This window comes from Orbicella faveolata, unplaced genomic scaffold (assembly GCF_042242905.1).
Source record: "Orbicella faveolata isolate gen_17 unplaced genomic scaffold, um_ofav_v1 contig_36, whole genome shotgun sequence".
NCBI classification, from domain to species: domain Eukaryota; kingdom Metazoa; phylum Cnidaria; class Anthozoa; order Scleractinia; family Merulinidae; genus Orbicella; species Orbicella faveolata.
This window is the reverse complement of record NW_028301565.1, coordinates 2,008,172-2,253,799: the sequence shown is the minus strand read 5'-3', so window position 1 is coordinate 2,253,799 and position 245,628 is coordinate 2,008,172. Positions and strand designations below refer to the sequence as shown.

At 38.1% G+C, this 245,628-nt stretch overlaps 19 protein-coding genes, 5 long non-coding RNA genes and 8 pseudogenes across 32 annotated transcripts; 15 read left to right on the top strand and 17 right to left on the bottom strand.

Moving 5' to 3' along the window:
• Positions 1-2,970: 2,970 nt before the first annotated feature.
• On the bottom strand, positions 2,971-10,562 carry LOC110044825 (melatonin receptor type 1B-B-like). Its single transcript, XM_089275575.1, has 4 exons — positions 9,720-10,562; positions 4,325-7,031; positions 4,090-4,163; positions 2,971-3,309 (listed from the first exon to the last, which is right to left on the bottom strand). The coding sequence occupies exons 1-2, from the start codon at positions 10,560-10,562 to the stop codon at positions 6,798-6,800; spliced, it is 1,077 nt and encodes a 358-aa protein (XP_089131701.1). The 3' UTR covers positions 2,971-3,309; positions 4,090-4,163; positions 4,325-6,797.
• A 4,870-nt stretch (positions 10,563-15,432) lies between these two features.
• LOC110044826 (angiopoietin-related protein 7-like) lies at positions 15,433-16,589 on the bottom strand (annotated as a pseudogene).
• A 2,901-nt stretch (positions 16,590-19,490) lies between these two features.
• On the bottom strand, positions 19,491-34,873 carry LOC110044792 (protein GPR107-like). Its single transcript, XM_020750379.2, has 20 exons — positions 34,744-34,873; positions 34,535-34,645; positions 34,321-34,371; positions 33,083-33,192; positions 30,959-31,508; positions 30,189-30,293; positions 29,577-29,624; positions 28,636-28,721; positions 28,346-28,421; positions 27,811-27,884; positions 27,317-27,434; positions 26,880-26,948; positions 26,543-26,604; positions 25,810-25,853; positions 25,296-25,345; positions 24,254-24,301; positions 23,256-23,291; positions 23,121-23,164; positions 22,139-22,222; positions 19,491-21,573 (listed from the first exon to the last, which is right to left on the bottom strand). The coding sequence occupies exons 1-20, from the start codon at positions 34,840-34,842 to the stop codon at positions 21,492-21,494; spliced, it is 1,947 nt and encodes a 648-aa protein (XP_020606038.1). The 5' UTR covers positions 34,843-34,873; the 3' UTR covers positions 19,491-21,491.
• Positions 34,874-34,916: 43 nt separating this feature from the next.
• LOC149101975 (uncharacterized) lies at positions 34,917-37,333 on the top strand. Its single transcript, XR_016202606.1, has 2 exons — positions 34,917-35,056; positions 36,930-37,333. It is a non-coding gene; the product is annotated as an uncharacterized LOC149101975 (long non-coding RNA).
• A 4,365-nt stretch (positions 37,334-41,698) lies between these two features.
• Positions 41,699-55,292, top strand: LOC110044932 (uncharacterized). Its single transcript, XM_089275555.1, has 2 exons — positions 41,699-51,594; positions 52,375-55,292. The coding sequence occupies exon 1, from the start codon at positions 42,293-42,295 to the stop codon at positions 51,566-51,568; it is 9,276 nt and encodes a 3,091-aa protein (XP_089131681.1). The 5' UTR covers positions 41,699-42,292; the 3' UTR covers positions 51,569-51,594; positions 52,375-55,292.
• Positions 55,293-58,914: 3,622 nt separating this feature from the next.
• LOC110044933 (apical junction component 1 homolog) lies at positions 58,915-60,232 on the bottom strand. The gene has a single exon (XM_020750509.2). The coding sequence runs from the start codon at positions 60,215-60,217 to the stop codon at positions 59,033-59,035; it is 1,185 nt and encodes a 394-aa protein (XP_020606168.2). The 5' UTR covers positions 60,218-60,232; the 3' UTR covers positions 58,915-59,032.
• Positions 60,233-62,296: 2,064 nt separating this feature from the next.
• Positions 62,297-90,846, top strand: LOC110044713 (protein sidekick-2-like). Of its 2 annotated transcripts, none has more exons than XM_020750287.2 (19): positions 62,297-62,640; positions 63,236-63,517; positions 69,106-69,414; positions 70,000-70,284; positions 72,532-72,819; positions 73,154-73,420; positions 73,982-74,263; positions 75,263-75,529; positions 75,883-76,131; positions 76,669-76,953; positions 77,847-78,152; positions 78,797-78,867; positions 79,253-79,481; positions 79,574-79,870; positions 80,443-80,718; positions 81,300-81,524; positions 82,427-82,487; positions 84,435-85,262; positions 88,716-90,846. In XM_020750287.2, exons 1-19 carry the CDS (start codon positions 62,562-62,564, stop codon positions 89,383-89,385), a joined length of 5,556 nt encoding a protein of 1,851 aa, XP_020605946.2. In that variant the 5' UTR covers positions 62,297-62,561; the 3' UTR covers positions 89,386-90,846. The 2 variants fall into 2 exon arrangements, with proteins under 2 accessions (XP_020605946.2, XP_020605944.2); XM_020750285.2 differs by having other exon boundaries at positions 82,421-82,487.
• LOC149101974 (uncharacterized) lies at positions 66,557-67,440 on the bottom strand (annotated as a pseudogene).
• On the bottom strand, positions 90,730-95,449 carry LOC110044714 (substance-P receptor-like). 3 transcript variants are annotated; one of them, XM_020750288.2, is made up of 3 exons: positions 95,105-95,449; positions 92,728-92,786; positions 90,730-92,111 (listed from the first exon to the last, which is right to left on the bottom strand). In XM_020750288.2, the coding sequence occupies exons 2-3, from the start codon at positions 92,768-92,770 to the stop codon at positions 91,153-91,155; spliced, it is 1,002 nt and encodes a 333-aa protein (XP_020605947.2). In that variant the 5' UTR covers positions 92,771-92,786; positions 95,105-95,449; the 3' UTR covers positions 90,730-91,152. The 3 variants fall into 3 exon arrangements, with proteins under 3 accessions (XP_020605947.2, XP_020605948.2, XP_089130782.1); XM_020750289.2 differs by lacking the exon at positions 95,105-95,449 and adding an exon at positions 94,881-95,085; XM_089274656.1 differs by lacking the exon at positions 95,105-95,449 and having other exon boundaries at positions 92,728-93,722.
• Positions 95,450-98,257: 2,808 nt separating this feature from the next.
• Positions 98,258-103,110, bottom strand: LOC110044896 (substance-P receptor-like; annotated as a pseudogene). The gene is made up of 2 exons (XR_016202561.1): positions 102,968-103,110; positions 98,258-100,657 (listed from the first exon to the last, which is right to left on the bottom strand). The product of XR_016202561.1 is annotated as a substance-P receptor-like (transcript).
• Positions 103,111-106,957: 3,847 nt separating this feature from the next.
• On the top strand, positions 106,958-108,492 carry LOC149101973 (substance-P receptor-like). Its single transcript, XM_089275533.1, has one exon. The coding sequence runs from the start codon at positions 107,176-107,178 to the stop codon at positions 108,127-108,129; it is 954 nt and encodes a 317-aa protein (XP_089131659.1). The 5' UTR covers positions 106,958-107,175; the 3' UTR covers positions 108,130-108,492.
• Positions 108,493-112,134: 3,642 nt separating this feature from the next.
• LOC149101972 (substance-P receptor-like) lies at positions 112,135-113,467 on the top strand (annotated as a pseudogene).
• A 3,400-nt stretch (positions 113,468-116,867) lies between these two features.
• On the top strand, positions 116,868-121,137 carry LOC110044708 (substance-P receptor-like). The gene is made up of 2 exons (XM_020750280.2): positions 116,868-116,982; positions 119,031-121,137. Exons 1-2 carry the CDS (start codon positions 116,904-116,906, stop codon positions 120,017-120,019), a joined length of 1,068 nt encoding a protein of 355 aa, XP_020605939.2. The 5' UTR covers positions 116,868-116,903; the 3' UTR covers positions 120,020-121,137.
• Positions 121,138-122,902: 1,765 nt separating this feature from the next.
• Positions 122,903-124,997, top strand: LOC149101971 (substance-P receptor-like). The gene has a single exon (XM_089275192.1). The coding sequence runs from the start codon at positions 123,026-123,028 to the stop codon at positions 123,974-123,976; it is 951 nt and encodes a 316-aa protein (XP_089131318.1). The 5' UTR covers positions 122,903-123,025; the 3' UTR covers positions 123,977-124,997.
• Positions 124,998-129,198: 4,201 nt separating this feature from the next.
• LOC149101970 (substance-P receptor-like) lies at positions 129,199-131,293 on the top strand. Its single transcript, XM_089275193.1, has one exon. The coding sequence runs from the start codon at positions 129,322-129,324 to the stop codon at positions 130,270-130,272; it is 951 nt and encodes a 316-aa protein (XP_089131319.1). The 5' UTR covers positions 129,199-129,321; the 3' UTR covers positions 130,273-131,293.
• Positions 131,294-135,494: 4,201 nt separating this feature from the next.
• Positions 135,495-137,222, top strand: LOC149101969 (substance-P receptor-like). The gene has a single exon (XM_089275202.1). The coding sequence runs from the start codon at positions 135,618-135,620 to the stop codon at positions 136,566-136,568; it is 951 nt and encodes a 316-aa protein (XP_089131328.1). The 5' UTR covers positions 135,495-135,617; the 3' UTR covers positions 136,569-137,222.
• Positions 137,223-139,425: 2,203 nt separating this feature from the next.
• On the top strand, positions 139,426-141,972 carry LOC149101968 (substance-P receptor-like; annotated as a pseudogene). The gene is made up of 2 exons (XR_016202552.1): positions 139,426-139,849; positions 139,990-141,972. The product of XR_016202552.1 is annotated as a substance-P receptor-like (transcript).
• A 2,290-nt stretch (positions 141,973-144,262) lies between these two features.
• On the top strand, positions 144,263-146,415 carry LOC149101967 (substance-P receptor-like). Its single transcript, XM_089275330.1, has 2 exons — positions 144,263-144,481; positions 144,860-146,415. Exons 1-2 carry the CDS (start codon positions 144,400-144,402, stop codon positions 145,846-145,848), a joined length of 1,071 nt encoding a protein of 356 aa, XP_089131456.1. The 5' UTR covers positions 144,263-144,399; the 3' UTR covers positions 145,849-146,415.
• Positions 146,416-148,317: 1,902 nt separating this feature from the next.
• On the top strand, positions 148,318-150,129 carry LOC149101966 (neuromedin-K receptor-like). Its single transcript, XM_089274502.1, has 2 exons — positions 148,318-148,399; positions 149,189-150,129. Exons 1-2 carry the CDS (start codon positions 148,318-148,320, stop codon positions 150,127-150,129), a joined length of 1,023 nt encoding a protein of 340 aa, XP_089130628.1.
• A 6,166-nt stretch (positions 150,130-156,295) lies between these two features.
• LOC149101965 (substance-P receptor-like) lies at positions 156,296-157,186 on the top strand. The gene has a single exon (XM_089275595.1). The coding sequence runs from the start codon at positions 156,296-156,298 to the stop codon at positions 157,106-157,108; it is 813 nt and encodes a 270-aa protein (XP_089131721.1). The 3' UTR covers positions 157,109-157,186.
• Positions 157,187-160,552: 3,366 nt separating this feature from the next.
• Positions 160,553-161,595, top strand: LOC149101964 (uncharacterized). Its single transcript, XR_016202547.1, has 3 exons — positions 160,553-160,704; positions 160,820-160,888; positions 161,335-161,595. It is a non-coding gene; the product is annotated as an uncharacterized LOC149101964 (long non-coding RNA).
• Positions 161,596-170,901: 9,306 nt separating this feature from the next.
• On the bottom strand, positions 170,902-175,903 carry LOC110044902 (substance-P receptor-like). Its single transcript, XM_020750476.2, has 4 exons — positions 175,812-175,903; positions 175,601-175,651; positions 173,516-173,589; positions 170,902-172,999 (listed from the first exon to the last, which is right to left on the bottom strand). Exons 3-4 carry the CDS (start codon positions 173,565-173,567, stop codon positions 172,023-172,025), a joined length of 1,029 nt encoding a protein of 342 aa, XP_020606135.2. The 5' UTR covers positions 173,568-173,589; positions 175,601-175,651; positions 175,812-175,903; the 3' UTR covers positions 170,902-172,022.
• A 1,569-nt stretch (positions 175,904-177,472) lies between these two features.
• Positions 177,473-189,074, bottom strand: LOC110044828 (uncharacterized). Its single transcript, XR_016202523.1, has 4 exons — positions 188,927-189,074; positions 187,807-187,879; positions 179,428-179,510; positions 177,473-179,331 (listed from the first exon to the last, which is right to left on the bottom strand). It is a non-coding gene; the product is annotated as an uncharacterized LOC110044828 (long non-coding RNA).
• LOC110044724 (substance-P receptor-like) lies at positions 181,176-183,410 on the bottom strand. The gene has a single exon (XM_020750298.2). The coding sequence runs from the start codon at positions 183,120-183,122 to the stop codon at positions 182,163-182,165; it is 960 nt and encodes a 319-aa protein (XP_020605957.1). The 5' UTR covers positions 183,123-183,410; the 3' UTR covers positions 181,176-182,162.
• LOC149101963 (substance-P receptor-like) lies at positions 184,155-186,257 on the bottom strand (the record flags this gene model as incomplete). Its single annotated transcript, XM_089275237.1, has 1 exon — positions 184,155-186,257. A coding segment is annotated over one exon (999 nt), but the record flags the coding sequence as incomplete, so codon positions are not given.
• A 1,348-nt stretch (positions 189,075-190,422) lies between the features above and the next one.
• LOC149101962 (uncharacterized) lies at positions 190,423-191,369 on the bottom strand. The gene is made up of 2 exons (XR_016202619.1): positions 191,219-191,369; positions 190,423-191,076 (listed from the first exon to the last, which is right to left on the bottom strand). It is a non-coding gene; the product is annotated as an uncharacterized LOC149101962 (long non-coding RNA).
• A 927-nt stretch (positions 191,370-192,296) lies between these two features.
• Positions 192,297-193,436, bottom strand: LOC149101961 (substance-P receptor-like; annotated as a pseudogene).
• A 2,018-nt stretch (positions 193,437-195,454) lies between these two features.
• Positions 195,455-198,882, bottom strand: LOC149101960 (substance-P receptor-like; annotated as a pseudogene).
• A 1,974-nt stretch (positions 198,883-200,856) lies between these two features.
• LOC149101959 (uncharacterized) lies at positions 200,857-204,257 on the top strand. Its single transcript, XR_016202507.1, has 3 exons — positions 200,857-201,999; positions 202,908-202,985; positions 203,497-204,257. It is a non-coding gene; the product is annotated as an uncharacterized LOC149101959 (long non-coding RNA).
• Positions 204,258-206,973: 2,716 nt separating this feature from the next.
• On the bottom strand, positions 206,974-207,731 carry LOC149101958 (uncharacterized; annotated as a pseudogene).
• Positions 207,732-209,731: 2,000 nt separating this feature from the next.
• Positions 209,732-213,808, bottom strand: LOC149101957 (substance-P receptor-like). The gene is made up of 3 exons (XM_089275524.1): positions 213,641-213,808; positions 212,015-212,078; positions 209,732-211,435 (listed from the first exon to the last, which is right to left on the bottom strand). The coding sequence occupies exons 2-3, from the start codon at positions 212,046-212,048 to the stop codon at positions 210,480-210,482; spliced, it is 990 nt and encodes a 329-aa protein (XP_089131650.1). The 5' UTR covers positions 212,049-212,078; positions 213,641-213,808; the 3' UTR covers positions 209,732-210,479.
• A 3,287-nt stretch (positions 213,809-217,095) lies between these two features.
• On the bottom strand, positions 217,096-243,226 carry LOC110044795 (uncharacterized). Of its 4 annotated transcripts, none has more exons than XM_089274709.1 (11): positions 243,127-243,226; positions 232,578-232,992; positions 230,501-230,738; positions 228,898-229,030; positions 226,420-226,503; positions 224,961-225,059; positions 224,593-224,680; positions 222,447-222,619; positions 221,960-222,068; positions 221,371-221,556; positions 217,096-220,789 (listed from the first exon to the last, which is right to left on the bottom strand). In XM_089274709.1, the coding sequence occupies exons 2-11, from the start codon at positions 232,834-232,836 to the stop codon at positions 220,695-220,697; spliced, it is 1,464 nt and encodes a 487-aa protein (XP_089130835.1). In that variant the 5' UTR covers positions 232,837-232,992; positions 243,127-243,226; the 3' UTR covers positions 217,096-220,694. The 4 variants fall into 4 exon arrangements, with proteins under 4 accessions (XP_089130835.1, XP_089130834.1, XP_089130836.1 ...); XM_089274708.1 differs by lacking the exon at positions 243,127-243,226 and adding an exon at positions 236,737-237,171; XM_089274710.1 differs by lacking the exon at positions 243,127-243,226 and adding an exon at positions 235,054-236,692.
• Positions 243,227-245,628: the final 2,402 nt, after the last annotated feature.

Genomic DNA, 245,628 nt, shown 5'->3' with positions numbered 1-245,628 from the left:
CATCTTTTTTGTGTAGTGCCGAGTTGTAAAGCGTATCGCAGGTGTGTCTCTTCTGAGACTACCATTACCCATCTGAAATTATCAAGCAAAGACGTATATTTCAGTCATCTTCTTGTCAAGCACAAATACTCTCTTGTACTGTGAATTTCTCGGCTACATTGAAATTCAAGACAGTCACTTTTAATTGATAAATCAAAGCGTGTAGCCCTGAGTTGTAAAATTTGACACTGGTGCCTCGTTGGCGTGAATACCACCATAACATCTGTTTGAGTACAATGGAATCGAATTCTTGGGCTAAACAACAGTTTGCTGTTTCGTAGTCTTGTCGTTCTAAACGCAAACATAATAGACTTTTTAGCTTGGGCGATTGTTTTCCCATTTCAGACCACGTTATATTCTCTAGGGAATTGTTCTTTTATCCATCTAAAACAGAATGCTTCATTTATATCCACGGGACAATTTGAAAATTGTAAAGCGAGAATTCTCAAGAGCATCATCTCATGGTCGGAAATGGGACAACAAAACGCCCGAACTAAAAAGTTGTATTCGCGTGAAGCACCTGTCTTGTCGCAGAAAGTTCGTGATTTGTACATGTGATTGATAAACAAAAACATTTTTGTGTAGTTACCGAGTTGTTAAGCGTATCAGTGAGAGTACTTGTGCACTGTCTGAAATTATCTGCTAAAGGTAGATGTTCCTTTAGGAAAAATAGAGGAAAATCAGTTGCCTGTTTTTTGTTCAGTACAAGGAACAGATTCCTGGATGATAAATCGTGTTTTTAATGTTTTAAGAGCACCAGCTTCCTATAAACTTGATTAATTTGCAAACAATACAAAAAAAAAAAAAAAAAAATACACGAGTAAAGCAATCAGTAAAATATCGAGTAAGACGGAAGAAAAATAATGACCTTAAAATTGACACCAGTAATTTCTTGACGTACTTTCACTAAACAAATCTCATTGACAGATCACTTCCGTCCCTGCACTTCGGTTCTTCATTCTTCAAGAAACTGGTTGTTCTGTTTTGCTCTGTAAAAACGTTTTCTTCAATTTAATAGCATAATTTGTGACATTTGGCGATATATCACGGAAGTTGGGAAAGAGAAATTTCGATTGTCAGGGGAGGGGGATACTGTTTCTATAACTAACCCAGTTAGGTAAACTAATACTTGAACTTCGCTCTGCGAGAGTTTGCTATTTTTGTTTGATTATGCATGCCAGTTAACCTGCTATTTCAGAAGTAGTTCTTGTTGCGTTTAAAATCGCCATCAACAATGAAACTAACCATCCTGTACAATTGTGGGTTTTTTTTTTAATTGTCCATTTGCATGGCGTGATTACCACAACACCATCTTTAATAACTAAAATATTACGCTACTGGTGAATGACTCATTACGCAAACCAAGAGTTATTTTTAGTAAACTCGTATGTTAAGAATGGGTAAGACTTGTTTGCAAAGTTATAATAAGCAGTCTCGAAATATCTTCAAACATTTCATTAAAATGCAGCACTTTTATTATTTTGTCTTAGGGCGGAAGATTTTAAGTCTCCCTGCTGAAAAAAATATTACATCAAAGTCCGAACACTTTATTATAGCAAGAAATTTTAAAGTATTTTGGTTACAGGCCAAATTACTTGTACACCCGGTGGCATAGGAGAAGGGACATTGTTCACCGCAACAATTAAACCCCCCTTGGTGAACAATATCACTCTCCAGTGTGTAGACTGGGTGACCAAGCCATTTTCAAAAAGTCGGTGCAGGCACCTCACGCGGTCAACGATAATAAGCTCGAACCCCTAGCGGTACATAACCTCAACCCTAAGCTCAGCAAAAACCCTAACCCTAACAGTAATCACAACTATAACCTTAATTAGGAAGCCCAATTTTCAGATTATTTTACCCCAGGTAGGCCATCGTAAATTACTGAATACAGGTGCTATATAAAGGGAAAGCACATCAATCAACGACTTTCACAATGCATTCTAGACTTCAATAGTAGGAAGCATTTACGATATCATTTAATTTCACGTTGTGTTGTCTATTGGCTCAACATGATGAATATGACTTGTGGATTAACGGTTACCTGTTCATGGCAATAAACCATTTAATTAGAATTTTCCAAAGAATGCTAGTATTGCCTTGACTCACCACTGAAAATTCTCTTCCTCGACAAATGGACTCAGACAAAACCTTACAAGGTAATGTACACGTACGCTTTTATTGAAACAGACAACAGCTCAGAAACAACAATAATGCAGTGGATATTCGTTTTAACTAAATCATTTACTCAAACATCGAGAACACAATATTATGACGAACCAAACCTCTTCCAAAGCCTAGATTATTACCACACGGTAAATAAAATAAAATAAACCAATAACTTTATTGAAGCGTCAAATGTACTTAGCACTGTTGTGGTAATTGGGGACATTGTAAATGAATAAACGAATATTTCAAACAGAACCTAAACTATTAAGAATCCCAACTAGTGGGAGGCTGGCCAGTGTGCTCAGTTTACACAACGCGATCGAGAAGTTGAACTCGGGACTACCAAGAACAAATGCAACTAGCAGTAAGACACCCGAAAAATCGCTCACAAAAAAGTTCAATGTAAAACCCAACTTTAAACGGCTAACTTTGTTATTCCACTACACATTTTACCGCCACTTTTCAACCAGCTCGTCATATAATTTCAACACAAGAAGCTCAAAAAAAAAAGCTCTTAAATTTTCTTTCCACTTCCGTCGGAAATAGGCTATAAAAAAACTTTTTTTGCACTAGGCCTTTTTTTCAAGAGAGTTTTAAGTGGTTTCCAAATCTTGAAAGACCTCGTTATAATATTCATGTAGTGGTGTAAGTTCTTACTGCATATTGTGTCATAACAACTAGCCTTATAAGGGAGGGTTGTAACTTCGACTGTTGTTATTAAATTTTTGATGAATTGAAAACAGAAACAACAGAAACAAACAATTAAAACACTTTATCAACCATTTATTTCAAAATATATGCTAACAATTTGCAAACAAAGACTGAAATTAAGGTAGTTAAAATAAACGAAGCTTGATCAAGTTTTGATGTGCGTGATATTTTCAATTCTTTGTTTAAATTGTCCTGTAGTTCTTTTAAATGGCGTGTTTTGGATGAATGACGTATTCCTCTGCTTCATCTTCCTGATCAGTAAGAGCGTCAATAATGCTATGTTTAGCATTTTCTGGAATCTCCTCCTGGCTAACATCTGCGGAGACTGGCATCTCGTTTTCGTCCATCTTACCACTACGACGACGTCGACGCCGTCTTCGCCAAGCGTCACTGAAAAATAAAAGCAACAACTATAGATTACAGCAAATCCTAGATTTGGCCGGTTAAGAAGCGTTAAGAGCAGATCATAAGCTTATCACCTTGATCTAGGTGATATGCTTCTGGAGCAGATTCAAAAGGTTTGGCATAAACAGCTCTATAGAAACTATCGTAACAAAAAATAGCACAGGTTGCCAAACAAACAGACAGAGACAGTACAAATCCAAAATTCGACACGAAGAAAAACTCCTTCCGAGTTCATAAATAAAAATCCTTCAGTTTATTTCTAATCATTCGTTAGAAAATGAAATGTTTTAAAATCGAAGGTAAGATTAATTGAAACCCTTAAAACTACCCCTGAAAGAAAGAAACCATACCGTACAATGTAAAGTCCTCCTTCATCCTTTCTAGTCTGAAATTGGACGGCGAAGTCACCTCGAACGTTTTAATCTTATCCCTCTTGAAATCAGTGGTATCCTGAACAGCGCTTGCCCTTCCACTGAGTCTTAATACTTTTTTTAAAATGGTTCATTAAGCAAGGACGTTAATTGTTCCACATCTTGCATTTGCTGATCTTTAAGGCGGGCCTGACTTGCAACTACAGAAGGAGTAAGTCCTTGCGTTCTTGACCAATTACAAATTAGTTCATTTTTGTCAGTACATTCTATCCAAGACATTCTACAGATTTTTATCCGGAGTTTAAAGAATTTCTTTTTAAAAAGAAAAGTATAATCCAAGGTTCAGGAAGAAAACTGAGAGAATCTACAGTTTACGTGATGCTATGAAAATTACCTGTCATCGATCAACAGAGATGTAATAACAAACATCAAGAGAATTGCGATCCAAAACTTGTTCATCTTGATACACTGTGTAAAAAGAAAATAATAATAATTACATTTGTTGTTTACCCGTCAACAGTTATTACTTTCGTTTCTAAGTGAGAAAGTTTTACTCATGGGACACAGGAATGTTTTTGAGCATATTAAAAAATGAACAGAAATGACGTGATCCTCAATTTTCTTCTTACCTTATTGGCGTTTAGTGAACAGCAGAGAGTACTTCTTCGATCACTGAAGTAATTGCAACTGAATACAAGCTGAGCTGACGAGTTATTTATATTGCCTGATTTAGTGTTATTATAAAACAGTTAATGATTTAGTGACAACCATATGCTACTCATAAATTACGAGTCCTTGTTCAATCATCTTGCCAGCCAGAAATAGACTTCTGTGTTGTGCATTTCTCGGCAACTCTGAAATTCATCGTCACTTTTAATTAATAAACCAAAGCGGGTAGCACCTAGTTGTAAAATTTGTCACAGATGTTTCCTTGGTGAGAATATCACCGTAACATCTGACCAAGTAGAATGAAATCAAATACTATGACTAAATTGTTCAATGGTCTTTTCGTCATGCGCAAACATAATTTGTCTGAAACACCTAACAGCAGCAACGAAGTTCGTGATTGTTGCATTTAATTGATGAACAAAAACATCATTTTTGTGTATTGCCGAGTTGTAAAGTGTATCGCAGGTGTGTATGGTGAGACTACCATCAACTATCTGAAATTACCTCGGTTGTGTGTACAGACCTCACTGCGTTCGGTCTGTACTCGCGACCTCGGTCAAAATTCTCCCATACAGACTTCCTACCCAGTTAATAAGAGTTAAAAAAAAAAAAATGGTAACAGCGAGAAATTAAGACTTAAGATTAGGATTATGATTCAAACTTTGACCAAGCTTAACTGGCGTCAATGTTTGATAAATTAGGGCTTGTTGTTCAATCATCTTCTTGTCAATCACAAATACTTTCTTGTGTTGGGCATTTCTCGGCAACATTGAAATTTAAGGCGGTCACATTTAATTGAAAAACAGTGCTAGGCGTGTATCGCAGAGTTGTATATTTTGTCACAAGGGTGTCTCATTGTTGAGAATACCACCATAACATCTGTCCGAGTTGAATATTAATGGAATCGAATACCAGGACTAAACCACGGTTTGTTGTTCAATCGTCTTCTTGTTAAGAGCAAACATAATTTGTGTGAAGCACCTGTTTTCATGGATCAACGAATTCGAAGTTCGCGATTGCTACATGTAATTGATGAACAAAGACATTTTTTGTGTAGTGCTGAGTTGTATGTAAAAGTGTATCATCGAAGGAGTGTAGCCATTGAGAATACTGGCACACTATCTGAAATTATCTGGTAATTATGCATGTTCCTTTACGAAAATTAGAGGAAAATGTGGTCTGTTTTTGGCTAGAAGGAACAGAATCCGGACTGATATATAGTTTTTTTTATTAAGCAACACCAGTAGCTTGCTATAGACTCAGTTACTATTTTGCAGATGATACAAAGACAAATATACGAGTAAAGCAATCAGTAAAACATCTAGTGCACAGAAAAAATAACGAGTTAAAAATTGACACCAGAATGGTAATATTTTGACATACTTTCACTAAACAAACTTCATCGATGCCCTGTGCTCCTGATATTCATTCTTCAACTAAAAACCTGCGTTCTTAAAAAAATTTCAAGTTATCAACTTAATGGTTGATAAGTTTTGCTCTTTAAAAACGTTTTATGCAATTTAATTGCATATTTTGGGTCATTCCGCGATATATTGTATATGGAAGTTAGCAAAGAGAAGTTTCGATAATCAGAGGGGACATTGTTTCTATAGCTAGCCCAGTATGATAAACTAATACTCGAACTTCACTCAGTGAGAGTTTGCTATTTGTGTTTGATTATGTGCTATTTAACCCTATAGAAGCAGTTTTTGCTGATATTTAAAATCGTCTATAAGGAAACTAACCATCGTGCCCAATTTGGATTGTTGTAAAATTAAACTTGACCATTTCTGCGGCGTGATCACCACAACACCATCTCAATAAGCATGGGTAAGACTTGTTTGCAAAGTTATAATAAGTAGTCTCAAAACATCTTTAAACATTTCATCAAATTGCAGCACTTTCATCACTTTGTCCAAGAGAAAGTTAAAAGTCTCCCTTTTGAGATAAAGATTGAATCGAAGTCCAAACTCTTTATTGTAGATAGATATTTTAAACTATTTGGGTTACAGGCTACATTCGGTGCACACCCTGCCTGTGAGAGAAGGGATATCATTCATCGCAACGATTAAACCCACATTGATATACAATATCCCTTCATCTTCCTGTGCGCTTAACAAATTGACATCAGTTTTTCATGCGTCTGTCCTTTTATTGATCATGAATTATAAGGCCCCGAGGTTAAAACCTCTCCACCAACCCACCCCTCTCCCTCCTCCTCCCCCGCCCCCCTCCCACCCAGCGAGGATTTGTAGGCCCATCTGTATCCCAAAAGAAAAACTATTCCGGTCATTTATTATCCCCACTTGAATATAAGTTCCCTTATAAATGTTTGATACCGGATACAAGGTGTTCTTGATATAAGCCCCTCCCCTCATTTATAGGTTCCCTACACACCTAAAGCTACTAAAACCCAGGGATTGTAATATGAAGTTAAAGGGGCTCTAGAAGCCCTAGAACGTTTTCCTTGACATTTTGTTTGCTTTCATTTGTGGAGCTATGGCCGTTTGCGGGTGTGTTATCAGTAGAGGGCCCAACAGAGCTGACGCGCGCTATGGCAGCAAACAATTTCTTGTACTCTTTTCGGAAGTTATTATTCATGACACCATAAATGACTGGGTTGATAGCACTGCTTAAGTACCACAGGCAGGTAGCAAAGATGAAGACCTGGAACGATGAAAGAAACTTCATGTTAGCTTTAACGGCCTGACTTGTAAATTGATTTACGGGAGAAATTCAGTGTATTTAACGATTTTTCAAGGTAGCTAGATCGCTAAACGTGGCTGAGTGAAGAGAAAGTCATGGGTTGCCTTAAGCCGATCCAGTAATGGTAAATAAAAATTTACCAGAAACTAAATTTATTCCAGCGAAGTTATTGCTGATACGGGTAAATTTACATCGGATGTGTCATCAGTACCCTTTGCAAATAAGATAAAAACGATGCATTGAATACGAAATTAGATATTTTCTTTTGAAAAGTGTAGAATTTAAATACATTTGAAATTAATGTGTTATGAGCCATATATAAAAAAAAAGACTATCAACTTTTACATGTAAATTTTGGAGGCTACTATTTGTTTCCCAACTTACGTTCTCAGTTCAACAACCAGACTATAAAACTAGCAGCAATATGCGAGAAGTTTGTAATATTTGGGCCTGGCTGCCTCTTGTTGCTTAGTATTAGAGCCTTCAACTGATCGGCAGCAGGTCTTGGGAGCGAGGGGGGCGCCTCGTTTTCAAGAACTTGAAAGGATTCCAAGTAGCTTGTAACTGGCAGATTATAACACAAGATGTTTCACTGCCAAATTTTCAAGTTGAAAAAAAAAGGGAAAAAATTGGAAACACATGGGTTGCTTTTGATTATGGGGTCTTCCAGTGAGATCTGCATCTAAACTTCACTCACAACAAAGCCTGATTGTCATACCCTTTTCTTACTAAATATCGTGTAAGGATGTAAAAGACTTGGTCAAAATTAACATAATTGGGATTTGAACCTACTATTAACTGAGTAGTGATCGTTTCATTACATTATCATTATAGTTTTCTTTAAAGCTAAATACTTGTGACACTTAAATAAAGTCTTTCATTCATTCATTCATTCATCAGAACTGATCTATTGTAAAAACTGGAAATTATAACATCAAAGTAACGCTTTGAATTTGAAAATGAATCACTTTGCGTTTACATCAAAATGACAGCTCTGATTAAAGGTTTGCCGTCATTGCTTTGAAACTGAAAAACAAGAACTAAAACAGGCAAAAGGAATCGACTTGATATTTCAAACGTAATTATCCTGGTGGCTTATTTTGTTCTTTGCGGCTCAATAGCTCGCCACCTTCATGGTCATTACTCGTTAACGAATACGATGCGGTCTTTTGTTCCTCGTATCTCAAGTATAGACATCACTGTCTATGAGATGAGCACAGATAAATTCCCTGTCACATAAATTAACCACTGACCGGGTAAAATGATTATATAACCACACGTGGAGATTTAATGCGCCCTTGAGAGCACGCGCGCAAAACCATGTCAAAAATCTCCTATCAAAATTTATGCTTTCATCATCAAACGTAACTGTGCTTCTTTTAGTCGATGCAATCCGTTTATTGAAACATTTTGCGTTTTGCTTTGCTTTTCGCCTCCACAACGTTAAAGGTTCAAATAAACACGTGTTTCGCTCGTAGATGAATGCTAATGTATACCGAGTGTAGGGCTTCTTGGAATACATCTCTTTCGATGGCATAGTGGATATCTTTTTCTTTCGCGAGCACTGGAGATGCACGGTCTATACGATTGATCGTATCCCCGGGCTGACCCTCCCAAACTATGCTTTTACTAATTTTTGTCATAAATGCCTGTGGTTGTAAAACGTTTTCGTTTATATTGGGAAAAATTCACATCCTAACAAATAATGTATTGGACCGAAACTTGCCAGGCAAAAATCAAGATACATCAGTCAGGGAAAACTGTGCCTTACAAAATGATGCTCTCATTAAGGACGAAGCGATTTAGACAATATGCAATCTCGTCGCCTACTGAACAATTTGCAATCTTACGACAAGTCTGCGACACGAATTACCTACATCTGTCAGATACGATGCGAAAAAAATGGGACATTTTACATTTAAGGCACGTTTAATTAATGAAACCCTACAACAGTCCTACTGTCACCATTTCATTGTAAATTTCCATTCTTGCATGAAGCGGGCAAAGAGCACCATAAACGGACTGGAAAAGCGCGACAAAGGTGCAAAAACGCGGTCCTTGTACTACAGGAAACGTTTGGAAATTATTGAATACTTCCTGGAAAGATTGAAATATTGATATCAAAGTAACATTATCGCATGCAGCGAGAAAACACTGAAATGTTAAAAAACCTTATAGGAACAAACTTGTATTTTCTTCTTCGTGATATTTGTTGCCTATCTATTAGCTGGGTTCCTGAAATATTCAATTTCACAAAAAAACTTGATAAATTATCCTGGTGGCTTTTTTTTTAATATTTCTGTATCTGCTTTCTTGGCATTGAATTATAATAAAGATAAGGAAACGTATTGAAAATATATTCTTCTTCCTGCATGCACTGTCCTGCATTTTTCTTTTCACATTTTGAATAACTTTGTTAGTATGTAGCGCGAAAGTTAACTGTTTGGGGTCTCCTGTCAACGAAAAGTTTTTTTTATGTTTTTTTTTTGTTTTTGTTTTTGTTTTTTCGGACAGTTTGTTTACTTGCTTCTTACTTACCAAAATTAGAAAAAGCAGCTTCAGACTAAATTAAACAAACGAATACGCTTGTTACAAGTTAAATGGAAAGTTCGAATCCTTGGGGTAGTGGAGAAATGCTTGTCTGCTTACCTGACGAGGAAGAAGAAGTGGATTAATCTTGTCCATCGTGTCCATCACTTCTGACGGGATCCAGCAGATGGTGAATGCAAAGATGATGGCTGCTACTGACCTGGCCACCGATGCTTCCTCAGAATAGTTGCCAGCTCGACTGGTTTGGCTCAGATTCGGGGCAACGGCTGCGTTGTGTCGCTTCACGGTGCGGAACACCTTCCAGTAGCAGACCACGATCACTGCGTAGGAGAGGACGAAGGAGCCATAAAGCCAGGCGTTGAACGAGACAATAGCAGCTGGCGCCATCATTCGCCTCCAGCACAGTAGATACCCCGGGCAGAAGAAGAAGTCATCCAGGGACAGGATATTGGGAATGCCATTGGTGATCAGGGATATGGCCCAGATTGCTGAGATCAGCAGGAGCGTTTTCTTTTTAGTGAAGATCTTCCTGTAGAGGTTTTGCTTCTTAACACACACGTAGCGATTGAAAGCTGTCAAAGCCATGATGAAGATGGAGACCTGAGCCAGAACGGCCATAGCGAAAGCGTGCGCTTTACAGACGGCGTTGCTGAAACGCCTTTTGCTGTAGATGGCAGCGTCAACTGTTAGCGGCATCACGGTCACAGAAGTTAACAGGTCCGTGAAGGCCAGCGCAAAAATTAGCATAGTTGTGGGAGTGTGAAGTCTGTGATTGCGGTAAACGATACAGCACAGCATAGCATTCCCCACCAGCGAGGCCACATTGATGATTAGGAGAACGGTGGACTCGATCACAACAGTTGGTTTGCTTCTGGCCTCGAGTTGCTCTTGCAACAGAGCCAGCACATCGACACTAGCGTCTCCCGGGTCAATGTTGTTCATGATTAAACTGCGAACTGTGTTCGAATTGGCCCATCAATAATTAGCAGCGATTGTAGATTTGAAGACTGGCACTGAACTACAAATAAAACTGGGTTAAACTAAGTGAGCTTTATGGTCATCAAAAGATTACGTGTAAAATCATTAATTGTACTGCTACCTTTAAACCTGGGTTTGATTGGCTTGAAGTGGATCGATTTATTCCAAATTCTATTGATTCTATAGATTTGAAGACCTTTAAAATGCAATTAGAACTGGGTACAGGTTTTTACACCAGAGAGCCTTGATTATTATCTTGAAAAGATAATAGGTAAAATCGTCTGTTATACTGCTACCTTTAAACTTGGTTCTGATTGGTTCGAAGCGGATCAATTTATTCCAAATTCTACAGCCGAGATAGGAAAATTCATTAGCTGACCAGGGAATTCTATAGGAAAATTAAACTCTTTAGGAAAATTCATTACCTGAAGAGGGAATTCTATAGAAAAATTCATTACCTGACCAGGGAATTCCACATTAAATTTCTCGCGAAAAAACCAATATCGCACGATATGGATGAGCGCGATATCGGTTTTTCAAATGGAATTTAACGTGGAATTCACGAGTCAGGTTATGAATTTTCCATGAATCGCATGGTCTTCTTCTCAAATGAAAGAAAACCCCTTTCATTTACATCTGTGCGAATGTTGCAGTATTCAACGCGCGTGGGAGAGAAACCATGTCTCTCCAGAAAGTTGTATTTCAGGTCAAGGCAGGGAGAAACTTGAATTCCACTTTCAAATAGACTTTGGTTTGTTTTTAGCTTCGTGGACGGCGAAAATGGTTTTAAAGGGACACAGTCAGCTTGGGACCGCACTGACATGGAAACTAGTTTTCTCTCTTTGGAAAAAGTTCACCTCAACCTGAAATCAAATTACATCCAGAAATCCGCTTCAATCTTCGCAGTGTTTTGCTTGATTTCCAATCGTTTACTGAGAAGCCTGTTTTTGAGTGTGCTTTTGCTCATCGTATGCTACTATTTTTATCATATTTGATTGAAAACAGTGTGGATCGCATGTCTGTGATATGCAAATTAGCTATGAAATGGTATCTAATGCGCATGTGCTCCAGCTGACTGTGTCCCTTTAAAGGTTACTGTTTCTAATTGTTTTTCAGTTGCTGTTTTGTTGTCGCTAAAGTGAAATATCACGCAAAGCCTTGCTTTCAAAAGTCGCAAGTCCACGCTGAATACCTCACCTAGGTAACCAATCAGGGTGCGAGAATTCTCTGAGCTAGAAGATTCTATCAATGACTGAACAGTTAAACTTGAGTTGTTTCGGTCGCATTTGAGCATTGCAGTCAGCGCGCTCTACGTAATGAAAGTGAAACTCACGTAGTTTAAGGCTTGAGTCAAAGGCTTTTACTGGTGATAATAATTTATTAGTTATATTTCTGAAGGTATAAATGGCAATAGAACCAGATTTAGCACACAGTTAAGTTTTGACGTCCTGAACATTTTAAAGTAGAATTGGTACTTCTGACAGGTCACGTGACGTGTCACGTGACGTTTAACGGAAAATAACCGTTATTTGAGGAATTGGTGGCGGTTTTTAGTAATAACATCCTGCAAAAACGCATTTTGAATGCAGGTCAATCATTTCCATCCTCTCGCGTTTGGAGTGACTGTCCCACTTTTCACAGTAAAATTTATAGGGTGAAAGGTCCTTTTTTCAACAAAATTCGACTTTTGATCATTTATATCTTCTATAAACGAAATCAAGGGAGATCATTCCAAACGTATCAAGGTAGATAATTTAAATTTGCATCGGAAATGCTCATTTATTGATCAATAAAATGAAAATTCGCCACCAATTCGCCGATTTACCAAATTTTAACAAAATGATCACGTGACATGTCACATGGTCAAAATAATATGTTAAGGCAAGGCACGATGTCGACTTTTATAATCAGGGAAACGTTCAGCTTGGTAAAACGAATATAACAAGAGATATAGCTGCCCAACCATAATTCTACTTTACATTCCTGACCCAGGCCTTAAACTGCTTGAGAACACGTCCCAGATAAAACTTCCAGGTTTGCCGTTTCAGGCAAACATAAACCTACTTATGAAGAAGCAGCAGTAACCAAAACACACAAAAAAATCAACTGAAACTTCCACAAAGCTTAAGTTTTTAACCAAAGGAATTGAACGTGATGCTGCAAACTCGAGTTTAGCACGTCTTCGTGGCTCGTTTGCGAAAGAAAGAAATTATTTTACGAAGACCCTCGGCAAAAAGTGTCGAAAGAGTTTAATTAAAGAGAATTAAAATATTTAATCACAGCGTGAGTTCACTTTAGCAACCCTCTAATATATATGATTTAGGCAAGCCTGAAAGCGGAGCTCCTGGGCCGGGTTTTTTAAAGTCCCATTAAGCTAACTCAGGATAAGAAAGAATTTTGATCAGTGAGATTTTTAACTTTGCGGTGAGGTTTTCTGCATATTAAGTTTGGCCTTCTGTTTTTAGTTTGAATAATCTCAAAATGAACAAAAAAATAGCGGTGAAAAACATTTGTACAGAAGAAAAAATCATAATTTGGTTAACTTTTAATCTCGGCCTGGGTAGGCGTTAACTGGTTTCCGAACAACCCAGCCCTGTTTGCAACAAGTTAACCTGACATGAGCTCGCGATACAATCGAAAATCAGCACTTGGTCAGCAGTCAACTTAAAAAACACGTGACCTCGATAAGCTCTAGCCCTGAGCCGCGATATGGTCACGTGGTATTGGTCAGCGGATATCCTGTTTTGACAGGTGTCGATTGACCATAACATGGATGTCGAATATCAAATAAGGACGCTACAAACCAAGGCTGCATGTCACTGTCAACCTATTAGCTGGAGTATGGCCGCCATCTTGCGCGACTCCGCCGCCGTTGTCGTCGTCGTCTTGCGTACGCGCCCACGAGCAACACCGCTAGCCATGGTAACAATGAAAACATCTATGCATGGGTTTCCTTTGCTTTCCTCTATGGGTGTGGTGCTCCGCTATAATGAAAAGACGTCAGATTCTCTGTAATTACGGTTGCCGTATTATTAAAAAGTAATCGGTCTCTTTTACTCGAAACAATCAAGGATTAATTGTACTTGTGAACATTTTGTGCTTTTTTCTAATTTCCACCATTGTCTGCGGCAGCTTAATCCCTAATGGTTTCTCAAACAAACCGATTTCCTACTTAAATTATGCGCGACCGTGACTTCAAAAAGCAACCATATGTATCGGTAGAAACTGGCAAAATTGTGAAGGTGCAAGGAGTGCCTAAAGTGGAAATCATTCAAATATATATACGAAAAACCTTCTTCCAGTTAAAAGGGATGTGGTTTTGGTGCCTTCACACTAGAGCTTGTGAGTATAATCTAAGTGCGCTTGTAACCTACTTTGAGTGTGAAGGGGTAAAATGCACTCACTTAGTAACCAAGGAAACTCTCGTAGTTCAAAGAAGCCGAAGTGCGCCGCCCCAAGCATGGTCTACACCACACTTGAGAACACACTTGACCAATAGGGAATGGAAGCCAACTGAAAGCGGTGTGCAGCGATTCTGGCGAACAGACCGATAAACAACTTGCAAGCTGAGATCGATCGAAAAATCCAAAATGTATGGCTTGAGTTTGGAGGACTCCATGGAACAGTCTGTTTTAGTATAAATCTACTAGCGTTCTATCACGAATGCCGTTCTCTGATTGGCTACGCTACTCACCATCTATTCTGTGAATAACGTGGTAGTGGGTGGCAGTGTGCGTTTGTTAACAAAATGACGGCCGCTTCTTGGCGTTTTCGAAGTGTTTGTGAAGGGGATTTAGATAAATTCATGAAGATTTATACTAAAACAAGTAGATTATTCGCTCTCGATCTCCATGCGTGATAGAAATCTCGAGCTCATAATCTAATTGCTTAATATAAGCATACGTAAAAAGGAAAGACAAGTCGATTCAATTTGTTAAACTGATAATCTTATTTAGTTGACTTTCATTTTCAAAGACAGCCTAACCCATCGCTCTCATATCATCCGGCACCAAATACCGTTTCAAGTTTCAACCAGGTCATTTCTTTGCACCCGAACAACTCCTTTGACCATTGGACGAGTCACACGGAAATTCACCATTTTCCACAGCGGATCCATGTCTCGGTTAGCTGAAGTCCTACCCGTTGTTGAGCCATTCTAGAGAAATAAGAAGATGCCGCTTGTCCTGTTGTATTGCTTCCACGCACTCGTTAACAACAAAGCACCTATGTGTATTTCTTGTATAGTTAAAACCCCTTGAGTGAAAAGAAACGTTCTTTACGGACGTACTTAGGTACGTTCGCTTGTTCGTTCGTTCGTTCGTTCGTTCTCGTGTTCGTTCACGTGTTCGTTCGTTCGTTCGTTAGTTCGTGAAGACGTAATTACGATATTCTCCTACGATATCCTCTCTTGACTGGGGTTAATTGACTTCCCACGATAAAACTTATGAACGTGATTGTATATATTTTTGCAGCTGACAATGAGACATTTTGATAAATATCTGAGTCATTCTCGGGAAAGTGAATGTGTTCATTTAAAGAATTGTCTTGGTAAGGAGACTTTTCTTTTGGCCGGTCTAAGTTGCCGAATATCAGCGCTTTGTTTTGCTCCTGCAGAAAGGCTCCACCCGAGACAAGACGAGTAAAGAAAGGATGAGTTGAAGGCTACAATCTCTACCATCAACACTAAGAAAGTCGAGTGATCCTGACCACCACCAGTTTCTGGTCACAATAGCTAGGACTAATATTAAAAAAATGTCTGAAATGATCTGGATTACACTTCAATACGCTGCATGCGACGATATTTATCCTCAATTGCAACGATCGCCTCTAAAGCCTCTGTAAAGTAACGAACATTCTACAAAGAAGTTAATTTAAGCGCTGCATGAAAAATAGTCCCGACACTGAAACTTAGAAGTCCTTAGGACGAATCTTCATTCCAGAGCTCTTAACGACGTAACTGTGCCAATAAATGAATTTACTGGAGTACACAGCATTGAGGTTTGAATGATCGCAATTGTTGTGCCACCAGGCTCCTTGCCGCTGAGAGACACAGTTGTGGGACGACTTGTCATTATCGCGATCTTTGGTAGAAAATGCTGAACCACTATGATAGGTGAGGCCATCGCCAGCAGCACCTGAATGAATAACAGAGATGAATGAAGGTGGGCACGAACACAGCATGTAATGGCATCCACATCAGCCCGCGCGCAACATATACCGGTAGCTGTGATGTAATTGCGTTTTGCCTAGCAGTTTTCATTCAGAAAGTTAGCCAATTCAACAGAAAAGCTCACCTGAATATTTCCCCACACTCATCTGGTATTTTCCACTTTCTCTCGCTACAAAAAATGAACTGTACTCTGCAAATGATGTTTTTCCATTCCTGTCTTCCAAGTCAACACGAAGCTTGTTACTGCTGCTCACGGTCAGGCGGTGAATCTTGTCCAGTTCGAGCCAAAACTTGCCGTTCAGATTGCCGAAGCCCCGTTTGTAATCATCCCACGCGAGGTAGAAATCTACAGAACCGTCAAATCTCTTCTGAAACACTGTCCATCCCCCACCCGCTGTTTTGTGATCACAGAAGACTTTAAATCCACCAAAACCATCAGGATCGATTTTGTACACTCCACTGATCTTGTGACCGGACTTGTAAACTTCGGCACAGTCTTTGTAAACTGTAGACATACAAATTTAAGTACCTCGTTTTCTGTTGAGCACGCTTGAAAGTTGACAAAGTTTTACAAAGTTCCATTACAAACCTTTCATTGCGTTTGTTTCTTCTTTGAGTGCGGTCACCTGCTGGTTCACTTCAGCAAACATATTTTCGATTTTCTTGGAGTTTGAACCTGCGATGAAGTAATTGTTATTGAAATTATAAGGTGAAACTTTCTTCGCATTGTTTCCACTTTGTGTTGACGAAAACGCCGGGTTTGAATTACCAAGCGCCGCTACTATGCATCCTAACAAGATAGTCTGAAAGAAATATTTCATCATAGATAGGTGTTTGCGAATTTGTTATGAAACGGTACCTTAAGCTACGAGTTTGAATGAATCCAGGCTATGCAAAATTATTGATGGAGTATTTATTGCTTGAATTCTTCAGGCAAGAGTTTTCGTGTCTCGATCTTTTGTCAATGGAGTACACTTTTCACCAATCGGCTGACTCCACATTTCTTTGGAACTACTTGAATAAGCAATGACTGTGAAATGTAAATCGTCATGAAAAACATTACGCAAATTGACCGCATTTTGTTTCCAGGACATGGCCCAAGGATTAACCCCTTCATTATAGAAGATCACGCAGTGCCCAGTACGGTTACCCACCGGAGTGAACGATATCGCATTTATATTTACAGAGATAGTGTTTCGAAACTTTCTACCGGAAGTTTAGATTCCGATTAACAGTCTCTCTTCCGACGCCGGTTTTTATCTGTCAAGAGGGTCTTCTTCCATAAAATTTATCGTGGACGCTAACTTGTCACTTCCCGCTCGTGAGGCGTTTCACATATAACCTTAGGGGCTGCATGATGTACACTGATTGGTTAAAAAAAACTCTCGCACCACTTTTTCAGCCAATCAGAAGTAAAATCAGAACCAACTGCGTCCGCTCACACACAGTAGGGAGTTTACGAAACCACGACGGCAACGGCAACGGGAACGTCACTGAACAAAAGAATTAATAGCAGAACAATGGCTGTGCACGTGCGTTATAATCCTTGGTACATTTCTTTACCGTCCTTTGCAAGACGACAACGTGAAATGACCAAATTTTGCGTCGTCTGGAGAACGTGAACCACGACGGCTAATATTTTAAATTTTTATTTCAAATTTATCGCTGTGTTCCGGATTTAGTTTTGCGATAGTTTTGACAGTGATAAACAACGTAAATGACTTTAGAGTATCGCGAAATTTGTAGGTAAAATATAAATCCATTTTTTTAATCGACGTTGTGCTCGGCGTCGCCGTCGTGGTTTCATAAACTCCCTAGTTTCCCGCGCTCAGCGCCGGTCAGTTGTAAACATAAATTGTTGACACTAAATCGCACATTGAGAGAATTTATTCAGGAATACAGGTTTTACAACTTTATTCTGAAATTCTGAGTTTTCTGAAAAGCTACCTCTTACACCTAAACAGTCAAAATAAACGCTAAAATGTCCTTACACCTAACTAGAACAAGTTCTAGACAATGTAACAACTCTTCCCTCTACATATTGGCATTGGTTCAGTAGGTTAAATTCCCTACTTAGCAAGGAAATAAATTATATAGAGTACATTGTCTTACAACGTATTAGTAAGATAGGCAAAAATAGTCTTTCACATGTAAATACGCAAAAATAATCTTTCACAAGTAAACTATGTAGCCATCAGGGTAAAAGATAAATTAAGGTTACTTCAAACCTTCGCGGGACTACATTGGTCAATATTTTTTGGTCAAGAAAATTAAAATCCGCGAAGCTCAAGTTTGCATACTGTGAAAGCTAGGGGTTCTGTTATTTCATTGGCTCGCGTCTTTTCAAGTTACCACATTCCTCTGTGAAGGCGTGATGTGTTTATAAATCTTTAGAAGGCGAAAACTCGCACTCGTTTTTCGAGAGAATCCCTTCTCTTTAAATGAATTAATAGGGTGTGCAGATTTGACGGTTTTCCATGAAATTTGGTCAGAACATTCACTGATAGATATGGAACAAGAGCGTGTCGGCGATTTCCCTTATTTTAAATACTTTCCTCGTGGCGGCCTTTAACGCAACAGGCTGCGCGAATTTTTCGATAGTCGAACTTGACAGATCTATAAAAATACAACCAATAGAAATAAAAGAAAATGCTGACACGTTTTTGGAGATTGAGCACTGCACAGTTATTTTGCATGAACGATCACATTCGATACCCGATTAATTCGCTGGAACGTCAGTCGGTCATTTTGGAGTTGACGGCCTCTGCCGCCTTTGGAAAGCAAAATCCAAAACAAAACATAATTTTATCGAATTCCACAGTCTATAACCTTTCTGTTGATATATAGTTTGTGGGGGTTTCCTTGAAAACAGCGCGCGTACGAATTTTTTTCTGGAGTACACCCGCGAAGGTTTGAAGTAACCTTAATGCAGCGGGGTCTAAGGTAAAGGTAAAGTCTGCATGCGAGCCAAGTGGCCCATCAGGGCGGAGCTTATCCCGGTTTCTGTAGCATGAAGCGACTAGGAGTATTTCTAGTCCCCCCTGGATGGGATGCTAGTCCATCGCAGGGTTACCCCCAGTATTAAGTTCGCCGGTACCCATTTATACACCTGGGTGGAGAGAGGCACTGTGAGAGTAAAGTGTCTTGCCCAAGAACACAACACAATGTCCCCGGCCAGGGCTCGAACCCGGACCGCTCGATCCGGAGACGAGCGCACTAACCATGAGGCCACCGCGCCTCCCGCAATGCAGCGGGGTGTAACGACGGTTTACGGTCGCATCTTTGATGCCAAAAGATCAAATGGCATTATAACAATTTGACCGTTCAGTTAACCAACACTGCAGATATCTCGAGAAGTTTGTAATCAAGCTTCCTCATGTTTAATACTCCCTATGCACGTTTACGACCGACTTAGTTTCACGCGTAGGCCTCTCTATTTTGAAACCGTAAACTTGAAAATTTTGCCAAAAACGAATATTCTCATAACAGCAAAGACGAAACGATTGCTTATGTGCAGTAAACAGCATAAGGCTGCCTGAGGTTTGAGAAAAAAATTTTGCGTAAACGAAGCTTAAAGAGAGATGGGCAAAAGGGATGGGGTTAGTGGTGAGTTTTGAGCACCTGTGTTAACCACGAATAAGGCGTCATATCAATCCGTTGTTATACATCTTAGATCTGTGTTAGCTGTGCTACCTGGCTGAAAAAATAATTGCATCACAGACTTCAAACACCAAACTTTATTTTACTTGCTTCATTCATGTAACTGCATGTTGTGCACTCTATTTTCATTTGAGCAAATATTTCACTTGTTTATTTCTGTGAAAATTCAAATTTCAGTTTCCCAATAAAAAACTCAAGTTCATGAAAGACTCTGTCTTGTCTCACTCAATCAAACTTAGAGTTACTTTCATTACAGAAACAGAGTTTCAATCAAATTTCAATGCTCTCGTTGATAAGAAAATTAAATTTGATAGCGCAGCTTGCAACTAAATATTACATATTATGATATTAGAGCAAAAAGTTTCAAATTAATGCTCCCGATTTAATAAATTACCGCATCATGCTTTAAAACGCGTTTACAATATATTACACATGCATTCATAGCGCGTGTTTATACTGATAAAAACAGACCGTGGCACGACGAACAAGCAGTTTATTTTGAGAGTTGCATCACTGAGAATAAACCTCGTAACATCCTGGAAACTTGTACTTTGGTGAACACGACATAAAAAATACAACGACATTCAGTTAGAACATAGTTAATAGAGGAAATGGTTAAGAAGCCCGGTAAACATCAAAGAAGCAAACAAACAGGCTAAGATTTATGTTGGAAGGTCCTTGCCCCTGCACATCGTTTGTTTTATGCTCATTGGCTATGCATGATTACACAATTGCATAACTGCAATGCTTCTATTGGTTAGTTGTACGAACACACATAGCCACCATTTGTATTTTGCCAGGTTTTGTGCAGGGTCAACCCCCTAAAATAGCCAACAAAAACAATACAACAAAGAATTTTGCCAGGTTTCAAAACCATTTCCCTCAATTAACTATTGTCAGAATTCCAACTAGGGTTAGTGTAGCTTCAACATGCGGTTCATTTCTCTTCTTAACCGGCATTGGAAGGTCGGATATCTACTTTACTTCCTTCCTACTCAGTTTATACGGTGGCTCGTAACTTGTGGTGCAGCGTAACTTAAGCCCAATTTAAATTTTGCAGAGTAACAGATGTTACATCCTGACTTACTTATCACCAATTAGTATCCTAAAAACAAAACAAAGGAAAACACTGGCGTACCAAGCCCGACGTTTAGTTATAAACACTTAACAAAGTAAATTAAAGGTGTTTTTAACAGATTATACTGTTGTCATGGTAACCTGTTATATCAAAAAGATAATCAAAACTTGTCTACTAGTGATTCGTTTGCTACGATTATTATAATACCAATCAATATTTAACAATTAGATATCACGCATAGAAATCGAGAGCGAATAATCTAATTGTTTTAGTATCTAGTAGTCGTTCAAAACCTTAATCTAAATCCTCTTCAAAGACACTTCGAAAATACAAAGAAGCGGCCTCCAGCGCACGCTGCTCACCTACTCACCGTCTACAACAGAATAGATAGTGAGCAGCGTAGCCAAATCAGAGAACGGCATTCGTGATAGAACGCTCGTAGATTTATACTAATAGGTAGTAGTATATGAAAAAGGGATGACAACCATCACAAGCCACCCTATAGAGATCATATAGAAATAAATATCTTTCATTATAACCTTCCTGGAAAGCTCTATTCTAACAATTTGCAACGCAAAACGCCTCCGTCAACTTCTCACAACAGAAACAGTTACCCTACTCTCCACAACCACACTTTGACGGTCGCCGAGTTCTACAAATTAAACCTCAAACCATAAAAATTTAAGGAAATGTTAACACTTTGCTTGAGGTAAACGAGAGGTTTGTACTTGTTCTATATATATTTAATTGATAAATAAGGTCGGGTGAACCTTGTACATATTTCACATTATCAGGTACCAAATATATTATCCATAATGTGAACATCTAATTTGGTCATCTACACTAGACACCTACGCGCATACTGTTTCTGGAAAGAGCCGCACGCGAAACTTGTGGTACGCGCAAAGACAAATCTATACACACAATATGCGAAGTAATTGTCAGTTATTTGAATTAAGGTAGTACACAGTCACACAATTATTATTTATGCTGTTTCGAATATTCTCTTGCCGTTTGACGAAGGTTGTAGTCTGGTCACTCCATCGGCGATACCTGCATTTGTGACCCTGAAATAATCAATGGAAAGTGTAAAGAACATGAAAGGCTGGACAAATAGTTAAAATCAAAAACTGCACGTTATGCAAGTCTGAAGAAACAAACTTCATTCAACCGTGCTGAACGTCAACAAATGTCCTTGAGCTAAGACGAACAAATTCTCTTTGAGGCGTCTTTACAGAAAGGAAAGTTAAGGTATTTTTCATTGGTGTTTTAAGTGGCAGAGTGGTTTAATTGAATATCGTCTTTAACCTTTCCAAACTAATAGTGCAACAGGTGTAAATATCCAGTCGGAACAAAACCCATGCAGGGGGTGAACCTTTAGCCACTGCACACGGAACACGCAAGAACACTACAATAACCCGTTCGAAGAATTGCGGTGTTCGGTAAGTCCCAGCCCTTCAAACGGGATCAATTAAAAGTATTTCGTCAAGATTGTTACACTTCACAAACATTAATTACCTCGTTCACAGATCAGCACAAACGTGTGAAGTTTTGCATTTTTAACACCTGCTTGCTGGTTGTTAATAATTCGTCTTGATACAGTAATGAGAATTTCTCAGTGAATCAACTTACACTTCTTCCATCTCCATTTCATCATCACTGTCTCCTTGTGGTACATGCAGGTAAGGGTTGTCCGGAGCAGGACGGAATTTATATCTACATCCATCCAAATAACACAACCAAGTATTACAGTTAAAACATACAACAACCTAATAGACAGTAACAAACTAATTTATAGTGTTGGAAGACACGTAAAGCGTCTAACGCTTCCGGGACTAACATTTTCTATTTGCAAGAAAATCCAAGTGTACCTTTCCCCAGTCCAACAAAATGGCGCATGACGTTCGTACGAAAAGAGGCAGCGTGGCCGAGTCGTTAGAGCGCCGGACTTGAAATCCGGAGGTCGCGGGTTCAAGTTCCGCTCTGACCACCAAGCTGGAGTTGTTTCTCGGTAGACACTCAGTCATGCTTGTAATTAGCCAACTGGTCTGCCTCTCCCCAGTTGGGATTTTTAAGCGTATTATGTTTATCTGAAATATTTCTTTCTTTCAGTTTAAGGGGCATGCCTGAGAACTAGCTAGGTGTAGCTAACAGCATCGACCAGTATAAACATTCAACATTTACCAACATTTTAATGAACATTACCCACCGAATGCACATTAACTAAGGGAGTGTGTTGACCAAAGTATGTCATCCTTAATTCTCCGACTCCTGTAGATAATTCCCCACACAATATTATAGTGCCCCCTCTCTCCATACCTAGCAGCAACTGTCACAGAGAATTCCCCCTCACGGGTGTAAATTTCCCCTCACTGAAATCCCCTTCCTGAGTAGGACCTTTCACCACAAACAGTCTGCAAGCACTGAGCTTGTTTGGTGTAAAATTCCTAAATGCAATAATGGTTTTCCCATCGCACAAAGTACATTGGGCTATATTTAAAATCTACTCCCATATGGTGAGGTAAATATTGTAAAATATATCATTGTCGATATAGTTTTTGCTTTGATGCAACAAATAGTGATCTAAAATAAAGGAATAGTTTTCGTTTCTTACCCAGTGAGAACAAAGAAGACATAGGAGGCTGCATTATTGAAGAACTGAAATAAAGCAGAAGAGATATTCATGTTAAGTGAAAGATGAAAAACTTGGAAAATCAACGCTGTCAAAGAAAAGAAAGAAAACACTTACATCATCCAACCACATATATTGAAATGGCACTGTTATCTGAAATGAGAAGGAAAAAAATCAATAGCACCAACACGCCGTCAATTCATCGTCGGGTTTATGCCCGTCTTTTGTAGCCAAAATTGATTAACCCGTACGTTGCCTGCACCACCCCTCACAGGAATCTTACATTAGGATAGCAAAGAATCCAAGTCCACGTGACTTTGGACACGAGGCAAAAAGAACAGAAACTCACTTACAAGTTATTCACCTGACTACACGTTACAAGTATAAATAATACATATAAGATGTAAAAACAACATTGAAGTAAAATTAAAGTAAAAATTCACCATCTTTATTAACTTATCAACATTGAAGTAGATATTAAATATTCTTATCTGAGAAAGAACATGCATTTTCTATAGGATTCCACCCCCGTCAAACAACATATTCAATTTTCATTTGAAGCTCATAATCAAATTATATATCATTAAGCACAAGCAGTTCAAACGTGTTAGACATATCAGTTCATGCTATGGGTTGGTATAGAATGTATTGTTAAGGTCATTCCCCAGTATTGCAACGCGCATCCCTACTGCGCATAATTTCACGCGTGATTAGCGCGCGCGCATTAAAAAATGGCGGCTTTTTCTTTACGGCTGGACCTCGCAAACGAGTATGGTGACCTTTCACTTGTTTCTGTTGTTTTGAACTGAGTAATAAATTTCTCTGTGCAAAATAAATATGGACCAATTCTCAGTGTAGAACAAAAACGTGAATTTAGCAAGCAATCGTGACTACAATCACGGTGCTATTATAAGGATTTATTGGACATAAACAAGGTGATGTTGTTCCTAAACGAACATGGGGACCCCTCATTTTTATTTCAAAATTTAAGTTCCTATAATATAAACAATCAATAAGCAAAGTTTCACAAAAATCTCAGTGCAGGTTCTATTTCGGTGGAATGACCTTAAATCAAATGCTGTTGGTTAAACTCACAAGTAGACAGCTGCACTAACCTTGATCAAGTACACGATTATTCTGGTGAAATAGATGTAACAGACAATCTAAAAAAAGAAAAAAAAAACATTGATAGATTTAATAAAGAAATGACAAAAAAACTTTCCATGTCCATATTAAACAAACAAAGCCAAGAATTTATCAATCAATAGAGGAAGCAAAACCAAGCATTAACCCTTTGACGCACAAGTAGCCATATGCAGCCACTTAATGGTCGTGCTCTTTGTACCACTTGTGACATCATCAATTTAAATGTCACCACAGATATTATTGGTAAGCAGATGTTAGAGCTAGGTTAGGCCTTTCCGTACAATGGTCAGGTTTAGATATCGACGACATTCCGACGTCGCAAATCGAAAAACAACGTTATCAGTTTTGGTGCAAAAACGATGGTAAAGTGGTCCACTATGCGCATGATTGACCAAGGTCCATTTCTAGGCTTCGCCCGTAATTAACATCCAACTTTTCACGGCAGCCAGAAAGAACATGCAACGCACAAGGTAGCCAGAGTAAAAGGGCCGTGCAAAACAGAAAGGAAAGGGGCAGCAAACAATATCGAGAACGGGTAATGACAAAAAAGAAAAAAAAAAGAAAAAAAATAACCCTAACCCGAAGTCCAAATTTTGGCTTATGCGCACGCCCGGAATTGAAATCTTGCTCAATTTTGTACGTAATCTTCGAAAAACCTCTCCTTTTAGTAAAAAAAGTTATCTTAGCAAAACTTAGGCTTATTTAGCGTCATGGCAGCCAAAAGACCTGACTGAACGGTAAAAAAACGGAATTTTTGGCGAAAGTTTGGTATTCAGAGGGTTAAGAAATACAAAGTATGAGCCAATTGTGTTACGAATTACACACACTGTATAGCTACTTTAATTATATCAATGAGCTTAATCCATCCTCTGTCATAATAAACAGCTGGGAAATGTAGCCTCCACCAATTACTCACTGAAGTCCATTGCGGCAGTTAGTAGTAAGAACAAAAAAACATCCGATTCCAAACAGTGTATTAAAGAGGTTCAGGAGCAACATAGCTTGACTTACCATCACATAGAAATGTCTAAAGAGCTTCAGTTTGGCTAAATTGAGCGCAGCTGTAAAAAAAGGTATTTAAGAAAATTTAGTTTTTTTTTTAAGAAAGAAAAAAAGTACACCAGCCCCATTAATTTAAAGAAAGAACATTTGTAACATACCGGTATGGAAGAGTTAAGAGAATGCAGGTAAAGCGGTGTTGTTAACAAAGTTTGGATGTATGATTTAGTTAGAGATTGTGATCAGGTTCATTTAGTGAACTTGTTTTGTGTTTTCTAAATTATCCTGTAAATTATTAACTTTATTATCCCCTACATTTAAAATTTCTCAGATGTAACATTCCTGATCACCTCTGATATGAAAAATTCCTTGCAATAATACAACCCCTCCCTGTCCTGAAAATGAGCCCAGCAAAACAGATAAAATAAGCCTTCTAAACAGATGCACATGGAGGAGCCCAGGACTTATCAGAACTTTAGGGTATTTTAATATTTTACAAGAATGCGTATTTTCACAGCTGCAACACCTTTTCCATCAGTTTGAGATCCTTCTTGTAAATGTCTTATTGACCTGAAACATGAAAGTACAGCATTTTATCATGTAAAACTGCGCAATACAAAATTACATAGTACAACTGCAGCACTAAGGCATTGGCAGTCTTTTCAAACATTTCTCCCCTTTGTGACAAAACAAAATGCATGCTAAATTAGCCAGGATCACAAAGACTGATCATCTACATGTACATGCAAACCTTCATTTCTAAAGATCCTGGATAATATTCTTGATCCTCTTTTACAGTGTACTCTTCAATGTTAAAAAAAGGTAAAGTTTGCATACGAGCCAAGTGGCCCATCAGGCCCTAGCTTATCCCGGTTTCTGTAGCATGAAGCGACTTGGAGTACTTTTACTCCCCTCTGGATGGCTGGATGGGATGCTAGTCCATAGCAGGGTTACCCTCAGATACATATGTACCCACTTATACACCTGGGTGGAGAGAGGAACCGTGAGAGTAAAGTCCAGTGAATGACCCCAGCCAGGGTTTGAACCTGGACCGTTCGATCTGGAGACGAGCACACAAACCATGAGGACACCGTGCCTCCCACATTGTACATCTACATCGTAGAGCTAGTTAAATAGCTATAAACAGACTTTGAACTGAAGTCATTGAGCCTTATTCAAAATATTACGAAGGACAAGAAGACTCTCGCACCAGAAGTAGCTATGGTGACAGACTCAAAGGGTACATAGTTGATACTTACCACACAACAGGAAATAGGATTGCTCCACAGCAGAGCAGGTCCACCAAAATAAAGAGCTCTTTGTAAGAACAGTCAAGGAATCAATCTTTAAGTGGCAACATAAATCTTACATTCTACTATTTTGTTCATAAAAAAAGACTACAGAGAGAACCTCAAAGCAGCAACATTGAAAGGAATAAGCACAAATTAAAGCAATTTATCTTATAATGTTCAACTGATGCTTGCTGCAAGCCTCTTCAAGACTTGACACACATGATTATTAAAGTCATAAGAGGTTCAACAGTAATTACCAATTCTATTAGTATTGATAATGTCATATTAATAAATGAGAGGATATCCATGTTGTGTACTGCATGTTTGCTTCCTCTGTTGACTCCATCACAATCTGGGCTGTGTTTGCTAGAATCTACATAAAATAAGAAAAACAGAATTAATTTTTTTTGTGTTGATATATTATTTCTACCTTCAGTAGGTGTACATGTTAGGTGTAGCTACAGTATGTCTATGATGCAGCCTTGTACATGCACATATACATGTATGAACAGTGATAAAATAATAATCTTCAGTGAAAAAGCCATCAAACAGTGATCAGCAAAAGTCATATGTACATGTACATTTGTACAATCAAAACTACTAGAGATTTAATGCATCAATGTACTACACCTGTTTACATGTACATGTAAGCAGATAAAAATTGGTGTTACTCGCCATCTTGTCTAAATCAGAAAATCCCTCAACAAAGGATCACTGACTTATAAAAAAATGTGTACTTACCTGTAGTGGTATAACAATCAAAAAAATCTTCTTGTCTCTATCAGACAGGACATGCTTGATAAAGAAGTACCCAGTACCAATTAAGACAATCGTTGTAAACAGTAATGCTCCTTTTAACCTAAAATGGATCAAAAAGATGGCATGATCATCAAACATGTAACATACACATATAATTCATGAGCAATTGGATGTACCGTGTGTAGTGTAACTGTTAAACTTATTGGATACTTTGCAAGAATATCATTGTGTGTGCTCCATACCAGTTGATGACAACAAAGTATATGTATTATCAAGACAATGACCAGACAGCTGTGTTGGGCATACAAGGCATGGGAAGGGCTATGTTACTATAGCCCTAGGGATGAAGCTAAGGGTTGGCTGTCTTCATATTTTACTGGCTGAAAGAGACCTTAAATATGGCTGAATTTTCCCACAGAAACAAATACTTAAGGTACCCTTACATTTTACAGTACACAGTTGATTGCATCACTTACAGATGTGTGATGTAGTATAACACTTCCCATGATTCTGCTGGTTTGCCATCTCTATTGATAAAGTGAAAATTGACCTGTTTGGCAAAGAAAGTAAATCAAGTTGACAAAAACCTGGCAAACAGTGCTTATAAAGAAATTACATGTAAGTTAATTTACAAAACACTACAGACTCAAGATCTGTTTTTTAATCAATCTTGAAAGGTGGTCGAGTGTTATAGTAAACAATGACTGTGACTGACAAAAACTGTGCCTTGCACTACCTCCCTCCCTTCCACTTTACCTACATGCAGTAATGTCTTTTAATACCTACCAGAAATACGTATGAGTGTACTGTACATGTATGCTGTTGTACCTCATTTGAACCCAACTAAACTGTAAACTGGTATGCTGAGAGACTAAATTGAAAGAGTTGTACATGCACATTGCAATTACTCTAAATGTACAAGTACAAGAGACCACTGTTTATTACACGTACTGGTAACAATACATGTAATACATGTACTGGTATACAATTTATGCAATTGACAGTACTTACTGCTTGAAACATCAAATCAAGAGATTTTAACAGGGCTAGAGTGAACATCATATAATGAACTTTGTATGTAAATTCTCTGTTAGAGAAAAAACAATAGAATACTATCAAGGGTGGAATAATGACTCCCAGAGCAGAAATGTAACTTTAAGGACCAAGAGTATTCATTCATGACAAATGCATGCAATTACCAAATGTTACATGACTAAAATTAATATTTTATACTTTCTGCCTGATTTTGAGAGAAAAACAGACTGTCAACAGTCTGTCAAAAAGTTTTCTACCACATTCACCTGTTTTTCCTCAGGATATGAAGCCAGTAAATTGATGTTCCAAAGAACAGCACAGATAGGACACCAAACATATAGGGCAGCGGCTCCTGTAGTACAACATGATTTAACACTGTTTAGGCCCAAACTATGATTGACTTACATACTACAACTGTCCAATTTTCATTTCCAAATGTTAGAGGGCTTTTCAGGGCCAATGGAAACAAACGATGAAACAAATGAATGAACCTAACATACATAAAAGTTCCAACTGGAATGAGACAGACCACTTGGCTATTTACAAGCACACCCGAGGAGTTAAACTTGGGATTACTGAGATTAACAGCGGCTACATGTAGTGATCAGAACGAAACTTGAACCTGTGACCTCTAGATTTCAAGTCCAGTGTCTTGACTACTTGGTCACACTGCCTCCAAAATTCTTAAAGTTTAAGAGTCATAATGTCACTTCGCACTAATTCCATCCCTTGTGATGACAATGTTCTTGACAAAGAAGTCCATTGAGATTTTTTGGGGGGAGGGGAGGCATCTTTCTGGGCAAGTGGATTTTGGGAGTCCCTCGGCCAAATGGCGAGTGCTGACAACATTTAGTTTCCAACACTGAAAATACCTCAGACTTCTCTCCCTTGTGGACAATTGACATGACTTGGATGTCAATTTCAATGTCCACATGCCAGTTCATTTCCCAATAATTTATTGCACCCTGTTAATCAGTCCCAAAACATAGTTAACCCTAACAGTTACAAAATGACTGCTTAATATGTACAGTACTTTACAACTGTGGGTAAGAGAATCAAAGACTTAGTGTGTAGATAATTTAATAAGTTTTTTGGTGTTAACATAACATGATTGTATACAGTACAACAAAAACAACAACAGATACATTTTGCAGCAATGAACAAATAACAATACATGTAACAACAGAAAATTTTCTTGAAACCTCACCTCTCCAGCAGACAAGTAGTTGTCCCCATTTTTCTCTTCAATGTTAATCTGTTTAAACCAAAAAGAAATGAAAAAGAGAAAGTTTACAACTACATATGAAAGGCCTGATGAAAAAGAACTTCAGCGGAAAAAAAACAAAAAAACAGGACATTGTTTAACACAGTAAACAAAACTGCATGCAAAATTTAGAGTGTTTTCGACAAAGTTCACTCGTGGCCAAAAATACTTAATGCCCTTTTTTCTACCAGGCCTTTCATATGTGGGTACATGTAAAGGTAAAAGAGCAATAACTGAAGTAGGATACTTACATGTATCACAGACAAGTAAAAACTTAAGCATCTCTCGTGAAGTTAAGTCTTAAGGCTTGATTTCTTGTGATATTTCATGCCACGTTTTTCACTCATGAGTCACCCCCTAAAATTGCTGCATGCATCATTGCACATGACAATTTCAAGGGTACACATAAGATGCAATTTATTCTTTATGTACTAACCAAATGTGAATGTGCCAAGAGAACTGACAAGGCATGACTCTTGTGCAAGCATTAGATCTGAGTATTATTATAAAATAAATTTTAAAGAAATATTTTGAAACAAACACGCCATACTGTACCTGAATTGTCACTGGTACTACAGGAACGGTCAGTCCATTTCGACAGTTGTGGAAGTACAAGTTGTATAATCCCTCTTCAGCCTTGCTTTTAATCTGCACTACAAACTAATAAAAGCACAAGAAACATCTTAGCTGACACTGTACATGTATAAAGTTATCAGCTCACTAACTATAAGTGTGGTTCTCCCAAAAATCTGATGTTTGTAGGAAATAATATGCAGTAGCCAGCGCTGAGCATTCAGAATCTTCCAACCAAAGAAAAGGAACATCATTTCAGTTCTTATTACATGCCCCAATGAAATGCTTTAATGTTTAATGCCAAAGGTATCATCTCCCAGAAATTTACTCTACTGTTCAAACACCACAACCATGGTGAGAGGCCTTATATAACACTTGGCATGAAGAGGAAAGGTGAAAGTGAAAGGTCATAACTGCGGTGAAGCTTAGTTTCCACAATGACAGAAGCATTTTGGCGTAATAAGTACACAAATATCAGAAGTATCATTTTACATGAAGTATAAACCACCGCCCATACAGTGTATGCGAGCCTGAGAGTAATTCACTTGTTTGCAATCTGCAATTTTTTGCCACATAGGTGCTTATGGAGAACGCAGCTCATTAGCCCACCTTTCAAGGACTTCAAAACTCCTACAGTAAACTGTACTTCATTCACACTGTGAAAGTTAAAGCTAAGCATCAGCCTATGGCTGATAAAAGTTCTTTTGGGGATATACAACACACACATTGGTAAAACTGTATCCAGAACTTACATTGCCAGAGTACTTGAATTCAGAGACATTAGTTTCCTCTAGGTTCAGAGGCAATGATTTGACCTCACTTTTCACATGAGTCACAGGATTTGTGACAGCATTTCTTCTTCTTCTTCTTTGTGCTCCGTTGCCTTCAGTTGTATTTGATGTTTCATGGTCTCCTGGCTGAGCAACAGATGAATGGTTCAGAGCTCCAGTTGTAGATGCTGCTTGAGTTGTTAGAACTGAAATAGCAGTGGTTTGTCTAGTAGATGGAGAAGATGAAGTGGTGCTGCTTTTTGCAGCAGAAGAACTCGTTGCTGCTTGAATTGTTAAAGCTGAAGTAGCAGAGGTTTGTTGAGTAGAAGGAGAAGTTGAAGTGGAGCTGCTTTCTGCAGTAGGAGAAGAACTAGACGTCGCATTGTTTGGTACAGTAGATGACAAAATTGGAGTTTTGGAGGTGCTTTGTCCACCAGATGATGAGACTGTTGTTACGGTGGCCAGTACGGGAGCAGGTTCATTGTTGATACTCAGGTTCAGGAAATCTTTACCATATTTATCAATTGTTATACTGAAAAATTAAAAGATCAAAGCAAAACAGATTGTACATGTACACTAATAATAAAATTAATTATCGAGTGAATAGGTTGAGGTCTTGTTCAATTAGAATATGAATTTGTAAAATTTTTACAGTCAAACCAGATATTCTTTTGACTGGAACTTCACAATGTTCTAAGACTTATATTATGATTGATAGTTTTCTGGAAGTAACTTTTGACTTACAAATTCACCTTTACTTCCACAAGTTCTTCCTGAAACTTGAACTGCTCCTGAAATTCTGGTTTTGATTTATAGTTTCCCTTCAAAATTTGCCTTTTTTGAAGAACACTCCCTCTTCTTGGAATTTCCAAAAGCCTGCGTTAAAGTGGGTATGAAAATTTTCTGGAACTACATATTTTTTTTGTGTGTGTCTGTGCTTTTGAACAGTTCCCAGTTTTACTTTTCCCATATAAAATAAAACAATACATGTACTACCTCTGTGTTAAAGAAGGAGAAAATAATTGCTCTACAGTATGATCAAATGCTTATCAACAGATTAACAGAAATAACCCACAGGTTGAGCTCAAATTGCTTCACTGGGAATCATGCTTAAAACATAAAAATTGTCCTTGGCCACAAGTTTTAATAAACTTGATGTGGGGTTTCAAATTTGACAATTTTAACTGAAACCGTCACTTTTAATTTCTACAGTCTGTTGATAAAATGGTTACTGGTGAATCTTCAAAAGTCAGGGTTTTAAAATCCTTATAAACTGCCAAGGCAAGCTTGAGTGTTCATGATTAGAAAGAAGAGTGCAGCATTACCCTTGCATTACTTAGTTTGGTCACATTATGAGTCATGCGCAGTAAGCATAGTGCCAACCTCATGCTTTCAGTTTTTTGACGGTGCTCCATTACGCTACAATAACATCCAAAGTTCTTTAGAGTTTTAGTGTATATTTCTGGTTTCCCATGCATGCTGTTTCGCCCCAAGATCGGGATAGAGGTATGCACATGATGTTATTGTTTTGTAATTGCTCTTATGTTGTTTGTCAATTTCTTTCTTTCTTAAATTTATTGCTTCAGTAGCTGACATTCAATGATTTCACGAAATACCTACTGTATTTCTTGTTGTGTAATGTTTTGATTGTTCAGGTCAGCTGAAGTGATTTTCATCTATTGTGCCTCGGATTAATCAAGCTATAGTTAAGTTTAGTTGGTTATTGCATCCTTATTTCAGCTTTTACTTGTTGGACCATATTAAAGATCACCGCATTTAATTCGATGTTGTGCTGTTTTTATTGGATGTATGGATCGACTCACGGAAACCATTTTGTTTATTAAATACTTGTACATGTATTTTCATGTTTTATATACATAATTTGATGTATTTATTCATGCTGCCATTTCTGTACTGTATGCATACAGGTGTAATCTGTCACTTAAACGATGACGAAATGAAGGCATTGAAATGTCAAGCAGAGTTTTTATCTCTAATTTTCTTTGAAAAAGTTTATCAAAATGGATCCTTACTTTCCAGAACTATATTTTCTCTCCCTTTTACACCAAAGCTAAATTCACTTAAGCTCAAAAACTTTGCACTTACCATTCTTCACCACTCTTTAGATCAAACTTGATAAGTGCCAGAGATATTTGGTTGGTATTAGTAAATGACTGCTCGGTATCCTTAAGAATGCAGTTCTGACTGTGCTGTTCCTGAGTAAGGAAAAATATTACATCAGCAGAGAAAGCCTCATTAGTATACACTGGTGTCGCTGTCTTAATTCTGATTGGCTTAAAGCACCCAGATAATTCTTGTTGGCATGGTTTCACTGCATCGTACCTGTAGACAATTGTTTTCCCATGTGAAGAATTGTTAAATGTACAGTCTACTGAAAACAGTTTTCATACAGTCATGTACATGTAGTAGTGATGCCATACTTGTAGACAATAACATTCAGCAAACGTATCCTTTTATTTCATTTATCCAAAATGTTTAGAATATTCTTAGTCTCTTTTCTGACATTTGACTTTAAATGACATTTTATGACTTTATAACACTTGACTTAAAACAAATTTAAAGTCTATTTCAAATAATTATAAGTGTTTTAGACTTGAGCCTGGTAGAACTTTAAAATAATATCCATACAACAACATAGTCTAGGAATATCTCCCATTTTAAAACAAGCTCTCAGCTGTTGAGAAACTCCAACACACTGGTAAGCAAACAAATATTAATAACTGAAAAGGACCCTTTTAAATGGGGGTCACCCTCGCAAGGCTTTGTACAAAAGTGCTTTGAACATAAAGCTGTCTCCTAGGATATAAGTATGGCTTTCAACACATGCTTCTCTACAGGATGTTTTCTCAAATTGCATACAGTGTACATATATTGTTTCTTTAAATTGGCATATTGTCAAAAATTAAATTTTGTCTGCCAAACTAAGACAAAAATGCTATGTCTGAAGTAAAAGTGACAAGAATCAAATGATTACAAAGCAAGATATCTCCATTTCAAAATTTCAAATTTATGCTTTCCACGACTGGCGGAACAGCTATACAAACACAGCAAACAAAAAATCAGCATTTGAAGGAGATTTCAACATACTTCCTTTAAAACCTGGCATGATAACTACTCAAGTTTTCTTGCTCTTTTTTGCAAGTCTGATTTATTTCATTACTCTTTGCAATTTTGTTGGAATAATTTCTGAGGGCGAGATTTAGATGTAAAAAAATTGAAAAGGAAATTCTAGTAAACAAATTAAAGACGTTGAGCACAGTATATCTTAATTTGTATATATAATATTTTTATCGCTAGTTTCAACAGAAATAAAATAAGCTTACCATGTAGGGTGAAATCCCGTCGCTCCCTGTCTTCTCCAAGGAAAAACCAAACTAAATTTTAAACGAAAATAAGATTTGAGATATGACGGCTCATTTATTTCAAATGAAGACAGAAGCTAAGTGTTACTCAACGCGAATCAAGTGAACATATCATAATTAAATTTTGAGAGCTTAGATGTATAATTAGAAGTTATATATAGAACTCAATACTTACGAGAACTTTATCACGGTCGCCTTGAACCACCATATCAGAAAAGTTCACTTTGAGGATCCCATTCTGAAGAAATCCGAACTTACTCAACTCGATTGTCTGCCTCACTTCATCCTGTATATAATTTGCAAGCGAAACTGTTTAGCAATAACTCAACGTCTTTTGCAAGTCAAACGATACAAAAAGTCAATAGATTCATAAAATAACTATACCTTTAGTAGTATTTGATGGTTTCTACCCCAGATGGCGGGAAAAAGAAGAATAAATGCGTAAAAAACAAAGTGATTGTTCCAACTAAAACAGGTCGCCATTTTGTTGTGATATCGATGGCGCTGGCATGACGTCACTGCTCATTTCCAGTCCTTTGACCGGGAGCTTTGTTTGTTTGCAGACAAAATGGTGGACATCTTTAAAGACGAACAGACGTTTTATTTCTATGCTTTCACCTTCACGTTGGCCACAATAGTCGCAGCTTTCATCCTTTCGAGGTTCATAACGCTTAATCCGTCGTACCACTCATGAAAGGTAATATTTGTAGCAGTAAAAGTGTAAAAATAGATGGAGGGTTATCCCGGAAGGTTTTGCAAGCAGTAAGCGTTAAGAAACTTAAGCTTACTTATAGAAAACAGCTGGATGATTCGGTCGCTTGTTATTTATTTATTTTCTTACTACGGCAAACCTTACCAATATCCTTCATGTTAGATAGCTGGCTCTTGACCTTGCGAAGTTAGTGTCTGTTTGATTGTTTTTTTTTTTTTCCAATAATTATTTAGAATTAAGGCCTTTCCAAGTTTCAGGAAGGTACATGTAGCGTCTACCGGTATGCATTACGGTTTTTCCCGTCCTCATACCACCTGTTGCTACAGTTGCTCAAAATATGTTTGAAATTCAAGAGATTGTTTTCTTCCGATTATCTACGTGGTGTATTATTGGAACCCATGGTGTCCAGTCGATGGAAAATGATGATCAGAAAAGCAATCGATATCAATCGATAAAATTAGTTACTGTAATTGGTATTGATTGGTATTGGTCAATCGATGATCAATCGATAGTCACACAAAAGCCATTCATCGATTGATGTTGGTTGGCAAAAAAAAAGTCGTACCCAGACTTCTCAATTCAAAGGATAGATCATGTTATAGAGCATTTTCACATGACGTCATCAAATTCTTATATTCAAAACTGAAGAACCACCAAAGTTTTTATCCTTATCAGGCCTAAGAGATACTAGATTTATGTGTTTACATTTTTCCAGCTCAATAGCATTCTTCATTTGGAAACCAGAGTTATGGCAGTGCGTGACAAAGCTACGATCGCATTTTTCAAAAAATATTTATTTATCTCGTGATTTTAGCCGTGTGAAATGTTTAAGTATTAGGAAAAGTACTTTTTTAAATGTTTGTTTTTTCAGTGTAGATAATCAGTGTCCTAGATAACCAAAGTGAGTTCCAGATGTTAACATTATTTCTGGCCGCCATATTGGTGTAACACAGAGGAACATCAGCATGGCAGCTCGATACTGCTCTTAAGGCTCTGTAAATTTGATTGTGCAAAACATTTTGACCAATATCTCAACTTTGGGACAATACACACACCTTAAACTTCGAGAACTGTCTTCTTTATTTATCTTCTATAATATCACAATTTCTTGACTTTATCCACTGAATGGTTTTTGATTTTATTTTTTATTGCGTGACAATGAAAACGCTCTATACGTGCTTGTGCCAATGTTTTTAGTTGCTTGTAACCCAGCAGTCACTGTTCTGGCAATGTTCTTATTCATTTCAAAAAGGCTCTTTAAAAAGACTCTTTAAACCACAGGAAAATTTGACCCCCCCCCCCCCCTTTTTTTTCCATTTTCATGTGGACAGAAAACATTTCAGAAATGGAGCTTTTTGAAAATGATGACCTAGCAGTAATCATGTGATTTCCCTGCCAATTTTTTTTCAAACGCAAATCCAAAATAACCAGTGATTGTTGAATTTTTAAATTCCTCCTGCGTAATGTGGACCAGAAGCATTTGAATCCTCCATTTTCAAATTCCTCCCGTGTAATGTGGATGGGGCCTAACATGTACCTGATGGTCATATCTCCTCGTTCTTCACCATCATCAGGTGAATCATTCAACTAGACTCTCTGACTAAACTCCTCAGGCGTTACCAATAGTCAAACTCCCATGTTTTCCCAGGGGTTCAGATCATCTTGTTGGAGCTCTGCACAGCAAAGCCACACCACTAGAGCACAATCGGTTTGAAAATCTTGTAACCTATGGGTTTTAACTTTGACTCAGTCATAAGCTAAACATTATTATTAAGTTCATTTTCAGGCTTTGCCTGGGTGTATGTTACTTTGCATGTTAATCTGTATAATAATTTGCACTTGTCTTTCTTTAATTCAGAGCAATCAAGTAGATGTTACAGGGTGTAGCTGGCCAGTAAACTAAAGAGACTGCTACTAAACAGAGCCACTGGAAACAATAGTATTTATTCATTTATAAGTCAGCAAGAAGAAGAGAACATCATGTACTCATAATCTATTTACTAACTGGGAATTTTTTATAATATTATTGTAAATTACTCAATTCAGTTATTGTGGATATTGACGTTTCTCCAGCTTTTACTTTCATCGTGCGACACTGTTTTGTCAATTTTTCTCGAATAGTGATAATTAAAATGGTTTTATTGAAGATATAACTACTGACTCTGCTACTAACAATATTTAACAAGAGGCCGATGAGCTATTTATTGTACTTAAGATGTAATATAAAAATGTATTTATTAAAATATTTACCTTATCCTTGAACACTTCTTATTTATTCAAATATTGGGTTGCTATGAATGAAAAATAACACCATAGTGCATTGCTCAGCTGGTTCACATCAATTTAGCCTATTGAGATGATCCCAGCTTACAATATTATGTAGTGAAAGATATATTCTACAGAAACCTTAGTTTTTGAAGTTTTTATTTCATTATTAGTTTTTCACTAACTAACTTACATGTAACTAGCATGCTATTCATGGGCTCAAAAATCTTGCACAGCTTTCTTATCCAAATCAGAAGTACAATCAAACCAGTCGTAAGTTTACTACATGTATTGGAGTTTTGATTGGTTCACAGGATTGTCTGTGTTCTTCACGACTAGCCAAAAGTGATAACTTGGGTTTTTGTTGTACGACAGTCATTTTAAAACCGCTTGATGAAACTGTCAAGTTTATAAATCTCACTAACAGGGCATACTGAGAGGACGATGGAAATCTGCTAAGCTGTATGCTCTGTGCTGGCGATTTGTTTTAAAGGATGTTTCTCTTTTGTCGACAGATTTGAATTACCTCTTGCGCCCAAACTTTAAGAGGTCCTGACCGGTCTTAGTTTATCTGGCTTAACCAAATACATTACTACCTTTTACTTCTCCCCCCACTCCTCCCCTCCCATAATGAAAATAACTGCCGTTGCTTTTGTCCAGCTCATTCCTAGTAACTTATCTGAACTTTTATAAAGAAATGCTACATTTCACAAATCGTGCAAACTTCAAGCAATGTGTTTAGAACAGGTGTATGAAATGTAACACCGGGCCTGAAGCTTGAGACTAAAATTACAACGATTTAAACTAAGGGATATGGAATTTAAAATAACTTTGCCATATTGCATAATAGTAGGCTTATCTTGATTTTTTCACTTGTGCAGGCCATGCATCATTGAAACTCGGGGTCCGAATCACTTCGGTGGCTCTTGGGGCAAAATTGAATGCCATCTACACTATGTATTCATTTAGCTTACTTAGGTAGAAAAACCAAAAAGAGGTGATAATGTGCACATGCAACAAACAATCAGGAAACCGTAGACTTGGGAAATTAAAGAGGCTGAATAGAGGTGGTATTTCTTATTAGAATTCCTTTTGCAATCTTTCCTTTGTTTGTTAACCAATCAGATGTGAACAGATAACTCGTGCGTCTGTCCAGGGTCAAGCCTTCCGCCTGCATAATCAGTTCGATGTTCAATACCAAATTCGACATTTTCTGTGTAAATTCGTGGTATCTTCCGCCAAGTTTGGGCATCAGTCATCCAGAGAGCTTACCTAAGTATTGCCTGTGATTGAACTACATGTGGTCGTGAGTAAGACACGAAAAAGGTAGTTTATGCTCGCGTCAAAGCTTGGACATGCGCCGAACTGTGAAACTCTTATCTCTTTCATCATTCCTGAAATACAACCCGAGGGGTTGAACCTCATGTCAAAAGCTGTCTAGACAGTAGATGAATAAGCTAAAAATTTCTCATTAGAGTGTTATCATAAGTTATTAGCACATTATTCGTCTCAAACTGTGATAAATGTCGATCATCAAGAAACTGGTGATATTCTCTGTTGCCTGCCTTATTTGATGCTTACAGGTAGCCCTCATTCAGATGCCCGAAAATCGGCCTAGGCATATAAACCAATTAGCAAGTTGCACGAGTTCCAGGTGACACGGAGAGTTTGTTAGTCAGTTTGTTGTCATTATGTAAAGTACCTCAGTTTGTTTAATTTCTTGGCAACCGTTTTGTTCCTTCCAGCTATGCTACTTCAGTGTTTTGTAAGAGTCTTCTCAACATTATTACCTTCATAATCCACTGAGTTTGGTCACGGAGACTAATTCTATGGGAAACTGCATGTTCTTTGCCTTTGCAATAAGTTCCAATAACTTTTATCTCTTTATTACATTTTAATAAATCTTTTTTTGGCATTTAATATCCGCAAAATGTAAAATTGACTTGTATTGCCGACATAATTAATATTCGTCTTCAAAAATAGCAACTTTTTGAGAACACTCTGGTTGCCCTTGGTGACACATTTCACCTGTCTATCTGTTTTTTATATTCTGTTCGGACTTTTTCACACAGGTATTTCTTTTATCAAATACCACAGTGCCAGGAATTGACACGAAACTTTATTACACGTTCACGACCTGGAAATATGGCGAAACAACGACGAAGAGGTGGCTTTGACAAACCCAAACTCAATGACATAACTTTTAACGTCTATAAATAGCTGCTTGTTATCAACTCTCTACCGTTAGTTTGGTTATAAGAAGTTTGAGGCCCATCAGGACAACACCCCTTGTCTTACTGGACATAGATTTAGTGAGGGGAAGATAGCTCATGATCACCGAAGGGTTCTCATTTTCGTTCTTATTAGTTCTCTCAATAACAACAGCTGAATTGCAATTTACCACTAATAGTCATTCGTGCTCTTGACAAATTTGTTACGGTCTGGTGAAAATGCCTAGAGGGACTTCACGTTTGAGATGCTGTCACGCAAAATGAAAAGATACAATCATGGACATAAAAGTGAAGGCGGTTCTGTGAGAAAAGGTTAATGTGATTTAAACAAAGAAGTAACTCATGCGAACCATAGATGGATATGCAAAAACAGACTTCTACAGCATGAATAAATGTTACCAGGAAATTTTATTTAAGCCTGTTCTGACGCAGCTCGTCAATTATTTAATACCGGTACGTGATGCTCTTAAAGGCTCTAAAACTATATAAGGAAAATTTGGCGAGATTGCACCACTGAATTTAATTGTTGGAACGGTTCCAAGTTAATTTTGGCCCTGATCTGAAATAATTTTTTGCATTGCCCAAGGACTCTTCAATTCAATTCCAAGCTTATAGTTGAAATAATAGGAATTAAAATTCGGGAGTTTTCTCAAGTTTTCAAATATCGCAAATATTTCACCAGCAGGATGGGAAAGGCAAAACTGTGTTAAAGAACAAGCTAACGATGTATTCACATTGCTAAAATTTGGGTAGATTTAATTTTTAATCATTCTGTCTATTTAAAAACTTGACAGTGATGCCAACGAGTGTATATTTGCGACCACGTTCCAGTCAAGTGCCTTCCCGAGTGCATTACCATCCACATAAATTACATAATAAGTACAATTAAGAAAATGATTTAACAGCATTCTTGTGCATTCCAGAGCTACAGCGATTCAAGCACTCTTGCTCTCCCGACGACAGGACTGTAGAAAGGCAAGATAATGTTGCTAAGCTTTCCTGCACATAATACAATTCATAGTTTTCTTTCAATCGCTGAAGGCAAAACTGATGAAAGGTGTCAGAACCTGTCCTCAATCTATGATGAGTTACCTCATTTCCGATTTTAGAGACCATCTTCAGTACAAATTAAAGGTCTTATAGCATTTAATTAAAACACCTTTAAAATAGCAACGGATCCGAGAAGGGACGAGCTTTTCTAAAACTACATCCGCGGAAAAAGAAGACAAATACATACTGTTGTGAAAGAGAGAGTGATCTACATATTTGATAACTATATCGAAGGGAAAAAAAATATCAAACTTGATCTGGAGAGCTGACAGCGGGCAGTTTGTGGATCAAAAAACGGGTTATACTGTTTAACTGAGTGGTTCAGTGGCACTCTTATTCATTAGCATTATCGAAATAGAAGCGGGAAAAATTGGTCTTACTAGATCATAGGCCGCTTAGCGTAGCAATAGGCAGCTTATATTACAGTGAATCAGTCCACTTTCCATATAGAAATCATTTGAAAACTGTAAAGAGCCCATAACAAATAAAGAGAATAAACAAAATAAAACCAGTGACAGTGTTTTTTTTTTTTTTTTCTGGCAAACAATTTGGCTCTGTATATCTTTCCATAACGTTCGTCGTAATTTTACGTAATTAAACATATTGTTTTGCCCCAACTTCGCAATTTTTTTTCCCCAGGTCAGTCATCCAAAGGAAATCTAAACGATTTAGAATTAAAGATCCCTTCAGTCAGAGTTCATTTCCTTTGGTGCGTTTTGAATTTCCGGTGGGGTTTGGTGTAGAAAACGTCGTAACAATCGCTCTTGAGTGTTTGTCAACATTTGACAACTTCAGACATACTTACGAAACTCGATGGATGAAATAAATTAAATTTCTGACTTAACTCTGGCCTTGAATTGCTAATTGTCATAAAGCAATTAATTATATAGCTTCACAAACGTCTCTCTCGTTTCGAACCCAAGGTGTACAGGCTGGAGACACATTTCTACACATCGCGTGTGCCCATCTGTCGTTAGAAATATTAGCAAATAAAATTCCTCTGGAAATGTATACCAGTATTAAGTCTGATCGTATTTATTTTCACGCCTGTCTGTGCCCTGTAGGTTACTTAAATCCACGACACCGTCTGCCTGTTGTAGCTATCATTGTTGTTATAAATATTTTTTTTTGGAATTGCTCACTCACGCAAGCTCTGCCATTGTTTTGTTCACGTGGTTCCGAACCTATCAAAAGATTATTTTACTCCAAGATAAACACGACCGAAGGAACGCTTTGTAGCCTCTTCGTTCAAGCGACGCGTCATTTCGAGAAAAAGTGAAGGTGGAGTTATACATTTTTTATGACCTGGCTGGAATCCGATCGTTGCACAAACTCGTAGCTGGTGGCCGCCAAAGTGAAGACATAATGCACAAATTTTAGGATTCAAATTAGCCTTTAGTGCCACCAATTGATATGCAAATCTGACGAGCTACTAGAAGTTGCACGCTTCGCTTTCTCAGAACAGAAGCGATTGTCCGCGATACGGGACAACAGCAAGACGATTAGATTTCCAGCGTTGCCCGTAGAGATGTAACTCCTGAGCTTGGTCACTACAAATTGTTTATATTCTTGGCCCGACGGGAAAGGTTTCGTGCCGTCGCCGTAGAAAGCAGAAGAATTAAGTACCATAGCGCGCATTCTGCCGTTTTAAATCTATCGAGCGACTCCCGGCGACATGTGGATGGCGGTGATTTCTTCGGCTGCGGAAGACTACATTCCGAGTCAGGATGAAACCGAAGAAGGAGAAATATCCATCTTATTCTGGTCGTTTGCGTTTGTTTTTCTGCTCGTTGTGACCGTGTGGTTTTACATCACACAGATTGCTACGATCCGAAGGTCCGCCGGTCGGCAAATTTCTGATAAGGAAATCGATCGAGAGGAGGAGGTCGCGAGGAAAATTCTAGAACAGTTGACCGACGATCTTCGGTTTAAGAGTGATATTTCGAAAGAAGACACGTTGGATAATGCTGCTTCGGCGCCGAGTGGGGAGAGAGAGGAGTCTAGCGTTTACGAATACATTGACGATGAAATTCACATTCACTATTCAAAGTACGGGTGGGATGACGAAAGTTTCGAATCGTCTGATGGTTCAAGTGGTCTGGCAGCCGCTCGAAGACCCTCTATGGAAAACATGGATCTTATCTTCCCTGGATTCTTACCTAGTATTGTTGAAGAGGAAGAAATTGAAGAGGATAGTGACAGTGAAAGCAGCGAGAAATCTCAAGACACGGATGTCGATGATAAGTTTAGCGCCGACCTTTCATATTTACCTACAGCCTACAAGCAGCTAGTTAATAACAATGATGGGGTGTTAGAAAGTTCAGTGAATATAGAACATAAGCTCGATCTTTCTGGGAGTGGAACAAAATTTGCCCCGTTTATTGAAAGCCGCGAGACCATGACAAAGGAACTGCAGCCGAAAGAAGATCGTGTTGTTATTGGTGAGCCCGCTGAGTCGCAATCGCTTTTCGCTTTTGAGAATGTTAACCACCCCGCGATCGTCAAATCAATCTCCGAACCTGTAAATATAGAACAAAACGGCTCTTCTTTGTTATCTACCGAAATTGACAATCGTTGTCAAGTGTTAGATGCGGAAAACTCTAAAAATATTCTATCACCTGAGCCAGCAAGTCACATCTCCACGCAAGAAAGCGCGATACCAACGAAGTGCCGAACTGTTGCAGAAGTCACTTCCGGTAGTTTGGATTTTTCTGCACCGAAAGACGAGAAGGAAACAATACTGGACAGTGTTTCTGACGTGAACAACAGTGCGATCGAGAGCACCTCATTGTTTACAATATCGAGCTGTGATCTTGCGCCAGCTCTCAAACAAGATGCAAATGAGGAGCCCAAATTACATGCATCAAATGAGCAGAAAATTTCCTGTCCTCCGAACGGTCTGGATCGTTATTTCACACGTGATATCCACTTCGAAAATTCAAAGAACGAAGAAAATGCCCGTGGTAACATTGAAAATGAACGCGACACGGAGCTTAGCGATGCTTCAGCGGAGGAGGACACCAGTGGATTAAAAGGTATTAAAATGGACATAAACAAAAGCGATCTCGCTGACTTTCAATTGAAGGGTTTCGTCGATGAAATAGCGGGTACAAATGACCACACGAGACACGCCTGGACGTTTTTCTCCATGTCGGGAAGCGACGAAACAACCAAGCCACAGAAGGGAATTTCGAGCCCGAAACAACAACTCGATCAAGTGGCAGTTCCTAAAATAATTATCGATTCTTATGACGATGGTTTGAAAAGTGACATTAAAATCCCTAATGATGATTCTATGGATATGAATGGTTCAACACGATACGCCAACCCGTTTGAAACCGACACGTTTGAAACTGACATTGATATTGACGATGTTGATTTGATCGACAGCGACGAACTGCAAGACGAAGGAGAGTTTAGCATTTATTTCAAAAGGCACGTTTCTGTGACAGATCTAGACAAGATTCTCTCGGAAGAAGGCCAAGCCGAAGTGAATGACGATTCTAGCAAAGACGTAGTGGAAACCGATCTATCCGTGGACAAAGTCGAGCAGAGAGATGTTGATATTTCATCTACGCGTACTGTAATATCATCAGATGAAGAAACAAATTATTCTATTACAGCACCCGAGACAACGCACGTTGACGATGGATCAGACATAAATATTCAAAAGTCAATTATTGTCACTTCAAAGTTGAGCGATTGTTTAGATAAACAACCAAGTGAAGAGCTGCAAGAGTTCGAGCCTTCGATAAAGAGTTACGAGGTGGAAACGTTAATGGATGACGTTTCATTTCAAAAGGATGGTGTTTATGGCGAACTAGTCCTGTCGAAACTTAACGACCATCAGAGAGATCACCCTGATGATGTTAGTTTTGATTATTACGGCGAGGACTGGTCTGAATTTATCGAAGACCACAGGCGTGAGCGAAAGCCACGTCTATACACAATCCCGGAAGACGAAGAAATTAGCTCAGCAGAAGATGATAAGGGAAAGGAGTTCGAAAGCAATCTGTGGGATCAAGCGGGGTATAATTACAGCAATGGTAATGAGTTTAGTGTTCGTAAAGACCCCAGGTTACAGGCCCCTATTGCTACCATGGACGCCAGTGACTCTGAGTTTGACCTGGATGATCATAGCAGTTCTGAAGCAGAGAAATCTGGCCCCGAAATTGACGAACACTCTGAGAAGAAATATCAACCGAAGTTGCCAGAGGAACCTAGTCACTTAGACGAAATTATAACCTACAATGGCCTTACCAAAAATGGTGGAATCAACGAGGCAAAGAATTTAGCCAATGAGAAGGAGAAGAAATTAAAAGAACCTGTTTTCTTAGACAAAATTATTTCTTGCAATGGCGTGACTGAAAAACCTGAAATCGGAGGCGTGATAGATGTGGCCAGCGACGAACAAAAAAGGTCAAACGAACCGCCTGAACTGTCGGACAAAATGTTCGCTTACAATGGCGTGAACGGCGATATTGGTGTCGTTGGAGACAGTACAAGATCTGTAAAAATTGTAAAGAAAATCAAGATTTTTGTCAGAAAGGAAGTCATGATTACTAAAGACGAGCAGGAGCTTCAGAGTCCAAAACAGTTGATTGAAGAATTTGGCGATCACAAAAAAGATAAAATCGATACGGAAAATGCACGTAACGAAACTAGTGCGAGGAAAGAAGTTGAAGAGGCAGAAATCGTTCCGAAATGCCGTGAACCAAAGATGCATCCTTCGTACGATGTCATCAAAGCTGAGATTGACTCGGATGCTAACTTCACGCAGCCAATGAACTTTGAGGAAGAACAGTGTGACATTTCTGAGGTTATTGCTAAGGAAACGGAAATGATTCCCAGAAAGGAATCTTACACGCCTCCCAAACCTGAACAAAAAGTCGTGGACGAGGTTATCGAAGTAAGCGTTAAGAACACCCCAGAGCGTGACGTCACGCAACTTCTCACGCAAGCACTCGCACAAAGCGATAACCCGAAAACCGACGCAAAGCCCGAATCAAAAATTGTGACCGATGTTGTCAAGGTGCTCCCATTATCCTTAGAAGGTGACGCCCCGAAAAGTGTCGGAATAGAAGATTCTTGCAAACCACTGGCAAAGAATGATAACAGAGAAATGAACAACACATCTAGAGCCGAAAACGTCGAGAGCTGCACTTCACCCACGCAAAAAGAAGCCCCAGTACGTGACATAACTCAAATGTCCCCTAAACGAACCAAACAGAAGCATCTATCTAAAATGGTCGCTAGGTTCGAATCAAAAATCGAAGCTGAAACTGTCAAAGCGCGCAGGTCGTCTGTGGAATCCAAGGTCCCCAAACGTGACGTCACGCAAGATGAGGAGAAGCTACCTGTACAGAACGGTCAAACGAAAGTGGACAACAAACCTGGGTCGGAAATGAAGTCTGAGAACGTGAAGGCGAATGTTTTGTCTGTAGAAGCGAGCGTTCTAAAACGAGACGTCAGGCAAGATGCTCAGAAACTTCCTGTGCAGAACGTTCAAACGAAAGTGGACGACAAGCCTGGGTCGGAAATGAAGCCTGAGAACGTCAAGGCGAGTGTTTCGCCTGTAGAAGCGAACGTTCCAAAACGAGACGTCATGCAAGATGCTCAGAAACTTCCTGTACAGAGCGTTCAAACGAAAGTGGACGACAAACCTGGATCGGAAATAAAGCCTGAGAACGTCAAGGCGAGTGTTTCGTCTATAGAAGCGAACGTTCCTAAACGAGACGTCAGGCAAAATGTTCAGAAACTTCCCGTAGAGAGCGTTCAAACGAAAGTGGACGACAAACCTGGGTCGGAAATGAAGCCTGAGAACGTCAAGGCGAGTGTTTCGTCTTTAGAAGCGAGCGTTCCAAAACGTGACGTCACGCAAGATATCGAGAAACTTCCTGTACTGAGCGATCAAACGGAAATCGACGCTAAACCTGAATCGAAATCCACGCCGGAAGCCAACCAGGTGAAAACGACACCTGTGAAAGAACACATCTCCAAACTTGGCGTCACGCAATACGTCAAGAAACTCGGTCAAACAAATCGTGACGCCAAGCCTGACTCGCAATCGACGCCAGAGACCATCCAGATGAGAAAGTCATTTGTGGAAGAAGACGTACCAACACCTGACGTGACGCAGAATTTGGAAACAATTCCTGTAGAGAGCGATCAAACGACAATCGTCGCAAAACCACAGTCCAAATCGACACCAACGACTATCGAGGCGAGATCTTCATCTGTTGAACAAGACGTCTCAAAACGTGACGTGACGCAGCAGCTCGAAAACATTCCTGTACAGAGCGATCGAATGACAATCGAGTCGAAATCCACCCCTGAGACTATACAGCCGAAGGAGGTGTCTTTGAAAGAAGATACCCCTAAAGTCGTCTTCACGGAGTGCGTCGAGAATCTTCCTGCCGAGAGTGATCTCACGAATGCCGACGTTAAACCCGAGTCGAAATCTACGCCTGAGACTGTCCAGGCAAATGAGTCATCTTTGAAAGCAGACACCCCTAAACTTGTCCTCAAGGAGTACGTCGAGAACCTTCCTCCCGAGAGTGATGCGACTAATGACGACGTTAAACCCGAGCTGAAATCGACGCCAGACACCATACAGGCGAGAACGTTACCTGTGAAAGAAGACATCATAAAAGCTAACGTTAAGGAATATGTGGAGAGACTCCCTGCACAGAGCGATCAAACGCAAATTGACGCTAATCCCGACTCGAAATCGACGCCAGCGACTATCAAGACGACAGCGTCATCTGTGCAAGAAGACGTCATAAAACGTGACGTCACGGCGTATGTTGAGAGACTCCCTGAACAGAGCGATCAAACACAAATTGACGCTAAACCCGACTCGAAACCGACGTCGGCGACTATCAAAACGACAGTGTCATCGGTCAAAGAAGACGTCATAAAACGTGACGTCACAGCATATGTCGAGAGACTCCCTGCAGAGAGCGATCAAACGCAAATTGACGCTAAACCCGACACGACATCGACGCCAGCTGCTATCAAGACGACGGCGTCATCTGTGGAGGCCGTCGCCCCAAAACGTGGCATCACGAACGATGTTGCGCAAACACCTGCGCAAAAGGATGACATTTTACTGGAAGCTAAACTCGAACCAAAAATAACACCAGAGATCAAGGCCAGAGCGTCGTCCGTTGAAGCCGTCTCCTCAGAACGTGAGATCGTGAAAGATTTTGTGAAAGTACCCGCACAAAACGATCAAACAAAAAGTGACCGTACGGATAAAGTATCTAAGACTGTTACAAAAGACGACATTCAAGCAAAACCCAAGAGATCAAATGTTGGATTGAAATTGTTTATATCGGGAAAGAGGCGCAAAGAAGATTCAAAAACTGCAAGTGAAAATGGCATGTTGTCTCCGAGCTCCAGCGAAGAACCTGCTTTAACTGAAGAAACTGAAGTTCAGTCACCCGAGTCACCTCCTGTTACAATAAGCATTCAGGGAAAAGATTCGCAAGAGGATAGAGAAGGCAGAAGAGTCCGCTCTCCGACGAGGATGTCGCCGACACCTTGGGAGAAGAAACCTCGAAAGACCTACCTCGCATCTCGCAACATACGACTCAGCAAGAGCCATGAAGATCTCAGGTTTGTTGAAAGAGCGCCGGGAGAAATGCAGGATATTATCCAAGAAGAGGAGCCTGCTACGCACAACGTCCAGGCTGGCCAAAGTGTTCCCGAGGACGATGTGAAAGAGTTAATCGAGCCAGATTCTATTCATACCGCTAAAATCACTGTTCAAGAGGTCGTAGGCGACAAGCAAAGGATTCTTATTTTGAACGTGAAGAAGAAGGTTCATGGAAAGGCGAGATGGAAGTCCCTGAGTGATCTTGATTCGATCAAAATGGCGGTGACGCCGCCCCGAAGACGTAGCGATTTGGGAAACGCACTGGCGAGTTTTGCCGAGGAAGAAAAAAAAGTTGAAGGGCGTAAGGGTCCGACGGTTTTGCCTGTATTGGAGGTTAAAACGCGCCGCAAGTCACTGCCTGAAATGGAAGAATCAATATCTGAGGAACAAGTTGTTTCACCTCGAAGATCACCCATTCTCAAAGTGACAGCACTGCAAGATCTTGAATCTGTGACAGAAAAAGACGCACCGACCAGAATAATTAAAGCCAGAGTGATGCCAGTATTGGAAGAGGGAGAAGCACAAAGTGACGAGAACGTAACAGAAATTAGAGACAAAGAGACTTCAAGGCGAGAATTTAAAGCTCGTGTGACACAGATATCTTCAAGGGAGTCCAAACCTCGGGTAGAACGCGAGGACGTCGATGGCAGCGAGGAAAACAGGGCACAGGAGAGAATAATTAGTGCGCCGATTGTGTCGCCCGTTGTTGAAGCTATCCCGTGGCTAGAGCGAGAGACTGTTACAGAAATTTCAGATTCTGCAACCAAGGGAAACACCATCAAAGTCCGGGTTGCACGTGTAACTCCTGCAGAGGAAGTCCCGCCACAAACTGAGGACAGATTTTCTCGACCTCGTTTATCGCCAACAGTGGAAACACTGCCAAAGCTGAGAGATGAACGTGAAATTGAAGCTCGTGTATCGCAGATATCGCCCATAAGAGAAGTCCGTTACAGACAGGGTCGGGAGTCTGGATACGGAAGCTTAGAGATAAAGGATAATGACGCCGGAACTCCGAGTGCGTTTAACACCCTTGGCAGCGTTCGTTCTGATCCTGTTTCTACTCTGGGAGGTGTTAACGAGCGTAGCGTAAGCAGCTTAAGCAGCATCGAGGATGCATTTGACGGAGAAATTCTGGGAGAGAGCCGAATTATGGTTACAGATTTAGACGCTTTACTAGCTCAACAAACTGCTGCAGTCACAGAGGAGAAGCCGCGACCACAAAGCCCTGAAACCCATGAAGTCACAGAGAAAGTTCATGTGTGGGCGCGGATGGAACCTGTTCCTCAAAAAGCCGTCCGTATCAACAGTAACGAGCAAGACGACGATGAAAATCTGGTTATACATCACGTCAAATCAGAAGAACCTATTGTCATCGAACCTGTGATTGTCACGGAGGCAGCCAGTAACGAGGAATCGAACGTGATTTCAGCTTTTCTAGTCAACGATGGTTATGACGATGACGAGCTGGATGAAGTTTTCTTTGAGGATTACCCACCTTACGGTTTCCCTAATAGTCACGGCAACTCTGTGCGGAAACACAGCAGCGATGCTGACTCCGAAACGTCATCTGTGAGCAGCCTGCCGCTGAAACCTCGCCATCGGCAAACAAGGGCAGCTCTCGAAGCCGCTAACATCGGAGCCCGAAATCGCACCGAGTCAAGTGGATCTTCTAAAACTGCCACACCTGTTGTCGAGCTAGAGAATGAAAAGGCCGCTACTTCATCTGGTTCAAGCACGCCGGAAATCAGAGCGAGCCAAGTTTCACGGGAGGAATCGTCCTCGTATAAAACACCCGAACGATCTCCTCCTGCGGCAAAGGAGACGCTAACCAAGTTTACTTCGGCCTTTATTTCTCTTTCGCGAACGACAAAAGTCCGCCGCCCTCGTGCGAGGTCGGAGGAAAAATCCGCTCCTAAGTCCGATGAGGAACCTAGTGCACAAACTAAAGGACCGGGGCCTAGCTTACAAAAGAAGGGACTAGGAACTAGTGTCCAGGACGTTCAGATAATGCCAGGACTCCATATAGACCAACAGCGTTTTAAGGACGCCGCGGATAGTCGAAAATCAATGCCGGACTTGACAAAAAGACAGCACCCGATAAACGACTCTCCGTTTTTACGGGGATTGAGCGCTCATACACGCAAGTGGCTCAGTCAAAACGCCTGGATGGATTCTAATGAACAGCAAGATGAGGACGATCTTATGACTTCAGATCTTTTCCTGTATCCCTCAAATCGTTTTCAACCCGGATCCAACATCGACGCCAGTTTCATGTCATTAGCGGGGGAGAGAGACTTTCCTGATGATATCTCGGTGTCGTCGTTGTCAACGCGCCCTCAGAGCCCAATGTCGGAATTCTCGTTTGCTGGGGAGGTCCCTTACTGGGGAATGCGGCGAGGCTCAACGACTACTGTGAAGTGTTCCAATCCTCGATGCGAGCAAGAGGAGGTTTTGTTTCCGGGCGAGAAAACCACTTATACATCTTGCCCCGCTTGTTTCACATATTACTGCACAAGGAACTGCAGGCGGATTCACTGGTCGGAACACAAGAAGGTTTGCTTCTTCGGTCGTATCAACAGCTATATTCGCTCCTTCATTTATCTCTGCCACAAGAAAGAAGCTCTGACATTCCAGCTCTCTAAGGCGGCCAAAGAAGGATTCAAAAGGAAAGGGCGTGGCTGTGTGCTGGTAACGTTCGCGTCTGCGCAGTCGGCGCGCAAATTCATGACCACCGGTTGCTCGTTTTTCCCCAGTCCTCCAACGTACTCATCCTTGCAGGATTTACAGGCGGAAGGTGTGGTGAGCAAGCACAGGGTGGCTTTAATTCAGAATATCAGGGACTACGACCCCGAGGGGGAATTCGTCCTCAATCTCGCCATCATTGCTGGTAAGATGGAGAACCTTCCAGCGAATCCTGTTCCGCGGAGGAAAGTGACTACCGTTCTTCAAGTGATCAAGATTCCCTTTAGTAGCAAGCTCAAAGAGGATGTCTCGTCTTCTCCGAGCGACCCAAAAACTGAAACGAAGCTGTTTTACTTGCCGAAGTGCGCTCGACATGAATTCGTAAACGAGAACGAAGCGCGAAGACATTACTGCAGAAACATTTCCAAGAATTTGAAACAGTATGGAATCCGACTGAAAAACGACTATCCCGATGTGTATGAGAAACTTTGCCTTTACGTCGACCAGAACATCCGATTCAAAGAGCCCCTTACTGTCTATGGCAACCAGGGCAAGAAGATTGTGATGTGTAAAATCATGCCTGAGGCTGGTGACGACGGAAAGAAATGAGGAGAGCTTTAAAATTGAATCACAAGGTAATTCAGTTTTCTTTTTTTGGAATTTTCCACCAAATGCTTTTCTGAGTAATACTTATGGTTTATTGACCAAGGGTGAGGTCAAGGTGGCTGGTTATTGGCCTCGTTCTGTTTTTTTTGTTGTTGTTGTTGTTGTTGTTGCGTGTTTATGAACCTCGATTCTGTCTCGGTCCATAAACTTAAAAACGGGAAAAAAAAACCGAGCCAAACTCCAGCCATCTTCACCGAACAAAGCTTGGTGATTTATATAGAAAGCGAACACTATCGTCTTGCGCCGGGACAAGGTAGCGCCATCTTGCCTGCTCGGGTAGTATATCACGGCGCAGGATTCGATTCATCTTGTCCGCTCACGGAACTAGCTATATAATTAAGGTCCCATACTTTAAGGACCATTGCGTTGATGAAGGATCCAGTTTAGTGCGCGTGCCCAAGGTGATAACGGGACATTGTCTAATATTCCAGGTGTCTTAAGCCTACTTTCCTCTGTGACGCACCTGAAGGGAATGGAGTTGTTTACATTTAGCAATATAAGGCCGAGACCCGGGAACATTAAATTCAGCTACCTTTTTGTGTCTCATCGAGAGAGCTAGGAATTGGCCAACAAATTCGGTAGCTTGTGTTTCACAACTTTTCTCGTGTACTCGTGTGATGTGTCTATTTTCTAATTACCTTAGAGATGGGCTCGTAATTGAATTGTAATGTTTTAGTGGGTGATCTTGTTAAAGTGAACTATGTATAAGATGGTCTTTATTCTAAATTTCTTTTTCTTTTATTTTGTAGAATTGACTACCTCGTGTGACAGTGAGTAAAGAATGCATTTTTAAAGCCCTTCTTCAGAAAGTGCTCGCTCAAAGGAACATCATGCAGGTCGTTTAATACGTAGCATTCATTGTGTCACAACAGTTCAGGTATACCAGAAAGGTCGCTTACTTGAAGCTACCGTGACAAGCATGTCACTGCTGACAAGATTGCCCGCGCAGCACCTGATTGTCAAGGTCAATTAACTCATAATTTACACGATTTACTTTTTAGTTTTTTTACACACTTATTGAGAGTGCTTTACAATATTGCTTTAAATTGTCTTCAATTTTATCATTTTGGGGCTTACCGACCTTTAAGGGTCATTATTTTGAGTGTTTTTACATGATTTAAGGATTTCAGTGTTGTTTTCTTGTAAGACATGGAAACGCTACTACTTTAAGGGAGTCTTCGATTTTATTTCTTAGGGAAGTTCAGTGTACGATTTTGTTTCATTAAAACACTCTGCTAGCTTTTATAGTGCCATTTTATCATCCCAGTGTATCAATTTTTGTCCAGTGGTGCTTGCTTTAGTTTAATAACCGCCACGGTTAGATTTTTCTCAATTATTTTGCGTCGTAAACATATTTACGTTATGGTAAAGTTCTATACGCCTGGGTCAATAACGTTAGGCGTTTCTTAACAATTTCATCGCAAGTCTCGTGTATTATTTCTACAGTTTAACTTCTTTATCACACCTTAAAGCAGTTTTTCATTGCTTTAATACAATCAAATTCCTGGAAACTACAGTATTAATGTATCAATCTGAAATTGTGATTATAAGCTTTTATAATATTATCAAATAACGACCAAGACAACCTTAATAATCGATCAAACCGATTTGAATGATTTGTTAATAAATGCTCTCCTATACCGTTAATCCTGGCGGAGATTAAAATTCAATAAATTCCGTGCTATTGATTACACTGTAACACTGTTCACGAAACACTTTCTTGACGAAAGCTAAATTCTTTTATCTAACTGCGCCAGAGTTCAAACGAAGTCAGATAATCAGGCTTAAGTATATATTCTAGGGTAGTCGTTTTGTGACGGAAATTCTCCGTTGAAGGGCAGAGTAGCCTGCAGGTCAGGCACATTAATTTAGAAGATTTTCGTAATCATAGTGCAAAGGGCAAGACACGCGCGCGCGGTCATGCGCTCGCCACGTGTGTCTCGCGCAAAGTCACGTTCGTGTCGTAGACGCTACAGATAATTATCCAAAATCTACTATTCATTTAATCAAATCATCTTTCCTATAGCTGTTTTATTCTACTGATAGATCTCCACGCAGTCGAAACGTAAGGGTTGACCTTACCACGGTTTTTTTGCAAATAAGATAAATTCATTAAAGTAAATTTTGATTTCCAAAATAGGACTTAGTGAGTCACATATATTATGTCAACAAAGCTGTGTAGATATCTCAAAACCATAAGTAGCATAAAATCCTCGAGGCGAACATTCAAATGTTATACATAGCATCCACTAGTTGAATTCCAGCCGCGAGCTTTTTCGCATACGCAACAAAAATATATTTCGATAAATATATTTGGTCATTATAATATGATTAAACTATCATGCAGCGCCGAGTTATTCATCGGATTGTCCTCCTTGTGAATTCTATACCAACCTCCAGTCCCTCTCCCCTTTGTGACTTCCGGTATTCCGGTAGCACCGGAAGTCGCAAAGCTGGATCGAAGGACAATGAATTTCAGTGCTTGTAAGGCACTTGCTTGGTCAGGAACTGGCGTTTCGGATTCCATCTGTCTGGAGATGGACTAGGAACTACTAATCCTAGGTAAGGATTACGAATTAATCTTCTTTCAAAGTATCCTGTCTGAAACTCGCTTAATTAACAGAGATCTATTTGCAAATGTTTTTGTTAGATTTTTGGTGGTGTTCAAGCCACTAAAGCCAGACACGGCGCGTCAGTGTAGTTTAACAATGAATAAACTTTTCATTAAAAGCGCGATAGTGGCCTGGCTTACATTGTACGATTTATTTGTCTGACGAGCTGAATAACCATTATGAGTTCAAGTCTTAATTGTAATAATCAAATCGTTGTTGGCCAGGGGTTTATAAGGCGTACCGGTTTTCAATTATTGTATGTACTGTATTTTGATTTTTTTGATTTTTTAGAGGATTATCGAGATTAAAATATAGGCGACATTTTAACACATGGTTTTAGAGGGCGTTTGAATGTTATAAATTTCGGGTTATGATGAATCTGGGAAATTTTAAGGAGGCACCGTTGTATACCAAAAGTTCCTTGGCCGATCTTGAGCTATAACCAATAGGTTCCACTGAACACCAAGTTCCAACCGAAATAAACTATGTATGAATTATAATTACAAATCGATTGTGTGGTCTTACAAATCCCCATGGAAGTTGTAGATCATGCAAAGTCCCTGATCTTTAATAAGACAGTGCCTGAACAAATAGTTTCTTAAATATATATTTTTCAATAGCAAGCTTACACAAACAACTTTGGAAAGACCTGTTGAATTGCCGATTACCCTGGTATCCCGTGTGTAAGCCCTTAGCATTAAACAACTTCGCTGTGGCTTTGAAAAGGGCTTACTCAAGAGTTAGGGCTTTTAATTACGGTAAACAAATGTTTCGTGATAAATTAGCAGAACACTAACTTACAAGCATATCGTTCTTTAACGCTAATTCCACTCGTAACACATAATTTATTTTCCATGTATAATTTTCAGTATGCAAGAATTGTAAAGAGCCCGGGAATTTTAAGGTAGCTATCATCTTTTTTTATGGTCAGCTCTGCCCTCGTACGATAGATTTTGTAAATAGGTCCGATTGCTATGTAATCTGTTTGGGTAACTGATGATTAACATCAGTCATTGTAAACACCTAAATGAAATAAATATTACATTGTTATAGAATTCTTTGTTTTTCTTTTCCACTTTTTTTTAACTTAAGGATTGTTCAAAGTTGACAAAACCTTTCAACTTCCCCTTGACCTTAGGACAACTGCATGTCATAACTGCACTGTCATGTTACGTCACTGAAACTCGAATTAGAGAAAAATTGAATAACCGTTCTACGATATGGTACTATTGGTGAATCTTACATGACATCTCCAAAGGTTTGAATTCATATTGATAGGCTATTTACACTAACGATTTCTAGTGCGGAGAGTTTTTATTTTACGAAATGTCAAAAATAAGGAAAAACGAGTGGTTTATATATAAGAGAGGTTTGCTTGTTTTCCGCATTTCATTAGCGGTTTTCAACTGGCGATATCAACATCATTGTGTTTGGTCTTGCGTTTGGTCTTCTCTTCAAGTAGTTGAGCGATGGAAACTAAGACGTTTTGGCCTCGTCCACAATGCGCCGGCGGAATTTGAAAACGAAGGTTTCACTCTGAAAACGCATCAAATGTTTTTCGGACACACTATGCCGGAGGAATTTGAAAACGCAACCGGTCATTTTGGATTTGTGTTTGAGAAAAACTCGGTCAAGGAAAATCACATGATGATCGTGACGCATCGTTTTCGAAAAGTCCCGTTTTCAAAATGTTTACCGTCCACACGAAAACGTTTTCAAACAGCCTCCGGTTTGAAGAGCGTTCTCGAAAAGCTCCGTTGTCGTGACGGATTAGTGTGGACGGTAGGCCTAACTGTGAAATAAAGTTGCGTTTTCAAATTCTTCTGCCTAGAATGGACGCTGTCTTAAATTCTTTCCACGTTATCAAACAGGAATGAATTTACAAAAACTGAACGTGACTATGGTATGCTTCCTGGCGTTCTCAATTCCTACGCTTGGCTCAATTTGCATGCATTTTTATTCTTCGAGTTTCTGACTGGCTTCAGTTCCTGCTACATGTATGTAATTCGGGTCGACAGTGACTATTTTTCTGCCCAAATAAGGTCCTTTTAGAGCCCCGTCACGTCATTGCTGGATAACAAATCCACATTCCGAGTGGGCGCGGCGACAAAATGTTGGTCAATATTGGTTTAATGTGCGTACAATTCCGCGTGTTTTGTTTATGTATCGTGAAGACATCATTTCACAATTATGTCCGACCGTATTATAAAAGGGTCATGTGTTTTTATTGCGTGCTACTGTAGCCAGCTAATGCTATTCAACTCTGTCTCCTCACTTTCGACTCTTACTGTTTTCCGGAGGTCTATACGTCATGACCGCTAACCAATAAAGATTTCCGTCCGGACCTCCTGGTCAGTTAATAAGTACTCGTATTATCACAAAATGATCTCTTACTCCGGCTCATGAGACATACTATATCGCCTGCTTGTTAGCTTAATTTGCGAATTTCTTCCTATGGACTTCGGTCCTAGTATTCACGGGACACCGTACTTAATATATCATTACATGAGCCACTCACTGCATTTCTAATCATTTACTTCACAAAACTGTATTTCAGTCAAAATAGAAAAATTAACAACTGAAATTAAGAATTAAAAAGGCCTTCATAGAAAGAGCTATTAAATTCAAAATTTATTCATTCGACTTCAAAAACCCAGTGGGTCTTATTTACCAAATACTTTGAGTTTTTGAGTTTATTTTGACACCCCAAAAGGACGGTTACAAACTGTCCCAAACTGTCATTTTTCTAAATTACCTACTGAGACTGACGAATTTTGTTTCATCAATCGAAAAACGACGCTCTATAGCTGTAATTTGTACTTCGTTTGTTAATAACATCGTAGGTTTCAGGTTAAGTACTTCAGTTAAACCGCTTGAGTTCGGGAAATGTTTTCAATTCCTGTTTGTTTTATTACACGAAATGCACACAATTATGGCTTTTTGAATTATGCCATTAATATTCCAAAGTGCGTCAGATTATGTTTGTTCTTTATCGGTTATGTGTTTTCCTTTTAATTTGTTCGCCGAACACAGGCGGTAAAGCTGATAATTTACGGGTAAAATGTATATCCTTCAATTTTCATGGTCAACTAAACTCCTCTATTATTACAGAATACCCAATATGTCCTAACTTTTTGGTTGAAGTGTCCCAAATTTAGAAAAGTTCACTATACTATGAAACCCTACATACACAAGTCCCCTGGCCCCTAGCTGTCATAATGAAAACATTTGCACCGCATAATTTCAGCTATGTTTTTGTCCAGTAGATGCACGATGCAAAACACAGGAAAGACAATGTCACAATTAATTTCGTTTACCTTCAGGACATATTCATCTTCTACAGTTTCAATTTGGTGCGAAAGACCAAACTGACAGGAAGCAGCTGCTATTTTTCCTTGACACGTCGAACAAAATAAAAGCAGTTTCGTGAGTTTAAGAGAATTCATGACATACTAACGTGTTAAAATTGCTTTTCTTTTCGACAAGTTTTCCCGCAAAAAAATTGTTTCAGTGAGTAAGGCCCAGTTCAGACGCCGAACTTTTCATAAGCCGAACCAAATACATCGAATTAAGTACATGAAAAGTTCGGTGTCTGAATCAGTTAGGAACGGCTATTTGAATTTGGAACGGCCCAGCCGTTCTTCCCGCCTAGCTCAACAGGGAATTTCGGCTTTGGAACGGCTTTGATTCAGATGTCAGCCGAAGCTAATGCATAAATTATTATAACGTTTTTTCCAAGCAGTTTTCACTTTGCCTGAAAATCGCTGACGAATCAAGTTCGACGTCTGAATCAACAGGTGCAGTTTTGATAATTTGGGTCAGTCCAAATTCGAATTAAGTTCGGCTCATGAAAAGTTCGGCGTCTGAACTGGGCCTAACATGTCAGCTTGAATTGAACTGATCTTTGTAAAACGTCATGCATTCATTTTCTCAATTTCATTTGTTCAGTTATTGAACGCTCCTTCTCAATATGCTCAATCAGAGCCAACTCTTTCTTGATTTTCGTTTATTCATAAAATTTTGATCCTGTATCTTTCAAATTTGAACGTGGCTGTTGTCATGCGCGCTTTAGAGCACACACCCAATTAAGAAACGTTAGTAAGTTCAGAGACAACAGAAAAAACAGGCCGCGAAAACTAACATGATCGATCGATCGATCTCTGAGTTCTAAGCCGAAAACAACATTTCCTTCTCATATACAAAGAAACAAATTAATATATAGTCGAAGAAAACATCTCTGTTTTCATCAGACAAACCTTATACCTGTATTTGTTATGTTTCCGTTTTTGTCACAATATTTACGTCAGTAACGCATTTAGCGTAGAAATGAAAATAATTTTCCCCTCCAGTGAGTATGCAAATTCCCACCCTCTTTAATTATTTAATAGACTGGTCGAGTGATGTTGTCATTCGCAAAATATCTTTCCCCTTGTATTTTCGCTATTTTTAAAAGTGAACATGTATTTTTGTGCTGCAAAAATAGACAGCCGCCAACATTTTTGTTCTACTGAATTTGGCGCAAATTTGCGCTATAAGTTGTGATATTCTCAGACGATTTTTTGTCTATAATGAGAAAAAGATTTCAAAACAAGTGGTTTTGACAGTGTTCGTTGCGCGTTGAAAATACAAGCTCTCCCCGCGGGGAAGTTAGCTTTCTTGATTTTATTACTAGACGGCTTGTAAACTAAAAGCATGATTTATTCATAGATGACAAAATAAAATAACACAATCTTAGTGTTTGACAGCAATCACGCATAAAAACTGCTACAGCGACAATAAAATCCTGTTTACAGTTTTAAAAAGATTTTCTTCTAGCGTTATCTCTAGCATTGTAGGTGCAAATGTCAAAATCTTGGCTGTTCTGCGGGCTAAATGTCCTGGATGCTTTTCTATTCGTGAATGGAACCTTAACTTGCGAAATAACCGCAGGTTCTTTATTTCGAGGTATTGGAATCTTGGGGAGATTTTTGCCAACGACCACCGCAATGTTCAGAATCATTTCTTGAGCCGGGCAGTAACTATTTAATAGACCAAGAAGCATTTTCTGGTGTTTTGAATAAACTCCGGCGTCTTTAAGTTCTTGATACGAAGAAAAAGTTGGCGTGTTTCTAGGATTACGAAAATACTCTACACCGCTTTTTATGAAAAGTTCTGCGGCTTTCGGAGAGAGAAGGATAAGCATAACAGCTCCGCGTCCTTTCGCTATGAAGCCCTCACGCGCAATTTCAGTCAAATGGTACAGCAAGTCGCGATTTTCATTGCACATATTAATAATCGATTTTATGTGGCTATCAACTTGCCCATAGTGGCACACAACTCGATGCTCGTTCCAGTGAGCCTTTCGGCATTCGATACAACAGTAGTGAGTAAAACATGAGGGGCAAGATTTGAAATCCAAAGCGACGATTCCCAAGAGTTCCTCCTGTTTTTGACATGTAGGATTTTCGCAAGTAAAAAGTTTTCTTTCCATTAAGCGAGGAGGCTTCGGCGGCAATCCGCGGGGAGGTTTTTGAGGCGGTGTTTTCCCATGACTTCGACGAGGCAGCGTGGTAGATTTTGATGGCGATGGAGAACGAAGAATTCTGTGATTGTCGTTGACATCCAGCGAAAGTACGCTAGCGTTTGCGGCGAAATCCCCTTGAAAATTATAGTTTGTTCGCGAATCATCCGGTGAAGAATAATTCCCGTTTAACGCGCTGTAGTCTTCCATCTTTTTGCCTCGCTTCTGCTTAATTTTTGACGGCGAGACAGGGACCATGTCACCATACTGGGGCGAGCGACGGCGGTTTGTTCGGCACCCGCCCTTTCCAATACATACATACATCATTCGCGCGAGAGTAGGGTAAAAAGTAAATTTTGTTTTGCTCCACAGACGTTCGCCTCCTGTGTCACTTGTAAGACTAAACATATTGCTGAATATATTGGTCTTTGTGTAGCAGCTGTTTGGAGCAGCGAGACGTGACCAATCATTGGTTAGCATAACAATTTACTGTATAGTCAACCAATCATTGATAGCGTCGTGAACTGTGGCGCGCCACGTCTGTTGTCAGATGACACAAAAGACCTACAATGTCCTCATAAGCCCATAAAAAGAGTGGTCAATTGAAAATTAAGGCCATCATAGCGTTTTTATTTCCATTGACTTGGAAGAATTGTTGTTTTCTTAACAAAGAGTTCGTTCTTCAGTTATTTCCTTTGTGCTCCCCTACCGATTTAAACAGTGTTTCCTTGATGTCAAATGGAAACACTACGGAGGCATTCGTGAACTGTATAACACGTATAAGTTAACGATCATTGACATTTTTAAAGCAAACAACGGCAAACAAAACTGCGACAGTTATATTGATTTGCATTTTTCCCATAACTTCTCTAAAACGAGCCACTTTTTGCCTTTTTTAGACATTTACAATGTTCAGTAACAGTTTATTTAAATTGCTTGCGACATTCAGATACGCAAATACAATGGCTAATTGCGAGCGAAGAATTTGAAAGAACCAACTCGAACTTACCGTTAAGTCAGGTCTGAATTCTTTCTATGATAATTTTATTGGATTTAGGATGAAGTCGATTGCATAGATTCTAGAAATAACTCGCCTTCTAGGAGCTATTTTTGTAAACCCTCAATTTCCCAAACCGGAGTTTCGTGGACGAAATATTGTTCGACTGATTTTGCGAATTGCAAGAAATTGAACAAGCTGCGCAGGCAAAGTTATAAATTAACTTCTCAAGTTCGGCAGATTCCGTCCAAATGTCGAACTAGAAGTTTTCAGAATTTAACTGGGAAAGAAAAAAAAATGGAGCTAAAATAACTGTTAGAGCTAAACTTAGCCAAAGGTCTACAATGAATGGAGTTTAACTCAAAAGCGGAAAACTGGTCAAGACCTCGACCTTATTGACGCGGCTGAGGTTTGCGAACTGCAAAACTTAAGCTAATTACTAATACAGTAGCTGAAAAAAAAATGTAGAGCTATGATCCCGGGGCTATGAAGTAATAATTAATGCCCAGTTCGGCTACGGCGCGGCTCGGCATTCTGTTTGTAAAATCCTGGAGAAGGTTCTCGACTATCTTGTTCGAAATTTACCGACGTCTAATATCAGACTGCCGATATTACAGGCGTTTTGAAAAACTTGAAAACTCTTGAGACGAAACATGTTAAACTGAAGTAGCAATATTAAATGAGTTTCCTTGCTCAATATCATGCGTTGTTGACATATCATCTGTCTAAATGTATAATTCGATATAGTTCTCATACTGTATTTTCATTGACGATTCCTTCGAGAAAAAGAGACAAAGTTTTCGCAATTAAACAGATCTTTAGATCTCTTGCAAGACAAATCAGTGCCTAAATAAACGTTATAATAAATATGTGCTGCCATCTTAGTTCTATTTTGGAATTCCCAGTACTTCTTTCTTACGAGAATCCTCGCTCTTAACCTGTCCTCTCCGTCAACTTTTTTAAAGTTGTCATCCTTTATCTTGGATCTTGGCCTTCAACACGCTGAAATGACACAAGCCAGTTGGCCTGGGATTCGACCAGCGAAATCACTGTTCCTGTAATTGTTCCTCTTTTCATCTGAATGCATGTTTTCGTTTGTTTGTTTTTTTGTTCGTGTTCTGCTGCTTTGCGGGTATATGGCTGCCCTGGTTTAATGCTCAGTTCCGCTTTAACTCCGTAAAAACTTAAATCTTAATTTAAGATTTTTCGTCTTACCTCAGCACCAGATCAAAAGATGACAGCTTACGTCAGGTTTTGTTCTGGTGCTTTTGTTCCGACACTGATGCACCATTTTCGGGTAGGAAATTGAGCGCATGCATGCACTAGTCACAAATGGTTGTACTTTTGCTAATACAAAGTGGGTTTCTTAAGGGAGCTGGCGGCGTTGTTTTCTTTCACTTCTGGACCTGGCACTAAGCAACTACTAAACCACACTCGAACTAAAACCGAAGTCAAGTCGAACACTAACCAACAACCGACAAGCTTCTCGCAGCGCTGGTGACGATGACACTGGTGACATCCGCGGGCTACGGTTCATATGATCGCAGGCGCATTGTTGCTAATCAATATTCAAGCGTCTTCTGGCCTCCATCGTCGAAGTGCTGCATGCTTTCTTCTCCTTGGCAACCGACCGATATTGCCCTCTAATGTAGTCTTAACGAGCCTGGAATATGATCTTTATGATGTGTAGTCGAAATCAAGGCTTGCATTGTGGTGACAGAACATCGAAAGATCGAAGCTACATTCCATTATCCTGGTGACGTTTCTTAATTATAATTCTATGCAAGATCGTTTGATGAAGTCCCTTGCTGTGCGAGTCTATTTAAAATGAGCTTTAATACCTTGCTTTACATTGTGGTGATCGCGACGATATGCTCTGCAAGACTATTAGCTTCTGCAAGTTTTAGTAAGTAAACTTAAAAGTAAGCTTCTATGTAAACTTCACTTTGGGAAGTATAAGGTATAAAAACTTAGTAACTAGGGATCAAATTACCAGCTTATATGGTGATCGTGTGATGTCTTGCAACTCTCTAAAATAGAAAGTTTCATGACAAGTTGTGACACGTTTTAATTAGAGAATTGTTGAAAAATTTTAGGAAGATTTCGCCTTTCTTCTCCTTTATTCGAGAGGAGTAATTGATGTGTTGCCATGCATTCCATGCACCCTCCGAAACGCGGAAACTCGAGTTAAAATCGAGACTACTTTAAAATTTGGTGTCAAAACATAGTACTTCTAACATAATTGTATTGTTTATTTTGAAATACTGTCCCCCAACAAAGGTACTCGAGAGAAAAAACTCAACTTTCTGACATTTTCTGGACATCTTTGTTTGACTGGGACATTAAAGTATACATTAATAGTAAATCAATAGGTAATAGTTTGGTCAAAAGCTGATAATCATGTAGACGGGCGTACAAGGGCCTTATCGACTGGGTGGAAATACTGTATGCAAATTAAATAAGTTGCTGAGCACTGGGCCTACATGATTTCCCTTTTTCAGATTTCACAATTGAGCCCTCAGACCATGTTGTTGCTATTGGACAACCTCTTCTGCTCAACTGTCAAGCACAATACAGTGGTCCTGAAAACGTTGTCATATCCTGGAAAAATAATGATGCCTGGCTTTTGAATCCTGCTAACAAACCTTGGAAACAGCTTGCAAATAGCTCTCTTTATTATAGTAGTATTCCAGCGCAAAGCATTGGAACATTCATCTGTGGTGCAGCTGTTCAAGGCACTCAGCTTATCATATACAGCAGGACAGCGACAGTTCAAGCCGCTTGTATGTATAACACTCTATAACAGCTACTAAGATTAACCTCTTGTAATTGGATACCCTCATGACCAGACTAAGTTCCCAGTTAAAACAGATTTCCTCTTTAGGAGGTTAAAACTGGTTGCATTTGTACAGGTATTCACAGGACAGCTGGGACCATATCTGATTGTCCACTTGCATTCTAAGTCTAGTTATGGGATGTGTCTGTTAGATAGGGAGTTTTGACCTCAGTAAATTTTAATTTTTCTCAAAAGATAGTTTTTGAAAATTGACTGTCTTGTTTTACCACTGTGTGGTAAAATCACTGTGTAATTTGTACTAATTAACAGGTGTGCTATGATATGACAGTTGAAAATTGGCTACATTAAGAGCTGACCACAGTCCACCTCATAAATAATTTGACCAGTGTATATAATTTGATCTGTGTATGCTGCGGGAATGATTTTAACAGTGCAGTTAGGTACGTTCATGGGGTGCTGCTGTCACATCGGTGACAGACTGTGATGGATAGCATAGTCTTCTGGCTGGCCTCAGCAGTCCTCATGGGTCTGAAGAGGATATTAAGAGTGACTTCCTGTAAATACTACGGATAGGTGTGCAAAATGCAAAAATCGAATTCCCTCAAACGTTTTCACAAGAAAGCCCTCTGGAAACTATTTAGGAAAATACAACTTTTAGTTCGTTTGGATTTATATTTTATAAAATAAAGCGATTTTTTAATTTTCACCCTTAGAGAAGCCCTCGAACCACTGAAAAATGTGCTTCGTATTTGCGACTCGTGCAAGAAAACTAAAACAATTATCACATCTATTTCGATATTACACAATTCAATGACCCTTCCTTTACAAAGTACAGTTATTAGAATTGGAAAAGATTCAAACCTGAATTTTTAAAAAATTTTCAAATTTACCCTCCTAAACAGCATTATCAGAAAGCTTGATTTTGGCAAATTTCAACGGCAAAACTCCCTACCTGGTACATGGATTCCGCTGTAAAGATGGTATTCTATAAAAAGAGTAAGGCTCCCTCTATCGTTCTGTGAAATAAAATTTTGGGGCAACTCAAACTACAAATTTAGACGACCGAAAATACCGGTATTTACGGTACTCGCTTGAAGTTTATGACCTTTGAACTTACAGTTGTCTTCATGAATACAAGAGATAACCTAAACAACAGTTGGAATTTTAGCCTGAATGCAACCCTTTCTCCCATTTAAATGATTAATAGTTATTTTTTATCTTCTGTGGGCAATTTTATCGAAAGTAATATTTTTTTTACGCTGAAAAGGAGTTCTAGCTTGTTTATGAGTATGTGCGTATTTGTTTACTGAAGCGGAAACTTGTGGATATTAAATTTATTCCATCTAAGTTTTATTTCGTGTGCTGCGAGGCGTTTCGTGTTCTCATTAAAACAAAATGGTATTGCCAAGTAGAAGGTTTTCTTCTCAGATTTTAAAACAACATATAGTTTTTGACTTACTGTCCACATGCATGGCTTGATTTACTCAGCAGTGTTACACCGGGTGTGATAGCGGTGAGATGGCGTGATGATAATTGACAAATCGCTTCTCGCGAATCGAATTCATCAAAAATATGTATATATAATATCTTTCTTTGAGACTACTTGATAAAGACTCTTTTGAAATAAGTCTGCAAATTTTGAAACTCTCATTGCTGTGAAATAAAAAACCTGGATCTACTATTTTTATGCCACGGTCATGTGATCCTCGAGTGTGGTATCACATGACAATAACAAATAAGAAATGGCCACCTGCAGTTATTCTCAAATCGTTGGGGGCATGTGTGGTCCTAGTGTTACGAATCCCGCACATGTTCAATGTGTTTTAATTCGAAAATGTGACAAAGACATTCAAGGTGATTTGAAGGCTACAGATGTGAGCGATTCTTCTCTGGACGAAGCAAGGCTACTGTTGGCTAGAGCAGGTCAGTGTATTCGTAATTCAATTTTCTCTTTAGATCGAAAATATTGCGGAAGATTATTGAGAAAATACTGAATGCTATGGTAACAGACAATCACCATGAGACCCAATAAGGCGTGATTTCATGATATACGCGAAATCAAAATCTAATGGCACTCTTTCAATGTAGCTGACCGTGCAAAAGCGTAATAGTCTCTTGAGACTGTAGTCTCTTGAGTTATATTGCGGTCCGGCTATTTACAAGTTTCTCCCACGAAAATGATCCCAATTACTAACCACGTGGAGAAGAGGGACTAGAAATCAAAGGTGGGGCGGGGGGGGGGGGGGGGGATACTTGTCGGCTTGTCTCACTACAAGAGATAACTCAAGAGAAACTTTAAGGTAATAACATATAAGGGAATTACAGAGATGACTGAAAAAATAATAATTTGTAGAACCCGCTTGTTATTATGAAAATCCGCGAATCTGATGACTTATCGCATTGTTGTCCTCTTGCTTGTTAAATAAGGTGTAAAGGCACCTACCAGCATATTGAATCCCATTCACTGAACAAAAACATGGATGGCTCCTCTGCTTTCTTCTGTCACCGAAACACTCTCACATATCATTTAAATTGTGTAAGAAAGCGTAGTCCTATAATACTGCGTGACATTTTCTGTGATGCCTCTCTCAATGTATCCAAGGGCTTACATCCCCAGGGTTACGTTGCTGTTGCATGGTTTTACGAAACCCTTACCTTTAAACTAAACTTCTAGTAAACGCATATCACACATTTTGTTTCCAAGGTTGTTTGACGTGGATGAGGGTATTTTGAACACAACAGTATGCCCTCGTCATCAGGACCTATGGGGGATAAGGGGGCGTAGCAACAAAAAGAACCATTCCTGTCCAGAGCAATGGATTATACAACATGAAAAGAACCAGAAAGGGGATCATGGGATAAATCTGGTTCAGTCGAGAAGACTCCACCCTCAGACGCAAATTTTGTTGCCTGTAGGCTCTCATGATAAAGTGTATTATCGTTTGTCTCACGATGTAGTCACTTGAGATGTAGATTGTGACGTCTTCAGGCGATAAGGTTGACTGATTGCACTGTATCATTTATATCACAAAGGTCGGCTGTGATTGGTACATTTCGATCCTCCTATTGTTCTATTGTTCCGACGAGTAGCTGTTCCCTCAGTGGTCTGCTGTTGTACTGTTCTCCTATCCTGTTGTTGTGTTTTTTGATCGTGGGCATCCATGCTTCAGGAATTTCAATTCCACTATCCCCGTTGATGTTATTAGGGTGAAGTCTTATGTGAATAACTTCCTTGACTCTATGTGTGTACCAGTGAGGATCTTGATCAATAAACTTGACCTCATTCCAGATAGGATAGTGGCTGGTCTCGTGGATGTGTTCAGAAACGGCGGAGGTCTGGGTATGGGCGAGTCGTATATCCCTGTCGTGTTTTTTGATCTTCTCCTGCATAGATCTCCCTGTTTCCCTGATGTAGACTTTGCCACACTCACAGGGAATCCTGTAGACAACACCATCTTGTTTAGCCAGGTTGATGGTGTCCTTGGGTCGCACTAAGTGTGACCGAAGTGTCATGTCGGACTTGAAGACGGTGCGAATGCCTTATTGTTCTAGGCAGCGGCGGAGAGACTCCGAAACTCCTTGGATATAAGGTAAAACGGCGGTGGATTTAAATTCCGCGTCGGGCTCTCTTCTTGGGGTTGTTTGTGCCTTTATGATCTTCCGTACAAACGAGGAGGGATATCTGTTAGAAACAAGTACAGATACCCAGACCTCCACAGTTTGTGAACACACCTCGAATATCTTTGCCACATTATCCAATTTTAACAAATTGAATATGTGCGGGATTTGAAACCCTAGGACCGCACGTGACGCACATGCCACAGACGATTTGAGAATAACTGCAGGTGGCCATTTTTTAGTTGTTATTGCCATGTGATACCACACTCGAGGATCACACGACCACAACATAGAAATGGTAGATCCAGGTTCTTCATTTCACCGTAATGAGAGTTTCAAAATTTTGTAGACTTATTTCACAAGAGTCTTTATCAAGTAGTCTTGAAGCATTATGATGTCAAAAGGTATAATAAATATATTTTGATGAATTCGATTTGCAAAAGCGATTTGTCAATTATTGTCATGCCATCTTAGCGCTATTACACCCGGTGTAACGCTGCTGAGTAAATCAAGCCATGCATGTGGACAGTAATTCAAAAACTATATGTTGTTTTAAAATCTGAGAAGAAAACCTTCTACTTGGTAATACCATTTTGTTTTAATGAGAACACGAAATGCCTTACAGCACACAAAATAGAACTTAGATGGAATAAATTTAATATCCACAAGTTTCCGCTTCAGTAAACAAATACACACATACTCATAAACAAGTTAGAACTCCTTTTCAGCGTAAAAAAAATATTACTTTCGATAAAATTGCCCACAGAAGATAAAAAATAACTATTAATCATTTAAATGGGAGAAAGGGTTGCATTCAGGCTAAAATTCCAACTGTTGTTTAGGTTATCTCTTGTATTCATGAAGACAACTGTAAGGTCATAAACTTCAAGCGAGTACCATAAATACCGGTATTTTCGGTCATCTAAATTTGTAGTTTGAGTTGCCCCAAAATTTTATTTCACAGAACGATAGAGGGAGCCTTACTCTTTCTATAGAATACCATCTTTACAGCGGAATCCATGTACCAGGTAGGGAGTTTTGCCGTTGAAATTTGCCAAAATCAAGCTTTCTGATAATGCTGTTTAGGAGGGTAAATTTGAAAATTTTTTAAAAATTCAGGTTTGAATCTTTTCCAATTCTAATAACTGTACTTTGTAAAGGAAGGGTCATTGAATTGTGTAATATCGAAATAGATGTGATAATTGTTTTAGTTTTCTTGCACGAGTCGCAAATACGAAGCACATTTTTCAGTGGTTCGAGGGCTTCTCTAAGGGTGAAAATTAAAAAATCGCTTTATTTTATAAAATATAAATCCAAACGAACTAAAAGTTGTATTTTCCTAAATAGTTTCCAGAGGGCTTTCTTGTGAAAACGTTTGAGGGAATTCGATTTTTGCATTTTGCACACCTATCCGTAGTATTTACAGGAAGTCACTCTTAAGTACATGTGTAGTAGCAGTAGTACTAGTTACTGTAGGTATACCAGGGATCAGCGACAGGGCTCAAATTTTTGGATGGTGACTGGTCCTTTTGACCAGCCAAAGAAATATTTTAGCTTCATCACATTTTATTTTCTTACTGGTCAAAATATTGAAAAAAATGGAAAATCTGTCTTCTAGAAACCTGTGGCTGCAAGTTACTTGACTTTGTAGTTTTACACTTGTGAACATTATTGCATTTTTACAAAGAGACAAAATTTAGGATTTGCAGCTGAAGATTTGACTATTTATTTATTCAAGACAGTATGCTAATGTGTGAGACTGGTCAGTATGACTGGTGAGTGAAGTTTTGGGCCAGTCAAGTCACCTTTCTGCTTATAAGAACCTTTTACCTTCTGTAAACAGTGTGCAATAATGAAAACTGAAACTGAAACTGACACTTCATCAGCATTTTTGACATCCATTATATGCTGTATATATATATATATATATTTTTTTTTTTTTTTTTTTTTTGGCAGACATAAAATCTCAATACCTTGCACATCCTGTTAACGTGACCAAAAGATTCGGAGAGACAGCAACATTTGATTGTACCGTTGAAGAAAGTTTACCCTATTCATCCATCCAATGGCACAAAGATGGAAATCTCTTCACCCAAGGTGAAGTGGCAGGTCAAATCCACATTCCAGGTACAAAGGCAACATCATCTGCTTTGTCTGTGAAGAGCATAACATTCTCTAGTGCAGGATGGTACTGGTGTGTGGCTATCAACCCGTTATTGCCCAGTCAGCCACAGAGCAGCAAGAGAGCATATTTAACAGTACTCCGTAAGTAGTCACCCCAGACAGTTTGTAATTGGGCAGATGATCTGCATGCAGGTGGAATACCTCTTTATTGATACTTTTTTTTAATTTATCAAATCCTAATTGGACAACAACAACAACAACAAAATCCTAATTAAACACAGTAGTTTTTCGTACATAATGCTGGTCTGCGTTAATGGCACAGTGCTTGAAGAAAGTGCCCTCCAGTCTTTGGGGACAAGTGCACTTAATTTCCTGCCGGGCAAGTAACTTTTCTTTCGTACTTGCCCGCTAGGCAAGGCCAGCTTAGGCAAGCCATCTACCAACTAAAAAGATGTAAACTTAACTAAGCCTTGCCCAGGGTAAGCAAAATTTGAGAGGTGCTTATCCAAAGGGCAAGCTGGAATTTAAGTTTTATTTTGAACCCTGTAGTGAGTCTCAAAGCCTTCAGAGCAATATTGTTGCTACACAATACGTCAGCTTGAATTGTTAAAAATCTTTGACTCTGAAATGATAGAGAATATAATTAAATTAAATAGTCATTGGTTTTGACTTTTTTGTAGTACAATATTCAATACATACTGTAAATCTGTGTTTTTCTTTTGACAGCTTCTCAGGATAAGCCTCATTTTGGCATTCATCCAACAAACATGATTGTGCCAGAACATCTGCCAGCCATAATGCAGTGTCAAATTTTGGGTGTCCCACCACCCATAATATCTTGGACAATGAATGGACAGACAGTCAGCGATGTGTCCGATCGCTACATTCTAAGTAATGGTTCTCTTTACTTTTTGGCACCTGTGAATCATTCGTATGCTGGGCAGTATGTGTGTGGTGGAACAAACTCTGCTGGATCAATCTCTAGTGGGGCTGTGTTGTTCAGAGTTGCATGTAAGTAAATAACATATTTTGTTATCTAGACAGTCAAGCATTTTACTGGAAAATGTGTCACTCATAAAATTCATATGAAACTACAATCATGAACCAAGTGGCTTACTTTCCTTATCCTCTCTACTAGCTTTAGTCAATTGCCATCTGACAGCGTGTGGGCAAAAAAAAATATGCGGAAATTTTCGGGGGGAAAATGCAGAAAAATGCGTCGATTATGGGGAAAGCGCACTGGATTATGTGGAAATTTCAACAGTTAACAAAATTGATAATGAATCCTTTCAAGTGTTTGGTCTTACCCAGAGTTTAAGCTCTTTAAACTGCCTACAACACTTAGCCAGTTTTTTTTTTTCCTCAAAAGTAAACAGTGAATGCAAGCCGTAACACACAGAAAAATGACATTTGAAGTTATCCTCGATTTTTGAAATGCGATAGAAGTCGCGGTTCTTGAAGTCAAAACCGTGTCTAAAGTGGATTGGCACTAGTCAGAGTTGTGACATCAACCTGGTATCTTGATAACAACAAACAACAAAGAAGTAGTGAGTCACAGCAAGTTGCCAAATATATTAGCCCAAATGTCGAAAAGTGACTTGCTTTCTGAGCAAAGCATACTGCCCAGATGATTCGGAGTTCAATTACATCCCTGACCCGTACGTGACTGAAGCAGTTGAAGTTGAAGTTGAAGTTGTCTCATCGGCAAAGGTAAAGCGACGAATGAAGTCATCTTCAGTGAAATGCCTGGAGGATAAAGAAGAGTTTCAGGTCGGCTCCCATTTGGCCCTCTTCTTTTTCACAAAATCGACCCATTTCTTTCTAAGTTTTCTAGCTTCGGGCCAATCATTGTTATAGAAAGGTGTAGCATGCAGAACTAAACCCTTCTCCACTTCTGGGAAGGCAGAACATCCACCAGCTACACATCTGTAGACCTGGCATATTAAAGTTTGCCACAGTGAAACAAGTGAGAAATGACCAAATGCTTTGTAGACGTGATACTGGGTCAACGCCACAAGCTAGTTAGTACCCAGTCTCTCAACTGCTACTTTTTGTATTCAAAATGGCAGAAGATGCGCTCTTTTCGGGGATTTCGTCCGCCGATCAAAAAAAAAAAGACGAAACAAAGAATGGGATTTTTTTTCTTGGCAAAATGTCTTAGAGAGACATAAATTTTCGAAATTCATTGAAAATTGCAAAGTGTTATAGGCACTTTTAATTAATAAAATAAACTTATTAAATATCATGCATGCCAACTTTGACATAATATTATGCTTGATCTGTTTCTATTATTTGTAACACAAAATTCGTTGTTGCGTTCTTGGAACATCCGTAACTTCGTAACCAGGCAATACATCAGACAATGAAAAACTAGTTTCCAGGCTCTTTGCCTAAAGTCGGTTGGAACTCCTGGAGGTTAAAAATTCATCATGAACGAAATGGCATGTTTCATCGCTGTTTCAATTTAGGAGAAAACTACCTCAAAATAATATTATCAATCTCGTCTTCACTCAGTTCTGAGAATTTTTTTTATATAAATGGATTCTGGTGAAGTGTTGATGGGTAAACTATCCAAATGCCAGTGAGTAGTGAACTAATATAACACACATCCCATCCAGGGCAACAACAATTAGTTATTTAATGATTATTATTATTACTTGCCTGCTGATTCTTTGATAGCTACAGTGCATAACAAAGAGACATATACGCGTGTATATATGCGCATATGTGCGCGTATATATATGCGTATATGTGCACGTATTAACATACACATATACGCAAAATACGCTCGTATAATACGCGTATGCGTAGTTCGCATATATCTGAGCTGCACTGTATTAGCAGTCTGGCGGTGATGATCATGATCCATAAATTTGTTTTTTGACATAAATCTTCAGTTTGTGCCTGGCAAATAGTTGACATAAAATTCACACCCTGACATGTGGCAACACTGACTTGTCATCAATTTACTGAGGGAGCATATTTGTTGTCTATTAATACATGTAGGGCCACTGATCTTGACGGCCACTGGTTTATCAGTTTATACTGATATATATATATACGAATCGGACTCCAAAGCCATCTCAGAAAATGTTTAAGGAAATGTACAATTACTAACACACGCTAAAATTATGGACTAGATTGTCCGATAATGCCAATACAGAATATACTGACATGCATGTGCTACCCTCAAAAAGTAAAGTTGATACTTACTTACTCAATAACTTTGTCACCTTTTTCTTCATCCTCTGATTTTAGATTTTGATTTTGCTTTTGTTGAGAATCCAGCCAACAAGACAGCTGTAGTTGGTGATGCCGTCAGCATGAACTGTGTCCCCCCTGTCAGTTTTCCTGTTCAGGTCACAATTCAATGGTATCATGACTATCAGCTAATTACTCCAGGTGGAGGCATTTCTGTTGACAATTCTGGATCAATAAAATTTACAGCTATTAAAAAATCTGATGAAGGAATGTACTTCTGTGATGGAACAAATTCTGATCTTCAAGCCACCAGAACATCGGAACTGGCCTATGTTACTGTGCAAGGTAGGTAACCATTATGTTTAAAAAATACAGTCATGAGGAAAATTTTCCTGGTTTAATCGAGTTTTAGAAACACGAGTAGAAGTTTGGAAGTAAGAGCAATGCAGGGCTATGTTTTAGGGCTGCCCTTATGCCACAAGTGACTACCTTTTGCCTTTGGGCGACTAGAAAAAGTTTCTTTTTCATATGTGGGCTTAAGTGCTGGGCATGCACCCAGAATTTCATGGTTAAGAACCTTTGGGCTCCTTGTAAATATTTTCTCATAGACCACAACCTTGTAATGCTATGGGAACACAAACCTCGGAAAGAAATTAATTTAGTCTGTGTTTCATTTTAGTTCCACCTACTTTTCAAGTTCAGCCCAGGGACACCAATGTCACTGAAGGCTCTCCTCTAACATTACACTGTCAGGCCACAGGCTTCCCAGTGCCAATGATAACTTGGCGTAAAGATGGCCAACCTGTGGATACTAATCATGTGACCTTGTTGTCCAATGGAAGCTTGCATATTTCCACCACTGTCATGCAGGATGCTGGGAAGTTCAGCTGTAATGCAAGCAATGTTGCTGGTTCTACTACTCTGTCTGCAGATGTTGTTATTTATGGTATGTGTGGATTATTAATACTAGTGACAGGGTTTGAATCAGAGTCTGTGGCTAAAGCACAAGAGTTCATACCAGTACAAACACCACAAAAAAGTGTAAACGTGTAAGGGTGGAATTTATGTTTTACCGACTAATTCTTAGAGGAGCTACATCATGATTTCGCATCTTGAAAAGTTTAGCCTATATTTGTCAAGTTCGTTTGTTATAATCTCTATGTTAGTCTTCTCCATCCTCAACCATCTGTGTTCCTTTATGAGTTATTATCTCTTTGGTGTTTTTCTACCCTAGTAAGCCACTATTTTCAGGTTTCTTTCAATTTAAAGGTAAAATTTTTTGTACATGTCCAAAATAACTCCATGATTGAGCTACTTTTATTAATTATAACATTTATATATGCTTTTGACTATAGTGCAGAGAGAGACTTTTGCTTCTCTGACAATAAGCTGTACTTAATGTCTGCTTCAATGTGTAAAGCGTAGAGTGTGGGCAAAGTTACATTATAGGCTTTTAATTAGGTCAGTTATGAGACTATTGACAAAGTGTTTTATTCTTTTTTAAAAGTTCCGCCATCTCTTGTCACATCTGCTGCAAATGCCACCAAAACGGTTGGAGAATCAGTCAAGTTTGGGTGTTCATTTAATGGAATCCCAAATCCGGACATTGAGTGGTTTTACATGCCTTCTGGAGGATCAAGAGTGAAACTTACACAAACAGATCATTATGTCATTACAGCTGGGTCTCTTGAAATCAGGCAAATGTTAAAGAAAGATGAAGGAATGTACATTTGTAGAGCTGTCAATGTTGCTGGGAGTTTGGAATCATCAGCGTATTTGAGGGTGAAAGGTAAATTTTATATTTCACCTGTTAACAAATTCATTTGATGCAAATTCACTCAAAAGTACTACTGGATTTGATGGGCACTTGCATCCATAAATAAAAGGACCATCGGCCTCATAGTAAGTGTGTTTGAGCCCTGGCCGGGGACACTGTGTTGTGTTCTTAGGCAAGACACTGGACTCTTACAGTTCCTCTCTCCACCCAGGTGTATAAAAAGATACCGGCGAATTAAATGCTGGGAGTAACCCTGTGATGGGCTGGCATTACATCCAGGGGGGAGTAGAAATACTTCTAGTCGCTTCATGCAACTGAAACCGGGATAAGCTCCGGCTGTGTGGGGCGCTTAGCTCATATACAGACTTTACCCTAACTTTTTTTTTACATACGTAATTAAGCTGTAATTTGACCCTTTTTTTTTGGCAGGACTTCACTTTTTCGATGTTTGTAATGGGAGAAAAGAAATGTGCAATTCAAGGCCACCGAAATAAAACGTTTCCGCAAAAATTAACAACGCAAAATTTAATCCTTTTCCGTAAAACCTGTTTGTTTTTATCATCCCTTTACATGGTTAGGTAGCGTTTATCCTTGTCTTCCATGCTAACTTTTGCGTTGATGCTTTCGAGCTCTTTCTTCGAGTCATACAACCGAGAAAGTCTGACCTTTGTAGAAAGCAGTGGTGCTCTATTAAAAACGAACCTCTCTAACCTGTTTATTCTTTGTTTGGGTTCTACCCAAGAATTTTATTAAAAATGCAGGTCAACATTTGAAAAATGTAAGACACTGAAACGAGTTTTAGAGAATTCTTAAGTCCTTGAATGTGTAAACTCGTAGCAGTTTGACACAATCTTTTCATTTTTCCTAAACGCAGTGTAGTTCATGATTCCTTCACCCTCAGTATCACATTTTCTTCACTTCTTCAAAGGATCACTGTCACTATTGTATGTAAAGCAACAAATCTAACGTGTGCTAAAGTGTTTTAATTATTATTATTTTTTTAACTTTCAGTTCCAGCATCTCTTGAAATGAATCCAGTAAACATGACTGTAAATGAATCATCTTCAGCCTCGTTCCGGTGTAACGCGTCAGGTGATCCAAAACCAGTAGTCACGTGGTTTAAAGGTGGGACGCAGTTGGCTACAGGTGGGAGGATTGTGATTGGTGGAGACAGCCTGACAATTTTGAACACGGTCGCAAGTGATACCGGACAGTACCGCTGTAATATTAGTAATGGGCTAAACTCTCATGTGGGAATGGCTTATTTGCTTGTGCAAGGTGAGGGAAACTAAATTTTTTGTGCCTTCCGATACCGCTTTAAAATTTTTTGCAAATTCCGTAAAGCTCGTTGAACGTTTGCAGAGCACACTATCGAACAGCTCTTATCTGGGTTTTCCTGCTTTAGATTTCTTGAGTCTAGAACTTTCAATGTATTAAAATCAAGCTTGATAGCTCGAAGCCTAGTAAGATGCATGGACAAACAAAAGAAATGAAAAAAAATATGATCATGCAAGTTCCTTTTGTTGGTATCCTCTACTAGACATCACCACTAAGCTGGAGTAGCCACTTGACTCCGTTAAATTGCCTTACCTGCATGTACTCTCAGTTAACTTCCTCTTTGCTCTCCGTAGTTGCTCCAGACATCACATCATTTTTCGTGCCCAGACTGGTTCAGCTCGGAATGAATGCTACTTTAACCTGTGCAGTCAGCGGTATTCCCCAGCCTGGGATCACGTGGTACAGAGATAGCGTCTTGTTGTCCGTGACAAGCAGCGTTTTTGTAATTGATCACGTGAGTGTAGCTGACGGTGGCGTATACACCTGCATTGCTTCAAATGCGGCGGGAAGGATGTCAAAACACGGAAACTTGACCGTACAAGGTTAGTGTAAGACATTCAAGCGCCTTATGTTCCTACTATTTGAAAAGTTATCTCGTACTCTATTTCATTGACAAGTGTTGTTATGTGTAGAGGATTAACAGCAGCTCATGATAAATTTAAGTAGAAAAGAACTGAATCACTTTTAGACATCAAAAATTAATTGGCAAACTACCTGTACGCTGCCACTATTAATAGATAATTTTCAAGCTTAGTGTAGGTTACATCGGAGGAGAGGAGAGTGTAGTATCCACTTCGAAAGGCGTTCAGCAACTACCCGGCATCAATTAGAAGACTATTACTTTGTAACGTGAGCTTTGATTGAAAGTTTACATCTCTGCTTATACTGTTTTGACGTCAACTTTTTGATCAACAAACAGTAGGCAACGTCATGCAAGCTATCTTGCTCATCATATTTCTTTTCTATACGCATCAGAGTATGTATAGATGTACGTCTGTTTCTGACTCGTAACGGATTAATTAATAATTTAATTAATCTGAAATTACGACAATAATCTGTGCCTGTTTTACTTCAAACAGTGGCTCCTAGTGCTCCATTTCCAATATCGGCCATCCCAGGATCCTCTACCGTTATTCAGTTGTCATGGAGACCAGGGTTTGATGGACATAGTTCTATTACTGGTTACAAACTAGAAATGAGGAGGGAGTCTGGGAGTTATATGGTGCTGGAGGAGAATATCTTTGCGACGTCATTCACAGTGAGAAACCTTGCTCCCTACACAACTTACACCTTCAAGATTTCTGCGCGGAATGCTGTTGGGTTAAGTCCTGGAGCGACAGTTGCAAACCGAACCTTGGAAGATGGTAAGTGGTAATGTATTTCGGGGCTTCAAATAACGGCCGGTCAACGGACAATGTCTGGTCAAAAATAGATTTTGTCCTGTCAAATCCTTAGATGGCCGGACAATTGGTCCGGTCGTTTACGCTGGTAAGGAAAAAATTTAGAGTTTCAAGGTTTAAATATTTAAAGGTTCAATATTATTGGCGTTTGTGAAAAAGGAGGGGAAAAAGGCGGATACTTAACTACCAGACCAAGAACTTTTGATAAGTGATTCGTACATGTAATAGTCATAAAATTTCCGGCTATTGTTGCAAATTTTCGCACAAACGTGATACTGATTTTGCTGTACCATGCGTTCCACTTTTCCTGCATTGAGATCGATGCTCATGTACAATAAATGCTTTGAAAATTTACTTGTTTCATATTTAAACATCATGTGAAGGGGGGAGGGGGCACTTTTATAGCGAAAAGACGTAATCGATGTTTGTCCGGCCAAAAATGGGATATGTCCGAGCGAAAATAGGTTTGACCGGACAATTTGACCGGCACCAGCCGGGAAATTATTTGAAGCCCTGTATTTCTTGTAAAATCTCCAGGGAAGACCGACTATCTCTATTCACAGTTGAGGCGGTAGTCTTGCCTCTACAGAAGGAAACCGCGACTAAACGAGATGCGGCCCACAAGATAGAAAATGTAGAGTTTTTGGATTCAAGTTTGCGACGGGCACACCCAAAGCAGACTTTTTTAAAGTAAACATCGATGCTCGTACGGGACTTTTAGCGCGATGCTCAACGAGTTTGCGGTCTCTTAAGAGTCTCTTAGCCGCGACGAAATGCCGCGTCAGACTTGCCACGAACCATTTTCTCACAGTTCTTTATTGTATTGATGCACTTATCTCTCATTTTCACTATTTCAGCTCCTTCGCCACCAACAAACCTAGTGGCGGTATCTTTGAATGCGACTGCCATCAGCATCACGTGGAAGAGACCAGATAATCCAAACGGTCAGATCACTCGCTATGAAATCCAGTACAGTACTGTTGGTAGTAGCGGCGTCATGAGTGATGTGCTATCAGCCGATCAGATTCCTGGGCTTAAGACTTTGATTGGCAGCTTAAAGCCATTCACTCGCTATCAGTTTAGGATTCGTGCAGCCACTGGCGAAATGGATGTTATGTGGGGAAACTATTCAGCTGCAGCTGAAGTGACAACTGGTGAAGCAGGTACTTACTTGATTTACGCTTTGACCTTGATGAACATTTCTCTTTAATATGCTTTTTCGCAGAATAAAGGGGACTAATCACAAACTCATTTTTTAACACTTTGTCATGGATGTCAAAACAATATGGAATGTCTTCAATACCGTCCTTCACACTGGAGTCAATTGACTTCAAGTTAAACCAACACAGAGGTGCGATGGCCTAATTGTTAGCGTGCTGGACTCCGGACCGAGGGTTCGGGGTTCGAGCCCTGGTTGCGGTCATTGTGTTGTCAGTTCTTGGGTTAAGCTCTTTACTCTCACAGTTCTTCTCGCCACCTAGGCGTAATGGGCACTGGTGAGTTGTCGGTTTAACGTTACTACAGTGCTGGGCTCCCGCTATGCACAACATTGGTAGCAACCTATGCAGGGGAATTGAGAATAACCCCTAGTGGCTTCATGTTATGGGAACTGGACTGGGCTCCTGCGTTTTTAGCTTCACGGACTTATACCGGGACGCTTTCTGTAGATTCTCTTAAAGCACCCGACGAGTTCACGTTACTTCAGTATTGACCAGTTAGTAAATAAGTTAATTGTGGACCCACAGTGTCGGCTTCACGCAATTTGTTTTACATTTACAGTATTACAATTTTCTCGTCATGTTTTCAGCTCCAGAAGCCCCTCCTCAGGATGTCCAACTTCAAGCATTGTCTGCTGTTTCAATTTTAGTGAAATGGAAGGTAAACCTAAGTGGTTTAGCTGTAGATCACATCTGTTTTGTTTTTCATTGACCTGGATATCTTTTTAACAGCTTTCTGTTGATTTTCCAAACATTTCTAAAACATCCGTTCCATCAGTGGAATTTTAACTTGACCGTTGTAGCCTTCATATACATATGTAGGTGTTGTGTATCTTTGTTGTCGACCGTAAACAAGGTTTTGAACATTCGTCCACCGTCGTTGGCTCTTGTGCTCGTAAGAATTCTCGTTAATTCCTGTTGCCTGATATGCAGCGAAGTATAGTTTACCGTTACGATTATTTTGTGACTGATTTGCTCGTTACTACGCAAAATCGATATTTTAATCTTTGATAAATACCTGACAGTATTGATGTTTTTTCCAACAGAGTATCCCCTCAGAATTTACAAATGGCAATGTCAGAAAATACATCATATTCGTAAAGGCAGTTGGTCCTTACAGATTCTCTGAGGCCAAGAACTTCTCCACGGACACATCGCTGAATTTTACAATACGTCAACTATTTCCATGGACAATATACAATGTTTCTGTCCAGGCCTTCACGGTCCAGACCGGTCCCATGAGTCCTTGGGAGCAAGGTCGGACTTTGGAAGCTGGTATGTTAAAATCGTGGAATTGTCTCGAAATTACCACCATGACAACTATTTATCTTGTTAAACCTGCTAATCCCATTTTCTTTTTTTTCCAGTACCTGGTCCACCATCAAATGTCACCCTGGTGTCTGACAGCCAGCATAGCATTGTGGTCTACATAGCACAGCCACTTCCACTCATGCGCAATGGTATCATTGTTGGTTATACCGTGTTTTACAGAGAGTCCAACTTGTTACCTGATGCAGGATATCTGTCTGTTAGCACAACTGCTTCCTCTGTAATGCTGGTCAATCTTACAGTGTTTACAGAGTATTCTGTCAAAGTCGCCGCTTCCACTAGTGTGGGGATGGGGGATGAAAGTGAAGTGAAAACAGTGGTTACACAGGAAGGAGGTAGTTTGTTAAACTTCTCGTTGTAAGTGTCTAGACTTTTTTAAAGGATGAAACAGGTTGTGTATTGGATCGGCTTGTACTGGTCATTGGACTTTTACGCCTGCTCTAACTACATGCAGATGCAGAGATTAGCTAATAAGCGCACAGACACATTCACTTAGTGAATAACGTTTTTTTTTTTCTTCGGGTGTAAATATGCACAGAGAAACTCTTTGCCTCGGGTAGGTGCGGGTTTGTTTCTTGCAGGTTTTGTGGTTTCTGTTGTTAGGTATTTTTCCCATCAAAAAAAAAAAAAAAATCTGTTGTCGCGCATTCATTCCGTCTCACGCGCGGTAGACATCATACAAGCTTCACATATGTTACGCTGATGACGTAGCACTGCAGATATTTGACTAGCCTCTCTTTTTAATTGGCTAAATTGTGGTAAGCACTTGGAGCTAGGTGACTAGTAAGGATTGATTCGGTTCTAATCTCAAACACACTGACGCCAGGAGATTGGGATGAAAATACTTTATTTCTCAGGCGACAAAATGGTGTAAAGACACATTTGTTATTATTTTTTGACTGTTTAGTTCCTGGTACAGTTAATGACGTGACTGCGACAGTGGTGGATCACGATACAATAACAGTCACATGGCGTCCCCCTGAAAAACCCAACGGCAGAATCATACAGTATAATGTCACATACATCATTGCTGACGAGAACTCAACACGCAGCCTGACAACAGATGGAGAGTTAACGGTGGACATAAACAACTTGACTCCCAATACTACTTATTACATATTTGTTACGGCAAGGACGAGCAAAGGGTTTGGTAAACAAGGGAAGGCGGTGAATGCTACGACACGTAAGTAAAAAATGACTAGTTTGAACTCTGACAGTGCAACTATGACTCCCAGATAGGCTTTGACAGGGCAAGCAGAATATTGCATCGTCCATTACATTCGTTAATAATAGTCATTAAAAGGCTCTACTTGTTCACTATAATCACAGGAAATTTGCGATAAAGTGAACGAGACATACTGTCATACACATCTCAAGACAGGAGATGTTTCCTGAATAAAATCCAACCAGGAAACATAGAATGTAGGAGCACACATCTTCTGTGTAAAGTAATGGCCAAGCTCAAACATTGCATCTCACAATAAGATACCAAAGAGCATGAAAGCCGGAGCTATTAGTGGCAAACATCTTGTTTTCCTTCGAGTTATTGCGTGTACATCATTACATTTTGTCATAGTGGTCGATGTGCTTTTCGACATCAAGCCTTCATCCTTCCGCGTAACGGTTCGATGCATGTCAACAGTTGTTTCGATAACAACGTGATAAACTTGGTGCAGGAAAACGATGTGTAACTTGCCGAAAGGACTTTTTGCTAGCATTTTTTAATTTCTAATGGTTATTGTTACGATCTTATGTTAAACGCAGGCCTTCTTCCTCCGTCAACTGCCGCGCCTACTGAACCGCAGACCACCCCCGCTGAGGAATCAAACACTACAACTGTGGTAGTCCCCGCCGGGACAGAGAAGAGAACAGGTGGACTGGGAGAGGACCAACTGGTCATTATCATCGTCTGCGTGGGACTTATAGTGCTGTTTCTTTTAATCGCGGCAGTGTATTTTCTAGGCTGTAGGCATTGGAGGGAACAAAAAGGTATGAAATGTTTCTTTGTGTTTAAGTAGTAGCCTCTCCTGAAAAACTTAAGACGGATTCCGCTCAAAGGTCGAGTAATAAGTGCAAAATTTATGTACTAAAAATCTACTCACAGCACAGTAACTTTTTGAATACTATTTAAAACATCCCACTGTAATTCATTTCTCTAGGTGACCTCGCGATTAAATCCCCGAGCATTCTCGAGAAAGTTAATGTCAAACCTCGTAAGAATGTTTATTGCGTGTTTTATGGTGCTGTCAACTAACGCGAAACGTCCGTTTTAATTGAAATATGGATATCTTCAAGTAAAATTTTCTTTCGCGAGGTCAGCTTGGGAGCTTAAGTCTTGACAAGGTTTACTTACCTTTATTCAAAATATTACCATGCTATGAGGTTTTTTTGGTAAATTTATTTTCGCCAGTATTGCTCGACTGTTCTGCGGAAATCATCTTAATGTAACAGCTGTATAAAAACGCAGAAAGACCATTTTGCCAGGGGAGGTTTTTTCAACAACCATTTCTTTTTTTCTTATGTTTGTGAACTTCGCAGGGGTAACAAAACTGAAGGATGACATATTTGATATTTGAAGACATGATTCAACTGGACGACTTTCAGTTTTAAGTTGCGACGTCGAATTCAAAATAGAGCTAGTTAGGACAGTTATATAACTACTAGAACGCAATATTGATAAAATGAAGCTTATTTAGTCTCAAAGAAACGCTGACTTCCTATTGATACAGTTTTTAACAGGAAGAAAAACAGGAAGAAAAACAGGAATAAAAACAGGAATAGAAACAGGAGTAAAGTGATTGTTTATGTTAAGGGAGATACTACATGCTTTTTCTTAGCAATGTTGTTTTGGAATATCTAAAAAAAAAATGGCCGATTCTTTTTAACTGTAGCCGCGACGTACAAGAAATCAAAAAAGCGACGTGATTTCAGAAGTGGATATGAAATGGATAGGTGAGTTAACGATTCTTTACATCCTCTGACACCTGAGTTTCTTTTTCTTGGTCTCGGAGGATGGACTGGACAACGCCACAGTAATAAGTTAAAGGAGCTACGTCATGGTTCGCGCATCTTGAAAACTTTAGTCCAAATTTTTCAAGCTCGTCGTTTGTAATCCGTGTTAATCTTCTCCATGCTTAACCATCCTTGTTCCTTTGCGGGTTAATATAATCTTTTTGGTGTTTTTCTATCTTAGTAAATTACTATTTTCAGGTTTCTTTCAATTGAAAGGTAATTTTGTACATGACAAAAGCATCTCTTAATACTGTGACGGAGCTCCTTTGAGTCCATAAATTACATTTGTCTCCAAGTCTCCAATCAGTCTTTTTTGATTTTCGTTTATTGTTTCCTCGCAAAAGAAGTTGCACTTTATAGTAGTAAAGCTTCCATGGCCTTTTGTTCCTCAGTAACAAGAAATGTAGACCATAGCCACATCTTGGTAACTTCCACATTCAGCATCTATTTCTTTCTCTTTTTTTTCCATTGTATTGTCGTGCAGACAGGTGACATTAGTAAATGAGAATGTGTCAATTAACTACCAAATTCTTATGTACACGTAACGTTGTAGAAGATCTATAAAAGCTCTTTGGGAAATTGATATCTGTAGATTGGGAATTAGAGAGTTAACGCAAACGCTTTGACGCCTACCCAATACTTAAGACAATTTTGGGTGTCATAAGTCTTTATCATCCCTTCTCGCTCTACAAAGGTAACGTTGAATTACTTAACTATAACTGCCCAGAAGATAATCCAATTGTACCTTGATACGGTAATCTTAAATGATAAAAGAAATCTTAAACCTTCACTTATTGTTCAGTTGTGTTCTCCTCACGGTAACCCGAATGACGTCACTAACATATTTTTTCATTGGTTGTAAAGTGCTTTAGGTGGCAACGGCCACTATAGGATCATGGGATCGTTCTCTGTTCCTCAGACAACGTAAACAGTAAAGGTAACTAGATATATAAACTACTCGTCTTAAAATGCTAATCCTTAAGATTTTAAGAACCATTGATAGTAAACTTTTTTGTTTTATCAAGAGTGAGATGAGGGGAATCTTAAGAGAGATCTTTCCATAATCACAAGAAAAATGAAGATGTCTCAAAGAAACTAAACAATTGTAAAAGACAAAACTTGGCCAAACAAAATATTTTCGTTTTAAACGCCTATCGCGTGATTACTAAATAATTCGTTTGAATTAATGGTCGATTATCAATCTGTCAATCAATCAATCAATCAATCAATCAATCAATCAATCAATCAATCGATCGATCGATCGATCGATCGATCGATTAAACCAATTAATTCATCAGTCAATCAGTCTATCGATTAATGTTAATGAAAACATGACGAGATAACATTCTAAGGGAAATATGTTGAATAAATCAGTTGCAACGATGCTTCTAAACGTTTTCAGAGGCCTGATAACTGAAAACCATAAAACTTATAAAGTAACTCAAAACTAAAGGAGGTCGTGTACAGAAAAATAACATAATGCAAGTTTCTGTTGAAGCATTTACACTAATATTTGAAAAGGAATTAAAGGTAATCTACGATAAAGTTTAAAACAAGGTTCGAAGGTAAAAAAAAGAAAACATATTAAATCAGAATTTACAATTAGATGATAAATACAAATGTAACTGTAGTCAGACCCCTTTTTTGAGTCCAGCGAATCGTCCGATAGTTGCGCTTGCAGAGAATTAAAACCGAGTTGCTCTGATAGGTTAGCTCCGGAAACGTGAAATGGTTACAAGGAAAACGTCTCATGAAAGCCTCGCACAGCAGTTTATATTCAACCAATTCAATTCTCCAATTGAATAAACTTTCATTTCGACCGACTCAATCTTACAGAAGGTCCCCGTGCAGTTTAATATTTGCTATTTTTCTCTGTCCTTATTGCAGACCAGCGTATCCTGGTTTCCCAGCTGGCAGCGCGGTTCTTGAGGTGCAAGAGGAACCAAGTATAGCAGACTCTAACGTTTCGAGCGATTCGTTCGACTCTGATTGGAACAGCAGTGTAGCCTCGCCTTCACCAGTGAAGCCGAGCCACGAATACGCTGACCCAGAGAATCGTGGCTCTCCGCACGCATCAGGTCACGCTCCGTTGGCGAACCTTCGCAACAAAAAGGCTTCCATAGCTTCACAGGATAGCCAGTACGATCAACCGTATTCGAGTGTCGAGGAGCTGGGCGGAGGCTGTGCAACCTTCGGACCCCTCCCGCCAATTGCTTTCCGCTCCTCTCCTATCGAGGAACGAGACTCTGAATCGCCGGGGAGTCGCAAGTCTTTTACAAACAAGCTTTACAACCCGGCAAACGAGGAGGGAAGGGTTAATGTCGGAGAAGGGAGCAGAACTTCTGAAGGTTATCAGAATAGAGACATATCGGGGATGGAGAACAGTGGATATGATTCAGACGAGGAGCTCAATCAAAGTATTGCGGCATCCCTTGGTAAGAAGTCGAGTCCAAGCCCGGTACCGCCTAATCTTGAAGAATTGTACGCCAAAGTCGACAAAACCAAGAAGAAGACTTTTCGCAAGAAAGAGGTGACATCATCAAGTGACACTGAAAGCAACCAATCAACAACTCTGAACGATTCATTCGCAAAGCCGGACAAAAGCAAGAAAACATTTCGCAAGGTGTCCAGCGACCCACAGGGCAACCAAGTATCCAGACGAGCGCACGGGCCAAATCATGAACCTGTGGTCGTGTACGATGAAAGAACTAACTTGTAAGTTGAAGGGTTTAGTCATTCATTGGAAGTGAAATGGGAAAACCAAAGTTGGCATTAATGCGAAATTGCATGGCAAAAGCTTGTTTCAAAGGGTTGCTTTTGACCTCAACCTCGTCCTTAGGGTCTTATTAGGCGCTCAAATTCAAGATGGCGCTCGCTGCAGTCAATATACGGTCGAAGTGGCGGCCATATTGGATTGAATGCCAGACTCCATGGCCGAGGTGGGAATCGTCCTCCAACATCGCGAAAATGTCCTTTTCTCTGCTTTTTTTTCTTCTGATTCAAATTTTATTGAAACGCATCTTACTATTGCTTTCTAGCCGACCGTTGGATGACAACCCTTTGCAATCATTTAGTTTGTTTTCAAAACTTGACCTATTGGTTCCTTTGAACTTTGAGATCCTTTACAGGAAAAAAATCCATCTTTCTGGGAAATCATTTAAAACCGTTTTGAATGTTTTCAATATTTCTTCCATTTCCTGCAATTCACACATCTCTTCCATCAGTTTTAGATCAGTTCATCAGTCATTATTCCTCTGCATACAACGTTCAAAATAGGAATTGAATGATAACTGAGAGTATGAAAAGTGAACGTCAACTCACGGGTTTTACTAAAACGAAAAATCTGACGAAGGATACAGGTACAAGCTGTTAATTGCATGATATTTGGAAACTTTGTTACAAATGATAAAAAATCATCTTTTTTAGTCACTTTTGAAGTCATTTTCAAGACTGGAAAAAGAGTTATTCATGCATGATTTTTTCCGCTAAGATATGACATTTATTTTTGTAACTCACAAAGTATTTTATTTCTTCTGAAGGTGTGTCATCGATACTGCAGTGCGAAAACCAATGTTATCTTATTTCTATAGCGTTCCTTTTTTGTGTGGATATCTGTAATGTTTGTTTAAAAAGCGGCCGACTTATCTATTTTTGAACTAAAAATCGAGAAAATAAAGTAAAAGCCAAAAGGTTATATTATACTTAAATTTAAGTTTTTATTTGAAATTACTTGACGTTACTTTAAAAAAAAATCAGCAATTCAGCGCTAACACTAAAGTGCATTGCTTTTTGAATATATTTTCATAATTTGGTGGTTTTGCCAAAAACATAATGAACCCTCGATATCAATTTTATTGCACAGTTGCACAATTTTATTGCGAATTTCCCGTTCTGTGCAAAACAGTTCTCGACTGAGTTATCTTACATTGGATATTATCGACTTTATAGGAGCGAAGTTTTTAATCAATAAACGTGTGTGGCTGAAGAGTTGTTTGCTTGACTTTATTATCCACCTCGTCACTGTGTTGTACATGTATTCCTTTGGTGCCATTTGTACGCATTCGTGTGTCATTTTTGTATACCAATTCATTTCTTCTTCAAATGCACATCAGCTTAAGTGTTGTGCGGCTTGCGAGGTACTTTTTCAAGCTTTCCATAGGTCCATTCCATGTTATTCTGAACACATTACTTCATCAATTTCACATGCATTGTGGAGGTTCACTAGTCATCTCCAATCATCACATTCATTTCACCTATGGATCTGACTTGAACTCACTATGTGCACCCTTTTTCTAATCAGGTACAGCATCGCTTTGTTTGTTACTTTCTGGAGCTGCTATGCGCTCAAATCGCGTTTAATCCACTGGAATTTATTTCCCTGTTTTCGCAAATGCCAACATTGCTTCCATTTGCATTCCCTATCTACACTGCATAATACTTTGACACTGTTTCTTTTGGCCAGTACAAACGTTTTCAAATCTTAGTTGGTATTGGACACTTTCACGAACTCCATTTTGGCGCCAGAACACTTCTAGCCCTTAAAAAATAGATCAGAAAATACAGGCTTGCACCCTGGAATATACCTGAGTATTTTTCTCTTTAAAATGATGGAAAATTGACAACAGGGTGTGTATTTGAACTGTTGGCCACGTGTGAGAATTAAGCACCAGATGAGAATGATAAACTTTCGCTTTTTTGATGGATTGATGCTTAATAGTTGCGTTTTGATAATCCCAAATTCGTAAAGTAGTACGCACTACTGCAATAGACGAAGTCTACTCTCTGTTCGACGGGCCGTTTCTAGCCTCGTCCCACTGCGGTTGACCGGTTTCAACAAACGGCTGCGAGGCGGAGCCAATTAACGTAAACAGAAACAAGATGCTTGTAGTTAGGACCTTTGTTTTTATTGTAAGGGCTGCTTGTTTACAACTGTGTTTATAAGTTGCCTTTTGTAACAAGGTCAATTAGTTGGTCCCTGTAGATTTCTCTAAATTGAAATTTTCAGTATCTGCACATTGTTTTAAATCTCTTCTTCACCTTGTAATTTTGTCTTCGGTGTTTACACCTGACTGTAGTGATACAAAGCACTTGTCAGTTTATTATGCGGTTTATGATTGCTATTGTTTATAGTTAGGTATTTTGCAGAGGAGGTTGGACTTATTTAACCACTGGCATTAATTACAGGCTTAACCTCCCATGAGATCAACAGATTATGGTTGACTTATCAATTAGTGTTGTTTTCTTAAGAAAAATGCATTAAGACTGTAATAACTTGTAAAGTGTTCTTGCACGAGGTGTTAATGTTATTTTCCTATCAGCCTTTTCAAAAACTGCACTTCTATTATCAGAGCAAGATTACACGTTTTTCATGTTAATTAAGTTTCGTTGTTGTCGAGCTCTTTTGACAATCATGGAATCGTCGTAATTGATGTTGTAACTTACTGTTTTCATGACTGGGCTTACTATGACGCTATACACCGCTCATATGAATTCACTGATTCCATTGGCAAGCTTTGAGTTCTATCTTGTGGGAGATTTAAAATAATACGTTCTAAACTAAACTAAAATACGTACTAAAGAAGAATCGGTATTAGGCCCAATAATTAATATTGATTTACTCACTTAACATTTACGGCAATAATGCAGAAAAATAAAACGTGAGAAACTATGTTCGAGTCTTGGCTCTGAGAATTGCGAGAGGACGCGATTTTCATGCGGGAAGTTGCATAGCAACGGACGTTTCGAAGTTACTACGTTTCTAGTCATTTAGAGTCACGAGTAGTGTTACTTCATAGATATTTGCAACAAGATGACTTGTTTGCCCGCCTGAAGCCCTACGCAACCACCATCCACGAGTACATGCTGCGCTTTTCCCCCAAATAAAGAGCCTAAGAGGTCATGGCTTACATGCAACAGACAGGTCGATGGCTATGAAAGTTTTGTGTCGGAAAATAATGTTCTCTACCTGCGTTTTGTTTAAAATTGACATGATTTCTCACTTGTTTATTTTATTATTTTTTGTTAACTAGATAAAGAAAAACAATCTTCTCAGACAAGACAATAGCTGTATGATCATTTGAATCAACAAATTGATTCTCATTGAATAATTAATCTTTTTGTTCTGAAATGTATTGTTTTCCATTTCATTCCATTTTTGTGTTCATTTAGCAACGCCGAAGCTGAGCCCGAGGACTCACACCCAGCAGCTGAAAAACACGATGCCAAGAGCGTTGGAGAAAGCACCTTCTCAAGCGACACGATCACGGTGTCTGACCTGAACAGCAGCGAAGCGACCGAGCCAGTCAAAAGTGAGGATTTAATCGACTGGAATCTCCAGCTTCCACAGGCTAACGATAACGAAGAGCTGCCCATTCAAGATCCTGTCCCGAGATCACCTTCTCCGTTCACGCTCCGGAATAAAAAGATCTCGTTGGGTTCTCAGGACAGTTTGTACGACGAGCCTTATACCAAACTGGAGGAGATCGACGCTGGTACCACACCGGTTCCCGATTTCACCCCTGCCCCACCTCCAACGTTTGGATCTACCATCGATGAAGCTCCTCCCGAGGAACAACCGAAACTTCTCGACGTCGCGCCAACAATTTCCCGATCGTCTTTTCCTAATGAGCCTTATGGAGTCGTGGACAAATCGGAAGAGGAAGCCGTTATCATGGAAGTGAAGGAGATTGAAAATGACAAAGAAGCAGAAAATACCATCAATGATTTTGATGAAGTTCTAAACGGTCTTCTGGGTAACGAGTCCCCGAATGAACCTGGGGAGAGGCATAGCTCGTTTTCGAGTTCCAACGCCTACGATTCCACCGTATTGATGTTCTAACTTTTAAGCGTTAATCATTTTCTTGCCGCTTAAAGGAGTTTAGTCGAGGTATTTTGGGTTATTTTGGCCACGTACAAAATTACCTTTAAATTAAAGGAAACCTGATAACAATACTTTACTAGGATAGAAAAACACCAAAGAGAAAATTTTAAACCATAAAGGAACAACGATGGTTAAAGGGTGGAGAAAAATAATAAGGATTACAAACGACGAACTTGAAAAATTTAGGCTTAACTTTTTAAGATGGTGCAAACCGTGACGTAGCTCCTTTAAGCTGGATACCACGTACATGTACTTTCGTGGAGTGGAGTGTTTGATTGGATATTACTGCTAACGTGTACTGTGTAGTTGTGGATACCATCCAAATTCCAAATTCAAAGACTATCAAGGGACTGATATTCCTTCAGCAGGATAACTCTATTGCTATAGTCCAGAGGGCGTTAAAACTTATTCTTGGTCACTGAATGGATGATTTTAAAGTTTCTCTTATTTCAGAATTAATCGGGTTTTTTTTTTTCCCGAAACTCACCATTTTTCAGTTCAGTGTCTGTCAAACAACAGGTTTCTTGATAGAACACAATTTAAAATAGTCAGATCTTACTCGGTGAAAATACGCTTGTCTTGGGAAAAAGGCGATTGAGGTACTTATACGTTAGGTATATCGAGTCAGTTTTTTAATAGTGAGTGTTGCCACCATTTATTTGAGTTCTCCCAAACTTTCACGACTGCCTCTACAGCTGGATAGGAACACAGAGAAATGTTTTTTTCCTCTTTTAGATGACAGAAAAAAATAGCATTATTCATTTTGATTATCAAAATATACAGTCTGTCTTCTCGCACCTTACTTCGTTAAAAGCGCGTGGTAGGTTCTTCGTTTCTATCGAATGATGTGAAGTTTTAGTTCAAGTTTAATTTAGCGTGTTCTTTCTTAGCGGAAGGAAATTGTAGAATAGATTAGATTTACTTGGGTCTACTTATTTGAACAGGTCATTTCAGTTATATTGGCGATTTGAGGAGCAAGGTTTCTTAGAGGTCTAGTGAATATTTGCGATGAAATGTCTCTTTCTTAATTTGTGTTTTACCAGTTAGTACCTTGACATGTCAGACCTATTTGGATGGAATTTCATTGTGCAATAAGCGTTGTAGTATTACAGTTTTTGCCATAGGGTTTATTTATAATAAGTATTTCCGAAACATATTTGTGTATTTAATATTTATCTATGATTTTTTATTTTGTCCATGTCATCTTTTACTAGATTTTATTTGATACGAGGTCAACTAAGAAAGGATATTACGTAATTGCATAGTTTTAGGATTTAAAAGCTCTAGTTTGATTCTTTCAAAGCCCAGCAAATAGATTTATTTATTCCAAACTACTTACAGAAAGTATTGATCGCTCGTAGAATGATGTACTAAAAAATTGATTAGGAAAACAAATTAATAAACTTTCATGTGTTTCTATATCTCAAAGTATTCGAAAAGCCTATGCCCACCGTCCGTACGACCAATCAATCAATCAATTAATCAATCAATCAATCCGTCATTCGGTCAGTCAATGAGTTAATCGTGGAGTTTAAAGGTTGGACAACTAGATTTGGTAAGCATTTGTAATTCAGAGTTAACACTACCCTTCTTGCTTTCTCGACTGAACGCAACGACATATGACTGTGAAATGTCGTTTAAGTTTGATTTTTAATACTTAAATAAGGCATACGAATCAAGGAATTGAACCAAGGAAAAAAACATACGTAGATCTGTGTAAGAATGCTATGTGCAGCACTTCGGCTTCTTGCAACATTTTCCAAATAGTACCTTTAACTCCAGCTTAAAATTACTGTTAAAAGAAAAGTAAATTAACGGATTTACTGCACTGTAAGCGTTTGACAACCAAACAACAAACTTAAGTGCAGGATACGGCAAACTGATCTTATGTAAGCTATACAAACCAACAAAAACATGAAATGGACACCAACACAAAACAAACAAAACCACAACAACAATCATCATCCGGGAAACTTTCTTGGCTGTCTTCATCACTTCTACTTGTCTTTGGTCGTGATTGGTTCCTTCCCCTGGTGGATTACGTGACCATAAACGGTAAGACACGATCGAGTATAGGACAGTCATGGCCAGAAGAGGTAAAAGAAAGTTAAGAAGCAGTAAACACAGCGCTGTTATGTTCCCTGCATTCATCGTAACGTGCGAATAATCAATTACGCAGAAAACATGTCTGCCGATGAACGCTAAGTGTGTCATAACTTCCATTCCAGCCGCTGACCCAATTGCCCAGATCCACAATCCCATAATAACAAGCCGGATATGACGTGTTATCGGAGAAGACTGCAAGGGCCGAGCTACCCCAAAATATCGGTCAATGGTAATTGCTGTCAGGGTCCATACGGAACAAAACGGTGGCAAAAAATATACCCACACAGCGACCCTACAGGTCACCAGGCCGTTCATTCCACCAAACCACTCTTTGAAAAAGAGGGAATCACTAAACATGGCTGTCATGCTGGTCAACGTGGCAATCAAGTCTGCACATGCTTGATTGAGTATAAGACGATTGGTTGCTGTCTTCAAAAAGTGTTTCGTGCGTATGATATGAATGAGCAGAGAGTTGCCTACCAATGACGTCAATATGAGAAGGAGGTAGCCTATGTATAGAATGCCCATTTCCACTGTTAGCCGTGACGTTAACGTTAAGGATCGGGTAGTGCTGTTGCCTAAAATTAATATAGAGATACGAGCAGGTGTTTAGTGATATGAGAGTTTATGGTGTAAAGTACAATCCCTTCTATTTCATCGTAATGCCAATGGAAAACGTCCAATGTGTACATAAGCACACCCACTTCCCTCACCCACTGGTGACTCTTTCAACTACATGCTTTGAAGATCATGAAAGAAAGAAAAAGCCCAAAACAGATAACTGAAGCACACTGGCCAATTGAGATAATAAAGTTGGCAAGAGGAGATGAAGGGTGATTATATTTAATCTCTCATATTGAGATTATTCTCAAGTTAATCCCTCTGAAGTTATTTTTGAATATGGTATCCTGACATCCTGTGACTAATGTTACCACATGTACAAGCATCGCTTGGATGTTTTTGTGAAGGACGAAAACGATATAATTTGCCTCACAGGGCTGGCTATTTCAAGACCCTTTTATAATTTCGTAAGAAAGAAGTGGTCTAAAACAACTTCGAATGGATTAACATAGAAATACGGCATATATGGGGGACTAACTCTCCAACTTTCCACTCTCTCTCAGAGGTGACCAATTCAAAATCTTTTGTCTGCCTTCTTTTTGAACAAAATGCAAAGGAACGTAAGATGAGTACCTTGATTGTCCAAGTCCTCGGTGATGTTGGTCGGAATCTCCATAATTCATAAATCCTTACTAGAAAAAAAACATACAAAATCTGACGTTAAAAATCTCACTTGCAAGAAACGGGGATTTATGTTGCCGTTTTTATAATTAAGGCAAGGGATTCAAACGGGTAAAAGGGGTGCTGATGGTACAACAATCTGACACTTATGGAGATCGAGTTCAAGCCCTTTAAAACATTAGATTCACAGATACTGTTGAATAGATTTAAATGAAATTTGAAAAATTAGTTGGATATTCATTAACCCTAAATTAATTAAAGTAATTGCAATAAAATCAAACTAGATAGGAAAAACAATCAAGCCAAAACGAAACAGATAGCCGAAGCAGACATAACCGCGAGGACGGAAGGTTCGTAATCTTTAAGATCACAATGACATTCAAACAGACCGCCGTATAATTTCGATGATTAATTTTTTTTCACCGCTTTTTCACGGAGACGAGATTCTCATTGACTGTACTTAGATCGTAGGTACTCCAGCCTTAATAAGGCTAGCAAGAAGTCGAACTGACAAATAATCCTCAAGTCATTATGCACGCTATTCAGACCGGCGACTGGAGCTTTTGAGGCAGCACTAACTTCGAAAACTTATAACTTTAGAAGCATTAGGCCAATGAAGTCCAAATTTGCGAGTTTGTTATCTGAGAATGATTTGGTATGACATGTTTTGGATCCAGGATGCCGGTGTTTCAGCGGCAACCATATTTTGAGAGGCATGTTATTCAAATGTTGGATTTTGTTGTTTTTAATGTTTTCAACCTCGAAGGCTTTTAACTTCAAAAACATTAGAGCACCGAACTCCAAATTCGCGAGTTTTCCTAAAATTTATCTGGGAACCATTTGGTATGACATGTTATCTACATCTATACTTAGTTAAGACGGCAAAAATCGTGAGATATCACATCAACTGTAAAAATATGAATAAAAATCGGTCAAGGATCTTACTGTTTTCAGGGTTATTATATTTTGACGGTCATGTTATTGAAATATTTTATTTTGTTTTTTTCTTTTGAAATAGAATCTCGCTTGTAGTAACTTTCATTTTTTTTTTTTTTTTTTACTTATTTTGTACTGTCGTTGTGGGTTTGACGATATTTGAGCCATCTTTTCGCGACTTTCGAACGTTTTGTAAAAATCGACAAATCAAGATGGCGGATCTAAGATGGTGGCTGTTCAGAAATGATGGCGTCAACTCAAACGAACATGTTAGGGAATGCGGCATTTTGCAGTTGGTTAAAATAGTCGAACCCTGGCTTGAGAGGTCGACAAATTTTTCTGAGAAAGTGGACTTAGGCAGACGAACTGCAATTTAGTCTTGCACGAGGTTTGCGTTTCTGTCTTGTTTATGCTAGTTCTATTTGCAATTGCATGATTGTTATGAAACCTCTACTTCAGCGACAGCTGTTAAAGACATTGATGCTAACTCACGGGTATAAACAGCAGATGTAAATTTTAGAAGAAAGCTAAAAACGTTGGTCCAAATTATAAAATGTGAGCAAGGCTTCCAAACCACACGTTGGTTTGTCATTATGAAAATGAAAGAATGTTAAATGCAACCTATGGATTTAATTTTAAAAGGAAACGTGAATGATTTTTCTGAATACATGGTTAGTAAGCGGATCTATCAGCAAGGTTCCTATAAAAAATAAAATTTTATCATGGTGATAAATGACCTTCGTTGATCCATTATATTTATACGCTAGGAAGAAGGAAACACACAGAACACAAATTGCACGTTACAGGGAATCCAGTATTCGCTGAGTGCAAACGTTTCGCACGCGCGGAATGATAAATCCACTAACCTTTAGAATTTTGTGCGTTGTCGTACCTCAGATGAGAGACCCAGCCTGCGTTGCTATATAAGTTAAACCGATACGTATTTTGTAGTAAATGCAGGATTAAACTCCCTGACGAATAGCCAAATACATTGACGCCCCTTTGGCTTTGTGTTGAGGAAGTCTTAGACTCGGATTTAATTAAAAAAAGCATAGGTCTTAGACACTGATCTATCTGCATGTTTGACACGCCTGGAGAGCCAAGGAGTTACCCGGCTACACTATTCAGCTCCTTCGCGTCTTCTGCCTCATAAACTTAAATGAACTCACCTTGGCTCTTTCTTCGACAATCGGCCGCTTACTGATTCTGAAAAGTTCACCTTTCGCTAACAAATATTATCATAAACCGTCCTCTCTCTAACTGTGTTGTCTGTGAACTTACATCTATTAATTAATGCGCGTCTTGCAGCTAATTGCTTTCTGAGATCAGCGACTAACCTTAATTTAGGGTGCCGTATGGTTTTATGTCATAAGGCTCACATCATTTTACTTACGTTCAAGATCCTTTCGGAAGTAACTTCACTGGAACATATTAATACATCACGTCGGTCATACTCTAATTAAGTTGCTTAAATAATTAAAAAGAAAGCTTTTCGTTTCCAGGAGATTTTGAGCTGGGAGAAACAACGATTGTTCCATCTAGCTTAATAATGTGCGATTCCATAAAGCGAAAAAACGTCTAAGAATTTGCAATATTTCACACGCAATGTGTTCGTGTAGATTTTCAACATCCTGACGAAAAGTACGTGCGGTGTGCAGGGCATCCGAACATCAATTTGATAAAATTATTCACATTGTCACGTTGGTAATATAGCACATAGCACGTACATTGCGGCCATGTTATCTGTCTGTTTGATAAAGTGATATTAATTTAAGATTTATGTAAACATTGCACTTTGAGGGGTTCACGTTATAATCATTCCCAAATCATACCCTATTCCAGATCAAATTGTAAATTTCCTTAAAAACCGAACGACAACATTGTTAGATCACAGTGACAAAAGAAAACTTCACATTCCTTATTTTAGTGGTACAAAAAAATCTGTCTTTGAATTAACATAAAAGGGGATATCACTCTTGCGAAATGAATACGAATATTAACATTAAATGATAGTGATATGATCAAGGATGTTTTTTTGGCCACCGACAAAATCATTAAAAACATTTCTACTTGTTGGGAAAAATTCATTTGTTTGACTCTCCGTAAACCTTTTCAGGTCGATAGATATACAAAATTTTTGGAGCTAAATTTTGAAGAAGAAGAAGAACACAAATCTTTTTGGTTAGCAGAAGCGAAAATAGCTGAAAACTTTCTCCCTTGAATAAAACTTACCTCGCCTGATCGTATTGATTCTAATCTAGTTTTACTCGTGAACAGACTTAACACATTCACTGCGTCGTCACAAGAGTAGTTATCATTACGTGTTACGGTTACTTTACATGGAAATAAAAACTGCCTCATGCGTCGTTAGTATTCCCCCTACGTTTGACTTACCTTAAATTTTAATCGTTGCAAGCAAATCGGTTAAGGTTGGTTGAAATTCAGCCAGAATCTTTAATCAGTAGTTATGTTTCGTGTGGGTTAATTTGCTTTTAGGCAGACACCTGCTGCTCTGACAATAGAGATTAATTTACCGATATAATTTAACCAGCTAAGAAAGCGAAAACCAAACATTGCTTTCATTTTGTGCACATTGCACTCAACCTAAAAGCAGCCTCCCATGAAGGTTGTGTGGAACCATTAGCTTTCACTTCGACATCTGTCTGATGTAGGAAATTGATTGTTTGTCAATACGTTACCAGTAAAGAAATTTCAATGACATGGATATCTTAAGGACATTTGTACTTTTCTTTTTTTAACTCCCTAGGCAACGCAAAAAACAAGAACTCGCCAAATTACAACTTAACTCACTCTTTGTTTCCTTTCAATTCCCTTGCATTTTGGGCAAGATTTCTCGGCGATTTCTCAGGAATGATACCAATAATACTTCTCATCATGAACAAAACAAGCTAAATCATGAATGTATTTATTACAGTGGCTTCTTAAAATATGAGCTGATAGATTAATGCTTACTCCGTGCGCGCCATTAATTTAACAATAGTTTGCTTTGTCTGAGCGATTCCGCGAAAGATCAGCCAAAGAGATGAAGAAAAAGTATTTCTGTCTTTAGTAAAGAGTTATTTTATTTTGTATAATTGTTTGAAAAAGCGATTCGCCAAACCTTTTCTTGACAGTTTTTGCACCCTTAAATTTTTCAATTTTGGAATTTTTTTGGCATTCCTAAAAAATTCAGTCTTAAATTTCAAGATCGAGGATCCAAGGAAAAATACAGTTAAAAGTTATAAGATCGTTTTGCAGGAACATGGCGTCATGATTGGCACATAAAATGTCTATTTTACGGACCTCTTTGAGGATACATGGGCAAGGGGGCCAGTTTATTGTAGTCTTAAATAAAAATAAATCATTCGGCATAAGAAGATTACATTGAAGCGACGTGAATAGACCATAGTTTTCTCGGTATTGGACTGGAACTGGCTTGCAACTGAGGCTAATGCGCGGAGTCTTTTCAAATGTAAATAGCATTTATCTCTTTTTGATGATATTCCCCCGCACGAGCCTCCATTGCAAGCTAGTTCCAGTCCACTACCGGCCGAGAATACAAATATGGTGTATTGAACGATGCTTCTTACTCTATAATGCGGGGAGTCTTTTCAAATGTAAATAAAATATATCTCTTTTCAATGATATTGTCCCGCATGAGCCTCCATTGCAAGTCACTACCGACCCGAGAATTCACATTTTACTAACGTAACTTGTTATAAAATCCTTCAATGTCGAGTTGTTCCTGTTGAATCAGTGAAAGATGTAGCTGGAAATATATCGATTGCCGGATAATATGTCTAATGTTGATATATCTAAGTTTTCACACTGTTGTGAATATATTTAACATACAGTGTAAATAAGACGCGATTGATGGGTTCTCTGATAGTGAGGTTTACTAAACTGTTCAAGACATTTTGCCATCATTAAGAAGTGTGTTATTACAACAAAAGGTAAAAAGTAAAATAAAATACAATAATTAAATAATTACGTAATTCAGATATCAAACCTTTGATCTGAGTAATTCGGATATCAGACCTTTGATCAGATATTTGGTAAAAAGTATCCCTGTACGGCTGGTATTAAAACTTCAAATTTGTATTCGGTTTGGAACAGAATTAGCTGAGAAATTAACAAGTATGTGTGATTTGCGCATACAATCCCTGCAATAGCGTTCCTATCTGGGAACTAAAAGCGGATTGGCATTGACCCATCTTAACAAGACTAATGCCTTAACAATTAAGTTAGTTAACAGCAAGTTAGAAGGGGGGATCACCCATTCGCGCTTGGATGGATTTTGGACAGTCAGTCAGTGCAGTGATTCGATTACTAACTGATTAGAATTTAGTAATTAACCAAAACACCTCCAGGGACTTCACCTCAGTATTCTAAGGCCTACCAGAGTAGGTTAGAGTAAGAATAAATGAACCAAGACAAAAAAACCTGAGAAAAACAAAAATATATGAAAGAAAGCATAAAAATTATCAAGACTTGGATTATTGGATTTTTTGTGCCTATAGATAAATAATTACACAAACAATATATAAAATAAATAAAACTATATAAGTTTAATAACGAGTGAACAGCTCATACAAGGAAATCCCTCTTACTTAAATTAATGTTTTTCTAGCGTAGTATCTGCTGACAAGTGTGCACCTCTTAACAAGAAATGTGAATTATACCCAAAATATAATGACCTGACGAGAAACTAATACACCCGGCCATGATCAGAAGCGGGATCATTCTAGCCGCCCAATTGAACGACTTTTTTTAAACCTTTCGACCATCCTCTAACCTGCGAACTTTGATAATCGCCTCGTGCATGATCATTCTTTCTTAAAGTTTGTACCTCAAACCGATGTGAATGTGATATTGCCTAAATTAAAATCTCAGTGAAAATTGGGCTCACTGAATTAATTAAGTTTAAGTTTAAGTTTAATAATACTTTGTCATGCTAGCACAAGTAAATAAATCACAGAAATTACAAAAAGTACATGACTGGAGAATAATTGGGGGAAACTAAATTCCCATACAAAGAATATTCTCCAATGTTAAACATTCTAAGAAAATTAAGTAGTGAAACTTAAAATTTAAGTGCGGCCCAAAACTAGCTTAATTGAATTGCATACTAAAATTGACGCTAAAAATTATGAAATAAGGTTTAAATACGGCGCAAAGCTAACCTAGTTAACCTAATTAGTACATAGCCAAATGTTGAAGATAAATAATAAAGAACGAAATCAACGACGATTTAGTAATCGTAACTTACATGTAGCGAGGGAAAAAGGGAGAACAACTCGAAAGATCAAGTCTCCGTTGCTCAGTCTCAGCCTCAAACCGTGCTGTGATTCGATCACTAACTAATTAGAATTTTGAAATGAGACAAATCAACGGCATGGAGTTAAGCTAAGTGTTGGAGTCAACAGCTGCTACACTTTTATTTAAGACTGACTTTCATGATATTTTCTACCCATATGACTACCATAAAGACTAATTAGTTAAATAAAGCCTACTAAAGCAAGCATAAAGAAAAGTAGAACGATTGGTTTCTTGCCAGCTAGCCAGCCAGCCGGTCAGTCAGTCAGTCAGTCAATCAGTCAGTCAGTCAGTCAGCCAGCCAGCCAGCCAGCCAGCCAGTCAGTCAGTCAGTCAGTCAGTCAGCCAGCTAGCCAGCCAGCCAGCCAGTCAGTCAGTCAGTCAGTCAGTCAGCCAGCCAGTCAGTCAGTCAGTCAGTCAGTCAGTCAGTCCGTCCGTCCGTCCGTCCGTCCATCATCCATCCATCCATCAATCAAACAGTCAGTCGGACGGCCAGTCATTCACTCACTCAATTAATTCACTCAATCTCTCGTTGAGTGAAAAAAAGGACAACTGGATAGGACAAGCATATGCAAAAGCTATGCCTGTAAAATTGCGTTTAACTTTGACTTTTTGATACTTCAATAAGACACACGAACTAAGGAATTTGACAACAAAATTGCTAAAAGCATGCTCTCTATGTTCAGCACTTCGGCCATCTGCAACATTTTCCAAATATGACCTTTATCTCCTGCTTAAAATTACTGTTGAAATAAAAGTAAACAAACGGATTTACTGCACTGTAAGCGTTTGACAACCAAACTATAAACTTAAGTGCAGGGTACGGCAAACTAATCTTATGCAAGCAATATAAACCAACAAAAACATGAAATGGACACCAACACAAACCAAACAAAACCCCAACAGCAATCATCATCTGGGAAACTTTTTTAGCTGTCTTCATCACTTCTATTTGTCTTTGGTCGCGATTGGTTCCTTCCCCTGGTGGATCACGTGACCATAAACGGACACTCACGATTGAATATAGCACAGTCATGGCCAGAAGAGGTACAAGAAAGTTAAGAAGCAGTAAACACAGTGCCGTTACGTTCCATGCATTCATCGCAACGTGTGAATAATCAATGAGGCAGATAAAATGTCCTTCGAGGAACACTATTTTTGCCATAATTTTCATTCCAGCCGCTGACCCAATCGCCCAGATCCACAATCCCAACAAGCCGGATATGAAGTGATATCGGAGAAGACTGCAAGGGCCGAGTTACCCCAAAATATCGGTCAATGGCAATTGCTGTCAGGGTCGATACGGAACAAAACGTTGGCAGAAAAAACACCCACACTGCGAACTTACAAGTCACCAGGCCTTCCTTTCCACCAAACCACTCTCTGTGAAATAGGGAATCACTAAACATGGCGGGCATGCTTGTCAGCGTTGCAATCAAGTCTGCACAAGCTTGATTGAGTATGAGATGACTGGTTGCTGTCTTCAAGAATTGTCTTGTACGTATGATGTGAATGAGCACAGAGTTGCTTGCCAATGACGTCAATATGAGAAGGATATAGGCTATGCATAGAGCGGGTAATGCAACAGTAATCATTGACGCTAATGTTAATAGACGAGTAGTGTGTTTCCCTGGAATTGATATAGGGATGTTAGTTTTTAGCAACATGGGAGTTTTGGGTGTAAATCATATTTGGTTGCGTTTCAAGACAAACTCCTTAGGCCTGTAAGTCAGTTATAGAATTAATCCCTTAGAGCAGGTTTCAATTGAGTGCCGTAAAACCAAAACCAAACCAATTACTTACTAATTAAACTACTCCGTCAATCTCAAACCTTAGTAAAACCAAAATCAAAACCAAAATCAATGTAATTGCCTGATTACTTTCGACACTCGATTGAAAATCGCTTTATGTGGGCAACAGCAACACGTATTTTACGTGGGACTCCAAGGTGGGACTCAAACGTGGAAAACCATTTGTTCCGCATTATTTTTCAGATTAATTTTGGATATGGTATCTTGTACTCTCGCAGATAATGCTACTTCCTTCGTAGCCGGGCTGTTTTTAAAAGCCACTTGGCTCAGTTTCATGTAATTTTGCCAGGGTGGCTATCTTAAGACCTTTCTGGGGTTTCGGAAGCCAGGAGTAGTTTAAAAATAATTTGAAGGAGAACAATTAAAAATAAGGCCTGTATTCACTCTTAATTTTCATCATCCCTACCAAATGTGACCAATTCAAAATATTTTCCTATTTTCCTTTTCGTCAATGTGAGAGGTAGCTTTAAATAATACCATAATTTTACAAGTTGTCAATGAAGTTGGTGGGAGTCTCCATAATTCATGAAACGTGACAAAGAAAAGATATCAAACAAAACTTGATGTAACATATCTTTCTTAGAACATAACAGAAATAGTTACGTAGCTCCTGTTATAAGGCTAAGGATCCAAAATAGCTCAGAGGCGCGGCTAATGGAGAAATCTGAAATTGAATTTAACACATTTTTTCAAGTTCCAACCCTTTGCTTCATAGCTACCAGCAAGGGGCAACTTGATAATAACATTGAATGACGGAACATTCGTAGTTTTCATGCTAATCGATGTATAATTTCGATGATTTGTTTATTCAAGTTCTTTTTCCTTATCCTGCTTTGTTTTTCATCCCTTCTAAGGGGAGACAAGATCCTCATTGACTAAACTCAGATCATAGGAGCGGGTAAATACGGCGGGCAAAAAGGCAAGGACAAATAGCCGTCAAGTAACTAAAAGCCATATTCAGCACCATGTGATCGGTGAAGGATCTTGAGGTTTCCATGGCAACCATATTATGACAAACTTTTGCAAATTTTGAATTTAAGTTTCTGTTTTTAATGAAAATGCTTTCACTTCTTATAGTAACTCTTACATGCTTGCTTATTTGAGCTTTCTTTATCGGTTTTGATCATTTTTGAGCAATTGTCGGAGGTATTCCAACTTTTTGTAACAATCGTAAAGCCCTAAATGAATCTAAGCTGGCGGATTCAAGATAGCGGCTGTTCGGAATGGTGGCGTCATTTCTATCGAAGCTGTCAGGGAATATGTCTACCGCATCTTGATTAAATACAGCCGCACTCTTGAAATGTGGACAAACGTTTCTGAGAAATTAAGTGGACTTCAGAAGAAAAGCAGCAATGTTGTCCTTGAGCTACATTGGCTTACGATTGTCTTTTATTGATGCTAGTTTTATTTCCGACTGGTTGTTTTTTCCCCTGCTAAAACGATTAGCTTCACCGACATCTTTGCAAGTAAGTACTGACAGCTACCAGGCATAAATTTTAGAAAAAAATTAAAACCTGGATGATTTTCTTTCTTGAATACATGGGATTTGGCCATTCAGCCGGCAGTAGCTATCTTTAAAGTTGCTGAAACATATATATATTTTTTCACCGTAATAAAATGACCTTAACTGATCGATTATGTCTATACGCTAGTCAGGACAAAAACTGGGCGTTCCAGGAAATCTCTGAGTTTTCGCCTGCAAGTGTAAAAGTTTTTTACACTCAGATGATCATGAAGTCTCCAATATTTTGTATTTCCACAGTTTTAGCCATTGTGTTACGCGTTATCATAACTAAGAGATTCAGATAGGCTCAGTTTCCACCCAAGGCTGGAAACTGAGCGAAACATCCAGACAGTGTTGTTACTAAATCGATGCGAATTTTCTTGTAAGCGCGAGATAAAAACCTTTACAAAGCACCAAATACAATGAATCGCTTTTGCTTTGCGTTGACGAAATCTTAGGCTCGGATCTGAATAAAAAAGCGTAAGTCTTGGACACAGACTTTTAGTCATTGATGTCTCCGCGTGTTTGACCAGCCTAGAGAGTCAAAGAGTTACCCGGCTACGCTACTCAGCTCTTGGTTATAAAATAACCGCATTTTCCACCTTACAAACTCAGATGAACTCACCTTGGTCCTTACTTCAACAATTGGCCACTTGCCTGATTCTGAAAAGCTTACACCTTGTTCTAACAACAAGTATCAGAAAGAGTCCCCCCCTCATGTCTGTGATCTTGCTTTACATTGTTTCAACTAACACATCTCGAGCAGCATTTTGCTCTTTAAGGTTGAAGACTAACCTTTATTTATGTCGCCTTGGTTTTATGTCATACGGCTTACAAAAAATTTACTTAAGCTCAAGATTCTTTCGGAAATGAATTCAGTGAACCTATTACTCTAATTTGCTTGTGTAAATAATTTAAAAGGAAGTTTTTGTCTCCAGGAGATTTAATTCTAGCTAGGAAATAAAAAAATGTTCCATTAGGCTTAATAATATGCGATTTCATGAAGCGAAAAAGCGTCTAAGAATTTCAGGCAATATTTTGCACGAAATTGACTAATTTGGATTTTTCAAACCATGACGGTTGCGGATGGTACTGGCTCGAAATCTTTGCTTCTAATTCTACTTGTAAATCAATTGACTGAGCACACATTGCGTCACAAGATTAGCTGCCATCAAGTGTTACGGCGTCTTTACATGGTCATGTGGATTGCCTTATTTATTATTATTATTATTATTCAGTGTATTTTTTGACCCACCTTACATTTTCAACGTCGCAAGAAATTCAGTTAAAAGTTGGTTAAAATATTTAGCCAGGGCCTTCAATCAAAAGTTATGTTTCGTGTGGGTTAATTTGCTCTTAGACAAACACCTGCTGTTCTGGCAACAGAGCTTAAATTCCCAATATAAATAAACCAGATAAAAAGACCCAAGCATGATTTTTCTGTACTTAAATCTCAACCGAAAAGCGGCCTTCTATGAAGGTTGTCTAGAGCACTTTGCTTTCTTTTCGGCATCTGGCTGATGTTGTAAATTGATTGTTTGACAATACCGGAATGAAGCATTTCCAAGTGCCATGGCTACTTTAAGGACATTTGCAACTTTCTATCTTAACTCCCCAGGCAAAAAAAAAAAAAACATAACAATTTACAAAACTCAAAACTCAATTCACCCCCTCTTTCCTTCTTCTTCACTTCACTAAGTCACCCAATACCTGCTGACACAGGTGAGAAGTTTGTTTGCATTTGGGACTTCTCGTCATGTCCCAGATGGATGGAAGAAAACGACATCCGTCATCCCTTCATCTTAAGCCTCCGTTTGCAGAGTCGCTTGTTGTCCTACTGTACAACTTGTAAATTTTGTTGGTTAATGACAGCAGTGGCAAATATGTGTCGAGAAATTTTGATATTGAACTTGTTTTTCCTGTGGCGTCCACTTAGGCAACACATCTTGTATATTTTTAGCTACTCCAACTTTAGATGCGAATATCTAGACAACTAATCAGAATATCGCAAAAGCCTGATATGCGTTTGTTGATTGATGCCTTGTTAATAAGACTGTGCAGTCATTTTGCTCGTGTTACAGCATCTGATAACCGACAAATTCACTAGAAGAACCATCGTTCGTTTCACCCCTTACCGGCTCCTGAAGTTCTTAAAATAAAACCTCGCTTTAATTGTATGTTTATCGTAAACTTCATTTATTAAGCTTTCTTCTGATACATAGTTTGTTAGGGCTGTATTGAAACTGGCGCTTATACGAGTTTTTTTCCCCGAAGGACACCCATCAGAACACTGTATCAGAAATAACGTAATCATTTACATTCATGTAAAATAAATGTACTGTTATTTACCTGTGTTCCTGGGTCGTTTTGAGCCGTTTCGAAGTGATTTGAACAGAAACGAAGGTAGGCTGCGTAGCATGGCATGCGTTCCCGTATGAAGAGCTTTTCCACATTCTGGCCGCGCGTAAATTGGAGCGAGGGCAAAAAAAACTAACCACCCCCTGCTTCGTCGATTTTTTTTGCTTTCGCTCAATTTACGCACGGTTAGACTGCGGTAAATAACAGTACATTTATTTCACATGAATTTAAATGATTACGTTATTTTTGATACAGTGTTCTGCTACCCCTTGGTTAAGATTACTTTCCACCCTCGTGGGTGTCCTACAATAGACCAATTTCGATATATTAAAATTCAGCCTGAACCAATATACCTCAGCACGAGGCTCTGGGGAATAAAGCCCACAAACTCTGTATTTATTCCCCAGAACCTCGTCCTGACGTCTATTGTTTTAGGCTGAATTTTAATATATCGAAATTGGTCTATTAATATCAAAGTTTTACTTAAGGAGCTATTGATTCAGTGGTATGCAAATTGATTAAGCACTTACTCCACTTAAGGCGGTCTTAAACCTTCAGATATAAATTCTTCTCCATGAAACAATTTTTCGAAATTCAACATCTCTGACCGCTTCTCTAGTTACTCCTTGATTTACGTTTAAATTAATAGATCTTGCTATATTTTAACATAGCAACGCCTGTAGCAACGGTTATTTGTTTTATAAAACATGTACATCTATTTTTAAGATGTTAGACCAACATAAGGTGGCTCAAAACAGTTTCCAGCACTTTCCAAGACTTAGATTTTGATGAGACATGATGAGATAAAGTGTCTCAATTTTAACTGGGCCGTTTTCGTCTCATGGAAGGGAATTATCTTGGCATATCTGGAAGAGTGACTGCTGGAGAAAAGTTATTTAAGCTCCTCTCATAATGTCCAAGAATCTGTTAAACAGCTCATTTGCATCCAAACAGACATTATCGAGTCAGAAGCAGTGGCGCTAGCAAATAACAGGCAATTAGCATATTACATAAAATATTTAACCCTTCGAAGATTTTTTTTTACTTGTTAGCCTAGCTTTTGATCGAAGTACACAAAAATGTACCAGAAGCGTAGATTTCTAAGTTATTTAACGGATAGTTTGACCGCGCTATGAAAAAAGAAGAAATCGCTTGAAGCGATATCTTGTTATCAACAAGTTTCATGGTAGGTAATTGACAGGCGCTAGGCTTGTGTAATATAAGTCGTTAAATGATATTCAGGGATTTTTTACATTGCTTTTTACTTGTAAGTTAGTTATAGTGTGAAGTAAAAAGTACGCCAATAGTAACAACAGTGTTTATCTTTGATGCATAAGTCTGTTGTAAATATTGATACTATATCTCCTGAAAATACGAATATATTTAGAGTAAGAATTCTGAATTATCCCAACCAATGCACCGTTTGTATTTATACCAATCATAAGCTTTAAACACAACGCAATAACAACTGTCACTGACAGCGGGCCAGCATCACAACAATAGCAGTAAATATATGCAAAAAAAAAAAAAAGAAAAAGAAAAAGAAAAAGAAAAAGAAAAAGAAAAAGAAAAAGAAAAAGAAAAAGAAAAAGAAAAAGAAAAAGAAAAAGAAAAAGAAAAAGAAAAAGAAAAAGAAAACAGAATGGGGGAAAAAAAAAACTACAAGGGGGAACGGAAGTATTGGAAATATGGTCAAGCCAGAAGTAAAAGCTTTTGAGTAATTTACTTTTAATTCAACGCTTGTTATTCTTGTACCCCACCATACCGTCAGGTGCTTAACAAGATCTCATCTGAACTTCATTCATTCGCCCCAGTGTAGGTTTATGAAGTTAATTGTCTTGTAAGTTAATCTTACACTAGAGGTCTTTTCAGTCAAAAATAATTGTTTTTTGGTTTATTTGCTTAGCTAAAATTTTATGGAAAAAAAAAACCGTGGAAAATCCCCAAAAGGGTGCTTGCCAACGGACTACAGGTAGAGGAGAACTCACCGATGAAATGAACTTGACGCAAGCGACAAGCAGTGGTAGTTTCAACACCAATAGAATTACAAACAACAGCGATGAATTCAGAGGTAATGCTACACTTAAAGTTATTTATATCACATATTCAGTTTGTATGTGTACCCGAAACGTTCCATATAAGAAGATGCATTTATAAGGAATTAAAACGACAATATACGATAGCATTTCTAGAAAATAACGTAGCTGTATCTACCACTCAAAACGTTCAATACCTAACATTTTAGCCTGTTGCCCGGCAATAACAACATTGCTTTTATTTTAGCAATAGAAACCATTTGGATGTTGTATTTTGCAAAACTGGACTGAGTACTGAGGGTATGCATTTTTCATTCCTCATTGCATAGATGATGACTCCTTAACCTATGCAAATTATGAATGAAGTCTTTAGCCAAGCCTACATCGGTTTATATGTACGTATTAATTTTCGTCTTTTTATTTCTAATCTCCAGGAGACATGCCATGGACGGTCGCTGGAGTATCACACATTTTCCTGATATATTTTGGATACATTATCATATCTCTGGCGTCACTATTCGGCAACTCATTCATCATCCACGTTATACGAACAGACAACTCCATGAAGACCACTGTAAATTACTTGATTTTAAATCAAGCATGTGCTGATCTCTTATTTACTTTGCTAGAATTTATGAACGCCATCCATTATACCTCATTCCACTACCTGTGGTTTGGAGGAATAGGAGGTTTGATCACTTGCAAATTATTTAAAGCCAGCTTTGTAATTTTACCCTTCTTTTCAATTTGGATCCTTGTAATCATTGCTTTTGAGCGCTATTACGCAGTAATTCGTCCTTTAAAATTGTTGCCCCTATTCCAGAATTTAAAGAAAACCATTGTGTTGCTGTGGGTTTGGTCCACTCTTTTTTCCACGGGCATCCTTGTTAGCGCCAACTTGGTAAAAATCAAGGAATCACATTACTGTTTCGTATTGAGTGCGTCACCCTTCTGGGAGAAATACAATATGATCGTTTTAGCTCTCAATAGTTTGCTGCCTCTTTTAATAATAGCAGTTATATATACTGTAATATGTGTCAAAATGTGGTCTCGAGAGATACCGGGAGATGGAAACAATCCGAATCAAGGACAAGCTGACGCCATCAAAACAGCGTGGAAGGTTACCCGGATGATGATTGCTGTTGTCGTTTTGTTCCTGGTTTCTTGGCTTCCTATGCAAATATCATCGACATTGCAAAGTTTTGGACATGTGCAAATAGACCACAACTTAGGTTTCTTCCTTCTCTGGCTAACGGTTGTCTACAGTGGACTTAATCCCTATGTTTATTTCATCTTCAGTGCAAAGTTCAGGAAAACGTTAAAGCGCGTTTTTGGAAATTTTAACAGTGTTCTTCATTATCGATCTCAAAGTGTAGAGCTTCAGCAAATCTAAAATAAAACAGCTAAATTCTGTAAAAGTTATCATTGATGTAGGGCGAGCTTGTGCAAATTGTAATTGCCAAATCATCATATACGGATATGCAGCCAAATACATTGTTTCCTAATGTTAGATCATAGTAAATTTTTTAGTATTAAAAATTGTATTATATAAGACAAAGTTGCATTAAAAGAATTAGTAAATGTAAGACATTCTTAGTGAACCATTTAATTATTCTATTTGCGGTCGAATGGAGTGATCTCTCGTAGATCTACGTAAAGGCGAACTCTGCACAATTTCAGGTGCACGCTCTTTACTTTTACTAGTTTTGACAATGACAGCAGCGAAAATATCCATAACTAAACTTATTTGAGCGAATTTAAGTTGAGTTTGTTTTCCGCCAACAAAAACGTTTTAGACTCAATATATGCAAAATATATATGATTTTATTTTTTTAAAATGTCGAAACGGAAGTTTTGGCGTATATTTTGCTAAATTATTTGATTTCCACAAATGAAAAAGGTAGTTTATTTTAATTAAAGTCGGCGAAGAAAACACAAATAAATTTAGACTTTAAACGACTCAGTTGGGAAACTCTATACAATGGACATAACATATTGTGTGCACAGCAGCAAAATCCAATTCAATCATTGACGAGCCAGATGTCCCATTTTTCTTTGTCTAACCTCGCAGTTCTTATCACACTTCATTCCAAAAATTACCTGAATAGACGTTTTGTATTTGCAAAAACTGTGGGAAAAAAATAGAGGAGAGGAAATGCGATATTCTACATCTAATCACTGCTGGTTAAAAGTTGTTAAAACGAACCCAACATATAATTAAATTTAAATTTGCCGAAAAGTAATCGAAATGAAAACCAACCTTTGAAATAAGTAAGTAAAACAATAAGACTTCTTAAACACTCTTGATGTAACAATTGACTCTTCACGAAATAGGACAAATTGAGATAAAACAAATTAAAACAATGCAGCAAAAATAAAGGTTCATTTCAGCGACAAGGAACATATTAAGTGGCGATATGTACCGGAAAAAGACAAGTTTCTTGTCCTGTGTCTGGTGTACTGTGTAAAGACAAATAGAAATATTGTTTAGCTAGGATAATTCAATTTTTCCAAATAAAATTAAGTGAACCTTTTAGGAATCAATCGAGCAATGGGAACTGCGAAAATATTATTTTAGAAAAAAAATTATTAAATATTTTAATTTGTAGATAAACTGGAAGGGGTCTTTCCATGCATTTGGATGTTACGGTGACAATTTAATTAAAAATAGGAAAGACGAAAGTCTAATAACTGCTTTCTATTAATGGATTTGAAAATCATGCGTGTAAGTTTCACGTACACTGTAAGGCCGAGATAAACTCGAGATGGACTCCACCTTCCTGGGAAACAACAGTAGAATAAATTTTCAATATATCATGAACAGCAGCATTTTTGAGAAAGAAGGTATGTTATCAGGATGCTATCTATTTAGCAAAACTACGTTACGGGACGTGAACCGTAACATAAGGTAATTTTAACTCTACCGGTAAACTACATGGAACTCAAGCACAACATACTCTCTTAGAGATATAAATAGTTTAATACTTCTGATAAGGGATTAGAAAAAGAATACATCCTAGACCTGATGCAATATAACTATTACTTAGTAAGACACTGGAAAAACTCATCGGTTTCGGATTCAATTTGGATTTCATACAAACAATTGTCGTTCTGCTGGGGGGTGAGAAAACCTTCAGCAGCTACTGATTCACCCCTGCTAACAACTTCATAAACGAATATTTTACGCACTTTTTTTTTGTTCATTACTTCTAAACTGGCTCAAAATGGTCAAAACCGGTAAATAATTTTATCTTGGAACGAGGGCAAAAAAAATAACCACCCCCTCCTTCCTCTATTTTTTTTTGCTTTCGCTCAATTTACGCACGGCTAGACTGCGGTAAATAACAGTACATTTATTTCACATGAATTTAAATGATTACGTTATTTTTGATACAGTGTTCTGCTACCCCTTGGTTAAGATTACTTTCCACCCTCGTGGGTGTCCTACAATAGACCAATTTCGATATATTAAAATTCAGCCTGAACCAATATACCTCAGCACGAGGCTCTGGGGAATAAAGCCCACAAACTCTGTATTTATTCCCCAGAACCTCGTCCTGACGTCTATTGTTTTAGGCTGAATTTTAATATATCGAAATTGGTCTATTGATATCAAAGTTTTACTTAACGAGCAATTTATTCAGTTGTATGCAAATTGATTAAGCACTTACTCTATTTAAGGCGGTCTTAAACTTTCAGATATAAATTTTTCTCCATGAAACAATTTTTCGAAATTCAACATCTCTGACCGCTTCTCTAGTTACTCCTTGATTTACGTTTAAATTAATAGATCTTGCTATATTTTAACATAGCAACGCCTGTAGCAACGGTTATTTGTTTTATAAAACATGTACATCTATTTTTAAGATGTTAGACCAACATAAGGTGGCTCAAAACAGTTTCCAGCACTTTCCAAGACTTAGATTTTGATGAGACATGATGAGACAAAGTGTCTCAATTTTAACTGGGCCGTTTTCGTCTCATGGAGGGGAATTATCTTGGCATATCTGGAAGAGTGACTGCTGGAGAAAAGTTATTTAAGCTCCTCTCATAATGTCCAAGAATCTGTTAAACAGCTCATTTGCATCCAAACAGACATTATCGAGTCAGAAGCAGTGGCGCTAGCAAATAACAGGCAATTAGCATATTACACAAAATACTTAACCCTTCGAAGATTTTTTTTTACTTGTTAGCCTAGCTTTTGATCGAAGTACACAAAAATGTACCAGAAGCGTAGATTTCTAAGTTATTTAACGGATAGTTTGACCGCGCTATGAAAAAAGAAGAAATCGCTTGAAGCGATATCTTGTTATCAACAAGTTTCATGGTAGGTAATTGACAGGCGCTAGGCTTGTGTAATATAAGTCGTTAAATGATATTCAGGGATTTTTTACATTGCTTTTTACTTGTAAGTTAGTTATAGTGTGAAGTAAAAAGTACGCCAATAGTAACAACAGTGTTTATCTTTGATGCATAAGTCTGTTGTAAATATTGATACTATATCTCCTGAAAATACGAATATATTTAGAGTAAGAATTCTGAATTATCCCAACCAATGCACCGTTTGTATTTATACCAATCATAAGCTTTAAACACAACGCAATAACAACTGTCACTGACAGCGGGCCAGCATCACAACAATAGCAGTAAATATATGCAAAAAAAAAAAAAAGAAAAAGAAAAAGAAAAAGAAAAAGAAAAAGAAAAAGAAAAAGAAAAAGAAAAAGAAAAAGAAAAAGAAAAAGAAAAAGAAAAAGAAAAAGAAAAAGAAAAAGAAAACAGAATGGGGAAAAAAAAAAACTACAAGGGGGAACGGAAGTATTGGAAATATGGTCAAGCCAGAAGTAAAAGCTTTTGAGTAATTTACTTTTAATTCAACGCTTGTTATTCTTGTACCCCACCATACCGTCAGGTGCTTAACAAGATCTCATCTGAACTTCATTCATTCGCCCCAGTGTAGGTTTATGAAGTTAATTGTCTTGTAAGTTAATCTTACACTAGAGGTCTTTTCAGTCAAAAATAATTGTTTTTTGGTTTATTTGCTTAGCTAAAATTTTATGGAAAAAAAAAACCGTGGAAAATCCCCAAAAGGGTGCTTGCCAACGGACTACAGGTAGAGGAGAACTCACCGATGAAATGAACTTGACGCAAGCGACAAGCAGTGGTAGTTTCAACACCAATAGAATTACAAACAACAGCGATGAATTCAGAGGTAATGCTACACTTAAAGTTATTTATATCACATATTCAGTTTGTATGTGTACCCGAAACGTTCCATATAAGAAGATGCATTTATAAGGAATTAAAACGACAATATACGATAGCATTTCTAGAAAATAACGTAGCTGTATCTACCACTCAAAACGTTCAATACCTAACATTTTAGCCTGTTGCCCGGCAATAACAACATTGCTTTTATTTTAGCAATAGAAACCATTTGGATGTTGTATTTTGCAAAACTGGACTGAGTACTGAGGGTATGCATTTTTCATTCCTCATTGCATAGATGATGACTCCTTAACCTATGCAAATTATGAATGAAGTCTTTAGCCAAGCCTACATCGGTTTATATGTACGTATTAATTTTCGTCTTTTTATTTCTAATCTCCAGGAGACATGCCATGGACGGTCGCTGGAGTATCACACATTTTCCTGATATATTTTGGATACATTATCATATCTCTGGCGTCACTATTCGGCAACTCATTCATCATCCACGTTATACGAACAGACAACTCCATGAAGACCACTGTAAACTACTTGATTTTAAATCAAGCATGTGCTGATCTCTAAATTACTTGGCTAGAATTTATGAATGCCATCCATTATACCTCATTCGACTACCTGTGGTCTGGAGGAATAGGAGGTTTGATCACTTGCAAATTATTTAAAGCCAGCTTTGTAATTTTACCCTTCTTTTCAATTTGGATCCTTGTAATCATTGCTTTTGAGCGCTATTACGCAATAATTCGTCCTTTAAAATTGTTGCCCCTATTCCAGAATTTAAAGAAAACCATTGTGCTGCTGTGGGTTTGGTCCATTATTTCTTCCACGGGCATCCTTGTTAGCGCCAGCGTAAAAATCAAGGAATCACATTACTGTTTCGTCTTGAATGTTCCACCCTTCTGGAAGAAATATAATATGATCGTTTTAGCTCTCAATAGGTTGCTGCCTCTTTTAATAATAGGAGTTATATATGCTGTAATATGTGTCAAAATGTGGTCTCGAGAGATACCGGGAGATGGAAACAATCCGAATCAAGGACAAGCTGACGCCATCAAAACAGCGTGGAAGGTTACCCGGACGATGATTGCTGTTGTCGCTTTGTTCCTAGTTTCTTGGCTTCCTATGCAAATATCATCGATATTGGAAAGTTTTGGACATGTGCAAATAAACTACAACTTAGGTTTCTTCCTTCTCTGGCTAACGGTTGTCTACAGTGGACTTAATCCTTATGTTTATTTCATCTTCAGTGCAAAGTTCAGGAAAAAGTTCAAGCGCTTTTTTGGAAATTTTAATAGTGTTCTTCATTATCGATCTCAAAGTGTAGAGCTTCAGCAAATCTAATATAAAACAGCTTAATTTTCTATAAGGTATCATTAATGTAGGGCGCGTTTGTGCACATTGTAATTGCCAAATCATCATATACGGATATGTAGCCAAATACATTGTTTCCTGATGCTAGATCATAGTAAATTTTTTAGTATTAGAAATTGTATATATAAGACAAAGTTGCATTAAAAGAATTAGTGAATGTAAGACATTCTTAGTGAACCATTTAATTATTCTCTTTGTGGTCGAATGGAGTGATTTCTCGTAGATCTACGTAAAGGCGAACTCTGCACAATTTCAGGTGCACGCTCTTTACTTTTATTAGTTTTGACAATGACAGCAGCGAAAATATCCATAAATAAACTTATTTGAGCGAATTTAAGTTGAGTTTGTTTTCCGCCAACAAAAACGTTTTAGACCGCTCAATGTATGCAAAATATATTTAACAAATAAAGAAGCCCCGACTGTGCTCTGTTCTGTTGTAAAGCACGCAGGAAGCGGTAGAGCACGAAAGAATAGTAGGGGAAAACACGAGACGTAGTCGAGTGTTTTTCCCTACTTCTTGAGTGCTCTACTGCTTCCTAAGTGCTTTACAACAGAACAGAGCACAGTCGAGGCTTCTTTATTTGTTTTATGATAAAGAATCAGATAATTTCCCCACGCATTCGGCTGAATTTTCAAACCAAACTTTATTTTCCAAACGAGCAAAAGTGGCGTCAGCCGTGCACTGTTCTCTGATAAAGCACGCTAAAATAAGCCAATCACAATCCTTGTTAGAATTGTTCAAATAATTTGATTGGCTAACGAAGCGACAGCTGTCAATCACAAAATGGACTTTAGCTAAGCTTTTAGTTTCGAGAAGTTTGAGCGGCCTTGGAGAGAAGAACGATGCCTTCAAAGTTCGCTTTTAAGTTAATTTTTAAATACGGATCTCAAGGCAGGTAAAGGTTTATAGTCCAGAGGAATCCGGCCGTATTGTGGCCCATGAAAACGAGCACTTTTCTAGTGGAAATTACGAAACGCGGAGCTCAAAGCTTGTGGATGAAAATGCGAAATGCCGGGTTGAATTTGAAAGGAGCTACAGTTATTTGCGGCTTGTAGCCGCATGCAGCAAGATTGCCCGAACTAGCGTAAAAGTTAGAAAGACTTAACGGCTCCCACTGGTTCTACTTCGAGCACAGAAGAGAATATCACAGCAAGTTTTGCACTGACCACTCGTCGGTTTACTTCGCTGAGATGACCGGAGAACGAGCGTTACTACACTGCATGTAAGTGTTGTTTGAGCAAATGAGCATTTTTAATTGTAAATTTACAAAAATAAAGCTTCTCATCATAAACAGAGACAGTTCAGTTGTTTTCTGTCGTTGTTTTACTTCTTAGTATAATTTCTGCCTTCGTAACAAAATTAATGTCTTTATCGAAGCACTGTTTAGGTTGAGAATTTGTGTATTTCGCTACAGCTGTACATGTTTTGTTGGCGGGAATCTAGCAAAACTTGTTATTTTAGTACAGTTTTAACACTACTGTTGCTAACAATGGTATCTGTGAGCCATATTCACTGCAGAAAAATAGCTCGCTTCCAGTGCGTTTGTCTGAGTCACAGGGGATGTTTAATTTGGGTCAAATTTGTCAAAATTCCGAAGCAAAAATTTGGAAGCCAACTTACCGTCATCAACCCGTACTCTGTTCTCTGATAAAGCACGCTGTTTCAGCCATTCAGAGCGCGCGTTATATGGAAACTTTATTATAAATGATTTTATTTTTTTAAAATGTCGAAACGGAAGTTTTGGCGTATATTATGCTAAATTGTTGGATTTCCAAAAATGAAAAAGGTAGTTTATTTTAATTAAAGTCGGCGAAGAAAACACAAATAAATTTAGACTTTAAACGACTCAGTTGGGAAACTCTTTACAATAGACATGTCATATTGTATGCACAACAGCAAAATCCAATTCAATCATCGACGGGCCAGATGTCCCATTTTTCTTTGTCTAACCTCGCAGTTCTTATCACACTTCACTCTAAAAATTATCTGAATAGACGTTTTGTATTTGCAAAAACTGTGGGAAAAAAATAGAGGAGAGGAAATGCGATGTTGTGCATCTAATCAATGCTGGTTAAAAGTTGTTAAAATGAACCCAACATATAATTAAAATTAAGGTTACTTCAAACCTTCGCGAGTGTCCTCCAGAAAAAAAATTCGTACGCGCGCTGTTTTCAAGGGAACCGCCACAAACTATACATCAACAGAAAGGTTATAAAATGTAAAATTCGATAAAATTACGTTTTGTTTTGGATTTTGTTTTTCCAGAGGCGGCAGAGGCCGTCAACTCCAAAATGACTGACTGACGTTCCAGCGAATTAATCGGGTATCAAATGCGATCGTTCTGCAAAATAACTGTGCAGTGTTTATCACAAAGCCTCAATCTCCAAAAACGTGTCAGCATTTTCTTTTATTCCTATTATCTTTTCATAGATCTGTCAACTTCGACTATCGAAAAATTCGCCTAACCTGTTGCGTTAAAGGCCGCCACGAGGAAAGTATTTAAAATAAAGGAATTCGCCGACACTCTTTTGTTCCATATCTATCAGTGAATGTTCTGACCAAATTTCATGGAAAACCGTCAAATCTGCATACTCTATTAATTCATTGAAAGAGAAGGGATTCTCTCGAAAAACGAGTCTGAGTTTTCGCCTTCTAAAGATTTATAAACATATCACGCCTTCACAGAGGAATGTGTCAACTTAAAAAGCCGCGAGCCAATGAAATAACAGAACCCCTAAAGTTCACAGTAATGAAACTTGAGCTTCGCGGACTTTAATTTTCTTGACCAAAAAAAATCGACCAATGTAGCCCCGCTAAAGTTTGAAGTAACCTTAAGTTTGCAGAAAAGTAATCGAAATGAAAACCCACCTTTCAAGTAAAATCTTATCACACTTCACTCTAAAAATTACCTGAATAAACGTTTTGTATTCGCACAAACTGTGGGGAAAAAAAATAGAGGAGAGGAAATGCGATGTTCTGCATCTAATCAATGCTGGTTGAAAGTTGTTAAAATGAACCCAACATATGATTAAAATTAAGTTTGCCGAAAAGTAATCGAAATGAAAACCCACCTTTGAAATAAGTAAGTAAAACAATAAGACTTCTTAAACACTCTTGACGTAACAATTGACTTTTCACGAAATAGGACAAACTGAGATAAAACAAATTAAAACAATGCAGTAGAACTAAAGGCGTATTTAAGCGATAAGGAACATATTAAGTGGTGATATGTACGGGAAAAAAAATGTCTTGTCTTGTGTCTTGTGTACTGCGTAAAGACAAATAGAAATATTGTTTAGCTAGGATAATTCAATTTTTTCATATAAAGTCAAGTGAACCTTTTAAGAATCAATCGAGCAATGGGAACGGCGAAAATACAATTTTATAAAAAAAATTATTAAATATTTTAATTTGTAGATAAACTGGACGGGGTCTTTTCATGCATATGGGTGTTACGGTGACAATTTAATTAAAAATAGGAAAGACGGAAGTCTAATAAGTGCCCTCTGTTAGTGGATTTGAAAATCATGTGTGAAGTTTCACGTACACTGTAAGGAGATAAACTCGAGATGAACTCCACCTTCCTGGGGAACAACAGTAGAATAAATGTTCAATATATCATGAACAGCAGCATTTTGGAGAAAGAAGGTATGATATCAACATGCTATCTATTTAGCAAAACTACGTTACGGGACGTGAGCCCTAACATAAGAAAATTTAACCCTACCGGTAAACTACATGGAACTCAGGCACAACATACTCTGTTAGACATATAAATAGTTTAATATTTCTGATAAGGGATTAGAAAAAGAATACATCCAAGACCTGATGCAATATAACTACTGCTTAGTAAGACACTGGAAAAACTAATCGGTGTCGGATTCAATTTGGTTTTCATACAAACAATCGTCGTTTTGCTGGGGTATGACAAAACCTTCAGCAGCTACTGATTCACCCCTGATAACAACTTCATATACGAATATTTTACACACTAACTCTTTGTTCATTACTTCTAAACTGGCTCAAAATGGTCAAAACAGGTGAATAATTCTATCTTAATCAAGTAGAGTAAAAAAAAGTAAAAAAAAAAAAAAAGAAAAAGAAAAGTAAAAAAAAAAAAGGGAAAGTAAAAAAAAAAAAAAAAAGAATCAATGAAAAGAGGCCAATAAAATATTTGAAAACTGTCAAAATACAGTTGTCGTGGGAACATAAACCGGATGCTCCTTGAACCAATATAGTAGAAAATAGTGATACTAATTCGTTTCCCAGGTAAATTTTGGAGTGAGTGTCGTAAAACCGAAACCAAACTAATCACTCTAACCAATCAAAAAGAACACAGAAAATCCAGGAAACCACTAAATTTTCGAAGTAAGAAGTACGCGAAGCGCGGGAAAACATTTGCAAGTGCGTCACGATAGGTCTTGGATAGTATTACTTCTTATTGGATGAAAATTTGTCGCCAGGTTTCGGAGCCAATCGTGTAGCGTAGTAATGGGAAACCGATTGGTTTTCGAAAATTAAGTGAGAAACACTCTAACAAAAATCAAGTTCTTCAAGGTTTGTTGCTAAACGCTCGTAGACACAATCGTTCAAAGTTGGTGAAGTCAGCGCCCCCCCCCCTCCCCCCCAACCTCCCCATGCATGTGGTGGTCATCTTTCTGCTTCCATTGTATTTTGCGCCTGAAAGCGTTAGGTGAGGAAACCTGTGAGTTGAATCTTCTGCTGCAGTATTTATATCGATATCGTGAGAAAACTATTTGAAAGAAACGAAGTGTCTCAAGTGCAGCTTAACGCCAAATGGTTTCTTGTAACAGATAGCAAAATGCTTAGCTACATATTTCTTGTTGTTTTCGACTTAGGTTCAGACAGAAAAACGGGCTTTAGTGTTTAAGAGGATGTTCACGAAATGGCCATAAATCGTAAAGTCCCATGAAGAAAGCTAGCACAGAAAAAAAACATATTGAAGTTCCCATACATTTTATGGCGTTTTTGAGAACTTAGGTGATTGTTGTCACAATTTGCCCATTGCAGATATTTGCTATCAATTAAAGGCTATTAACAGCACTACGATGAACCTTACTTAAGATGGAACAACAGAGAGAAATAAAATTTCCTAGTTCAAATAAATATCTTTGCTTTGAGATTAATGATTGTAGAACATGATACAGTGGATTTCATTTTCACATGGCTTTTCTTGTTGTAGAAATACCAAACCAAAGACAGCTTATTAAATATGCATAAATTAGTGCCAAATGGCCATTTTTTTGTACCCCCTAGCTTGAAGGGAACAAAATATTTTGACCTGCGTACTTTTTTTGCCATAATCGTTTACTCACCGGACCCAAACGTTGCGCCAAGTTTGAGCGAAATCGGTGATTTAAGCTATATCACCTCCTGCCTGTTTCTGCCTGGTTTTCTCTTGGCACTAACTCTTAATAGACTAGATGTCGTCACAACTGTCTTATCTTGTAGAGAAAGCTTAAGGTATTTCTTTCATTATCAGTATAGTCGCGCATTCAAATTCAATACTGAACGTGTTGAAGAGGAAGCAGCACAGATATACGTACGGCAACTGGTAGTGACATGCTTAAAGTTAGACTGCTTCACAGTGTGTCATCTAAACAATTCAGTATAGTCATATCATTACAAGCGATAATTATCCATGACAATAAACTTCAATTTATGTTTCTCTCTAGTAAACACGACAATCTTCGTTAAAGAAACACACTTCCAGCTGCTTTGGTTGCTGCATGTTGCTTACATTGCCACATTTCTTGCGTCTCTGTTCGGCAACTCAGTCATCATTCACATAATACGAACAGATAACTCCATGAAGACCACTACCAACTATCTGATTTTGAATCAAGCATGTGCAGATCTTATGATCACCTTAGCAGAGGGAATGAATGTCATTCATTACAGTTTGATGAACAACTCATGGTTAGGAGGGCTCCTTGGTTTGATCACTTGCAAGGTATTCCTTGCAGTTATATTCAGCTTCCACATGTTTTCACTTTGGGTCCTTGCAACGATTGCCGTTGAACGTTTTTATGCAGTAACGCGACCTTTGAGATCTTCACCCGTGTCTCAACATTTAAAGAAAATAATTTTTCTTCTTTGGGCTACGTGCCTTGCTACTCCTTTAAACTTCCTTCAGAATGCAAGCTTCAAAAAATTAAATGACTGTTATTACTGTGACTTGACAGATGTTCTACAAGAGTGGACAATTATTAATATCATCACCGGTGGTTTGCTGGCATTCCTGCCTTTTTTGGTAATAGCAGCCCTTTACGCAAAAGTGTGTCTCACACTTTGGTCACGTCAAGTTCCAGGAGAGGGATCCAGTCAGAATGCACAACAAGTTGAAGCCGTAAAAACGGCAAGAAAAGTTACCTTGATGATGATCGTTGTTACTGTTTTTTATATAGTGTGTTGGCTTCCTTTGTTCATATCAGTTATTCTGGAGTATATAAACTATTTGGAGCTAAACGGAAGCCTCCTTTTATTTGTTCTTTGGTTAATATCTACTTACAGCGGTTTTAACCCTTACGTTTATCTCACGTTTAATCAAAAATTTGGGAATGGTTTCCATAAGTTATTTAGGAATTGCCGGAGAAAAATTAAAATTCGCAATCTTAACGTTGTTTCTTTGCGATTCCAAAGCTTTGAACTTGAGCATATGTGATAGGATAAAAAGAAACATTCATTTTAGTTTGTCTGTGTTTCTTGCTAAGGATAACGAACGGAAGTTATTTACCTGCATGCATATGGGCCAGGGTTACATTTTGCAGGGTATGCTGCGTGGAAGTCAGACTGAAAAGTCAGAAGCAAAATACAAACTGTTATTTTCAGATGTTTGACATAACCTTACTTAAAAACAAAACAAAAAGAGCAACAACAACAACAAAAACAACAACAACAATAACAATAACAACAAAAAAGAGCGAATAGAAAATATGCAAAGCTTTCCTTCAATGCAATTGCCGTGTTTTCGTTACACAATAATACAATCTAGGTGGCCAATAAAGGTGCGCGCAATATTTAGGTAGTGTTGTCAACAAATGTCATTCGTCCCATAATGTAAATAAGCAAAACTTTTCCCAGATCGAAGAATGTCCTTTCATTAATCAACGTTTTCTTACTTGGAATATCAATCCCATATTGAATTCATAAATTGCTGTAGGTAGCAACAGCAACCTTGCATGGCTCAAAAAGAAGAAGACGATTATAAAGTGCCCCAGTGAACTGATAAACCTTTAAAAATTGTGGGGAGTTAGCTAGAAAATTCGTTTAGTAGACAATTTAATATGGAAAGGTTGGAGAAGTCCTCCGTCCAGTAATAGCCGATGTAGGAATCTAGACTACAGTGTTCATATCAAAATTATGAGAGACCTGGGACAGCGAAGAAATCATTGGGACTCGAATGGGACGCAGAAAAAAAAAAAAAAAACCTCTTTGATTGAAAAATATTCTGGCTCACTGTGTTGGACCAATAGACAAAAGCGTATGGAACACATAATAATCAACTTTATTTATTGAGGGTAGCACACAACAGTAATAACTGAAAAACCAGTGGCCCTCATATAAGTATTTATAGAATAAAAAAGATGACGTGTCAAGAATTAAAAATATAGAAACTGATTCTCAAATATGCAACGATTATATAAAAAAACTGAGATATGAAATACACTAAAATACGAAAAAGCAAAGCATGGGATCAAGTCTAACAATTAAAGCAAGAAAATTGAAAAATTAAAAATTTACGTTGTAAAATGGTCCAATTCCTTATAACTGTCCATAAAATGTTTAAAAATGGATTTTTGAAGCTTGTAAGGTTAGGTTGGTTCTTGATTTGGGCATGTGTCATATTCTATAGGCGGCTAGTCGATACTGAGAAAGACCTTCCACCCTCAGACTCCCGTTTGAATCGGAGGCAGACAAGGTTTAATTGACCATGCCTGCTCGTTTTTCCGTTCACGTCTGCATTTCTAATAAGCATTTGGCTAAGATAAGATGGGCACTCCCCTAAGATCCGTTTATATACCAATATTGACTTATTTATTTTCGCTTCATGGTAAAATGGAACCCAACCTAATTGTTTAAAAAGTTTCACACTGTTCGCTTTTGTGTCGGCACCCAGTATTACACGAGCTGCGCGTTTCTGTAGCCTAAACACTTTCTGATTGGACGATGGAATATTTCAGAGAGGGTTGTTACTGCCTTGTATACCAAATCTTTTTAAATTCGAAATTTAAAAGTCTTAGATGGAATGATATAAAACAATGGTTCTAGTATTAGAGATCAGTGAGGAACGTAAAAATATCACTTTCCTATGTATGGCTGTTGCTTTGTAGATTTCTATTGTGCTGTAAAATCGTATTGCTCTTTATGCAAGTAAAACAAAAGCTTTGACTTTATTACGTGTATTAATATTTTATTGACACTTTTTTTTAATTATTTGGCTTTAAAACTCCAAATGAAACTTGGCTTAATTAAAATGAACTCCGCTAAGAAACATTTACAAGTTGAACCCCATACCTGCTTCAGCTAAAATGATTCAAAAGCAATAACTGAGAAGTGACTTTCCAAAGACTATGTACAAGTTTTGATTGCCAAGTACATTATATTTTTTAGATTTCGAAGACAAACATAAGATAAATGTAATGCTTTGGAACTAGGCGGGGCGCTAGTCAGGCGGACATTTGAAGGTGAGACGTTATTTGGAAAGAATACAGGAAGGATGTGTTGACTGATCATACGGGGTGTCGTTTGTTTCGAGGGTTGGCAAACATTAATTTCAAATAAATCATATGTTCCCTCGACCGAAAAAGAAAAAGAATAACAACAACAACAACAAAATTGAATATGAAAGCAATATAAGGTAAACGATTTAGGAGTAAAGAGGTTTTTCTTTATTATACAGAAGACTGCCTACACCCTGAATTTAGCAATCTAATAATACACAGGTGAGACACACTGACTGTTACCGTCTATAAAGATTTAATTAATAGTTGCCAGACTTCATGCCTTTTTAGAATAGAGTCACCAATTTAGCAGCTCATCATAAAATGTTCTTAGATTACAGATCATTTGTCATAGAAATAGTAAGCTAAAGATGAATTTGTCGTATCCGCCAAACAGCCAAAGTTTCAACATACAATGCACGATCAAAGAGAATATCGACCTCGGGAAAGTAGGTATGTTGACTATAAGCAGGACTAAGCTTCTATTTAAAATGGAGTTTAACTTATTATTTTCTACCATAACATTTACACTTCTCAATGTCGTTGGGAATAATTACATGTTGAAATTGTGTCACAATATTTTATATACTTAAACTGTATTAAAAAAAAAGAAAACATACTTTAAACGTCAAAGACGTTTGTAGTTCGGGCGAGATTGAATCGAGAGAATATAACAATGTTTCAAAGAGAAAAAAATATATTAGATTTGAAACGTTCGTACATACGGACCTACAAACGGACGTAAGGACAATCACCTGACAGACAAACTTTTTTAGCCTCGATTGGTTCCCACATTTTCGGAGGTGTGGGGCTTCGCTCAAGCACGTTTGCACACACAGAAATAGTGTATTAAAAATAAAAGTACTAATAGTAATAGAGCAAGCCATATTTATTTATGAAATAATTTACATTTATTCCTAGGAAACACTACAAATGCCTTTGACCAAATGCATTTTCAGTACCTTTGGCTGATATGCATCGTATACATCATTGCATTTCTGGCGTCACTGTTCGGCAACTCAGTCATCATTCACATTATACGAAAAGATAACTCCATGAAGACCACTACCAACTATCTGATTTTGAACCAGGCATGCAATGACCTGGTGATCACCATAGCAGAGATAATGACTGTTATTCATTACAGTTTTATGGGCAAGATATGGTTTGGGGGACTCTTTGGTCTGATTACTTGCAAGATGTTTCAAGCCATCTTATTTGCTTCACCAGCCTTCTCAACCTGGATCCTTGCAGCTATCGCTGTCGATCGCTTTTATGCAGTAACCAGACCCTTCAGATTGTCACCTATATCTCAAAATTTCAAGAAGATAATTTTGCTTCTTTGGGCTTGGTCTTTTGCTTTTTCAATAACGTTTGTCATTGGCAGTGGAAGCTTCAAACAAATCCACCAATCTTTTAACTGTAATGTCACGAGCAAATGGACTTCAACTCACCTTCTTGCTTTTACATTGGGTGTTTTCCTGCCTCTTATAATGATTGCCGTTCTTTACACGATTGTATGCCTCAAACTTTGGTCACGTGAGGTGCCAGGAGAGGGACCCAATCAGAATGAACAGCAAGCCGAAGCCTTAAAAATAGCAAGAAACGTTACAATAATGATGGTCGTTATTGTAGTTTTGTATGTTCTCTGTTGGTTCCCGATGTTTATATCAATTCTTTTGAATTTTGTTAATTATGTCGAACTGGAAGATAGTTTTTTGTTATTCTTTGCTTGGTTAACGCTTTTCTACAGCGGATTCAATCCTTACATTTATCTCATATTTAGTAAAAATTTTCGCAATTGCTTTAAAAACATCTCCAGAAGTTGTTTGATTAAAATTAACGTTGCGAATGTGATACCTTTTCGGTCCCAAAGCGTAGAGCTGGAACAAATATAAATAGACTAAGACCTCTGCTTAATATATATGTACTTTATTTTAAGCATTATGTCTTTAACTGTACATGTAACGAGTAATACCACAGGAAGGAATGGTAATCGAACGTAAGAATGAACAAACGAACAAACGCTGTCGATCTCTAAGACCAACATAACGTGAAATAATCAAATTGTAGATATATAAACAATGAGCTCCACTTGGCGCGAAAATATGCTCGGATATTTGACCGCTGACATTATCAGTCTCGAGAATTGAAAAGTTTTCCAAGAGCGCAGCTTCGAGGAAAAGATTATGTTCAAGAACAAATATCCGAGCATATTTTTTGCGCCAAATGAAGGCTATTGTGTTTCTTATCCTTCAAATATTTTTTGCAACCCGCACCTTTTTGAAAACTGGGGAATAACACTCGGATACACCCCAGTTTTAGATGGGGCATATTCAGTCACGTGACGCGTTTAGCCCAATCGTGCGCAAGCGAAAATATTTGATGGTTGTTAATACCAAATACTTGTCCAGTAGAGATGGGCTTCCATGTTCTCTAAGGAAATACGCACGTGTGAGGTCAAAAGTGCTTTATTTTCTTAAAAAATATTGGAACGCCATCTTCTATTTGGTTTAGAATATAGCATGAAAAAACTGCCAACATATTTACATCTTAGAGGGGTGGTAATCGCGCTGGAAACAGACCTTCGGAAAATAAGTGCTCTATATAATTTCCAATACAGTTTTAAAATTTATGAAATTGCTATTACTAGCATAACTTGTAACTAACTTGAACAACTATTCTCTTGTATCGATTGTCGGGAACTGACTGATAGAAAAAGTTTACTGGTTTTTAAACAGGCAAAATATTCTTTGGCCACATTCATTGTTGCGCAATGATGAACTTTTTACTTAACTAAGTTCTCCCCAACTCTTTTAAATTCGGTCAAACGCATCATGTCCTTCTTGGAAAAAATTCATGAATAGTCTCAAATAGATCTTACATATAGAAAACGTACAGGGAGTGTACTTACTATTCGATGCACGAAATATGCACAAATTAAACTCTGGTTTCTGGCAAAACTATAGGATACTCGATTATCTTATTTTGCTTAATATATAGATTTAGCTCGGCCTAAAAGCGGAGCTCCTGGACCAGGTTGTTCAAAGCCCAAATTAGCTAACCCAGGATAAGCGAGAATTTGATTTGAGTTATGTAACTTTACGGAGAGGTTTCCTGTTCATATTGTTTGGCCATTTCTTTTGAATTTGAATGGCCTAAAACTGACACAAAACATAAGCAGTGGATAACATTTTTACACAAGAATATATTTATTCTTCAGTTAACTTTTATTCGAATTCCTGGGTTAGCGTTAACCGACTTTCGAAAATCCCGGCCCTGATTACAACAAGTGAACCTGGGTTGAACTCGCGATCCAATCGAAAAACTAGTACTTGGCCAGCAGTCAACACGTGACTTTGATGAGCTCTAAACTTAAGCCCGCATTTTGGTCACGTGATACTGGTCAGCTGATACCTTGTTTTGACAGGTGTTAATTGACCATAACACGGATGTCCAATATCAAAGATGAACGCTATAAACCAACGCTGCATTTGCTAGAGCTGGAGTATGGCCGCTATGTTGCGTCTTTCGTCGAGTAGGGCGCACGCGCCCGTGATCAATGCCGCTAGCCATGTTGAACATGTAAATTAAAAAGTTGCATGCTTTAATATCTCAACGCACCTCCCCAGTACCTTTTAGGTGGTGACCAAAATAACGGCTTCTTATACGCTGCGTACAATATGAATTGAACTTGTACTTGATTTCATTATGCTTTTTTTTTTTTCAATTCTGCTGTATTTATTCAAAGAGAAATACTAAATTTTAATTAAAATGAATCGGCCTAGCAAACAGTCAAATGCTGAACCCTGCAACTGTCACAGTTGGAGTGAATAAAAAACCCACAATAAATCGACTATTCAAAGGCTGTAAAGTGGACATTATTTTGGCGGTGAACAGGAAATGCGAGAGAATCCAATTTTAACTCAAAACTGACAACTCTATTACTTGTACGTCAGATGCATTTAATATGTTTCGGATTGGAGAAAAATCAATGGAAAAATTTGTAAATTAGTGGCCTAGTACATTTCACTTAATTTTGGTAGGGAAAAGCCTAAGTTAAACTTTACGATAGAAGCCTATGGACCAAGAAAGACGATTTAACGGATGGCTCTTAGTAGCGGTAACATATCTTAAAGCAATAAAGCAAACATAGCGTCAACTGTTTTTATTACTGTACCAAGCAGAGAACCGTCAAGAAAAGGTTATTTTTATTAAATAAGGCTGGCAAATTTAAATAACAAAAGCAATGTTTGTAATAGAAATATCCCCTGTCGACCTTGAAATTAATAAAGAATCATCAAACGCGAGAAGCGAAAAGGCCTCCCTGTTGCACGGAAAGATGCACACGACTTTGAATTGGACAGTAAACTATCAAACGGGAGAAAATATACATAGCATGAACGTGTCGACGAGTGGAGACTGAATCACAGCATATCGTGATGTTTATCAGATTTTCAAAAGTTATGACGAGAACGTTTGGTAAGTGACAGTAAAGTTCCTCGAATGTACTGACCATGTTTCACATCATAACTAAAACAATTTTTAAAAAATGGGCAATAATACATATTACATATTGTGTACCTCAATCATTATTTGAATGGCACTTGACTACTCTGATAAAATGGTTTTGTTTGACAAGGGTTCATTTGGAATATTTCAAACAAAGTCCGTAAACAATACGAAGGCTTTCTAAACCAAGACAACACCTGTTTCAGTGTGACCTTGCTGGTCGCGTATGTGACTGACGCATGTTTTGTATATAGCGAGTCATAGCGTTTCTGTAAGTGCAAACTTTCAATTACAAACTGACGAATAATTGATGAAATAAAATAAACAATGCTATTAGACAATTTAATATGGAAAGGTTGGAGAAGTCCTCCGTCCAGTAATAGCCGATGTAGGAATCTAGACTACAGTGTTCATATCAAAATTATGAGAGACCTGGGACAGCGAAGAAATCATTGGGACTCGAATGGGACGCAGAAAAAAAAAAAAAAAACCTCTTTGATTGAAAAATATTCTGGCTCACTGTGTTGGACCAATAGACAAAAGCGTATGGAACACATAATAATCAACTTTATTTATTGAGGGTAGCACACAACAGTAATAACTGAAAAACCAGTGGCCCTCATATAAGTATTTATAGAATAAAAGAGATGACGTGTCAAGAATTAAAAATATAGAAACTGATTCTCAAATATGTAACGATTATATAAAAAAACTGAGATATGAAATACACTAAAATACGAAAAAGCAAAGCATGGGATCAAGTCTAACAATTAAAGCAAGAAAATTGAAAAATTAAAAATTTACGTTGTAAAATGGTCCAATTCCTTATAACTGTCCATAAAATGTTTAAAAATGGATTTTTGAAGCTTGTAAGGTTAGGTTGGTTCTTGATTTGGGCATGTGTCATATTCTATAGGCGGCTAGTCGATACTGAGAAAGACCTTCCACCCTCAGACTCCCGTTTGAATCGGAGGCAGACAAGGTTTAATTGACCATGCCTGCTCGTTTTTCCGTTCACGTCTGCATTTCTAATAAGCATTTGGCTAAGATAAGATGGGCACTCCCCTAAGATCCGTTTATATACCAATATTGACTTATTTATTTTCGCTTCATGGTAAAATGGAACCCAACCTAATTGTTTAAAAAGTTTCACACTGTTCGCTTTTGTGTCGGCACCCAGTATTACACGAGCTGCGCGTTTCTGTAGCCTAAACACTTTCTGATTGGACGATGGAATATTTCAGAGAGGGTTGTTACTGCCTTGTATACCAAATCTTTTTAAATTCGAAATTTAAAAGTCTTAGATGGAATGATATAAAACAATGGTTCTAGTATTAGAGATCAGTGAGGAACGTAAAAATATCACTTTCCTATGTATGGCTGTTGCTTTGTAGATTTCTATTGTGCTGTAAAATCGTATTGCTCTTTATGCAAGTAAAACAAAAGCTTTGACTTTATTACGTGTATTAATATTTTATTGACACTTTTTTTTAATTATTTGGCTTTAAAACTCCAAATGAAACTTGGCTTAATTAAAATGAACTCCGCTAAGAAACATTTACAAGTTGAACCCCATACCTGCTTCAGCTAAAATGATTCAAAAGCAATAACTGAGAAGTGACTTTCCAAAGACTATGTACAAGTTTTGATTGCCAAGTACATTATATTTTTTAGATTTCGAAGACAAACATAAGATAAATGTAATGCTTTGGAACTAGGCGGGGCGCTAGTCAGGCGGACATTTGAAGGTGAGACGTTATTTGGAAAGAATACAGGAAGGATGTGTTGACTGATCATACGGGGTGTCGTTTGTTTCGAGGGTTGGCAAACATTAATTTCAAATAAATCATATGTTCCCTCGACCGAAAAAGAAAAAGAATAACAACAACAACAACAAAATTGAATATGAAAGCAATATAAGGTAAACGATTTAGGAGTAAAGAGGTTTTTCTTTATTATACAGAAGACTGCCTACACCCTGAATTTAGCAATCTAATAATACACAGGTGAGACACACTGACTGTTACCGTCTATAAAGATTTAATTAATAGTTGCCAGACTTCATGCCTTTTTAGAATAGAGTCACCAATTTAGCAGCTCATCATAAAATGTTCTTAGATTACAGATCATTTGTCATAGAAATAGTAAGCTAAAGATGAATTTGTCGTATCCGCCAAACAGCCAAAGTTTCAACATACAATGCACGATCAAAGAGAATATCGACCTCGGGAAAGTAGGTATGTTGACTATAAGCAGGACTAAGCTTCTATTTAAAATGGAGTTTAACTTATTATTTTCTACCATAACATTTACACTTCTCAATGTCGTTGGGAATAATTACATGTTGAAATTGTGTCACAATATTTTATATACTTAAACTGTATTAAAAAAAAAGAAAACATACTTTAAACGTCAAAGACGTTTGTAGTTCGGGCGAGATTGAATCGAGAGAATATAACAATGTTTCAAAGAGAAAAAAATATATTAGATTTGAAACGTTCGTACATACGGACCTACAAACGGACGTAAGGACAATCACCTGACAGACAAACTTTTTTAGCCTCGATTGGTTCCCACATTTTCGGAGGTGTGGGGCTTCGCTCAAGCACGTTTGCACACACAGAAATAGTGTATTAAAAATAAAAGTACTAATAGTAATAGAGCAAGCCATATTTATTTATGAAATAATTTACATTTATTCCTAGGAAACACTACAAATGCCTTTGACCAAATGCATTTTCAGTACCTTTGGCTGATATGCATCGTATACATCATTGCATTTCTGGCGTCACTGTTCGGCAACTCAGTCATCATTCACATTATACGAAAAGATAACTCCATGAAGACCACTACCAACTATCTGATTTTGAACCAGGCATGCAATGACCTGGTGATCACCATAGCAGAGATAATGACTGTTATTCATTACAGTTTTATGGGCAAGATATGGTTTGGGGGACTCTTTGGTCTGATTACTTGCAAGATGTTTCAAGCCATCTTATTTGCTTCACCAGCCTTCTCAACCTGGATCCTTGCAGCTATCGCTGTCGATCGCTTTTATGCAGTAACCAGACCCTTCAGATTGTCACCTATATCTCAAAATTTCAAGAAGATAATTTTGCTTCTTTGGGCTTGGTCTTTTGCTTTTTCAATAACGTTTGTCATTGGCAGTGGAAGCTTCAAACAAATCCACCAATCTTTTAACTGTAATGTCACGAGCAAATGGACTTCAACTCACCTTCTTGCTTTTACATTGGGTGTTTTCCTGCCTCTTATAATGATTGCCGTTCTTTACACGATTGTATGCCTCAAACTTTGGTCACGTGAGGTGCCAGGAGAGGGACCCAATCAGAATGAACAGCAAGCCGAAGCCTTAAAAATAGCAAGAAACGTTACAATAATGATGGTCGTTATTGTAGTTTTGTATGTTCTCTGTTGGTTCCCGATGTTTATATCAATTCTTTTGAATTTTGTTAATTATGTCGAACTGGAAGATAGTTTTTTGTTATTCTTTGCTTGGTTAACGCTTTTCTACAGCGGATTCAATCCTTACATTTATCTCATATTTAGTAAAAATTTTCGCAATTGCTTTAAAAACATCTCCAGAAGTTGTTTGATTAAAATTAACGTTGCGAATGTGATACCTTTTCGGTCCCAAAGCGTAGAGCTGGAACAAATATAAATAGACTAAGACCTCTGCTTAATATATATGTACTTTATTTTAAGCATTATGTCTTTAACTGTACATGTAACGAGTAATACCACAGGAAGGAATGGTAATCGAACGTAAGAATGAACAAACGAACAAACGCTGTCGATCTCTAAGACCAACATAACGTGAAATAATCAAATTGTAGATATATAAACAATGAGCTCCACTTGGCGCGAAAATATGCTCGGATATTTGACCGCTGACATTATCAGTCTCGAGAATTGAAAAGTTTTCCAAGAGCGCAGCTTCGAGGAAAAGATTATGTTCAAGAACAAATATCCGAGCATATTTTTTGCGCCAAATGAAGGCTATTGTGTTTCTTATCCTTCAAATATTTTTTGCAACCCGCACCTTTTTGAAAACTGGGGAATAACACTCGGATACACCCCAGTTTTAGATGGGGCATATTCAGTCACGTGACGCGTTTAGCCCAATCGTGCGCAAGCGAAAATATTTGATGGTTGTTAATACCAAATACTTGTCCAGTAGAGATGGGCTTCCATGTTCTCTAAGGAAATACGCACGTGTGAGGTCAAAAGTGCTTTATTTTCTTAAAAAATATTGGAACGCCATCTTCTATTTGGTTTAGAATATAGCATGAAAAAACTGCCAACATATTTACATCTTAGAGGGGTGGTAATCGCGCTGGAAACAGACCTTCGGAAAATAAGTGCTCTATATAATTTCCAATACAGTTTTAAAATTTATGAAATTGCTATTACTAGCATAACTTGTAACTAACTTGAACAACTATTCTCTTGTATCGATTGTCGGGAACTGACTGATAGAAAAAGTTTACTGGTTTTTAAACAGGCAAAATATTCTTTGGCCACATTCATTGTTGCGCAATGATGAACTTTTTACTTAACTAAGTTCTCCCCAACTCTTTTAAATTCGGTCAAACGCATCATGTCCTTCTTGGAAAAAATTCATGAATAGTCTCAAATAGATCTTACATATAGAAAACGTACAGGGAGTGTACTTACTATTCGATGCACGAAATATGCACAAATTAAACTCTGGTTTCTGGCAAAACTATAGGATACTCGATTATCTTATTTTGCTTAATATATAGATTTAGCTCGGCCTAAAAGCGGAGCTCCTGGACCAGGTTGTTCAAAGCCCAAATTAGCTAACCCAGGATAAGCGAGAATTTGATTTGAGTTATGTAACTTTACGGAGAGGTTTCCTGTTCATATTGTTTGGCCATTTCTTTTGAATTTGAATGGCCTAAAACTGACACAAAACATAAGCAGTGGATAACATTTTTACACAAGAATATATTTATTCTTCAGTTAACTTTTATTCGAATTCCTGGGTTAGCGTTAACCGACTTTCGAAAATCCCGGCCCTGATTACAACAAGTGAACCTGGGTTGAACTCGCGATCCAATCGAAAAACTAGTACTTGGCCAGCAGTCAACACGTGACTTTGATGAGCTCTAAACTTAAGCCCGCATTTTGGTCACGTGATACTGGTCAGCTGATACCTTGTTTTGACAGGTGTTAATTGACCATAACACGGATGTCCAATATCAAAGATGAACGCTATAAACCAACGCTGCATTTGCTAGAGCTGGAGTATGGCCGCTATGTTGCGTCTTTCGTCGAGTAGGGCGCACGCGCCCGTGATCAATGCCGCTAGCCATGTTGAACATGTAAATTAAAAAGTTGCATGCTTTAATATCTCAACGCACCTCCCCAGTACCTTTTAGGTGGTGACCAAAATAACGGCTTCTTATACGCTGCGTACAATATGAATTGAACTTGTACTTGATTTCATTATGCTTTTTTTTTTTTCAATTCTGCTGTATTTATTCAAAGAGAAATACTAAATTTTAATTAAAATGAATCGGCCTAGCAAACAGTCAAATGCTGAACCCTGCAACTGTCACAGTTGGAGTGAATAAAAAACCCACAATAAATCGACTATTCAAAGGCTGTAAAGTGGACATTATTTTGGCGGTGAACAGGAAATGCGAGAGAATCCAATTTTAACTCAAAACTGACAACTCTATTACTTGTATGTCAGATGCATTTAATATGTTTCGGATTGGAGAAAAATCAATGGAAAAATTTGTAAATTAGTGGCCTAGTACATTTCACTTAATTTTGGTAGGGAAAAGCCTAAGTTAAACTTTACGATAGAAGCCTATGGACCAAGAAAGACGATTTAACGGATGGCTCTTAGTAGCGGTAACATATCTTAAAGCAATAAAGCAAACATAGCGTCAACTGTTTTTATTACTGTACCAAGCAGAGAACCGTCAAGAAAAGGTTATTTTTATTAAATAAGGCTGGCAAATTTAAATAACAAAAGCAATGTTTGTAATAGAAATATCCCCTGTCGACCTTGAAATTAATAAAGAATCATCAAACGCGAGAAGCGAAAAGGCCTCCCTGTTGCACGGAAAGATGCACACGACTTTGAATTGGACAGTAAACTATCAAACGGGAGAAAATATACATAGCATGAACGTGTCGACGAGTGGAGACTGAATCACAGCATATCGTGATGTTTATCAGATTTTCAAAAGTTATGACGAGAACGTTTGGTAAGTGACAGTAAAGTTCCTCGAATGTACTGACCATGTTTCACATCATAACTAAAACAATTTTTAAAAAATGGGCAATAATACATATTACATATTGTGTACCTCAATCATTATTTGAATGGCACTTGACTACTCTGATAAAATGGTTTTGTTTGACAAGGGTTCATTTGGAATATTTCAAACAAAGTCCGTAAACAATACGAAGGCTTTCTAAACCAAGACAACACCTGTTTCAGTGTGACCTTGCTGGTCGCGTATGTGACTGACGCATGTTTTGTATATAGCGAGTCATAGCGTTTCTGTAAGTGCAAACTTTCAATTACAAACTGACGAATAATTGATGAAATAAAATAAACAATGCTATTAGACAATTTAATATGGAAAGGTTGGAGAAGTCCTCCGTCCAGTAATAGCCGATGTAGGAATCTAGACTACAGTGTTCATATCAAAATTATGAGAGACCTGGGACAGCGAAGAAATCATTGGGACTCGAATGGGACGCAGAAAAAAAAAAAAAAAACCTCTTTGATTGAAAAATATTCTGGCTCACTGTGTTGGACCAATAGACAAAAGCGTATGGAACACATAATAATCAACTTTATTTATTGAGGGTAGCACACAACAGTAATAACTGAAAAACCAGTGGCCCTCATATAAGTATTTATAGAATAAAAGAGATGACGTGTCAAGAATTAAAAATATAGAAACTGATTCTCAAATATGTAACGATTATATAAAAAAACTGAGATATGAAATACACTAAAATACGAAAAAGCAAAGCATGGGATCAAGTCTAACAATTAAAGCAAGAAAATTGAAAAATTAAAAATTTACGTTGTAAAATGGTCCAATTCCTTATAACTGTCCATAAAATGTTTAAAAATGGATTTTTGAAGCTTGTAAGGTTAGGTTGGTTCTTGATTTGGGCATGTGTCATATTCTATAGGCGGCTAGTCGATACTGAGAAAGACCTTCCACCCTCAGACTCCCGTTTGAATCGGAGGCAGACAAGGTTTAATTGACCATGCCTGCTCGTTTTTCCGTTCACGTCTGCATTTCTAATAAGCATTTGGCTAAGATAAGATGGGCACTCCCCTAAGATCCGTTTATATACCAATATTGACTTATTTATTTTCGCTTCATGGTAAAATGGAACCCAACCTAATTGTTTAAAAAGTTTCACACTGTTCGCTTTTGTGTCGGCACCCAGTGTTACACGAGCTGCGCGTTTCTGTAGCCTAAACACTTTCTGATTGGACGATGGAATATTTCAGAGAGGGTTGTTACTGCCTTGTATACCAAATCTTTTTAAATTCGAAATTTAAAAGTCTTAGATGGAATGATATAAAACAATGGTTCTAGTATTAGAGATCAGTGAGGAACGTAAAAATATCACTTTCCTATGTATGGCTGTTGCTTTGTAGATTTCTATTGTGCTGTAAAATCGTATTGCTCTTTATGCAAGTAAAACAAAAGCTTTGACTTTATTACGTGTATTAATATTTTATTGACACTTTTTTTTAATTATTTGGCTTTAAAACTCCAAATGAAACTTGGCTTAATTAAAATGAACTCCGCTAAGAAACATTTACAAGTTGAACCCCATACCTGCTTCAGCTAAAATGATTCAAAAGCAATAACTGAGAAGTGACTTTCCAAAGACTATGTACAAGTTTTGATTGCCAAGTACATTATATTTTTTAGATTTCGAAGACAAACATAAGATAAATGTAATGCTTTGGAACTAGGCGGGGCGCTAGTCAGGCGGACATTTGAAGGTGAGACGTTATTTGGAAAGAATACAGGAAGGATGTGTTGACTGATCATACGGGGTGTCGTTTGTTTCGAGGGTTGGCAAACATTAATTTCAAATAAATCATATGTTCCCTCGACCGAAAAAGAAAAAGAATAACAACAACAACAACAAAATTGAATATGAAAGCAATATAAGGTAAACGATTTAGGAGTAAAGAGGTTTTTCTTTATTATACAGAAGACTGCCTACACCCTGAATTTAGCAATCTAATAATACACAGGTGAGACACACTGACTGTTACCGTCTATAAAGATTTAATTAATAGTTGCCAGACTTCATGCCTTTTTAGAATAGAGTCACCAATTTAGCAGCTCATCATAAAATGTTCTTAGATTACAGATCATTTGTCATAGAAATAGTAAGCTAAAGATGAATTTGTCGTATCCGCCAAACAGCCAAAGTTTCAACATACAATGCACGATCAAAGAGAATATCGACCTCGGGAAAGTAGGTATGTTGACTATAAGCAGGACTAAGCTTCTATTTAAAATGGAGTTTAACTTATTATTTTCTACCATAACATTTACACTTCTCAATGTCGTTGGGAATAATTACATGTTGAAATTGTGTCACAATATTTTATATACTTAAACTGTATTAAAAAAAAAGAAAACATACTTTAAACGTCAAAGACGTTTGTAGTTCGGGCGAGATTGAATCGAGAGAATATAACAATGTTTCAAAGAGAAAAAAATATATTAGATTTGAAACGTTCGTACATACGGACCTACAAACGGACGTAAGGACAATCACCTGACAGACAAACTTTTTTAGCCTCGATTGGTTCCCACATTTTCGGAGGTGTGGGGCTTCGCTCAAGCACGTTTGCACACACAGAAATAGTGTATTAAAAATAAAAGTACTAATAGTAATAGAGCAAGCCATATTTATTTATGAAATAATTTACATTTATTCCTAGGAAACACTACAAATGCCTTTGACCAAATGCATTTTCAGTACCTTTGGCTGATATGCATCGTATACATCATTGCATTTCTGGCGTCACTGTTCGGCAACTCAGTCATCATTCACATTATACGAAAAGATAACTCCATGAAGACCACTACCAACTATCTGATTTTGAACCAGGCATGCAATGACCTGGTGATCACCATAGCAGAGATAATGACTGTTATTCATTACAGTTTTATGGGCAAGATATGGTTTGGGGGACTCTTTGGTCTGATTACTTGCAAGATGTTTCAAGCCATCTTATTTGCTTCACCAGCCTTCTCAACCTGGATCCTTGCAGCTATCGCTGTCGATCGCTTTTATGCAGTAACCAGACCCTTCAGATTGTCACCTATATCTCAAAATTTCAAGAAGATAATTTTGCTTCTTTGGGCTTGGTCTTTTGCTTTTTCAATAACGTTTGTCATTGGCAGTGGAAGCTTCAAACAAATCCACCAATCTTTTAACTGTAATGTCACGAGCAAATGGACTTCAACTCACCTTCTTGCTTTTACATTGGGTGTTTTCCTGCCTCTTATAATGATTGCCGTTCTTTACACGATTGTATGCCTCAAACTTTGGTCACGTGAGGTGCCAGGAGAGGGACCCAATCAGAATGAACAGCAAGCCGAAGCCTTAAAAATAGCAAGAAACGTTACAATAATGATGGTCGTTATTGTAGTTTTGTATGTTCTCTGTTGGTTCCCGATGTTTATATCAATTCTTTTGAATTTTGTTAATTATGTCGAACTGGAAGATAGTTTTTTGTTATTCTTTGCTTGGTTAACGCTTTTCTACAGCGGATTCAATCCTTACATTTATCTCATATTTAGTAAAAATTTTCGCAATTGCTTTAAAAACATCTCCAGAAGTTGTTTGATTAAAATTAACGTTGCGAATGTGATACCTTTTCGGTCCCAAAGCGTAGAGCTGGAACAAATATAAATAGACTAAGACCTCTGCTTAATATATATGTACTTTATTTTAAGCATTATGTCTTTAACTGTACATGTAACGAGTAATACCACAGGAAGGAATGGTAATCGAACGTAAGAATGAACAAACGAACAAACGCTGTCGATCTCTAAGACCAACATAACGTGAAATAATCAAATTGTAGATATATAAACAATGAGCTCCACTTGGCGCGAAAATATGCTCGGATATTTGACCGCTGACATTATCAGTCTCGAGAATTGAAAAGTTTTCCAAGAGCGCAGCTTCGAGGAAAAGATTATGTTCAAGAACAAATATCCGAGCATATTTTTTGCGCCAAATGAAGGCTATTGTGTTTCTTATCCTTCAAATATTTTTTGCAACCCGCACCTTTTTGAAAACTGGGGAATAACACTCGGATACACCCCAGTTTTAGATGGGGCATATTCAGTCACGTGACGCGTTTAGCCCAATCGTGCGCAAGCGAAAATATTTGATGGTTGTTAATACCAAATACTTGTCCAGTAGAGATGGGCTTCCATGTTCTCTAAGGAAATACGCACGTGTGAGGTCAAAAGTGCTTTATTTTCTTAAAAAATATTGGAACGCCATCTTCTATTTGGTTTAGAATATAGCGTGAAAAAACTGCCAACATATTTACATCTTAGAGGGGTGGTAATCGCGCTGGAAACAGACCTTCGGAAAATAAGTGCTCTATATAATTTCCAATACAGTTTTAAAATTTATGAAATTGCTATTACTAGCATAACTTGTAACTAACTTGAACAACTATTCTCTTGTATCGATTGTCGGGAACTGACTGATAGAAAAAGTTTACTGGTTTTTAAACAGGCAAAATATTCTTTGGCCACATTCATTGTTGCGCAATGATGAACTTTTTACTTAACTAAGTTCTCCCCAACTCTTTTAAATTCGGTCAAACGCATCATGTCCTTCTTGGAAAAAATTCATGAATAGTCTCAAATAGATCTTACATATAGAAAACGTACAGGGAGTGTACTTACTATTCGATGCACGAAATATGCACAAATTAAACTCTGGTTTCTGGCAAAACTATAGGATACTCGATTATCTTATTTTGCTTAATATATAGATTTAGCTCGGCCTAAAAGCGGAGCTCCTGGACCAGGTTGTTCAAAGCCCAAATTAGCTAACCCAGGATAAGCGAGAATTTGATTTGAGTTATGTAACTTTACGGAGAGGTTTCCTGTTCATATTGTTTGGCCATTTCTTTTGAATTTGAATGGCCTAAAACTGACACAAAACATAAGCAGTGGATAACATTTTTACACAAGAATATATTTATTCTTCAGTTAACTTTTATTCGAATTCCTGGGTTAGCGTTAACCGACTTTCGAAAATCCCGGCCCTGATTACAACAAGTGAACCTGGGTTGAACTCGCGATCCAATCGAAAAACTAGTACTTGGCCAGCAGTCAACACGTGACTTTGATGAGCTCTAAACTTAAGCCCGCATTTTGGTCACGTGATACTGGTCAGCTGATACCTTGTTTTGACAGGTGTTAATTGACCATAACACGGATGTCCAATATCAAAGATGAACGCTATAAACCAACGCTGCATTTGCTAGAGCTGGAGTATGGCCGCTATGTTGCGTCTTTCGTCGAGTAGGGCGCACGCGCCCGTGATCAATGCCGCTAGCCATGTTGAACATGTAAATTAAAAAGTTGCATGCTTTAATATCTCAACGCACCTCCCCAGTACCTTTTAGGTGGTGACCAAAATAACGGCTTCTTATACGCTGCGTACAATATGAATTGAACTTGTACTTGATTTCATTATGCTTTTTTTTTTTTCAATTCTGCTGTATTTATTCAAAGAGAAATACTAAATTTTAATTAAAATGAATCGGCCTAGCAAACAGTCAAATGCTGAACCCTGCAACTGTCACAGTTGGAGTGAATAAAAAACCCACAATAAATCGACTATTCAAAGGCTGTAAAGTGGACATTATTTTGGCGGTGAACAGGAAATGCGAGAGAATCCAATTTTAACTCAAAACTGACAACTCTATTACTTGTACGTCAGATGCATTTAATATGTTTCGGATTGGAGAAAAATCAATGGAAAAATTTGTAAATTAGTGGCCTAGTACATTTCACTTAATTTTGGTAGGGAAAAGCCTAAGTTAAACTTTACGATAGAAGCCTATGGACCAAGAAAGACGATTTAACGGATGGCTCTTAGTAGCGGTAACATATCTTAAAGCAATAAAGCAAACATAGCGTCAACTGTTTTTATTACTGTACCAAGCAGAGAACCGTCAAGAAAAGGTTATTTTTATTAAATAAGGCTGGCAAATTTAAATAACAAAAGCAATGTTTGTAATAGAAATATCCCCTGTCGACCTTGAAATTAATAAAGAATCATCAAACGCGAGAAGCGAAAAGGCCTCCCTGTTGCACGGAAAGATGCACACGACTTTGAATTGGACAGTAAACTATCAAACGGGAGAAAATATACATAGCATGAACGTGTCGACGAGTGGAGACTGAATCACAGCATATCGTGATGTTTATCAGATTTTCAAAAGTTATGAAGAGAACGTTTGGTAAGTGACAGTAAAGTTCCTCGAATGTACTGACCATGTTTCACATCATAACTAAAACAATTTTTAAAAAATGGGCAATAATACATATTACATATTGTGTACCTCAATCATTATTTGAATGGCACTTGACTACTCTGATGAAATGGTTTTGTTTGACAAGGGTTCATTTGGAATATTTCAAACAAAGTCCGTAAACAATACGAAGGCTTTCTAAACCAAGACAACACCTGTTTCAGTGTGACCTTGCTGGTCGCGTATGTGACTGACGCATGTGTTGTATATAGCGAGTCATAGCGTTTCTGTAAGTGCAAACTTTCAATTACAAACTGACGAATAATTGATGAAATAAAATAAACAATGCTATTTTGTTTTTGATGTTGAACTTTTAATATCTTTGAAATTCTAAACAGTTTCTTTACAAAACTTTCCGTAGATAGTAAAATGAAATATATTGTCACTTATTCTGTGAGGGTGATCTTTTTAGGAAATAAAGGAAAAGTAAAAGAGGGTTCACATCCTTTGGGGGCTTATAACTAAAAAAGCATTCTGGTTGTTTTTGTTTGTTTGCATACTAAAGGGCCTATAAGCGTGGAGGGGGCCTTATGACCTGATTTTTACGACATCTTTTGTAATTAAAAGCAAAAAAAGCAAAAAAAGTGGAGATCTCGCATCCGTAGAGAGTTTATAACAGAAATAGGTATTTCGGTTGTGTTTTGTTTCTTTGCATAATTATACTAGGGCCTATAGGCTGGAAGGGGGTCTTATAATCTATGTTTTACTATGCTTTTACAACGTAGTCAGCCAAGTAAAAAACGTTCAACATTTGTTTGATTGCAGATCAAATGTTAGTGAACCAGTAGGCTGAAGATGAACTCGTCGTATCTGTCGAACAACGGTAGCTTCAACAAGCAATACGTGATCAATAGCAGTAGTAGTCTTCACCAAGAAGATATTTCATCTTAAACGTAAAGTGTACGCACGCTTGTAAATTTAAGTACTCATGACCATAAACCTAGTCCAGATCAGTAGTAACTCCCCGTAAAAAGGGTGATCTTCCTTCCGGAAACAGCAATTTATTGCTCACGTTTTATGATGATTTAAGGAAAAATTGACTGGGTTGATTTCTGAAATAATTTTCAAAGTATAAACGTTTTTAGTTTGAAAATAATAGTTCTTTTGTTTATGACATACTCTTCTTCCATCATGTCGCTCTGGGTGACATGCAAGCAAACACCGCATAACAGTGAAATATTCCTCGATTATTCCCTTCCATAGATAGCGAAAAAGTAACAAATAGTGGTAAGTTTTTTTTTAGATGTTGAAACAAAAGTTGCATTTTATGTTGAATATGTAGAATGTAAAATGATTACGTAATATCTACTAGGTGTTACAGACTGTCTTCCAGTGTGACGTTACAACCCAACTCCATGAACAAAATAAAACGCAGTCACTGTCATACTTCTACTATATGTCATTAAGATATTTAATTTTAATTCATGAGTATAACTTGCTTTTTTATTTCACTGAAGGAAACACAACAACCGTGTTCGGAGAAACGCGTCTCCTATTGCATCCGCTGGTGTTTGTTGGCTTTTCCACGGTATTTTTGGCGTCTCTGTTCGGTAACTCAGTCATCATTCACATCATAACAACAGATAACTCCACGAGGACCACTACCAACTACCTGATAATCAATCAAGCATGTGCTGACCTGCTGATATTATTCGCAGAGATAACGGGTGTTTTTTTATTACAGTTCAACCGGCAGTGTATGGATAGGAGGAACTTTGGGTTTAATTTCTTGCAAGATTTTTATAGCGATCCTATTCATATCACCCAATTTTTCAGTTTGGATCCTAGGAATCATCGCCCTTGATCGCTTCTATGCAGTAGCTCGACCATTCCGATTGTCACCTATATCTCGACATTTAAAGAAAATATTGTTCTCGTTTTGGGCGTGGTCAATTGCCTTCTCTTCGAACTTCCTTGTAAAAGCAACCTTCAAAAATGTTAAAGGATCTTATTGCTGTGATGTAACGACTTTATTTGATGATTGGAATACATTTAACACTATTTCTATTACTTTTGACTTTTTTCTGCCTCTTTCAATGATCACAGTTCTTTACACAATTGTCTGCCTCAAACTTTGGTCACGCGAAGTACCAGGTGAAGGAAACAATCAGAATGAACAACAAGCATCAGCTTTGAAAATGGCGAGAAAAGTTACCCGGATGATGATTATCGTTGTGGTTTTATATGTGATATGTTGGCTCCCTGTGTATATCTCAGTCCTTTTGTGTTTTGTTGATAGGGTTAAAGTAACTAACAGCTTGTTTTTGTTTAACAATTTCTTAACGCTTTGCTACAGTGGGATAAATCCTTACGTTTATCTTACATTTAGACAGAATTTTAGAAATGGGTTCAGGAAGTTGTTCAGAAAATTTTGTGGAAGGTTGAGGATATCAAATGTTATCTCTTTTCGGTCACAAAGTGTAGAGCTGGAACAAATCTAAACACGGAGCCATTTTGTGTTTAACAACGAGAACTTAGTTCGGAACGATTCCTTGCATCTAACGGTGATTAACTGATTAAAAAGAATTTAATGAAACTATTCAAGGAACTTTGAGATTTTTTTAAATTTATTTATTTTTATTCCGGTTGTATATAAATTTTTAGTTCAATTTATCCTATTCTATTTTTATGTCCATGTTGATTTTTATAATATTGTAAGGTAATTTATTTATGACAATTGTTTTACATTCTGGTTGAAAAGCCCCTACGGAGGAGCTTCAATAAATTCATGTATGTACCATAAACGTACCAGCTTCCTACCCTTTTGTTTTTAAACTCTTTTACAACCTATATGTTGTAAAGCTGCATTTTATTTTTATTTAATATCTAGAAGTAATGTATTGAACACGAGCCCACAAGCTTCCAGCTTTCATACATGTCGTATATATATAAAGGCAACCTACCTACCTACCTACCTACCTACCTACCTACTCTACTCCACCTGCCTTCGGGTTGACTATTATAACAACCGACAGAAATGAACAAATTAATAATAGATATTGAGGTCAGGATCGTACAATATTGTCAAATGCAAGTTAGGAAGTATGGCTTACACGGTAGCTGCAAACTTATATGTATAATTTTGATGAGGGAGTTTAAATGCAATATTACTTTAAAAACCTCAGACTAAGACATATTAAATATATAGTCAACGTGAAGGTTTGTAGATTTTGGAGGAACACTTGCTCTTTTCTGTTGTTCAGATTGGTCATTTAAAAGAGTGTATTTAAAAAAAGCATAAGGTTGAGCTTTCGCCTTCTCTAGGTTTTTCCTTCGAGGGAGCGGGATCTTTCAAAAATGCAGGTGACTGTTTCTATTGGTTTTGCGAACGAAAACAAATAGCAAGTAATTATATATGGTTACGTCGACTTTCTACCTGAAAATGTTCGTGGCAAGTCAAAGGCAGCAAAAAAGATTGACCTGCTTTATTCAGTCAAAGTGATTCGCGGTTAAGTAAGGAAATTATTTCTCTGAGATGCTTCTATAAGTCTCTCTCCCAAATTTTATTTGTATTCGAAGCTGGAGACAAATGCAATATAAAACGTTCTCCGTCGGCCACTTTCTTTATTTCTCTCGTGTTTTAAATGACTGCCGTGTTTTGTGATGATAAAATAACTGGCTTTGGCTTCCCTTTATAAAAGTTGTTTTCGGTGGTTTTAAAAATGCAGAGCCACGTTCATTTTAATTAAAGTAAGTTGCAATGTAAACAGTAATTAAAGTGCTATACAAGGAACAATCTATTTTTTTATTATTTGAATACACACACAAAACCCAATTCAACCAGCTGAGTTAGCTGGGAACCAAGTGACGTTCGATCTTTCTTCCAGTTTTAATTATATATGATCTCAAATCTTTTACTTGCAGAATATACAATAGTCTGGTGCCACAAAAAGCATTAATACAATCTGTCAAACATTGGATTTATTTTCTGATGTTAATATGAACTCGATATAATAAATGCGAAGGTTGACTGCAAACAAGTCAAGGGGAGCCCTTTAACTGCCATAGCTGGGGTGAAATACAAACCATGTCGGATACCTAGTTATAATATATATATACTGTATATCATAACTAGTGGCTGAATGATATTGTTTACTCCGGGTTGAACGTTACCTTTGCCTTTTATAAAGAGAAAGGCGAGAAGAAAATGAAAAAAAGAAAGATCTTCCTCAGTACCAAATAATGTTATTTATTTTAATTTTTAATAACACTGTGTATGGCACTTTGACGGTTATGGAAGAAACATCAATATCCCATGAAAAACGTTTTCTATTTTATAGGTTCCTTGGAACACTTGACGTTCTTACAATGATAATTACAGATTATTTTTTTAATTAGAAAAAGGGAAACTCGATGCAATTAAATTTAGCTTGCAGAGAAAGCTATAGAAATGAAAGCAAATAAACTTCATTAATGAAATATTTGAATCAATCTTTTAGACCCGTAAGACTCTCTTCACAGGGAGATCTCTCTACCATGAAAAGATAAAACCGGAATTAAAAGAAACAAAGCAGCATTGGGAGTAACTCTGTGTATATTTCAGTGGAAACACGGATTAAAAGCGGCGATAGCTGCCAAGAAGTCTGGACTAAGAAACTTCGAGGATTACATTTGTAAGCTGAAATACAAGCTATACATATTCACTAAATAGGAAAAAACTCAAACAATCAATCTAGCCACACATGCCATGCGTACTGACTAGTGGGATATTTATAGTTCTTATTTCCAAACTAAGTGAACGTGATCAAGAAAAGGAATGAGTAAAAAAGTCCAATACCTGACAGCTAGAAAGCTTTGAGTTTTAACGGTTCAGAAATCATTATGGTTTGCTAGATCCAAGCAATATTAGGTGTAACACGTGTATTTCTACACGTAGGTTCCCCCACGGTCACCAAGTTAAAAATTTAGGAAATCATCGCCTTACATAACATTCCAGGTAAAAAAAAACAGAACACTCTAATCATTGAGACCTAAATAATTTTCATTTAGTAACGTTAAATGGCTTAGTCAGGTTTTAGGGAGTCAAAATCGGCAACAATACTCTGTGACAATAATTTCGTTGTACGAATAGTTTTCAACGCTATCGTTGTATACCAGTCTAGATGTCTTAAGATTCTCTAATTGCTTTGATCGTAGGCCATATGCAAAGTTTCACCTACAGTGTAAAGAACTGAGATGAACTCGTCGTATCTGGAAAGCAACTATAGCGCCAACCTGCAATACATGACGAACAGCAGTAGTGATCTTCAGAAAGATGGTATATATATGTTGTGATTCAGTTAAAACTATACTTATACTTATAACCCTGTAAAACCAATTTTAGAGTTACGCTCTGGCATCGTATAGTCTCTGAAACATAACTATAAACGATTAAATATTTTAAAAACGTTTCACTTGTTTACCTCAACTATTTTTACCTCGGACGAGACGTGAACCAGTAACGTCAGTGCTACGTCATCAGTTTTATGACGGTACCCAAACAATCTTAGAAAAAAGGTTTCAAAGTAGATGAGAAAATACTATTCATTTGAGTGTTTGTGTGCTAGGGAATGTTGACTATTTTACTAGTTTTAATGCTCGAACTCCACGACAATTAGTTGTCCCATGACAATAAATTACATTTTCTCCTCTCTAGTAAACACTACAAGCGTTTCTGGAGATTTCCAGCTCCTTTGGCTGCTGTATGTCGCGTACTTCATTCTAGTCCTGGCGTCACTATTCGGCAACTCAGTCATCATTCACATTATACGATCAGATAACTCCATGAAGAACACTACCAACTATCTGATTTTGAGCCAAGCATGTGCTGATCTTGTAATCACCATAGCAGAGATGATGGATGTTATTCATTACGGTTCCTTGAACAAGCTGTGGTTTGGAGGACTCTTCGGTCTGGTCACTTGCAAGCTATTCCTTGTAATCTTAATTTTTCCTCCTATCTTTTCAGTTTGGATCCTTACAACTCTTGCTATTGAACGCTTTTATGCCGTAGCACGACCTTTCAGATCCTCACCTGTCTCAAAACATTGGAAAAAAGTAATTTTCGTTCTGTGTGTGTCGTGCCTTATTACCTCTCTACCTGTTATTGAGAAAGAAAACTTCCAAATAATAAAGGAGTCTCACTACTGCAATTTAGCCGAAGCTCTACAAAACTTGACAATATTAGAGATTCTCGCGATTTCTCTGGACGTGCCGTTGCCTCTTGCGATAATATTAGTTATGTACACAGTTGTGTGCCTTAAACTCTGGTCACGTGAAGTGCCAGGAGAGGGATCCAATCAGAATGCACAACAGGCTGAAGCTGTAAAAACGGCGAGAAAAGTTACCTTAATGATGATCGCTGTTGTAGTTTTGTATACACTGTGTTGGTTTCCTTTGTTTGCAGTAGGAGTTTTGCAGCTCTTACTTAGTAATTTTCGTGTAAACGGAAGCTTTCTCTTAGTCCTTATTTGGTTAACAGTTGCTTATAGTGCACTTAATCCCTACGTATACCTCATGTTTAGTCAAAACTTTCGCAGTGGATTTAAGAGGATATTTCAAAATTGTTTAGGAAGAGGTTCAATTGGTAATCTGCACGTTCTGCCTTTGAGAGTCCTTCGCGTTCAAATTGACGGGCAAATGTAATTGTGAAAAAACCTATAATCTAGTTGAGAAGGGTGAGAGTGAATTAAAAAAGAAATGAAAAAAATCAGTAGTTTACCAGAAACTTTTTGCCTCCTGGTGCCATCTCTTACTTACAAGGAAAATCTCTACCCACCAGTGCTGGAAATCCCTGCAAAACAATATAGCTCTAACCTCGTACCTAGCCCTTCGCACTTGGCAAACAATTATCTTTCCTTTATTCATAAATTAACAAGGGGGGAAACACTGCGCAAACATTTTGAACGGGATCCGAAAACTTGCTCACATCACTAAAATTCTTTGCTCCCATGCAACCAGACAAAAGTAAAAAAATATTGTTAATGTTCCCAACCCATTACCTTTACTATACCATATAGGCACACAACTGAACCAGAACAATTGTGGGGAAAGGGGTAAGGGATGAAAGAGAATTTAGCTTATTTTCCAAAGTGGTACATGTATTTCCAATATATTCTTTTTCACCATATCATCGTCACATCACGCTCCCCTCCCTGTGCGTCCGAAGTCGTCCAATCTCACGAAATCACTAAAAAAAAAGCAAGACAAAAAGTCACAAGTTAACGTTGAAAGAATATTAGCGAGATTCCTTCATGTTATTAACTGAGAGGTGGCCCGGTCCCAGAATGCCGGTTTGAATGGGATTAAATTGAACCGACAAATATTAACTTCTTACGCGTTAGAACAAATAAACAGAAAAGACATTTTCTGTGAGGTTGTAGACCTAAGAGAAACAAAGAATTAAACTTCTGATCCGGTTTCTTTCTTTTTTTTCGGTTATGCTTTTTGCTTTTTTGTGCTTTGGATTCCAAAAACCTATAAATTGACCCACGAATTCAGGAAGGAAGGAAACTACTGAACTAAATGAAAATACCTAAAACCACTTAAAGAAGCATGAGTGAATCCAAGTTAAGTAGTTAAAAAGGAATCAAAACCATGAGCCTTGCTTTTTGAAAACAGTGAGAGGTTTTCCGATTTCTGTATTGATGTATTTCAGCGGTGAGAGCAAACATAATCGCTTTGGATTCATTATGCATAATTTTTGTTTTTATCCAAACAGAATCACATGTCAATCAAAGTAAAGAGAGCGACGGTATCAAACTGGACGAAGTGATGAGCTCTGTCACAAAGTTACTAATGAAATCAATAAAAACTCACAGTATTTCGACTTTTCAAACACCAGCATGTTCAACGTAACATTTTGTTTCATATGTCGACCATGGAAAAACACATGCAGTTATAAATAAAACCCAACTGAAATTATTACTACTAGCACGGATGTCACACACTCCGATATATTCTGTCTGAGAGATTAATATATGTGTATTTTTTATGTATTAATAGATTTAGTTCAACTGGTCTGTTTCACCATATTACTTTTGCTCATTAGGGAAAAATCCAAGGTAAATTTTAACATGCAAGGACGTGGAGTTTCAAGATGCTTGCCAGGTGGTCCTCAATGGGAATAAATTATTTCTGAAAAATAGAGAAAAGAAAACTGTGCCTAGTCTTGTTAATGAGCTCAGCAGTTAAGTGTTGCCTGAAAGTTCTTGTGTTAATAAAGAAAAGGTTGGCAAATCCAAATAACAAAAGTAACTGTTGTATATAAATATTTTTGTAAATAAATATTTTCCCCATCCATTTTCCCCCAAAACAAAGAATGATCACGATGGAAACGAGAACTTAGTACCCTCCATGTAATACGGAAAACCAAGCTTCTCTACTTTGAATCCGCCAGTTAATTTAACAAGTGAGAATATGCAGAAAGTTCCAGCTATAATATTTTAGTCAAGAAACAGTCTTTACTCCACTCTCGACGTGAAAATGAATTACTTGTAACAACACCTAAACATGGGTAGATGTCGAATCATTCAGGTGATGTTAATTTCTCCATAGCAAACTAATAATAATAAACGAACGTTGTTTTGGAAATTTCCAACCTCACGAGTTCCTAAAAGTAGCCATAATTAAATTTCTAAAACCGACATAAAATAGTAATTAAGCTTCGTTATTAAAAACATGGCATGGTTCACTTTTTGCTAACGCTGCATATTACGAATGAAAATATATTTATCAGTGCGAACTTTCTCTTCTTCAAACCGAAGTAAAAGCGAAGATATGTGCTGTGTTGTTATGTTATAGCTGTAAAGATAAAGGTGATCAATTATATAACAAGAAAACTTTTCATCAAATCCTAGGACAAAGGAAACAACTCTAAATTGTAATTTGTAATAAAGATTTTCTTTTATATAAATTTGCATGTTAATTAAAATTTACAGCTTTTGAAAAAGTTTCGCTTTATTTTTAGCTAAACAAAATTAATTATTTAGGTATTTCCTGGGGAACATGGGAAAAGTTAAAGAAATAAACAAAAGAATAATTTCATTAATCAGAATCTAACAGTCTTGCCGCTGCAGATCATATCTGAGTGAACCAGGAACTTCACTAGTAAAGATGAACTCATCGTGTCTGCGAAACAGCGGCAGCTTCAGCGTGCAATGTACGATCGACAACAGTGGCGGTCTCCAGAGTGAAGGTATTAGTATTTCTTAGATTGCAAGTTATAACACGTAATACCTTTTGCATTATCCAGTTTATTTATTCCCCCTCTAAACTACAAAGATCTATCATCTTGGAAGTTCAAAGTTGATTCAGTATAAGTAAAAGTTATCTAACTTATAACTCAGACACTTTTCAATTCATGTGAAAAGTTTGAACTCCGCATATGATATTTCTTTTGATGAGAAAAACGTTTGAACTCCCAATATGATATTTCTTTTGATGACACATGCCCTTCATCTTTCCATTATGTCATCCTGGGCAACACTGATAAGTTGGTAAAAAACATGTTTTGCGAGAACAAAATAAAATTCAACAACCGAAGCTTTAACAACCCATATAATAAAACACTGCTTATTCTGTTTCCCTTTGATTGATCTCAGTTCCGTTCGTGTAGGATTTTTCAATAATGTATATGTAAAACTCAACGAAGAAGTGGAGGTCTTTTTTTTCAAATAGAACTAAAGTACATAATGAAGCAAATCGGTGGATTCACTCTTGAATAACTGGAATCTGAAATGATTATATGATATGGGCAGTTGGCACTAACAACCGCTCACTCGTTGGCTTGATATGATGTTACTCCCCAGCCCATACATAACATGTCGGCAGTTGCTATGAGATTATGTTTATAAATAATTTAAGATGTTTTGTTTTGTTTTGTTTTGTTTTGTTTGTTTGTTTTTCAATTCACGAGAATAGCTTCCTATTTTGCCTTTAGAAAACTCAAGTGGCGTACATGGAGAAACACACTTTCAATCTGCAGTCCTTTGGCTGGTGGTGGTTGCCCAAGTCACTGTATTTCTAGCGTCACTATTCGGCAACTCAGTCATTATTCACATTATACGAACAAATAATTCCATGAAGACCACAACCAACTATCTGATATTAAACCAAGCATGTTCTGATCTGTTGATATCGTTTACAGAGCTAATAGATGCGATTCATTTCAGTTTTACTGGCAGGTTGTGGACTGGTGGAATTGTAGGCCTGGCTACTTGCAAGCTTTTTATCGTGACCTTCTTTAGTCCTCTCAACTTCTCAGTTTGGATCCTGACAGCTATTGCTTTTGATCGATTTTATGCTGTAGCTCGGCCTTTGAGGTCGTCACCTATATCACAACATTTGAAGAAAATAATCTTGTTTCTATGGGCGTGGTCGGTTGCTTTCTCCACTTCATTCCTTCCTAAAGAAAACTTTAAAAAAGTCAAAGGGTCGTATTATTGCGATTCAACAGATGAATGGACTACAGTTAACATTATTGCAGTTTCTTTGAACGTCGTCCTGCCTCTTTTTGTAATAGGAGTTCTTTACACCATTGTGTGCCTCAAACTTTGGTCACGGAGAGTGCCAGGAGAAGGAGCCAATCAGAATGAAGAACAAGCAGAAGCTTTGAAAATAGCAAGAAAAGTTACCGGGATGATGATTTTTGTTGTGGTTCTATATGTGCTGTGTTGGTTTCCTTTGTATATATCAGTTATTTTGAGCTTTACTGGCATCGTGCAACTTAAACAAACCTTGCTTGGTTTATTCATTAACTTTTTAGCCCTTTGCTATAGCGGAATTAATCCCTATATTTATATTGGGTTTAGCCAGAATTTTCGCACAAGGTTTAAAAAGATATTCAAAAAATGCCTGGGGAGATCATTTAGGGTTGTAAACGTAATTTCTTTCCGGTCTCAAAGCGTAGAGCTAGAACAAATATAAATAATATAACACCGACTTAACAACGAAAAAACGTTCTCGATGAATTTGTTTGTGACATTATTGTAACAGATTTTGGCTGGTTCCTTTCAAGAACGGTTTCCATATCTTTACTGACAGTTTGTAGTCCTGTTATATGGACCTGGTTTTCGGAGAATAATAATTATAGACTTTGAGATAAGATCGTGGGAAATTGTCTAATTTAATGATGACGATAGCGATGATGATGATGATGATGATGATGATGATAATGATGATGACCACGTTTGACACTGGTAGCTGTATCTAAAATATATACATAGCCTTGAATAGAGAATGGAAATCAGAAATAAAATATGAAAGGGTAGGCAAATCTTTCATCTACTTAATCTAAACGGGCCTTTTATTAAAATATTTCGAACAGACGCACCTTATGGCTGTATCATTTAATATATTACGCACTACATGCAAATGAAAAGAAGACTTCATTTTTTGGCGATTTATTCACGAAATATTGCAGAAAAGGGATACCTTCGCTGACAAAATAGTGTACACTAGGGTAAGGGGTTGAACCTCCGGGCGGAGCCTCCCCGTATTAAATTTTGTCCTGTACCCGGGTGCTATACGGACCATGAAAACGATCATAAACCGTGTATTTTTTGTGAATTTATAGCCCAATAAATAAAATCATAAGAATAGCCCTTGCACATATTGACGTAAGACTAGCACATTTAACCACCAGTCTAAGCATGAGTCCTTACTTTAAAAATGCAACTTGTGAATGTGTCATGAGCAAATTACCAAAGCAAAAATGAAAAGAATGAAAAGAATAGCCCTGAGAAAACAACACGAAAGTACCAAGAGGTTGCGAAAATTTCTCGCTTATGGTGCTTGGAGGAGAATTTTAAGCGTATGACGCAATTATGCATAAGACCTGTTTCAATAGAAAGTAAAACAAAACAAAACAAAACAAAAGCAAACAAAACAAAACAAAAAATGATCGAAACAAAAGATTATCCTGACGTGATTACATGTTGACTGACAGTGAAAATTATTCAAAGCACACGAACTCCTGTTAAGAGACCAACCGCTACTAAGCAACCAACTCCCAGTTCCCCGAGGGTGGATGCTTAATAAGGGTTGGATGCTTAATAAGGGTTGCCTGCTTTTTTTTATTAAAAGTAAAGAAAGCATCAAATGACGTTAAGTAATACACTCACAGTTGACGTTCCTCACTGTTTTCAGAACAATTTGTTTTCTATTTTTTCAACACATCTAAGTAACTTAAGGCTGTGCCAACTGAAAGAAATGGAAACTAATACCAGAAACATTTCAAATCTTTGATAAAATATAACAAAATTAGGTCAGGAGACCGAAGCAAACAATATTTCTGTCCTTGGCTCTTCTTAATTGTAATCTGTTACTGGGCAACAAGAACTAAGCAGAAGGAGTCAACTGGTGATCTGGATGCACATTAATGACATATTCCGTAACCAATGTTTAAAAAATTAAAATATTGCAAAGAAGGTATGGGTTCATTAGTGCTTGTGCTCATTGGCACTAGTTTTTGAAATTCAATTTCTCCTTGGATATGACACCCAAAGTGCCAAAAAATGTCACTAATTACTAAGTTTCACAAGCTCTTCTAATCTTTGTCGTCCGTTTGTTCTAGGTATATATCTTCTCTACGCAAAGTGGTGCGTTAATGAGGAAAAATGTTTACTATGGCGTCAATAACTATCGCTCTATGGGGCAATGACAGATGTTATTTATTCAAAGTGAAGTGTTGATGTTCATCATAAATTGGTTTGCCACTCTCGAGGGATATAATTATATCAGTTGCAGTTTAAGTACGTGCTTACTGCTCAAGACAGGGGCGTAATTGAGTTTTTATCCTGAGGTAAGGACTGTAAAAATGTTCTTTGCAAGAGGTGCAGCCAGTTAAACAACCACCTCTCGATTTATCACGTATAATTATGAGATTTTTAAGCTAGTTATTGAGGAGAGTATGAGAAGACGAAAATCTCAATAGTGACAGCTAGCCTCCAAGTCCTCGCCCATCAGGTTGAATAAGTTAAAAAGGCAACATTAGATCCGCTGCTGTCAACTGGCGAACAATGAATAAGTTTTATCCTGTGCCCATTACGACCAGTTTCAATAGACCTTTCCGCGGTTTTTGGAGTCAGGGGTTAACACCGTTAAAGTTGCAATAAATTAAATGTAAAGGGAGAATTGGAAGCTCGTTTGTCCAATAATTTGAGGATGATTAATAATCGATGTCTTGGTAAGTGCGTAAGTGCGTAAGTGCGAGTTTGCTTTCCATCGAAATTTTGTAGGAAAGAAAGCCGCCCACTTTCGAAATCAAGAATTAGAATCAAACTAGCTATACAGAAAGTACTGACATAAGTATTACGTAATATATGTGAATATCTGGAATCCCAATGAGCAGTTATTTCAAAACACATTTTAGGATTAGCTATAAAAAAACGACTTTTCGATCTCTCTGAGATCATGTTCAAGTTTTAAAAAAATGTGAAATCCAAAAACAGAGGCTTCAAGCGCGGCTAGCTAATGTTTTATTGTTATTTGCAACAACTGCCTAAAACGCTTAAAATGACTTGAATTTAAAAATAATTGAAAATTACCAAGGTCGTGTTCTATTGGGATCAGCTGTTTCAACCGGAACCAGTTTCGAATGATACGGTTGACGTTTCTCAGTAGAACACTTTTTCAACCGTTTTCGGTTGAAACGAGGTAACTCCTGGGAATAGCCCGCGAAAAAAATTCAACCGTTTCAACCTGGTTTGAGGCCGGTTGAAAAAGTTGATCAACCAAACCAATCAAAAACGGTTTTTCCCCAATAGAACACGAAAAGACCCAACCAACCCATCGAACCAGAAACGGTTGATCCCAATAGAACACAATCTAACACTACAATGTTTTGGATGTTCGAATTCGGCATGAAAAGGCCCTTTTAGAGACTCAGCTGTGTATCTTCGCAGTTTTTGTTATGTTAATAAACATTTAAAAACGTAAATGTCAAGACAAAGTGGCCTCTGGTTAGTAGGATGACTTGCGACCATTGTTTAATTGATGCCCGCTGGGCAACTTCTAGCCTTTGGCCCGTGACCATGAATCAACCAAGCGTGTGATGAATGTTCCAATAAACTCCAGCAATATAAACCAAATGAGTCGTTTAAGAAACTAAATTGGATTTGATATGCAGCCTTTTATAAACTGCTGCCAGTTAGGGGAGGAAACCTCTCTTTGGAAAGAACTTGAGTTTTCTGAAAGATAAGACTCAATCTTGGTAAGAAGGGAGATTGTTTTACCACAATTGCTGCTAATCTCGCAACCTGATAGGCTAATTTGCCGTTCTCGATAAGTGTCCAGACAACGCTGCCCGCGTGAATGTGTCATACAATGTGTCATTTTAAGTTCGCGCTTTGAAAAGAACCATTTTCTTCGACATTGATATTGTGGAAAAAACAAATCGAAATGTGGTTTAGCGTGGTCTGTACTCTTATCGACAACGATACGCGTCATCACAGTGGTCAAAATTTGTTGTGGACTCACTCGGCTGCGCCTCGTGAGTCCAGAACACTTTTACCATTGTGATGACGCGTATCGTTGTCGATAAGAGTACAGACCACGCTAAACCACATTCGATTTGTTAAATTTACATAATTGATATAATTCTACTTTATTGCAATATTATTGTAACTATATTTCAGCTCCGTCCATGGCATAATAGGTTACCATGATAACAACAATTGAGCCTTTTAAAAACACCTTTATCTGTAGCTTTTAGCGTCTTTAACCCAAACACCGCTTGGTGACCTAAACTGTTCGTTGCGGAATAGACCATATTCGTATTCTCGGCATTAGACTGGAACTAGCTTGCAACTGAGGCTAATGCGGTGAGTCTTTCCAAATGCAAATGAAATTTATCCCTTTTTAATGATATCCGCCCGCACGAGCCTTCATTGCAAGCTTGTTCTAGTCGAATACCGAGAATACGAACTTGGTCTATTGTGATAGTATGAACCCCTAGTGAAATTTATTTTGACTTTGCGAAAAGCCCCTCCCCGTCCCCTCGAATCGTCCCTACTTCAGGTATCTCAAAAAGTATCAGCAAGGGAAAAAGGAGGTAAAAACTGCATACAAGCCTCATGGCCCATCAGGCCTGAGCTTATCCCGGTTTCTGTAGCATGAATCGACTGGGAGTATTTCTACTCCTCCCTGGATGAGACGCTAGTCCATCGCACGGTTACCCCCAGCATTAAATTCGCCGGGACCTATTTATACACCTGGGTGGAGAGAGGCACAGTGAGAGTAAAGTGTTTTGCCCAAGAACACAACACGATGTCCCCGGCCAGGGCTCGAACCCGGATCTCTCGGTCCGGAGACGTGTGCTCTAACCAAGAGATAATCACGTGTCAATCATGACGTCATATCGTACCTAAACGACCTCACATCTCAAAATTTTCAACAGTTTTGAGGTAACGAATTTGGTAGTGCAGTATGGTGGGTGCGATTTTCAGACGATCTGGCTAGTTGCTTAGAATCAAAATTATTTCCTTCTTTTTACATTACACAGGTAGCATGGATTGATTAGCGTCTTCAGTAGATAGCTTCGATTTCTGCCGGTTTCTCTCTGTGCTTCCAATCAAACGAAACAGTATGAAGTAACTTTTCGTCGGTTTCATTGTGGCGACTTGCGGCCGTAAAGGTTAAGGATTCAATCGTTGTTTTATTTCCATAAACAGGCAACAAAGATCACGCTTTTAGGATGAACGGTACGTTTCTAGGCAACAGCAGTGTTAATGGCAGCTTTGATCTTCACAACAAAGGTAATTAGACTCACTTTCATGGGCACTTTTCTTCTCTTATAGATGAGTTAAGTTTGGTGGGAGACAATGTTGTTAGTTGAAACTGATACAACAGCTGTTTTTGTCGCTGACCACTAGCCAACCAACAAAAAGTAATTTTTGTCCATGAATAGTGGTAAGTTTCAATGTGCTTTTTGGGTGTGGTACGCTATACATTCATTTGCCGGCTGGGAGGTCCGTATAGTGAAAAACTGTGACCGAGGTCTTGCGTTTTCAAGCCTGAGGTCTCAGTTTTTTCACTACACGGACCGACCCTAAGCCGGCAAATAACATATTTATAAATACATATCTATTTTTTTTCCTGCGGTAAATTGGCTTACAAGTGGGTATGTTTACGCAACTTTGTCATTGAATTGGCTTACGTGCCGTCTACAAACCATTCGTAAAAGATCTAACGAATGAACGAGCGAGTAACTCAGACATTAGACAATGAAAGAGGTAGTAAAGGACAGATTTATTTCGTACTACTTTATGTTAGTTGCATCTTGTTCACCAGTTAAGTTTCTCCAAATTTGTTTTTCCGGTGTGGAATTTCTTGCAAAGTTTTAAGTTGTACCAAGAAAAACAATTTCTATCAGTCGTTGCGAATCACTCGAAATCAGACTTTTTTTTACCGTAAATTGAGTAGCAAAAAGCGAGGAAATTCGTGAAGTGTATTCCACAGAAATTCTTTTAAATATAGCAACGATCAGAGAGGTCAGGTAAACTCGACTGCAACTGCAGGACTTTACTTGCTTAAAATTGCGCGGCAAAGGAAAGACAGAATTACGCGCCATTACAGCACTGAGCTACAAACGACCAAACAAACACTCGCAACTTCAAAACACTCAATTGAATTTACTTACAATGACTTTCCTTGCCATTTAAAAGTGAACAGATATAAACTTAGTTACTTAATCGTCGATGGAAGGGTAAAAAATGGCAAAGGTTGACGATTACCGCTAGTTGACCAGCACGGCAATTTCACCCGCGTTGTTTCCCGCCGTTACCGTGACCGTGGTCAGAGATAGGAAAATGCGGACCGCACGAACCAATCAGGTTGCAGGATTCGTTACCGTGCAGTCTTGGGAAAAAATAATTTAGAATATGCAAAGAAAGACGATGACTTAAATTAATGCATACAAGAGTATCAATATCTGACAAATAAATCCACTTTTTTTCCAGGAAACCTTACAAGGGTCCTTGGAAACACAGAGCTCCAGTTCATTTGGTTGACATATTCGGCGTGCATCATTATATTTCTGGCGTCATTATTCGGCAACTCAGTTATTATTCACATAATACAAAAAGATAACTCCATGAAAACAGCTACCAATTATCTCATTTTGAAACAAGCGTGTGCTGATCTTTTCATAACGATAGTAGAGTTGATCAGCATATTGCTCCCTTTTGATCGTGTGGGGAGTCTATGGTTTGGGGGACTTTTGGGCGTGATTACTTGCAAGATCTTTCAAGTGAGCATGTTTATAGCACCGGTGTTTTCAATCTGGATCCTGGTAACGATTGCTTTTGAACGATTCTATGCAGTTTTTCGGCCTTTAAAATCGTCGCCTATGTTTCAACATTTGAAGAAAACTATTCTTTTATTGTGGGCTTGGTCCGTTGTCTCGTCGACAGAATATCTTGTTAACGCAAAGGTGGTACAAATCGAAGAACATTATAATTGTTACCTTGAAATTCCAAGGTGGTTCATTTTAGGAACGGCTTTAAATATTTTGTTACCTCTTTTCATAATAACAGTTCTTTACATCATTGTATGTCACAAACTGTGGCTGCGTAAGGTACCAGGGGAAGGCGCCATTCAAAATCGTGGACAGGTTGAAGCCATAAAAACAGCCAAAAAAGTTACAATGATGATGATTGCCATTGTGGTTTTATATGTTTTGTGCTGGATCCCTCTAGATGTGTACATCATTTTAGTGTTTTGGGGTTATGTGGAAATTAATTATAGTTTATACCTATTTCTTGTTTGGTTGACAGTCTCTTTCAGTGGACTGAATCCTTATATTTATGTCGCATTTAGTAAAAAGTTTCGAATTGGGTTTAAAGATTTGTTTAGGAATTGCTTTTGTAAAATCAAAGTGCACAATGTTCTTTCTTTTCGTTCCTAAAGCGTGGAGTTAGAACAGATTTAAATAAGTATGTGTAGAAAGTTTTCGATATGTAGCGAATTATATTATAAGAAATAGTGATTAAAGTGAATTTATACGACGCATTTTCTACAAAATAGTTAAGCCTCACAGCAAGACTTACCGCCTTATTTAATACCTGAACACTTACTTGAAACTTGGCTTTCAGGTTAAAAATAGTTACTTAATTGATTAGTTCACTGATTAAAAACTAATGAAATCCCAAAAAATGGAATTCAATTCTGTATAAACAGGCTTTCAGTTTAGATTTTAAAAGACCTAATTAAAAAGTTTGATTTTCGTACTTCACTTAGAGAAGGAAGCTAAGGGTGTTCCATGGCTTTTGGGTTGCCCAGGAAAATGTTCGTTTGTCTAGACTAGTGAATTTTCTTGTGCATGATCTTGGGTGGCTGCAAAGGACACCAATTTTGTATTTTTATGATTATGATTATGATTATGATTATGATTATGATTATGATTATGATTATGATTATGATTATGATTATGATTATGATTATGATTATGATTATGATTATGATTATGATTATGATTATGATTATGATTATGATTATGATTATGATTATGATTATGATTATGATTATGATTATGATTATGATTAATTTTTTTTGATAGATAGGCTTTTATCTTGTAAATAATCATAATGTTTAAAAATTCAATTTATACATAGTCCTGATGATCGTAACTCTTTTAGGTGTCCCCAATTAGCAGCAATGCTAAATCCCATTGACACGTAAATAAAGTTATTATTATTAATAATTTCGTAACGTCTGCGCTCAGCTGGTTAATTAATCAATAGTTATGTTTCGTGTGGGTTAATTTGCTTTTAGGCAGACAACTGCCGCTCTGGCAACGAGAGATTTAATTACTCATATGATTTAACCAGCTGAAACATAAAAGCATGGTTTTTGTGTACTTTAATCTCAACCGAAAAGCAGCCCCTCATGATGGTTTTCTAGGATATTGTGCTTTCTTTTCGGCATCTCAGTGTCTGATGTAGGAAATTAATTGTTTGACAATACCAGTGAAGCAATTTCAAGTGCCATGGTTATGATAAGGACGTTTGTTACTCCCTTGGCAACGGCAAAAAATAGGAACTGACCAAGTTACAACTTAACTGACTCTAGCTTTCTTTTTTCTTCGCTTTCAGTTCCCCTTATTTCGGGCAAGATTAATTTGTCAGGCATTTCTCAAGAATGATTTCCATATTCCCCATCGAGGACCAAACAAGCTAAGTCAGAAAGTACTAAATGCAATGGTCTTTAAAATATGTCCTGCTAGATTAAAGGAGCTATGTCATGGTTTGTGCATTCTGAAAAGTTCAGCCTAGATTTTCTAATTCGTCGTTTCTAATCTGTGTCAATCTTCTCCATTCTTGACCACCCTTGTTCCTTGATGTTTTATTATCTCTTTAGTGTTTTTCTATCTTAGTAAAATATGGCATGTTTTCTTCAATTTATAGGCTATTTTGAAAGTGGCTAAAATAGCGTGACTGAGCTCCTTTAACGCCTCCGTTCTCGGTTAATGTGCACGCCCGGCAAATTTAAGCATATATATGCTTTAATTTTTAATTAATTTAATTTTCACCTTAAGTATCTAGTTCATTTCGTTAGTACCATTGTCTGACTAAATCTTTCTTTTAAAAGGTTTTTGCACCCTTAATGTTTTGAAATCAGTTTTAAATTTTAAATCTTTAGCGTAAAAGATGGTGGATCCGTGGGCCTAAAACATAAAGTTGTGAGGTCATTTTGGGGTTAGATGACGTCATAATTAATCGTGACTTAAAACGAAAATTCTATAAACTAAAATATTACTAAAATGAACATTTCTGGATACTTTGCATGCCGTAAAAGCTTCATTTCTGTACCTTTAACACTTTTGGAGATACATGGAGAAGGGGATCTTTAGTTTCAATAGATTATTCGGTACAAGGAGTTTAAGTTGAAGCATGGTAAATTCAACAATGCTTCCTTCTGTATTAAAAGTTGTCTTAAATGCAAGTGAGCAATAAGGTAATTGTTTAATGGCTTTTTAGTGCCAATTAAGCTTTTCACATTAAACTAGTACTCACGTAAACTATTCCAAAATCATTCAATGTTAAGATGTTCCTGATATATAGCTGGAAAGATATCGATAGCTGGATAATACATATATCTCATTTTTAGAAACTGTACTGAATGTTTAACATACATAAATAAGACTTAATTTACCTTTATTCACTGATAATGACGTTTACTTGCATTTCAAAACTTAATGTCGAGTTTATAATAAATAAAAATAACCTATTTTCTGAACCTTTATGTTCTCTCTTTACGGGCTTCGTTTACCATAAAGTTGATTAAGTTAAATTACTCATTCGTAGCCAATTTGGAAGAGCTGATAATTCCAGCTTTACCCTTACATGGAGGATCGCGGGTTATGTGGGTGTTTTTGTAATAGTATGGAGGCTTGTTGAAGAAAGCAAGATAGCCAGGATACATGAAAAATTAACTAACTAATAAAACAAGTAGAATGGGTTGATTCAACGGAGTGCAAAGGAGCCGAATTAAAGGATGTTTGTTTTGAAGTTTTACGACATTCTCGTCTTTTAAATGTTCGCGGAAGCAATCTTCTAGTTGCTTTTTGTCTCTGAGATTATGAATGCACCTGCTAAGCTGATGCACCCGAGGCGGTATAACCACTTTGTCCCTTTTATGTTCTCATTGATTTTCTCTGCTATTTTTCTCATTACTGTTTCATGAATAAAATCGGTAGCACAAAGCTTAGCTTGTCACGAAAGCCACGCATTGAAAAGATTGTAGCAGCTAAGGGAAAAAAAAAAAATCAAATTTGTGAGGCAAAAAGGCAGTATATTACTGAGTCATTCTTTGAGAACCCGAAAGTTTGAAAGAAGCCAAAAATATAAAGTATATCTGCCACATTTGAAGACATATATCTCGAAACAAGCAATGAGAAAAGATTTATTAATGCTTTAATCTCTTTTAGCTGTCAACGTTGTCCCGGTATAAAATTGAGTAATGACCAGTTGGCTTCATTAATACCATTTTAAAATGTTTCCATGCATGTATTTTAAGAGCCTAATATTTTCCCTTTTCACATTTACCTGTTTATGGTAATCAAAAGTGAAATTATGTATGACGTCGGAAAGCAAAATGTCTTGATAAAATAGACTACGAAAGAATCCTGAACACCCACGAAGAACTATGAATAGAAAGGAAACATTCAATAAGATATACACCCAGAAAAAACAACTTACAGCAACTGCTTACAAGACAGTTAAACCATTTATATTGCTATAGTGATATCACTATGTAGGCGGACATTTGAATGAAATAAATAATTCATGTGAAAGAATTGAAATTGTGAAGTTTCCCGTACAGCTGGCCCATGCAACAATTATATACACCCCGAGTCATCTCACATCTTCAGATCAATTTATCGGCTAAAGCATCAAGATGAAGCAAACTGCTGCCTTCTGCATTTTTCTGCTGCTTCTGTCTTCGTTGTTGGCAGGAGGCTTTGTACCGTTAAACTCGTCAAAGAAAAAGTGGATGAAGCAGGTAAATTAAAATCATGTAGTAATCTGGTTCATTTTTATAGTCTATGAACAATGACAGCTTCTTTTGAGCTTCTCTTATGCCACGAGTACAATTTCCGAGTTGCTTATTGTTTTAGATACGTGATCAGGTTGTGGATACCAACTCAGAATCTTTATCGATAGACAACGGCAAACCCCAGCGGCAGGTTAGTGAGCAAAGTGACTGTGCTATGCCTTGTGTTCAACTCTCTTCTTCCCTTATATTTGGCTTCACACCCTCGCCTTTTTGATTGCAAATTTAACGACAGCAAGCCTATTCAGGTGTTCATCTTCACTTTTGCCAGTGAGAAGAAGCATTCGTCTTGAATACTTCATTGTTGTTTATGCTTATTACTAATATTTAGAAACAATCTCGAGGATAAGACTAGTCAATTGGCTTATAAATGATCAAGAAATACTAAAAAAAACAAACAAACAAACAAACAAACAAACAAAAAAGATGAGGAACGCGAACACTCCTTCAAGTATGTAGGAATATTTTATCACTTACTCCCTGCAGAAAATTGTAGAAAATTGTTCATGTCAAATAAATAGTGTCGATTTACGAAGGTCTCTCTCTAACGTTTGGCTTTTTGTCCTTTTCACTGTTTAGGAACAGAGTGACTCGGAGATACGAAGAAACTTGTGCTTGTATTCCTGTTATAGTATATGCTTGGCCAATGCAAAACTAGACGCTTAAAGATACTAGACTGTGAAAAAGAACTTCAAGATAACTTTATCTGGCTTGAAAAAAGAAAAAAATATATGCCTGACTAAGGTGATCCCAGTGGACACTTGAAGATAATTTCTTAATTGTGCGTTCATATCACTAGTGCCGTTATAAATAGTTGAAATAAAGATGAAATGAAGGCAATATCGTGATTTATTTTTTCTCAAGCATCTGCATATGCACGTAACCGGTCCAGCGTTTTACGATACGACCCAAGGGCCGGATTTTTTCTTCGCCGCCTAAATTTCGCTCCTAAAAGTTAGCGTTTGCTTGGTTGTTTGTAACTTGGCGCTGTAACTTGGCGCTGTAATGGCGCCTAATCCTGTGTTGAGGGTCCACAATAGGGCTCTCAGATCCCGATTTCCCGCCCATGTTTTCCTGTTAATCCCGCCATCCCGCTCTTTTTAGCCTGGAAATCCCGATCTCGCCTACTTTACAAAGACGTTTCTGCGTTAATGATTAATTTGTTACATTAATAATTAGTTTAATTATTAACACAGAAACTTTTTAAAAATAGATATCGCATAAAATATCAAAAAAGAATTCAATGGGTAGCAGATAAGTAAGCACAAATGATTCTAACGTCTCTTTCTGTAAACGGTTTATTGTTTTGTTTTCTTTTGTTCACGTATCAGTGAAGGACTGACTGACTGATTTCCATATTCAAGAGATGGCCCATAAACGCACTTGACAGTTTCTTTTAAAGCTTTCAGCGTCTTCACTTTTCTTGAAATCTGGGCTCAGAACTTTTCTTTCCGAATGAAGGCATTCCTGTTGAACATCCTTTTCGTAATATATGGTGACGGAATTCGTAATGCCCCATACTTCGTTCGGGAAATCACTATTACCGCCATTCGGTGAGGCCATCCTGGCCAAAACAAGCCATGCGCTCCGGAAAAGGTGGAAAGACTAGAAAAAGGAGAAAGGATCAGGGGGATTACAGACCCAAATATCGACAATGTCGGAATGGACAGATGCCATTGATGTCAGGGGTCAACGCAAATGATAGGCCGCGTAGCTTGGCGGTTTAAGCATTTTTTTTTTTTTAACGCAGCTTTGGCGCTCGTTATAGTGCGACTTCGCCGCTTAAAAAGCGCCAAGCTACGCAGGCTACACAAATGATCGCAATAGGACTCAAAGATCTCATACAGTCTCATGATACTAACGTAGTCAAGCGATAATGGATACGTTTAACAGAACCTGAGAGGGTACAGAGCCGTTAATTGCTATTCATTACTTGAAACCTGACACAGCTATACGCACAAAAGTTCGTTTCTGCCAGCTTGTGGTTTTTGCACTGGTCAATAACAATTTATGAGGTCACGTAGGAATTGAAATCCCGTATCCCGCTCTGTTCCCCTTGCGAATCCCGCATCCCAACCCCATAAAAACATGAAATCCCGCTCCCACTCGTAATTGTAATTTCCGCTTCCCGCCCCTGTTTTCAGCTCAAATCCCAAATATCACGGCGAAGAAAAGCCAAATCCCGCATCCCGCCAAACCTATTGGGAACCCTCTGTGTTTCTCTCGCCGTAACATTTGAGTCAATTCCAGTCGAGTTTACCTCTCTGATCGTTGCTGCATTTAGGAGAATTTCTGTGGAATACACTTAACGAATTGCCTCGCTTTCTACTATTCAATTTACGGTAGAATTTCATGTGGCTCTGACAGAAATTGTTTTTGTAGTAAAACTTCAAACTTCGCACGAAATTTCACACCACAAAAAAAAATTGGGGGAACTTAACTGGTGAAGGAAATGCAACTAACATAAAGTAGTTCGAAAAAAATCTGTTCTTTGATACATCTTTCTTTGTCTACTATCTGAGTTATTCGCTCGTTGCCGAGATTTTTTACAAATCGTTAGTAGACGGCGCTCAAGCCGATTCAATGACAAGACTTACGTAAATAAACCCATTTGGAATCTGTAATCTGTAATCTGTAAACCTAATTTACAACATGTTATTTGCCAGCTTAGGGTCGGTCCGTATAGTGAAAAACTGTGACCTCGGGCAGCATTTTCAAGACCTCGGTCACAGTTTTCACTATACGGACCGACCCTAAGCCGGCAAATAACATATATATATCGTCACTGTATACCCATTACCACATCGCGGTAGACTAAGTTGTGGGAGGAGTCCACTCCTTTCCATGACACCACTCTACATCTCCACCAATGCCCCTGAAAAACGTCCGGAAATATACAAAATATTAATCAGACAAGAACACACGAAATTTGACTTTAATCCACCCTCTCCTCCCATTACTCAGAAATCTCTTTATTCTTAAACGCATAGTATTATAAATTGACAACCCTAACCGGGAGACGAGAGCTGATAAGAGAGCTAAGAGCAACGATAACAAAGTGAAATAAATGTCATTCAAATTTACAAGCAGGCCGGAGATTTTCAAGGTGGGAGATTGGGGTCCTGATCGAGTTGACTGCCCAGGACAAACGCCCTCCAAGCTCGCGAGAGATGAAGACGTTTCAGACATACGGGAGCACCCTATGTACTGCGCAATATCTTGTTGAGAACAACCCAACAATCTCAAAGCATTAAACAAACACACCTGGATATCCACTGTGCGAGATATCTCCGAAGCCGGTTAATTATGGCTGAACCAAAAAATTAAAAGGTTATGGAACTAGCATCCCTAGTGCGGTCAGACGCCCTAGAGAAACATCTGAAGCTAAGCGGGCCCTAAGTGAATCACACACAGGAAAGGTAACAAGTTATCTAGTTGACTGGGAATTAAAAGCAAACGGAGGGAGGACCCTTGAATAAAGTTTTAGTGAGGGTTAATCGTAGCAGGTAGCCTTAACGATCCTCTAATTTCAAAACCTGGCTAGCCAAAAGCCAACCCAAATCTGACGCTCTATTGTCGCCCGTAAAGAAATCAATGACAAAAAGCTCAGCATCTCGAACTAAAACATATTTATTAACTGTCGACAGCGATTGCCAAACGATTATCTTTTCCCGTAAAAAAGCAAACTAATTTCTGAAACTTAACAAAAGACGATGACACTGCTTGCGACGAAGAAACAGCCAGACCTGCTTGCTTGGTTGGCGTGATCGAGACGCCCGAGGTCATAAAGATGGACCTGAGCTAGCCGAGCACGGACGTCTATAGTAACAACGGCCAAACGGCAGGGAGACTTGTAAATCATTCCGGAGCACGCTGAGGCGTGAACCCTTGTTTGCCCTAATTTATTTTTATGAATGACGAATTTGATAACGTCATCCGCTGTACGAGACGAAATACTCTCTCTCTCTCTCAGGCGGGGTAACCGACGCGAGGAACGTGGAAAATGTCTCCTCCAGAGCCAACTTCTGAAGCTGACAAAGCGTGCAGCCAAAAGAATACTTTAGTTTTAGAAGCGTATTACGCCTTTAATAAGCAACAGGATCTCGTCCTTGGGGAAAGCGGGTATTACAGGCGCGGTGGCCACTAAACATGCCTGCCAAAATGTGCATTCGCATCATTGGGATGTATTATTAGGGAGTTTTAGCAATGACGGCGGCGACGGCGGGGACGACGCCTTGTAAAAAATGAATTAATATTTTACCTTCGAATGTCGCAACTGTGTAAATCAGTTCAGTACGCGTATTGGTCTAAAAACTTGCTCAGGCTAAACATGCACCAACAGCGTTCAATTCCAAAAGAAGATACGAAAAATTAACCATTGCGGTTCGTGTTCTCCAAAATACGTAGAATTTAGTCATTTCACGTTGTTGTTTTGCGGAGGACGGCAAAGAAATGTACCAAAATTCAAAACTCACGTGGGCAGCCATTGTTCTGCTAATTAATTGTTCTGTTTGGTGACACTCTCGTCGCCGTCGCGGTTTGCTAAAACTCCCTGTTGACACGAACCGCGGCGACGGCGGGTTTCCAAGGCCGCGGAACCTTGAAAAAGATCATAACAAACGAGGAAACCTATTGTAGGTTACGCGCCGATTAAACAAACGCAGAGTGAGAAGGGGAAATCAACACGGTTCCGTCGCCTTTCCTGCCGAGCAAAGGACAATCCACTGCTACAGACCCAAGGGGAGCCCACCAAAAACTCCTTAGACCCAAGCCCCGAACTACCTGAGTAAGGGCCCCTCGAGAATTCTGATCCCCACAATATCATAAGAGTGCCCCGACTAAAACAAAGGGCGGTGAACCATAAATGTTTTGCCCCAACGTAATGGGTTGTACAAAGGCGTTAACCCCTTGGGAGGCCAGAGTGGGCCAAGGAGAATAATGAGAGCGTATCTGGGCAGAACGGTCTGACATGAGATCAAATGAATAAGGACCGAAACCGTACCCCACCAAATCCAAAGATCCCTCCGACAGCACGCAGTCGAGGACAAAACACGCCCGCGACGGCTTGTCTGTTGGATTGCCGTGAGAAGGGACGTAATGATATGAATGGCAAAAATTCAATGAATGAGTTGCCAGTAATCGGATACCCGTGTTTGCGCAAAGAACTCGGGTATCGTCGGGGGGCAAACACTGCTAGTCGCTAGAAGGAAATGTATGGCGAAAAGTTGTTTCGAGGTACAAGAAAACGATTTTTGAGAGAGATTAACGGTTTTTGGCCGTCGTTTTTATCGCGAATGGATTTGGGCAATGTTGATAGTGAAATATGTAAGTTTTTGTTTGAATAACCGTGAAATATGTGACAAAATCTACCGATAAACTCCGTTGCTTGGGTGAGGTTTATTGTGAAATTTACATCGCGTAATGGTCTGAAAATATTACAAAATTAATTAGGTATAAATCGAGAGGAAATAACCCAGTAAAGCCTTTTAAGTTGTGTACAGGCTACTTTTAGCTTTTTTGAAAGCTCAGTCATACAAACAATACTGGAAATAAGCCCGGTGGCGATCATTGTACTGTCTGGGGTTGATTTAACGACAAATGAGTCCGCGCAACTCATGCTGTGCGGCTACTGTGTTTCTCAAAGCCTTTGTTTTGCTTTTACAAGCACGTATTTCAGTGAGTTTTCTTTTCTATAACAGATCAAGGGTGGCTCCTTGAATATATCTCTGAGTATTTGTATTTAAAATTGCTATTTGTGCGTGATTACTTATGCTTTCCAAAGTTTGGCATTGACGGTTGAGTGAAATTGCCCGACACTAAGGGTAGTGGTTCCTTCTGCAATTTTCGATTTCTGTTTTAGAGCTTCTTTTCTGTCTTTATATTTAACTTCTCGGAGGGTCTTCTCTACCATTTGCTCCGGGTAGCCTCTCGAGATCAGGCGTGTACTGAAATTTTCAATGTATTCTTCAATGTATTTCACAATAACCCTCACGCAAGCAAAAGGGAGTTTATCAGTAAATTTTGTCACTTATTTCACGGTTATTCAAACAAAAACTTGAATTTTCCATGTATCAACATTGCCAAAATCCATTTGCGATAAAACAACGGCGAAAAAGCGTTGATCTCTCCCCAAAACCATGTTTTTGGGCGTCGAAACAACTTTTCGCCATACATTTCCTTCTAGCGACTTGCAATGTTTACCCCCTGACGATCCCAGAGTTCTTTGCGCAAACACGGGTATCCGATTACTGGCAACTCATTCATTAATTGACGGCTACACAGTAAAACCTCCTTAACGGATTTGTTGACAAAGGATTTCTTGCGGCCCAAATTCTCCAAGGAAGCTTCGAGGGTTCGATTATCAGTTTTAACATAAACCCTAAAATCACAGATATGATTCCTGGGAGCAAGCAGGGAAAGCAGCAAACTCTTAGCTTCGGGAGAGTTGTTGTCATCCGAAGTATCTAGTTAATAAACTCTGGACTCCGTCCGGCTTTTCCCTTTTTGAGGACAACACCGCCCTCACGAGCGTTTAGAGATATCGAAAAACAGGGCGGCTATACACCCTGACCTCCAAGGAAGGCCATCCGGCCAATCGCCTAAGAAACGCCAATAAGAGAAACTCGTCTCATTACCATAAGCGATGCAGTTTCTGATGGAGCCACTACAAAAATATAAGTTCTGAATATTGAAAGGACACAGCACGATTGACTGTCCCAAAAAAAATTAAGCCCGATGTATTAAATACTTTTTGTGCCACGCAGGTTTAACAATTCAAACTTTACAAAGAATGTATAATTCGTTCGCGCTTTGACACCCAGAAATATTCGAATATAAAATTGAAAGAGCCAAACACTGCACCATTCACTAATTCACAAGCTCTTTGAATGTGTGCGTCAAATCGTGTCTAGCCTGATGCAGTCTCGGGGCAAATTCTTTTGTTAATGAGGAAAAAAGTAAACTAAAACGTTATCAAAGATCACTATATCCGAGCGGCGTTTTCCCTGAACTTTATCGGCTATCTTGGAAAAACGCGCAAGCTGGGATACAGCGTTAAAGAGTTAACAAGCATAAAGCATGCCACCAGGGATGTCTGAACTAAAGGACACGACCTTTCCCATGAAACACTGCAGAGTCTCAAAATTGACCTGAAAAGATGATAAAATGCTTTCCCTCAAAATCCCAAACTTGGTCTTCTTATCCTGGTGAATGAGAGAAAACTGGCGCAAAAATCGCACCGGAAGCCTCAAAAACAATTGACTGTGGAAGGGACACACTTCGACTTGCCAGCTTCTATCAAAAGTAACACGCAATGCAAGTCGAAGCCTCTGCTCTCTGTGCACTTGGAAGAGAAACAGAACGCGCCAGAGTAGAAAGAAGCTGTCAAACATCACAGCCAGCGCAAATATAGTGATAGGGCGGCATGCGAAACGACAAGACCGAGATTGTGGTTGATGAAGGCACTCACTCTCCCCCCTCCCCCACCTCCAAACAAGAGACAGCTTACGAAACACGGAAAAATTTCCCACCCGAGCTCTCCCCAAAACATTATCTGACAATGGATGGAGTCGGACATGATGATAACAACTTTCATCGTAAACTATTGTCTGGAGATGCCCAGGCAAGACATACCTGAGGATATCTGACAGGTGATCCAATTTAACCGGAAGATCCCTGATCCACAAATTAAGAAAAAAAGGCTTTGACGGTTCGACTGTAATGGAACTACGTGGGGCGGAGACTCGCCTCAAACCACTGAAACTCCAGAGGACCCCGCTGAGCAATGGTATCGCTGATGAAATCAAAAAACTGTGTGCAAACAGCACAGTTCTTGACCCACATTATGATGGCGGTAAGCGACTGCGTATGACAGGATTTCCCTTAGAATTTCCCCCCTAAATGGGATGAAAAATCGCTTTACCCGAACACCAACCACAACTATCTCGAGAAGACCCACAACAGAAAAACTATAACAAGCCAGAAAATGCACAATATCCGACAAAAGCCAGGAGGCCAATGAAGGGTTGGCTTCCCTGTGACAAAGAGCAGACAGGAACAAGTTCAGTTGACCGCATGTGCGAGTCCTGAACCTCCATGTTCCGACAGGCGAAAAGAGGGAATGACTCGCCAAAAACGGAGCAAAGAAAAACGTGAACGAAACTGAAACGATGCATCGAGATTTGACAGGGAAACCAACCCCTCGTTGACCCCAGAATCCGAACCAGGCCCAGAATAGAGACACACAGAAGGTCCCCCTAGGATCAAAGATGGGAAGGTTTAAAAAAACAAAAAAACGACAGGAACAAAACAGAAAATATTTGCAAAAACTAATCTAACAACAGATATTCCTCGCAATCAAGCGCGGTAACTGATCTTCGCTTACAAAGCGGAAAGCCCCAACAAGCACGAAACAATAAAAACAAATATTCCTCGCTACATAGCGGTATCACATCGCTTAAAGAGCGGAAACTTCCAGCAATAAAGAAACAAACTAACAAATATTCCATCTCATCGCTTAAAAAGCGGAAACTTTCAGCAATAACAAATATTCCTTGCTACATAGCGCTAACTCATCGCTTAAAAAGCGGAAACTTTCAGCGATAAGAAATTTTCTTCGCTACATAGCGGTAACTCATTGCTTAAAAAGCGGAAACTTTCAGCAATAACAAATATTCCTCGCGTACATAGCGGTAACTCATCACTTAAAGAGCGGAAACTTCCAGCAATAACAAATATTCCTCGCTACATAGCAGTAACGCATCGCTTAAAAAGCGGAAACTTCCAGCAATAACAAATACCCTTCGCTACATAGCGGTAACTAATAGCGTAAAAAAAGCGGCCTGCAAAGCGGGAAACATAACACAGGGAAAGCAAAATATAGAACGACAAATATACCTAGGCTAGCCTACAGCAGCGAAAACCGGTAAATAATAATGAGAACAGGCAAAGAGAACGAAGAGACGAAAAAAGCCAGAAAAACCCGAAAACATATACAATAAAAGAGAAAATACCTCGGCCGCAATCACTGGAGGCGGTTCAACGGCCGCCGGTTCTTCTGGAATCTCAATAGGAGCTGGCCAAACAGGGAGTTTGCCCATCAAGGAAGAAGGCTGCTGCCGGTTGACGGTAGTACGCGCAGCAACAAAACCTTCCTCCATCGGAACGCCGGCAAAATGACAATGATCACTAAAGGCAAAACCCGGTAATTTAAACGAAGAGACCGCAAAGCATCATGGCCGCCCTGGGGCATAAAAGCATGGTGGAATTTGAGGGATTATATCAACTTCCGCGATGCGCTAATTATGTATGCAGTGAGAATAGTAAGGCATCTCTCCCGTTTCCACTCTCAGATCGGTTCGGTTGTTTGAATTTTTGTTGCTTTATCCAGTAGGCTGGAGCAAAATGTTTCAACTTTGAGCTTTAGGGGAACAAACATTGAGGTCAGTGTGGCTTTGAATCACAGACCGGCCTCTCGGCTCCACAAGAGCTTGCGCTTAGAAAACCTTCGGTGACCAAGCCTAAAAGCGGAGCTCCTAAGCCGGGTTGTTCAAAGCCCGATTAAACTAACAAACAGCCCGATTAATTGCGAGGTTTTTGTGAGGTTTTTTGTTTACATTTTTTCGTCTTCTGTCTTGAGTTTGAATAATCTCAAACTCAACAAACATAAGCAGTAAAACATTTTTATTCCAAGACAAAGTTTATAATTGGGTCAACTTTTAAACTTGGGTTAGCGTTAACCGCCGTTCGAACAAACCGGCTTTGATTACAACAAGGTCACCTGGCCTGGGTCCGCGATTCAGTCGAAAATCAACACTTGATCAGCGGTCAACTTCAAAAAAACTTGTGTTCTAAACCTGAGGCCTCCATATGTAATGGTTAGCGGATGCCTTGTTTTCACGGTGTCAACTAACCTTAACATGGATTTCCAATCTATTAGTAGACCTGTTATATAGTAATGATTAATTATTAGTCTGCTGGTCTCCAGATCCCAGCCCTAGCCGGTTCATTGTGTTATGGATTACACCCATCCCCCCATCCCCCCTCCGGAGAGATTTTGTTTATACTCAGCTCTGTGCTGCTGAAGCCTCCAGTAGCTGTTCATTCATCTCTCACGGAGATTTTCATATGTCATTTTGACGGACAGAATTCTTGGTTTTTTTTTTCCAGTTTTCTTGAGCAACATTGCCGAACTAGTACCTTTTTACATTCTAGTATCATATTGAATTGGATAATTTCCCATCAATTTACGTTATTTTCTGACTTTCTGAGGAAATATCTAAATCCAAGGAGGTGAATCCAATGTGGTGAACTTCGTGACATCATGCAACCTTATATTACGTCATGACCAACAAGAAATATGTCATCCTGAAGAGCAAGCTGAGCAATATCTATTTAATGGAAAAGTAATTTACATATGTCTTATAACAACGAAATCCCAGGGGTTTCAACGGGGTTCAACCAACCCGCACACTCCGCCCTCCAATCCTTGTACCGCGGAAGGAGAGGGGGCGGGGTGGGTGGGGGGATTCAAGTCTGCATGATAAGATAAGATATGATAAAATAAGATAACTTTATTTATACACGTTTTTTTTTTCTTTCATCAGTCAATTAAGTTACTGGACATGTATCTACCCATCTACCTACCTACAATAAAAATTAATAACAACAATTCAAATAGAAAAAAAAACTGCTTTTCATGGAGGCCTTGTCTAAAAATTTACTTAAAATTAAGATATTACTTAAAACTGTGGCGACTTAATTTAGACTTGAAATCGGTCAGTGAAGATGTTTGTCTTAGGTCTGTAGGTAAGTTGTTCCACAACTGAGCTCCGCTGTACGAAAAACGTCTCTTAAGATAATCAGTCAGAGGTTGTGGAAGAACTAATTAGTTTTCGCAAGTACGTCCACGTGCTAAGTGTCCTGGTGCCCCAAGAGATGCAAGCCTCCCAGCTTTTCGACACGTTCACGTGTAAAGTGATTTACAATTTGGTAGTCAGTCAATCATCTGCTTAGGATTGACACGAAGCATCCACCTCATCAATTTGTAATTAAAGACACGCTATATAAATGAAACAGCCTAATCAGGACAGAAAAAGTGGGATCTATCCCTTGTCGAAAAACCCGAGAAGACAGACCCAAGAAGGTCAAGCAGCCCGAGGTTGCCATCTTGTTGATATCTCTAGGGAGGCAAACACCTAAAACAAAAACGGGTCTACAGAGGTATGAGTTACTCAAGAATATACTTATTTAGCATTAATTTTTTGTTTTCATAATTGCTCCAAGTCTAGGCTTTGGGATCGATAATGAAGAAAATTATGGATCTTGATTCTCCTGAAGAAATTCCTAAAGATATGTCTAAAATGATTTCGAAACTTTTGACTAAATGTGAGATAAATGTAAGGATTAATGCCACTGTAAGAGATCGTTAGCCAAATAAGAAATATGTGTAAGTTTGGACTGATTTCCACAAAACCCCCGACATTCAAAGCAAATAAAACATCGAAAGGAAACCAACACATTACGTACAAGACTACAATTGTGATCATCATCCGGGTAACTTTTCTCGCTGTATTTATAGCTTCGGCCTGTCCTTCATTCTGATTGGGACCTTCTCCTGGCACCTCACGTGACCATAACTTGTGACATACAATTGTGTACAGAGCTGCTACTACAAACAGAGGTAGGGCAATGTTAACAGCGGCTAAAATTAAATGAGAATTTATCCACTCTGATGAGAAATCACAGTAATAATAATGCTTTGTTTTGACAACTTCTCCTTTAACAAGGACGTTTGTCGAAGAAACAATAGCCCAAACCCATAATACCAAAATTGTTTTCTTTAAATGTTGGGATACAGGTGAAGATATTAGAGGTCGAGTTACTGCGCAAAATCGTTCCACAGCAATCGCTACAAGGATCCAGTTTGAAAATACGGGTGGAATCACTAAGATCTCCAGAAACAACTTGCATGTAACTAAACCAAGAAGTCCCCCAAACCATTGGCTCCCTAAAGAATTAGTGCGGACAATAAAGCTGGTTAACTCTGCGAATGTAAACACAATATCGGCGCACGCTTGGTTTAAAATCAGATAGTTGGTAGTGTTCTTCATGGAGTTATCTGTTCGTATAATGTGAATGATGACTGAGTTGCCAAACAGTGACGCAGTAAATATGGCACCGTAGGCAAGGTAAATTAGCGACGTAATCAGGATGTGTGTTTCTCCGAGGACTTCCGTAACGTTTCCTGGTGATAAAAATAGATGTATGTGTTGGATAAAGATTGAACTGCACAATTGGTTTACTAAATAAAATTGTTTCCGTTTGGTCACGTGTTAGCTAATGCATGTTTCATGGGCTAGTCAAGTATATGCAGAAAAAATGATATACTGGGCCCGACTGTTCAAAGCTCGATTAAGCTAACCCAGGATTAAAAAAAATTTTGATTTCAGTTTTGTAACTTCTCGGTGAGGTTTTCTGTTTATAATGTTTGTCTTTCAGTTTTGAGCTTGGCTAAGCTCAAACTACACATGCAAAACGTGAGCAATACATCGGTTAACTTTTAATCCTCGGTTAGCGTTAACCTGCTTTCGAACAACCCGGCCCTGGACTCTGGCATTAATTTGCAGTCAGAGATAAACATGTTGCAGGAGAAATGGAAACTGATTGCGTGGCATTCTTTCTGTATAAATACCTTTAAAGGAAGAATGTTTGAAAAAATGAATACAATACTGAATATGTGCTTGAAACTGAATCTAATTACCTTCAGTGTGAACATCAAGGCTTTCGTTAACAACACGTTGAATATTGAACATCTTACTTTTTGCTAAAAAGGATCTATTATATGAAAAATAGGTATCAGATTGGTAAAACGAAGTTTGAATAAAAAAAGAAGTACTCAAGCAATCCACGACCTTCCAAACACCCTATAATGCCTAAATTCAGAGATTTATACTTCATGATTTTCAAAATTAATCCAAGGGAGCCCACAGTAATCGAATGACTTAAGGAAACTCAAAGAAAGAGAGATAACTGCGAGATGAATGTCTAATAAGGATTATCATTATGCACTGTAGTCACCATCTGTCTTCTCATTGGCTAAAAGCCTACAGATAATTCTGGGAAACAGTGCAACCTACAGATTATTCACTAATTTGCTAGCAGATTAGTGAAAAATCCGTGCGTTGCGCACGCAATTCCAAGACCAATGTCAAGTTCACGGACAGCGAAGTAAGAACATGGCTTGTCGAAAATAAACTGTGTTCGATGCGATAATGCGTTTGTCGTTATTTTCTTTAAAACAGAGTATAATAAAACAATTATTAGATTCGGTTTTTGTGACATCCGAAACAATCAAGGTCTCGGTGAGTGTTATCAGCCTCAGCCTTCGGCTTCGGCTGATTACACTTACCTCGACCTTGATCATTCCGGATATCACAAAAACTTCATCCAATAATTGTTTATAAATAATCACGCAGGACAAGCTTTGACTCGGCCAACAGGGACAACTTTTTTCTCATATAAAAACACGTTAAAGATGCCTGAGGGGGAGGGTTGCCTCGGGTAATCGAAACCTGATACTGACTAAGGCATTAGATTACGTAACGTAACATAAGATGTAAGGTCTCCTTCAACAAGCTTAAGTTCAATGAAATTTTTTATTACACCTTTTTGTGCTTGAAAATTAAGATAAGATTAAAAAGAATATATGTCAGCTCCATCGAAAAGTACTAATGATCAATTACTTTACACATCATTTCATAGGCTGAAAATGATTTTGCCCAGAGGCGTTGACATTGTCACGGGCATGTTGTTTGGTTTTTAGAACGTTCCACGCCATTTTCTAGGACATTTTATAATTTGCAATGGTTTCAGTTTCATTTCGGTGTAGAAAAGGGCCTATAGTGAACAAAGTTTTAAATTCAGAGGTTTCAAATTTCAAAAGACAAAATCCTGACCAGAAACCATGCTGAGATGTGTGACTTCTTAACATCGGTGCAATATTGTGAATCTCTGGTAAGAGACCTCACTACAACACTTGGTTAATGAACTGATATACGGTCACAGACATAGTATAGGAAGACAAAATATCTCTCGTAAATATGTCGGCGTAAACGGCAAATTCACCGCACGGTAATGCGAGAAATAAACTACTTTACTCTCGGTTGTTTTAATTAACAATCAAAATGTAAATTACTCGTGTGGTCGTTCAAAGATCTGCCAATTAGATTCTCATGGTCAGATGCCTCTCCTTCCGCGACAGGTTGTCGTCGCTTGGCTGCTCAAATTTGATTGATGATAAGACAAACGAAACCTGCAGGACAAGGGTATATTGTGGTATTTGCTTATCTACTGCACTAGTTGTCGCCTATAGGAGGATATCAGTACAAACAGTGGCATCAGAAGTTCAAATAAAAAGCTTTAATTGAATTTTTTTAATAAGCTTGCCGCATGACTATTTCCACAAAGTCTGTGTTGCCTTATTTTAATAACCTTCTACCCTTACCTTGAACAATAAGAAAAAAAGAAAATATATTCAGTTAAATATATATTAACTTTGTTTTGAACAGCTTACACTGAGTTGAAATGGCCAAAGTTGAATTTGGGATTTACTGTTTCGCGTTCGGTTTCCTTCGGTAATCGTTCTTTAAGCACAAGAGAAAGTCTTTTAAAAATCTCTCATTTTGTTATCATTTTTTTTCTCATTCTGATGATACATGCATGGAATATATTTTCACACATTTTATAGAAAAATTCATATTAAAACTGGTACTTAGGTTAGGAAAACCTTGCAACTCGCTTGTAAAGTGTCAATTCTGCAAAAAAGAAAAATAACATAGCTACCTACCAAATAACGATGTAGTAGGGATGTTTTAGGTCCCTCTACCGCAGTTGTAATCTTGTCAGTGAGATATTTCAGGAAAAAAAAGAATCATTGGTTCCGTTAGTAACCAGTACAGATATTCCAAGTTGCTGATGTGAGGTTTAAAGATAATGTAGCCAACGCAATTTCGTATAATTCAAGAAAATCGTTCAAAGTATATCACAACTTTACTTACTATGTTATTTTCTTGTTCGGTTCGACGTTTATCTTCTCAACATCGACAACAAAGATTTTCATGGCGACCGGTGGTCAACTTTCCTACTTTGTTTATTTTCGTTTTCCGGATAACTAAACAGGTGTTTTCAATTTCATTTATTTGAACTGTACAAGACCGCAACTGTTAATTTCTACAAACAGACAGACTGCCCATTGTGTTTTTTCTTTTGTTGATTTAAGATGTGACTACAACATAATGGGTTGGTGAAACGCAGGCAAAATTTCAACGCAACATATTGCAACATTTTGAGCACAATTTTTTTGCTCACGCTTTGCCACCCTGTTGTATCATAAAACATATTGCAATATAGAGTAAACGTTGTGTGCTTTTGGCTATGTCTTATAAAAAGAGTTGAACAAACGCAATCTTTGACTTAAGTCAACATGACTAAGTTCACATGTTTTGATGTGTTTTTAATGTACTCTGTACTCTCCCGTTCATATTAAAAAATAAGAATGACAAACAATAAGAGGAATTGAAGACACTATATTCTCCCTTCTATACGGTAGGGTCATTTTCCAGGAGACAAAGTCAAAACAAACAAGGACAAAGTGTACCGGTTATTTTTAGTCCTACTAAACCGAACATAAAGTTAATTTTTATTTCACTTCAGGTATACTTTTCCTGATCTTTTAATGCTGGTTCAATTTCATTAGAACACCAATTCTCATTTTCTTTGATTTTGCACTACCCCACCAATCGATTGGCTGAAAAGACGTTCGCCACTTTGTCACCTAATCAGAAGTAAAACCAAAACCATGCTCACTCGCTCGCACACCTTCTTCCCGCGCTATGCGTCAGCTACATGTATTTGATTTGCGTTTTGATTGGTTCTGCAGATGGTCCGTATAATCTGTAATTCTTCAATTGACCAGTATAACTTTTGGTATGAATCGAAAACTTCTGTATAGTTTTGGAAGTGAGAACAAATTTCACGGACATTTTTTGGGGATTAATTACTCATCGTCATCATCGTCATCATCATCGTCATCGTCATCGTCATCGTCATCGTCATCGTCATCGTCATCGTCATCGTCATCGTCATCGTCATCGTCATCGCCATCGTCATCATCATCATTTTAGACTTAGCTTGACTAAAAAGTGAGACAATCACTATTTCGATTCGTGATCAGCTTTAAAACTTACAATATATTTTTACACTTCCCGTGAATTACTTTTCTTTTATTATCTTGTTATTTCGAGGTGCACCTGGAAACTGTAGCTCTTAGCTAAGCGTGCTGACCAGGATAATTTTTATCTCTATTTTTAAGTTAACATTATCGAAGAAAGGTGTGAAGCTAAGGTTTGTCATTTCGCACTGCCGCTGAGTGACGTGCACCTATTTTCAGATCAGCGATCAAAGAAAGATTTAGTGGATGCACGTTTCTCGCTCAGGCGATTAAGGGGCTGTTGTGACTGCTATTGCGCCATGGGAAACAATGCCACAGTTAATGGTTATGGCAATTCTTCACATTGAAAATATAACGCCGAATCTGGCCCGCTATGCACAAAAATTTGCACAGCGCGAAAAGGCTTAGGTACGAGTTTAGCGCTAGAGTGTTGCTATATGCATAGCGGTTTCCCCTTTAAGGTCGCTATTAGAGATGACAACAGAGGACAAAGCCAAAGTATTCATTCTTTTCATTCTTTTATTTTCTCTCTTCCTACTCAACACGATTGCGTGCTCCTCGTGCATCTATTTGTGTTATATTTGTTCTAACTCTACGCTCCGGGATCGACTACTGGGAAGAACGACCTGTCTTATCGTGATTTCCCTAAAGCATCGTCCTAAAGTCTTTAAAATTATTGCGAAACAATTGATTAAATACTAGGTAAATACAAGGGTTGAGTGCACTATAAGCGGTTGTCAACCAATTTACGAAAAAATAGATGCTGGTATTCATGCCCCAATAACTTCCAAAATGTAATAAGAAATATATATCCAGAGGAAACCAGCCAAAAACATATAATACCACAATTATAGCAATCATTATCCGGGTAACTTTTTTTGCTCTTTTAATGCCTGTATTAAAAAATTTTTTAGAACAAAGTGTTTATATCGCCGGCCACCAAACTGAAAATAATGTCAATTCTAATGGCATTAGCTCAGTTTGTTTGGTCAACCGTGAATTGGCCATGATGTCATGTGCTCACGCCCACCGGGAGTTCACACGGATCAAAGATTTCTCTTTCATTTTGTGATCACATTCCCTTTTTGCCTTGAAATATTGCCTCGAAATATTATAAGCTGTTTTCATACATTTATTGTCATGATTTTATGAACAAGAGGACAGTCAAATGTTTTATGCAATACGACCAATTGCACCGCTTTTAAATCAGAGGAATTAAATATTATTCTTTAATAGCTAAAATTGTTGTGATTATTTTTATGAAGTTTCGACCCAGCGTTTCCGTTTGAGCGAAGGAAGCTAATGATCTTGTGTAAAGTTAATAATCAAACTTACCGACATTTCTCAAGTTCAAGGCGAATGCTTTAAAGTCTTTGTTTGGTGAGTGACACGATTGCATCTTGTGGAATTCCAGGGTAATCCAAGAATCTCAATAAATGAAAAATGTCCCAGAAAAAGAAAAGCACCCTTAAGCTATTTACTGGCTACCTCTACCATACCTTTGGAGCTGTCGCAACTGTTTTTTTATACCCCAATCTTCCATCCAGGAAAGAGTTATACGAGTGGTCAAAACACTTTATTGGTTTTTTGGCTCTATTACCTTTGCCAGATATTAGGAACCACAAAAGATTGATTCGATTTATACTGTAAGTCCACATCAGTCCTTTTCTTCACGCGTAATCAATGAAAGGTTGCGACTGGGGTCGTAAACCTCCTTCACACAAGAGACTGAGTTACAGATATTTAAACACATTTATCAAGACTCCCTGAAAAGGGTTTTTAGCCACAACACCTGCTAAACCTAAAACTGGTTCAATTAAAATTAAGTTGAAAAAGCGACATCCAAATATATACATTAATAGGAGGTAAAACCTACAAGTAAATAAAACTGAATTATAAAGAATGCACTTGCCAGAGATATAGACGAGAATTTGAGAAAATACGTTAAAAAGAGACGCCCATGAAGGGATTCAAAGATGCTTTGATATAATTTTATCTAAGTTATTCGTTGACTGTAATTACTGGGTAAATAGTTCCGACAAGTTGTCGCTCGGCGATGCGTGAAGGATCTTTGGTAAGTAGATATCCAGCAGAGCTCAAGGTCCAGCATATCTTCGGATCGAAGATTGTTCATTATGTGACGTTGTCCTATGCATAAATGTAGCGCCAAGGTAGTTGGCGCACAAGACAACAGTTGTTAAGAAATAGTCTGTTCTCGGGACAGAACAACTCAGTAGTTCAATTTGAGGCTATCTGGAAGTCGTGTAAGGCCCTGCTGTTGAGTCTTTCTCAAAAAAAAAGGGTAAAGCAGCCTTCCTATCTTGATCTGCCATGATGTGTCCAGTGACCTAATCAGTGAAAACGTTTGATCAATTAGCTCAGTCAGTTTGTTCGGTGGCCTGTCAATTAGACTATGAAATCAGACCTCAAAGATCAAAGATTACCTTATGAAAATACTTTCAAGGGTCCATGTTGTGTCGCTCATCACGTATACCAGTCTCACAAATCAAAACATTCAAGCGTTCACCTAGAAGAAAATTGATGCATTCTTAAATAGTAATACTGTATTTTCGAAACGGATAGCTGTCAACTTATCTGTAATTAACCTTTTAACAAGCCATACCTAATGAGTGTACCCAAGATTGTAGATGTTACGTGCGCAATATGGCTGCTCTGCACTCAGCACGCCACCAAAAATAGATATATCGTAACCATTCAATAAATTGAGTCAAGAATCTGGGATATGATAGATGATTAATATATGAACCACCTCGCCAAGATTTAGGTCTGTGCAGTTTTTCATTGGTGCGTTAGTTGGAAAAAAATTTCACGCAAATTTATAGAGCTTTGTTTGGAGACGCCATGTTGGTGCCCTTCCGAGGGACACCAACATGAAGGCCGTAAAGTAACAGAAACATCTGTCATTGAGGTTTGCCTTTGAAACGAAAAATTATTACTCTAGAGCTGTTCTGATAACGGCAAGGAACTGCGACTGTGAGTGTATCACCCAACGTCATTTAGATGAATTATTTTTTCTTAATCAAAAAAAGCATACAGTCGAACCCCTATAACGCGGCCGCCCTCGGGAAAATGGGAGATGGCCGATTACTAGGGATTGGCCAGTTAATAGGAGTTCGTTTGCTTTGAATGTATTTTAAAGGTGTTACGGAGGCAGCTTGGCCGAGTGGTTTAGGGTGCTGGTGTTGTAATCCGCAGGTTCCTGGTTCAAGGCCTCAACCCTGCCACTAGCGGGATTTGTTTCTCGGTAGTCCCGAGCTCAAATCCTCGGTCACGCTTTGTAAATAGCCAACTGGTCTGCCTCCTGCCAGTTGGAATTTTTAACTATGTCACGTTTAATCGAAATATTTGCTTCCTTTGTTTCAGTGGCATGCCTGTAAACTAGCTAAGCTTAGTGCTTGTATAGCTAAGTGCATGACCACTATAGATAAGATTTACAGTTTTACATTTACATTTACTTTCAGGTTATCGTGTAATCACGTTAAGACAATCAAAATTAACGTGTTTGAATGGTTCTATCAGCCATCAATTTCTATTCTAGACTCTTATCTGTTATCGTCTTTTCCAAAACAAAGCCAATCTAAGTGTATTAGATTTTCTGTGGTCGCTCAATAGGGCTGAACGACAATAGAAAGCCCTGATCGGGACAACCAAAGGGTGGCCAAGGCCGTTGATAGTGGTGGCCAGTTAATGGGAATAAATAGGTTATACATTTCAACTCACAAAATTGACCCTCGACGTTTATTTAGTCCAGTCTTCTTTGCAGCTATGCTGAGTTATGCTGCATCGTCTCTTTTAATTCCGGTTTTATCTTGTCATGAAAAAGAGATCGCTCTTTGAATAGAACCTTACAGGTTCAATAGATTGATTCAAATACTTCATCAATGAAGTTTGCTTTGTTTCATTTTGATTGATTTCTCTGCACGCTTAATTTTAATTACATCGAGTTTCCCTTTTTTAATTAAAAAAATAATGATTTGTTGTTATTATTTTAAGAACGTCAAGTGTTCCAAGAAACCTACAAAGGAATAGAAAAATGTTTTTCATGGGATATTGATGTTTCTTTCAACATCAATATCCCATAAAAAAACTTTTTCTTTTCAACCGTCAAAGTACCATGCACCATGTTATTAAAAATTAAAATAAATAACATTATTTGGTGTTAAGGAAGATCTTTCTTTCTTTTTTTTTTTTTTATTTTCCTCTCGCCCTTCTTTTTTAAAAGGCAAGGGTAATATTCAATCCAGGGTAAACAATATCATACAACCATAAGTTATGATATCCAGTGTAGAAATCATAATTAGATATCCCACATGGTTTGTATTCCACCCCAGTTATGGCAGTTAAAGGGTTCCCCTTGGCTTGTTTGGAGTCAACCTTCGTATTAATTATATCGGGTTCATATTAACATCAGAAAATAAATCCAATGTTTGACAGATTGTATTTCTTGGCACCAGACTGCCAATTTCATGTCCTAACACGCAAAATGTATTCTACATTTAAAGCCTAGGCAAGTAATAGATTTGAGATCATTTATCATTAAAATTGGGAGAAAGATCGAACTTCATTTGGTTCCTAGATGACTCAGCTTGTTGAATTGGGTTTTGTGTGTGTATTTAAATTTTAAGATATAAATATAGATTGTCCCTTGCATAGCACTTCAATTACTGTTTACATTACAACCTACTTTAATTAAAATTAACTTCTCTTTGTATTTTTAAAACCACTAAAGACAACTTTTATAAAGGGAAACTAAAGCCAGTTATTTTATCATGATAAAACACGGCGGTCATTCAAAACACGAGAGAAATAAAGAAAGTGGCCGACAGAGAACGTTTTACATTGCATTTGTCTCAAAAACCCTTTTCAATAATATATAGCGTATTGCTTTGTTTCATACATGATATTAACTGAAAAGGGCACACCTGGACTTATATTCTAAATTAAATATTAATCATATCTGTTCTTCACTTAAACTGCTCAAGCCTACATGTATTATTACATGCTATATTAATATGTTTTAGTTTGAGACGTTTTATATGATATTTCTTTTCTGACCTTAATATTTATTATCATTTCGTTCATTTCTGTCAGTTATCGTAATAGTCCTCCGTAAGGCAGGCCTAGGTTTTCGTTGTTAAAAAACAAAATGACCGCTCGTTTATATTTGTTCCAGCTCTACGCTTTGTGACCGAAAAGAGTCAATAACATTTGATATCTTTAATTTTCTACAAAATTTTTTGAACAACTCCCTGAACCTGCTTCGAAAATTCTGACTAAATGTGAGATAAACGTAAGGATTTATCCCAGTGTAGCAAAGCGTTAAGAAATTGGTTAACAGAAACAAACTGTCAGTTACTTGAACCCTATCAACAAAACGCAAAAGGACTGACATATACACAGGGAGCCAACATATCACATATAAAACCACAACGATAATCATCATCAGGGTAACTTTTCTCGCCAATTTCAGAGCTGCTGCTTGTTCTTCATTCTGATTGTTTCCTTCACCTGGTACTTCACGAGACCAAAGTCTGAGGCACACAATTGTGTAAAGAACTGCCATCAGTGAAAGAGGCAGAAAAACGTTCAAAGTTAAAGAAATATTGTTAAATGTATTCCAATCATCAAATAACGTCGTTACATCACAGTAATAATATCCTTTAACATTTTTGAAGGTTTGTTTCACAAGGTAATTTGAGGAGAAGGCAATTGACCACGCCCAACAAGAGAAAATTATTTTTTTAAAATGTTGAGATATAGGTGACAATCGCAATGGTCGAGTTACTGCATAGAAGCGATCAAGGGCGATGATCCCAAGGATCCAAACTGAAAAGTTGGGTGAAATGAATTGGATCGCTACAAACATCTTGCAAAAAATTAAACCCAAAATTCCTCCAATCCATACACTACCGGTTGAACTGTAATAAAAAACACCCGTTATTTCTGCGAATGATATCAGCAGATCAGCACATGCTTGATTGATGATCAAGTAGTTGGTAGTGGTCCTCATTGAGTTGTCTGTTCTTATAATGTGAATGATGACTGAGTTGCCGAACAGTGATGCCAAAAATACCGTGGAAAAGCCAACAAACACCAGCGAATGCAATGGGGGGCGCATTTCTCCGCATCCAGTTGTTGTGTTTCCTACAGTGAAATAAAAAAATACATATCTTCTCGTGAACTGATTTAAATATCTTAATACCTATAATTCGTTTAATATTGTTTATGGAATTGGGATGAGTGGCAAACAGTTTGTAGCACCTAGTGGATATTACATAGTCATTTTACATGCCTCATACTCAAGATAGATTGCAACTGTTGTTTCAACATTTTATTTAAAAAGGCCTACAAATATTTCTTATATTTTTGTATTAATAATTTTCTTTAAAAATCGCTATATATTGAAGGGAATAATCAAAGAGAATTTCACTGTTATGTAGTGTTTACTTGCATGTCACGCAGGGTGACATGATGGAAGAAGAGTATTTCGCTCTGAAAATTCTTTGAGAAATCAACACCGTCAATTTTTTCCTAAAATCATCATAAAACTTACGCAATAAATTGCTTTTTCGTTACGGATGGTAGCTCGCTATTTTTCCAGTGAGTTACTATTGAATTGGACTGGGTAAAAGATCATGGTCCTTTAATTTACAAGCGTATTTTCCCTAAATATTTAAATACCTTCTTTGTGAAGACTATCACTGCCATTGATCACGCATTGCACGTTGAGGCTACCGTTGTTCGACAGATACGACGAGTTCATCTTTAACTTACTGGATCACTAACATTTGGTCTACAATCAAACAAATGTTGAATTTTTGACTACGCAGAAACATAGATCCTGTGATGAAGCTATAAGGCCCCCTTCCGGTTTACAGGCCTCCCCTACAATTATACAGACAAACAAACAAACAAAAAACCAAACAATTTCAGTTCTGAGGCCCATACGGATGTAAGCCTTCCTCCACTTTATTTCCTAACGAGATTACCATCAAATAGATCCTTTGAAGATTACAAGCTATTTTTTTGCTGTCAAAATACATCGTAAAAATCAGGTTGTAAGGCCCCCTTCCAGCTCATAGGCCCTTTTATATGCAAACAAACAAAAAACCCATATCATTTGGAAGCCCTCTACGGATGAGGGCCCTCCTTTGCTTTTTCTTTTTTTTTTCCCAACAATATCAACCTCATAGAACAAGTAAGAACAACATATTATTTTACTATCTACGGAAATTCTAATAAGGAAACTGTTTAGAATTTCACAGTTATCAAACGTTCAACATCTGCAAACAAAATAATATTGTTTATTTTAATCAATTATTCGTCGGTTTGTAATTGAAATTTTGTACTCACAAAATGACTCGCTATATACAACACGCGAGTCGCTCGTATCTGAGGTGATCAGTAAGATCTTGGTTAAGAAAGCCTTCGTATTGTTTATAGAATTTGTTTGAAATATTCCATTCGAGTGAAAAAAAATCATTAAAGCAAGGTAATAAAGTGTCATTCAAATAATGATCGACAAGGTACACTGCACGTACTCTGTGATATTGTCCCTTTTGTCACAATTTGTTTAATTTTAGTTATAATGCGAAACATGGTCACTACATTCTTCATAACTTCTGAAAAACTGAAAAACATCACGATACTGTACTATGACTCAACCTCCACTCGTTGACATGTTCATGCTAGGTATATACTCACCTGTTTAATGGTGCACTGTCCAATTCAAAGTTGCGTGCATCTCGCCGTGTAACAGGGAAGCCTTTTCGCATCTCGCGTGTGATGATTCTTATTAATTTCAAGGTCGACAGGGGATATTTTTATTTAAAAAACAATGCTTTTGTTATTTAGATTTGCCAGCCCTTTTAATGACAGAACCTTACTCTTTTAGCACCACAAATAAATTGGTTTTACGTTTTTACAAAAACCGGCTATAGGAACCCGCTCCCTTTACAAAAAGCTGGAGAAAAGAGCTTATTTTTCCTCGAATTTCCACGCGGAAATTTGACATCGACAGATTAATGACAGGTTAATTACAAGGGGGCTGAACGGAGGCTTCAATCCTTTATCTACATGTTCTCCCCTCCTCTCTCATCCATCGCTTTCTTTTCATCCCATTCCCGACTAGGGAATGGGATAAATCATCCAAGTTTCATCACCATGGCTCTTTGTGTTACAAGAGGACATTGTTAAAAGTCAGAAGACCAAAACAGGCTAGTCTTAACGTTTAAGCATCCCCACAGTAAGTTGCTTAACAACAATTACAAATCTTACAAAATTTCCTCATGATGATCACAAACTCTTTTCTAAATCTACTGTTGAATGACAAGTAAATATAAGGATTGATTGCACTGAATGCGTTTGCTAACCAAACAACAAATTTCACCGCAGCATAAGGTAGAACGACCTTATGTAAACTATCTAAACCAACAAATATATAAAAAGGAAACCAACATAAGCCAAACAAAACGACAACAATAATCATCATCCGGGTAACTTTCTTGGCTGTCTTCATGGCTTCTTCGTGCCTTTGATCCTGACTGGCGCCTTCACCAGGCACTTCATGTGACAATAAATACCAGCACACGAATGAATATAACACGGCCATGGCCACAACAGGCACGGCAAAATTGAACAGCAATTCAATGATCAGGCTTATTACGTTGATCGTGGTTAGCTCAACACGGGAAAAGTCGATAACACAATAGTATCGACTACCGCTGACGAGCCATAGCTTTGCCATGGAGACCATCCCTGCAGCTGAAGCGAGTGACCATAACCAAATCAAAGAAATGGCCAATTTTATATGATTTGATATCGGGGACACATGCAGAGGACGCACCACTGCAAAATAGCGATCAACTGCTATAGCAGTGAGGCTCCAAATAGAGCAAAATGGCGCTGGAAATTTCGCCCACACTAATAACCCGCAAGTTATTAGGCCCCAGTCTCCCCCGAACCACTTCGTGAAAAACAATTCGTCACTCAGCATGGTACACATAACGGAAAATGTTATGATCAAATCTGCGCATGCTTGGTTGAAGATAAGGTAATTTTTTGCGTTTTTAAGAAAGTGCCTCGTCCGGATGATATGGATGATGACCGAGTTGCCAAATATGGAAGCAAAGATGATGACGAAATAAACTGCCGCCAGACTTGCGTATAATGCCGACTCTGTGGTGGAAAGTGCAGTAGTTGTAGCATTTCCTGATAACAGTAGAAAAGGAAAATATCTCTGCTGCACGATCAATTATGAGCTCTCGTGTAAACCAAAAAGCACCCTTAATTTAAGGTCAAAGTGCTTATAATTCAAAGTCGGTACTTTAATATTCGTAAATTTTGTGTGGCACTGAACCCCGAATACATAACTTTTTAAAAACTTTGCCAAAAGTTGCGTCTTATCCTTCTAATCAAAATTTGTTTTTGAATTAGTTTGTTTTAGCAGGTCACACAGTTTTAGCAGTAACATATTGTGTCACAAAAGTAATTTAGCTCTTATTAACCGAGCAGGAGATCTATATGGGAGAATCTGGACCGAGGTCGTGAGTACAGACCGAAGGCAGTAAGGTCTGTATACACGACCGAGGTCAAGATTCTCCCATACAGACCGACTAAGCTCGGTTAATAAGATGTTTATTATATGGCAAACAAGAAAAATTAGTTCGTTTAATGTAACTGGTTTGTACTAGCTGACATTTTGCTTGCGAACGGCGATGAGCTGAACTTAAATCTGCCAAAGCTTGTTCGTCCTCTTTACTCTTTTTTTCTCATCAGGCTTTCTGGCATCTCCACTAGTATTATTAGAAGAAAATAGTCAATATTTTTGTATTTTAGTATTTTAGTTACAACTTTTTCATCGCAAAAAGTAATCGGTCTAGATGGGAAACCTAGACCGCTTTCAGTATCGATTTCAGCCAATCAAATTCGTGCATTCGGTAGTTCCCAGTCCTTGTGAGACAGAGCCATATCGGCAAAACAACATATTAACCAATACGTGGACAGTTTTTATTTATGTCATGATTGTAGCATCAAGTGCTAAAGAGTGGTCATTATGACCCATCAAAATTAAAATCTTGGAAAGTGCTGGAAACTGTTTCGAGCCACCTTAAATAAAGACTTTAATACTAAATAATTAATCTATAAGTACTTGTTAATGGTGGCCTCATGGTTAGTGCGCTCGTCTCCGGATCGAGCGGTCCGGGTTCGAGCCCAGGCCGGGGACATTGTGTTGTGTTCTTGGGCAAGAAACTTTACTCTCACAGTGCCTCTCTCCGCCCAGGTGTATAAATGGGTACCGGCGAACTTAATGCTGGGGGTAACCCTGCGATGGACTAGCATCCAGGGGGAGTAGAAATACTCCTAGTCGCTTCATGCTACAGAAACCGGGATAAGCTCCGGCCTGATGGGTCACTTGGCTCGTATGCAGACACGTTTACCTTACTCATTAATTTGAATATAATTGAGTAAATAGCTGGTTAAGGAAAACTTGGAAATCAATCGTAGCAGAGACGAGAGGACTGAAAGAGTTTAAACAGACACAGTGAAGAAACATATTCGTCTCTGTTGCCATATGAGGACAACAGATATGACAAGTTTTAAATGCAAACAAACTTCTCAACAGAGTCAGCAGGCATTGGATGACTAAGCCTCGTCCAGTTTCTCACCCATGGCCAGACCATCTTACCAATAACTGGTCTATTAAATTTATATTTAACATTCAAAATCTGTCTTTCTTGTATTTTCAGTTGAACCCTTGTTCTTTTATAATTAGTACCAGGATTTTTCTTTTTTAGTCGCACCTTCTGTCTCCGTCTTCCACGACACGTTTGTTGGTGTTTCCATGTTCTAAGTTTTCGTCTAGGCCAATATTTCCTAAACACCGAAATTATTATTCTGTTATATTGACAGATTCTGTAATTTATGAGAGCTACATATGTATTAAACAATAAGATATTAAATGAAAGGCAAGTTATCACATTAATGTAAATACCGAATACTGAGTATCGTTTAAAGTAAATAAATTTCATAAAATCGACTGATTTGTCTGCAACTACATGTAACAGCGCAAGAAAACTTCTTAAGTTAATTTCCTTCCCAGCGCATTTTGTCATGCGCAATTTTCCATGCATCCGCGTTCTGTCATCCGCTCCACCGGTCCGCCATCCGGTCCGCCATCCGGTCCGCCATCCGGTCCGCCATCCGGTCCTCGTTTTACGAAAACTCCATAAAACTAGTAAATTCTGTACTTCGATCGTTTTTGAAAACATCTGTCAATTTCTCACATATATACCTCAAAACTTTTACGGCGCATTATAATTGTGACATTTAATAGCTTGTGACTTTAAAAATAATTAATATTCGTTTCACGCTTAATTTTTAGCAAGGTTCCAAGGTGACCAAATATAATATAACAAAGACCAATTATGGGTCAGTGGAAAGCAAAATTAATGTGTTCGCCAACAGAAAAATTATAGAATGATCTATAATTACATTTTGTCAATTAATACTGACGTCTCGTGCTGTTACAACTAAACCGACGAAAGAAATTTGGGGAAATTACGTGAAAATTGACTGTACGAATATAACATATAGTGATTACTAATTCTTACAGGAAGCCTGATTAAATATTAACACTCGTGTTATCAATTAATTGATATAGAAGGATAGCAAGGTGCCTCATCTGAGTGAGACAAATATTAATGATTTTATTCAAGGATAAGTTAAAGAAAAACATTTTATGTCCTTTTATGTCTAAGTAATGTTTTAACCATATTCAACTAACGTTCTAATTATATCCCCTTGTGTAGGATAAAATAAATTTGTCACTAACGCCTGCAGTACCGAACGGATTCTGGGCAAGCAGCAATAACAGATGAAAAAATTCAAGAAGCTGGCTGTCGAGAGGCCGGTTTCCCTTACCTTTTTCAAAGGTGTTTAGTGAATATCAACGCCGTTCAAAAGCTATTCATTGACATGCCATTTCATAAAAAGAAGAAATCGATCACTTTCCATCCGCGCCAGTTCAAAACAAATTTTGTTCAAGATTATGCAGGGGCCGACTTAAATTAAATACGGGAATCTTTATATGCCCCAAAATTTTGATTGGCTGAACAATTGTTATAGCCGGTATAAACTAAGCCATTTGCAAAGTGCTTGAGCAACGAAACATCCTCCAATAACATGCTTTCAACGGTAAACATAGCTTTCAATGTTCCACGGGTGGCAGATACGTTTGACAGCCGTAAAAAACTGACGGGCTTCACCGGCTATAGTTGTAAGAGTGTAGTTTTCTTCAAAAAAATTCTGAAAGGTTGTATGGATATCCATGTACAGTTGCATTGCTGAAATTAGTAATACATTTTTCGTTTCCTAGCCTACGTGAGTGAGACGCGAATATTCAAATTTAAAGTTGATGACTTTGGCACCCTTTTTACCTTAATGATTTGTATTAACTGGGTTATCAAACAAACAAAATGACAGTTTTCATTTAAAGTTCTAGCGAGTTACATGATGTATGTCTCCCGATAAAAACAAGCGCTTCCGTTAATTAGAACGTCAGACAAATACTGATTTTCCACCTTCTAGCAGCAAACATTGGGTCCCTGTGTTACCGGTATTACTAATGCCAACCTTGAAGGCAGGCAATCCTCGCCGACTAACCACATTTTCAGAGGAGGGACAGATAGCGAACGTCAAATAGCGAACGTCCTTCGATATACTAAAATTTTTAAATTAGATTTTCATTAATTGATTAGTTAGTTAATTAATTAGCTAAAAGGCATTTGTACTTTGTCTTATTTCCTTTTATTAACTGTTTATTTTTTATTAATATTTTTTGAAAGCGCATGTTGAATTTTCGCCACGCAAGTCCTATTATTATCACCATTATTACTGTAATCATTGTCATTATCATCATCATCATCATCATCATCATCATCATAATTGCTAGTGACTGTACGAAGAAATAATTTCCGTTTCAAACTTAACTTTTAGCAAGGTTGTAAGGCAACCAAATATAATATAACAAAGACCAATTCACAAATGGGCCAGTGGAAAGCAAAATCAATGTGCTTGCCAATAGGAAAATGATAGAATGATCTATAATTAAACTTTTTAATTAACACTGACATCCTTGAGTTGATACAACTCAATCGATGAAAGAAATTTGGGGAAAATACGTGGAATTTGTCTAAACAAATACAACATATAGGTTATGTTACATTATCGGTACGTTACTCTCATTCCGGTCTTTGTTATGGAAAATATCATCGCAGACTTCAATAGTTTAAAGTCAGTCAAATTTTGCGACTGTATATGAAATTTTAATTTCTAGGAAAATTTGGTTTTGTTATGTTTCTGCTCTCGAAACTGATGTTTCCACAACAACCATATTTTGTATTTTTCTTTTGTCCAAATTTGGATTTATTTTAAAGAAGAATAATCGCTATTCACTGTTCTCAACAACAGACTCTCCTTACCTCTTCGCCTTCGGTGTATTTTTGTACTGATGTATTTAATGCTGGGGGTAGCCTTGCGGTAGAATAGCTTCCCCCCTAATGGGGAGGAGAGGAGGTGGAGAAATTCTCCTAGTTGCGCCATGTTTCTGAAGCCGAGATAAAGTCTAATATGGAACACTTGGCCCAACACAGACTTTAGTATCCGTAACTCCTCAGTATACGAAATAATTTTTGAGCCTTTTTTATATCCATGTTTTGTACATTGGATGCTAACTTGATGATAGTTCGGTAGTAAGCTAGACTAAACTTGACATTATATTATCATTACGATAAATGCTTGGCTTACACGAACTGAGAAATGTGTGCTTTTGGGTTCGATATTATTGGTATTGAATTCTTCTTATAATACATATATTGAAATATTTTCACACATTTATTTGACATGGTCATGCCAAAACTGGTTCTACAATAAGAAAAACAATTTAATTTGTAGGGTCCGACTCCAGAAAAAAAAAGAACAGTAACAAAGTTGCCTACCATATAAGGGTGCTGGGGAATGTCTTTAGTCTCTCTCCTGCGGGTCTATTCTGTTCACTTCTTTGGAAGTTAGATCTTCCAGAAAAAAAAAATCATTGGTTTTATTAGTAAGCATTATTTACATCAACTGGCTGATGTGAGGCCTTAAGATAATAATAGTATCATCATTTCGTATAATTCAGGAAAATTGTTTAAAGAAAACCACAACCTTACTTACTGTGCTACGTGCTTGTTCGGGTGCAAAATTTATTTTCTCGACATCTGCAACAAAGATTTTCATGCCGACTGGTAGTAAACTTGACCTTTTTACTTTCGTTTTCGTTCTTTCGATAATGAAAAAATGTGTTCCTTTGAATTTCAATTGCATGTATTCCACTGTACAAGACTGCAATTGTTAGTTTTACAAATAGAAAAGACTGCTAATTGTGTTTATCTTATTTTTAGATAAGACTAAAGCATAAACACCCCATGAAACGCACGCAACATTTCAGTGTGACATATTGCAACATTGTTGCTCATAGCTTTTACGTTGCACATGCTTTGTCACCGGCGCCTGTTGCATCTGCAACATATTCCAATACATTGCAATATAGTGTGAATTTTGTGTACTTTAACTTTTGGCTAAGCCTTAACAGTAAATTTAAATGCAAAGAGTTGAATTGCGCATGGGAAAACACAATCCTTGACTAAATTTCTCACGTTTGCATGATTTGTTGGTTTGTACATGTTCTCATCTATTATCTTATAAATATTAAGGTATCATTATAACCCCGAATTTACCATTCTTTTAAAAGTTTGTTTTTGGCTTTTTCAGATAGACCTTTTGAAGCTCTTTCATGTAAAATAGGTCCGACAAAAATGATTGATTGCAAGCAAAGTTATCAACGAAAAATGTTTCCTTTTATTAATCATTTCTAATTAATGGCTGTCAACACGTTATCACGAGAATAAAATTGCATTAAAATTCGGCTGACAGTTGTGGCGTTGTGCGATTATCACACGCTTAATGTGTCGACCGACTGCTTTGAGCGGTCTGCGTTTCTGAACTAAAGATTTAAGCTTATCTCTTCCATGTGTCGTCGGAAAAGTTCCCGTCGTTTTGCAAGTACGAAGAAGACCACAGATGAAAAAGGTTTGGAAATCATTCGATAATAATTGGGATGGTGTGTTAGCTAATAGCGACCATAGGTACAAGAGGATGCAAGTATTAGTATGTAACGAGACGGGTTCCCATTAAGAGCAGGAGAAGTTGCTTGCACTAGACTTACTTTCCTATTATTAACTATTAATTTTAATCAAACAATTTTAATCAAACAACTTCTGAAGATTCTTCGAAAGCGGTTGCGAAAATTTAACTAAAGACGAGATAAATGTAAGGATTGAAACCACTGTAGAAAAACGATAACCAAACAAAGCAGAATAAGTACGACGAAATTAAAAAAATAAAAAAATAAAAAAAAAATGATACAAACATTGGGAACCTACAAAGAACATACAAAACCACAATAACGAACATCATTACCCACGGAATACCAGGGAGTTGTCAAGAACTCGTTCAGAAATGCCCGTGCATACCCGGAACGAATTGAAATCGAATTTGGAAATGTTGGTTTTTGAGGAGAAGGGAAAGCCGGTGTACCCGGAGAAAAACCTCTCGGAGCAAAGTAGAGAACCAACAACAAACTCAACCCACATATGAAGCCGGTTCCGGGAATCGAACCCGGTACTGACACTGGTGGGAGGCGAGCGCTCTCACCACTGTGCCATCCCTGCTCATTATTGTAACGTTTCTTGCTATTTTCACGGTTTTGGCTTATACTTCATTCTGATTGGCACCTCACGTGACCAAAGTTTGAGGCAAACAATCGTGTAAAGAACACCAATAATTATAAGCGGTAGGAAAACATCCAGTGTAAAAGCAAGAAAATGAGTTAAAGACGGAGGGGTAGTCCATTCGCTCGTGACATTACAGTAAAAAGATTGGTGGATTTTGAACCTTCCTCTCCCAATAACAAATGTTATTGACAAAGCAAAAGACCAAGCCCACAGAAGCAAACTTATCTACTTTGAGATATAGGTGACAATCTGAAGGGTCTGGTTACTGCATAAAAGCGATCGACAGCGATAGCTGCAAGGATCCAGGTTGAGAAGGCTTGTGAAGCAAATAAGATAGCTTGAAACATCTTGCAAGTAATCAGACCAAAGAGTCCCCCAAGCCATATCTTGCCCATAAATCTGTAATGAATAACAGTCATTATCTCTGCTCTGGTGATCACCAGGTCAGTGCATGCTTGGTTCAAAATCAGATAGTTGGTAGTGGTCTTCATGGAGGTATCTGTTCGAGTAATGTGAATGATGACTGAGTTGCCAAACAGTGAGGCCAGAAATGTAATCATGTATGCAATGTACATCAGCCAAAGGTACTGAAAATGCATTTATTCAAAGGCATTTCTAGTGTTTCCTAGGGATAAAATGTAAATTATTTCATAAATAAATATGGCTTGCTCTATTCCTATTAATACTTTTGTTTTTAATATACACTATTTCATATGTTTGCGCACGTGCGTAAGCGGAGCCCCACACCCTCAGAAAATTTGGGAACCAATCGAGCTAAACAAATTTGTTTGTCAGGTGATTGTCCTTACGTCCGTTTGTAAGTCCGTATGTACGAACGTTTCAAATATAATATAGTTTTTGTCTTGAAAACATTATTATACTCCCTCGATTCAATCTCGCACGAACTAGAAATGCCTATGGCGTACGAAGTATTTTTTTTCTTTGCAGATTTCTTTGTAGATTCAGTATAAGTATATAATATATTGTGACACAATTTCAACATGTAATTATTCCCTCTCTGGAGAAACCGAATCTCTATATTGTTTACAGAGTTGAGGAGACAGCACCAACGAAATTGTGAAGTGAAAGTGGTATCATATTAAATAACAAGTGAAACTCCATTTTAAATAGGAGCTTATTTCTGCTTATAGTCAACATACCTACTCACCTTCCGGGGCCGATGCTCTCTTTGATCGTACATTGCATGTTGAGATTTTGCTGTTTGGTGGATACCACAAATTCATTTTTGGCTTACTATCTCTATGACAAATGAACTGTAATCTAAGAACGTTTCATGATGAGCTGCTAACTTGGTGACCCTATTCCAAAAAGCCACAAAGTTCGGCAGTTATTAATTGAAAACTTTATAAGCGGTAACAGCCAGCGTGTGTCTCACCTGTGTGTTATTAGATTGCTAAATTCAAGGTGTAGGCAGTCTTCTATATAATAAAGGAAAACCTCTTTGCTCCTAAATCGTTTACTTTATATTGCTTTCATGTTCAGTTTTTTTTTTTTGGGGGGGGGGGAATGTATTTTTTATTTGAAAAACCTCGAATCAAACGAAACTCCTTATGATCAGTCAACACATCTTTCCTGTATTCTTTCCAAATAACTTATCACCTTCAAATGTCCACCTAGCGCCCCGCCTAGTTCTCAAGCATTACATCTTAAAATTTACAAATTAATATTTTGTATTCTCCGAAATCTTGGCTAGCTTGAAACAAATAAATGGATCAACTAGGAAATGAGGTGGCATAAAGAATGATGAGAAAATGGCGCTCAGGAATAACGCTCCTTCGGGAAACCGTCAAATGGAGATCAAAATCCGTTAAATCACAATTTATTGAACATCTGAAGTACATTTTTGTTAATTAGAAACTCTTTTTTGAGCTGATACCACGTGAAAACCCTAGGACGTTTCATCATTTCATCGTCCAATCGTAATGTGTCGTGACATCTCGGTCAGCGGGTGTTCCATGCGCTAGTTGTTCATTGTTCCAGCATAGTGAACCAAAATATTTTTCAATCAAAATTGTGTTTTTCTTTTTTTTTCTGCCCTCCCAGTGTGACGACTCCTAATGATTTCTACGCTTTCCCAGGTCTCTCATAATTTTAATATGAATACTGTAGTCCAGATTCTTACATCGGCTATTACTGGAATGAGCACCAACATTTCTATATTACATTTTCTACTAAAAGAATTTTCTAGCTAGCTCCCAAACTTTTTAAAGGTTTTCATTATAGTTTCATCGGAACTCCAACAAATAAATAATAAATACAAAACAATGATCATAATAACTATTGTTTTCAAGAGAAATGTTTAATATATGTATTCTAAACTAAGCACGTTGTTTATCAGTTTACTGGGGTACTTTGTAATCCTCTTCCCCTTTTTCAGCCATATAAAGTTGTTGTTACTATCTATAATAAAATTAGATGTGGGATTGATATTCCAAGTAGGAAGGGACATTCTTTGATCTGGTAAAAGTTACATTATGGGACCAATGACATTTGTTAACAAAACTATCTAAATATTGCGCGAGCTTTGATTAGCCAGCTATGCTAGATTGAATTATTTTGTCACGGAAACACTGCAAATAAAGGACAGCTTAGTACATTTTGTTTTTGTTTGTTTGTTTGTTTGTTTTTGTTGTTGTTGTTGTTTGTTTTCAAGTAAGGTTATGTCAAACATCTGAAAATAACGGCTTGTTTTTTGCTTCTGACTTTTCAGTCAGACTTCTGCGAACCATGCGTTGCAGAATGTAACCCTGACCCATACAGGTAAATCACTTCTGTTCGTTATCCTCAGCAATTCGTTATTTGCTCAAGTTCAAAGCTTTGGAATCGTAAAGAAGGTACATCAATATTGCGAATTTTAATTCTTCCCCAGCAATTTCTTAATAACTTGTTAAAACCACTCCGAAATTTTTGATTAAAAGTGAGGTAAACGTAAGGGTTGAGTCCATTGTAAGTAGATACTAACCAAAGAAGAAATAAAAGGAAGCTTCCGTTTAGCTGCCAATAACTAACATGCTTCAAGATAATTGATTTGAACATAGGAAGCCAACACACTATATACAAAACAACAATAGCAATCATCATCAAGGTAACTCTTCTCGCCGTTTTTACAGCTCTCTTGTTGTGCATTCTGACTGTATCCCTCTCCTGGCACTTGACGTGACCAACGTTTGAGACACACTTTTGTGTAAAGGGCTGCTATTACCAAACATAGGCACGCAAGGCGTGCAAGAGTTTTTTTTGTGTGTGTGAAGTCTCGGAGATAGGAGCAATCATGGAACTGTTTACAGTAATGGTTGGGTTAATTTGACAAGTTTTTTCGGTTGCGATGTACAGCAAGAAAGAAACTGGGAATTTATGCTGTACATACGATGTCACATGGGTAATGATAGGATAACTAAATATCGAGGAAAAGGTTGTTGTTATTCATCGTAGTAGATGCAATAATAAAGTGTATTATCGTTTGTCTCACGATGTAGTCACTTGAGATGTAGATCGCGACGTTTCGACTGCTTACTGCTAGTCTTCTTCAGGCGATAATGTCGACTGATTGCACGGTATCATTTATATCACAAAGGACGGCTGTGATTGGTGCATTTCGATCCTCCTATTGTTCCAGCTACTCGCCGGAACAATGGAACAATAGGAGGATCGAAATGCACTAATCACAGCCGTCCTTTGTGATATAAATGATACCGTGCAATCAGTCGACATTATCGCCTGAAGAAGACTAGCAGTAAGCAGTCGAAACGTCGCGATCTACATCTCAAGTGACTACATCGTGAGACAAACGATAATACACTTTATTATTGATAACTAAATAGTAAGCCATAAAATGTTTGACTGAACAAACTACAGCAATCTGACACGTCTCCGGATGAATGTAGATACTATCTTATTTTCTAACAGGCAATTTGATTCGTTCTTTGATGCAACCCACACTGTGATTTGTGTGACACGCGCACATGCATAACTCACTCGCCGATCACATAGCCCTTCCAACCCCCAAGAGTATTTTTTGCTCAAAAATACTCAAGTTAAGAGAACTTTTCGCATTTTATACAAGTCGTAAGTTTACCCTTTTTACACAACACAACACAACAACGCTATACTTCACCGAAAATTGAAAGAAAGAGAAAAAAAACCTCTCTGACACGTTGAAAGTCTGATTTAATTAAATCGCACTTTAACTTGGTGCCACGCAGTCTTCAAGGAACATTTGAGCAGTTTTGATACTTTTTACCTTTAACAGAATGTCATAAAATGTCATAAAAGCCCCATTGGGGAAGTAACAATAAAGTATGTATTTATGTTAAAATGCCCATCAAATAAAAATATTAAACTGCTACTGCAGAGACGTAAAAACCATCCAGAAATGAAAGCTTCTTTTTCGTTTAATATCCTGGGAACAATAGTCGATAACTTGTCAGCTCTAATTGAATTTACTCCCATATAAAAAAGAAAAGTGTTGAGTTACCATTTGTAACTAAAGGTAGCAAACATCTCGTGGGAACAAGTGGTGACAATTCGTCAGCTCTGATTGAATTTACTCCCTTGTGAAAAACAAGAGTGTCAAATTACCCTTTGTTACTAAAAAATAAAAATATCTCGTTATATTTGCATGCAACAAGAACAAAACAATCGTTACCTGCACTTACTATTGTAAACATTAGAACTGTTTCAAATCGAAATAGTCTCATCTCCTCTAAAACGTGTCCTTAGAACTAGAAGCGACTATTCGTGACCTCTAATTGAATTTACTCCTCGTAAAAAAGAAAAGTATCAAGTTACCTTTGTAACTAAAAATAAAAATATCTCGTGCCATTCGCATACTACTAGCTCATGAACTGTTTCAAAACTCAAGGCTGATCTCGTTCATAACTTAACTCCTCAGCCTAACCCACAGAAAATGTCGAAGTAAGCCCAATATATGAATACTTCCTCCTCTTTTATAGAAGAATAAATATGGCCGTGCTAAACTATATCGGGATCAGATCTTCTCGCATACCATTTACCTTTACAACAAGAAATTTTATTGGCTGTTTATAGTAGATCCAATCTGATTGGTGTGACATACATACATCTCCATACATCTCTCACTCACTCACTCACTCACTCACTCACTCACTCACTCACTCACTCACTCACTCACTCACTCACTCACTCACTCACTCACTCATCCATTAACCCGTCCATAACATACCCCGACGCGCCGACTAAGAGGTATTTTTTTTACAAAAAAATAACTCAAAAACGGCAGGAATGCCAGCAAACCGCCAGTGACGATATTAAATGTTGTCAACTCTTTCAGAACATCTGCTAAGTCACAATAATAAGACTCATTTAATTTTTTGAAGCTTGCATTCTGAAGGAAGTTTGAAGGGGTAGCAAGACAAGAAGACCAAAGAAGAAAAGTTATTGTCTTTAAATGTTGAGACACGGGTGAAGATCTGAGAGGTCGCGTTACTGCGTAGAAACGTTCAACGGCAATCGTCGCAAGGACCCAAATCCTCGTAAGGACCCAAAGTGAAAACATGTGGGAGCTGAATATAACTGCAAGGAATACCTTACAAGTGATCAAACCAAGGAGCCCTCCTAACCATAAATTGTTCATCAAACTGTAATGAATGACATTCATTCCCTCTGCTAAGGTGATCACAAGATCTGCACATGCCTGGTTCAAAATCAGATAGTTGGAAGTGGTCTTCATGGAGTTGTCTGTTCGTATAATGTGAATGATGACTGAGTTGCCGAACAGAGAAGCAAGAAATGTGGCTATGTAGGCAACATGAAGCAACCAAAGGAGCTGGAAATGTGTTTCTTTAACGAGGACCGTCGTGTTTGCTACAGGGAAACAGTAATTGAAGGTCATTATCATGGATAATTATCACTAGTAATTATGTGTGTCTTTTGCAATCGGTCAGAATGATTACTTTGGTCTTGGGTTTACGACACTCTCTCTAAAATTTATCTGGAAATTAATTGGTATAACTATTTCCTACTACGTTTGTTCAAGGAGCTTTATATTCCCATGACAACCATATTTTGACGGTCTCTGGTTTTCAAATTTTGGATTGCCCTGCTGCTTTTAATATTGTTTTTAACTTAGAATATTTATCGGTTTTGACAAATTCTGAGTCAGTTTGGAAGTATTGAAGGGGAAAATAGTACGTATTTAATTAGTTTAGCCCACTGGTCGTCGATCCATGGCAAACAGTCCGTAGATGAAAATATTATCATGGGTGAATGACCAGCTACTGAAAGTTTTCGCACATCCGAGAAAAAACGTATATCAAAACTTTTAAAAATCTATGGGCAGTTGTTCCTCATTGTTACATTAAATCCAAATTAAATCCAAGAATTTAGCCTTTCCAGTGTCTCACTTTGCAATAATAATATTGCATTAGTCTAGGACGTATTCCTTTTCTAATCCACTAACGGAAATATTAACTGCTGTTATTTCTTGAGCTCTGTGCAGTTTACCTCTAAAATTCAAAGAGGTTTACATCCTGTAACTTAGAGGCGTAGTTTTGCTAAACAAAATAACATACCGTACCTTCTTTCTCAAGACCAATGCTGCTGTTCATGTTATATTAAAAATTGATTCGACCTTTGTTTCACAGCCACCCAGGAGTCTTGATGTCTTCACTATGTACGTGAAACTTCACATATGATTTGCAATCAAAAAACTTATGCAGATATTAGACTTTCCATTAATGCCTATACCGGAATTATATTTAAAGCTATTTTTAATTATATTGCCACTGTTACACCCAAATGTATGAAAAGCCCCCATATGTTTTTTCACGGCACGAAAAATTGGATTTACTCTAAATTTGATCCTGATCAAAGTCGAAGTCAAATATGATCATAGCTTTGATCCAAACTTTGACGCGCGTCAAATGTGTGTCAAAAATGTCATGGCTTTGCCGATACATTTGATCCATGACAAAGAGGAGGGCAAATGTGATCTTAACTTTGACTCCACCTTTGACCCACGTAAAAGGGGGAATCAAATATCTTATGGATTTGCCATACATTTGATCCCTGCCAAAGGCGAGGTCAAACATGTCAATAACTTTGACTACAGTTTTGACGCGCGTTAAAGGCGTTCAAAGACACCACGGCTTTGCATACCTTTGATCTCTTATGTCAAAGGCGTTCAAAGGCGGCATGGCTTTGTACAACTTTGATCCTACGTCATGTCATGTCAAAGGCGAGGTCAAATATGGCCATATCTTGCGACTCCGCTTTTAACGCCCTAATAACCTGCGTTTTCGTATTTTTTTGCTGTTTTAACGATAAAATAAAAGCTTGCTTTTTTGTCAATGTGTATTTTTTTAATAAAAAAGTTTTCACTTGACCTGGAGGTGGCACAAGGAAACAACTCGAAAACAGCGGGAAAACGCGGCTGCCAGCGGCTTCCCGCATTTTTCTGGCCAATCGGAATAAAGGTCAACGAAGTCAGCTGTGAGGAAAGCAGACATTTTTCTTCATTTGGCTTCATTATGGCGGCTTTGGTGAAATTTTCGTTGTGTTTTGGACCAGGAAAAGGTAAGTCTCTGAATTTCGTTCATTTGTTTTCAATGTTCAGAGAATAACGGAGTTTAAAAAGTAAATTAAACACAGCAATGGCTACATAAAGAGCTGTGAATTGCGTATATTTATGGCAAGACAGATCCTCGGCAGTGAAAACAATTTGGTCGATGATTGATTGCACTTGACTGAATCACAGTTGATCGGCAAAGCTCTTCGTTAAGAAAGACCAAACTTTATTTTCAATTCACATATACTTATTTACAAAAGTTGACAAAGATAATTTTTTTTTCTCACTCAGTCAAGTCTTGTGCATTAAATTGAAGTGTCTGTCATAGCATAGATTTTAGCATGATCATTGCTTGAAATAAACGTAACTTAATAATTAAGCTTAAACTTAACTCTGTTTACGTATAAATGGTTGTGCACAATGCCTCTGGTAATTTCTGAGCTTAAACAATTCCCTTGAAAGAAAGCTCATGTACATGTAAATATAAAGGAAATTTGCATTGAAGGAAAAACTCAGTCAGCCATGCATGACAATCCATCACGACCTGACTTAATTATCATATTCATTATACCATTAAAAGAGTTGTTGACTCTGAAAATTTAATCTATGGATAAGTTTCTGCTTTTGTCTCTAGTTACCATTCTATTGAAAAAAAGCTCTGTTTGTTGCCACAGTTGAAATTATGATGATGTTTGTTCATTAATGTAGATAAATGACTTCACTGGGTTGAATTTAACAAATTGCATGTGGTTTAGTGTGGTCTGTACTCTTATCGACAATGATACGCACCATCACAGTGGTCAAAATGTTGTGGACTCACGAAGCGCAGCTGAGTGAGTCCACAACAAATTTTGACCACTGAGATAGCGAGATCAATAGCAATTGTAGTAAAAATATGTTTTGATATTAATTTTGTTGTATCAGGCTTATGGATCAGTCATTTGGAACTCCACTATCTCCTGCCCAACCACCCCACCCCGAACCTGCCAGCATTTGACATTTTGAACTGTCTCCAGGGCTAAGAATGGTGTCATACCAGGTGATCAAATGCACCTACCCTGTGACATTTGCAAAACTGAGTAATAGAAATGTAGATTGAGTGTCAACCGAGGTGTCAATGGAGTGTTGATTGAGTATCGATCCGGTGTTGATAGAGAGTCGATTTAGAGGATCGATCAAGGGTATCAATCGACACTCGACCACGGATGCCTTTAGTACACATAATCCAGCTTATCTGTTAGTAGGTGAAATTGTTACAATGTTTGATAAAAAATCAAACTTGCCATTAGTTGCAAATTAAAAAGCTGACCCCATAATAATATTATTATGCGACCTCTCTGGACAATACCAGTAGTTTTAGAGTTTCATGTCTTGATCTTTTGAGCAGTAGACAATTAAATGCCAATAAATATGTGACTAGTGGAAATTTGCTTATGAATGTTGTTTTTATCCTTCAGCTAGCCACGCTAGAAGAACTGAAGAAATTAACAGAATAAATTCTGGGAGAGGATACAATATACAACTCTGTAGTTCATAGTCAACTCAGATGCAGTTAAATCATGCAATGCTCCAAAGTGTGCAAACATCAGAACATTTTGGTAAGTAAAAGGCTGGAATATTCATTTGTTATTTCTATATTTTGTAGCATAGACCATCTTATAATTTCTTCAGCCACAACTTTTAATATCTTTTTCCAGTAAAGAAAGGATATAAATAGATTTTGAAAACCTGGCTATAGCTTATTAATGTTATTTTAATTGGTCATTTTTATTACAGTCTCACTCTGTGAAAAAAAAAAAAGTTGTTTCTTTTTGGTTCATTTAAGGGCAAGTAAGGAAATGTTGTCTTTCTTAAGGGACAAATACATCAACTGGCTCACCTGGATGAAAATTAAGTAATTAAAATGTTATTGAAAACATGCAAGGGGTGGGAATCTTTTTGGTAAATGAATCAAAGTTGCAGAATGTTGCAAACCAGTCTCAGGAAATGTTGGTTTTTGACAGGTAAAAGCTGACTTTTGAATCTAAATTTTGAGTGGTTGTCTGCAATATCGACTGTTTTGGTTTGGCCATCAGGTTTCCAAACCAAATTTTTCCAAGCAAAATTAATAATATGATTAATTCATAACTATTGATGGGATCAGTAGAGAATTTAAGGCGTAGAGGATTTGATAATAACTTAGTAAAAGTATATTGACAAAGACATTTATTTGCTTTTACTCAATTTAAAATTTTGTTGGCAAATTTGACTGGATAATAGCCATTTCCCTCTATGAGATGCAGCTGCACTGGGAATCATAGTGGTTGTATTCATCATCTTGGACTGGATTTTTGTTTCAATGAATGAGCCATGCGATTCCATGCAGGCATGTCTCATGTTAAATCATTTAATTTCAGGAATTTTTTTCAGTGGAAAAAAGTGTACAAGTAGTTGCTAACTGTTTACTAATCAAATGTGCAATTATTTTGATATGTTTATATGCTCCTTTTCACATATGATCTACAAGGAAAATAAGGAAAAAGATTACACCACTGAACATGAAGAGATCTGTGGAAATTACACAGGAACAGCAATATTCCCAAAGGTGTGTGAATTCCTCATTTCTTGTCACAGTTTATGTCAGATTTGTTGATTTTTAGATTGCTATTCTGCAACCATAAAAGATCTTTGTCGTAAGAGGTCTGTAAGATGTCTTTAAGAGACAGGCAGACAGATGGACTGGTAAACTGGCTCTAGGCTTTTTGTTTATTTGTGCCAAGCTGTACACTTTTAAAATGACCCCAAGTCTTTGTTCTCTTATGAAATTCTAGCTGCAGGGGATAACCCTTGTTCAGCTGGTGAAATTAGCTTGTTAAACTGGCTCTTAATGACATACCTGTGTGACCAAATCTCTGAGTAGAGTGGAGAGAAATACAGAAAAAAGGCTACTATTGACAGAAGCACAAACTATTCGAAGGAGGAGTAATGATCTGATTGGTCACGTTTTATTAATGTGATATTAGCAAAACTACTATAGGCAAACTTTAAGGAATAGAATGCCAAGATTCACCCTTAATATTCATTTACAACGTTTTTGTCTGTTTGCTTCTGTTTAGACAAATGCGGACAAGCAGTGGTCGACAGGATGGACTTATCCAGTGAAGATGCGTTGATTAATTTCGTCAACGCCTTAGACTTTGTCAAAATGTGTCTTCCCTAGAAATAATGGGGATTTAGTTGGCATTGACCCCCAACAAGGCAGTTTAACCACTTTGATGAGAAAGAAGTGGAAAACACTGTATTCCATTCCACTTATAATGCAAGAATGAGAAAGTGCAAGAAGCAGAAAAGGAGAACTGCCAAAACATAAGGAGTTCCATGCAACGGACTGTACGTGCCATCTGGAAAGGACGCTTATACACTAGTTGACTTTTGTGCGAAGTTTGCTATATCTTTCCCGAAATTTTGCGGTTGTCTTCCCTATTGTCTAGTCTGGTCTAGTAAATTTAAGGAACTGAGAATTTAGCCGTAGTACTTCAATGTTAGATAAATGCACTTTGTACCATGGAAGATTTGTTGACTGTTGTTTTCACGATAGACAGAACAATGTTTTCCTTATGATCAGTCTCATTACGTGTAGTTTGAAACCAAGCCTGTAACGTGGCTTTTTGAAACCTGAAGCCCAAAACATTTATGTAAGGTACTTGAAGGTATTAACTCTTGATAAAAACGGGGAAAAAATTGAAACTGAGATGAAGTTGAACATATTTATTTTCTTAAAATTAGGCGCAATGATCTTTCCGGGCCGCTTTTCCGTTAACATTTGTCAATAGTTTGGTACAAAATAACTTTATTAAAGCTGATATATTCTTCAAAACTTGTCAGACATAAATCAAGAGTACGAATCTAATAGCATCTTTCGTATGCGGAGCTACAAAGCTAGTGTAGCAAGCAGAAAAAAGCGTATAAGATGTGGATCGCGCGAAACGTGATCAACGGTCGCGCAGCGCGAAAGAGGAGCGCGAGCGAGAAGTTCGGGCGAGACGCGCGAGCGCGGAACGCGCAGAGTACCTTTGACAAACCTTTGGCCTGCATCACAGGCATCTTCGACCACGTCTTTAGCAAACCTTTGACTCGAATCGCAGACAAATTTGATTACACTTTTGACCCGCCTTTGACAGTGCGCAAAGGCGTATCAAAGGATCACCTTTAACCCTAAAAACACAGGCGTTCAAAGGTGAGTAAAAACGGCCTTTCACGCCTTTGATTTGGCGGTAAAGGTTTATTCACAGATGATCTTTGATTCGCGTCACAGATCGTCAAAAGCGTGCAAAGGCGACCTTTACAAAACCTTTAACAACACATTTGACGCGCGGTAAAGGCGATTTTTCGTGCCGTGTTTCTACTAATAAACATGTTTAATCTTACTATTAAACTTTTTTGTAGAATGATGCTTTCGTAGTTGTCGTTGCTGTTTACTCCTTAAAGAACCCCTCAACTTGACTTGGAAAAAAGGAATTATCTAAGCTAAGAATTCGTCAGTACACAGTACATATAAAGACTGAATTATTTCCTTTTTTTGTTATAGCTTCCTACAATTATTTTCTTAGTACTTATCGCCACCTATGTTCCTTGTCACATTTAGTTCTGCTGCGTTGTTCCGATTTGTCCCTTTTCGTTTTTATGTCACGAGTAATGACAAGTGCTATTGTTTGAGTTGTTTATTTCAAATGTGAAGACAATAGGATTTCATTCTGATTGCTTATCTGCTTAATTATGTTGGGTTCACGGTTAATACAATTTTTAGCTAGCATTTATCGGATGCAGAAAGTTGCATTTCCTAACCGAAGTAATAAACAAAATAACCTCTAATCTTCGTGTTTCAGCTTTGGAAATGCAAAATGCACTTTCCATTTAACGGCTGCTCAGGTAATGGATTTCTAGATGAAGTGTGATTAGAACTGCGGGGTTAGGTAAAGAAAGATAGGACATCAGTTTGGCTTGTCGATGACTGAATTGGATTTTTGCTGTTGTGCATGCAAAATGACATGTCCATTGTATAGAGTTTTGCAGCTGCGGCATTTAAAGGTTCAATTTATTTCTGTTTTCTTGGCCAACTTTAATAAAAATGAACTACATTTGGCACTTTACGAAATCAAATAATTTAACCAAATAGAAACCAAATCCAGCAATTTATTCCTCATAAAACACGATGGAAGTGAATGTTACAAGACACTTTTTTTTTCGCCAGGGGAAATTTATATATTTTTCAAGCGTTGAATGAAAAACGTTTTACTGGCGTATAACAAACTCAACTTTAAATCTTATAGCTTAAATACAGTGTATTTATGGATTAGTTTCGCTACTGTCATTATCCGAACTGATATCAATAAACGCGTGCGTGACGTAGTGCAGAGTTCGCCTTTTCATCGATGTACGAGGGATCACTCCATTCTATCACATGTAGAATGATTGAACAGTTCATTAAAAATTACACACATTCTTCATTTCTTCAAATGTAATGTTATCTCGCATATACATAAATACAATTTCTAGCAATGAAAGGAATTAAACAGCATCTCACACCAAGAAACAATGTATTTGGCTGCATATCCGTATTCAGGAGTTTGGTGTTACAATTTACACAAGCTCACCCCACCCTATATCAGGGATACTTTCCAGAGGATTAACCTGTTTTTTATTACATTTGCTGAGGCTCTACACTTTGGGAGCGAAAATGAAGAACACTAGTAAAATGTTCAAAGAAACGCTTTAACTTTTGACTATAAATTTTGCACTGAATATGAAATAAACATAAGGATTAAGTCCACTGTAGGTAACCGTTAGCCAAATAAGGAAGAAACCCAGGCTGTATCTTACTTGAATATCTCCAAAAATGTGCAATATCCAAAATATTTGGAAACGAAACCAACAAACTAGAAACAAAACAACAGCAGCAATCATAGCCTGCAAACAGGCTCACGGGAAGGACGGAAAAAAAATTTGGCGAGCACGGAACTGAAGAATTTGGAAAGTGAAGCGATCGGGACGGGACGGGGGAGCCTGTAGACTTCGTTTTTGATGTGCCTATCCGCCCTTGGTGATTAGCCTGTAACAAATCAGTCAATGCGGTAATTAGACCTGTCAAGAAGCTACATTTTCTTTACTGGCAAACAGTTCGCTAAATTGACCTAATCCAACAGCCGAGCTCGGCGCCTTAAAATAGAGTGCAAGTAAGCAACATGTTCCCGGAATATTTCAAACTTTGTCAAGAGTCTAAAGAAATTATAAGCACATGATAGAGGTGTCAAATTTTGTGAAACGACATGCAGATTCCTACCTCTAAATGAATTTGCTACAGCACAGCCAAACGGCTCCACTCTACTTAAAATTCCTTCTCATAACAGAGCATAAAGTACCCTTTAGAATCACTTGGGAAATAAAGAAAGGTGGGGAGACCGAAAATAACAAGAGAACCGTAGGAGTCGTGTAGGGCGGTCAACCGCAGTTTACAAATATCTGTCGAAAGTTTATCTCAAAGATGTCAACAATCAGCGATTTAACCAATCATATCATGATACCAGGAGCTGGTATCATAGAACGGCGGCATCAATAGGATGTCTACAGGCTCCCTCGCTTCGTTCGGGCTCACCGGGAGCCTGTTCGCAGACTACAGCAATCATCTTTTGGGTAACCTTCCACGCTGTTTGGATGGCGTCAGCTTGTCCCCCATTTTGGATGGTTCCATCTCCTGGTATCTGTAGTGTTGTGACATCTGTCAATCATACGAGCACGCGGTCAGAAAGGAGTTCAGACTCCCCTTGTAGTCGGTGCGAGCATGTAGTCAATAAATCAGAGTTGAGTTTAACTTGCGGTGGTTTCACTTAAACGGTACAACACCACAGTATCTCACGCGACCACATTTTGACACATATTACAGTATATAGGACTACTAGTATCAAACGAGGCAGGAAACCGTTGAGAGCTATTAAGGCTAAAGTGAATTCCTTCCAGTAGGGTAGAACTTTCAGTCCGTCACAGTAATACGATTCCTTGATTTTTTTCTAAGTTAGCGTTAACAAGGACAGCTACAGAAGAAACAACAGACCAAACCCACAGGAGCACAAAGTTTTTCGTTAAATTCTAGCTGGGATACTGGCGACGATTCAAAAGGTAAAATTACAGCGTAATATCTCTCAAAAGCAGTGATTACGAGGATCCAAACTGACAAGACCGGTAAAACTACAAAGCTTGCTTGAAGTAATTTGCAAGTGATCAAACCTCCTATTCCTCCAACCCACAATTGCTTGAATGAGATATAATGGATGGCATTGATCAACTCCAGCAAATTAAATTAAATTAAATTTTTTTTTTTTTTTTTTTTTTTTTTTTTTGGGTTATAATACATACAATACAACACAAGACATAACACTAGTTACAATACTTACAATACGTCATAACTACAATAGATTACATACAACAAATTATAATTACTAATCGTAGCCTAATTATACCTAAAGAATATACAATGCGTTGTTTACAATAGTGCAGCTACCCAAATACAGAAAAAAAAAAAAAAAAAAAAAAAAAAAAAAAGAAAGTAAGTTAGTGACATGCTGAGAAGGAGAAATTACAAATTAAGCTCAACTATTATTAAGAGATGGCATTAGTTTTTCCCACTTTTTGTAATGTTTATAAAGTTGGTTATTTTTGGTAGCTATTTTTTTTTTCAATGTAATAAACGGTTTTTGTCTTTGCTAAAAATATTGTTAATGTTGGTTTAATTTTATTTAATTTACATTTATAAATAAAAAACTTTCCTAGCAGTATCAAGTGATTCAGGATAATAAAGTCTTCGTTGTTGTTGAACACTCCAAACAATATATTTTCAAATGTCAAAGTGTCCAAAGATACATTCTGGTTTGAAAGCCAAGAAGAAAAAGCCCGCCAGAAGTCTTTTGTTGTATCACAATAAAAGAGCAAATGTTCGAGGGACTCGACCTCTTTCAAACAAAAGGTGCACATTGGTGATTCAATCATTTTAAAACGGAATAACCTCTCATTTGTGAAAATTATATCGTTTAATAATTTATATTGGAACTCTCTAATTTTTGTTTCAAGTGTGACAGTGAATGGTAAAGAATAAATTTTTTTCTAGTCTTCTATAACCTCTGGATATTTGCCCTTCAACTTCCTTTTGGCGGTTGGAGGAGTTTGTTTCTTTGTTTTAAATCCTTTATACAAAAGTTTTGAAGAGGCTTTTAACAGATCCGATTTGGTTTCGTCGATATAAATATACACTGTATCCAAATGCTGTTGAGGATATAGTTGCTGATGTTGAATATGTGATTCTTTGATAATTAATCTCCATTCTTTTGGTATGGCATCTACAATTCCTATTAATTTGAAGTACTGGATTGGAGATAGATTCGCTTCCAACACTTTAGGGCTTTCAAGAAATTTACCCGTATCGGATAACAAGTCACCAATTTTAACAATTCCTTTAGTAAACAAATGTTTTTCAAAAAGAGATTTTCCGTGTATCACAATATTCCTATTATTCCAAATAATTTGGTCTACAACATCCTCATAGGTGGCTACCTTGGATTTCTTTAAATTACGAAATGCCTCTAGACACTCTTTGTAGAATATTGGAAGATGAACCGGTAGTTTACTAGTTTCAAAATCACAGAACAGGATGAGTTTTCCACCTATATTTCCAAAAAAGAAATCATCTAAAATAGTTTTCCAAGTGCTGTTGCTCTCTCCTAGATACTTTTTTAAGATCATCACTCTTTGAGCCGATATCATGGATTCAATATCAAGCATTTTAATTAAATTAAATTGAATTGAATTAAAGTAAAGTAAAGATCAGCACATGCTTGATTTAAAATCAAGTAGTTTACAGTGGTCTACATGGAGTTATCTGTTCGTATAATGTGGATGATGAATGAGTTGCCGAATACTGACGCCAGAGATATGAAAATATATCCAAAATTGTCAGAGGAATGTGTGATACTCCAGCGACCCATGGCATGCCTCCTGGAGATTAGAAACAAAACTAGTAAAATCAATTCATATAAAGCTATGAACGTTATGTGCAACAATTTTCCATTCCACTATTTCGCAAACAGTTTGCAAGGTTCTATGAACCATCATTCATATAACGAGGAATGGAAAACGAAAACCCTCAATTCTTCGTTTTGCGAAACATAATCATGAAGGGATTTTTTATACTCTTTCCTAAATTGGATATGCGCTGACCCCTTTTAATTTCCGAGCTTGAGGTAAAAGCATTGTTGTTATTGGCAAACGACTGAAATTTTAAAACTTAAATAAATAAACGTAAAATTTGGAAACGCATACTCTCAGTAAGATTTTATTCTTCTGAATTTTATTAGTTTACACTATTTTGCTTAGGAGGTGACAGTATGGTGGGTAGAAAAACAACAAGCATTGAATGAAAAGAAAATTATTGAAAAGTTATTTTATTTCTGGCCTGACAACAGTTCCAATATTTCCGTTTGTTTTTTGCATGCAGTTAATGCTTCTTGCTGTTGGCCCACTGTGGCAGTTATAACGAGGTTGCATCTAAAAGTGTTTGCCTAGTCCAATCTCAATTTTAATTTAACTAAGATGTTCTTTTCATTATGATTAGTTTAAATACAGACCGTGTACTGGTTGCAATAATTCAGGCTTTAGATATATTTGTATTTTCATGCGGTATAGTTTTGCAGCAAAGATAACCCTGTTGTTACCATTAGACTACCTTTTGTTCTCACTAAGACAAACTTACAAGTAAAAAGCGCAGTAAAATTCATGAATTAAGAAAGCTATCGATTTGGCCTGGAAATGTGTATTATTTGTTCCAAGATGGCAGATCCAAGATAGGACCCAACGACCTCATTGCTACGGTATACGTCGCCATTATTCAATGTTTCAGACTTCAAGGGAAGCATTTTTTAGCACGCTAAAATTCCTTCAAGATTCATCGCCATGGCTTTAATGCTCTTCGAATAACAAGATGGAGTTCTTAATTAAGGCCAGAAGACCCAAACATCCTGGTTTTAACACTGAAGCACGGCCTCTCAGTACTCGCTTAACAACAGTTACAAATCCTACAAAATTTTCTAATGATGATCACAAACTCTTTTTTGAATCTACCGTTGAATGACAAGTAAATATAAGGATTGATTGCACTGAAGGCGTTTGCTAACCAAACGACAAATTTCACTGAAGCATAAGGTAAAACGACCTTATGTAAACTATCTAAACCAACAAATATATAAAAAGGAAACCAACATAAGCCAAACAAAACGACAACAATAATCATCATCCGGGTAACTTTCTTGGCTGTCTTCATGGCTTCTTCGTGCCTTTGATCCTGACTAGCGCCTTCACCAGGTACTTGGCGTGACAATAAATGCCAACACACGATTGAATACAAGACAGCCATGGCCACAACAGGCACGGCAAAATTGAACAGCAATTCAATGATCAGGCTTGTTACGTTGATCGTGGTTAGCTCAACATGGGAAAAATCGATAACACAATAGTATTGACTAACGTTATTGAGCCATAGTTTTGCCATGGAGACCATCCCCGCAGCGGAAGCGAGTGACCATAACCAAATCAAAGAAATGACCAATTTTATATGATTTGATATCGGGGACACATGCAGAGGACGCACTACTGCAAAATAGCGATCCACTGCTATAGCAGTGAGGCTCCAAATAGAGCAAAATGGCGCTGGAAATTTCGCCCACACTAATAACTTGCATGTTATTTGACCCCAGTCTCCGCCAAACCATTTCGTGTAGAACAATTCGTCACTGAGCATGGTTCGCATAACAGTAAATGTTATGATCAAATCCGCGCATGCTTGGTTGAGGATAAGATAGTTTGTCGCGTTTTTCAGGAAGTGTCTCGTCCGGATAATATGGATGACGACCGAGTTGCCAAACATGGAAGCAAAGATGATGATGAAATAAACTGCCGCCAGACTTGCGTATAATGCCGACTCTGTGGTGGAAAGTGCAGTAGTTGTAGCATTTCCTGATAACAGTAGAAAAGGAAAATATCTCAGCTATTTTATTTCGTTTGAAATCGCGGACTTAGAAGTGTCTTCATATTACTCGATAGCACTATCATTCACGAGCTCACTTGTAGAGTTTTTAAAGTACTATTAAAGTATTAAGTCCTTCAGAGCAGGTGGATAATTTCAGGAACTTGGAAAACGATCGTAGGAGACACCAGATGATTGAACGTTTTTTTAATAGATACAAATAGAAACTGTTACACGTTCGCCACTGCTGTTATTACCCAAAAAGCTTTAGAGCTGCACAAAGGGACAACAAGCGATTCTGGGAACAGAGGCTTAAGATTAAGCACGATTGATGTCGATTCATCTAAGAAGTGACGAGTATTTTTAAATGCAAACAAACTTCTCAACTGAGTAAGCCGATCAGTATTGGATGACTAAGTCGAGTCCAGTTTCATACTTAAACCAGTTTATCACCTGCTGGTTTATTTAATTTATATCGAGCGTTCAAAACATGTCGGTCTTGTAATTTCACTTTGTACTCTTATTATTTTATAATTAGTTACCAGTTATTTTTCCTTTATTATTCGTACCTTCTTTCTCCGAGACGTTTGTTGGTGTTTCCATGCTCTGAGTTTCCTCCTATCCGAATATTTCCTAAACGTCAAATTATTGCTTTGTTACATTGTATAAAAAGAAATCGATTTTATTTTATTTTATTTCTGAAAGGTAAATACACCCCACAATTACAACTTAAAAGAAATACATTATATTACAATAACGTAAATACCAAATACAGGACAAAATTGTCCTTCAACTTCCCAAAAGAGACTTGAATAAATATAGACATTTGTCCTGAAAGCCTCGGAGCCATGTTAGAATGTTGATATATCAAACGTGGCCTATTAAGAGGGGAGTATTCATAAAGACATACATGGCAAATTACACGACCTAACGTAACATAATTTTGGTTCGTATAATGCTTTATGCCTAGCGGCATTGCTTGAAGCTCAAAAGCAGAAATAAGTCGACATAATATAGGACCGACATAACTAAACAGAGATTGATATCAATAAAGATTGATATCATTGTAAAGAGGACTTAACTTGAGTATTTTGTCTTTTACTTATTATAGCCATTTTTACAAAATCGAACACGTTCTCTTATCTTCTTTTCAGAAAAATTTTAAAATTTCTGAGTACGGAAAACAGACGAACTGTATGATCTGGACAAATGCCTCTAGATTAATCCTTTACGTCTCGAATTGAAACTTTGTAATCGAATTCAACTCTACTACGCGACAATATTCAAAAATGAGCGGGCATCATGTATTTGTTGATAAGTTTCAATTTCGAAAATTGAAACATTAAAGCCACAAAAGTAATGTGATCATGAAAGAAAGCAAGACAGTATGGAAATTTAAAAGGGTTCGTGGAAGAAAAGCCTTAAAAATCGTCTTGCGTGAAAACAAGCATGCACGCACATGAGTTTTAGCAACATTTCAGTTCAAAGCTCTCAAAGATGTCGATTGTAAAAGCCGCCATCTCGTTTCCTTACCACCGATCTCCACTACCAAGGCCAGAAATGCCCGTATGTTTACAGAAACGATCGACCGTCCGTAACGATCTAGCGATAGAGCGACCGAGCGCGATCTCTACCAAACTCTATCACTCGTATTCACGAGTTAAAAATGTCTAAACGTCCCAATTTCATCTTGCCGATTAGGCAACGTTTCCTGTTGTTATTACTAAAGCGATGAAAGAAATTTGGGGAAAATACGTGAAATTTGGCTGATTGAAGATAGGATAAAGTGATTACTATTTGCTCTGATCAAATACTTACTTTCAAAGGGTGATACTTGCATGACAACCAGTTACATTCGACGTTTTCAATGTCAACGCTCGTGTTATCAAACAACTGATCATAGGGAAGGACAGCAAGATGGCGGGCCTCCGTGATGCGAATACTAATGATTTTGTTCAAGTGGAAGTTTAACAATTTTAAATTGCCGAATACTATCATAAATCGCCGTTCATCTAATGTCCTGACAACATTTTAACATCTTAAAACCTTATTTTTAAAGCAAAAAGCTTCTGGAGTAATTTCCCTCGTCTAGAATAAAATAAATTTGTCATCGACGTAGAATTATTCTGATTACAGCAATGAAAAATACTGAAATGAAAAATTCAAATAAGTAGACGTCGATAAGTTTCCCTTACCTGTTTCCAAAGGTGTCTGGTCAATTTTAACGGCTAGAAAAGCAGGACATTAACAGCAAAAAATGAAGCAGATGATTCGATCATTTTTCCTTCACCCCAGTTCAATACATCTGTTGCGTTCAAGATTAACTATCGCGAAGCCTTTACGTGCTCCACGATTTCATTGGTTAAACATTTCGGTGGCCTTAATTGTTGTGGCTGGAAATAAATTAAGCCATTTGCAAAGTACTTAAGCAACCAAACATGCTCCAATAAAATGCTTCCAGTAGCAAATGGGTTTGACAACTGTAGAACATTTATTTAATAGTTTGCACCGACGGTTAATATAAACAATGTTAACACCGGCTGTAGTATTTATAGGGTTATCAACCTTGTCATTTTTCAAATACCTTCTTGTTTTACTAGCTTTAATACTCTGTTGTAATGTTAATGAGTTTTCATAAATTGTACATTGATGTATATTAGTTCTGAAAAACCCCGCCTACGTTGGAGAAATTGATAAATAGTATCGTTAGGTACTGTATTGCATTGTATGAGAGTGCATAAGAGTAGATAAGTCATGTATTTTTTCCCATAGATTCTGAAAGGTTGTAAGAATTTGCATCTACAGTTTTATGTAACTACGTAAGTCAGACGCAAATGTTAAGTTTAACCTGGCGAGGCTGGCGCCATTTATATCTTAATTAGTGCATAATATTTGCTGCTCCTTTCATTATGTGAGGTGTTCTTTACATTGTGCTTGGTGAATTCATCGTATACTTGGCGGTCAATTCGTTATGCTTGGTACTTACACGCTGTGTTCGGTGCCTGTTTCATTATATATATATTGGTGGAAATTTCTTCATATAGACCCTTTTCATAAATGGTTGCCAATTTAAAATTCTTTTGTATATATTTAAATTAGCCTCACTAAACTTGTTTGGGAGTAAAAATTCTTTTGAATTATCAACTCAAGAACGAGGTTAGTCAGGCCAATTTTAATATTTACAAAAGAATTTATAATTGGCAGCCATTTATGAAAAGGGTCTATTGGGTGCTTTCTTCAGGATATTTGGTTGGATATGGTGCCACTGGCCCCACATATGCGGAGCATCCTTTGTTATCTTCACTATGTTCGGTGTTTCTCAGCTTTATCATCGGTGGGTCCGTATTTTAGTCATCTAGCCTTCTCACATGCTCACAGCATGCTCACCTCGAACCTGTTCGCCCTCTTTCGTATGCAAAATGATGGCATGCCATTCTATCACTGTAGTTTCGCTTTCATCGATTTCAATGTTGGTTTTCTTTTCTTTTTCTTTTAATACGATGAATCTGAGAACGTTCTCACGAAACCCTAAAAATTTTCATACTGAAAGAGTTCAGAACTTACTCTTATCTACCATAATGTCTGATGGCAATTTGGCAGCACTCATTGAAATCGTTGGAAAACAACAAAAAGCAACGAATGCTAATTAATATTAGTTATTAGAAAAGTATAAAAGAGAGTATTATTTTCAGATGAATTGCCTCCCTTATTACAGAGTGTTCACTTGGTCCCAGAGAAACCAGAATTCATATTATTTTCACTATAATGTAGGTACCTTCCTATTACGGAGAAAAGTGTTCGACTGTAGAATGTTATTATTTTTTGTTATCACGAAAGCCACAATTTATTTTAGTCGTTAAGATAATACTTAATAATCAATCGCTTTAGGCTCAGTAAACATTAGAAAATATTTACCTAGATCAAGACGAGGTAAACATGCTGTAATATTTACTGAGTCTGAGGTCTGACTTCATTCACAGTTGTACTCAACGCCTAAGAATGAGTCACTCCAATATTACGAAAAATTAATATGGCTTACTCGATCTGTCGACACAGCTTGTGATGCCTGGCCATCTACCGAACTACTGATTTTACGATTTTTGGACGCCTTGAATACTAGTTCTTAGAAACGTTTTTGGTCCAATGATTATGGTAGTGCTTTTTAAGGTCCTCCATACTTTTAAAATCCCAAAATTGGAGCGATGTTTTTGGAATAAACGAAAATGTCATTTAACAACTGTCCAACCGTGTTTACTTGTCTGGATATGGCAAAGGTGGCGCAACCTGGTCCCCAGGCTCTTCTCGGTCTCGACGATTTTGAAGAAGGCGACTCGACGGGAGAAGACCCAATTCTCCCGTCCGTCAAAAAAAAAAAAAAGAAAGAAAAAAGAAAAAGAAAAAACCAAGGAGACCGCGGGGACGAGATTGAAGTGGCGAAGCTTAGTAATCAACCTTGGAAGAGTAATATTTACAACCCGGTGCGGGGAATATAGTATTTCGACTAGTAAGAATGCCCTATTCCTTAAATTCACCTCTAAAAGTTATGCCAAATATTCGAGGTACATGTATCCCGGTGTTATCAAAACCAGGCAAAAAATTCTATCAAATTGATCCGAATTTTAGACGGTAATTTGATAAAAGCGATAAAATATATGTAAAACTTCTCCCATTTGTATTCCCTAGACCAAATTACACGCACCGCGAAATATTTTGACGCGAAATATTTTTTGTGGTGTTATCAAAGCCAGACAGGATTTTATCGAATTGCCTTTAGCGCCGAAAAATAAATTGATTTTGTATCAATGAAATTTTCCCTCTTATGATCCTTCCGGTAAATTTTTAGAAAATAGCAGGTCAGATAATATTTTTCATTTCTTTTCTTCTGAAAAACCGGAAAAGGTATCTACTTCTCGGTGTCGTAAGAAACACATCTGCAGCTGCCAGGCACCGCTCAACCTGTAAAGTACGGGAGAGAGTTAAAATTAACGGGAAGATTTAAAGTTGGAAACAGTTTTAGGGGATAGGCACGATCAACTTAAAACGTCCATTCAGATCTGTTGTGTAGTTTTGTCAAACATTGGCTCCATTTCCAAACTCCTTCTTTCAAAGACGATCGCGACACGCTGCGCTCTATTAATAAACAGTGCAGTCCCTCCGGCCTGCTCTCACTTTTTTTCACTGAAGTTCCCGACCACATTGAAAGCCACACACTGTAAACCAAAAGCTTTCAATGTACTCAAACTGAGGAGAGAGATTGCCAGCTATACAAAAGTTATACACAGCACTGCACGCAAGCTTTAAGGTATTATTGTTGCGTTATTCTCTTTTATTTTGGAGGTCTGGTAAAGATGATACATTAAAGCGGCGACGAAAAGGTGGGCAAAAAAAACCTAAAAACCTAGCAACATTACAATTATTGCATATTTCTTAGATGTTTTGATACAGCAAATAGCGAGTGTATTGTTTAAATGATGTACCAGGCGAAAGCGCACTATGAGTCCAACCTGTGGTGTGAGGGATGAAAATCTGCTTTCAAGAAGTAATTAAAAAGAGAAACCTGTAGAAGATTCGAGGCACTAAAAGCGAAAAGAACTTGGGAATGGGATCCCGTTCAAGCCTAATTTTTCTTTCTTTTTTTTTTTTTTCAGGCTTTAATTTCACAACAGCTTAAGTTGTGTGCATAACTGCGACGATCAATCGTGTCCGGCAGATTATTGAGAAACCTGACAAAGAGAAGATTTTGATGTAAATGAATATTCTGCAACCAGTGTTATGATCCGTAATGAATTTTTTTGCAGAAATTTTCTTAAGCTTCTCTTTGTTTTGTTCAGATTAAGCACGCAAGCCATGAATTAATTCATTAAGGAAAGTCAGCCAAAGCATCCCTCGTGCTTTTGTTTTCAAAGGGGGACGTACGGGGTCACACAGGGTCAAAGTGAGGGTACTCACCCGATTGTCATGTCGTCTTCGCCACTTGTTGCGGGTTGTTTGCTTTAAAAAGGCTTACAAAATGGGTGGTCACGGGCACCCTAGTACCCCCCCCCCTCTCCCCCTAGCTAAGTCCCTGGCGTCTGCGTTGATGTTCAGACCGAAGGTAGCTGGACAGATGGTTCAGCTGGCAATACCTAACACGACTGATCGAAATTTGTATTGTATTTTCCTGTTTATAGTAGTACCTTTTACATTTTTCTTTTTTTAGATAACTTTGGATTTCTTAAAAGAGGTTCAAGACTATTTTTGAGCCATTTTGGTGGTTCACTTGCGCTTTGCAAAAAAAAAACCCCCTAAAATCCAAGATGGGGGATCAACGATAGTGAGTGTTCAGAGATAATGTTCGCTTCACGATGAAAACAAGAGGTCACCCCTTCCTTGAGAACAAACTCATTAAAATCAGTATACCACCATATTCTATGGGTAAACAACTCGGAAAAGTCGATAGATAGAAAGTAATGTTACGTTTATATTTATCCTCTGCAGAAAACAAGACAAACTTCCTTTGGTGAAATACATTTGCAAGACTGATAAATTTTGCCTACGTCATATACTTCTAATATTCCTTGCGTCTCTATTCGGTAACTCAGCAATCATTCACATTATACGAACAGTTAACTCCATGAATAACACTACCAATTATCTGATATTAACTGGCAAGCATGTTCTGATCACCTGGTTTGCCTTTCATTGATAGTAGAAGTCTACTTACTGCACCCTACATGTTCCAGAACCAACGATAGATTGTAGTTAAGACTTCAAAAGAAATTGTGGGTCATATTGCATATATGTTCTTTGTATCGGGCACGTATATTCTACTAGTCTTTTAGTCAGTTTCGATCTTGGCGGCAATTGCTGTTGACCGTTTTTATTTGGTAACTCGAGCTCTGCGAACCTCACTTAAAGCTCAACATTCAAAGAAAATAACAATGTTGCTGTGGACTGGTCTATTTTCACCTCAAAGGATTCTTCGTTTGGCTTGCTACCCCGCCCCCACCTCTCGTGCTTTCGGACTCGCCATCACTTCGTTTGCTCTTTCTTTTGCGTGCGTTGAAAAATGGAGAGGTTGTGAACAGTCTAGGATAAGGCCAATGGGTCGTATTATCAATGCGACTGTCCATAATTCGTGAACAACATTTACGATTAGTACACTAACGCTGAAAATTGTTGCCCCTGTTGTTAATAGCAGTCCTGGGGCCTGTTTCTCGAAAGCTCCCGCAAATACCGGGCCCGATAACTTACCGGGTCTTTCGAGAAACAGGCCCCAGTACACAATATTGCATGCCTCAAACTCTGGTCACGTGAGGTACCAGGAGAAAGAACCAATCAGAGTCAAGAACTGGTGCATGGAAGCGAAGAAGACAGCAGCAGGATGATGATAATTGATGATGGTTGCTATAGTAGTGCAGTTATATGTAGTGCGCTGGTTTACTTTCTTTACACTGATTACGTAATACGTTGCAGGTTTTGGCGTGCCTATCGACAATAATTTACTTGTTATCAATAAAGCAATGTAATAGGTTGTTTTTGGTTATCAGCCTCCCTAACTACCTTGATCGCGTTGCTGGCCAAGTTCTTTTTATGACGTGTCTATGGCCGAAACGAAGAAAACAGGCAAAGGAATTCAATTTACCAAACTAAGTCTAGAAAACGTTTCAGGTTGTCCTTCAGTAGCATGTTAATTAAATGAACGATTCGATTGAAGCCTTGAGCTACAGTATTTCTGTTTTTTATTCCAAGCTTCCGCCGATCTACAACATAGTCAGGCAATGCTCAAGACTCAAGGCCTCAATCGATCAAATCGTCCATTATTTGCAGAAACTTTGTATTAGATTACCAAGCATGCGGTCATCTTATGAACTGGATCTTGAGCAAGCAAGCACAGTTTTATGTATATTTTTACTCATTTATTTTTCATTAACAAAAGACTTACTAATGACCTCTGCTCCTAGCATGTAAATAATTCTATTTTACAATGAATTTATTTCGTTGAAATAAGCATCAATATGACGCGGAAATCTCCTATACACCTAATACAGTTTTAGGATTTTTTAAGGCAGTTACATGGCCTTATAAAAATTGTCTCTTCTTTTTTCTACTCCATCGTCTTCAGCATCTCACAGAGCCTTCCTCGCTTGCCACGCGTGCGTAATACTTCATTCCAACGAGGAAAGATTGCGTGACACATTTCTAACCTGCGACATAGTTAATAGATAGGGACTGTCATGAGGCCCGGCAAACATAGGGGGAAACAAAGATACCAAGATTTATGCTGAAAAAAAAAAAAAAAAAAAAAAAGAAAGAAAGAAAGAAAGAAGAAGAAGAAGAAAGAAAAAGAAAAAAAGATTTATGCCGGAAGGCCCACGACCGTGTTTTGCGTTCATATACTATATATGAATTATGTAACCAAAACGTTCCTATTGGTTAGTTCCTCGGTCAGAAGTGAACAACCATCGAGTTTTGTGCACGGCTACACCCAAAAAATGGAACAAAAAACATACAACAAAGAACGTTGTTGGTCTCATAACCTTCCCCCTCTATTAACTGTGCCTACGATCAGACCTTGGCGTTCTTATCATTACTTTTTTTCTTTTTTTTTTTTTTTTTGCGGCTGTCCTATCTCCGTGACAAATAAAATCGCCTGATCGCAAATTTAAACTTGGTTGACGTTGGTCTCGTACTCAGACCTCCTGCGCAGTGAGGAGATCTGAGTACAGGACTAGACTGCGATTATATACACTGATGTGAAGTATTTCTATGCACATGATATAAAACAATAACCCTAATAAAAAATAAACTCTGTGCCGGATTATCCAGCAGTAACGTTAGAAGGTCATTCAAAAATAATTGGAGCGAAAAATAACAAAAGCAGCGTGACATCACTGGAAATACTAAGTGTGATGCGTGATAAAGGTTTTAGAAAACGCGAGTATATTAGGAGAACTGTAACGTATGCATTCCGATTTTTTCAAGCTAACTTTTGTGTCTGCGATGATGATCTTCATCACGGACAGGGTCGTCTACTTCTACTCGTAACTGGTTGATTTTAATCTGGTATAGTTATATTCTCGATCGAGGATAAGCATTTCTGGCCACTATGGCGAGATACAAATGCATCATATCTCAAATCTGGGTTAGATTCTTAAAAGCACAATTTTTTAACAGCCAAAAGCGTAAATCTCGTCGCAGAATGCCCCAGGTCACCATGGGCCTGCGTGGAACTTCAGAATTCCATGGAACAGGCTTTATAATGGGGCCTTACAAAAGAACTACGTCTTTCCAGAAGACGAAGAAGTAAACTAAAAAAGCCAAAGCCCATGTTATGAGAGTTGGTTGCTGCCAACGAACTGCACCTAAGATCAAAGGTAAAACACACCAGTTAGAAAGGTATTTAGTATTAACTTGGAATATCTGCTACCCATGAAGTGTCTGTTTATTCCAGATCGTCAAATGGGCGGTTGTTGCGAGAAAAATAACTAAGACCATTAAGTAATCGATGGAAAAACTGAATTGAGCTGTGTAACTAAGAACCTGGACATATTCCTTATACTGAAGAAAAGAAAAGAAAAGAAAAGAAAAGAAAAGAAATGGTAGTTCTTTATCAGAAGACATCTTCGAGAAGTTTAGAAGGACGATGTAGAGTGTTTTCATTCCGTGACAAAGTTGATAATCAGTACAATAAAGTGTCGTTGTTACATGATAAAAACAGAAAAAGAGAAGACAATCAAAGGAAACAGTTCAACGAAAAACGAGAAAATCAGGCAGTACACCTGGAGAGTAAACCTTCGACTTGTTACGTAGTAGGTATTTTCTCAACCAGACTGTGTTCGGTTACGCTCAAGAACTAGCGAAAAACGCTTCCGTTGTACGACAATACCCAACATTGAAGAAAAGGAACATGGCCTGCAATTGTTCTAAGTCGACGACCACTTACTATTTCCAATAATGATATCTGTGGTTTCATCGTATGCTACAGTGGGTTTAGGTTTGCGGCACTTTAAGCAAAGCTTTGAACAACAAGACGGGTTGCATTCTGGTTTGTCCAGCGGCTCCTCTACATAGGTCCCACGTGTGCCATTGCTGATAAACCATTCTGAAAAGGCTTTGTACGGTGTCTTTCCTACAACGAGTTGAAAAGTGTTGAATGATTAAAGAAAGAATACCTTTCTCTTTTACCAGTCTCTGCGACCTTGAAATGACGATCAAATATCCGTTTCCGTATTCTGTCGCTTTATTTCCCTTACAATACAAAATAAGGGGTTGGAGAGGGGGAGCAGAACAGAACTACCCCGTGAGATGGGTTCTTAGCTAAAACACTGGCTTTATCAACCTGCACTCTTTACTTTTCACTGCGGTCCTTTGTAAGCCCTGCTTATTTCGAGAACCTGGCAAAACACTGGGAGAGCATACTACCAAAGGTAGCATGAACGAGATCAGCAACTTCTGTAGCTAATTCAATTATGTGTAGTAGGTTTGCCAGCCTTGACGATGTTGCTTTACTTATTACCCAGTCCGTAACTTACCTCCTATTTCACAACTCAATGTCTGGTCCGTGTTAGTAAGATTGTCGCTAGAGAATGCGTGCATGAAACAGGCGGGTGAAAAAACACCATCCTTCTGGCTGTTGATAACCTACAGCGTGACAAGAAATTAAAGTTAGTGACACATGTGGTTGACGAGAGAAAAGGCTGGGGTCGAGTCTTCTCCAGGATCCCGAGTGATTGCCTCGTGTATAGCCGGTCTTTGGGGCTGGGCTGATGTCAGCGTTTGGCAACTTAGACGACGAACGACACCGTATCTACATTTCTCTTTTTCCCAAAAGGGCACGGTAACGAATGTTACATTATCTGATTGGTTCTTAGCGCGGTCGGGAGTTTCCTATCTCTGACTACGGTCACTGCAAACGCACGCGCGATGGTAAGGTAGACATCACCATCGCTTCACACCCAAGGCAAGGCAACCCATTTTCATTTTCCCACTCCAACCGAAACAAACTAAGTAACTACCTACCCGTCTCAGCGACCTGTGCGTGTTCTTCCCAAACTTGCCCAGGTATTCAGCTTCACTCGGTAGTTCTGGTGGAAGTCTCATTGTGGGAAATTTGGAATGGACAAGTTCTTGTAATTGGTACGAGTCCCACTGGGCCACAAACACGTACACTGGGGCAGACAGGTGTTTGAAAACTACACGGAAGCAAAGGATCGGAAGACTTTAGTTCTCAATGAATGGAACGAATTTTCACACTTACTTATTTTTACATGAAGGTTACTCGACACTTGGGGTGCGTTTCTTTAAGAAAATCCAAGATTGGATTCTTAAATCCGAATTCTTTACTAAACAGATCAATCCAAGATCTCTCGGATCGTTGTGCGTCAAAGGAACCGAAGAACCCTTGCCCAGAGTGGATTCTTCGGTTCCTTTGACGCACCATGATCCGAGAGATCTTGGATTGATCTGTTTAGTAAAGAAACGCAAAATCCGTTTTCGGATTTAAGAATCCAATCTTGGATTTTCTTCAAGAAACGCGCCCTTGGTTGCTGTTGTTTTTTTTTTTAATCTTCAAGTAAAGAGGAAGAAAGAAATTTGGTATGCAGACACCGCGAATATGTCAGAGGATTAGATACTTTCACTTATTCGTGCACTACCAAAGGCGGATCTAGGGGAGGGGCCCCGGGGCCCGGCCCCTCCCCTTTATTTTGGGTAACAAAAAAAGAGAAAAATCGCAGAAGGAAGAAAAGCCGGCACGGCAAGCAACCCCACCACCACCCCCGCTAGCTCAAAGTCTGGTTCCGCCACTGATTACAACATCGGAGCGCTTGCTGCAAGCACCCGAAGCTTTTAATTATACGTAATACAAGTCCAAATTAAATTTATATGTAAAACAGTGTCACCCAAACCACAAACTGAAAGCTAACCGCAAGCAAATCCGAGTGGAACTAGCCGCAAGCAAATTGGGGTGGAACTAACCGCAAGCAAACTTGAGTAGAGCTAACCGCAAGCAAACTGGAGACGCGTTAACCTTTGTTAATTTAGAGTATAAAAAGTCACAAAATGTGACGAATTCGAAATGTCTAACTTGGTTAACTTGTTATGTAAGTATTTCCGAAAGTGTCACTGGTTTTTACCATGTTTTCTTGACAAAAACATTCACGATCGAGCGAAAAGAGTTTACATTTAGGAAGGCTGCATGCAAGAAAAGGAACGCAACACGTAAACGTTGTTCTTCGAAAAGGAAACGATATGGCAATATTTTCGGAACTGTTTACATCACCAGTCAGGAAAGGCGAGGGCCTAAGGACGAATGTGGTAAACGGGTTTTTTTTTTCCCCGCCATTCCCGCCCGCGGATTGCGTTTCCCGCCAAATCTCTACTCGAAGGGAAGCGTATTCGAAGGAGGGTAAAGGAAGAAGCATTCTACGAAAGCAATTTTGCGTGGCGCGAAGAGCGTTTAGAATTGTTTGTTGCATAGTTAAGGGGATATCAAAGCTGCTTTAAAAAACTGAGTAGTTATGCAAACAATGAATCTTCAGAATGGGTATTCAGGCCAGGTAAGATGCAGACTTACAGTGGGCAGACAGACTTGATTTAAGCGAGCTGAAACCATAAGGCAAGGTCATTAAGCTGACATACCTTGAAGCTTGTATTTTTCTACAGTATGTTTTGGTTTGTTTTGTTCGGAAAACAGAGTAAAGCCTGAAAAATTGCATTCTTCTTCTATGGATTCAAGCTGACTGTAGAATGGCGAATGGTCGCAAAACATAAGCTTATGATCAAATCATTACTGAGGAAAAGCGTGCATTTACCCTACCCGCAGTATATTGCCGTTTTTCAGCGTTTTTGTGGCCCAAAATGGGGGATCTACCTCCCATTTGAAGTTACACTAAGCATTTATGTACATGTATACAAGAGCAAAAATAATGTCCTTCAAATCACCCAGTTCTATCAGTGCTACAGGCATTTGGAATTCTACGAATATTTCTGCGAATTACTTGTCCTCAAGATTTTCCTCCTTGGGGAAAGTTCTGAAGGTTACGCCACCCCACTTTCAACAATACCCTGTGGGGCCTTGGTCTAACTAGGGGAATTGTACTGTAAGCCAATAATTTCTGTTGTACACAAAAAGAAAATCAGAGTGCTTACAAGAGAGGTTTGATACCTAATTCTCCATACAGACAAGCTTCTGCCTTGGGCATGTTTGCCCGACATGATTCATCAACAAATCCATCCCACAACTCATGAAACATCTACAAAACAAACGAGCCTTGGTCAACTTTAACTTGCATTTAACTGCTAAAGAACAAAAACTTGTCATTTATAATTCTCTTCATATCATGTCACCCTGAGCCCTAGCCTGAATGTCAACCTTGGACTTCAAGCAGGCAACTGGTATTAGCATTTATTTACAACTTTCCAACAGAGGGATTGCTTAACAGTTTAAACGATTGATCAAAAGAATTATAATTCTGCTGTAGTTCCTTTTTAAAATCAACCGTTACATGTATGTGACATCCATGCGGTACTTACGTAGCTTAATACTTTAAAGAAATATGGCGGCCCTGCGTTAGCTGTTTCACCAAAGTTAGGATACAAAGTAAACCATCCACCATCGTTATATCCTCGAATCTGTAATAGAATTCACACGATCAATGCTGGAGCCACATGAGGTCTCACTACTCACTGATGTTTTCATTTTTGATTTTCTTTTATTTCTTTCTTCTTTTAGAGAAGAGAGGGAAGGGAGGTTAAAAGTGATGTATCAAATGCTTTAAATGTCTCCCCCACCCTCTGTAGTTTAATTTTGTCACCTGTTTACCGAACAATGGAATGGGAACTGTTTTATGGCTCAGTTAATAGCATAATTGACGAGTTGTAAAGTATATAACTTAAATAAGGAGTTGTAAAGCATGTCACAATTCAGCCACTTCGAGGGCTACAATGATGTTACTCGATAAAGCTATCTATCTCAACTAATGGACACAATAAATTTTCAAATTAAAGAAAAATAGTTCATATACAGTGTGATCGTCCGGGTGAGGGTAGTTCTGAAAAGAACTGTTGTTGGTGACTGACGTTTCGACAACATGAGCGGAAGTCATCTTCACAGTCAAGTGAATAGTGTTTGTCAGTCGACATCGACTGAAAAACACTGTTCACTTGACCCTGAAGATGATTTCTGCTCAGGCTGTCAAAAAGTTAGTCACCAACAACAGTTCTTTTCAGAACTACCTTCACCCGGACAATCACACTATACGAACTACTGATACTTCTGGGTTCAAACCATTTACTATGTAAAGGAAAATAATAGGCAATGATATACAGGGAGTCACGTGCATCTTTTTTTCTATACCACTATAACCTGAGAGCCTAGAACACTACTAAGTACATGGTACAGGAAAAAATAATCTTCATTTAAGTCAATCAATCAAGCTATTAATAGTAGCAAACATAAAATCAGAAAAAAATTGACTGTATTGCTGTTATTGAGTACCTATTAACCAAGAGGAGGCCTTTATGGGAAAATCTCAAACCTCTGCCTAGCCATATTGACCTCGCTATTGCTTGGTCAATACAACAAGGTCCCAGTTTGAGATTTTCCCCTAAAGACCTCCTCTCAGTTAATAAGTAGTTAATAACAGCAATACATTCCATTCATTTATTATTTATTTTTTCTGATTTTTTGTTTGCTACTATTAATTGATTGATTGATTGATTGATTGATTGATTGATTGCTTGATTGACTGATTGATTGACTGACAGACTGACTGACTGACTGACTGACTGACCGACTTAACTGTAGATTCATTTTTCCTGTAGTAGTGTTCTAGGCTCTTAAGGTTCAAAGGTTTAAAGTTCAAGGTTAATAAGTTGTTTGTTACAAGTATATGGCTTTTTGCTTTGCTTTAGCGTTAGCCAATTAGAGCTTGTGTTATATCAGCTACAAACACAAGCCATATAATAATATCAGATAACTTTGCTTTCATACCTCAGCATGTTTTACAAGCTCTTGAATAAAGTCAATATTTGCCAACATGCCCAGCCCACCAGAAGATGCTCCACCAAACAGAATCTGTGGGAACAGTCATGACCAAGAACATCAATGGTATGTGAGAAAAGAGTCCATGTTTCATTCGCCTTACCTTGTTAGTCACAGCCATACCAGGCATGAAATGTACCAGTCATTTTTAGAACAGCATGCAATACCTGTATACGGTGGTACCACATGTATGTCCCCTGTTTTATTACACATGTATTTAGCAGATTAAAGCATAGACTCTCAGAGAAGTCTTTCACCTTGTTTATTCATTACCCACTGGACAAAGGACTTTTCATACATGTACTTGATTGCCGGCAATTTCAGCAATCCAAAAATGGGTCACTGTGCTTCGACCAATCAGAGATGCCATGAATATCCCTTGGGGACAGCACTGTCAATGAAATGTGACTTGCAGTTGAATTTAATACAATTAAAAGCGATTAAGAAGCCTTACAGGCAATGGGTTATTCTATTACTATATTGCATGACTAACAGCACAAGATAGAAGAGATAAGTTTGTTTCTGCGCCAAAAAGCTTGACTTTAGAGCTGGCTCCACATGCTTTGATTGTTTAAATTGAGAGAATATCTACAATAGCAATGTCGTTGTCTTGGTGCAAATGGTTCCGCTGCTTTTGCTCATGGTCCTCATGAAAGATCAGGTCTTGAACTTTAAATTCCCGTGACATTTCAAAGTCTAACATAGGAGGTTGTTCAGAACAACAGTTGCATCCTCAATTCAAGTCAAAGATTCGCAAAGGTAATCTGACACACCAGTTGCAAGTCTTGCCACTCCTCACTGGCACGAAACACAAATGAAAACTCTTCAAAAGAGACAAGTAGACCTCGCTCGCAGCTAGCTTCATTCGCTTAGCTATTCTACCCTGAAACTCATGATGTTACCTTATGGCAAGTCTAATGAGAACATCCAATAACTAGCCTCAGTTAATCAGACTGCTTTACTACTCATCCTAAATTTGCAAAGTATGGTTTTGTTAACGATTCTGCTGATTCTTTTTCATTATAGTAATAAAGTTGTATAATAAATCTCTTATCAGCTTGCTTGAACCCCAGTAAAAGAATATTGGCCCTTACCTAATTCAATATTTTGAAGCAGAATTTCAAATAACTGATCAGAATAAATTTTGTCAATTTAACCCTTTACCCCCTAAGAGTGCAAATTGGCACACAAGGTCATAACTTTGTGAATATTTGATAGATTTCTATGAATTTTTGCCATGAAAATTGTCTTGTGAAGATCTACTCATTGAAGTCATAAAATTTTGACCCCCTCCCATCCCAGACATGGTTGACCACCCCCAGAAGTTTTTAGTTCCTTTTTTGGGATGCAAATGGAATGCAAGACTTGTTTCATATCAAGCTATGTACTAAGAGCTGCTAAATAAGCTATAGTTTAGGGGTATAGCTAATATAGTGGAAGATTGATACATTTTTGAAAATGTTTATTGTCCCATTTTAAAGCAATTTCTCTCAAAATGTCTACCTCCTTCAAGGCTGCTGATGGCAATTCTTAAATAAGCTGATTAGTGGCTTTCAAATGGCATATTGTACACAGGTTGAGTGTCTTTATTTGGCGATTTGGGAAAAACTGCCGTTCGCCTAAGGGGGTAAAGGGTTAAGTGGCAGGGGGCTCCCATGGACAGCCATGCAGTATATGCAGCTTCTTTCAACACATTATAGGAATAACTCACTACCACAAGATTTTTGTTTTAAAATTTACAACTTCTTTGAGGACTTTCCAGGCAAGAATTTACTTTCCAGGCAAGAATTGTTTCTTGTCACAAACACTTACGAGATTTTCTTTCCAAGATTTTCTTTCTCGATGGAATTCTTTTCAGGATTCAACAAGAAGAATTTTTTTTCTTGGTTGGATCACAGCATGGGCTGCATTTTCTGAGTGATTCTCGCCAGGATCACTGGCATTTTTTTCCCCAGGCAGAATGCAAACAGAAAAACTGCCACCCACTCCAAGATCCTGACAGAAATAAGAATTTGTGGTAGGATCCTGGATAGCTACAATGTACTTTGCGTAAGTAAGTATTTTCTGTCTGGAATTTGCCACTGACAAAGTTGTCAGGACTTTAAGCTGATATGCATGTATATTCAGTCCAAACTGAGAGTGTGGTTTAATTTTGTTATTATACCTATCACAATAATACTACAATTTCCTCTGTTATATAAACAATTAACAGCAACATGTGGGTTGAGTATACATAATTATAAGCTCATACCCGCGTTACACATAACTACTTTTGAGTCACTCATGGATATTTCATTAGCTACCAATGTACATTTGTACATGCATCATGAATCAAGCTGTTAACAGTGGATCAAGTCCAAAGGCAAACGAAAAGCACGGGAAGAAAATTATCGCAGTTGTATCACTATTATAAAACTCTAACTGTACCTTGGTGTCTGAGCTGTCTATCTTGTAGTCTTCAATGAGCTGTAAAAATACAGCTTTGACTATAAAATGTCCAAACATATTCATGTTGTGTGGATTCTTGTCCTTTCCTTTTCTACCAACAAACACGTCTCCACTGAAAAACCAGGAAGACCATTCTTTAGACATTTAATTCTTCTACCTTATACATACACCAACAAGAACCATTGATATCAGAGTAATCATCATTTTGAGCTATTCCTCACCCTTGGCCTCACGTGCACTCTAATCAGTCAGTGTAAAACCTAGACTGTGGACTGCAGACTGCAGACTGGAAATAAAAAAAGACTGATGGGAAAATGCAGACTGCAGACTGTAGACATGTGTTACCATTTCCATCATTGAGAGCTACTGTAAACAGGCTAAATGGAGTGTCATTTAGGCTAACCTGGGTGATATTCAGGCTAACCAGAGTGCAGACTTTCACGAGTTTTATAAACCTGTGAGCCAGCGAGCCATGCGAGCCAAAGGGCGAGCCAGTGCGAGCCATGCAAGCCATGCCATGTGTTAAGATTTTTTATTTGTTACATTTATATTTACATGAGAACAAGAAAAAGAGCAATGGAACAAAATGAATAAGATCGCAATATTAAATTCGTGCAATATTAAATTCTAAGGGAAGAGACGACCACATGCAGCAGTCAGCCAACCAACAAAGTTTTGATAACACGGAGTTGCCCTGAAGTACTGTTCTCTTTTTTCTTGAATGATTTTCAATGTGGATATCAATGAATGACAGGTGCCAATGGATACCATTCACCTACCAATTCGAGTAGCGGTGGGGCGGTGGAGCCGTACGTTTCTCTCAGAAAATTTTCTTTACTTTAGTCTTGGACCTTAATAAATTTTTGACGCATTGTTTTTATTTTTTGTGGATCCAGGGCGATTTGAATAGACAAAATTTTCTCCAAAAAACAAAAATGTGAAACAAAGAAAAAAATTCATCACGCTCAGGGCAGCCATTACTATGACGCAAGACTTGGCATGATGTACAGATGTTTAGCGCATTTTTCATATTTGCCGCACCAGCAATAGTTCTGGTAACCGAAGCGAGATTAGGATTTTCTTTTGGGAATATTTCAATTGTAAGCACTTTTGTAGCTAAATTTAAAATTAATTTCCCAGGGAAAGAGAGAGTACCCTGGGAGCGAGGTTGTACTCATCCCCAGGGTCACTTCCGCTTCCAAGATGGTGGGCGGACGGTTTAACGTGATAGTTTAGTGATAGTCGGGCGCAAGATCTATGTTTCTTGGTGAAAAGTCGACGACCTCCCAGACCAACTGAAAAAAAAATACTCGCAAAAATGGCTCGCATGACTTGCATGACTCGCATGACTCGCATGACTCACATGACTTGCATGACTCGCATGGCTCACACCGTGGCTCGCATGGCTCGCTGGCTCGCAGATTTAGCAGACCCAACTTTCACTGCTATTAGTTTGAATAATCCTGTCTACGATCAGGACTTGATATTGAAAATAACACCATGTACACTCAAAAAGTCTGCAGTCTGCATGTGAGTTTGTCAGTCTGTGTTTTACACTGACTGTCTCTCTAATTCACCGTACCTGCAATATGGCACAAATACTTTGTTCCATGAAGAAAACATAGGATTCTCAGCTGGGTCATCAGAGGCTACAAATGTGCCTGTAAGGAAATCACTGTAGTTTTTCGAAGAGCCCAAGGGACCTTTAGATCTATCTAGGCACGAGTCGTATGTCCCACATGACCCTCCTGCTTGCAACTGTACAACCCAGTGCTTAGAATCTGGCCTACGACTCAGGTAAAATACAGCTTCTGAACCATCTGAAATGAACAATGGTCGATATTACACTCACCTGGTCAATACACAGGGATGTAGCCAAGAGAAAAATTATTAGCTGGCTTATTATCAATCCAAATGGCTTTTCATGTACTTGCACCTCAAAATTTACCCGAAAAAAGGAGTATTCCATATGTATCTGTATACAAACTGTACTTTCACAAACTTTCTGCATATATTGAAGTGGGTGTGTTTGAAACACAAAATGGCAAAATGGCTTTATGGTTAGCCTAAATAGCCCTCCAGTTAGCCTTAACAGTGCTCAGGTTAGTCTAAATACCCTGACTCTACAGTGGTTAGCTATCAGTATTCATAAGGGTTGACCCTTACAGACACCCATACCCCATATTAGCTCTTACTCGTAGTCCCATTTCATCATTTCGTCATTTTGCGTTTCAAACATACTGAAGTATTATAAAGTCCCTGTTATACAGCCTTAAATTGTTGTGGTAAAAACGGATAATTCCCTTCAGCCTCAAATGTCCATGTATAATTTTACATCAAAGGATCATTTAATGCTACGGAGACAGGTGTCTGGGAAAAAAATAAAATAAAAATCACATTAGGCAAAACATTTTGTTGCTTTCAAAATTTTGCTAATCCTGCTAATAATTTTGCCGCAACCACAACCATACTATAAGCTGTTAATTTAGCTGTAGGGTTTCAAGTATGTCCTGATAATTGCAAGTAAATTGAATCAGCAATATCTTGTCAACATCGGTCAGCAGTCTGGCAACCTTCTGGCATCAAAAAAGCTGACTGAATTTCCAGATTTGAATATATGACCCACAAACAAATCCACGACTTTTCAAGCTGTTTTAATAATGACTGGTTGTCTGTAATAAACGATTTAACCAGCCCTACTCACAAAAAGGGGCTAAAAAATTCTCCACTTGAACTGCAATTTCACACAAATGGCAAGACACTGATATGCAAAATTGCAATGATAACATAAGCTTGTTTACACGACTGTTCAGTAAAAAATCCATTAAGCCAAATAGCCGCAAATTGAAAACACAAGTTTAAAATGCTTAAAACCATCAAAGCACAAATTCCGACAATTTGCAACTTTCTCGACAGACAATCAGAGACAATGGCCATTCGCGGCGATGGGGTTTTGAAAACACAGGATGTGTCGGAAATAGGAGTGATCTGGTAATACGTCCACGCACAAATTAAGTGATTGTTTGGCCAAATCCTCTAAAGAAAAGAAACACCGAGGCACAACGAGACAAAACATACGGATGTTTCGCATCTTCAAAGTTGCGCCGCACACGCATAAATTAACAAATAACAAACAGGTCATCTGGAAATCCAAGCGATTGACATTCTCGACGGCATTGAAGCGTTAAATCTACAAATTAGTTCAGGGAATGCGCAAGATTGCTCGCTAATGCCTGTGAATAGGCTCGACCCAACGCACGCAATGAATGTGATACATTTTATCATTAGCGTAGATGTCAAACCACGGATACGGTGTCCCCAAAGCACTTGCCATTCACGATCAAAACAATTTACTTTTCCATTCAATATTCTGTTATTGCTCCGCCGCAAAAAACACAGAATCAGTCCCTCGAGGCATTCTCACTTTAAAACGTTCTCAAAACTATCTAGAGGCGAGGTTTTCATTGCAACAATGCTAGAAAAAAAAAAAAGACCGAAACCAATGGATTAAATGCACAATCGACATTTTCAACGATCCAAAAGTTGAAATGCGACCCCGGGTGAAAGATCAGCAAGCGCGCACGTACTGAGTCAGCTGCGCAATTCAAATAAATAACTCTAAATCCACCACAATAACATAACTCATTTATCAATCTTACCTAGGCATAAGGCATTCCTATTCTTGGCATCTCGAATGGCTATCCGCTTAAGATTGTACCTGTACTTCCCCCGGGGTCGCAGTCGGCTCAACTCCCGGCGCGCTCGACGCTGAGTATTTGGTAAACTGTCTCTCAAGCTGTTGAGTTTCAAGGGTCTCCCGTAAGGCTGAACACGGCTTACAGATCCAAAATCTTGCCACCCTCCGACGCAGCAAATAATCGCCAACCAAAGAGGAAACAACAGCCTTTCGCACAGCATCGTCGAAATCACGTTTTGAAGGTGAAATCACAGTCAGTTTGTGTTGCGCGAAGCAGACCTTGCCGCTGCCTTTGAGGCGAAGAAGACCTTTTCTTTTAGCCTTTGTGGGTTCTTTGTTGCTAATCGCCGATTCGTAACGTCTCCACGGAAGGATTTCTGCGGTTTTCAAGAGGTTTAACAGCAAGGTTAAGAGATTTAGAACACCAAATCAATTTTGAGAGTGCTTTAAGTCTGCATAACATTTGTGACAATAAGCGGGTTTGCTCTCCACCACACGTGCGATTCATTTAGCGCAATACAGTGTTTCGCATCGCTTTTATCCGTTTCGTGCGCACAGAGAAACAGTGGACAAAGTCACGACATCAAAACACCCTCTGACATATTTGCGAGCTTCCACCAAGAACAGAAATGAAATCTAAGCCACGCAGTTTCTCCATAAGTGATTGCACATGTTTCATAAAACTGTAAACACAAGTAGGAAAGGCTTTCAAAGCGTGACGTCAGCCGGCTTCATTTAATTGCTAATTATTATCCATTGTCGATAATAATAGATAATTGCCAATGAGAGAACACGACACATCGCCAAACAACACCTGAGAGGTTTACAATACTTTGTCGCCCAGATTTGTCGGTTTAATGTAATATGACAAAATACTTGCGGAGAATTATGCGAGTGTCTCGCCGCGATCGTCGAGTGCCCAATTTATAGCGCACGCGTGGGGCACGAAACAGTTATGAACGAAATGGTAAAAATCAAAGAACGCGAAACTGAAAAAAAAGAAAAAAAAAAGAAAAAGAAAAAGAAAAGGAGAAAAAAAGTAGCACTGATTCTATGATCTTCCATGGGATGCATTGCAATCATTAGTTCATGAAATAAATGGTAAAATTTGATACGCATCGCATATCTGTAATTTTGTCTGTTTTCGGTTTTGTTTACTCGTTTGTTTAATTTGCTTGGTCGTTCGCTGTTGTTTTTTTAGATCTTTTTCTTTTCTGCTTGTTTGTTCGTTTATTTGTTTGTTCTTTAGTAATTTTTGTTTACTGACCAACTTCACCCCATGTCACTCGAAATTATAATACTTTTAGAAACACTATATCTAAACCTGAAGGACTCTTCGAAAAAAATCTTGAGCTTTTAAAATTCAAACCTTCCCTTGCTAAATTCTTTGTTTTTGTTTTTCTTTTGTTTTTTTTTTTCGGTGTGCGTGTTCTGACGACTTTTGACTCTGTCCGGCCGTGATGAATGGGGCCAAAGCAATTTCAACAGGACTCTCTCCCTCTTCATGTTTGATGAAGTGCCAGTTTCCCGAACTGAGCACTCGGAAAAATCAAACAAGCTTCGCGATTGGAGAAAATATCAAACAGAACCATCAAAAATTATAGCATGATTAAAACACTTCTTGTCACTGTTTCGTTTACTTTCAATTTTTTCTCTTTTGTTTAGATCGATTTCAGCTGCCCCGTGCACTTCCCAGCCAATTGCAGATTTTGTTTCTTTTCTTTTCTTTTCTTTTCTTTTCTTTCTTTCTTTCTTTCTTTCTTTCTTTCTTTCTTTCTTTCTTTCTTTCTTTCTTTCTTTCTTTCTTTCTTTCTTTCTTTCTTTCTTTCCCAATTTTTTCCAAATGGTCGGCCTTGAACACTCGGCTCATTGTTGTGCAACCATGATGTCTTGTCCGCCGTGGCTCATATAAATAGTGGACTATTCTGATGCAGTTAACAGCAAAGGCACTCTCTAGCTCAGTACTCTAGCTTGTTCGTTTAAGCTCGTGATGTGAATTCCACAAGAGTCAAGATTGAATAGTTTTCAAGTTGTGGCTCAGATCAGTAAGCATGGTGACAAAATAAAGCCGGGTTTGAGACAGTTTTTCACTTGATGACTCACGTAATGTTTTATAATGATACATGTTAAAATTGTAATGTAAACCAAGATAAAGATTGTTTCTTTTTTGCTTTACCAGATTTTCTTAAATGTGCTTATACATGAACAATAACAGCCGGGACAAAGAATGGATTTGGAGCGTATAATATGAGTCTGCTGGTTTACTGTCGACTGCCCGACTTTGGACAGGGAGCTCTTACTTGAAAAATCGAAGTGTGTCAAAGATGGATTTCTAGCCCCTACTGGGTTCCAAGGGCTCTTACCGATGTAAAGCTTTTGTCAAAAATACCTCAAACTGAGTGGTAATTACAGACGCATGTAGGAGATTCAATTCTCACCTTTGTAGATCTCTATCTCCCACAAAGCAGTAATTTTCACGCAAAACTAACTTCGGAGTTCCAGTAGCTAAATTCTGCCATCGCTTTATCCAAATTGACGAAAGACTTCTGTTCGCCAAATACTCCTGTCCTTTTTGTCCAGAAAGTTCTAAACTCCACCCAGAAACATCCAGTCGACTTTAGCATGTTTTATTCTGTTTTGAGGAGACAGTCGGCGCCATGTTCGACAAGAACTTAAACAAATGTTTGCCGTAAGAGCAACGTTTCTATTGGCCGCAGAGCTCGTGCATAATCAAGTGTACGTATTCCTTACAAAGCGAGCACCCTGCCTTGCCGTTACCATATAACTGCTCTTATTAACAACTCTTTACCGTATACCCCATGCATCTTGAATTTTCATTAAGAGAAAGTATTTCACGCGTTTCCCTGAGTTAATTTACGCCCGCCGAAAAACAATCATGTTTTATGTGGGGCAATTCGATGAATTCCATATGTGTGCCTCAGTACATAAAAGATTAATTTCAGTTCCTGTGCGTAGTTTAAACATAAGGCAGCTGTTACAATTGAACTGATTTGTCAAAGCTTACGAGAAATCGGAACTATTGGCAGGATTTTTCTGTAAAACTTCAACACATTTTGAGGGTGGTTTAGAAAATCGACACCTGGTCAGTTCACTTTCCCAGTACCCCTTCAACATTTTCGACAGACGAAAACTTTAAAGAGTTTACTAGCGGTCAGCTCAGTTCAAGGGCTGTCATCTTTTATTCTTTTCTGTCTTTAATTTGTTTTTCGTGTGTTATGAATTTGTTGTCTAACTTGTTCTGATCTTCTCCTCTGTCAGTTCAATGTCAGCTGCAAAATAGTTTAATTTCTTTTTTCCTAGTTTAATAGCGCTAGCTCTTAGCCGAAAAGAGTCGGGATCCGTTCATTGAGCTTTTTACCTTGTGTTACTGGTTGCTCTTTATCTAATCTGCTTTCAATTCAAAGAAAATTAATGTTCGTCGTCACGAAAATAAACAAATAAAATTGACGGAACTTCGATGAAAAGAAAAAAAAACCGAAACAAAATTTTTGCCAATGAATAAACAATTAATTAAGTGGCAGCTTTGACATGGCTCCTTGATTGCCGCGAATACAAAACAAGTCGTATTACTTTTGTTCCTACAAACAATCCTGTTGCCTATTTTATAGGTTTTAAAGCTAAGAATGTCAGTCGAGACGCTTGAGCGTTTTGAGCGCTCAAGGCGATCGACATCACGTCTGATAAGAGAGTTAACAGGTCACTCGGAAGCTGCTAGTACAAAGCGAATGAAGTGATTTGGCCGGCAATCATTCAAACCTTGGGTTCATCAGTATGCATCGATCGGTCAAATCGACTGACATCGAATACACGAAGACTGAAATAGACAAGAGTTTCACACCGTTGAATATGAGGAGAACTAACCTACTGACGCGACGTTAGCGCCGAAAATTTTTGCCCAAGTGTAGTTAAAGTACTTTAGACGCTGACCGCGAGCGCATTGTCAGATTTTGTCGTGGAGCGAATTTCAATGTCGGCGAATATAATTGGAAATTCAGATCCTTTCTTTGTTAGAACAAAGAAATCGCTGTTTGGTCGTTGAAAACCTTCAATCGCATGCAATTGGTTTCAAAACCATTTAGTACCGCACTTGAACCACTTACCTACAATTCTCGAATCCACTGCGTGACTTTCAATATCGGAAATAATAGCACTTTAGTGACACACTTGTATGGAGAGCATTGTTTTCGCTTATTCTTCACGTTTGTTGCTCCCGGCGAAACGCCAGACTTGTCCACAGCGTCAAGTCAAACGAACTCTGAGCTTCAATGTCGCTCTGAATCGTTATCGCTCGGTCAAAGCAAACATTCAAATGCAAATCGAGTAAACACACTACATATGAGTGTGTTGGAAAGCTATTCATATTTCATTGGTTCGCGGGCTTCTTTGCCCTCGGGTCAAGGTATTCTAGTAATTACAAAAAGAAAAAAAAAAAGATCTTTAAAAAAGCTAGTCCAGGGGGAAGCGGAAAGTACCTATTAAAAACGCAGAAACATAGGTCCTCAATCAGAAGAATGCTTTCAGAAACTTTAGCACCAGCTGATCCGCTTTTAAACACGATCCTTTTTACTCGCCGAAAACAGAAACCTGAAGCCTCTGTTTCTATTACAGTTTATAAGTTTGAAAACAAATAATGGCAAAAAACACATTCAAGTGAAGTAGACCGTTATCTTATTGAATCTCTGCGGGGAGTGGAGGAAAACGCATACTTTTTAGTAAAAAAATTAATCATACTTATAAAAACATTTGTATGAATTTTTTTGTAATGTCAAAGAATTGTTTCCCGTGAAACCGCAAGTCAACAGAAAATCATTGATTGATGATACCAAAGATTCTTTTCTCTACCTTCTAATACGTTATCTTTTGTTTGGGTTCACAGTTCCATCGCTTTAGAACAATGTAATTTCCGCAAGTATAGTTTTTGATATAACACCTCTATTTCATTTTGTCCTCGCAGGCAGTTTGTTATTTTTGTTAGTTTATTAAAAAGCACGGAAGTCGACTGGCGCGATTAATTGCATGTCTGCCTCCCATATTGGAAAAATATTAATAAAAACCATACAAAGTACGCGCGGTTGGTTAGAATTAAAAACATAATTAGGATACCCGATAACGTGAAATGGGCAAGGTCACGCTATTTTGGATACATGCAAGATTCTGCTTAGTCTTATTTCTTCTTCTTTTTTTTTTTTTCGCCTAGAACGTCTAGAGCAGCATAGCTTGAATGCTTTCAAATCATACAAAATATGAATTAACGTAACGCTGAAACTGCACAGGATTGATACTCCAATCGTAAATAGCTTATCTTGATATCTTTACACAAAACAACTTTTATCAGAAATCTATCCTTTTCTTTATTTATATACGATACACGGCCACGCTTCACTTCGACCGGTGGGATAGTTGAACTTCGTTGTCAAGTCTGGAGCGCGGAAGATAGGAGCAGTATCTCCAAAAAATCGTCCGACTTAGTCAGACCGTGAGACAGAGAGGACGATAAACTAAACTGAATAATAAGAGCGATTTCCAATAAAGATTAGCTTATGATCGTCCTAGGCCTGTAACTGCCGATGGCTTTTATCGTGAAATCATTACTGAATAGTGACCAATAGTCCAGGACTCCATATGTTCGCAGGGAATAATTCCACTACTCGTACCAATAGCTGGTTTTCACATGACGTCACTAAAATTCGAACTACAAAACTATTGATCTTCCTGAGATTTTACTTAAATGATGTATAAGAGCAGCTGAAAACTAATATTCATACCAATTTTCCCTTCGAATGAGTTCTTGGTTTTGTGATACACTACGCTTGAATTTCTAAGCGTTTACGTGACGCGGCATTTACATGACGGCCTAGGGAGCTGTCATGATGGTTAAAAAAGTGACTTATTTCGGGGAACTTGGCTATCTGAACAGTTCATGTCTTAGAAAAAGTATTATTTTAATGTTTTAGAGTTCCTCGAGGGATAAATTCACGCCTTTGTAGCAAAACTCATTGACAGATGTTTCTGTTAGTTTCCGGTCGCCATGTTGGTGCCCATACGGATGGGCACCAGCATGGCGTCTCCATACAAATCTCTATAAATTTTGGGTAAAAAATTTCTCCGCGTATCTCGCATAAGAAAAATTGCTGTGACCAGAATTTTGGCGAGAGTCTTTGCATATTTACCTTCTTTCATTTCCCAGATTCTTTATTTTGGTCTATTTTGAATTGCGTGACACTGAAAACCAGCAATAACACAGGGAAGAGGGGGCGCGGGGTAGGGGGTGGGGGGGTGTATCGCAGAAGGGCGAACTGTCTAAATGTCAGCTTTCCAAGTTGCTTTACTCTATTTCATTGACAGGCACACGAAGATAAGACCCGTATAATGGTTCCGAAGGATCAAAGTGCGATCATTGACCAACCCCTCCCCAACCCCCTCCTTCCCACAAGACATTTATCAATAAAAACTCAGCAAGTTGCACAGGCCCCATGGTAGGGTGAGCCTGAGCATACAAAACACCGCATGGTGGGGCTTGGAGACTAGGGTAAAATTAGGCCCCATCTACGAGAAAGCTTATTTTATATCAAGTATTTCAGGTTGTGTATGCCTCTTAAATATGACGATTTATCATATGAGCAGCACGACCCCGCGCGCTAGTTCCCCAGAAAACCTTAAGAAAAAAAGGTTCAGTGTGAGGGCCGTACGCATCGAAGTGATAGGGCCGGAAAATTGCAGACGGCCCTACTAGAAACGCGAACGGCCTCTCATAATCGATGCGAGTTAAAATCAACTACGGAAAGAATTTAGTTTCTGAAAGTTTTGATTTCTTGAAATAAATGATCAAAGTGAACATTATGACAGCGAATTTTACAATCCTAGCGAACTGTTCGATGCAGAACTATTCAGTTACTGCCGGTTACTGGCAGCTTACCCCAAAAGCACAGAGAGAAAGTCTACGCTCCTCACAAATAAAGAGCAAAAGTGTTCATACGATAAAATGCTCATTGACTGAGTGAGGCTGGTGGGGAAAATATTTGGAACTCAGTCAGGACGTACGCCTCTCGCTGTTCTGGGTCCTTACGTTCAGAACTCGAGCCAAATATTTTCTCCTGTGGCTTTCAATAAGCACATAGTCACATTTTCTCTAAATATAACATTTGAAAACCCTGAACACTTGTAATAAACGATTTTTCGGAATTTAACCCCATCTAGCTGTGTGCAAAATTCAAGGAATACACAGTAGCCTTTCTTCACATAGTATATGTTGTAAAAGCCAAAACAACAGTTCTTTATGTCTCTGTCAATTCCAAGCCCACCCGTGACTCCCTCCGGGCATTTGACATTTTGTTTTCGGAAGGTTGCAAGTGACCCACCGGGCAGCGGGTAGACGCTGGTGCATACAAAGCCCCCACGGTGGGGCCCTGAGTAAAGTGCAAATGCCTCATCCATGAGATAGCGTCAATATTTCATAGCAATATTGCCGTGTACTTGTGAGCGCTATTATAATGTGACAAAAAATTCTATTTGGTAAATAGCTTGTTAAAGTTTGATCATGATGACTGTTATTCCTGTACTCATTTTTTTTCTATAAAGCGTATAAGAATTTGATTCAAACATTTTCAAAAATAATGCACACCGATCTCCGCAAAGACAACAACAAACTCGCAAAGACGATGGTTGCAGAGAAAACTCATTGAGAGAAGACTTATCACTGTAAACAAAAATACGATCTGTTTTTATTTATAAAAATGTCAATGACCTACCTTCAAAGGTTTCTAGTAAACCTTCCAGCTCCTTTTGACTTAACCAACGACCCAAACCATACTCGCTCTCGCGTAGATTCTCTCGCACGCGGATGACCAACATTGATTTGAGGCTGGTGGTGGGGCACGAGCTAGTTTTCAATGGGTTAAATCTCAGCAAAAGAATTTACAAGTACGTTCTTTACTTCGGGTACCCCACGGTGGGGACCTCCAACCTGCGAAATACTCGTCAAATGCCCGGAGGCATGGGCGGGCTTGGAATTGACAGAGCCATTACAGTCAGAAAAGGAGAACAAGTATAGATAAAATATAGATAAAATATAGATAAATTTTAGAAGGTTTCAGGGTTTTGTCTCTGTAGAAAAGCTGAATCGCCATCTGTAGGCACTTTTGTGTTCGCATGTAACAAAATAACGTAATATCAAAATATAATCTGTAAAAAAGCACTATTGACCATTGTTTTGGTCAAAACTGTAGTTCATTCCACAGGGCAAAGTCCAATTCACGCGCTATGGGCCTTTGAAAGTTAGCTCTTGGCGTAAATGCTATAAAACAGAAAATTGAAAGGTTGTGACTGCAATCGTTTTTAAATACACTGTGTCTATCTAGATATCCGTGGAACTATATGTGTTTAGATATTCCGTGGAAATTCTTTGAGAGTTTCTGACTGCCAGGTATCCATTTATAAAAAAAAAAAAAAACGCTTCCCTGTTGCCAGGTATCAAGATACAACGTTCTTAGAACTGTTGGCTGTAGAGCTATAAAGCAGCTTATTCGATATTCAACGGCCAATTAAAAATAGATATAAATTTAAGAAGAACATCGTTCGTAATAGCCCTGCCAGGTGGCTTATTTTTTGAACAACAGCGCCCGTGAAGTGTCGAAAACTCGAGATTTTATAGTATGCTCAAGCTCGAAAATGTCCTCTGCTACAAAACCAAAACTTGAAATAGCTTGACATTTCTAAACCGAACAAAGATCAACTGTTCTAAGGAGGTCTGAATGAGTTAATCCGTTGAAACTCTATATAAGAATTTCAGACTGCCGGGTATCTAGTTTTGTAAAAACTGACCTCCCGGCTGCCGAGCATCTGCCTGGCGAGCAGAGCCTCTTTCATCTCTCTTTTAAGCGGAGAGGAGACGGAAAAAACTTTTGTACCTTTACCTTTGTACCTTTCTTTGCTTTGTATCCGTTTACTCGGTACAAAGCATATGTACCGTACGAAAAGGCTCTCCTTGCAAGATGCCGAATATCTAGACACAATGATAAAAAAACAAAAGAAAAAAAAAAAAAAAAAATAGTCTGTGTGACTTTTTGTTCTGTTCTTTTTTTGTTTTTGTTTGTTTTTGTTTTTTTCCCTTTTGTTGAAAGTTGGGGGAGTCAGGACGGGGAATGAGATTTTGCTAAATAATCTATCTCACGTGCGGCACGAGAACTAGACATTGACCCTTAACATGACCTTTTACCTACTAACTCTCTCTGTCAGGATTACTCTGAATTTAGCGATTTTGATCTCTTGCAGTTCTCTTGTGAAGGCAATTTCGCAACGATAGTGGTAGTTTCCTTTATAGCGTTTCAGGACATTACTACATAGCTGCAGCCTGACATCATATCTTACTAAGTGACAAGAATGACTTAACGAAACGCTTAGCTACGTTAGAACGCATATCTAAAACGCGGATCAGTCCCGTTCAGCCTGTTTATTTTCCTAATCGAAGAGATTTCCCTTCTTGTTATCCAATGCAATCAGAAACAAGTACGAATTTGTGCAAACACTCACGAGTACTCCGAGAACAGCCACCAGAGCAACTTTATAGCAACTTCGACGGAAATCTAGGGCTAGGACAGCGACTGGTACTGTTGTTCACAGTCGAAATGATAAACTCAACGTTGAAAATACTTGTAATTTTTGATACTTGTAATTTTTTTGTAATTTTAAGAAACTTCAATACAATTAGCCCGCGTAGCTGGAGGGATTTCCCACGTGAGTGTTTTTGTCGCGGCGGTGGAGACGCCGGGAACGCGAGCAGGGAAGCCGTGAGGGGATTTGTGAGGAGTCGGCTTCGCCGCTCACGAATTTCTCCACGATATAACTCAGTTTTTATTTCCGTGCGGAAATATAATGACGTATTCGCTACCAAAAATGAATTGCCTGCGAATCCCATCAATACAGGCTAATTCACTCTCGCGCATTTCATTTTCTCGCGCAAATAAAATTCTGTTTCCTCGCGGAAATACAACAACGGAAATCACTTGCTCGCGAATCCCGCGTGCTACACGGGCTATATATAACAAAGCTTATCTCTCATCCTGTTAGTAAGGCAGAGGCTGCGTTCGAAGTCAACAAAGAAAATTGTTTAATTAAACTAACGGGTCCGTTTACTCAAGTTATGCTGCAATCGATGCTGCATTGGTGGGAGACGAAGAATGTTAAGAAGTAAACCGGATTAGAACCAACGTCTCAGCAACTCAGTTTGATCATGCTGAGGCTAACAAATTGCTGCTCTTGTAATCACCACATACAAATTCTTGATAATCATTTCATGTCAAACAGACTTCCAATACGGCGCAAAGTTTCTTAAATCGCTTTCTTGCACGTGCAACTTCTATCGTGGCTTTGAAATGGCCTTTTTAACCTTTTCCAAAACTACAGTTGATAATTCCTTTTCATGCTCTTTTTCATAGGTATAGCTCTTTCCAGAAATTTAGTACTTAAGACTTTTTTTAACGGTTTGTACCTACCCCAGCCAAGGAAATCTCCAGGATGGACGAGATCTTTTAGTTCGTAGAAAATAAATCATCGCGAACTGGGGGCCGAGATGCAGCTAAACAGGCATATTAAGAAAGACACTTAATACCCATGCAAAGAATTAACTTCGTGGCATTGTCACGTCATTGAATTATTTTTTGCTTATCCAATTATAGTAAATACCATAAAATCCCACTTTTAAGTCCAGGAGCCCCGCTGAGCTTATTAGAACTTTACAAAGAATGGGGCGGAGGTGGGGCTTAAAACTCAGGCAAAAGAAATAACTTCTCGCCCTTTTCGCGGACCGTTTTTTTCGCTTGTTTTTTTATTCAGTTAGTAGGAACGTTCTGTAAAGAGATGAGAGGTGGAAGATTAAAATTACAACTTATGGAGGGTTTTATCATTCGAGAGCCTTAAGTTAGGCATTTTAATTTGTGCCCTTCCCCCACCTTCCCTTCCTCCATCTTCATGTGTCTCCAAAAGTATTTATAGCTTTTTGTTGTATCTATCGAATGCTTTATGATTAAGCATTCGATAGCCATGTGATAACCACGTGTCAGTCATGACGTTGCGGAACGCTAAAATAACCTCATATTTTAATTGTCTGCGATCTTGGATCCACCATCACTGATTTTAAAATTTTGAAATAAGTCAGAATATCTCTAAAATATCAGAAAAAATCTAAGGATGCAAGAAATGCAAAGAATTGGGATAAAATCGTAATTAAATTGAAATTCCAACTAAAACAGGATGAAACAACATTTGAAAAATGGTTGGCGTAGGGAAGTCAAGACAAGTGCCAATTAATTGGCATACCTAAACGTTTCATGATATTTTTAGAAATAAACAAGTCACAAAGTTTGAGAATTACAGCTTGAATGCTGTTTTTCCGAGAAAACATTTGAAATCAGCGTTGGTAGACCCTCCACGGGTCCCAAGGATAAATTGGGTTAAGTACCTTACCTCAAAGCTGTTTATTTTGCCGACTAATGCCTAGTGAAGTTATGATAATCTCAAAAGCAACAAGCCATGACACGAGAATGGGAGAGACTGAGAAGGTCCACGAACCGCAAATCTGTAGGCTTAACTTTTGAATATGCGCCTAATGTAGGTAGCTTATTTAAAGAGCGTATCAGTTATCAAGGGAAAGTAGATAAAAAAAATATAGCTTATATCCTGTTTCATCCGAGTTTTACTTCGACTACAATGTTAATTTGACGAAATAATAACAATCATTTTTTTTTTTTTTTTTGCAAAATAACATAAGATTGTGGTTGCATGGTAGAATCGATGGCGATCGCGTCAACTGAACAGGCCAGTGATTAGGTTATTCACATCACCCACGTAGTGCGCACTTTCCCTGACCTGTTGTATTATCCACAGCGTCTTCACAATGGCCGTCAAAAATAAAAGGAAGAAAAAAACAGCTGCTGCAGTAATTTAGAGAGTGGCCGACCTTGATATTAGAAATTCTGGAACCAAAACGGTATTTTTTTTTTTTTTTACATGTTTGTGTTTTTAGAATGATTGTAAGTGGCACTCTTGTGTTTGCAAGCGTCAACGCCACCCAGTTAATTTGAGCGTCCTCAAGCCAACATGCAAAGTCTTCTTGCCTTTCTACGATTTTTTTTTTCTCAGAGCCTAGTATTTGGGAGAATTAAGATTCTCCTTCAAAAACGATCAAGTCCGTTGTTCGTATAAACACGTGCTCAGATGCTTTAAACTAGTCAGTATATTTACCAGTATTTACAAGACTGCAGCCAGGAAAGGGTGCGTAATTTTCCAGCATAAAGTAATAAAACTACCAAATTTACTAAACATTTTAACCAGGTCACCAAAATCACAGAATAACATAATTTATACCATGCCATAAAAAAAAATACAGCCAATCAGAATACAGGAAAGCCGTTGTATATTTAAGCGATAGAACACTCTTTCTATAGGTTTACCGGCGCAATAAACCACGCGGGGTGTTGAGAGAACACGAGAAAAGAACATAGGCTTTGCAACTCTATTGACCAATCAGAGCGAGCGTGGTATCACATTGAATATCGTGTGCATACTGAGAAAATACAAACGAGTTGTGGGATACCACTCGAAAACGTTGCATAACTAGCATGTATTGTATATCCCAAATTGATAGAAAACGCCTAAAACCTACAAGTTTCTGTGTGATGATAACGCATACTGAATTTACATCCTTTCAGGCCCTCTGAGTCTACGCGCAATAGCTAATATAGGCGAAATGAGCAGGCAGGCAGCAAAAACGAAAAAAAAAAAAAAAAAAAAAAAAAAAAAAAAAAAAAACGCGGAGAGGACGTTTTTAACCGGATTATTGCCGAACAAGATGGGTTTATTCATTGTCCCAAAATGGAAGGTTTGGCTGGAATTCTAATTGCAATTCTAATTGCCATCAGATTAGTTTTGGTCACAGACCAAACTTTTCAGTGGTTGTGCAGTCACTTTCAAAGGTTGATTGAAGGTGCATGCGTCCG

Excerpts from the sequence above, each read along its gene's own strand:
- LOC110044902 (XM_020750476.2), bottom strand. The coding sequence starts at position 173,567 with ATGTTCAATATTCAACGTGTTGTTAACGAAAGCCTTGATGTTCACACT. Across the intron at positions 173,000-173,515 it reads CCTTGATGTTCACACTGAAG|GAAACGTTACGGAAGTCCTC; the intron begins GTAATTAGATTC and ends TTTTATCACCAG.
- LOC149101965 (XM_089275595.1), top strand. The coding sequence starts at position 156,296 with ATGAAAACAGCTACCAATTATCTCATTTTGAAACAAGCGTGTGCTGAT.
- LOC110044708 (XM_020750280.2), top strand. The coding sequence starts at position 116,904 with ATGAACTCCACCTTCCTGGGGAACAACAGTAGAATAAATGTTCAATAT. Across the intron at positions 116,983-119,030 it reads CAGCATTTTGGAGAAAGAAG|TAAACACGACAATCTTCGTT; the intron begins GTATGATATCAA and ends GTTTCTCTCTAG.
- LOC149101957 (XM_089275524.1), bottom strand. The coding sequence starts at position 212,048 with ATGGAAACACCAACAAACGTCTCGGAGAAAGAAG. Across the intron at positions 211,436-212,014 it reads AAACGTCTCGGAGAAAGAAG|GAAATGCTACAACTACTGCA; the intron begins GTACGAATAATA and ends TACTGTTATCAG.
- LOC110044825 (XM_089275575.1), bottom strand. The coding sequence starts at position 10,562 with ATGAACAACATTGACCCGGGAGACGCTAGTGTCGATGTGCTGGCTCTG. Across the intron at positions 7,032-9,719 it reads CACTTCTTCTTCCTCGTCAG|GTCTTCATCTTTGCTACCTG; the intron begins GTAAGCAGACAA and ends TCATCGTTCCAG.
- LOC110044714 (XM_020750288.2), bottom strand. The coding sequence starts at position 92,770 with ATGGAGATTCCGACCAACATCACCGAGGACTTGGACAATCAAG. Across the intron at positions 92,112-92,727 it reads CGAGGACTTGGACAATCAAG|GCAACAGCACTACCCGATCC; the intron begins GTACTCATCTTA and ends TATTAATTTTAG.
- LOC110044795 (XM_089274709.1), bottom strand. The coding sequence starts at position 232,836 with ATGCTGTGCGAAAGGCTGTTGTTTCCTCTTTGGTTGGCGATTATTTGC. Across the intron at positions 229,031-230,500 it reads GTATTTGTGCCATATTGCAG|TGGAGACGTGTTTGTTGGTA; the intron begins GTACGGTGAATT and ends CTGGTTTTTCAG. Across the intron at positions 221,557-221,959 it reads ATTGAGTTGTGAAATAGGAG|GAAAGACACCGTACAAAGCC; the intron begins GTAAGTTACGGA and ends AACTCGTTGTAG.
- LOC149101967 (XM_089275330.1), top strand. The coding sequence starts at position 144,400 with ATGAACTCGTCGTATCTGGAAAGCAACTATAGCGCCAACCTGCAATAC. Across the intron at positions 144,482-144,859 it reads TAGTGATCTTCAGAAAGATG|TAAACACTACAAGCGTTTCT; the intron begins GTATATATATGT and ends TCTCCTCTCTAG.
- LOC149101971 (XM_089275192.1), top strand. The coding sequence starts at position 123,026 with ATGCATTTTCAGTACCTTTGGCTGATATGCATCGTATACATCATTGCA.
- LOC110044724 (XM_020750298.2), bottom strand. The coding sequence starts at position 183,122 with ATGCGCCCCCCATTGCATTCGCTGGTGTTTGTTGGCTTTTCCACGGTA.
- LOC149101973 (XM_089275533.1), top strand. The coding sequence starts at position 107,176 with ATGCCATGGACGGTCGCTGGAGTATCACACATTTTCCTGATATATTTT.
- LOC149101966 (XM_089274502.1), top strand. The coding sequence starts at position 148,318 with ATGAACTCATCGTGTCTGCGAAACAGCGGCAGCTTCAGCGTGCAATGT. Across the intron at positions 148,400-149,188 it reads TGGCGGTCTCCAGAGTGAAG|TCCTTTGGCTGGTGGTGGTT; the intron begins GTATTAGTATTT and ends TTCAATCTGCAG.
- LOC149101970 (XM_089275193.1), top strand. The coding sequence starts at position 129,322 with ATGCATTTTCAGTACCTTTGGCTGATATGCATCGTATACATCATTGCA.
- LOC110044932 (XM_089275555.1), top strand. The coding sequence starts at position 42,293 with ATGTGGATGGCGGTGATTTCTTCGGCTGCGGAAGACTACATTCCGAGT.
- LOC149101969 (XM_089275202.1), top strand. The coding sequence starts at position 135,618 with ATGCATTTTCAGTACCTTTGGCTGATATGCATCGTATACATCATTGCA.
- LOC110044713 (XM_020750285.2), top strand. The coding sequence starts at position 62,562 with ATGAGCTTTAATACCTTGCTTTACATTGTGGTGATCGCGACGATATGC. Across the intron at positions 62,641-63,235 it reads ATTAGCTTCTGCAAGTTTTA|ATTTCACAATTGAGCCCTCA; the intron begins GTAAGTAAACTT and ends TCCCTTTTTCAG. Across the intron at positions 79,871-80,442 it reads AGTGGTTACACAGGAAGGAG|TTCCTGGTACAGTTAATGAC; the intron begins GTAGTTTGTTAA and ends TTGACTGTTTAG.
- LOC110044792 (XM_020750379.2), bottom strand. The coding sequence starts at position 34,842 with ATGGCGACCTGTTTTAGTTGGAACAATCACTTTGTTTTTTACGCATTT. Across the intron at positions 26,949-27,316 it reads TGATTGTTATACCACTACAG|ATTCTAGCAAACACAGCCCA; the intron begins GTAAGTACACAT and ends TATTTTATGTAG. Across the intron at positions 25,854-26,542 it reads ATCCTATTTCCTGTTGTGTG|GTCAATAAGACATTTACAAG; the intron begins GTAAGTATCAAC and ends TTCATGTTTCAG.
- LOC110044933 (XM_020750509.2), bottom strand. The coding sequence starts at position 60,217 with ATGCTAACCAATGATTGGTCACGTCTCGCTGCTCCAAACAGCTGCTAC.